The sequence below is a fragment of the Ranitomeya variabilis genome, chromosome 5, assembly GCF_051348905.1.
Source record: "Ranitomeya variabilis isolate aRanVar5 chromosome 5, aRanVar5.hap1, whole genome shotgun sequence".
Lineage (NCBI taxonomy): Eukaryota > Metazoa > Chordata > Amphibia > Anura > Dendrobatidae > Ranitomeya > Ranitomeya variabilis.
The window spans coordinates 589049833-589338190 of NC_135236.1; positions in this window are offsets into that span (position 1 = coordinate 589049833).

A 288358-nucleotide genomic window follows, 5' to 3' on the forward strand; every position below is an offset into this window, starting at 1 on the left:
GCGCAAAGTCATCTGTCAAAAATGTTCAACTAGCTTAAGCAGAGGTCAGAATCTGAAATGTCTCAATACTAGTTGCATGCATAGACACTTAACCACCATGCATTTTCAAGCCTGGACTAACTACCAAACGTCCCTTAAGGTTGTAGCACCCTCGGCCAATGAAGCTAGTCAGCAACGCAACATCCCTTCCGTCACTGTAAGGCCACCATTTTCCGCACCACCGGCAGTATCTGTGCAGGTTTCTTTGCCAGCCAAAAGCACTCAGGGTCAGGGAATTACCAGTTTTGTAGGAGGAAATATTGCATCTAGGTCACCGGCGGAAACAATACCATCTCCAACCGTCTCGCAGTCTGCCATGTCCACCGGCACACCCGCAAGTTCCACGATCTCCATCTCTCCAGTTCAGCTCACACTACATGAGACTCTGGTTAGAAAAAGGAAGTACTTATCCTCGCATCCGCGTACACAGGGTTTTAACGCCCACATAGCTAGACTAATATCGTTAGAGATGATGCCCTACAGGTTAGTTGAAAGCGAAGCTTTCAAAGCCCTGATGGAGTACGCTGAACCACGATACGAGCTAGTCGACACTTTTTTTCCAGAAAAGCCATCCCGGCCCTGCACCAGCATGTTAAACAGCGCATCGTCCATGCACTCAGGCAATCTGTGAGTACAAAGGTGCACCTGACTACAGATGCATGGACCAGTAGGCATGGCCAGGGACGTTATGTGTCCATCACGGCACACTGGGTGAATGTGGTGGATGCAGGGTCCTCAGGGGACATCAATTTCAGGACAGTTGTGCCTAGCCCACGGTCTAGGAAACAGTTGGCTGTAGGCGTTCGCACCACCTCCTCCTCCTCCTCCTCGTCCTCCTGCAGAAGCTACAGCTCTTCCACAGACCACAGTCGGCCAACCACTCCATCGGCAGATGACACTGTTGCACACCAGTTGTCCCATTATGGGCCAGCTACTGCCAAGCGTCAGCAGGCTGTATTGGCTATGAAGTGTTTGGGCGACAACAGACACACCGCGGAAGTTCTGTCCGAGTTCTTGCAACAAGAAACGCAGTCGTGGCTGGGCACAGTAGATCTTGAGGCAGGCAAGGTAGTGAGTGATAACGGAAGGAATTTCATGGCTGCCATCTCCCTTTCCCAACTGAAACACATTCCTTGCCTGGCTCACACCTTAAACCTGGTGGTGCAGTGCTTATTGAAAACTTATCCTGGGTTCTCCGACCTACTCCTCAAAGTGCGTGGACTTTGCTCACATATCCGACGTTCGCCTGTACACTCCAGCCGTATGCAGACCTATCAGCGGTCTTTGAACCTTCCCCAGCATCGCCTAATCATAGACGTTGCAACAAGGTGGAACTCAACACTGCACATGCTTCAGAGACTGTGCCAACAGAGGCGGGCTGTTATGTTTTTGTGGGAGGATACACATACACGGGCAGGCAGTAGGATGGCAGACATGGAGTTGTCTGGTGTGCAGTGGTCCAAGATACAAGACATGTGTCAAGTCCTTCAGTGTTTTGAGGAATGCACACGGCTGGTTAGTGCAGACAACGCCGTAATAAGCATGAGCATCCCCCTAATGCGTCTGCTGATGCAAAGTTTGACGCACATAAAGGAGCAGGCGTCTGCACCAGAGGAAGAGGAAAGCCTTGATGACAGTCAGCCATTGTCTGGTCAGGGCAATGTACAGGACGAGGTAGCGGGCGAAGAGAAGGTGGAGGACGAGGAGGATGATGGGGATGAGTATATTTTTAATGCGGAAGCTTTCCCGGGGGCACTGGAAATTGGTTGCGTGGCAAGGCCGGGTTCTGGTTTTTTGAGGGACACAAGTGACGTAGATTTGCCTGAAACTGCCCCTCAACCAATCACAACCGGAGATTTGACAACTGGAACTTTGGCCCACATGGCGGATTATGCCTTACGTATCCTAAAAAGGGACACACGCATAACGAAAATGATGAACGATGACGATTACTGGTTGGCCTGCCTCCTTGATCCACGCTATAAAGGCAAATTGCAAAATATTATGCCACATGAGAACTTGGAACTAATATTAGCAACCAAACAATCAACTCTTGTTGACCGTTTGCTTCAGGCATTCCCAGCACACAGCGCACGTGATCGTTATCACACGAGCTCCAGGGGGCAGCAGATTAGTAGTGTTAGGGGTGCACACATCAGAAGTGGCGTTGGACAAAGGGGTTTTCTGACCAGGTTGTGGAGTGATTTTGCTATGACCGCAGACAGGACAGGTACTGCTGCATCAATTGAAAGTGACAGGAGACAACATTTGTCCAGTATGGTTACTAACTATTTTTCATCCCTTATCGATGTTCTCCCTCAACCGTCATTCCCATTTGATTACTGGGCCTCAAAATTAGACACCTGGCCAGAATTGGCAGAATATGCATTGCAGGAGCTTGCTTGCCCGGCAGCAAGTGTCCTATCAGAAAGAGTATTCAGTGCTGCAGGTTCAATATTAACCGAAAAAAGGACTCGTCTGGCTACCCAAAATGTTGACGATCTAACATTCATTAAAATGAACCACAACTGGATTTCAAAATCTTTTGCCCCACCTTGCCCGGCCGACACCTAGCTTTCCTATGAAAAGCTCTTGCCTGTGGACTACTGTGAATTACTTTTCTAATGTCTAATTTTCTGCAGCTGATTGTCCGGCATATGACATGTTTACACCTCCCTAAATGGCCAAACTCCCCACATGGGGCCGTGGTATCGCGACTTGGCGCAAGCACCCGTGAGACAGCTGTTTGCCTGAAGAGGTGGGTGTGCTCGCTTTTGGTCGACGGCATTGGTACTGGGTCCCTCATAGTACAATAAAGTGTCTCTGGCGGTGGTGGTGCGCACCCAACGTCAGACACACTGTTGTAACATGAGGGGCCCTGGGCCTGTACCGCCGGCCACAAGAGAGTTCACCCACCCCCAGGTCAAACATTGCTCTACCACTTCCACAGTTATCTCTCACACTTCCACCAATGTTTAGTCTATGCGCTGACATCCTTCCATACCTGCCACTGACAATACCATTGTGTTGACATGTATGATGGTACATAACATAGTCAGGGGCAGTGTCCTCTATTTACCACAGTAAATACTTTGCGCTAAATTAGAAGGTCTGAAACAACGCAGAGGATCCCACCCCTGAACCTAATGATTGCACCCTTTAGTGTCTTTGTTTTAATGCGAGACATTCACATTTATTTGTTGTTTTTTGACTACTAACTGGCAGACACTCATTACAATCGGCCTCCGTTGACCACACCACTGCTGCCCGTGTACCCCTGGAACCTATTTTACAGTGCCTACAGCCAGCCCATTTTATCATGTTAAGCCTTCGAAGCCTGTCTGCGGTCCCTCCTTCCACTAGGCCTCCACTGACCAGACCACTGCTGCCCGTGTACCCCTGGAACCTATTTTAAAGTGCCTACAGCCAGCCCATTTTATTATGTTAGGCCTTCGAAGCCTGTCTGCGGTCCCTCCTTCCACTAGGCCTCCACTGACCAGACCACTGCTGCCCGTGTACCCCTGGAACCAATTATAAAGTGCCTACAGCCAGCCCATTTTATCATGTTAGGCCTTCAAAGCCTGTCTGCGGTCCTTCCTTCCACTAGGCCTCCACTGAACAGACCACTGCTGCCCGTGTACCCCTGGAACCTATTTTAAAGTGCCTACAGCCAGCCCATTTTATTATGTTAGGCCTTCGAAGCCTGTCTGCGGTCCCTCCTTCCACTAGGCCTCCACTGGCCAGACCACTGCTGCCCGTGTACCCCTGGAACCAATTTTAAAGTGCCTACAGCCAGCCCATTTTATCATGTTAGGCCTTCAAAGCCTGTCTGCGGTCCCTCCTTCCACTAGGCCTCCACTGACCAGACCACTGCTGCCCGTGTACCCCTGGAACCAATTATAAATTGCCTACAGCCAGCCCATTTTATCATGTTAGGCCTTCGAAGCCTGTCTGCGGTCCTTCCTTCCACTAGGCCTCCACTGACCAGACCACTGCTGCCCGTGTACCCCTGGAACCTATTTTAAAGTGCCTACAGCCAGCCCATTTTATTATGTTAGGCCTTCGAAGCCTGTCTGCGGTCCCTCCTTCCACTAGGCCTCCACTGACCAGACCACTGTTGCCCGTGTACCCCTGGAACCAATTATAAAGTGCCTACAGCCAGCCCATTTTATCATGTTAGGCCTTCGAAGCCTGTCTGCGGTCCTTCCTTCCACTAGGCCTCCACTGACCAGACCACTGCTGCCCGTGTACCCCTGGAACCTATTTTAAAGTGCCTACAGCCAGCCCATTTTATTATGTTAGGCCTTCGAAGCCTGTCTGCGGTCCCTCCTTCCACTAGGCCTCCACTGGCCAGACCACTGCTGCCCGTGTACCCCTGGAACCAATTTTAAAGTGCCTACAGCCAGCCCATTTTATCATGTTAGGCCTTCAAAGCCTGTCTGCGGTCCCTCCTTCCACTAGGCCTCCACTGACCAGACCACTGCTGCCCGTGTACCCCTGGAACCAATTATAAAGTGCCTACAGCCAGCCCATTTTATCATGTTAGGCCTTCGAAGCCTGTCTGCGGTCCTTCCTTCCACTAGGCCTCCACTGACCAGACCACTGCTGCCCGTGTACCCCTGGAACCTATTTTAAAGTGCCTACAGCCAGCCCATTTTATTATGTTAGGCCTTCGAAGCCTGTCTGCGGTCCCTCCTTCCACTAGGCCTCCACTGACCAGACCACTGCTGCCCGTGTACCCCTGGAACCAATTATAAAGTGCCTACAGCCAGCCCATTTTATCATGTTAGGCCTTCGAAGCCTGTCTGCGGTCCTTCCTTCCACTAGGCCTCCACTGACCAGACCACTGCTGCCCGTGTACCCCTGGAACCTATTTTAAAGTGCCTACAGCCAGCCCATTTTATTATGTTAGGCCTTCGAAGCCTGTCTGCGGTCCTTCCTTCCACTAGGCCTCCACTGGCCAGACCACTGCTGCCCGTGCACCCCTGGAACCAATTTTAAAGTGCCTACAGCCAGCCCATTTTATCATGTTAGGCCTTCAAAGCCTGTCTGCGGTCCCTCCTTCCACTAAGCCTCCACTGACCAGACCACTGCTGCCCGTGTACCCCTGGAACCAATTATAAAGTGCCTACAGCCAGCCCATTTTATCATGTTAGGCCTTCGAAGCCTGTCTGCGGTCCTTCCTTTCACTAGGCCTCCACTGACCAGACCACTGCTGCCCGTGTACCCCTGGAACCTATTTTACAGTGCCTACAGCCAGCCCATTTTATTATGTTAGGCCTTCGAAGCCTGTCTGCGGTCCCTCCTTCCACTAGGCCTCCACTGACCAGACCACTGCTGCCCGTGTACCCCTGGAACCAATTATAAAGTGCCTACAGCCAGCCCATTTTATCATGTTAGGCCTTCGAAGCCTGTCTGCGGTCCTTCCTTCCACTAGGCCTCCACTGACCAGACCACTGCTGCCCGTGTACCCCTGGAACCTATTTTAAAGTGCCTACAGCCAGCCCATTTTATTATGTTAGGCCTTCGAAGCCTGTCTGCGGTCCCTCCTTCCACTAGGCCTCCACTGGCCAGACCACTGCTGCCCGTGTACCCCTGGAACCAATTTTAAAGTGCCTACAGCCAGCCCATTTTATCATGTTAGGCCTTCAAAGCCTGTCTGCGGTCCCTCCTTCCACTAGGCCTCCACTGACCAGACCACTGCTGCCCGTGTACCCCTGGAACCAATTATAAAGTGCCTACAGCCAGCCCATTTTATCATGTTAGGCCTTTGAAGCCTGTCTGCGGTCCTTCCTTCCACTAGGCCTCCACTGACCAGACCACTGCTGCCCGTGTACCCCTGGAACCTATTTTAAAGTGCCTACAGCCAGCCCATTTTATTATGTTAGGCCTTCGAAGCCTGTCTGCGGTCCCTCCTTCCACTAGGCCTCCACTGACCAGACCACTGCTGCCCGTGTACCCCTGGAACCAATTATAAAGTGCCTACAGCCAGCCCATTTTATTATGTTAGGCCTTCGAAGCCTGTCTGCGGTCCCTCCTTCCACTAGGCCTCCACTGACCAGACCACTGCTGCCCGTGTACCCCTGGAACCAATTATAAAGTGCCTACAGCCAGCCCATTTTATTATGTTAGGCCTTCGAAGCCTGTCTGCGGTCCTTCCTTCCACTAGGCCTCCACTGACCAGACCACTGCTGCCCGTGTACCCCTGGAACCTATTTTACAGTGCCTACAGCCAGCCCATTTTATTATGTTAGGCCTTCGAAGCCTGTCTGCGGTCCCTCCTTCCACTAGGCCTCCATTGACCAGACCACTGCTGCCCGTGTACCCTTGGATCCAATTATAAAGTGCCTACAGCCAGCCCATTTTATCATGTTAGGCCTTCAAAGCCTGTCTGCGGTCCCTCCTTCCACTAGGCCTCCACTGACCAGACCACTGCTGCCCGTGTACCCCTGGAACCAATTTTAAAGTGCCTACAGCCAGCCCATTTTATTGTGTTAGGCCTCCGAAGCCTGTCTGCGGTCCCTCCTTCCACTAGGCCTCCACTGACCAGATCACTGCTGCCCGTGTACCCCTGGAACAAATTATCAAGTTTATAAGCGTGTCCCGAGGAACACTCCGGTATAAAACATCAGAAAATATAAAAATAAGTATTTTGCTTATAATAAAGAAAATACTGGAGAGATATCAAATGCATACATTTTAACATTAAAAACAAAAACACATACAATCAAAAACTGGTACAGTACCAAAATTGGCCACCAGCTACAAAAACTTTCTCCTGCAAGTAGTTAACTGAAAGGTTTTTTTCCATTGAAAACACAGATATGGCATCCACCGAGTGTTGTCCTGTCGCGTCTTCTTTATATTATTGCAAAGAAGCTGCAACTGAATAAAGCTGTGCTTCAACCTTCTGGCTTTCGGCCTATAGTATCAGATATTAAACTGCATTTGGCCTTCAACTTTGGTTACGGCCTACTAACGGTGTCTGCCCCTCCCTGGTGTTGTCCTCAACTGAATACAGCTGAGCTTCAACCTTCTGGCTCTCATTAAGTGTTTTTTAAAAAACAAAATGGTGGTTAGGGCCTACTAACGGTGTCTGCCCCTCCCTGGTGTTGCCCTCAACTGAATACAGCTGAGCTTCAACCTTCTGGCTCTCATTAAGTGCTGTGTTTTTAAAAATTGGTGGTTAGGGCCTACTAACGGTGTCTGCACCTCCCTGGTGTTGTCCTCAACTGAATACAGCTGAGCTTCAACCTTCTTGCTCTCATTAAGTGCTGTGTTTTTTAAAAATGGTGGTTAGGGCCTACTAACGGTGTCTGCCCCTGCCTGGTGTTGTCCTCCACTGAATACAGCTGAGCTTCAACCTTCTGGCTCTCATTAAGTGTTTTTTAAAAAACAAAATGGTGGTTAGGGCCTACTAACGGTGTCTGCCCCTCCCTGGTGTTGCCCTCAACTGAATAAAGCTGAGCTTCAACCTTCTGGCTCTCATTAAGTGCTGTGTTTTTAAAAATTGGTGGTTAGGGCCTACTAACGGTGTCTGCCCCTGCCTGGTGTTGTCCTCCACTGAATACAGCTGAGCTTCAACCTTCTGGCTCTCATTAAGTGCTGTGTTTTTAAAAAATGGTGGTTAGGGCCTACTAACGGTGTCTGCCCCTGCCTGGTGTTGTCCTCCACTGAATACAGCTGAGCTTCAACCTTCTGGCTCTCATTAAGTGCTGTGTTTTTAAAAATTGGTGGTTAGGGCCTACTAACGGTGTGTGCCCCTCCCTGGTGTTGCCCTCAACTGAATAAAGCTGTGCTTCAACCTTCTGGCTTTCGGCCTATAGTATCAGATATTAAACTGCATTTGGCCTTCAACTTTGGTTACGGCCTACTAACGGTGTCTGCCCCTCCCTGGTGTTGTCCTCAACTGAATACAGCTGAGCTTCAACCTTCTGGCTCTCATTAAGTGTTTTTTAAAAAACAAAATGGTGGTTAGGGCCTACTAACGGTGTCTGCCCCTCCCTGGTGTTGCCCTCAACTGAATACAGCTGAGCTTCAACCTTCTGGCTCTCATTAAGTGCTGTGTTTTTAAAAATTGGTGGTTAGGGCCTACTAACGGTGTCTGCCCCTCCCTGGTGTTGCCCTCAACTGAATACAGCTGAGCTTCAACCTTCTGGCTCTCATTAAGTGCTGTGTTTTTAAAAAATGGTGGTTAGGGCCTACTAACGGTGTCTGCCCCTGCCTGGTGTTGTCCTCCACTGAATACAGCTGAGCTTCAACCTTCTGGCTCTCATTAAGTGTTTTTTAAAAAACAAAATGGTGGTTAGGGCCTACTAACGGTGTCTGCCCCTCCCTGGTGTTGCCCTCAACTGAATAAAGCTGAGCTTCAACCTTCTGGCTCTCATTAAGTGCTGTGTTTTTAAAAATTGGTGGTTAGGGCCTACTAATAGTGTCTGCCCCTGCCTGGTGTTGTCCTCCACTGAATACAGCTGAGCTTCAACCTTCTGGCTCTCATTAAGTGCTGTGTTTTTAAAAAATGGTGGTTAGGGCCTACTAACGGTGTCTGCCCCTGCCTGGTGTTGTCCTCCACTGAATACAGCTGAGCTTCAACCTTCTGGCTCTCATTAAGTGCTGTGTTTTTAAAAATTGGTGGTTAGGGCCTACTAACGGTGTCTGCCCCTCCCTGGTGTTGCCCTCAACTGAATAAAGCTGTGCTTCAACCTTCTGGCTTTCGGCCTATAGTATCAGATATTAAACTGCATTTGGCCTTCAACTTTGGTTACGGCCTACTAACGGTGTCTGCCCCTCCCTGGTGTTGTCCTCAACTGAATACAGCTGAGCTTCAACCTTCTGGCTCTCATTAAGTGTTTTTTAAAAAACAAAATGGTGGTTAGGGCCTACTAACGGTGTCTGCCCCTCCCTGGTGTTGCCCTCAACTGAATACAGCTGAGCTTCAACCTTCTGGCTCTCATTAAGTGCTGTGTTTTTAAAAATTGGTGGTTAGGGCCTACTAACGGTGTCTGCCCCTCCCTGGTGTTGCCCTCAACTGAATACAGCTGAGCTTCAACCTTCTGGCTCTCATTAAGTGCTGTGTTTTTAAAAATTGGTGGTTAGGGCCTACTAACGGTGTCTGCCCCTGCCTGGTGTTGTCCTCCACTGAATACAGCTGAGCTTCAACCTTCTGGCTCTCATTAAGTGTTTTTTAAAAAACAAAATGGTGGTTAGGGCCTACTAACGGTGTCTGCCCCTCCCTGGTGTTGCCCTCAACTGAATAAAGGTGAGCTTCAACCTTCTGGCTCTCATTAAGTGCTGTGTTTTTAAAAATTGGTGGTTAGGGCCTACTAACGGTGTCTGCCCCTCCCTGGTGTTGCCCTCAACTGAATACAGCTGAGCTTCAACCTTCTTGCTCTCATTAAGTGCTGTGTTTTTAAAAATTGGTGGTTAGGGCCTACTAACGGTGTCTGCCCCTGCCTGGTGTTGTCCTCCACTGAACAAAGCTGAGTTTCCACCTTCTGGCTCTTTTTTTTTTTTTTAAATTGCTGGATGGGGCCTAATAGCTCTGTTTGCTCCTCCCTGGTGTTTGTCCTCAACTAAAAAAAGCTGAGCTTCAACCTTATGGCTTTCGGCCTATAGTATCAGATATTAAACTGCATTTGGCCTATTAGTGTGTTTGGGCCCTTAAAACAGTGTCTGCTGCTCCTGGGTTTGCTACTCCACTCAACAAAGCAATGCCGCCTGTTTAGTCCTGTTACCAATTTTGAACTGCATTTAGCCTACTTTATTCTTTGGCCCTATATCTGTTTCCTCCTCATCCTGCCCACTGCCCAGCCACTGCTACATGAGTCTGCTGGTACATTGACCTAGACCACTACATTCCCCTTGCACTCTACACAGCCAGAATCTGACCCTGCTGAAAGTCAGGTTCCCCTTCCCGCATGTTATACCACCTTACACAGGGACAAAGAGGAAGGTGCAGATGAAAGTACAGGTTCCTTCATCAGGTGGGGGGGGCATACTCGTTGGCGACGTCACTGGCACAGGGCCCCTCAGAGTACGCAAAAGTGTCGCTGCTGGTGGGAGGCGCCCCCGCCGTGCAAACACACCGCTGTACTTTGAGGGGCCCTGTGCCAGTGCCAATGCCAACGAGTGGGCCCCCCTGCTTGCTTAGGATCACAGCACTTGCAAACTTGACATACTTACCTCTCACTGCTCCACCGCCGTGACGTAGTCCATGTTTCCTGTGCCCACTAAAACCTTGAACCAGCCCTACCCCCCACAACTTTTGCCAAATCACCCCCAATTTCCAGTGCCCAACTATTATTATAAAGTTAATTTAGATTGACAAGCTTCAGAAAACAAGAATGGATGTTTTTGGCATTAAAATGGGCACTGTAGGTGTTTTCCTGGCCTCCACTCACTGCCGGCTGTGCTTCCCCATTGACTTGCATTGGGTTTCGTGTTTCGGTCGATCCCCGACTTTTAGCGATAATCGGCCGACTTCACTCGACTCGACTCTGGACTAAGTCGGGTTTCACAAAACCCGACTCGATCTTAAAAAAATGAAAGTCACTCAACCCTAGTACAGAGGAATGGGGACATGTATGAGGAAACAGTACAGGGGAATGGGGGGCATGTACAAGGAAACAGTAAGGGGAAATGAGGGCATGTATGAGGAAACAGTACTGGGGAATAATGGGCTTGTATGAGGAAACAGTATGAGGGAATGAGGGCATGTATGAGGAAACAGTACTGGGGAATGGGGGCATGTATGAGGAAACAGTATGGGGGAATGAGGGGCATATATGAGAAAACAGTATGGGGATGGGTGCAGACAGTATTGGGAGTGAACAGGGGAATGTATGTGGATACAGTATGAGTAGCAATGTGAAAAATGTATGTGAACAGAGTACAGGGAGTGAGGGTGATGGAATGTGTGCAGACACAGTATGGGGAGGCAAGTGAGCAGGCAGTATAGAAAGTGAGGGTGTAAGTATATGAGGAGACAGTATGGTGAACAGGGGATGTGAGAGAAGGCAGCATGAGGAGGGAGGTGAATAGTGTGAGGAGACAGTATGGGGGAGAGAAGTGAGTGGGCACAAAAGAGAAACTGAGTAGTGGGGACGTAGCATGGAGGGACATTGTTAGGGCACAACCAGGAGGGGACAGTATACCAAGGAGGGGGAGTGTGATGAGAGTACAGTATAAATACTAGGCCCTATAGGGGGGACACAGTATGAGAGGACAGTGTTAAGAGGGTGCCGGTATGGAAAGGAGAGGTCAGTGTGAAGAGCATGTACCATAAGAGGGACAGTGTGGGGGTCATATTTTGTGCAGACAATATAGTGAGGGGCAATTTTTTATTCAGGAGCATTATATCTTTAAGGGCATCATGTAGAGATTTTCTGCAAAAGAGTGGAGAATATGGAAGTCTGCCGAGACAAGCTGTGGATGAGAAAACGCATCATGGGGTCTGGACAAGATGAAGAAAAGAAGGAGAACGACTCCAGAGACGATGTCATCTATAAGGTACCTGGATGTAAATGTTATTTGTGATACTAACTAATTCTCATGTTTTTATTTCTGTTAGGAGCATTAAAGGTAATGTCCTGGTTTGTAATGAGTCTTCAGTCATTCTTTGTTACTACAGACTTCTGAGTTCTCACAGTGCACATTGTAAGCTGTCAGGATTTACTCATGCTGGCGAATTACATACATGCGGTCATGCGCTGACTAGACATGTGTGGCCTCACTCAATGAAAATGAACTGAGCGAGGATGGGCACGTCTAGTCAGAATGTGGTCAGAGGTACAGTATACAAATCACATGCTTGTGCTGACGTGACTGTCCACCGGCAAGGGAGAATCCTAAAAGTGTGCAGTGCATTAGTTGTCAGAATTCAGAAGCCTGCAATGCCAGGATTCAGCTCTGCAGGTTCCAGTAGTCATCACATGGACACTTCACTCATATGCGACTTTCATACTTGTGGTCCTGTGACAACGAGCTTCTCTTCCTGCTTCTCTCAGTTTTTCACTGAACATTGAGAGCATTAGGAAAATGAGCTTGTAGGTACATGACTAAGTGTGCAAATCGCATATGTCCTGTGGGGTTGGCGCCAAAATGAATTCTTGCCCCGGGTGCCAGAAAACCTAGATACACCTATGCCAGTATGCTACTGTGAGCGGAGATTACCGCGTCCAGTGGAGGGATGTCTGTGCACAGTGCAGCACAGGCAGTGAGGCAGGGACTCAGGGTGTGCACACAGAGGGAATGGAGACCTGGAGACTGCCCATCCCAGTCTACGCCATAGCCTGGAGCCCTCATTATCATAGGAATATGTCAGTTCATAAATTGTTTTTCTGAAGCTTTATAGTGTAGTTTTAGGTCAGTTAGGGATGGTTTGGGACGAGCTAGCAAGGTGCAGGGACAGGTAGTGATGGCTACTTGCTGACATGTACGGCACTTGTGGTTTTGCACTTGCGGTGAGACAAAAAACACTGCTAGCAGTGTTTTTTTCCCATTGCTGCAAGTACCACATTTGCCGGATCGTGGCAAAACTGCAAGTGCGGCACATGTCCGCAAGTCCCATAGGGAATGAATGAGGCCGAACGCAGTGTTGCCATAAGTGATCTGTTAAGCGGCAGAAGTAAAAAAAAACTGTTGGATCTGCTGCACTATCATGTGCAGAAGTCACTGACGATAGTGTCATAGTCACTAATAGGGGGGCAGCACTAAAAGTGCCTAGGGCAGGATAAACTCTAAATACGGCCCTGATCCTGTTCGTGCATTTGTCTGGAGGCCTGGGCAGGTAAGCATCGCATTTAGAGCCAAAATATTTATCTTAACAGGGTGCATCAAATATGTAAATTTTAAACAGCATGAGTTATCAAAATGTTCTGCCAGAGTAAAGAGTAGTGTTGAGCATTCCGATACCGCAAGTATCGGGTATCGGCCGATACTTGCGGTATCGGAATTCCGATACCGAGATCCGATACTTGCCGCATATCGGATACCGGAATCGGAAGTTCCCAGGATTCAAACTGCACAAATTCAGCCAATGAGGAATGATTCTGAGTGTGGGCACATCCTGTTCAGCATGATGGGCATGTAACTACTGGCAAGGCTGTGATTGGCTGCTGAAATGATGTCATGCTGCAGTTTAAAAGTCGCTGGCGCCATTTTGCGCTCACTCTGCTGTGAATTCAGTTAGTGACAGGACGCTGTGTGCTGACTGAGGGCCAGTTGAGATAGCGATTTGCTTCATTGTTCTTTTCCAAGGCTAATTTAGCAACCGCTGTGTTCACCTACTAATCACCTTGCTTTTGCCTTGCAGCGCTGTTTTCACAGCGATCTGCAAGGTCTGTGTGTGTGTGTGTGTGTGTGTGTGTGCAGCCCACTCTCTAGTCTGTGTGCAGCCATAGGCCATAGCTGGTTGTATTCAGTTCAGGGAGGGTGGTTCACTGCCTCATACTGTTCTATTTTTTTTTTTTTTTTCAAGTAGTGCAGGCTGCTGCACATTTTTTCTAATAATTCCTATTAGTGACTATCCACCCATATCCAGCTAAATTGTGGAAAAACACTAGATAGGATAACGTAGTGGAGTGTTTTTGGGCCTTGCAGTGCTGTTTACGGCTGTCTGCACGGTCTCCGTGTGACTGCAGCTCGCCCTGTAGTCTGTGTGCAGCCATAGCCGGTTGTATCCAGCTCAGGGTGCGTCACTGCGTCATACCGTAAAATCCATTTTCCTTTTTTTTTAAGTAGTGCAGGCTGCTGCACATTTTTTCAAAAAATTCCTATTAGTGTCTTTCCACCCGTATCCAGCTAAATTGTGGAAAAACACTAGATAGGATAACGTAGAGGAGTGTTTTTGGGCCTTGCAGCGCCGTTTACGGCTGTCTGCACGGTCTCTGTGTGACTGCAGCTCGCCCTGTAGTCTGTGTGCAGCCATAGCCGGTTGTATCCAGCTCAGGATGCATCACTGTGTCATACCGTAAAATCAATTTTCCTTTTTTTTAAGTAGTGCAGGCTGCTGCACATTTTTTCAAAAAATTCCTATTAGTGTCTTTCCACCCGTATCCAGCTAAATTGTGGAAAAACACTACATAGGATAACGTAGAGGAGTTTTTTTGGGGCCTTGCAGCGCCGTTTACGGCTGTCTGCATGGTCTCCGTGTGACTGCAGCTCGCAAGTGTAGTCTGTGTGCAGCCATAGCCGGTTGTATCCAGCTCAGGGTGTGTCACTGCGTCATACCGTAAAATCCATTTTCCTTTTTTTTAAGTAGTGCAGGCTGCTGCACCTTTTTTCAAAAAATTCCTATTAGTGTCTTTCCACCCGTATCCACCTAAATTGTGCAAAAACACTACATAGGATAACGCAGAGGAGGTTTTTGGGGCCTTGCAGTGCCGTTTACGGCTGTCTGCACGGTCTCCGTGTGACTGCAGCTCTCCCTGTTGTCAGTTCAGCCCCCACAAAATAAATAAATAATAAAGTTCACGGTTGTGAAATTGGATTCTGGGCTCCCCCGGTGGCCACTTGTGGAATTGAACTTGTGTGCATCATCCCCTCTGTTCACCTGCTCCTATCAGGATGTGGGAGTCGCTATATAACCTTGCTCCTCTGTCAGTTTCATGCCGGTCAACAATGTAATCAGAAGCCTTCTGTGCTTGTTCCTGCTACTAGACAACTCCCAGCTAAGTTGGACTTTTGTCCTTGTGTGTTTTTGCATTTTGTTCCTGTTCACAGCTGCTGTTTCGTTACTGTTTCTGGAAAGCTCTTGTGATCGGAAATTGCCACTCTGGTGTTATGAGTTAATGCTAGAGTCTTAAAGTAATTTCTGGATGCTGTTTTGATAGGGTTTTCTGCTGACCATGAAAGTGCCCTTTCTGTCTTCCTGCTATCTAGTAAGCGGACCTCGATTTTGCTAAAACTATTTTCATACTACGTTTGTCATTTCATCTAAAATCACCGCCAATATATGTGGGGGCCTCTGTCTGCCTTTTGGGAAAATTTCTCTAGAGGTGAGCCAGGACTGTCTTTTCCTCTGCTAGGATTAGGTAGTTCTCCGGCTGGCGCTGGGCATCTAAGGATAAAAAAACGTAGGCATGCTACCCGGCCACTTCTAGTTGTGCGGCAGGTTTAGTTCATGGTCAGTATAGTTTCCATCTTCCAAGAGCTAGTTCTCATATATGCTGGGCTATGTTCTCTCGCCATTGAGAATCATGACAGTTTGACCGGCCCAAAAAAGGGTTAAATTACTGGCTGAGAAAGGAGAGAAAAAAGAAGTCTGCTACAATTTTTTTTTTTTTCCTCTAGTTCTGAGTGTGCTCTTAATTGAATCACTTGCTAGTCTGCCTATACTGCAGCCTTCCTCTCTTTCTCTCCTTCTAATCCTTGAATGGCTCTGTGTTCACCTGTTTCAAATGGATCTTCAGAGTGTAGCTACAGGTTTGAATAATCTCGCCACAAAGGTACAAAATTTGCAAGATTTTGTTGTTCATGCACCTATGTCTGAGCCTAGAATTCCTTTGCCTGAGTTCTTCTCGGGGAATAGATCTCACTTTCAAAATTTTAAAAATAATTGCAAATTGTTTTTGTCCCTGAAGTCTCGCTCTGCCGGAGACCCTGCACAGCAGGTCAGGATTGTAATTTCCTTGCTCCGGGGCGACCCTCAAGACTGGGCTTTTGCATTGGCACCAGGGGATCCTGCGTTGCTCAATGTGGATGCGTTTTTTCTGGCCTTGGGGTTGCTTTATGAGGAACCTCATTTAGAGCTTCAGGCGGAAAAGGCCTTGATGTCCTTGTCTCAGGGGCAAGATGAAGCTGAAATATACTGCCAAAAATTCCGCAAATGGTCTGTGCTTACTCAGTGGAATGAGTGCGCCCTAGCGGCGATTTTCAGAGAAGGTCTCTCTGATGCCATTAAGGATGTTATGGTGGGGTTCCCTGTGCCTGCAAGTCTGAATGAGTCCATGACGATGGCTATTCAGATCGATAGGCGTCTGCGGGAGCGCAAACCTGTGCACCATTTGGCGGTGTCTACTGAGAAAACGCCAGAAAATATGCAATGTGATAGAATTCTGTCCAGAAGCGAGCGGCAGAATTTTAGACGAAAAAATGGGTTGTGCTTCTATTGTGGTGATTCAACTCATGTTATATCAGCATGCTTTAAGCGTACTAAGAAGCCTGACAAGTCTGTTTCAATTAGCACTTTGCAGTCTAAGTTTATTCTGTCTGTGACCCTGATTTGTTCTTTGTCATCTATTACCGCGGACGCCTATGTCGACTCTGGCGCTGCTTTGAGTCTTATGGATTGGTCCTTTGCCAAACGCTGTGGGTATGATTTGGAGCCATTGGAGGCTCCGATACCTCTGAAAGGGATTGACTCCACCCCATTGGCTAGTAATAAACCACAATACTGGACACAAGTGACTATGCGTGTTAATCCGGATCACCAGGAGGTTATTCGCTTTCTGGTGCTGTATAATCTACATGATGTTTTGGTGCTGGGATTGCCATGGCTGCAATCTCATAACCCAGTCCTCGACTGGAGAGCTATGTCTGTGTTAAGTTGGGGATGTAAAGGAACTCATGGGGACGTACCTTTGGTTTCCATTTCATCATCTATTCCCTCTGAGATTCCTGAATTCTTGTCTGACTTTCGTGACGTTTTTGAAGAACCCAAGGTTGGTTCACTACCTCCGCACCGGGAGTGCGATTGTGCCATAGACTTGATCCTGGGTAGTAAATACCCTAAGGGGCGTTTATTTAATCTGTCTGTGCCTGAACACGCTGCTATGCGAGAATATATAAAGGAGTCCTTGGAAAAGGGACATATTCGTCCTTCGTCATCTCCCTTAGGAGCCGGTTTTTTCTTTGTGTCTAAGAAAGACGGCTCTTTGAGGCCGTGTATTGATTATCGACTTTTGAATAAAATCACGGTTAAATATCAATATCCGTTACCACTGCTTACTGATTTGTTTGCTCGTATAAAGGGGGCCAAGTGGTTCTCTAAGATTGATCTCCGTGGGGCGTATAATTTGGTGCGAATCAAGCAGGGGGATGAGTGGAAAACCGCATTTAATACGCCCGAGGGCCATTTTGAGTATTTGGTGATGCCTTTTGGTCTTTCAAATGCCCCTTCAGTCTTCCAGTCCTTTATGCATGACATTTTCCGCGATTATTTGGATAAATTTATGATTGTGTATCTGGATGATATTCTGATTTTTTCGGATGACTGGGACTCTCATGTCCAGCAGGTCAGGAGGGTTTTTCAGGTTTTGCGGTCTAATTCCTTGTGTGTGAAGGGTTCTAAGTGTGTTTTTGGGGTTCAGAAGATTTCCTTCTTGGGATACATTTTTTCCCCCTCTTCCATCGAGATGGATCCTGTCAAGGTTCAGGCTATTGGTGATTGGACGCAACCCTCTTCTCTTAAGAGTCTTCAGAAATTTTTGGGCTTTGCTAACTTTTATCGTCGATTTATTGCTGGTTTTTCTGATGTTGTAAAACCATTGACTGATTTGACTAAGAAGGGTGCTGATGTTGCTGATTGGTCCCCTGATGCTGTGGAGGCCTTTCGGGAGCTCAAGCGCCGCTTTTCTTCCGCCCCAGTGTTGCGTCAGCCTGATGTTGCTCTTCCTTTTCAGGTTGAGGTCGACGCTTCTGAAATCGGAGCTGGGGCGGTGTTGTCGCACAGAAGTTCCGACTGCTCCGTGATGAGACCTTGTGCTTTTTTTTCCCGTAAATTTTCGCCCGCCGAGCGGAATTATGATATTGGGAATCGGGAGCTTTTGGCCATGAAGTGGGCTTTTGAGGAGTGGCGTCACTGGCTTGAGGGGGCCAGACATCAGGTGGTGGTATTGACTGACCACAAAAATTTAATTTACCTTGAGTCTGCCAGGCGCCTGAATCCTAAACAGGCGCGCTGGTCGTTGTTTTTCTCTCGGTTTAATTTTGTGGTGTCTTACCTACCGGGTTCTAAGAATGTTAAGGCGGATGCCCTTTCTAGGAGTTTTGAGCCTGACTCCCCTGGTAATTCTGAGCCCACAGGTATCCTTAAAATGGAGTGATATTGTCTGCCGTTTCTCCAGACCTGCGGCGGGCCTTGCAGGAGTTTCAGGCGGATAGACCTGATCGTTGCCCACCTGGTAGACTGTTTGTTCCTGATGATTGGACCAGTAGAGTCATCTCTGAGGTTCATTCTTCTGCGTTGGCAGGTCATCCTGGAATCTTTGGTACCAGGGATTTGGTGGCAAGGTCCTTCTGGTGGCCTTCCCTGTCACGAGATGTGCGAGGCTTTGTGCAGTCTTGTGACGTTTGTGCTCGGGCCAAGCCTTGTTGCTCTCGGGCTAGTGGATTGTTGTTACCCTTGCCTATCCCGAAGAGGCCTTGGACGCACATCTCGATGGATTTTATTTCGGATCTGCCTGTTTCTCAGAAGATGTCTGTCATCTGGGTGGTGTGTGACCGTTTCTCTAAGATGGTCCATCTGGTTCCCTTGCCTAAGTTGCCTTCTTCTTCCGAGTTGGTTCCTCTGTTTTTTCAAAATGTTGTTCGTTTGCATGGTATTCCGGAGAATATAGTTTCTGACAGAGGGACCCAATTCGTGTCTAGATTTTGGCGGGCATTCTGTGCTAGGATGGGCATAGATTTGTCTTTTTCGTCTGCTTTCCATCCTCAGACTAATGGCCAGACCGAGCGGACTAATCAGACCTTGGAGACATATTTGAGGTGTTTTGTGTCTGCGGATCAGGATGATTGGGTTGCTTTTTTGCCTTTGGCGGAGTTCGCCCTCAATAATCGGGCCAGCTCTGCCACCTTGGTGTCCCCGTTTTTCTGTAATTCGGGGTTTCATCCTCGATTTTCCTCCGGTCAAGTGGAATCTTCGGATTGTCCTGGAGTGGATGCTGTGGTGGAGAGGTTGCATCAGATTTGGGGGCAGGTGGTGGACAATTTGAAGTTGTCCCAGGAGAAGACTCAGCTTTTTGCCAACCGCCGTCGTCGTGTTGGTCCTCGGCTTTGTGTTGGGGACTTGGTGTGGTTGTCTTCTCGTTTTGTCCCTATGAGGGTTTCTTCTCCTAAATTTAAGCCTCGGTTCATCGGCCCGTACAAGATATTGGAGATTCTGAACCCTGTGTCCTTCCGTTTGGACCTCCCTGCATCCTTTTCTATTCATAATGTTTTTCATCGGTCATTGTTGCGCAGGTATGAGGTACCGGCTGTGCCTTCCGTTGAGCCTCCTGCTCCGGTGTTGGTTGAGGGTGAGTTGGAGTACGTTGTGGAAAAGATCTTAGACTCTCGTGTTTCCAGACGGAAACTCCAGTATCTGGTCAAATGGAAGGGATACGGTCAGGAGGATAATTCTTGGGTCACTGCCTCTGATGTTCATGCCTCCGATCTTGTCCGTGCCTTTCATAGGGCTCATCCTGATCGCCCTGGTGGTTCTGGTGAGGGTTCGGTGTCCCCTCCTTGAGGGGGGGGGTACTGTTGTGAAATTGGATTCTGGGCTCCCCCGGTGGCCACTTGTGGAATTGAACTTGTGTGCATCATCCCCTCTGTTCACCTGCTCCTATCAGGATGTGGGAGTCGCTATATAACCTTGCTCCTCTGTCAGTTTCATGCCGGTCAACAATGTAATCAGAAGCCTTCTGTGCTTGTTCCTGCTACTAGACAACTCCCAGCTAAGTTGGACTTTTGTCCTTGTGTGTTTTTGCATTTTGTTCCTGTTCACAGCTGCTGTTTCGTTACTGTTTCTGGAAAGCTCTTGTGATCGGAAATTGCCACTCTGGTGTTATGAGTTAATGCTAGAGTCTTAAAGTAATTTCTGGATGGTGTTTTGATAGGGTTTTCTGCTGACCATGAAAGTGCCCTTTCTGTCTTCCTGCTATCTAGTAAGCGGACCTCGATTTTGCTAAAACTATTTTCATACTACGTTTGTCATTTCATCTAAAATCACCGCCAATATATGTGGGGGCCTCTGTCTGCCTTTTGGGAAAATTTCTCTAGAGGTGAGCCAGGACTGTCTTTTCCTCTGCTAGGATTAGGTAGTTCTCCGGCTGGTGCTGGGCATCTAGGGATAAAAAAACGTAGGCATGCTACCCGGCCACTTCTAGTTGTGCGGCAGGTTTAGTTCATGGTCAGTATAGTTTCCATCTTCCAAGAGCTAGTTCTCATATATGCTGGGCTATGTTCTCTCGCCATTGAGAATCATGACAGTTCACCAAACACACCACTTTATAGTTGTGTAGGCCACATTAGCTCATATTAAAGTCTAGTCCACACTTTAGAAAATTAGTGTTTCTTATACCTGTTAGGAGCTGTTCAGGAATAAGCACACAAAGCCGTTAGTACTTTTCTGCTTATCTTTATCAGTCAAACAAGATGAAGAAGGCAGGGAGTAAGGCACGTGGGCGTGAGCGCGGAGCAGGGAGAGGACGTGGGGATTCTGTGCCTGCTGCGGGCACCGGTGACTCATCATCACCCAGTTTCAGCAGGGAACAGTCCTTCATGCGCAGCTTTGTCGTAGAGTGCAGTACACCGCTGCTGCGTGAAGACCAAATTGAAGCCGTTGTCGGATGGATGGCAGCTAACGCATCGACTTCAATTAGTGCCACATCCTCTCAGACACAGAGCACTGGAGAGCACCCATCTGTCTCTTCACCAGCTGCCAAATTGCCCAGGCAGACAGAGAGCCCAGGACAGGAGCCGTCTCTACTTCTGTTCTCTGAATCTCTTGGCTTGGAAACAGGGGGCCAGCCAAGCAGCATTGGAGAAATGGAAGAAGAGGCAGTGTGCAGTGATGCCCAACAGCTTTTTCTCTCTGAGTCTGAAGAGGCGGGTGGGCCAGTGCCTCCGGTCACCACATCGCAGGACACATCCGCTGATGACACTCAGGTGCCACTTTCTGGTGCGTGCTCTGCTGCTGAGACTACCCAGGAGGAGCAGTTGGTGGCAGAGGGTAGTGTAGATGATAAGGTCCTTGACCCATCTTGGCGTGAGGGACAGGAAGGTGGTGGGAGCAGCTCTGAGGAAGAGATTCCCCGAACAGGCCAAAGAGGGAGAGGGAGGGGGAAGACTGCGGATCCTGTAGCCTCCACTTTGGCACCCGTTAGGAGCATGTCTCTTCCAAAAGCCAAAAAGGGCGCTCCCAAGACTTGCAGTGCCTGGTCCTTTTTTGACACAGTTGCAGATGACATTTGCTATGTCAAATGCAAGGTGTGTCATCACAAAGTCAAAAGAGGGAGAAATGTCAGCAACCTCAATACCTCCAACATGTGGAAACATGTGCGGACCAGGCACGCGGCGGAGTTACAAAAACACACTGAAGAGCTAGGCCAACCAACAGCGGCAGCTACCACCTTTTCAGCTCGTGTTGCCTCTTCCTCCAGCTCACACGCAGCTGGTTCGGCTTCCTCCCAGGATCGCCGTGGAAGAACCTCTGGCACTGTTGTCTAGAGACCCACTGTAATTCCACCCGCAGCACCACGTTCCCAGTTATCTTCACACTCCCAGGCCAGTCTACAGCCATCGGTAGTACAGGCATGGGAGAAAAGGCGGCCTTTCTCGGCAAACCACCCACGAGCACAGGCTCTGACTGCAGGCATTGCCAAACTTCTGTCACGGGAAATGCTGTCATTCAGGCTGGTGGAGACTGACAGCTTCCGTGACTTGATGTCATTGGCAGTCCCACAGTACAATGTGCCCAGCCGCTTTTATTTCACCAGGCAAGCCGTCCCTGCCCTGCACAAGCATGTGGAGGGACACATAAAACACGCGCTACTGAACGCCGTCAGTAGCAAGGTCCACCTCACCACCGATGCATGGACCAGTCAACATGGACAGGGGCGATACCTTTCCCTCACTGCCCATTGGATTAATGTTGTTAAGCCGGGTACAGATCGTGCGAGTGGCGCAGGACGTGTCCTGCCCACTCCAAGGATTGCAGGAATACAGTCTGTACGCATTGACTCCTCCTCTTACACAAGTTCCTCAGAATCATCACTGCAGGAGCCGTCACAGTCCACCTCCACATGGACCTGTGAACGTTTACCTGTTACGCCCGACATGAGCACAGCCGTGGCCAAACGTCAACAGGCCGTCTTGAAATTAATTTCTTTCTTTGGAGAATCGAAGCCACACAGCGCAGGAGCTCTGGAATGCCATCAAGCAGGAGAGCGATGTGTGGTTTGTGGCAGCGAATCTCCAGCCAGGCATGGTAGTGTGTGATAATGGCCGAAATCTGGTGGCAGCTCTGGGCCTCGGCAACCTCACTCACATCCCATGTCTGGCACATGTGCTCAATTTGGTTGTGCAGAGTTTTTTGAGGGACTATCCGGATCTTGATGCACTGCTGCACAAGGTCTGCCTAGAGTGTGCTCACTTGCGGCGTTCCAGCACGGCAAAATCGCGCATTGCGGCTCTGCAGCGCCGATTCCGCCTTCCGGAACATCGCATCATATGTGACCTACCTACCAGGTGGAATTCCACGTTACATATGTTGGAGCGGTTGTGTGAGCAGCAGCAAGCAGTAATGGAGTACCAGCTGCATCAGGCACAAAGAAGTCGCACTCCGCGCCTTTCAGACTTCACAAAAACAGAGTGGGCAACTATGAAGGATGTCTGCCAGGTTTTGCGTCCCTTCAATTATTCCACGCGGATGGCGAGTGCAGATGATGCACTAGTCAGCATGACTGTCCCCCTTATCTGCCTGCTTGAAAAATCACTGCAAGCGCTAAGGGATGATGTTGTGGAAGAGGTGGAGGATGAGGATTCACCATTTCCATCATCTTCTGGACAGTCAGCGCCACGTGGTTCCTCACAAACGCGTAGGCAGGGGATACTTTGTGAGGAGGATGAGGAGGAGTCAATGGAAGAGGAAGACATCCGTCCAGAGGAGGGAGTTACACAATTGTCCAGTAGTCAGTGTGTACAGCGAGGGTGGGGTGATGACGAGCGGGCAGAGATCACGCCTTAAGCAGGGGACAGCCTTTCTTGGCCAGTTGGCAGTCTGCAGCACATGGTGGATTACATGCTGCAGTGCCTGAAAAACGACCGCCGCATCGCCCACATTCTCAACATGTCTGATTATTGGGTGTTCACCCTCCTTGATCCTCGCTACCGGGACAACGTAGAAAGCCTCATCACACCGTTGAACCGGGAGCGAAAAATGCGGAAGTACCAAGACACACTGGTGAATTCCATCATCTTTTCCAGTCCAACTGAGAGAAGTGCTGCTAGTGCATTACAAAGCAGCTCAGTGCGTCCAGGCAGTGGAGGAGGCTCTGCACAAAGAGGGAGCAGAAGCAGTGCCTCTGCCCAAGGCAAGACCAGTATGGCCCAACTGTGGCACAGTTTTGTGTGCCCGCCACAAAAGTCTACACCATCACAGATGGCTCCAGTCAGCAGGAGGCAACGGTTCCGTCAGAGGGTGACAGACTACATGTCTTGCCCTCTTGCTGTACTCCCAGACGGCTCTTCCCCTTTCAAGTTTTGGGTCTCAAAGCTGGATACATGGCCAGAGCTAAGCCAGTATGCATTGGAGGTGCTGGCTTGCCCTGCGGCTAGTGTATTATCGGAACGCGTCTTTAGTGCTGCAGGTGGTGTACTAACTGACCGTCGCATGCGACCATCCTCCGATAACGTTGACCGGCTTACTTTCCTGAAAATGAACCAGGCCTGGATCTCGCAGGAGTTTGCCACTCCTCTTCCTGATTAAATAATTAGATGACTGTCTACAGTATCCAGGTCTCCTGTTGTGTTCATCTTTCCACCACCTAAACTTTAATTCCTGGGCTCCAACACCGCCAGTTGAGGCTCAGAAGTGCCGTCTGCACAGTCAAAACATACTACCCAGTGTTATTGGGTGTCAGTAACGTCAGCTGATCCCCAGCTGTGTAGCCGGCAATGTGTCCTGTGACCGCCACGCTGACACAACAACTGAAATGTAAGGGAACCTGTCCCCCCCCAGGCGTTTGTTACTAAAAGAGCCACCTTGTGCAGCAGTAATGCTGCACAAGGAAAAGGTAGCTATTTTTGTTTAGCTCCTTGCACACGCAGAACTTAACACTTATAAAATGTGTCCACTGATACCGTAAAACCGTCCCGGAGGTGGGACTTTCCTTCGTAATGTGACGCAGCACAGCCATCATTCTCACCCCCTTGGCGCTGTGCGCCGGCTCCTCAGCGTTGTTTGATTCTGTCCCAAAGCCTGCGCTGTTATGTTATCCCTTGGCCAGGCACACTTAGCGCTGCCCCTCTTCTGACATCATTTGGTGTCAGGCTGACTGCGCCTGTGCGTCCTCGCTGGCCGAGATCCCGCCTCGCAGTGTCTTCTGATTTAATCACACTGCGGGCCTGGGATCCATGGGCATGCGCAGTGCATATCTTCACCTCCGCCTCTCACTCATCTCCCTTTGCCTTCTTCAGACTGTGCGCCGTCAGCTGATCCCTAATAGCATGCCACGGCTGTGACACCGCACAGTCTGAAGAAGCCGGAGGGAGGGGAGTGAGAGGCGAGGATATGCACTGCGCATGGCCACGGATCCCAGGCCCGCGGTGGGATTACATTAGACAACACTGCGAGGCGGGCTCTCGGCCAGCGCGGCCGCACAGGGGCAGCCAGACTGGCACCAAATGATGTCAGAAGATGGGCAGCGCTAAGTGTGCCTGGCCAAGGGATAACATAACAGCGCAGGCTCCGGGATGGAATCAAACAACGCTGAGGAGCCGGGGCTTGGCGCCAAGGGGGTAGGAATGATGGCTGTGCTGCGTCATATTACGAAGGAAAGTCCCACCTCCGGGACGGTCTCACGGTATCAGGGGACACATTATATAAGTGTTTAGTTCTGTGTTTGCAAGGAGCATAATGAAAAGAGCCACCTTTTCCTTTTGCATCCTTTGTGCTGCACAAGCTGGCTCTTTCAGCTACAAACGCCTTGGGGGGGGGTTAAAGGTTCCCTTTCGACTTTCTCCAATCAGGCTTCGGCCTACACTGTGTTCCTCTGCTCCTCCTGCTGTCCCTGGGCTCCAACACCACTAGTTGTTGCCTGGAAGTGCTGTCCGCACAGTCAACACTTGCTGCCGTGTTATTGGGGTTCAGTAACATCAGCTGCTCCCCTTCTGTGTGTGCTGCAATACCTCCTATCTGCTCCTCCTGCTGTCCCTGGGCTCCAACACCGCTAGTTGTTGCCTGGAAGTGCTGTCCGCACAGTCAACAGTCGCTCCTCTGTTATTGGGGTTCAGTAACGTCAGCTGCTCCCCTGCTGTGTGTGCTGCAATCCCTCCTATCTCCTCCACTTCCTCCTCCTGCTGTCCCTGGGCTCCAACACCGCTAGTTGTTGCCTGGAAGTGCTGTCCGCACAGTCAACAGTCGCTCCTCTGTTATTGGGGTTCAGTAACGTCAGCTGCTCCCCTGCTGTGTGTGCTGCAATACCTCCTATCTGCTCCTCCTGCTGTCCTTGGGCTCCAACACCGCTAGTTGTTGTCTGGAAGTGCTGTCCGCACAGTCAACAGTCGCTCCTCTGTTATTGGGGTTCAGTAACGTCAGCTGTTCCCCAGCTGTGTGTGTTGCAATCCCTCCTATCTCCTCCACTTCCTCCTCCTGCTGTCCCTGGGCTCCAACACCGCTAGTTGTTGCCTGGAAGTGCTGTCCGCACAGTCAACAGTCGCTCCTCTGTTATTGGGGTTCAGTAACGTCAGCTGCTCCCCTGCTGTGTGTGCTGCAATACCTCCTATCTGCTCCTCCTGCTGTCCTTGGGCTCCAACACCGCTAGTTGTTGTCTGGAAGTGCTGTCCGCACAGTCAACAGTCGCTCCTCTGTTATTGGGGTTCAGTAACGTCAGCTGCTCCCCTGCTGTGTGTGCTGCAATACCTCCTATCTGCTCCTCCTGCTGTCCCTGGGCTCCAACACCGCTAGTTGTTGCCTGGAAGTGCAGTCCGCACAGTCAACAGTCGCTTCTCTGTTATTGGGGTTCAGTAACATCAGCTGTTCCCCAGCTGTGTGTGTGGCAATCCCTCCTATCTCCTCCGCCTCCTCCTCCTGCTGTCCCTGGGCTCCAACACCGCTAGTTGTTGTCTGGAAATGCTGTCCTTACAGTCAACAGTCGCTCCTCTGTTATTGGGGTTCAGTAACGTCAGCTGCTCCCCTGCTGTGTGTGCTGCAATACCTCCTATCTCCTCCACCTCCTCCTCCTGCTGTCCCTGGGCTCCAACACCACTAGTTGTTGCCTGGAATTGCTGTCCGCACAGTCAACAGTCGCTCCTCTGTTATTGGGGTTCAGTAACGTCAGCTGCTCCCCTGCTGTGTGTGCTGCAATACCTCCTATCTCCTCCACCTCCTCCTCCTGCTGTCCCTGGGCTCCAACACCGCTAGTTGTTGCCTTGAAGTGCTGTCCGCACAGTCAACAGTCGCTCCTCTGTTATTGGGGTTCAGTAATGTCAGCTGTTCCCCAGCTGTGTGTGTGGCAATCCCTCCTATCTCCTCCACCTCCTCCTCCTGCTGTCCCTGGGCTCTAACACCGCTAGTTGTTGTCCGGAAGTGCTGTCCGCACAGAGCCAAACACCTCGCCAATGTGTTAGTGGGGTTCAGTAATGCCTGCTGCTCCCCTGCTGTGTATACGGCAACGTGTCATGCGACCGCCACGCAGGCACAACAACTTAAATTTAAGGGAACCTGTCCCCCCCCAGGCGTTTCTTACTGAAAGAGCCACCTTGTGCAGCAGTAATGATGCAAAAGGAAAAAGTGCCTCTTTTCGTGGTGCTCCTTGCACATGCTGAACCTAACACTTATGAAATGTGTCCCCTCACACCGTTAAACCGTCCGGTAGGTGGAACTTTCATTTGTCATGTGACGCAGCACAGCCGTCATTCTTACCCTCTTGGCACCGTTCGCCGCCTCCTCAGCGTTGTTTGAATCTGTCCCGGAGCCTGCGCTGTTATGTTAGCCCTTGGCCATGCACACTTAGCGCTGCCCGTCTTCTGACATCATTTGGTGTCAGGCTGGCTGCGCCTGTGCGGCCGCGCTGGACGAGATCCCTCCTCGTAGTGTCTTCTGATTTAATCCCACTGCGGGCCTGTGATCCATGGACATGCGCAGTGCATATCTTAAGCTCCGCCTCTCACTCATCTCCCTATGCCTTCTTCAGACTGTGCAACGTCAGCTGATCCCTAATAGCATGCCACGGCCGTGACGCCGCACAGTCTGAAGAAGCCGTAGGGAGGGGAGTGAGAGGCGAGGATATGCACTGCTCATGCCCATGGATCACAGGTCCGCAGAGTGATTACATTAGATGACACAGCGAGGCGGGATCTTGGCCAGCGCGGCCGCACAGGCGCAGCCAGCCTGACACCAAATAATGATAAACCAAATCCCAAGTAAGAAATCCAAGGGACAAAAAAGAGATCCCACATACATATAAAACCAATATTTATTAAGTCACAAATGACACCATATAATAAAAACATACAAAAAGCAAAATACCATCCAGGGGACGCTAGGAATACACAAAGAAAATTCCCCACATGTGGTAACCTAATACATACCGGCCCAATAGCCTGAATCAGTGTATTCACAAAGAAATCCTGTGTTAAGTTAACATACAGGACCGCACATAATAGTGTCTATGCTAACTGCATAGTCTGTTGTTACTAGGCACAATATGGCATACAAAATTATAAACCAAGATTTGCAATAATAAATGGTATGCCCCCGGAAGAAGCTGGCGGCGAAACGCGCGTCGGGGTGAGGGGACGCCAGGACTATCCACTGTTCAGGTAACCTGCATACCATTTATTATTGCAAATCTTGGTTTATAATTTTGTATGCCATATTGTGCCTAGTAACAACAGACTATGCAGTTAGCATAGACACTATTATGTGCGGTCCTGTATGTTAACTTAACACAGGATTTCTTTGTGAATACACTGATTCAGGCTATTGGGCCGGTATGTATTAGGTTACCACATGTGGGGAATTTTCTTTGTGTATTCCTAGCGTCCCCTGGATGGTATTTTGCTTTTTGTATGTTTTTATTATATGGTGTCATTTGTGACTTAATAAATATTGGTTTTATATGTATGTGGGATCTCTTTTTTGTCCCTTGGATTTCTTACTTGGGATTTGGTTTATCATTGGTTTGAAGTGCCCCATGAGGCTATAGGACTTTGGTTGATTCTGACACCAAATAATGTCAGAAGACGGGCAGCGCAAAATGTGTGCATGGCCAAGGGCTAACATAACAGTGCAGGCTCCGGGACAGATTCAAACAACGCTGAGGAGGCGGCGCACGGCGCCAAGGGGGTAAGAATGACGGCTGTGCTGCATCACATGACAAATGAAAGTTCCACCTACCGGACGGTTTAACGGTGTGAGGGGACACATTTCATAAGTGTCAAGTTCAGCGTTTGCAAGGACCATAATTAAAAGAGCTAAGTTTACCTTTTTCAGCATTAGTGCTGTACAAGATGGCTCTTTCAGCTACAAACGCCTTGGGGGGGGTTAAAGGTTCCCTTTCAACTTGCTCCAGTGCAGGCTTCGGCCTACACTATGCTCCTCCTGCTGACCCTGGGCTCTAACACCGCCAGTTGGTGCCCGGAAGTGCTAGCTGCACAGAGCAAAACACCCGCCAATGTGTCAGTGGTGTTCAGCAACGCCAGCTGTTCCCCTGCTGTGTAGCCGGCATCATGTCCTGCAACAGCCACGCAGACACAAGAACTGAAATTTAAGGGAACCTGTCCCCCCCAGGCGTTTGTATGTATAACAGCCACCTTGTACAGCAGTAATGCTGCATTTGTACAAGGTGGCTCATTAAGTTACTCTCCTTGCACACGCCGAACGAAACACGTCTAAAATGTGTCCTCTGAGACCATTAAACTGTCCCTGAGGTGTGACTTTCCTTTGTAATGACACGCTGCAACCCCCTTGGTAGCGCTGCCCGTCTTCTGGCATCCTTGGTTGGCTGGCTGCGCCTCTGCTGCCGCCCTGCCCGACACAACGCCCCTCGGTGTCTTATTTATTTTGACTGCGAGGGTGTGATGATGGGCATGAGCAGTGCATATCTTCGCCATTCCCTCATCTCCTTCCGCCTTCTTCAGACTGTGCGGCCTTATGGCCATGGCATGCGATAAGGGATCAGCTGACGCCGCACAGTCTGAAGCAGGTGTAAGGACACGAGTGTGAGAGGCGAACATATTGACTGCGCAAGGCCATGAATCCCAGCCCCGCAGTGTGAATAAATGAGAAGACACTGCAGGGCTGGTATTCATGGGCATCGCGAATGGCCGACATTAAATGAAGTCAGAAGACGGGCAGGGTTAACAGCACAAGGCCAAGGGATAACACGACAGCGCAGACTCCTGTGCAGCAAATACCGACGCTCAGGAGGCCGCGCCCAGCACCAAGGTGGGATTCTTGACAACTGTGCTGCGTCGCATTACGAAGGAAACTCCCGCCTCCAAGACAGTTTTGACTGTATAAGGGGCTAAATGTCATACGGGTTTCATTCAGCATGTGCAAGGAACAAAATTTAAAAGAGCAACCTTTGACTTGTGCAGCATTACTGCTGGCCAAGGTGTGGCTCCTCTAGTTTGTAACCCCTGAGGGGGGGTTAAAGGTTACCTTTAAAATTGATTCAATTAGGCTTCGGCCTACACTCTGCTCCTCCCGCAGAACCTGGGCTCTAACACTGCCAGTTGGGGCCCGGAAGTGCTGACTGCACAGAGCAAAACACCCGCCACTCTGTCAGTGGGGTTCAGCACCGCCAGCTGTTCCCCTGCTGTGTAGCCGGCAACGTGTACTCCAAAAGCCACGCAGACACAAAGCTGCCACCAGTGCAGGCTTCGGCCTACACTCTGCTCCCTCTACTCCTCCTGCTGACCCTGGGCTCTAACAACGCCAGTTGGGGCCCGGAAGTGCTGGCTGCACAGAGCCAAACACCTCACCAATGTGTCAGTGGGCATCAGCACCGCCAGCTGTTCCCCTGCTGTGTAGCTGGCAACATGTCCTGCAAAAGCCACGCAGACACAAAGCTGCCGCCAGTGCAGGCTTCGGCCTACACTCTGCTCCCTCTGCTCCTCCTGCTGACCCTGATACATTCCCCCGGACGAAGCTAGACGCGAAACGCGTGTTGGGGCTCAGGACCGCACAATCAGGTTATGTAGCACAGTCACTTTATATTTACTTATGTCTATGTCTGCCTAAATCTTTGTATATACACGCACAATATATGGGGCTTAAGGACTGCTGATTAGGTGGATGCTCCATCAACCGCAGCAGCACCTGTAACAATCTGGATGCTATATGGTGGCAAAAAGCTTGATGTATTGCACTATGCACTTTACCTTTATATATTTAACCTTCATGCCTCCAAAATAGTGGTGCCTTACTAATAAAAATACTAGGTTAGCTTTATTGAATTGATATTATACATCTTACACAGCTATAGAAAAGCTAATCAGTGTAATAGGCACCCTGTGCACACATAGACGAATCTGTGTTTATCTAATTAGCTGCATCACTGGTTTTGTGCGGTCTCTCTTTTTTTGCATATGGTCTCCATTTTTTATGCTATTTTTCTATGTACTATTTTAAATAATCAGAATTGAGTCTGTTTTGTGTTTTGTCATATTTAATAAAGTTTGAGAATTTAATATCAGATGACAGTTGCTTCCGACCCTTTTCCTTTTTGAAATATGTCAATGTGTCAGTGGGGTTCAGCAACGCCAGCTGTTCCCCTGCTGTGTAGCCGGCATCATGTCCTGCAAACGCCACGCAGACACAAGAACTGAAATTGAAGGGAACCTGTCCCCCCCCAGGCGTTTGTATGCATAACAGCCACCTTGTACAGTAGTAATGCTGCATTTGTACAAGGTAGCTCACTAAGTTATTCTCCTTGCACACGTCGAACTCAACACGTATAAAATGTGTCCCCCGAGACCATTAAAACGTCCCTGAGGTGTTACTTTCCTTTGTAATGACACGCAGCGACCCCCTTGGTAGCGCTGCACGTCTTCTGACATCATTGTTTGGCTGGCTGCGCCTCTGCGGCCGCCCTGCCCGACACAACGCCCCTCGGTGTCTTATTTATTTTGACTGCGAGGGTGTGATTGATGGGCATGAGCAGTGCCTATCTTCGCCTGGCACTTATCTCCTTCCGCATTCTTCACACTGTGCGGCCTCATGGCCGTGGCATGCGATAAGGGATCAGCTGGCGCCGCACAGTCTGAAGCAGGTGTAAGGACCCGAGTGAGAGGCGAACATATGTACTGCGCAAGGCCATGAATCTCAGCCCCGCAGTGTTTTAACAATGTAAAGACACTGGGGGGCTGGGATTCATGGGCATCGCGAACCGCACCGGCCGACATCAAATGATGTCAGAAGACGGACAGTGCATGGCCAAGGGATAACGCAACAGTGCAGACTCCTGTACATCAAAATGCGATGCTCAGGAGGCCGCGCCAAGCACCAAGTTGGTATTTTTGCCAGCTGTGCTGCGTCTCATTACGAAGGGAACTGCCGCCTCCAAGACAGATTGACTGTATAAGGGCCAAAATGTTGTACGTGTTTCATTCAGCTTGTGCAAGGAACAAAATTAAAAGAGCAACCTTTGACTTGTGCAGCACTACTGCTGCATAAGGTGTGGCTCTTCTAGTTTGTAACACCTGAGGGGGGGTTAAAGGTTACCTTTAAAATTGGTTCAATTAGGCTTCGGCCTACACTCTGCTCCCTCTGCTCCTGCTGACCCTGGGCTCTAACAATGCCAGTTGGTGCCCAGAAGTGCTGGCTGCACAGAGAAAAACACCCGCCAATGTGTCAGTGGGGTTCAGCACCGCCAGCTGTTCCCCTGCTGTGTAGCTGGCAACGTGTCCTGCAAACGCCACGCAGACACAAAGCTGCCGCCAGTGCAGGCTTCAGCCTACACTCTGATCCCTCTGCTCCTCCTGCTGACCCTGGGCTCTAACACCACCAGTTGGCGCCCGGAAGTGCTAGCTGCACAGAGAAAAACACCAGCCAATGTGTCAGTGGGGTTCAGCAACGCCAGCTGTTCCCCCGCTGTGTAGCCGGCAACGTGTCCTGCAAAAGCCACGCAGACACAAAGCTTCCGCCAGTGCAGGCTTCGGCCTGCACTCTGCTCCCTCTCCTCCTGCTGACCCTGGGCTTTAACACCATTGGCTCTTGGACCTTCAGGTAGCCATCCGAGTTCCAGTTCCATCAGCTGTTTCTCGGCATTTTCTCAGCCTTCTTGTACCTTCTGCTACATTTCCAAGTTCAAGACCCTAAAGACGATGACCCGGAAGACCACCCCTAAGATGACGACGACACCAGAGACAACAACCACTGAGATGACGACGACCCTGGAGACGATGACCCTGAAGACCACCCCGATGACGACGACCCCGGAGACGACGACGACATGGGAGACCGAGAAGCAGAAGAACAAGAGGCTGCAGAACAAAGAGCAGAAGAACATTAAGCATAACACAAAATATCAGAGCAAAAGATATTATCTAAATTATAAGCAGAAGAAGACTAAGCAGTGTATGGGGGTGAGTCCGTTCCTCCTCATGGTGCCCCTGGATAAAGCCTAATGCTGCAGGCCAAACTGAACGCGGACAAATGTAACTCTTTTGTGACAGGCAGAACGGAATGTGTAATCTTCAAACTTTTATAGATAACAACTACGGGAATGCCTGTCACAAATAAGAATATGATGAAGAACTTGAATATGAAGAAGAATAAGAGTTAAATAAAAAGAATATGAACAATGTAACAAAAAAAAATTATAGGTAGAAGATGAAGAAGAAGATGAATAAGGTGAAGAAGAACTTGATGTCAAAGATGCTGATGATGATGAAGAAGAAAGTGTGGGAGAAGTAAAAAAGAGGGTGAAGGGCGTGGAAGTAGTGAAACATCAATATCTGACAAAATAAAAAAAATCTTAACATAGTCAATATCTTTGTAACTCCGAACGTCTTAAAAAAAATTTAAAATTCCTGCTATTCTATTTGATTGGGCTAAACCTCTATGCCTTTAATGTCTCCGCCACCTCCCCCAATACATCCTACATTATTCTTAGTTGTTTTCCTTCATGTAGAATGAACCTACAAGGAAAGAAAGGGTTTATTTTAATGCCGATATTTTCGTCCCATTGACTTGCATTGGTATCGGGTATCGGAATCGGCGAGATCCGATACTTTGCCGGTATCGGCCGATACTTTCCGATACCGATACTTTCCGATATCGCAAGGTATCGCTCAACACTAACTATGACTCCTTCATCAGGAAACCACAAAAGTATATGTTTTTGTGGTGTCCTGATGAAGGAGTCATAGTGAGTGCACTGAAAGTAAAGAGGCCCGAATAATACTGCCCGTCCCACTTTTCAGTTTTTGATTGTCCACAAAAAATGTAAAATAACCAATAAATTTCGTTCAACTTCACAATTGTTTTCCACTTGTTGTTGATTCTTCACCAAAAATTTACATTTGGTATCTTTATGTTTGAAGCATGATATGTGGGAAAAGGTTGAAAAGTTCCAGGGAGCCGAATACTTTCGCAAGGCACTGTATTCGGCACAATATCAGTGTTCTTCTTAGTGCCCACCACCATGCCTCTTTCAAAGTAAAATAACTCTTCTGTGCCCTGTAGATGGTAAAATTGCCTCCTACAAAATATGAATGCCTATGCGAATGCATGTAAAGCATTATCGGCATTTTGCTCCTAAAAATGAATAATGACCCATGCACACCGTTTACAGTCACAATACCCTGAGTGTCCCTATAGCAATAATGATTCTTACGTGGTCACTTATCATTTAATAATGTCCCCTGAGTCACCCTATGTACAGCTTCCCTATGCATAGTTTGATAGGCCTATAGCTCCCCTATAGATAGCATAATGGGCCCACAGTTCCCCTAACACAATATATGGGGCCCACAACCCCTTATACACAGTATGCAGGATCCATAGCTGTCTTATATGCAGTACGATGGGCCCACAGATGCCCTATACACAGTATGATGCCCCACAGCCCCCCTAAAAAAGTATAATGTCCCCACAGCTTCCACAAAACACAGCATAATGACCCCCACAATAGTCCTCACACTGTATGATGGCCCCCACACTGTATAATGGCCCACTCTGTATGATGGCCCACACAGTAGCACCCACACTGTATAATGGCCCTCTCAATGTATAGTTATTAATAATAATAATAATAATAATAATAATATTTATTTATATAGCACAATTGGTTCCATGGTGCTATACATGAGAAGGGGTTACATACAAATTACAGATATCACTTACAGTAAGCAAACTAACAATTACAGACTGATACAGAGTGGCGAGGACCCTGCCCTTGCAGGCTTACATTCTACAGGATATAATAGCCCCAACTTTGTACAATAGCTTACACAGTAGTCCCCAAATTGCAGCCCCCACAATAGTTCCCACACTTTGAGGGTCCCCACACTGTATGATGGCACCTACTGTAGTCCTCACACCAAATACAAAATCTCAGATACAGATACTATAGTCCAGCGGAGACCACCCACAACTACTTGGGATAATACCCTGTGAAGCTCCCCATTAACATTGAATACAAGAACTAAAGCATATCCATCACAAAAATTGCAAAAATAAGTAAAAGGTATACTTTAATAACAAAATAATATATATCCCAAATATCAAATCAGTCAATGACCAAATAGTAAGACCCATGTAGTAGAAGAACCAGTATTCTCATTATTTGCTCCTACCCATATTAGTGTCAATTGATGCAGACACGAGCCCCTACGCGTGTTTAGCTTTCGGCTTCCTTGGGGGGCCATTGGATATTTACCTCTTTATACCTATGTGGTAATAGGGAATTGTATCCTCCTTCACAGATTAATGCACTGTCACTTTATTATTCATTTTTTGTAATAGGAGGTTATATTGATTTTTTTGTACCTCCCTCCCCATATCTAGTGTCTTTAGTGTGACACTCTTCATTGGTGAACAAAAGCCGTGAGCACTGCTACAAGGGTGCAAGGGTAGGTTCCCACACCTTAATATTGTAAAGATAGATGAACCCGGCACTCAACTTTGATGCAACTTCAGCGTTTATTGCGTAGTACCAAAAAACGTTTTGGTCGAGTGCGACCTTCATCAGTTACGTACTTAGTAACAATAAGGTATTGCTTGGTGAGCCGAACTCAATAAATCAGGTTGCAATCACTGTTAGATAGATGCCCTAGTCTTGTGATGGGCTTGGAGCTGCTATGATCTGGAGCTTGACGCGGTGTCCACCGCTTGTCCGGGCATGCACGCTGACAAGCGGTGGACACCGCGTCAAGCTCCGGATCATAGCAGCTCCAAGCCCATCACAAGACTAAGTCTTCTGGGTAATTTCGCAATGCATCATGCGCAATATACTACGTGGGCTGCGCAATATACAACGAGGGTTGCGCAATATACAACGTGGGCTGCGCAATATACAACGTGGGCTGCGCAATGTACAATGTGGGCTGCACAATGTACAATGTGGGCTGCACAATATGCTACGTAGTCTGAGCAATATACTACGTGGCCTGCGCAATATACTACGTGGCCTGCGCAATATACTACATGGGCTGCGCAATATACTACGTGGGCTGCGCAGTATACTACGTGGGCTGCACAATATACAACGTGGGCTGCGCAATATACAGCATGAGCTGCACAATATACTATGTGGGCTGCGCAATATACAATGTGGGCTGCACAATATACTACATGGGCTGCGCAATATACTACGTGGGCTGCACAATGTACAACGTGGGCTGCGCAATGTACTACGTGGACTGCGCAATGTACTACGTGGGGTGTGCAATGTACTATGTGGGCTGCGCAATGTACTGCATAGGCTGCGCAATGTACTGCGCTGGCTGCGCAATATACTGCGTTGGCTGCGCAATGTACTGCATAGGCTGTGCAATGTACTGCGCTGGCTGCGCAATGTACTGCGTTGGCTGCGCAATGTACTGTGCTGGCTGCGCAATGTACTGCGTTGGCTGCACAATGTACTACGTGGACTGCGCAATGTACTACGTGGGGTGTGCAATGTACTATGTGGGCTGCGCAATGTACTGCATAGGCTGCACAATGTACTGCGCTGGCTGCGCAATATACTGCGTTGGCTGCGCAATGTACTGCATAGGCTGCGCAATGTACTGCGCTGGCTGCGCAATGTACTGCGTTGGCTGTGCAATGTACTGCGCTGGCTGCGCAATGTACTGCGTTGGCTGCGCAATGTACTGCGTGGGCTGTGCAATGTACTGCGTAGCTGTGCAATATACTACGTGGGCTGTGCTATACACTACGCATACATATTCTAGAATACCCGATGTGTTAGAATTGGGCCACCATCTAGTATAGTATATTTATTTACAGTTGGTTCTGAGTACAGGACTTATATGTGTCTTGTTTGCAGTGAAATTCAAGGGAAAAGAAAGCGGTCACTAGGAAGCGCTCTGAGGGTCACAGTTAAAATTGAAGGCAAATGGTCCACCGCAGCTTCAGCCATTAATCTTCTAGGAGGATACAAAATGCAGTAGAAAATAGTAATAATGGTCCTAGGAGCACTGGAAATGAGACCAAAATAAGGATTTTTGTCACGGTCAGCTGCAGCCACCAATGCGGCCCAGCACATAGACGCCCCCAAGCCGACCAGCCTCAGAAGGCATGGGGCTCGCATCCCCCGGGGATGCAATACGGACCCTTTAAACCACAGAGGGGGACCCGGGCCTACTCAAACTAGGGGAGAGCAGAGACCGGGGTTCTGTGGCAGCTGAACATGTGGACAAGGAAAGAGACACGTAGGACTTGATTACACCGCACAAATTCAGGTATAGAGAAAGTAAAGTTTACTAAAGTAGTCACACAGTACATAAACAAAACATGATGATGTCAGGCTCCAGATTCCTCACCTCCAGAAGGGTACCACCCAGTGGACCCCAAGGCACCAACGGATCACCAAGGCACACATAGGTGGGACATCAGGACGCAGGCAAGACATCAGGATACAGACAGGACATCAGGACATCTGGACTCAGGAAAGACCTCAGGACATCAGGACACAGGCAGGGCATCAGGACACAGGAATACTGGATAGACATTTGGGACACTGGTGTGGCAGCTCAGGTCATCAGCTGGGACACTGGCGTGGCAGCCCAGGTCATCAGTTTCCAGATTGCGGTCGTAAGGCTCCGGGCATCGGACCTAGGAAGGAACTCAAGCGTGATGGTGCAAGCACCACCATACTGGACGTGAGCCAGACGGAGTTAACACCGCATGATAGTCAGAGCACAGAGTAGTAGATGCTCAGCAGAAACACCGGTTTTAAGAGACTCAAAGTCACAGGGAGTGAGGCTCCAGATGCAGAGGGATTCCAGGAACATAATCACAGCAGACACAGTTCAGACAGGTTCAGGTACAGGACAGGTACAGGATCAAGGATTCGGGCCTGGATATACCGCCTCCAGGACAGGTGCCAGAACAAGACAAAACAGGAATCAAGGCAAGGACTTTGGTACCAAAACATAGACAGGAGAGGTGCAGAAACACAAACACACATAGCAAAGTTCAGGAGCTTTGTAAGTTGCTCAAGCCCCACACATAGGGCAGGAGAACTTTATATAGGAGCTGCCCCTCAGCAATTGGCTGGGGACAGCATTTGAAGTACACACCCTCACCCTGATAAAAGCAGGGGAGGTGTGATTGGGCACGCCCTAAGCACAAACAGAATCCATTACAGCACCATCAGTGCAGGATCTGAGGCTCAGGGCACCTGACTGAAACTGCATGCACTGACCCATGTGGAAAGTCATGCACCAGGAGCAAATGACCTCACAACCTGCAGACAGCTTTCACAGCAGCAACCAGGGACTGCACATGAGGAAGGTATGCAGCAGGGCAAATACCTAAACACCCATGTACGACTGCGCAGCAGAGCAGGGAACTGAGAAGGCTCCATTAAGGTAACAGCCAACAGTATCCCAGCTCAAATTAGGGGGAAAAGAGTAAAGGGTTAAAGCAAGCATATGCATTGTCATGCTGAAAACCAGAAACAGACAGAACGACATGACAATTTTAGTGTTGAACCACCGGTTAAACCGTCTTCATCAGGTGGAAGTTTATTAAGAGAGAACAGGAAGGGGTATTTAAACAAATAGCAGCCAATGAAATTCACAATCAGCAGGTCACATGATAAGAACAAGTCACATTATAAAATAATAAGGTCACATGATAAAAACACAATAGGAAGAAAATTATGTATATGAAAAAAGGATTAAATAAAGACCCTAGACCTGATAAAAATATAAAACATGATAAAAAAACAGAAACTAAGGCAACATATGATAAAAAAAACTAAATAAAAAACAACTTAAAACAGAGAGATCACCTGTTAACACTTTCAATTGTAAGATTTAACCCCTCAGGCGCCAGATGTTAAGGCTGGCGGAACACACCGAGTAAATATAGATGTTATTATTGGTGCGTTCGCAGCCCGGAGTTCACCGTGCAAGAGGAGAACCTGCTGCTAGCAAATGGCACTATGATAGAAAAGCACTGTGTCCTGTTAAGCTCACAGGAGTACACTGCTAACTGCTGAGCTGATATCAGTCAGTGGTCATGCAGTCAGAGAAGCACACAAACAATTCCTCACCGGAGGTGCCGGTATTCTAGTGGCTTGTTTCAGCTGGGCCCTGACCACAAGCATACACGACCACACTGGTGCAAATCTCATGACAAAGGTTGCTACTAGTGCATGGCAAGCCCCCTCCAAAAGATGTCTCCACTCAGAGAAGGCCAACTTCATTGCTAGCAACTCGCTGTCCCCGATGGAATAATTCCTCTCCGCTGGTGTGAAGGTCTTGAAAAAGAAGAAGCAAGGATGCTTCCGACCTTGAGCATCCTTTTGAAAGAGGACTGCTCCAGCACCAACGGAAGAGGCATCCACCTCCATTATAAACAGCTTATCTACATCGGGGTGATGTAGGATGGGAGCGCTAGCAAAATGGGGCTTAATAGAAATGAAGGCCTTGGAGACCTCCTCAGACCACAATTTGGGATTTGCTCCTTTCTTGGTGAGGGCTACCAAGAGAGCTACCAGAGCACCGCTTTAAGAGAATGGGTTTCTTGTCAGTCCATCACAGTTTGGCAGGATCCATAGCCAATCCCTGGGCGGAGATGATATAGCCCAGGAAAGGTAAAGACTCCTGCTCAAAACACACATTTCTCTAACTTGGATAGAGGGAATTAGCTCATAAGAGGTCGAAGACTTTGCAAACATCTCTCCGGTGGAAGTCTATATCTGGAGAATAGATGAGACTACCATCCAGATAGACTATGACCGAGGTGGAAAGCATATCCCGGAAGATATCGTTTACAAAGTCTTGGAAAATGGCTGGGGCATTACATAGCCCAAAGGGCATCACTAGATATTCATAGTGCCCATTCCTGGTGTTAAAAGCTGTCTTCCATTCGTCCCCCTCACGGATGCGAATCAAGTAGTAAGTGGATCGCCCCCAGTGTAGGGCAATGGGGTACTCGGTACCGGGTCCTGCGGTTCGGGGGATGTCACGGTGGCTGACCCGGTCCGTGGCCCTCAGGGGTGTCCAGTAAAAGAGTTTATATATGGGCAAGGTGCAGTAAAGAATGAGAAGACAGGTTTGCAGTCTTTTACCTTGTTTACTGAAGACTTAAGATGGTATCCTCAGCTCGGAGCGCCAGATGACAGGGCAGGCAGAGTCCAATCGGTCTGAAGGCAATTCCAGAGTCCCCTTGTCCAGGTGGAAATCAGTAGCCTTCCTACTAGCGCCTGTGTGTTGTAGTACCTCCCTGCTGAGCTTCTCGGTAAGGTCCTCACAACTCTTGTAGATGTTCTAGATGTTATTTCTTCCTCTCTGTCCCCCAGATGGTATGGATAGGACAACCCGTATGACTGGGATAGCCTGGGGCTTGTTTGTAGGGACCCTAGAGACGCCCCGACCCCCACAATTTGCCACCGTATCTTCTTAGTTATTAAGGTTGGGCAGCCAACTTTGAATTGACTGCCCTGCCGGTCTCTGGAGCAAAGCTTAGAGACAGTTGCTCCCTCGGTGTTCCTGGCTACCAGCTTCTGTGCCTCAGAAAGGAGCAGCTTGTTCCTGGCTGATCTCCCTCTGATATTCCTCTCCTGCGCTCTGCTTTCCTGCACTCTGCTTTCCTGCACTCTGCTTTCCTGCACACTCTCTGCAGTATGTTCACCCTTTTGTGTCTTTTTCCAGGAGTTGCAGCACTTCAGGCCAGCAGAGCTCCACTTCTTCTGTCTGCCTGACAGGAACTGAACTCCTTCCCCTCCAGATCAGGATGTAAATAGGGGAGCTCACCCTAAACAGGCTTAGAGCTCCTCCTTCTGGTCTGGAGTGTGAACATGTTGCATGCGTGTAATACCTGAATGTTGTTGTCTTTCATTGCTTTCAGACATGACATCACTTCTCCCCTGAAAGGATAATGACATCACTGCGATGACCAGGACACTGGGGCGCCGCATAAGCACCCCGCAGATCTAGCTTAGTAAATACCCTTGCTCCCCGAAGCCTATCAAAAAGCTCAGATATCACGGGCCGGGGATACTTATTCTTAACAGTGATGGTGTTAAGACCCCTGTAGTCTATGCATGGATGTAGTTCCCCGTTCTTCTTCTGCACAAAGAAGAACCCAGCCCCTGCAGGTGACACTGACTTCCTAATGAATCCTCTTTCCAGATTTTCCTGGATGTACTGAAACATTGCCTCCGTCTCCGGGAAAGGTAATGGATAGACTCAAACCCGGGGAGGCTCAGCACCAGGCAAGAGGTCAATAGGACAGCCATAGGGGTGGTGGGGCGGATAGGGCCAATATTGCTTAGGGAGAGAAGATAGATCTGCGGGTACCTCAGTAGTAGCAACCTAAATGCTTTCCCTCTGACATCTACTCCCACAAAATTCATCCCATCCCAAAATTCTGCCTGTCGACCACTCGATATGAGGAGAGTGGTACCATAGCCAAGGTATCCCTAACAGGACCTCATCAATTCCCTCAGGAATGATGAGCAGAGGTAGTATCTCCTGATGAGATGGCGACATGGACAGAGAGAAAGGGATGGTCTGGTGTGTTATCCGAGAGGGCAGTGTCGACCAATTCACCACTCGCTCCCATCCTACATCGGGGTGATGTAGGATGGGAGCGCTAGCAAAATGGGACTTAATAGAAATTAAGGCCTTGGAGACCTCCTCAGACCACAATTTGGGATTTGCTCCTTTCTTGGTGAGGGCTACCAAGAGACCTACCAGAGTTGAGAAATGAGGAATGAACTGGCGATAATAGTTAATGAATCCTATAGAGCACTGCATCGCTTTAAGAGAATTGGGTTCTTGTCAGTCCATCACAGTTTGGCAGGATCCATAGCCAATCCCTGGGCAGAGATGATATAGCCCAGGAAAGGTAAAGACTCCTGCTCAAAACACACATTTCTCCAACTTGGCATAGAGGGAATTAGCTCATAAGAGGTTGAAGACTTTGCAAACATCTCTCCGGTGGAAGTCTATATCTGGAGAATAGATGAGACTACCATCCAGATAGACTATGACCGAGGTGGAAAGCATATCCCGGAAGATATCGTTTACAAAGTCTTGGAAAATGACTGGGGCATTACAGATATTCACTAGATATTCATAGTGCCCATTCCTGGTGTTAAAAGCCGTCTTCCATTCGTCCCCCTCACGGATGCGAATCAGGTTGTAAGTGGATCGCCCCCAGTGTAGGGCAATGGGGTACTCGGTACTTGGTCCTGCGGTTCGGGGGATGCCACGGTGGCTGACCCGGTCCGTGGCTCTGAGGGGTGTCCAGTAAAAGAGTTTATATATGGGCAAGGTGCAGTAAACAATGAGAAGACAGGTTTACAGTCTTTTACCTTGTTTACTGAAGACTTCAGATGGTATTCTCAGCCTGGAGCGCCAGATGACAGGGCAGGCAGAGTCCGGTCAGTCTGAAGGCAATTCCAGAGTCCCCTTGTCCAGGTGGAAATCAGTAGCCTTCCTACTAGCACCTGTGTGTTGTAGTACCTCCCTGCTGAGCTTCTCGGTAAGGTCCTCACAACTCTTTTAGATGTTCTAGATGTTATTTCTTCCTCTCTGTCCCCCAGATGGTATGGATAGGACAACCCGTATGACTGGGATAGCCTGGGGCTTGTTTGTAGGGACCCTAGAGACGCCCCGACCCCCACAATTTGCCACCGTGTCTTCTTAGTTATTAAGGTTGGGCAGTCAACTTGGAATTGACTGTCCTGCCGGTCTCTGGAGCAAAGCTTAGAGACAGTTGCTCCCTCGGTGTTCCTGGCTACCGGCTTCTGTGCCTCAAAAAGGAGCAGCTTGTTCCTGGCTGATCTCCCTCTGATATTCCTCTCCTGTGCTCTGCTTTCCTGCACTGCTTTCCTGCACTCTGCTTTCCTGCACACTCTCTGCAGTATGTTCACCCTTTTGTGTCTTTTTCCAGGAGTTGCAGCACTTCAGGCCAGCAGAGCTCCACTTCTTCTGTCTGCCTGACAGGAACTGAACTCCTTTCCCTCCAGATCAGGATGTAAATAGGGGAGCTCACCCTAAACAGGCTTAGAGCTCCCCCTTCTGGTCTGGAGTGTGAACATGTTGCATGCGTGTAATACCTGAATGTGGTTGTCTTTCATTGCCTTCAGACATGACATCACTTCTCCCCTGAAAAGATAATGACATCACTGTGACGACCAGGACACTGGGGCGCCGCATAAGCACCCCGCAGATCTAGCTTAGTAAATACCCTTGCTCCCCGAAGCCTATCAAAAAGCTCAGATATCACGGGCAGGGGATACTTATTCTTAACAGTGATGGCGTTAAGACCCCTGTAGTCTATGCATGGACGTAGTTCCCCGTTCTTCTTCTGCATTAAGAAGAACCCAGCCCCTGCAGGTGACACTGACTTCCTAATGAATCCTCTTTCCAGATTTTCCTGGATGTACTGAGACATTGCCTCCGTCTCCGGGAAAGATAATGGATAGACTCGACCCCGGGGAGGCTCAGCACCAGGCAAGAGGTCAATAGGACAGTCATAGGGGCGGTGGGGCGGATAGGGCCAATATTGCTTAGGGAGAGAGGATAGATCTGCGGGTACCTCAGTAGTAGCAACCTAAATGCTTTCCCTCTGACATCTACTCCTACAAGATTCATCCCATCCCAAAATTCTGCCTGTCGACCACTCGATATGAGGAGAGTGGTACCATAGCCAAGGTATCCCTAACAGGACCTCATCAATTCCCTCAGGAATGATGAGCAGAGATAGTATCTAATGATGAGATGGCGACATGGACAGAGAGAAAGGGATGGTCTGGTGTGTTATCCGAGAGGGCAGTGTCGACCAATTCACCACTTGTACGGTAAGTGGTTGAGCTAGCATTACCAGGGGAATTGCATGACGTTGGGCGAAGGCAGAAAACATAAAATTGCCCTCCGCCCCAGAATCCACTCAGAGCTCTACTGAGTGGGAGAATGGGCCTATAGTAATTGTCCCCTTAAAGGACAATTTAGAGGCAAACGTCGCTGTGTCTAGTGTACCTCCACCTACTACCACTAGACGCTGACGTTTCCTCGACCGCTGGGATCATCTGGTGGCAAGATGTCCTGACTGCTGGCAAACATGACAGACCATGAGTGCACAGCGGAGCACTCTGTACCCCATGATCGCCACGATCCCACAGTGGTGTAGCCCATTCCAACGCACTGTCCGACAGGAGAGACACTATAAATCCCACCTTTGACCGCTCTGTGGGGAAACATGCGGCCAGAAGCTCGAGATGTATAGAGCACTGGCTCATGAAACCCCTACAAGATTTACTATCTCCAGAAAAATTATCTGGCAGCGGGAGGCGAGAAAGAGTTGGAACAGGGGTGGCAGTGGACAAGGTTGCTGCAGCTACGCTAGCAGCGTGAACAGCAACTGCGGTAACATCCACTGATGAGATTGAGCACTCAAGAGCTGCCAATCTACCCTCCAGCTGCTGGATACATCGCAAAGATTGCTGTTGATCCATCATTTACTAGCCTGACCCTGGCGCTAGTAATATGTTAAGGCTGGCGGAATGCACCGAGGAAATATAGCTGTTATTATTGGTGCGTTCGCAGCCCGGGGTCCACCGTGCAGGAGGAGAACCTGCTGCTAGCAAATGGCACTATATGGCGGTATAAGTGACATATGTTACTTCACAGAGTCACCGTCATAGAAAAGCTCAGTGTCCTGTTAAGCTCACAGGAGTACACTGCTGAGCTGATAGCAGTCAGTGGTCATGCAGTCAGAGAAACACACAAACAATTCCTCACCAGAGGTGCCGGTATTCTAGTGGCTTATTTCAGCTGGGCCCTGACCGCAAGCATACATGACCACAGTGGTGCAAAGCTCATGACAAAGGTTGATACTGGCGCATGGCCGTGCGGCCATGCAAACCTTTTATTGTTGCAGCAACTTCAGGACCTTCCTAGAGGACCAATGGGAGTTGCTTCAGGACCTGAGGGTGTGACTCCTGACCTCCAATGAGAGGTCTTCCTTCGGGCATGCTCAGAAGGGAGAAAGCAGGACTTAGTCCCAGAAGCGAGTCTTCACCGCTGACCAGTACTAGCTATAATGGCAGAGCCTGGAATAACAGCAGTAGCCAGACGCAGAGTATCTGCCTGAGCCAGATGTTGGGACCGACTTCTCTGCTGAGCAGGCTCCACTGCGGCTGAAGAAGAATGGGAGAGTGCAGCGAAGATGGCTCGAGATTCCCCTTGTGCAGAGGCGGGAACTCGACCGCCAACACCAGAGTCCCCAACTTAAAAATCCAAAAACTTTCTCTATTAATCAAGCTCCCATACCGATCAGATACATTGTCTGGTATAAAATCTATAACAGTTAGTTCTCCCTTAATAAACTTCCACCTGATGAAGACCGTTGAAGCGCGTTGTGGTTCAACACTAAAATCCTTGCTTTGGTCTCATTGCCAGTGCTACTAGGACCGTTATTACTCTTTTCTATTGTGTGCAGTGAAGGCTGATAAGTAAAAAAAGCTTATTACTATATGTCAAATGTAAAATGAAGGATTGCACCAAATAAATGTGTTTTTAGAATTATTGACGGTTGAGTATTTCTAGCTGCCTATTAAAATAAGATGCAAATCTTTAACAATAGCCTGCTAATTCTAAACTTTTTACTTTGGGTGTATAAATAACATCCCTGATTAATCATTGTGTTTAGCCATATGTCAGTCATGAAATGAACTCCGCAGGTGTAGCAGTATGATACCACAAACATCCAAACTTATTTCTGCAGCTCTATTTCATTTCTTATTCAGAATAGCAGATGTCACGCCGTTCTGTGTGTGTCTGGTTTTCGGCATGACAATGCATATGTTTGCTTTAACCCTTTACTCTTTTCCCCCTAATTTGAGCTGGGATACTGTTGGCTGTTACCTAGATGGAGCCTTCTCAGTTCCTTGCTCTGCTGCGCAGCCGTACATGGTGGTTGGGTCTATTGCAGAACCATCAGCATGTGCTGTCCCTGGTTGCTGCTGTGAAAGCTGTCCACGGGTTGTGAGGTCATTTGCAGCTGGTGCATGACTTTCCATGTGTGTCAGTGCTTGCAGTCACAGACTGGTGCCCTGAGCCTCAGTTCCTGCACTGATTGTGCTGTAATGGTTTCTGTGTGTGCTACGGGCGTGCGTGGTCACACCTCCCCTGCTTTTATCAGGGTTAGGGTGTGTACTTGAAATGCTGTCCCCAGCCAATTGCTGAGGGGCAGCTCCTGTATAAAGTTCCCCTGCCCTATGACTGGGGCCTGAGCTACTCAAAAAGCTCCTGAACTTTGCTATGTGTGTTAGTGTTTCTGCACCTCTCCTGTCTATGTTTTGGTACCAAAGTCCTTGCCTTGATTCCTGTTTTGTCCTGTTCTGGCGCTTGTCCTGGAGGCGGTATATCCAGGCCCGAATCCTTGATCCTGTACGTGTCCTGTACCTGAATCTGTCTGAACTGTGTCTGCTGTGATTATGTTCCTGGAATCCCTCTGCATCTGGAGCCTCACTCCGAGTGACTTTCAGTCAACCGGTGTTTCTGCTGAGCATCTACTACTCTGTGCTCTGACTACCATGCGGTGTTAACCCCGTCTGGCTCATGTCCAGTACGGCGGTGCTTGCACCATCACGCTTGAGTTCCTTCCTAGGTCCGATGCCCGGAGCCTGACGACCGCAGTCTGGAACCTGATTACTGCTGCCTGGAGCTTGGAGCCTGATGACTGGTGGTGCCTGTAAGTCGTGTCGGATGTCCGGAACCAAACAACTCCTGTCTGATGTCTGCTGGTGACCTTGGGTCCAGATGTCCTGATGTCCTGTCTGTACCCTGATGTCCTGCCTATGTCCTGATGACCTCATGGACCCTGATGTATTGATATACTGTCTGTTCCCTGATGTCCTGATGTCCTCCCTGTGTCTGATATCTCGATGTAACTGATGTAACCTGATTACCTGAGCTGCCACAGAACCCCGGTCTCTGCCCTCCCCTAGTTCGGGTAGGCCCGGGTCCCCCTCTGTGGTTTAAAGGGTCCGTATTGTGTCCCCGGACGACGCGCTCCCCACGCCTTCTGAGGTTGGTTGGCTTGGGAACGTCTATGGGCTGGGCCGCATCATTGGCGGCCGCAGCTGACCGTGACAGCAGATAAATAGATATTTATGTGTCCTGTTACTGCATTCATTGCCAAACTTTGAATATCAAATTTATTGCTATAGTTGGAAGATCTGTTGTCTTGAAAGGTCATCTAGGTGATCAATGCTCATATTGATATTTCAGTAGAAAAATGTTTTAGTATACTGTATTAAATATTCCTAATACATTAGGTAATATTTAAAGTCTAACCTTTTGTTTTATTTATTTTTTATTTTTTTCATAAATTAAGAGTATACATAGTTAAATAGTTACATACAGTAGGTTGAAAAAAGACCTAGGTCCATCAAGTTCAACCTTCCTCCATCAATTGTACATTTCATCACTAATTTAACTATAACCCACAATGTTATGTGTATCAAGGAAATCGTCCAGCCCTTTTTTAACCCCTTCATGACCCAGCCTATTTTGACCTTAATGACCTGGCCGTTTTTTGCAATTCTGACCAGTGTCCCTTTATGAGGTAATAACTCAGGAACGCTTCAACGGATCCTAGCGGTTCTGAGATTTTTTTTCATGACATATTGGGCTTCACATTTTTGGTAAATTTAGGTCGATAATTTTTGCGTTTATTTGTGAAAAAAATGGAAATTTAACTAAAATTTAGAAAATTTCGCAATTTTCAAATTTTGAATTTTGATTCTGTTAAACAAGAGAGTTATGTGACACAAAATAGTTAATAAATAACATTACTCATATATCTACTTTACATCAGCACAATTTTGGAAACTAAATTTTTTTTTGCTAGGAAGTAATAAGGGTTAAAATTTGACCAGCGATTTCTCATTTTTCAACAAAATTTACAAAACCATTTTTTTAGGGACCACCTCACATTTGAAGTCAGTTTGAGGGGTCTATATGGCTGAAAATACCCAAAAGTTACACCATTCTAAAAACTGCACCCCTCAAGGTGCTCAAAACAACATTCTAGAAGTTTATTAACCCTTCAGGTGCTTCATATCAGCAGAAGCAACATGGAAGGAAAAAATGAACATTTAACTTCTTAGTCACAAAAATGATCTTTTAGTAACAATTTTTTTATTTTCCCAAGGGTAAAAGGAGAGTTGTTGTACAATTTGTCCTGAATACGCTGATACCCCATATGTGGGGGGAAACGACTGTTTGGGCGCAAACAGGGCTCGGAAGCGAAAGTGCGCCATTTGACTTTTTCAATGAAAAATTGGCTCCAATCTTTAGCGAACACCATGTCGCATTTGGAGAGCCCCTGTGTGCCTAAACATTGGAGCTCCCCCACAAGTGACCCCATTTTGGAAACTAGACCCCCCAAGGAACTTACCTAGATGCATAGTGAGCACTTTGAACCCCCAAGTGCTTCGCAAATTGATCCGTAAAACTGAAAACTTTTTTTTTCACAAAAAATTTCTTTTAGCCTCAATTTGTTCATTTCCACATGGGCAACAGGATAAAATGGATCCTAAAATTTATTGGGCAATTTCTCCTGAGTACACTGATACCTCACATGTGGGGGTAAACCACTGTTTGGGCACACAGCAGGGCTCAGAAGGGAAGGAGCGCCATTTGACTTTTTGAATGAAAAATTAGCTCCACTCGTTAGCGGACACCATGTCACGTTTGGAGAGCCCCTGTGTGCCTAAACATTGGGGCTCCCCCACATGTGACCCCATTTTGGAAACTAGACCCCCCAAGCAACTTATCTAGATGCATAGTGAGCACTTTGAACCCCCAGGTGCTTCACAAAGGGGCTCAGAAGGGAAGTAGTGACGTTTTGAAATGCAGACTTTGATGGAGAGGTCTGCGGGCGTCACGTTGCATTTGCAGAAAACTTATAACTCAAAAAAAAAAATTGGTTCCAAAATTGTGCTAAGGCAGCAGAGTTAAGGATGGACTGGAGGGGTGCGAGAGTGTTAGAAGGTAGGCCACAGAGGAGTATGTTGCAGTAGTCGAGGCGGGAGATGATTAGGGCATGCACGAGCATTTTGGTAGAGTGTGGGTTGATGAAAGGACGGATTCTGGAAATATTTTTGAGCTGGAGGCGACAGGAGGTGGCGAGAGCTTGGATGTGCGGTTTGAAGGACAGGGCAGAGTCAAGGGTTACTCCGAGGCAGCGGATTTTGGGGACAGGGGAAATTGTGAGTTCATTTATTTTGATAGATATATCAGGTAGGGAAGATATGCGAGATGGAGGAAAGATAATTAGTTCAGATTTGTCCACATTGAGCTTGAGGAAGCAAGAGGAGAAGAAGGAGGATATGGCTGATAGACACTCTGGGATTCTGGAGAGCAGAGAGGTGACATCTGGGCCAGAGAGGTAGATCTGAGTGTCATCGGCATATAGATGGTACTGGAAGCCATAGGACCTTATGAGTTGTCCCAGGCCGAGTGTATAGATTGAGAAGAGTAAGTGTCCTAGGACAGAGCCTTGAGGGACACCAACAGAGAGGGGGCGAGATGAAGAGGTAGTATGGGAGTAGGAAATGCTAAATGTGCGGTTGGCAAGGTATGAGGAGATCCAAGATAGGGCAAGGTCTTTGACCCCAAAGGAAGAGAGGATCTGTAGTAGGAGGCAGTGGTCAACTGTGTCGAAGGCAGAGGACAGGTCTAGGAGGAGGAGTATAGAGAATTGTCTGTTAGCTTTGGCTGTAAGTCGTTAGTAATTTTGGTCAGGGCAGTCTCAGTGGAATGGTGGGGACGGAAGCCAGATTGTAGGTTGTCGAAGAGAGAGTTAGATGCAAAGTGAGAGGAAAGTTCAGCATGGACGTGCCTCTCAAGGAGTTTGGATGCAAATGGGAGCAAAGATATGGGGCGATAGCTGGACATACCGCTTGGGTCAGGGATGGCTTTTTGAGGATAGGTGTGATTGTGGCATGTTTGAAGGCAGAGGGGAAGGTACCAGAAGTTAGTGAAAGGTTGAAGAAATGGGTTAGGGATGGGATTAGTGTGGTGGTGAGGTTGGGGAGGAGGTGGGATGGGATGGGGTCAAGTGCACAAGTGGTGAGGTGTGATTTGGAGAGAAGATGAGCAAGCTCCCCTTCAGAGATTTTGGAGAGTGAAGTTATGGGGTTTGGGCATTGGTCTCTCATACAAAGGGGTTGTGGTGGTTGGACAACAAAGACTTGCCTTGTTTGGTCTATCTTATTTTTGAAGTGGTGGCAAAATCCTCGGCAACGATTTGGGAAGTCGGAGGGGGCAGTGTTGGGCGGAGGAGGGAGTTAAAAGTGTTGAACAACTGTTTGGGGTTGTGGGATAAGAAAGATATGAGGTTTGTGAAGTAGGCCTGTTTAGCAGAGGTGAGAGCTGATTTGAATGCCAGTGTTGCTTGTTTGAGTGCAGTGAAATCATCTTGTGAATGCGTTTTCTTCCAACGCCGTTCTGCAAATCTCGATACTTGCCGAAGCTTTTTAGTGATATTATTGTGCCAGGGTTGTCTATTGGTTCATCGCGGTCTGCTGTGCATGACAGGGGCAACCGTGTCAATAGCTGATGCAAGAGTGGCATTGTAGAAAGCAGTGGCAGTATCTGTGTCATGGAGTGAGGATATAGAGGACAGTGGTAGGATAGATTCAGAGAGTGTGTGGGTGTCTAGGTGTGCGAGGTTCCTGCGTGGGTGCGCATGGTGCTGGACATGGGTGACAGGTGAGGAGGACAGGGATGAGAAAGTGAGTAGATGGTGGTCAGATAGAGGGAGAGGGGAGGTTGTGAAGTTAGATAGGGAGCAGAAACGGGTGAAGACCAGGTCTAATGTGTGTCCGTCTGTGTGGGTGGCTGAGGAGGACCACTGAGTAAGTCCAAAGAATGAAGTAAGGGACAGGAGTTTGGAGTCTGCTGACTGGTGGGTGTCAATGGGGATATTGAAGTCACCCATGATGATGGTGGGAATGTCAGCAGAGAGAAAGTGAAGGAGCCAGGAGGAGAATTGGTCAATAAAGGCAGTGGTCGTGCCCGGAAGTCGGTATATGATGGCCATTTGGAGGTTGTAGGGGGAGTAGTTGCGGACAGAGTGGACTTCAAAAGTGGGGAGGATAAGGGAGGGTAGAGGTGGGATTGGGTTAAAGGTACAGTTGGAAGAAAGGAGAAGGCCCACTCCTCCACCATGTTTGTTGCCAGGGCGAGGAGTGTGGGTGAAGTGGAGGCCACAGTAACATAGTGCAGCAGGGGAGGCTGTGTCAGAGGGTGTCAGCCATGTTTCAGTGATGCCCAGAAAGAAAAGATTACGAGAGGTAAAGAGGTCATGAATTACGTGGAGTTTATTGCAGATGGAGCGGGCATTCCATAGTGATCCAGAGAGAGGGTGCAGGGGGGTGGGCATCATGGATTTGAGGTGGGCAAGATTTCGGGTGTTTATATTGGGTTGGGAGCAATAGGAGGGGGTAGTAATGGGAGGTATGAGCTGTGGGGGTCCAGGATTGGGAGATATGTCTCCAGCACTGAGGAGAAGCAGAGAGAGACAGAGCAGGTGGGAGAAGGAGAGTGGGCGGCTTGTTTTGTGTTTTATTAGGAGAGATCTGAGGTTGAGGAGCAGGTTAGCAGAGGAGGTCAGGTGGGGAGGTAGGAGGGAAGGAGAGATTATTACTTAGGTTAGGGGGTGCTGGAGAGTGAGGAGTAAAGGAGCCAGAACTGTTAGAGCGTATGTCAGCATGATCAGAATAAGTGTGGTTGAAAGGGAATGAAATTTAGTACAGTTATTAACAGTGGTTAGTCATACCTTCTGTTCATTTCTGGCATATTTCTGCTATAATATTTGCAGTTATTCTTTGCATTGGGCCCCTTCTCATCTGCTCACCGGGCCCCTTCCGGCGCTGCGGCGGTTTCCTATTGACGTGCGGGCGCTCGCACGTCAATAGTTAACAACAGCTGCCAGCCAATTGGAGGCTGGCAGCTGAAGTCGGCCGCAGTGCACATGTCGCCGGCATCAGTCGCCGGCGAGTGTGCGCTGCTGGAGGGAGCTCGCCGCCTGGAGCGCTGGTCAGACGAGGAGACTCTGTTTGGTTTTTTTTGGTTTTATTTTGTTTTTTGATAAGCTAACGGTGGACACACTGGGGGCAATGCTGGAGGACACACTGGGGCAATGCTGGAGACACTGGGGCAGATTGCTGGAGACACTGGGGCAATGCTGGAGACACTGGGACAGATTGCTGGAGACATTGGGGCAATGCTGGAGACACTGGGGAAATGCTGGACACACTGGGGCAGATTGCTGGACACACTGGGGCAATGCTGGAGACACTGGGGCAGATTGCTGGAGACACTGGGGCAATGCTGGAGACACTGGGGAAATGCTGGACACACTGGGGCAGATTGCTGGAGACACTGGAGCAATGCTGGAGGACACACTGGGGCAGATTGATGGAGACACTGGGGCAATGCTGGAGACACTGGGGCAGATTGCTGGACACACTGGGGGCAATGCTGGAGGACACACTGGGGCAATGCTGGAGGACACACTGGGGCAATGCTGGAGACACTGGGGCAGATTGCTGGATACACTGGGGCAATGCTGGAGACACTGGGGCAGATTGCTGGACACACTGGGGCAATGCTGGAGGACACACTGGGGCAGATTGCTGGAGACACTGGGGCAGATTGCTGGAGACACTGGAGCAGATTGCTGGAGACACTGGGGCAGATTGCTGAAGACACTGGGGCAGATTGCTGGAGACACTGGGTCAATACTGGAGACACTGGGGCAATGCAGGAGACACTGGGGCAATGCTGGAGGACACACTGGGGCAATGCTGGAGGACACACTGGGGCAGATTGCTGGAGACACTGGGGCAATGCTGGAGACACTGGGGCAATGCTGGAGACACTGGGGCAATGCTGGAGACACTGGGGCAGACTGCTGGACACACTGTGGCAATGCTGGAGGACACACTGGGGCAGACTGCTGGACACACTGAGGCAGATGATTGCTGGAGACACTGGGGCAATGCTGGAGACACTGGAGCAATGCTGGAGACACTGGGGCAGATTGCTGGACACACTGACGGCAATGCTGGACATACTGGGGCAGATTGCTGGACACACTGGGGCAGATTGCTGGACACACTGGGGGCAGGACTGGAGGCATGGGCAGAATGTAGACACGGGGCATGATTGGAGACACGGGGCAGAATGAAAGACATGGGGCAGAATTGGATCATGGGGCAGGATGGATACGATGGAGACAGATGGGGCAGGATGGGGAGATCATATGGTGTAGAATGGATACTCATAAGTGCAGGATGGGAGAACATATGGCTGGAGCCAGGAATGAGACACACGGGGCCAGGGTGGGGAATATTATTACCATAGGGGCTAATTAAGGGATATTATTACTTCAGTGATGTATTTATTTTATTTTTTGAGTATACTGTTTTAAATGGGGGGGGGGGGCCTGTCCTGTTACTGTGCAGAGTGGCACTATATTGCCTTTTTTTCTCCATGTGGTGTAATGTAGAAGTTGTGAAAAATTAAGTAATGTGTTCTGCAAGCAGAGCTCGAGATAACTATGTTATTTCCTGCAGAAACGAGTCCTGGCTGGAAGAAATGTTGGCGGTCTGTGCTGGATGAAAGATGAAGGACTTCACCTAGAGACGCCACTGATGAGTCAGTGTTACCTATACACTGACACTACACTGTATACTATATACAGAGGTCCTGTGTACAATGTCACCAGTGATCACTGTATTACCTACACATTATATACAGAGCTCCTGTGTATAATGTCACCTGTGATCTCTGTATTACCTCTACACAGACACTGCATACTAAGTACAGATCTCCTGTGAATACTGGCACTTATGGTGATAGTATTGTGTTTTTTTTGTTTTTTTTTAATTACTGATCAGTATTGTAGTATTCAGTCACTATGTGGTGGTAATATGTGGTCTTGACATGGTGCGGTGGTATTTGTTCCTTGTATGTGATATTATTCGATCACTGTGGTTGTAATTTGTGGTCTGGTCATGGCGCGGTGGTATTTGTTCCTTGTATGTGATATTATTGGTCAAAATATACCTAAATTGTATTGCAGATTTTAACAAATATTTAATAGGTTACAGTAGAGTAGGGCCCGGCCATTTTTCTGGAATAATCTGGTTCGGGTATAACATGACCCTCGTCACATGACCCCTGTCACATGACCCCCATCACATGACTGGGGGGGGGGGGGCACAGTGCCTGAACAGCCCGGGGCCCTGGCTACCCTTAATCCACCCCTGCACGCACATATTCTCCGCCCACACACAGAGACACACATATTCTCCACCCACACACTCTTCTTCTTTCTGACATCATTTCTCTTTGACAAAATCGCAGCATTTATGGCAGCAAATACGCAGCAAATAAGCAAACCTTTTTAAACCTGTGTTTTTGCTGCAGATTTGACTGACTCAACTGAAGTCAATGAGCCAAAAACTCTGCAAAAACGCAGAAAGAATTAACATGCTGCAGAAATTAAAATGCTGCAAATACAGAAGGAAATTTACGGATCACAACACTTCAGGATTGCCATTGAATTACCTTGCTTTAGTATTCCATTGTGTTTTTGAAGCATTTACATGCGTAAAAAACACCACGAACAGACATCAAAAATGCATCGTGTGCACATAGCCTAAGAGGTGCTCGAACTGCTTTCAATTCATTTTACTGTTGGTCTGAGTGCTGGCTGGGATTTCATGCAATGCACAGATGATAGGATCCCTAAATATGTCTCAATATGGATATGAAAACTTACCCAGTATTAAAATTTACTAAAGTTTATTTTTTGCATCTTATGAGCTTAAAGGCATCTAGAAAAATCAGGAACTTTTTATGGCTTGCGTTTCCCAGTCTAACCTGTTTAACAGTCAAATAAAGCAAATTTTATGCAATCAAATACAAGCCGTCTTTCAAGTTCTTTTAGTTAGGTATTACTAACTCATTTTCCGGTATTACTGTGTACATAATTTATTGCCATGTAATCTATTTTGTTGCTGGAAAATTAACTGTGACAAATAAAGATTTTAGGTAATAATTTCCTACTGTACTGTGAAAATATTCTTTAACAATTCATGCATTGTCAGAAGGGACTTTAGAAAATAACTTTTTCTAGGGAGGTCCAGAAATAATGTGGCGGTGCCTTGGCCTCCACCATTGTTATTACATAGTAATAGTACCTGCATTCCTACATTTATTGCTAAAACTGTGCTATAATTTCTTTCCTGAAGCCAATAGAAAGGTAAAAAAAAATATAAAAGGATGTTATGCTGCTAAACCAACAATTTAGAAACATCTCACAATTTGAAAAATTATTGAAAATATGGAAAGTGGAAGATTATTTGGCAGTCTAAAATAGTTACTTTATCAGTTTCCTGCCGTGCAAGATCTTTGCATCCAGTTACTGAATGTCTGAATGTATAAATGAATGAACAGCCCAACAACTTAAATCTTTGTACCAGTGCACATACAGTTGTGCTGAAAAGTTTACATACCCCTGCAGAATTTTTGCTTTCTTGGCATTTCTTTTCAGAGAATACGAATGATAACACCAAAACTTTTTCTCCGCTTATGGTTAGTGGTTGTGTGAAGCCATTTATTAACAAACTACTGTGTTTTCTCTTTTTAAATCATAATGACAACCCAAAACATCCAAATGACCCTGATCAAAAGATCACTTACCCTGGTGATTTTGATAACATGCACAGAAGTTGACACAAATGGGTTTGAATGGCTACTAAAGGTAACATCCTCACCTGTGACCTGTTTGCTTGTAATGAGTGTGTGTGTAACAAGGTGACACAGGGTGGTAGTCGTAGCCGAGCCCGCTAGGTCACAGTCAGTGAGCACCCCGGCCCCTTGCATATGAAAAGGCAGTTACAGTCCAGGTCCTGCAGCACAGTCAGTTATCTCAAGCACATGGTTGCTCCCAACACTGGCACGGCGTCCTCCAGATACACCACACACTACGCTTCAGTTCCAACATTACTGAACTTTGTAATAGGGATGGGGTAGGTGAGGTAAATGATGTAAATAAGGTAGCAATTCCTGAGCTGTCCCTAGTCAAAGATGCTGCTCCATCGGCAACATAAGCATAAACTCCCAATCGGCTCCTGGGAGCTAACAGTCTCTTGGAAGGCACCTCCTCAGTCCTAGTGCCCATTCTTATTGCCAGACAGTCCTGGGCCAATTCTTTCTCCAGCCGGGGGTCCTTTCTGTCCCAAGCGGGGACACACATATTCCCCAGATGGGGGTCCCTTCTGTCCCAGATGGGGACACACGTCCTGCCTCGGGCAATCCTGCCCAGGCTCAGACTGGGAGACAGGTACTTCCTGTTCCTTTGAGGCTGCTGACCCAGCCTACCAAATTAACCCTTGCTATCCCTAATGTTAACATGTTCATTTCAACACAGTATATACAGACTACCGGGACCATATATTCGGGAAAAGCCCCTGACATGTGAAAATAGCAAAAAAAAAACCTCTAGTGACCCCATTTTGGAATCTAGATCCCTCAAGGAATTCATCTAGGGGTTAAGTGAGTATTTTTAATCCGTAACCACGCAGAATTTTATGACATTGAGTCGTGGAAATATGAGATTTTAGTGGTAAAAATTTAATTTTTGAATTTGATGCAAATTTGTCAGGTACACAAGAGCTAATAGGTGAAATTAGACACCTAAATTTCTTGCAGAATTTCTCTCAAATGTGGTGCTGCCCCATATGTTGTCAGGAATTACTGTTAGGTCACCTGTCATGGTTGAGAAGGAAGGAGCACTATTTGGCGTTTGGAGCACAGATTTTGCTACAATAGTTTGCGGGTGACATTTGCGGAGCCAGAACAGCAGAAAAACCCCAAAAGTGACCCCATTGTGGAAACTGCACCTGTCAGTGAATTCATCTATGGCTGCAATTACCATTTTGTAACATCTAGGCCTTGCTTTATTCTGGATTATTGCAAATATGACAGTCTAGTACCCATACATTTTGCCTCCATACAGTGTAGCTCCATATTGTGCTCAGCTTGTGATTCTGGTGATACGTACCCATAAACTGCCTTCTCTCCATTACAATAATGCCAAACATGTGGCCTCTTACTCTGGTTTAGAAACAGTGGGGCTCAGGAGGAAGGCTGTTGTGAATTTGGATTCTGGGCTCCCCCGGTGGCTACTGGTGGAATTGAACTGGTGTCTTCATCTTCTCTGTTCACCTGTTCCCATCAAGATGTGGGAGTCGCTATATAACCTTGCTGCTCTGTTAGTTGCTTGCCGGTCAACAATGTTATCAGAAGCCTCTCTGTGCTTGTTCCTGCTCCTAGACAACTACTAGATAAGTTGGACTCTTGTCCATGTTTGTTTTTGCATTTTTGTTCCAGTTCACAGCTGTAGTTTCGTTACTGTGTCTGGAAAGCTCTTGTGAACAGGAATTGCCACTCTGGTGTTATGAGTTAATGCCAGAGTTTTAAAGTAATTTCTGGATGGTGTTTTGATAGGGTTTTCAGCTGACCATGAAAGTGTTCTTTCTGTCTTCTGCTATGTAGTAAGTGGACCTCAAATTTGCTAAACCTATTTTCATACTACGTTTTGTTATTTCATCTTAATTCACCGCCAATACATGTGGGGGGCCTCTGTCTCCTTTCGGGGTATTTCTCTAGAGGTGAGCTAGGACTAATATTTTCCTCTGCTAGCATTATTTAGTCCTCCGGCTGGTGCTGGGCATCTAGAATCAACGTAGGCATGCTACCCGGCCACTGCTAGTTGTGTGTTAGGTTTAGTTCATGGTCAGCTCAGTTCCCATCTTCCAAGAGCTAGTTCCTATATATGCTGATGCTATGTTCTCTTGCCATTGAGATCATGACAGTTTGACTGGCCGGCAAAGTGTTAATTGTTTGGGCTGAAGCAGGAGATAGAGAAGTGTTTAAGGGAAATTTTTTTTTTTTTTTTTTCCCTTCAGAGTTCTGCTGCCTAGCCCTTAATTGCTGTCTAGCTGCTTCTTACCTCCTCTTAACCCTTGAATGGCTCTGTGTCCACCTGTTTGTAATGGATCTTCAGAGTGTAACTGCAGGTTTGAATAATCTCGCCACGAAGGTACAAAATTTGCAAGATTTTGTTTGTCATGCACCTGTATCTGAGCCGAGAATTCCTTTGCCGGAATTTTTCTCGGGGAATAGATCTGGGTTTCAGAATTTTCGAAATAATTGCAAATTATTTTTGTCCCTGAAATCTCGCTCTACCGGAGACCCTGCACAGCAGGTCAGGATTGTGATTTCCTTGCTCCGGGGCGACCCTCAAGACTGGGCTTTTTCATTGACACCAGGGGATCCTGCGTTGCTCAATGTGGATGCGTTTTTTCTGGCCTTGGGGTTGCTTTATGACGAACCTCATTTGGAGCTTCAGGCAGAAAAAACTTTGATGTCCCTATCTCAGGGGCAAGATGAAGCGGAAATTTACTGCCAAAGATTCCGTAAATGGTCTGTGCTTACTCAGTGGAATGAGTGCGCCCTGGCGGCGACTTTCAGAGAGGGTCTCTCTGATGCCATTAAGGATGTTATGGTGGGGTTCCCTGTGCCTGCGGGTCTGAATGAGTCCATGACAATGGCTATTCAGATCGATAGGCGTTTGCGGGAGCGCAAACCAGTGCACCATCTGGCGGTGTCCACTGAGAAGTCGCCAGAGAGTATGCAGTGTGATAGAATTCTGTCCCGAAGCGAGCGGCAGAATTTTAGACGGAAAAATGGGTTGTGTTTCTATTGTGGTGATTCTACTCATGTTATATCAGCATGCTCTAAACGCACTAAAAAGCTTGGTAAATCTGTTTCTATTTGCACCTCACCGTCTAAGTTTATTCTATCTGTGACCCTGATTTGCTCTTTGTCATCTATTACCACGGACGCCTATGTCGACTCTGGCGCCGCTTTGAGTCTTATGGATTGGTCCTTTGCCAAACGCTGTGGGTATGATTTAGAGCCTTTGGAGACTCCTATTCCTCTGAAGGGGATTGACTCCACCCCATTGGCTAATAATAAACCACAATACTGGACACAAGTAACTATGCGTATTAATCCGGATCACCAGGAGATTATTCGCTTTCTGGTGCTGTATAATCTACATGATGATTTGGTGCTAGGATTGCCTTGGCTGCAATCTCACAACCCAGTCCTCGACTGGAGAGCTATGTCTGTGTTGAGCTGGGGATGTAAGGGGGCTCATGGGGATGTACCTGTGGTTTCCATTTCATCATCTATTCCCTCTGAAATTCCTGAGTTCCTGTCTGACTATCGTGACGTCTTTGAAGAATCCAAGCTTGGTTCGTTACCTCCGCACCGAGAGTGCGATTGTGCCATAGATTTAATCCCGGGTAGTAAATACCCAAAGGGTCGTTTATTTAATCTGTCTGTGCCTGAACATGCTGCTATGCGAGAATATATAAAGGAGTCCTTGGAAAAGGGACATATTCGTCCATCGTCATCTCCCTTAGGAGCCGGTTTTTTCTTTGTGTCAAAAAAAGACGGCTCTTTGAGACCATGTATTGATTATCGGCTTTTGAATAAAATCACTGTTAAATATCAATACCCATTGCCGTTGCTGACTGATTTGTTTGCTCGCATAAAGGGGGCCAAGTGGTTCTCTAAGATTGACCTTCGTGGGGCGTATAATTTGGTGCGAATCAGGCAGGGGGATGAGTGGAAAACCGCATTTAATACGCCCGAGGGCCACTTTGAGTATTTAGTGATGCCTTTTGGTCTTTCAAATGCTCCGTCAGTTTTCCAGTCCTTTATGCATGATATTTTTCGCGATTATTTGGATAAATTTATGATTGTGTATCTGGATGATATTCTGATTTTTTCGGATGACTGGGACTCTCATGTCCAGCAAGTCAGGAGGGTTTTTCAGGTTTTGCGGTCTAATTCTTTGTGTGTGAAGGGTTCTAAGTGTGTTTTTGGGGTACAGAGGATTTCCTTTTTGGGATATATTTTTTCCCCCTCTTCCATTGAAATGGATCCTGTCAAGGTTCAAGCTATTTGTGATTGGACGCAGCCCTCTTCTCTTAAGAGTCTTCAGAAATTTTTGGGCTTTGCTAACTTTTATCGTCGATTTATTGCTGGTTTTTCGGATATTGCTAAGCCATTGACCGATTTGACTAAGAAGGGTGCTGATGTTGCTGATTGGTCCCCTGATGCTGTGGAGGCCTTTCGGGAGCTTAAGCGCCGTTTTTCCTCTGCCCCTGTGTTGCGTCAGCCTGATGTTGCTCTACCTTTTCAGGTTGAGGTCGACGCTTCTGAGATCGGAGCTGGGGCAGTGTTGTCGCAGAAAAGTTCTGACTGCTCCGTGATGAGGCCTTGTGCCTTCTTTTCCCGTAAATTTTCGCCCGCTGAGCGGAATTATGATGTTGGGAATCGGGAGCTTTTGGCCATGAAGTGGGCTTTTGAGGAGTGGCGCCATTGGCTTGAGGGGGCCAGACATCAGGTGGTGGTATTGACGGACCACAAAAATTTGATTTATCTTGAGACCGCCAGGCGCCTGAATCCTAGACAGGCGCGCTGGTCATTATTTTTCTCTCGGTTTAATTTTGTGGTGTCATACCTACCGGGTTCTAAGAATGTTAAGGCGGATGCCCTTTCTAGGAGTTTTGAGCCTGACTCGCCTGGTAACTCTGAGCCCACAGGTATCCTTAAGGATGGAGTGGTATTGTCAGCCGTTTCTCCAGACCTGCGGCGGGCCTTGCAGGAGTTTCAGGCGGATAGACCTGATCGTTGCCCACCTGATAAACTGTTTGTTCCTGATGATTGGACCAGTAGAGTAATCTCTGAGGTTCATTCTTCTGCGTTGGCAGGTCATCCTGGCATTTTTGGTACCAGGGATTTGGTGGCAAGGTCCTTCTGGTGGCCTTCCCTGTCACGAGATGTGCGAGGCTTTGTGCAGTCTTGTGACGTTTGTGCTCGGGCCAAGCCTTGTTGTTCTCGGGCTAGTGGATTATTGTTGCCCTTGCCTATTCCTAAGAGGCCTTGGATGCACATCTCGATGGATTTTATTTCAGATCTGCCTGTTTCTCAGAAGATGTCTGTCATCTGGGTGGTGTGTGACCGTTTCTCTAAGATGGTCCATTTGGTTCCTCTGCCCAAGTTGCCTTCTTCTTCCGAGTTGGTTCCTCTGTTTTTTCAAAATGTTGTTCGTTTGCATGGTATTCCTGAGAATATCGTTTCTGACAGAGGGACTCAATTCGTGTCTAGATTTTGGCGGGCATTCTGTGCTAGGATGGGCATAGATTTATCTTTTTCGTCCGCTTTCCATCCTCAGACGAATGGCCAGACCGAGCGGATTAATCAGACCCTGGAGACATATCTGAGGTGTTTTGTGTCTGCTGACCAGGATGATTGGGTTGCTTTTTTGCCATTGGCGGAGTTCGCTCTCAATAATCGGGCCAGCTCTGCCACTTTGGTGTCCCCGTTTTTCTGTAATTCGGGGTTTCATCCTCGATTTTCCTCTGGTCAGGTGGAATCTTCGGATTGTCCTGGAGTGGATGCTGTGGTGGAGAGATTGCATCAGATCTGGGGGCAGGTGGTGGACAATTTGAGGTTGTCCCAGGAGAAGACTCAGCTTTTTGCCAACCGCCACCGTCGTGTTGGTCCTCGGCTTTGTGTTGGGGATTTGGTGTGGTTGTCTTCTCGTTTTGTCCCTATGAGGGTCTCTTCTCCTAAGTTTAAGCCTCGGTTCATCGGCCCGTATAAGATATTGGAGATTCTTAACCCTGTTTCCTTCCGTTTGGACCTCCCTGCATCCTTTTCTATTCATAACGTTTTTCATCGGTCATTATTGCGCAGGTATGAGGTACCGGTTGTGCCTTCCGTTGAGCCTCCTGCTCCGGTGTTGGTTGAGGGTGAGTTGGAGTACGTTGTGGAGAAAATCTTAGACTCTCGTGTTTCCAGACGGAGACTCCAGTATCTGGTCAAGTGGAAGGGATACGGCCAGGAGGATAATTCTTGGGTGAATGCATCTGATGTTCATGCCTCTGATCTGGTTCGTGCCTTTCATAGGGCCCATCCTGATCGCCCTGGTGGTTCTGGTGAGGGTTCGGTGCCCCCTCCTTGAGGGGGGGGTACTGTTGTGAATTTGGATTCTGGGCTCCCCCGGTGGCTACTGGTGGAATTGAACTGGTGTCTTCATCTTCTCTGTTCACCTGTTCCCATCAAGATGTGGGAGTCGCTATATAACCTTGCTGCTCTGTTAGTTGCTTGCTGGTCAACAATGTTATCAGAAGCCTCTCTGTGCTTGTTCCTGCTCCTAGACAACTACTAGATAAGTTGGACTCTTGTCCATGTTTGTTTTTGCATTTTTGTTCCAGTTCACAGCTGTAGTTTCGTTACTGTGTCTGGAAAGCTCTTGTGAACAGGAATTGCCACTCTGGTGTTATGAGTTAATGCCAGAGTTTTAAAGTAATTTCTGGATGGTGTTTTGATAGGGTTTTCAGCTGACCATGAAAGTGTTCTTTCTGTCTTCTGCTATGTAGTAAGTGGACCTCAAATTTGCTAAACCTATTTTCATACTACGTTTTGTTATTTCATCTTAATTCACCGCCAATACATGTGGGGGGCCTCTGTCTCCTTTCGGGGTATTTCTCTAGAGGTGAGCTAGGACTAATACTTTCCTCTGCTAGCATTATTTAGTCCTCCGGCTGGTGCTGGGCATCTAGAATCAACGTAGGCATGCTACCCGGCCACTGCTAGTTGTCTGTTAGGTTTAGTTCATGGTCAGCTCAGTTCCCATCTTCCAAGAGCTAGTTCCTATATATGCTGATGCTATGTTCTCTTGCCATTGAGATCATGACAGAAGGCATTTGGATTTGGGAGCGAAGAATTCACTGGATTTTATTTGAGGGGTGGGAGCCTTGTTGCTTTTCCAGTCTTTGTTCTACCAGTAACATGGGAACCCCTATAGTTCCAGCAACAGATGACAGACCTGAGTGTGGGGCTTGTTTTGTGTGGGATAAATTAGGGTTTTTTTTGTAACATTATGGGGTAGCTAATATTATTTGATTGTTTCCACCTAAGGCTGGGATCACATTCTTGTGTTCTATGCTGAGCAACAATGTGGGGGTTTCCATGTAAATCCAACAAAAATGCAATTTAAATGAAACCCCCGAGGGAACCACCCACCATGGGGCAGATGGAGACGCTTCGTACTCCGTTTGGCATCTAATCCGGTGGTCTCCATCTTTTAGGAGTGTGCAGATCTGTAGTCGCCCACACTTGTGTGCTAAAAAGATGCCTAAAATGATGGGACACCGCTGGAACACAGACCATAAGTGAGTGATTCCGTCCAGGGTTTTGTCTGAATCGCGGTTTTGGGGAATTTACACAGAAACCCCGATATATGCGCTCAGCGGAGAGCGCAGGAGAAATGTGAGCCAAGCCTTATTCTAAATTTTGAAAGATAGAAAGAACAAATAGACAGCAGTAGAAGAATAGCTCTTATTTTTATTTTTGCACTGTTCAATGTGCATTATAAGTGATGAGGCGAATTTATTCTTCAGGTTGATGCGATTGCAGCGATATCAGATTTATATAGTTTTTTTAGATTTTGCTGCTATCATTCAATAAAAATGCTTTTTTTAAAAAAGTGCTTTTTGTCTCCATATTCTGAGAGCTAAACTAGTTTACTTATTAGGCATATAGAGCTGTATGAGGGCTTATTTTTTGGGGAGACGAGTTGCAGATTTTTTTCATTCCAGTTTGGGGTACATAATATATATATATTTTGATTGCTTTTTATTCAAATTTTTCAGATACAGAATGAACAAAAAACAGCAATTAATTTTTTGTTCCAATTTTATTTTTTTGGCGCCGTTCACCGTACAGTAATACTGATTTGTTTGTCGAGATGGTACGATTACAGCGATATCAGATTTTTTATTTTATGATTTGCTATTTTTACATGCTAAAAACTATATTTTAGAAAAATGAATTTGTTTTTGCATCGTTCTATTCTGAGAGCTGTAAGATTTTTATTTTCTTGCCAAGCGAGCCATATTAGGGCTTGTTTTTTGCGGGACACGTTGGTGTTTTCATTTATGTCATATTTTTGTACATATGACTTTTTGATCGCTTTTTATTCACTTTTTTGCCACTATGATGAAAAAGTTACATTTTTGGTGTGTTTTTTATTATTTTTTTATGGCGTTCACTAAACGGAATAGATAACATTGCAGTTTTATAGAGCGGGTCGTTACGGATGCGACAATACCAATTATGTGTACTTTTTTTGTTTATTATTGTCTTATCAGAAAGGCTGCATTTTGATTGGCGAAATGGATTTTAGTGATTTGCGTGCACATTTTTGGTGATTTTTTACTCTTTTACATATTTTATTTTACTTTTTTCAATTTTGTACAGCAGTGCATGAGACCAGTCAGTTTCCCACTGACTCAGCTTATTGGTGGATCTCACAGGCCACCATACCCTGGGGTCATCACATGACCTCAGGGTACCATGGTAACCATTGGGACCTAAGTAAACATTGGACCCTCGCGATGAGAATCTAAGTGGGTCTTGCGACCCCCTTTTAGCAACTTAATTAACGCTGACTTGATTGACAGCGGTATTTAAGGGGTTAATCGGCCCCGATCGATCGCTAAACGGGTGAGGTCCAATACTGCATGGTGTCAGCTCTCACATACAGCTGACATCCACGAGAATCTGCTCGGCAGCGCTATCCCTCTATTCCTCAGCGCCATAAGAAAGTGATGCTGAGGAATAAGTGCCCTTAATGACAGCCGTTAAAACGAGTATCAGCGATCGTTAAGGGGTTAATCTCAACATCAATAAATGGTGAATTTTAGACTAATATTGTTTGCATTAAGATCTTATATAAATCTCCCAAATTCATCCTGTGATCCTGTCCAGAGGATAAAGATATTATCAATGTATCTATACCATAAGGATATCTTATTAGACCACAAGACATTGTCTTTTAGGGAGATTAAAATTTCCTACCATCAGCCCAGGAGGAGATTGGCATAAGATGGTGCACATGGGTTGCCCATTGCAGTCCCACTGTGCTGGTGGAAGTACTTACTGTAAAAAAAATAGTTATGTATAAACTAGATGGTGGCCCAATTCTGCCGCATCGGGTATTCTAGAATATGTACTGTATGTAGTTTATTTATGAAGTTTTCAGAATAAAGCAATTTATGCAAAGGATTCGGCCAGCCGGCCGCAACCAATTAACGAAGCGTGGTTCAAATTCCGTGCCAATTTGCGGGCGGACTGCGACTGTCGCTGATTGTTCACGGCCGGGCATGACCAATCAGTGAAGCCAGGGCTGGCTCCAGGTTTTTGAGGGCCCCAGGCGAAAGAGTATCAGTGGGCCCCCCTCTTTAACACATACCATGATTCATGATGCACAGATACAGCAGAGAAATATAGCACAGCCAAGTAGCGCATAACACAGCCCATGTAGTATATAATACAGCCCACGTAGTATATAGCACAGCCACATAGTATATAACACAGCCCACGTAGTATATAACACAGCCACGGAGTATATAGAACAGCCACGTAGTATATTGCCCAGCCACGTAGTATATAGCACAGCCCACTTAGTAACTAGCACAGACACGTAGTATATTGCCTAGCCACATAGTATATTGCCCAGCCACGTAGTATATTGCCCAGCCACGTAGTATATTGCCCAGCCATGTAGTATATAGCACAGACACGTAGTATATAGCACAGACACATAGTATTTTGCCCAGCCACGTAATATATTTCACAGCCACGTAGTATATTGCACAGCCACGTAATATATTGCACAGCCACGTAGTATATTGCACAGCCACATAATATATTGCACAGCCACATAGTATATAGCACAGAGACGTAGTATATAACACTGTCCATGCAGTATATAACCCAGGCCACGTAGTATAGAGCACAGCAATGTAGTATATTGCCCAGCCACGTAATATATACCACAGCCACGTAGTATATAGCACAGCCCACATAGTATATGGCACAGAGATGTAGTATATAACACAGCCCACACAGTATCTAACACAGCTCACGTAGTATATAGCAATGTGGGCACCATATACCTGTTAAAAAAAGAATTAAAATAAAAAATAATTATATACTCACCTTCCATCGGCCCCCGGATCCAGCCCAGGCATTTACCGATGCTCCTCATTACGCTCCGGTCCCAAGAATGCATTGCGGCCTTGTGAGATGATGACGTAGCGGTCTCGCAAGACCACTACGTCATCATCTTGCGAGACCGCAATGCATGGACTGGACCGTTGCGAGGAGCGGGAAAGAAAGGCCCGGGCTGGATCCGGGGGCCAACAGAAGGTGAGTATATAATGATTTTTTTATTTTTTATTATTTTTAACATTAGATCTTTTTAATATTGATGCTGCATAGGCAGCATCAAAAGTAAAAAGTTGGTCACACAGGGTTAATAGCAGCGTTAACGGAGTGCGTTACCCCGCTGCATAACGCGGTCCGTTAGTGCTGCCATTAACCCTGTGTGAGCGCTGACTGGAGGGGGGTATGGAGTGGGTACTAACGACAGGGGAGTAGGGAGCGGCCATTTCGCGGGCGCACTGTGCCCGTCGCTGATTGGTTGTGGCCGTTTGACCGCGACCAGTCAGCGACTTGGGATTTCCGTGACAGACAGACAGACAGATGGAAGTGACCCTTAGACAATTATATAGTAGATATGAATGACATGAGATCAAGGACAAATTTGTTGTATTGATTGAAATAAATAGCTCTAGTTCTCAAAAAAAATGTCATGGCTCTCAGATCCCTGTCATGTGGGATGGTGCTATAGAGAGCTTCCACATCGATTGAGCCCAATAGGGAGTCCTTCTCCACCACCAGGCCATCCATTTTAATGAGTAATTCTGGTGTCCCTGATGTGAGAAGGTAACAAAATGAAAAAGGGACTCAAGATATTATCCATGTAAAATCCAAAATTTGGACTGATCAGATTGACTTGAGACACAATAGGATGCCCTTTTAGTGAGTTAAGGCTCTTGTGTACATTTGGGAGTGCATAAAATGTAGTAGTAGTAGGATGAGTAGGGGCCATAAATTTAAATTTACTGTCATAAAACTATTTATTATTATGGCCATCCTGCAAGATTCTCATTAGAGACTCTAGATATCTTGTCCTAGGATCTCCAGATAGGACTTCAAATGAGCTTGTGTCACCCAATTTGTGAGCACCTTGTAGAAGTAGTAGTAGCTTTGCAATGTTGTCATAATGCAAGTGAAGTGTGCCTTTTATTTTATGGTAAACACTGCTCCAGGAAAACTACTATCAGTCTATCTGCAGTCAGCTAAGCTGTAAAATAAAACTTCCTTCAGGGCTGAAAAGCACTTATTTATTTATAGTTGTCCAATGGCTGCCAGATAACCATGACATGTGTTGTTCTGGATCCATCTGATGTTGTATGTGTAAACACTAGGCAGCCTCCCTTCACATTGTTAATGATTGCTAGCACACTCCTGCCAGTCGGCATCTAAGCACAGACACAACACACTTTTAAGGGAGCATTTGCTTACTATAGGACCACCAAATACATCTCTTTTTATGTTTGTGTATTGTATAAACAATGAACTTCTCTGTAATGTATATTCCCTCCATGGCAAGCATTCTCTACAAGTTTTAGTCATTTGCATTGCTCTGTGTACTCTAGGTTTCCCTTGGGCAAGAGACATAAAAGTTAATATGACAGCTTATTCATGTTACCTGAAGCATAGGGAGCATGAACTATACACTGGCTCTACCATTTAAGCCAGGATTTTTATGTCGGAAGAGACCTGTCACTGAAAGAGAGTGGGGTGGGGAGAAGCAGCCAGGGTCTAGCCTCTCGGACTAGTCACCTGAGCTACATGGTCACTGTCGAAATCTTAAGTCGAACCTGACAGGTCCGCCATGCCTTCCAACCTACCACCACTTGTACATTCCCTTTTAAATACCCTGCCTAAGAAGCCCCTTATCCGGGATGACACTTTAGCAGAGGTCTAAAAAATATATATTTAAAGCCCGTTTTTAATGTTGGCACAGAGAAATAGAGTGTCCTTCTGTACTAATTTCTTTTTATTTTAGCAATCCGCAGACTTTTTACAATGTTTCTTACAGATATGCTGTGTATAACCAGATACCTTTGCTCTAGTCAAATACATGTATGAACATGTTAGTATCGTTTTGATTCTTAGAACTATGATTTTCCACTTGGGCGTTACCCATTCATGTTCTGCTGGAAACTGTTTTAAAATTAAGTCATACAGAGAAATAATTTTGAAAAATGCTGAGTTCAAAAGTACATCTAAATGATACCCCTTCAGAACGTGAAGGAGACTTTTCCTGGCCAGATTTAATAATGACTTCTATGTATGAAAAAATGCAAACACTGTTAGATTGATACTTTTTTAATATAAGACTGTATTGGACAATTCAACAAAAGCACACCTGATAGAAGCAAGATATGGGATTTAATGTACACTGAACATTAAAGGGAACCTGTCAAGTTCCCAAAAGCTATTAACCTGCATATTAACCTGCTGGTTAACCCTGTGGCTAACCAGCAGGTTAATAGCGTTTCAGTGCTGCCCAGTTATGTTACTAAAAGAGCAGCGTGAAGCAAGTAGCTTTCAGTTATAGAGCTGTACCGGTGTGGCTTCCGTCACCGCTCAGTACACAGTAAGCTGTAAGCATGCCCCCTCATTTGGACCACTCAATCTGTAGCACATCTGTGGAGAGATAGCAAGTATAAAATATTGCTTTATTCATATTTTTCTTTTCCAGTGCAGGCAATTGCCACTATTAAGAGCAGCATGGCCTGTTACTTTATGATTGCATACTTACAAGGGGCAGGAGTTTTCCGATCCCTACATTCTTTAATGAAGAAATATTACATCCACTAGAATGGTTAATGTGAGAGTCTTTAGTAGCAGCAGGCATAAGAATATTACTTCTGTTAAAAAGTCAGACCACTGCCCTTGAGATTCAAGACTGCTCCAGGCAAGCTGCGCACCATTTTCTTGTGTTGTATTCAGACCTCTCATAGATGTGAATCTAGACAGCTGCACACGGGCAGCAGGTGCAAGACTCCATCTATCAGACATTTGTGGCACAGAAAAACAAAATACAGGGAAATGCATTTTGGTGAGTTTACAAAGCTCCATTTACCTATAATGGAAATAAAAATTGAAGATTGATTTTAACATCCAAACCATGGTCTATTATGACTTCACTAAGTTCAGATATGTTACTGTAAAGAAGGGGTGTAATTATTGCAGTCACGTGGAGTGCATCCAAGGCCTGAAGTGGAGGTGTGCCCAACAGTGGCCATCTCTATTTTCAGTTAGATGTGTGTCATTAGATGCACATCCAGTTGAAAGCTATTGCATGGCAGAGAGCCACTGACTCCCTGCCCCAAGATACATATAAAGCAGCAGAGGTGGAAGTCGGCATTCCATCACAGTGCATCTGGCACAATCAGGTCACTACATTGCAGGAAATGAGCCAGGAAATGGAAGAAAAACACAGAGCAGTTTTCCATGGGACACCTGAGAGGCATTGTTGTTTTTTTAATTGTTGTGTTAAGAAGACCATTGTAGAGACATGACTAGAACTTTCACATGACTCATTCCTTCCAAAGACCATACTAAGGACCAGGGGGCACTCATTACGGGTTGAAGAAAGGTGATTCTGACAACCAAATAGGAGGAAAGGGTTCCTTACAGTTAGAACAGTCAGAATGTGGAATGCCCGACCACAAAAGGTAGTAATGGCAGACACTGTGACAGATTTTAAAAAAGGGCTGGATGATTTCCGCGATACACATAACATCGTGGGTTATAGTTAAATTAGTGACAAAATGTACAGTTGGTGGAGAGAGGTTGAACTTGATAGACCTATGTAGCTATGTATGGCATCCACAAAAAGGGCAATAAGCATTAATACTGTTTGAGGGCCTCCTCTACTGTGAGGAGGTCATGAAATGGGACAACATTACTGTCATGTATTTTATTTTTGAGAAGAATGTTACTGTAGGGAGAATTAAATACAAGGTTTTGGTGTTGGGTATGGTATCAGGGGTTCACTACAACAATATTGAGCTTTTGTAATGGTCAAATAAATAGTGGAGACCGTGCTCTAAAAAAAAAATCAGTAATAGATATCTGTGTGTTATGTTTGCAAATTGCCACCCCAGAGAGGAAGAGGACTAGAACTCTAGTGCCACCTATTGGAAGTACTAATTCTAAAAGTCAATGTCGACCCTTTAACGAGCCTTGGCAAACCAGAATCTCAATTTACAGACACTGTCTTTTGGGATATTGCCCCTCATCATTGCAAAGAAGAAGATCTGATTTGGCTAGATGAGAGGCTTAAGACTAGGTTCAAAGGGGTAATGTTTCCCCTTTTGGAGAGTGACAAGCCAGTCATAGCATGTCAGAGTGAGGAGACTTATAAGTCATGTATGCTTCTTTGTGAAATTAAATATGCAAATTAACATTTTAGAGATGAATAGGGCTAGATCTCTACTGTTACCTACTAGTGATGAGCGAGTGTGCTTGTTACTCAAGTTTTCTAAGTATGCTCGGGTGTTCTCCGAGTATTTTGGGCATGCTCGTAGATTATGTTTGTGTCACTGCAGCTGCATGATTTTTGGCTGTTAGACAACCTGGAACAAGATGGAAGCTCGGGAACCCCTTATAAACTTCTCATGCAGAGGCTACCATTTAGATGATTGGATCTAGCATGTTTATATCCGACATCCCTAAAATTAATGAAAGAATGTTCAGTAGCCATTTATATTGTGTTTCTAGACAAAGTCACATATCCCTTCTAATCTCTTGTTCGGTGAAAACAAGTTCTCACCTGTCTGTCATTGATATCAGGAGGGTGCACGCTCAACAAGAGGTTCCATTCATTTTTTTCAGACTGCCAAGTGCTGTGCTCTGTTTCTTCCATCAGCCCCATAGAGCATGGTTGGTCTGTTGATCTGTGTGGGTTTCCTGTGGTCCAACACCCAGTGATCAACAAGTAATCACCTATCAATTGATAACTTTTCACTGACCGTGACTGTGACTGAGAATGTGCGTATAAATGTAAATTTATACTAGAGAGTTTATACACATAATTTAGTTTTCACTTCTCCTATATAATAATCAGAGTCCTCCAGTTGCAATCTTGTAAATTGCATTCTACATAATGTCGTCATTAATTCTCAACCACTTCCCATTCTGCCAAGCACGCTTATCACATAATTAGTAAAAATCAACTAATGTTAAAGTGAATGTCTACTTCATAACATTTTTACATCCCAAATTGTACAAATACATAGACAAAAAATGGCACAATCAGAGCATTATGCATCTTGAAAAAATGTTGTATGCCTTGAAGCACCAATAACATGGCACACTATACTGTAAAACAAATTGTATGTTGTGCATTTTATTATGCAGATTCAATGGAACAGATGCTCAAATAAAAATGTTGTTCCAGATAGCACAAAAAAACCTTGGCATTTTTCACAAAACATTGTGTGTGAAACCTTTTTATAGTGTATGTTAAAACCTGGATCTCACCATGTAGAATGCGCATTTGTTTTTGACACTTCGGTGCCTTTTCAGAGGTGTTTGTTTTTAACAGCAGCAAGATTTGGATATGTTATTTTCTGTCGCTTTTTTCCCTATGTTCTATGTACACCAGAAAACCACATATATAAAGTAATACTAAATAAAAAAAGGTCTCTAAAAATGGCAAAAAAGACTTGCTACATGTAAAAAGGAAGCAGCTTAAATGCTAGAAAAAAAAACTGGGTGAAAAAGACCCTAACAATATCTTGGAATTGAAATAGCAACTCAAAGAAATTTTTATATCTGTAACTTTTGAACTTTTATAAGTATTGTACATAGAAACCAGAAAAACCAGCTGATCCTGTATCCTATTCACAAGTCCATTCATTGTAAAGAGATAGCAATCTGTACTATTGAGAAATGCCTGCAGGAACCTTGTGTGACACATTGATCGATTATAAAATGCTCACCAGTCTGAACACAAAATAGCTGAAAATGATCCCTTTCTGCAGTATCTACATAAAATGAAAGAGCCATCCTAAGAAAAACCATGGCGACTTAATGTGCATTAAAGGAATGATTCTCTTTATTAAGCTTACATCCATTCCAATATTAGGGATTTGCCCTCCATCATAAAGGATATAAAATGTGTCTCAATAACTTTATAGAAGCATGCAAATACTTATATAGCACAGTTGAAAATGGGCATAAATGTTAGCTTGAGTCAGGTGAAAGGATAGGGTACAGGAAAATCCCCTTAATTATACACATTTCCTATTTGAGGACACAATCTATTTGCCCATATGTTCTAGAACTCATCTCAAAAGCTTTATTTTTTTAACTTACAATACTGCTATAAGTAAAGATCATAACAGACCTTGGAAAATTCCAATGGATAGGTTAATACATGTACATGACCCACTACGAGGTTTGCCGTGAAGGGGCAGTGGGCTTCATACAGTCTGATCAGAATGTTAAACTGAAAACCTCATATTCAGTATTTAAATTTTTGCCTAGCGGCTTTAGATCAACATATGATTTTGGGATGTGCGGTTCATGCTCTTTTTTTTTTTCTTTTCGTACAAAGCATGTTCTTGTCTCTTTCTTGGACCAGCACTCCTCCCATTTGGCTCAGGTGATTTTAATTAGCAGGAGACTGCAAAGTAAGGGGTCTAGCCCATTTTGGCTCTCACTGAAGAGCTGGAGGAAGGTGAGTTTAAATGCTCCTTTTCATTTTGGTGCTGGTGCTGTGTGGCGGCCATTGTTGCTGTGGCTTTGTGCTGGTGGGGCGGTGCGGTCTGGAGTCATGGGGGCTCAGTCTCGCAGCATGGGTGCTGTGGGGCAACAGGCCGTCCGCCCTGCTGGTGCATGGCCGCTGCGGCGGTGGTCGCCGCACGGCTCCGCTCCGTTAGGGCGTTAGGACCCACTACGAGGTTTGCCGTGAAGGGGCAGTGGGCTTCATACAGTCTGATCAGAATGTTAAACTGAAAACCTCATATTCAGTATTTAAATTTTTGCCTAGCGGCTTTAGATCAACATATGATTTTGGGATGTGCGGTTCATGCTCTTTTTTTTTTTTTTTTTCTTTTTGTACAAAGCATGTTCTTGTCTCTTTCTTGGACCAGCACTCCTCCCATTTGGCTCAGGTGATTTTAATTAGCAGGAGACTGCAAAGTAAGGGGTCTAGCCCATTTTGGCTCTCACTGAAGAGCTGGAGGAAGGTGAGTTTAAATGCTCCTTTTCATTTTGGTGCTGGTGCTGTGTGGCGGCCATTGTTGCTGTGGCTTTGTGCTGGTGGGGCGGTGCGGTCTGGAGTCATGGGGGCTCAGTCTCGCAGCATGGGTGCTGTGGGGCAACAGGCCGTCCGCCCTGCTGGTGCATGGCCGCTGCGGCGGTGGTCGCCGCACGGCTCCGCTCCGTTAGGGCGTTAGGACCCACTACGAGGTTTGCCGTGAAGGGGCAGTGGGCTTCATACAGTCTGATCAGAATGTTAAACTGAAAACCTCATATTCAGTATTTAAATTTTTGCCTAGCGGCTTTAGATCAACATATGATTTTGGGATGTGCGGTTCATGCTCTTTTTTTTTTTTTTTTCTTTTTGTACAAAGCATGTTCTTGTCTCTTTCTTGGACCAGCACTCCTCCCATTTGGCTCAGGTGATTTTAATTAGCAGGAGACTGCAAAGTAAGGGGTCTAGCCCATTTTGGCTCTCACTGAAGAGCTGGAGGAAGGTGAGTTTAAATGCTCCTTTTCATTTTGGTGCTGGTGCTGTGTGGCGGCCATTGTTGCTGTGGCTTTGTGCTGGTGGGGCGGTGCGGTCTGGAGTCATGGGGGCTCAGTCTCGCAGCATGGGTGCTGTGGGGCAAAAGGCCGTCCGCCCTGCTGGTGCATGGCCGCTGCGGCGGTGGTCGCCGCACGGCTCCGCTCCGTTAGGGCGTTAGGACCCACCACGAGGTTTGCCGTGAAGGGGCAGTGGGCTTCATACAGTCTGATCAGAATGTTAAACTGAAAACCTCATATTCAGTATTTAAATTTTTGCCTAGCGGCTTTAGATCAACATATGATTTTGGGATGTGCGGTTCATGCTCTTTTTTTTTTTTTTTTTTTCTTTTTGTACAAAGCATGTTCTTGTCTCTTTCTTGGACCAGCACTCCTCCCATTTGGCTCAGGTGATTTTAATTAGCAGGAGACTGCAAAGTAAGGGGTCTAGCCCATTTTGGCTCTCACTGAAGAGCTGGAGGAAGGTGAGTTTAAATGCTCCTTTTCATTTTGGTGCTGGTGCTGTGTGGCGGCCATTGTTGCTGTGGCTTTGTGCTGGTGGGGCGGTGCGGTCTGGAGTCATGGGGGCTCAGTCTCGCAGCATGGGTGCTGTGGGGCAACAGGCCGTCCGCCCTGCTGGTGCATGGCCGCTGCGGCGGTGGTCGCCGCACGGCTCCGCTCCGTTAGGGCGTTAGGACCCACTACGAGGTTTGCCGTGAAGGGGCAGTGGGCTTCATACAGTCTGATCAGAATGTTAAACTGAAAACCTCATATTCAGTATTTAAATTTTTGCCTAGCGGCTTTAGATCAACATATGATTTTGGGATGTGCGGTTCATGCTCTTTTTTTTTTTTTCTTTTTGTACAAAGCATGTTCTTGTCTCTTTCTTGGACCAGCACTCCTCCCATTTGGCTCAGGTGATTTTAATTAGCAGGAGACTGCAAAGTAAGGGGTCTAGCCCATTTTGGCTCTCACTGAAGAGCTGGAGGAAGGTGAGTTTAAATGCTCCTTTTCATTTTGGTGCTGGTGCTGTGTGGCGGCCATTGTTGCTGTGGCTTTGTGCTGGTGGGGCGGTGCGGTCTGGAGTCATGGGGGCTCAGTCTCGCAGCATGGGTGCTGTGGGGCAACAGGCCGTCCGCCCTGCTGGTGCATGGCCGCTGCGGCGGTGGTCGCCGCACGGCTCCGCTCCGTTAGGGCGTTAGGACCCACTACGAGGTTTGCCGTGAAGGGGCAGTGGGCTTCATACAGTCTGATCAGAATGTTAAACTGAAAACCTCATATTCAGTATTTAAATTTTTGCCTAGCGGCTTTAGATCAACATATGATTTTGGGATGTGCGGTTCATGCTCTTTTTTTTTTTTTTTTCTTTTTGTACAAAGCATGTTCTTGTCTCTTTCTTGGACCAGCACTCCTCCCATTTGGCTCAGGTGATTTTAATTAGCAGGAGACTGCAAAGTAAGGGGTCTAGCCCATTTTGGCTCTCACTGAAGAGCTGGAGGAAGGTGAGTTTAAATGCTCCTTTTCATTTTGGTGCTGGTGCTGTGTGGCGGCCATTGTTGCTGTGGCTTTGTGCTGGTGGGGCGGTGCGGTCTGGAGTCATGGGGGCTCAGTCTCGCAGCATGGGTGCTGTGGGGCAACAGGCCGTCCGCCCTGCTGGTGCATGGCCGCTGCGGCGGTGGTCGCCGCACGGCTCCGCTCCGTTAGGGCGTTAGGACCCACTACGAGGTTTGCCGTGAAGGGGCAGTGGGCTTCATACAGTCTGATCAGAATGTTAAACTGAAAACCTCATATTCAGTATTTAAATTTTTGCCTAGCGGCTTTAGATCAACATATGATTTTGGGATGTGCGGTTCATGCTCTTTTTTTTTTTTTCTTTTTGTACAAAGCATGTTCTTGTCTCTTTCTTGGACCAGCACTCCTCCCATTTGGCTCAGGTGATTTTAATTAGCAGGAGACTGCAAAGTAAGGGGTCTAGCCCATTTTGGCTCTCACTGAAGAGCTGGAGGAAGGTGAGTTTAAATGCTCCTTTTCATTTTGGTGCTGGTGCTGTGTGGCGGCCATTGTTGCTGTGGCTTTGTGCTGGTGGGGCGGTGCGGTCTGGAGTCATGGGGGCTCAGTCTCGCAGCATGGGTGCTGTGGGGCAACAGGCCGTCCGCCCTGCTGGTGCATGGCCGCTGCGGCGGTGGTCGCCGCACGGCTCCGCTCCGTTAGGGCGTTAGGACCCACTACGAGGTTTGCCGTGAAGGGGCAGTGGGCTTCATACAGTCTGATCAGAATGTTAAACTGAAAACCTCATATTCAGTATTTAAATTTTTGCCTAGCGGCTTTAGATCAACATATGATTTTGGGATGTGCGGTTCATGCTCTTTTTTTTTTTTCTTTTTGTACAAAGCATGTTCTTGTCTCTTTCTTGGACCAGCACTCCTCCCATTTGGCTCAGGTGATTTTAATTAGCAGGAGACTGCAAAGTAAGGGGTCTAGCCCATTTTGGCTCTCACTGAAGAGCTGGAGGAAGGTGAGTTTAAATGCTCCTTTTCATTTTGGTGCTGGTGCTGTGTGGCGGCCATTGTTGCTGTGGCTTTGTGCTGGTGGGGCGGTGCGGTCTGGAGTCATGGGGGCTCAGTCTCGCAGCATGGGTGCTGTGGGGCAACAGGCCGTCCGCCCTGCTGGTGCATGGCCGCTGCGGCGGTGGTCGCCGCACGGCTCCGCTCCGTTAGGGCGTTAGGACCCACTACGAGGTTTGCCGTGAAGGGGCAGTGGGCTTCATACAGTCTGATCAGAATGTTAAACTGAAAACCTCATATTCAGTATTTAAATTTTTGCCTAGCGGCTTTAGATCAACATATGATTTTGGGATGTGCGGTTCATGCTCTTTTTTTTTTTCCTTTTTTTTTTTTTTTCTTTTTGTACAAAGCATGTTCTTGTCTCTTTCTTGGACCAGCACTCCTCCCATTTGGCTCAGGTGATTTTAATTAGCAGGAGACTGCAAAGTAAGGGGTCTAGCCCATTTTGGCTCTCACTGAAGAGCTGGAGGAAGGTGAGTTTAAATGCTCCTTTTCATTTTGGTGCTGGTGCTGTGTGGCGGCCATTGTTGCTGTGGCTTTGTGCTGGTGGGGCGGTGCGGTCTGGAGTCATGGGGGCTCAGTCTCGCAGCATGGGTGCTGTGGGGCAACAGGCCGTCCGCCCTGCTGGTGCATGGCCGCTGCGGCGGTGGTCGCCGCACGGCTCCGCTCCGTTAGGGCGTTAGGACCCACTACGAGGTTTGCCGTGAAGGGGCAGTGGGCTTCATACAGTCTGATCAGAATGTTAAACTGAAAACCTCATATTCAGTATTTAAATTTTTGCCTAGCGGCTTTAGATCAACATATGATTTTGGGATGTGCGGTTCATGCTCTTTTTTTTTTTTCTTTTTGTACAAAGCATGTTCTTGTCTCTTTCTTGGACCAGCACTCCTCCCATTTGGCTCAGGTGATTTTAATTAGCAGGAGACTGCAAAGTAAGGGGTCTAGCCCATTTTGGCTCTCACTGAAGAGCTGGAGGAAGGTGAGTTTAAATGCTCCTTTTCATTTTGGTGCTGGTGCTGTGTGGCGGCCATTGTTGCTGTGGCTTTGTGCTGGTGGGGCGGTGCGGTCTGGAGTCATGGGGGCTCAGTCTCGCAGCATGGGTGCTGTGGGGCAACAGGCCGTCCGCCCTGCTGGTGCATGGCCGCTGCGGCGGTGGTCGCCGCACGGCTCCGCTCCGTTAGGGCGTTAGGACCCACTACGAGGTTTGCCGTGAAGGGGCAGTGGGCTTCATACAGTCTGATCAGAATGTTAAACTGAAAACCTCATATTCAGTATTTAAATTTTTGCCTAGCGGCTTTAGATCAACATATGATTTTGGGATGTGCGGTTCATGCTCTTTTTTTTTTTCTTTTTGTATAATACATGTACATGATAAGCATAAATTGACTAAATTAATAATAAATTTAAAAAACAGCAAATAATGTCATTTTGATAATCCAAAGATTTGAAAGAATAGAGGAATTTTTTAAACAAATTGCATACAAGACTTGTTTTCAGAAATATTCAACTTACCTGCAAATGAGAATTGCCATCTTCGAAGGTTTCTGCCATATTGGAATCATCACTATACATTATCTGTGCCGGGTAGCATCACTGGCCTGACTTGCAAGTGTAAAACTTCCAGCTGTGTAGAAAAACTTCCTAGGGGCTCCCAAGAAGAAAAATAGATGTTAAAAAGGAGGGTGGGAACAAATGTCAATGACAAATTAATTGTAACATATCAATTTGGTTGACAGTTGGAGTGTATAAGATACTATGTACAAGGCTATCACAGAAAACCAACAAATAATGGCGGGGAGTTTTCGTCAGCATTGTTACTTGCCCGTATGCTGAGTGCTAGATCATATTTTAATAGCAGGGCACACCTTATTGCATTTGCAGCACCACACTCCAAAGGCTATATCAGAGATATGTTTTCCTTCATATATTATTATTTTATGTATATGAAGTAATGATGGCTGAAAACTGCAGCCTGTGTGACTGTAAGGTGGTCATAAACTCTGCTGCAGTTTCAGATTAATGTGGTGGTCACCTAACTAGGGGGAACAGTACATCCCCTTACCAAGGAAAGAATAAGATCTTCTTACATAACTGTAGGGATCAAAGATTTGTTTTAGACAATATTTGCCCTGTATAAAAGGTCTTTAAGACACAAAAATCTAAATAAAATATATGTGTATTGCGAGTCATACTGTTGAAATGTATCCACAGGACACAAACGTAGCAATAGAAATTTAAACTGTAAGATAGAAACCAAAAGTTGAATATTCTAGAACATAACCAGATTTTAGTGTAAAAGTATCGTTATTGTTAACGAAGTACAACAATTAATCTTTTAAGATTAATGTTGAAGATCTGCACATTTATGGTAAATTTACAGACCTATTCCTCTACATTTTATGATTCCACTAGCTAGGTGTTTTCCCAATAAGCGTGGAAAGCTGTCATTGCTGAACTGTTATTTCAGTAACTTAGTATACTGCAAAGTTGCCTACATGAGATGGAAATGAATTTTAGGCTCTACCTGCTGCTTTGCATCAGACCATTTGTCCACTCATTTTGCCAGCTTCGACTCTGTATTACGTACACCGTTTGCACAAATATTGAGCAATTTGTATATTCAATGAGTAATATTTGTGATTGTATAACTACAGTGCTATCAGTCAATCCAAAAGGTTAAGAAACCTGAAAATGTAGGGATGTAAAAGTGAGGTTTTGTCTTTCTTATCGAATAGATCTGTATGTATAATAAGAGGACAACTGTCAGTGTGCAGAATTATCGTGCCGCTAAATGAAAAATGAACATGTTGCCATCTCAATTGTTTTTTTGTCTCTTTTAAAGAGAGAATAATAACCAAACAATATCTTACAACTTAATATGTGAACAGGTGAATGTCTAACTGCTTACCTAAAAAAACACCTAAAACGTAAATATCTTTATTAAATATACCAATGCTAAAAAACCCCTAAAAAGGGGATCGTTCCTTATTGAAAAAATTGCCTGATAACCTGGGCCCAAAAAAAGTGGTGCTGAGAATAATAGATTGAAGCTCAGCTATCTACATAATTAGTAACCAAAACATTGGAATACTAAAATGACCCCTGCCATAATAAGGGTAAACAGGGGTATGCCCAGAAAAATACCTCAAAACTATTGACAGTACCTTTGATATAGAAGTAATAGTGAAAATATTCTTGGGTGAATATACACACTCACAACCGATGTGCAGAAAAGAGTGACCTAACCCTAGGTGTAATTACTTTCTGAACACCTACCTAGGTGCGGAGGTTGGCACCCTAAGAAAATTCGAGAATGGCGCCCCCGCTCGTGCGATGGCTGACCCTATCTCCTGTTATAACCCTATAAAGCAGATAGTCAAAAACAGAGGGCCAGATGGCCTGTAATTCTGTATAGTATAAAATGCTGTGAATATAGGGTATATTTAACTATAAATATAGTTGGCAGAATACAACAAATTGAGTCACACTAATTTAGATATGAATTTTTGGTTTTCAGAATAGGTTCAGTATAACTTTTAATTCATAGAAATGTCTACTCAGTCTGGGCTCAGCTGTCAGGAAGCGTCCTAATGAGTGACATTTAGCTAACCTGCTTTTAAAACTATGCTGGTAGATCAAATCAGCTCAATGTGACAGATCCAAAGAGGAACTGCTGTCTTTTTTTTTCAGAAATAAATAGCACACATGAAAGTTCCTGACATTGTCATATTTTTTTTTCAGAAATAAATAGCACACATGAAAATAAAAAAACTTTGAAAGACATCTTATTAGAAAAATCCACATCTTTCGTCCCCTGAAATTGTTGATCATACATAATACAACGTTGCTTATTTTCATGTGCACTATTGATTTTAACCTTTATGCATATTTTAATTCCTTTCTTGACCTTTGACTTACAAGTATGTCACAGGTCATGTCCCTGACTTTGACGGGAGCTTAGATCTTTCCAAGAAGATGATAGCTAATTTATTGAGCCATCATGTGCCTTTAACAGCCACGGGTGGAGAGGCATTTTGACAGCGGCACTTAACATGTGCTGGCAGGGGTGTGTGTTTTTCCACCCATCCATAAGCACGCTTGTGACAAGATCACAGGGCGCCAATGGGTTGTCATGACAGCCAAGGGTCTGCTGATGACCCACGTGCCTGTCATTACGGTGTACGATACTGCTTCTGATATAGCAAATTGTGATTTCATCTATACATAACAGTGAGAATGCACTGATATGTATAGCACAAGAGATCAGACCATTGCAGCTTCAAGTCCCAATATGGAAAAAAAAAGAACAGTTCAAATCATCCACATTTTCCCTCATTAAAAATTCAAAAAATAAAAAAAAACACATATTTGATATCGCTGCATTTGTAAAAATCTGATTTATCAAAATCTATCAGAAATGAATTCAATTGATAAACAGTGTAACAACAAGAAAACTCAAAACACAAGTACATTTTTTGGCCCACTGGAACATTGCAGTAAAATACAATCAAAACATTACATCTACCCCAAAATGCTTTCAATAAAAATATCAGCCCAGGGGAGATGTGTTTGATAAGGGGTGAGGGTGGTCTTTTCTGTGTATTAATTCCGGCAGCCAATCAGGGCACAGAAATCATCCATAATTAGAGATGAGCGGTGTTCGAGTCGAACTGTTCGCCAATTTCAAATTCGAGCTGTTTTGGGCGGTGTTCGAGTCGTTCGACGAACCCGAACAATTTGCTTAAAATTCGGCTGTTCGAGTTTCTGTTCGATAACTGTTCATTCACCAAAAGCCTAGCTTGATTTGCACATTAAAACTGTTTATCATTGTTAATAGACTGTTTCAGTGTATAGTGGGCGGGGGGGGGGGGGTTCGGGGGATAGATCTGTGCTGAAATAACGCCAATCTCCATTTTTTTTTTCTTTCCCGCATTTACAGAGGGGCGGTGCAGTCTCTCAGCCTATCAGCAGTGCACACACACATAGCAATGTGCATGTGATGCACACAAGCAAGGGCATGTGTCATTGGCTGTGTATGTCACATGTCCTTGCCCTATAAGAACCAGCCATTTGCCCCGTCGCTACCATTTCCTCACTGCTGCAGCTTAGTGTTAGACAGCACCACTGCTGCTGTGGGCTCTATACAGACTAAGAGTGTTTTTTTGGAGCGAATTGTCAGAGAGATAGGTTTAGGGAGTCGGGAGGAGTCGGAACTAGTTGTAATATCAGCCCTTTTCAGGGTAGGTTACAGCAGTTCATAGCACTGTTTGCCAGGCAGGTCTGAGCCAGTGCAGGTATATGACCAGGGTCTGGTTGGCCCTCTCTACCAACCCATTCATCTAGAGATGGTATGCTGAAGAGAGATTCAGCTCGATGCTGAGTAGACGACAAAGCTCTCTCCAGAATGGAGACACAAACTGGGGACCCCAGTCACCGACAATTTTGTCTGGCATACCGTGTAGGCAGAAAACTTGTTTAATAATCAACGCCGCGAAGGCCTGTGCAGAAGGTAGCCGTGGAAGAGGCACCAAGTGCACCATTTTGGAAAAATGGTCAGAGACTCCCCAAATAATGGTGCAGCTACAGGACTTGGGTAAACCCACAACGAAGTCCATCCCGACCATTTCCCAGTGCCTGTCCACCACCGGCATGGGTAAAGTAACCCAGCAGGCTGTTGTCGAGGAGACTTATTAGCTGTGCAGGAGACACACGCCCGAATATAGGCTCCGACGTCATGGGCCATATGCGGCCACCAGTATGTCTTTGCCAGGAGCTCAGATGTCATCTTAGTCCCAAAATGTCCACCCACCCTGGAGGAGTGGGCCTAAGAGAGAACATCCAGTCGCAAATTAGGTGGAGCAAAAGTCTTGCCTGGAAGTACAAATTCTAGCGAAACCGGGGCCACAGTTCTCAGGCTCTCAGAAGGGTCAATAATGCGAGGCTCCTCCTCTGATGATGATGATGACACTAAGAAGCGGGAGAAAGCGTTGGCAGGAGTGTTCTTCTCCCTGGAGAGAAAATGGAGGGTGAAGTGGAACCGGGAGAAGAACAGGAACCATCTGGCCTGGGGAGAGTTTAGCCACTGAGCGGTTTGTAAATATACCAAATTTTTGTGGTCAGTGAATGCTTGGAAGGGATAGCGAGCCCCCTCCAGGAGGTGTCTCCACTCCGAAAAGGCCAACTTCATGGCTAGCAACTCCCTTTCCCCGATGGAATAATTCCTCTATGCTGGTGAGAAGGTCTTGGAGAAGAAGAAGCAAGGATGCTTCCGACCTTGAGCATCCTTCTGGAAGAGGATTGCTCCAGCACAGACAGAAGAGGTGTCCACCTCCATGATAAATGGTTTATCAACATCGGGCAATGTAAAATGGAAGCACTAGTGAAGTGTGACTTGATAGATAGGAAGGCCTTGGAGACCTCCTCCGACCACAATTTGGGATTAGCTACCTTCTTAGTGAGGGCAACCAGGAGAGCTACCAAGGTTGAGAAGTGGGGAATGAACTGGCGATAATAGTTGATGAACCCCATAAAGCGCTGCACCACTTTGAGAGAATGGGGTTCCTGCCAGTCCATCACAGCCAGTAGCTTGGCAGGATTCATGGCCACCCCCAGGCGGAGATGATATAGCCCAGGAAAGGCATGGACTCCTGCAGAAACACACACTTCTCCACCTTGGCATTGAGGGAGTTTGCCCATAAGAGGTCGAAGACTTTGCAAACATCTCTCTGGTGGGAGTCTATATCTGGAGAGTAGATGAAAATGTCATCCAGATAGACTACGACAGAGGTGTTGATAATATCCCAGAAGATATCGTTCACAAAGTCTTGAAAACGGCAGGAGCATTACAGAGCCCGAAAAGCATCACCAGGTATTCATAATGCCCATCCCTGGTGTTAAATGCCGTCTTCCACTCATCCTCCTCACGGATGCGAATCAGGTTGTAAGCACCCCGCAGATCAAGCTAGTAAATACCCTCGCCCCCCGCAACCTATCGAAGAGCACAGATATAAGTGGTAGAGGGTACTTATTCTTTTTGTTTTTTTTGTAAATCTGTTTATTGATTTTCAAGTTTCTCATATTAAACAAACAGTAGTAACAAGATGATTTTATAACCTTAGTCTCAACCCCAAACCTCCCCAACCCCAAACCTTTTCTCTGCATGCACACAACCTCCAAAAATGTTAGGGAATTGGTGTTTTGCCGGCTATTCGCTGTAATAAATACCATTGGGTGTTCTCAAATTGCATTTTCAACTTTTCTCTAGTCTCCTGAGGAAGAGATGGAATGAAGGTAGACCAATCAGATAGGAACCTGCCTGACAACTTTTCCCTATTGGACAATGCGTCCATCAACTCCATTCTAAAAATGAACTGAATCTTGGTGCGGATGAGGGAGAGCGATGGGATTGTTGGACTTAACCACTGATGCAGTATGCTCTTTCTAGTTGCCGAAGCCCAAATCATGAGTGTTACTTTGATATGTCTAGGCAGTTTGTGATATGTCTCATCCAGAATGTTAAAAATAGCCCATTGTGGTGTAAGTGTGAAACTAATTTCACAAAGTCTTTGTAGTTCATCATGAACCATACCCCATAACTCCTGAATTTTCGAACAGCTCCACAGGTGGTGATACATGTCAGTGCTACGAGATTTGCATTTAGAACATAAATAATTGGTGGAGGGAGACATCCTGGACTGCAGATAAGGCATGATGTAGGCCCTGTGTAATATTAAAAGTGCCATGTCAGTGTAGCTGCTATATGATAGAATTTTTCTTTGCGCCATTGTTGCGTCCAGAATATCTTCCACTTTAAGGCCCGGAAGATCTCCCAACCACCTAGCCACTCCTGAGGTTTTACCTTCCCATGACCATTTTTTGCGTATCACCGAGTAAATACCACTTACAGATGCCGGTTGGGATCTTGCATTTCTAATAAACCCATCCAAGTTAAACCTCCCCTCCCCCACCCCTCTATTCGACTGATATTTTTGTGCTAGACTACGCACCTGAAGGAATAGGAAAGGACTATTACTAAATAGTGGGAAGCGTTGCGATTCTGTTTCAAAGGCTACTACCGAAAAATTAAGATCTAAAAGATCAATTACTTGCCTACAACCTTGGGCGGCCAAATGTTTATAGAAAATTGGTGCAGCGCCTCTCAAGAATCTAGGGTTATTCAGGAAAGGTTGAAATGGGGATAAATCAGTTTTGAATGTACAAATCCTTCTACAGCGTCTCCAAGTTAGAATCGTTTGCCAAAGTGATGGGTATTCATGTATCCCTGTCGCAAGATCCTCCCTCTTCAGATGCAGCAAAGCTGACAACGAGATATGTGGATAAATTTGTTGTTCCAGGCCCACATTAGCAAAATGGGAGATACCCCTTATCCAATCAATGGCATATCGAAAGTTAGCTGCCAAGTTGTATCTTCCCAAGTCGGGGAAATTGATTCCACCCTCTGCCCTTGTCGCTTGTAATTTAACGAGGCTTATGCGCGATCTACCTCCAACAACCCAGATACATTTATGAAAATTTGTATTTAACAAACTCAGATCCGTTCTAGACAGGAGGAGGGGGAGCGTCTGAAAGGCATAGAGCAACTTCGAAAATACTATCATTTTTATTAAATAACATCTACCGGAGAATGAAAGTGTAAAGCGTTTCCACGAGTGGAGGAGACCTATTATTGAAGAAATTAGTGGTTTATAATTGATTTTATAGAGAATGGAAGGGTTAGCAGGCAACCATATCCCCAAATATTTAATAGATTCCTGACTCCAATGAAATGGAAACCAAGGATCATCCAACCTCCCAGACCTGAAAACCGCCAAGGCCTCAGATTTACTGTAATTAACCTTAAAGCCGGAGCAATAGCTAAATTTTTCAAGAATATTCATGATGGACGGGATTGCCTGAGATGGGTTGGCAATGAATAAAAGAACTTCATCAGCAAAGGCTGAAATCTTTATAGATGTAGCTCCCACCCTCACCCCCTCAAATGTCGCCTCATTCTGCAGCATCCTCAGGAATGGATCCAACGCCAGGTTAAACAAGAGGGGAGATAGAGGGCAACCTTGGCGCGTCCCCCGTTGGATTTCAAAGGGCCTAGATAGAATGTTATTTACAGAAATCCTAGATATCGGGTTTGTATAAATTGTCTTGACTGCCTCACAGAACCATGAGCCGAATTTTCTGAATGATAGTAGTTCACATAGGTACCTCCACTCCACCCTATCGAACGCTTTGTCTGCGTCTAAACTAACCACGATAGTTTCCTTGTGTTTATGTGTTCTGCTATAGGATATGGCTCACAGCGCTGACCTGATGTTATATGTGATGGATTTCCCATGTATAAAACCAGTTTGCTGTGGTGAAATTAAATTTGGGATGATTCTTTGTAATCTGTCAGCCAAAATTTTTGTAAGAATTTTAAAGTCCGAATTAAGTAACGATATTGGTCTATAACTTTCAACCTGTACGTGATCTTTGCCTGGTTTTGGAAGAACAATGACAACCGCCTCATTGAACCCAACCGGAAGGTGGCCAAACTTAACTATATTATTATACAATACACACAGATGGGAGGCCAGGCAGGTCCCTAAAATTTTATAGTGCTCATTGCTGAACCCGTCAGGGCCCGTTGCTTTGGATAATTTAAGTTTATTTATGACCTGTAGAACCTCCGATGGTGTTATAGGAGAATTAATAGTCTCTCTCTCATCCTCCTTGAGTGTCGGTGCCAGGTGATCCTTAAAAAATTCCCCCACTGCCTCTCTCCCCCCCCGACTCTGATTTATATAACTCACTAAAGAATGATCTAAATTCATTTACTATCTCCTCATTGCTTGTTAGAATGTGACCGTTGCGTTGTTGTATCTTATGTATTTTCGTTGCCTTTCTGTATGGACGCGTAAGGGATGCTAGCACCCTCCCCGGCTTATTGCCCCATTTAAAATATTTATGTTTCTGATAGTCCAAATTGAGCATGGCCATCTCATGTGCCAGAGCATCCGCCTCCTCCTTAGCCCTCAGGAATTTTTCCCTTGTCAGTGGGGTGCTATTTAGTTTAAAATCTATGTAAGCCTGGGTTAGTAACTTTTGAGTATCTACCTTCCTTTTCATAATATCTCTTTTCTTATGACTGACATATGAGATAATTTGACCTCTTAACACAGCTTTAGAGGCCATCCAAAACAAGTGTGCGTCTTCACAATGAACGCTATTGTCATCCTTTAGAATTCCCATGACATCTGCATATGTTTTTTAAAGTCATCTGAATGATAGAGGTATGAAGGGAAACGCCACCTCCTCTCTTGATGTATAGGGTTTGTTAACATAGCACAAAACGTTACTGGGGCATGATCCGAAATATGAATATCTTGAATATTCGTCTGTGTTATTAGGGGTATTAGAGATGAATGCAATAACCAACAGTCAATCCTAGCGTGGGAGTCGTGAACATGGGAGTAGTGAGAGTAGTCCTTATCCAGGGGATGTTGCAGTCTCCATATATCCACAAGGTCAAAATGGTCTAGCAGTGATTGCCATCACCCTGTTCCAGTCGATGTGCAACCTTAGAACTAGATCTGTCCATAGATACATCTGCCACCTCGTTAAAGTCCCCACCCATGATCACTCTGGATGTATCCCACCCTGCCAAGCTCTCCAACAACTCAGCTTGAAACTGTGTCCCAGATGCATTAGGGGCATAGATGTTGACCAAGCTAAAATGCATTCCCTCAATCACAATTTTGACCAAGAGAAATCTACCTAGCGGATCTTCCAGTGTATCAAGTATCTCATATTTAAGGTCATTGTGGATTAATATGGCTACACCTCGCTGTTTTTTTGAAAATGAAGCCTCAGCGCATAGCGTGTATTTCCTGCTAAGCAAAGAGGGATGATTATTTTTAATCCAATGTGTTTCCTGTAGGAAAATAACATGGAAGTTTTGTTTTTGTAAAAAATTAAGAACCTTTTTCCTCTTAATTGGAGTATTTAACCCATTGCCATTCCATGAGCACCAATGTAAAGAACGGATCGTGGTATCTATAGAGCTAACCTGATCCACCATCAACCCACTCCCCTACGAACGACTCCATGACCTAGGTACTGATACTGTAAGTGAGACCCCCACCCATCCCAGCGAGTGAGTGTGCAGTCTCCCAGGATCAGAGGATTGTGTTTGCGCATGCAGAGACCCTCTCCCCCACCCATACCCCCACACCCAGTAAACTTTATAACTGTAATAAGTGTGTTCAACCACAGAGTGAACAATACATAGAAAATAAACATGCCTTCTAAGGGCAACAGAGTATTCAACATTAACATTAGCACGACATCACTAAAGAATGATATAATGGGACAGCTCTACTCATTCAGGTGTTGTCAGAAACAGCGCGTGCCTGGGAATCTTCCTGAAGAAATTTCAAAGCCTTTTCTGGATCGCTGAAGGACCAATTTTTCCCCGCCATGCCAAAGCGTAGAACTGAAGGGTACTGCAGGCCAAAGCGAATGTTTTTATCCACCAAGAGCCTGCATGCGGGGTAAAAGGCTTTACGTCAGGCAGCCAGAGCAGCTGAGTAGTCCTGAAACAATAGTAGTTTGTGATTCTCATATGATAGAGAACGTTGTTTTCTGTATGCTGACAAAATGCGAACTTTACCTTGAAAGTCCAGGGCTTTGAAGATGACTGGTCTTGGTCTGTCGCCATCCCCTCCCCTCGGGGGTCCCAACCTGTGTGCCCTCTCAATGGCCATTGCCCCAGATGTCGGCAAAATCCCAAGAGATTTTGGTAACCATTCTGATGTGATTTTGACCAGTTCCGAGGGGGGGATAGATTCTGGGAGACCTATAAGTCTCAAGTTATTGCGTCGAGACCTATTTTCAAGGTCATCCACCTTGTCCTTAAGGTCTGAGATATCCTTCTCCTTGTCCTCCAGTTTGTCCTTAAGGATCTTGGCAGAGTCTTCCAAATCTGAAATTCTTTGTTCAGCTTCTGCTATACGCGTTCCCTGAGTATTGACTTGAGAAACGATTGTGTCCAAGGAGGTTTGAAAAGCTGTTAACCGGTTGTCAATCTCAGGCATCAACCGTTCTATGATAGCGTTTGCAATTAGTGTTGAGCGATACCGTCCGATACTTGAAAGTATCGGTATCGGAAAGTATCGGCCGATACCGGCAAAGTATCGGATCTAATCCGATACCGATAACCGATACCCGATACCAATACAAGTCAATGGGACTCAAGTATCGGACGGTATCTCTGATGGTTCCCAGGGTCTGAAGGAGAGGAAACTCTCCTTCAGGCCCTGGGATCCATATTACTGTGTAAAATAAAGAATTAAAATAAAAAATATTGCTATACTCACCTCTCCGATGCAGCCTGGACCTTACCGAGGGAACCGGGAGCCTTCTTTGCTTAAAATGCGCGCATTTACTGCCTTCCGTGACGTCACGGCTTCTGATTGGTCGCGTGCCGCCCATGTGACGGCGACGCGACCAATCACAACAAGCCGTGACGTAATTTCAGGTCCTGAATGCCTAATTCTAGGCATTCAGGATTTGAAAATTACATCACGGCTTGTGATTGGTCACGTCACCGTCACATGGGCGGCACGCGACCAATCAGAAGCCGTGATGTCACGGAAGGCAGTAAACGAGCGCATTTTAAGCAAAGAAGGCTCCCGGTTCCCTCGGTAAGGTGCAGGCTGCGTCGGAGAGGTGAGTATAGCAATATTTTTTATTTTAATTCTTTATTTTACACATTGATATTAATCCCGATACCGATTCCCGATATCACAAAAGTATCGGATCTCGGTATTGGAATTCCGATACCCACAAGTATCGGCCGATACCCGATACTTGCGGTATCGGAATGCTCAACACTATTTGCAATAGATTGTGGGTTCTCTGTGTTATTGTCAGAATTTTGTGACATAGGAGATGTGCCTGCCTGATTACGTGTGGAACTTCTGCCAGACTTGGCATTTTTACCCACAAATTTATCCATGTTGAGATTGATGTCCGAAATTTAAGTAAGGATGTCAGTGATGTCGTTAGATGTGCTGACTACATCTAAAGATCAATTAGAGGGTCTTATAAAGTATTATGGCTCTGCTGCCACTCTTAACTCTGGGTGGATCTTCCCCTCACTCCCCCACTGCCACTGTGCCAGGAAATTTTATGATGCCCTTGTTAATGATGTGGCAATCTGCAGCCAGAATGTATTTATGAGTCAAGCCAGTGCAAGTCTAGGGCTGAGTGATTTTTCAATCCGCCCGGCAGAGCTTTATCGGTGTTTGCGTGTTTCACAGCAAGATGGCGACGGACCGCCACCTACTTCCTCACCTTCCCCCTCTGACTCCACTGCTATCTTTTGGGGCCGGGGATGCCGTGGTTTCTCTCCGGCACCGCTCACCTTCCTCCAGTAGCTGTTACCGCTCTGCTCCTTCTCCCGGTCTCCAGTGTGGTGAAACCTGCGGGATGAAACCTGGCGCGCTTTCGGCAAGATGGCGCCTCCCACGCTGTCTCCCTCTTTCACCTCCTGTCACCTCCCGACTTGGAGTGTTGCGGTCCTCCTCCGATGTTACTCGCCGTCCTCCAGGAGCAGTCCGGTGAGTCTGATTCGGCTTGCAGAGGTGGCGCTTGGTTTTCCCTTCCCCCCACCGGCTCCTTATTCCGCTCCTTGTCTCTGGCCTTATGGTAGGTGCGGTCTTGCCCGCGGTGCTATCTGCACCCTGTGACTTCGGGGGAACCAGAGAGCTGGGTCAGTTATCACCGACCCTTGTCCGGTCCTTATCCTGGACTTTAAGTGGAATAGATTGGTGTACAGTATATAATAATACACCCTTGGTCCAGGAGCTCTCTTAAAATGCGGCCATCATCAGGCTCCGCCTCCTGGAAGTCCGAGGGTACTTATTCTTAACGGTTATGGACTCTTATGGCGCTAAGACCCCTGTAGTCTATGTAGAGACGTAATTCCCATTCTTCTTCTGCACGAAGAAGAACCCAGCCATTGCGGTTGACACTGACTTCCTAATGAATCCTCTTGCCAGATTCCCCTGGATGTATGGAGACATTGCCTCCATCTCCGGGAGAGATAACAGATAGACTCGACCCGGAGGAGGCTCAGCATCAGGCAAGAGGTCAATAGGACAGTCATAGGGGCGGTGAGGCGGGAAAGTGTCCGCAGCCCTCTTGGAGAACACATCCGCATAGGGTCAATAGTGCTTTGGGAGAGAGGAAAGATCTGCGGGTACCTCAGTAGTAGCAACCTGAACACAATCTCTCTGACATCTACCCTCACAAGCTTCACTCCATCCCAAAATTCTCCCTGTGGACCACTCAATATGAGGGGAGTGGTACTGTAGACAAGGTATCCCTAACAGGACCTCATCAATTCCCTCGGGAAAGACTAGCAGGGAGATAATCTCCTGATGGGATGGAGAGATGGATAAAGTAAATGGGATGGTCTGGTGTGTTATCTATGAGGGCAGTGTCGACCCATTCACCACTTGTATGGTCACTGGTTTGGCGAGCATCACCAGGGGTATTGCGTGGTGTTGAGTGAAGGCAGAAGACATGAAGTTGCCCTCTGCCCCCCGAATCCATGCAAAACTCTACCGTAAGAGTGGATGGGACTATGGTAATTGTCTCCTTACAGGACAATTTGGAGGAAAACATCGCCGTGTCTAGTGTACCTCCTCCTACAACCACTAGACGCTGACATTTTCCCGACTGCTGGGGACATTTTCTGGCATAATGTCCCGATTCCTGGCAGACAGGACAAACCTTGAGTACATGGAACTTAGACCCTGCTCGTGTCATCTCCATGGTCTCATGTGGCTCAGACTCCTGGGCCGGAGATTCTGGAGGTTTGGTGAAGATGGGAGCGAGCCGAAACCTCTGCCTACACTGGTCTCTCTCCAACTTTCGCTCTTTAAAATGAAGGTCGATACGGATAGATATTGCTATTAGCTCCTCCAGTGTGGCAGGAATCTCCCTAGTGGCAAAGGCGACCTTCACATGGTCAGCTAGTCCCCTCCAGAATACAGGGATGAGGAATTTATCCAGCAACTCCAGCTCAGATGCCAAAGTCTGGAAGTGGACAGCAAAATGGCTGACCATGGAAGAACCCATGTGTCAATGCTAGCAAATGCAGCGCTCTATCATGGGTGACACGAGGTCCCAAAAAGCCCTATTTCAGAGTGCTCAACAACCGTGGAGCCGTCTGCACCACATGATCGTTGCACTCCCACAGAAGTGTAGCTCACTCCAACGCCCTGTCCAACAGGAGGGATATAATAAATCCTACCTTAGCCCACCTTAGCCCGCTCCAGGGAAAACGTGCAGCCAGGAGCTCAAGATGTATAGCACACTGGCTCATGAATCCCCTACACAGCTTACTGTGACCAGCAAACTTTTCTGGCAATGGAAGATGGGATAATGTCGGAGCAGGTGTGGCCGTGGACAAACTAGCTGCATCCACGCTAGCAGCCTGAACAGCAACTGCGGTAACATCCACAGCTGAGGTTGTGCGCTCGAGAGTCACCAACCTGCCCTCCAACTGCTGGATGTACTGCTGTAGTCACTGTTCGTCCACCATTACTAGCCAGACCCTGGCGCTAGTATAAAGTTAGGACTGGCAGAATGCACCAAATAATAATTAGAGATTAAATAAGGTGCATTCGCTGTCCGGGGCCACCATGCAGCTAAGACACCTGCTGCTTGGTAATGATGGACTATGTGGTATAATGTGAGTACACACAAGGGTTAGCTTCACCCAGTATGAAGGAAGCGAACCCTGATGCATCACAGGGCCGCGGTACTGCACAAAGAGCACAAGCAAAGAGTCACAGAACTCTGACCCAAGACTCTCGGAAAGAGTTCCTCTAGACCACTTGCCCTCGACACCATTACTGGGGTTGTTACTAATCTGAACTTTAGAATTAACTGCACAGGAGTGCGTGCAGCGACGCTCTGGAGGACACCATTAGCCATCCAAACTTGGGCCAGGAAAGCGCACTATATGGGCACGGCGCCGCACTGGCGGTCACTGCTAATTAGATACTGTAACTTATGCTAAATGTGCAGGATAGCACTGTCAGATGCTAGGTAGTTCCACCATTCGCGAACAGTCAACAACACTAGGGATGGGAATGATTCAGAGCTTTCATCCATTGACAGGCATACATACACACACACAAGTTAATAAGTTTATACTAGCGCATGGCCATGTGAACCTTTTATAGCTGTAGCTCTCCAGGACCTTCCTAGTGATCCAATAGGAGCCGCTACAGGGCTTGAGCATGTGACCCCCCGACCTCCAATGAGAGGTTGACCCGTGGACATGCCCAGTTGGGGAAAAGCAGGACATAGTCCCTGGAATGTCTGCTCGCCAATGATCAGTGCTGGCTACAAGGGCAGAGCCTGGAAAGGCAACAGTAACCAAGCGCACAGTATCAGCTTGAGCCAGATGCTGGGATCGACATCTCTGCTGAGCAGGTTCCACTGCAGCTGGAGGAGAATAGGAGACTGCAGCGGACATGGTTCGAGATTCCCCCTGTGCAGTGGCGGGAACTCAACACCTAACAGTTACTCGCCTGAGTTTCAGTGTACTCGGCAAGCACTGAGCCTTTCCGGGATTATTCGGCAGTAATTGGTGTCTCCACCCAGCATTTTGGCTTACTTTAGAGACCCAATCACGCTGCAGGGATTGTCTGCCAGGCCATGAAACGCCACAGCCATCTTTGATGTGGTGGTGCAGTGATTGGCTTGGCCGAACAGCATCATCCTGAGTATAAGAGACCTGGCGTCACCCTGCTTGTCGCATTCAGCTCTGGATTCAGGGATAGTAGGGAGAGCTCCTGCGGAGATAGGGTCAGCATCGTGATTTTGAGGGTATGTGCACACGTAGAATGGTCCACTGTGGATTTTTCCGCAGCAGATTTGATATATCCACAGGGCAAAAACACTGCGTTTCTCCTGCGGATTTATCGCGGATTTACAGCGGATTTATTGCGGGTTTTGTGCGGATTCCACTGCGGTTTTACACCTCCGGTTTTCTATTATGGAGCAGGGTTAAAACCGCTGCGGATTCCGCCCAAAGAATTGACATGCTGCGGAATGTAAACCGCTGCGTTTCCGCACGTTTTTTTCTGCAGCATGGGCACAGCGTTTATGGTTTCCCATAGGATTACATTGTAGTGTAAACTCATGGGAAACTGCTGCGGCCCCGCAGCTGTGGATCCGCAGCAAAATCCACATCGTGTGCACATAGCCTAATAGTTATTGTAGGTCTGCAACTGTTAAATCCACAACTCCTGAGAAGCCAACAGTCCTTTCTAGGGCTAATTCATGGGTCCTGAGACTGCAGCGCTAGGTAGGCAGGGCACGGCATATCCACATCAGTGCAAGGCCTGCAGGCACTGTATGTGCGTACATAGCTCCCACTGCATCCCTCCCAAAGCTCCATAACTGTCTGCTGCTGCTTATTTACTATATACCTAGTTGCAGTTTTATTTATTAATTTTTTTTCTTCAAAAAATTCACCCCCCTAAAAAATATAGTCTGTTATGTCAGACTGAGGCTTGATGTATCTGTTTAAAAATCATAGTTTGTCAGGCACACATAGCATAGTTGTGTGTGCTAGCCTTGCTCCATTATTTTTTTTTTTTTTAAATTCACCCAAAAATGAAAAATAAAAAACGAATACAGTCTGTTATGTTATGGCTGGTGTTTCATTTTTCGAAAAATCATATTTCCACAGGCATACGTAGCATAGTTCTGTGTGCTAGCCTTGGTCAAATTTTTTTTGTTTACATTCACCAAAAAGCAAAAAACACATTAATACAGTCTGTAAGTCAGACTGAGTCCTGGTGTACCTGTTTTTGAATATTCACATTTCCGCAGTAGCATAGTTCTGTGTGGTAGCCTATTGCCACTCTGTTTTTTTGGTTTTAAATTCACCAAAAAAACAAAAAAGGCCTCATATATCTGCGTGCTCCAAGTTTGGGCATTTTAGGCTTGTTTTCCACTGTTTTTGCTGTCTGTGACTCTACTTATATACAGCACCATTTGCATTTAAAAAATAGAGGCCACATATTTGGCAGTGTGGTATTTCTATGACATGCCTCATATATCTGCGTCCTCCAAGTTTGGGCATTTTAGGCCGTTAGTCCATTTTTTTCCAGTCTGTTACTCTACTTATATGCAGCACTATTTTGCATTTAAAAAAATACAGGCCACATATTTGGCTGTGTGGAATTTCCGTGATAGGCCTCATATTTCAGCGTGCTCCAAGTTTGGGCATTTTAGGCCTGTTTTCCACTGTTTTTGCTGTCTGTGACTCTACTTATATACAGCACCATTTGCATTTAAAAAATAGAGGCCACATATTTGGCAGTGTGGTATTTCTATGACATGTGTTATGGACCTGGTGGTTAGGAGCACCCGGAATGACCTGATGAGTAAACTAGTAATCGGAACAAGCTCTGGGAAAGTGGGAACTCTGCTGACCGCAAACCCTACTCCTATCACACACACTAGAAATAGCCGTGGAGCGTACCTAACTCTCCCTAGACACCTCTTCACAGCCAAAGAGCTAACTACCCCTAAACATAGAAATAGAAGCCTAACCTTGCCTCAGCGAAATTCCCCAAAGGTAAAGGCAGCCCCCCACATATATTGACTGTGAGTTAAGAGGAAAGTCACAAACACAGGAATGAAACAGGTTTTAGCAAAGGAGGCCAGACTTCACTAAATAGTCAGAGGAAAGAAAAGGAAACTATGCGGTCAGCACAAAAAACTACAAAAAAAACACGCAGAGTATGCAAAAAGACCCCCACACCGACTCACGGTGTGGAGGTGCAACACTGCACCCCCAGAGCTTCCAGCTAGCAAGGAAATATCATGATAGCAAGCTGGACTAGAATTTAGCAGTACTAATAAATATATTCAGGCAGCAGTAACAACAAATGAACTAGCAGGGACTTAGCTTCTGCTGGAGTAGACAGGTCCTCAGAGAAGTCCAAGAGAGATCTGAACCAATACTGAAACATTGACAGCTGGCATGAAGTAACGATCTGAGTAGAGTTAAATAGGGAAGCAGGCATAACAATAAACGAGGGCAGCTGAGAAAGCAAACCTCAGAGACCAGCAGTTCCGCTCAAAGCCACCAGAGGGAGTCCAAGAGCAGAACTAACCAAAGTACCATTCATGACCACAGGAGGGAGTCCGAGAAATGGAATTCACAACAGTACCCCCCCCTTGAGGAGGGGTCACCGAACCCTCAGCAGGGCCCCCAGGCCGATCAGGACGAGCCAAACGAAAGGCACAAACTAAATCGGCAGCATGGACATCCGAGGCAACAACCCAGGAATTATCCTCCTGACCATAGCCCTTCCACTTAACCAGGTACTGGAGCTTCCGTCTCGAAATACGAGAATCCAAAATTTTTTCCACCACATACTCCAACTCCCCCTCAACCAACACCGGAGCAGGAGGATCAACGGAGGGAACCATAGGCGCCACATACCTCCGCAACAACGACCTATGGAACACATTATGGATGGCAAAGGAAGCTGGAAGGACCAAATGAAATGACACAGGGTTGAGAATTTCAGAAATCTTATAAGGACCAATGAAACGAGGCTTAAACTTAGGAGAAGAAACCTTCATAGGAACATAACGAGAAGATAACCAAACCAAATCCCCAACACGAAGTCGAGGACCAACATAACGACGGCGGTTAGCGAAACGTTGAGCCTTCTCCTGGGACAACGTCAGATTGTCCACTACGTGAGTCCAAATTTGCTGCAATCTGTCCACCACAGAATCCACACCAGGACAATCAGAAGGCTCAACCTGCCCTGAAGAAAAACGAGGATGAAAACCAGAATTGCAAAAAAAAGGCGAAACCAAAGTAGCCGAACTAGCCCGATTATTAAGGGCGAACTCAGCCAATGGCAAAAAGGTCACCCAATCATCCTGATCAGCAGAAACAAAGCATCTCAGATAGGCCTCCAAAGTCTGGTTGGTTCGTTCGGTTTGGCCATTTGTCTGAGGATGGAAAGCCGAAGAAAAAGAGAAATCAATGCCCATCTTAGCACAAAAGGACCGCCAAAACCTAGAGACAAACTGGGACCCTCTGTCCGACACAATGTTCTCCGGAATGCCATGCAAACGAACCACATGCTGAAAGAATAATGGCACCAAATCAGAGGAGGAAGGTAATTTAGGCAAGGGTACCAAATGGACCATCTTAGAAAAGCGATCACAAACCACCCAGATGACGGACATCCTTTGAGAGACAGGAAGATCTGAAATAAAATCCATGGAAACATGCGTCCAAGGCCTTTTCGGGACCGGCAAGGGCAAAAGCAGCCCACGGGCTTGGCCCGAGCACAAGTCCCACAAGACTGCACAAAAGAACGCACATCCCGTGACAAGGAAGGCCACCAAAAAGACCTAGCCACCAAATCCCTGGTACCAAAAATCTCAGGATGACCAGCCAACACCGAGCAATGAACCTCAGAAATAACTCTGCTAGTCCATCTATCAGGGACAAACAGTTTCTCCGCTGGACAATGGTCAGGTCTATCAGCCTGAAACTCCTGCAGCACCCGCCGCAAATCAGGGGAGATGGCAGACAGAATTCCCCCCTCTTTGAGAATACCAGCCGGCTCAGGGACTTCCGGAGAATCAGGCACAAAACTCCTAGAAAGGGCATCAGCCTTCACACTCTTAGAACCCGGAAGGTATGAAACCACAAAATCGAAACGGGAGAAAAACAGTGACCATCGAGCCTGTCTAGGATTGAACCGCTTGGCAGACTCGAGATAAGTCAAATTCTTGTGATCCGTCAAGACCACCACGCGGTGCTTGGCTCCCTCAAGCCAATGTCGCCTGTCATGGTTCCCAATGGCAAGGGAACGTAAAAAACACATAAGTAACGAACGAGCTCTCGGGTGATGGAAACTCGAGTTGACCGTGAGCTAAATCTACCACACAACTAACAGTAGCCAGGGAGCATACCTACGGCTTCCTATATGCCACGCGCCAGCCGGAGGACTAACTACGCCTGGTAGAGGAAGAAACAGACCTGGCTTACCTCTAGGGAAATACCCCAAAAGATGATAGCAGCCCCCCACATGTAATAACGGTGAATTAAGAGGAAAAGACATACACAGTATGCAAGTAGATTTAGCAAAGAGAGGTCCACTTACTAGATAGCAGAAGGATACAAAAGAGGACTTCACGGTCAACTGAAAACCCTTTCAAAAACCATCCTGAAATTACTTTAAGACTCCTGTGTCAACTCATGACACAGGAGTGGCAATTTCAGCCCGCAAGAGCTTCCAGCTACAGAGAATTACAAAAACTGCAAACTGGACAAAAGGTACAAAACAAAAGGACAAAGTCCACTTAGCTGATCAGCAGACTAGTAGCAGGAACATGCAACCGAAGGCTCTGGTTACAATGATGACCGGCAAGGAAATGACTGGAGAGCAAGGCTAAATAGGAAACTCCCAAACACTGATGGAAGCAGGTGAACAGAAGAAACAAAGTGCAAACAAGTCACCAGTACCACCAGCAACCACCAGGGGAGCCCAAAAAGCGGATACACAACAGTACCCTCCCCTTAAGGAGGGGGCACCGAACCCTCACAAGAACCGCCAGGGTGATCTGGATGAGCCCTATGAAAGGCACAAACCAAATCCGAGGCATGAACATCAGAGGCAGTTACCCAAGAATTATCTTCCTGACCATAGCCTTTCCATTTAACCAGATATTGAAGTCTCCGTCTGGAAATACGGGAGTCCAAGATCTTCTCCACGACGTACTCCAATTCAGCCTCCACCAGCACAGGAGCAGGAGGTTCAGTAGAAGGAACCACCGGTACCTCATATCTCCGCAACAACGACCGATGGAACACATTATGGATAGCGAAAGATGCTGGGAGGTCCAAACGAAAGGAAACAGGGTTAAGAATCTCCAAAATCCTATAAGGACCGATGAACCGAGGCTTAAATTTGGGAGAAGAAACCCTCATAGGGACAAAACGGGAAGACAACCACACCAAGTCCCCAACGCGAAGGTGGGGACCAACACGACGACGACGGTTAGCAAACTGCTGAGTCCTCTCCTGGGACAATTCCAAATTATCCACCACTTGTCCCCAAATCCAATGCAACCGATCCACCACCGCATCCACTCCAGGACAATCCGAAGATTCAACCTGACCAGATGAAAAACGCGGATGAAACCCTGAATTGCAAAAGAAAGGAGAAACCAAAGTGGCAGAACTAGCCCGATTATTAAGAGCAAACTCCGCCAACGGCAGAAAGGCAACCCAATCATCCTGATCCGCAGACACAAAACACCTCAAATAAGTCTCCAAAGTTTGATTAGTTCGCTCCGTCTGGGCATTGGTCTGAGGATGGAATGCAGACGAAAAGGACAAATCAATGCCCAACCTGGCACAGACTGCCCGCCAAAATCTAGACACGAACTGGGTACCCCTGTCAGAAACGATGTTTTCCGGAATACCATGCAAGCGAACCACATTTTGAAAAAACAGAGGGACCAACTCAGATGAGGAAGGCAACTTAGGCAATGGCACCAAATGAACCATTTTAGAAAAACGGTCACACACCACCCAGATGACAGACATCTTCTGAGAAACAGGGAGATCCGAGATAAAGTCCATAGAGATGTGCGTCCAAGGCCTCTTCGGAATAGGCAAGGGCAACAACAACCCACTAGCCCTAGAACAACAAGGCTTGGCCCGAGCACACACATCGCAAGACTGCACAAAAACACGCACATCTCGAGACAGGGAAGGCCACCAGAAGGATCTAGCCACCAAATCTCTGGTGCCAAAAATTCCCGGATGACCTGCCAGAGTAGAAGAATGAACTTCCGAGATGACTCTAGTGGTCCACTCGTCAGGAACAAACAGTCTACCAGACGGACAACGATCAGGTCTATCCGCCTGAAATTCTTGCAAAGCACGTCGCAAATCTGGAGAGACAGCAGACAAAACCACTCCATCCTTAAGGACACCAGCAGGTTCAGAATTCCCAGGAGAGTCAGGCTCAAAACTCCTAGAAAGAGCATCTGCTTTCACATTCCTAGAACCCGGTAAGTACGAGACCACAAAATTAAACCGGGAAAAGAACAACGACCAACGTGCCTGTCTAGGATTCAGGCGCCTGGCAGACTCCAAATAAATTAAATTCTTGTGATCAGTCAAAACTACCACCTGATGTCTGGCACCCTCAAGCCAATGACGCCACTCCTCAAATGCCCACTTCATGGCCAAAAGCTCCCGATTGCCAACATCATAGTTTCGCTCTGCGGCCGAAAATTTTCGCGAAAAGAACGCACAAGGTCTCATCACTGAGCAGTCGGAACTTTTCTGCGACAAAACCGCCCCCGCTCCGATCTCGGAAGCATCGACCTCAACCTGAAAGGGAAGAGAAACATCAGGCTGGCGCAACACAGGGGCAGACAAAAAGCGGCGCTTAAGCTCCCGAAAGGCCTCCACGGCAGCAGGGGACCAATTGGCAACATCAGCACCCTTTTTAGTCAAATCCGTCAGAGGTTTAGCAACGCCAGAAAAACCAGCTATAAATCGACGATAAAAATTAGCAAAGCCCAAGAATTTCTGGACACTCTTCAGAGAAGTAGGCTGCGTCCAGTCGTAAATAGCCCGAACCTTGACAGGGTCCATCTCAATAGAAGGGGAAAAAATATACCCCAAAAATGAAATTTTTTGAACCCCAAAAACACACTTTGAACCCTTTACACACAAAGAATTCTCCCGCAAAACCTGAAAAACCCTCCTGACCTGCTGAACATGAGACTCCCAGTCATCAGAAAAAATCAAAATATCATCCAAGTACACAATCATAAATTTATCCAAATATTCCCGGGAAATATCATGCATTAAGGACTGAAAGACAGAAGGTGCATTAGAAAGGCCGAAAGGCATTACCAAATACTCAAAATGGCCCTCAGGCGTATTAAATGCGGTCTTCCACTCATCCCCCTGCTTAATTCGCACCAAATTATACGCCCCACGAAGATCAATCTTAGAGAACCACTTAGCCCCCCTTATGCGAGCAAACAAATCAGTCAGCAAAGGCAAGGGATACTGATATTTGACTGTAATTTTATTCAGGAGACGATAATCAATACAAGGCCTCAGAGAGCCATCCTTTTTAGAGACAAAGAAAAAACCGGCTCCTAAAGGTGATGAAGAAGGACGAATATGTCCCTTTTCCAGGGACTCCTTAATATACTCGCGCATAGCAGCATGTTCAGGTACAGATAGGTTAAACAAACGACCCTTTGGAAATTTACTGCCAGGAATCAGATCTATGGCGCAATCACAATCCCTGTGAGGAGGGAGTGAACCAATCTTAGGCTCTTCAAAAATATCACGATAATCAGACAAAAATGCCGGAATCTCAGATGGAATAGATGACGAAATGGACACCATAGGAGTGTCCCCATGAGCCCCCCGACATCCCCAGCTTAACACAGACATAGCCTTCCAGTCAAGGACTGGGTTATGAGACTGTAACCATGGTAATCCAAGCACCAAAACATCATGTAAATTGTACAACACAAGGAAGCGAATCACCTCCTGATGGTCTGGAGTCATACGCATAGTCACTTGCGTCCAGAACTGTGGTTTATTACAAGCCAAAGGTGTAGAATCAATACCCTTCAGAGGTATAGGGACTTCCAGAGGCTCTAAATCAAACCCACAGCGCCTGGCAAAGGACCAGTCCATAAGACTCAGAGCGGCGCCCGAGTCCACATAGGCATCCACGGTAATAACTGATAATGAACAAATCAAGGTTACAGACAAAATAAATTTGGACTGTAAAGTGCCAATTGAAATGGACTTGTCAACCTTCCTAGTACGCTTAGAGCATGCCGATATAACATGAGCAGAATCACCACAATAGAAGCATAACCCATTTTTACGCCTATAATTCTGCCGCTCGCTTCTGGACATAACTCTGTCACATTGCATTTTCTCTGGCGTCTCTTCAGAAGATACCGCCAAATGGTGCACGGGTTTGCGCTCCCGCAAACGCCGATCAATCTGAATTGCCATTGTCATGGACCCATTCAGACCTGTAGGCGCAGGGAACCCGACCATAACATCTTTAACGGCATCAGAAAGGCCCTCTCTGAAATTTGCCGCTAAGGCGCACTCATTCCACTGAGTAAGCACAGACCACCTACGAAATTTTTGGCAGTATATCTCCGCTTCATCTTGCCCTTGAGATAGGGCTATCAAAGATTTTTCAGCTTGAATCTCCAAATTAGGTTCCTCATAAAGCAACCCTAAAGCCAGGAAAAACGCATCCACATTGAGCAACGCAGGATCCCCTGGTGCCAATGAAAATGCCCAATTTTGAGGGTCACCTCGCAGCAAAGAGATTACAATCTTAACCTGCTGGACAGGATCTCCTGAGGAGTGAGGTCTGAGAGAAAGGAATAATTTACAATTATATTTGAAATTCAAAAACCGAGATCTATCTCCGGAAAACACCTCTGGTGTAGGGATTTTAGGTTCAGAAATAGGAGCATGTATAACAAAATCTTGTAAATTTTGAACCTTCGTAGCAAGATTATTTAAACCTGCAGCCAAACTCTGGACATCCATGTTAAACAGCTAAGGTCAGAGCCATTCAAGGGTTAAGAGGAGGTAAGAAGCAGCTAGACAGCAATTAAGGGCTAGGCAGCAAAACTCTGAGGGAAAGAAAAAAAAAAATTTCCCTTCAACACTTCTTTTTCTCCTGCTTCAGCCCAAACAATTAACACTTTGTAGGCCGGTCATACTGTCATGATTCCCAATGGCAATGGAACGTAAAAAACACATAAGTAACGAACGAGCTCTCGGGTGATGGAAACTCGAGTTGACCGTGAGCTAAATCTACCACACAACTAACAGTAGCCAGGGAGCATACCTACGGCTTCCTATATGCCACGCGCCAGCCGGAGGACTAACTACGCCTGGTAGAGGAAGAAACAGACCTGGCTTACCTCTAGGGAAATACCCCAAAAGATGATAGCAGCCCCCCACATGTAATAACGGTGAATTAAGAGGAAAAGACATACACAGTATGAAAGTAGATTTAGCAAAGAGAGGTCCACTTACTAGATAGCAGAAGGATACAAAAGAGGACTTCACGGTCAACTGAAAACCCTTTCAAAAACCATCCTGAAATTACTTTAAGACTCCTGTGTCAACTCATGACACAGGAGTGGCAATTTCAGCCCGCAAGAGTTTCCAGCTACAGAGAATTACAAAAACTGCAAACTGGACAAAAGGTACAAAACAAAAGGACAAAGTCCACTTAGCTGATCAGCAGACTAGTAGCAGGAACATGCAACCGAAGGCTCTGGTTACAATGATGACCGGCAAGGAAATGACTGGAGAGCAAGGCTAAATAGGAAACTCCCAAACACTGATGGAAGCAGGTGAACAGAAGAAGCAAAGTGCAAACAAGTCACCAGTACCACCAGCAACCACCAGGGGAGCCCAAAAAGCGGATACACAACAGTCGCCACTCCTCGAATGCCCACTTCATAGCCAGCAGCTCCCGATTGCCAACATCATAATTACGCTCAGCAGGCGAAAATTTTCTAGAAAAGAAGGCACATGGCTTCATCACAGAGCCATCAGAACTTCTTTGAGACAAAACAGCCCCTGCTCCAATCTCAGAAGCATCAACCTCAACCTGAAAAGGGAGCGAAACATCTGGCTGACGCAACACAGGGGCCGATGAAAAACGACGTTTCAGCTCCTGAAAAGCCTCCACGGCCACAGAGGACCAATTCACCACATCAGCACCTTTCTTTGTCAAATCAGTCAAAGGTTTAACCACACTAGAAAAATTAGCGATGAAGCGACGGTAAAAATTAGCAAAGCCCAGGAATTTCTGAAGACTCTTCACAGATGTAGGTTGAGTCCAATCATAAATGGCCTGAACTTTAACAGGATCCATCTCGATAGTAGAAGGGGAAAAAATGAAGCCCAAAAAGGAAACCTTCTGAACTCCGAAGAGACATTTAGACCCCTTCACAAACAAGGAATTAGCACGAAGGACCTGGAATATCATTCTGACCTGCTTCACATGAGACTCCCAATCATCTGAAAAGACCAAAATATTATCCAAATATACAATCATGAATCTATCCAGATACTTTCGGAAGATGTCATGCATAAAGGACTGAAACACAGATGGAGCATTAGAAAGCCCGAATGGCATCACCAGGTACTCAAAATGGCCCTCGGGCGTATTAAATGCTGTTTTCCATTCATCGCCCTGTTTAATACGCACAAGGTTATATGCCCCTCGAAGATCTATCTTGGTGAACCAACTAGCCCCCTTAATCCGAGCAAACAAATCAGACAGCAGAGGCAAAGGGTACTGAAATTTGACCGTGATTTTATTGAGAAGGCGGTAGTCTATACAGGGTCTCAGAGAACCATCCTTCTTGGACACAAAAAAGAACCCTGCTCCCAACGGTGATGAAGACGGGCGAATATGCCCTTTCTCCAAGGACTCCTTTATATAACTCCACATAGCGGTGTGTTCTGGCACGGATAAATTGAAAAGTCGGCCCTTAGGAAACTTACTACCAGGGATCAAATTTATAGCACAATCACAATTCCTCTGAGGGGATAGGATGCTGGATTTGGGCTCATCAAATACATCCCGGTAATCCGACAGAAACTCAGGGACATCAGAAGGAATGGATGAAGAAATTGACATAATCGGAACATCGCCATGTACCCCTTGACAACCCCAACTAGACACAGACATTGATTTCCAATCCAATACTGGATTATGAACCTGTAGCCATGGCAAACCCAACATGACCACATCATGCAAATTATGCAACACCAAAAAGCGAATATCTTCCTGATGTGCAGGAGCCATGCACATGGTCAACTGAGTCCAGTACTGAGGTTTATTCCTGGCCAAAGGCGTAGCATCAATTCCCCTTAATGGAATAGGATACTGCAAAGGCTCCAGGAAAAAACCACAACGCCTGGCAAACTCCAAATCCATCAAATTCAGGGCAGCGCCCGAATCCACAAATGCCATAACTGAGTAGGACGACAGAGAGCAAATCAAAGTAACAGACAAAAGAAATTTAGGCTGTACAGTAGCAATGGTGACAGACCTAGCGAACCGCTTAGTGCGCTTAGGACAATCAGAGATAGCATGGGTAGGGTCACCACAGTAAAAACACAGCCGATTCTGACGTCTGTGTTCTTGCCGTTCAGTTCTGGTCAAAGTTCTATCACATTGCATAAGCTCAGGCCTCTGCTCACAGGACACCGCCAAATGGTGCACAACTTTGCGCTCGCGCAAACGCCGATCAATTTGAATGGCCAAGGACATTGATTCATTCAGACCAGCAGGCGTGGGGAAGCCCACCATAACATCCTTAAGGGCCTCAGAGAGACCCTTTCTAAAAATTGCTGCCAGGGCACACTCATTCCATTGAGTAAGCACAGACCACTTTCTAAACTTCTGACAATATACCTCCGCTTCATCCTGACCCTGACACAAAGCCAGCAAGGTTTTCTCTGCCTGATCCACTGAATTCGGTTCGTCATAAAGCAATCCAAGCGCCAGAAAAAACGCATCTACATTAAGCAATGCAGGATCTCCTGGCGCAAGGGAGAATGCCCAGTCTTGAGGGTCGCCACGTAACAAAGAAATAATAATTTTTACTTGCTGAATGGGGTCACCAGAGGAGCGGGGTTTCAAAGCAAGAAACAGTCTACAATTATTTTTGAAATTCAGAAACTTAGATCTATCCCCAGAAAACAAATCAGGAATTGGACAATTCTAGGCTCTAACATCGGATTCTGAACTACATAATCTTGAATGCTTTGGACCCTTGCAGCGAGTTGATCCACACAAGAGGACAGACCTTGAATATCCATATCTACACCTGAGTCCTGAACCACCCAGAGATTAAGGGGAAAAGAGAGACAAAACACACTGCAAAGAAAAAAAAATGGGTTCAGAACTTCTCTTATCCCTCTTTTGAGATGCATTAACACTTTGTGGGCCAGCTGTACTGTTATGGACCTGGTGGTTAGGAGCACCCGGAATGACCTGATGAGTAAACTAGTAATCAGAACAAGCTCTGGGAAAGTGGGAACTCTGCTGACCGCAAACCCTACTCCTATCACACACACTAGAAATAGCTGTGGAGCGTACCTAACTCTCCCTAGATGCCTCTTTACAGCCAAAGAGCTAACTACCCCTAAAGATAGAAATAGAAGCCTAACCTTGCCTCAGATAAATTCCCCAAAGGTAAAGGCAGCCCCCCACATATATTGACTGTGAGTTAAGAGGAAAGTCACAAACACAGGAATGAAACAGGTTTTAGCAAAGGAGGCCAGACTTCACTAAATAGTCAGAGGAAAGAAAAGGAAACTATGCGGTCAGCACAAAAAACTACAAAAAAAACACGCAGAGTATGCAAAAAGACCCCCACACCGACTCACGGTGTGGAGGTGCAACACTGCACCCCCAGAGCTTCCAGCTAGCAAGGAAATATCATGATAGCAAGCTGGACTAGAATTTAGCAGTACTAATAAATATATTCAGGTAGCAGTAACAACAAATGAACTATGTATCCCAAACAATAGCCTATATCACAGGCACTTCCAAAGTAAAGCAAATATCCAAAAAAATAGAACCAAAACGGAAGCTTTGTGCCAATTAAAAAACATGAATTTTATTAATAATACATAAAAAATTCTGGTAAAGTCCAAATGACAATCAGTGGAGAAACATAAGACAAAATATACTGTCTGCTGAGGAAATACATATATAAATACACCTATGCAACATAAAGTGTTCCCTAATAAATAGAGCCCATTAGAGAGAAATAAAGTATATAGATAGTTCAAACAAATAATAGCCTAAGTGCTAGAATGAACAGTATTCCATATATGTGGGCTAAATGGAAGTGCATGGGTCAACGCTGCATGTCACATATAAGCTGGGGCTACAAGATATATATAATAGAGTAAAGAGGTATATAAACCTAAAAAAGAGTAAATAAGCCCTGAAGAAGTTAACAATAGTGTCACTGTATATAACTCAACATACTGACCACATAATAATGCTCAGATATAAGGCATAATGAAAGGTATATAGGATAATGCCACTATGTATATCAATATACTGACCACATACTAGATAATGCACAAACATTAGGTATAGAGAGAGGTGAAAATATGTTTACCTATACCAGCAGAGCAGTAGATGGACCCCGACGCGCGTTTCGCGGTTAAGCTTCGTCCAGGGGAGTAGTCTACCAAAAATTTAAGAGTCTGTTATGTCAGACTGAGGCCTGTTGTTTCAGTGATGGAAAAATCGTAGCTTGACAGGCATAAGTTTCATAATTCTGTCTGCTAGCCTTGTTTTGTTTTTTGTTTTTTAATTGTACAAAAAAAAGTCAATACAGTCTGTTATGTCAGGCTGAGTTCTGTTGTATCTGGTTTAGAAAAATTGTATTTCAGCAGGAATACATAGCATAATTCTGTGTGCTAGCCTTGTGCCACTCTTTTTTTGGGGGGTTTTCAATTCACCAAAAAGCCCAAAAAAATGTAATACAGTCTGTTATGTCAGGCTGAGGCCTGGTGTTTGTATTTGAAAAATCATAGCTTTGCAGGCATACTGATCATATATCATTTAGCTCCAAATAAATAAATTTGTGTTGAACTTTGAAATAGTGCAGTAGTCTATTTAAAATGGGTAAGGCAAGGGGCAAGGGACGGGGAAGTAGATGCGATGGTGATGGTGCATGCAGAGGACGAGACCGGGGCCAAGGTGAATGTGGGCCACAACAAAGACCCACATCCTCTTGCTCAACCTTCCTGTCCCAGTTTCTAGGGGACATCAGCACATCACTATTGAAGCCAGAGCAGTGTGAAATGGATTTTGGTTGGAGAGCGGATAATGCTTCCAGTCACTTAGCCACCTCCACCACCACCCCCATGTCTTCCACACAGTCAAGTCTGAGAAGCCGTGAGTGTGGCCCGGATATTCCTAACCCTGATCATCCTCACTCCCATCAGGCTGAGAGCCCAGAGACAACTGATTCCACACTTGGATACTCTGAAGAGCTGTTCAATTTTCCATTTCAAGATTCAGGACTCTCGGCCAGTCAACTGGAAATGGGGACAGATGAGATCGCATGTAGAGTTGCCCAAAGTTTTGACCAGCCCCAGTCACACGAAGGCGATGGTGGGAAAGTGTCAAAAGAGGTGTACAATGATGAGACACCATTGCCAGGGAAGACGTGGAAGATGAGGTGGTGGATGACTATGTGACTGATCCAACTTTGCAGGAGGACATGCATAGCGAGGACAGCAATACACATGGGGAAGGAGGCATATCCCCTCAACAGGCAGGAAGAAGCAGTGTGGTGGCCACAGACAGAAGGTGTGCATCCGTTCCCCGTAACACCAAAATTAGTGAAGTTGACATTCCACCTGTTAGATCTTCCCAAGTCTGGTTATTTTTTAAAGACTCTGCTGGTAACCCCAAACAGGAAATTTGCAGCACCTGCCATGCCCGCATCAGCAGGGGTAGAAAAACAACCAGCCTGACCTCCACCAGCATGATCAGGCACATGCAAGCACAGCACCCGACTTTGTGGGCTGAACCCCAGGCTCCAGGACCACTGCCTGCTGGTCACACCACTGCCTCTTCCACTGTTTTGTGTAGAAGCCAATCCCCAGTACAACGTGCATGTGAAGATGCCTCTAGGCCTGCACCTGTTGTGGCCCACAGTCAAGCAGCACTATCAGCAAGCCCATCCACGTCCTTGTCCCAGCACAGCGTTCAGTTGTCTATAACCCAGTCTTTGGAACGCAAGCGGAAATACCCAGCCAACGCCCCACAGGCCACAGTCCTCAATTCTAATATTTCTCTTCTGCTTGCGCTAGAAATGCTGCCTTTTAGGCTTGTTTAGACAGAAGCTTTCTGCAACCTGATGGTGGCGGCCGTCCCAAGGTACTCGGTCCCCAGTCGCCACTATTTCTCCTGGCGTGCCGTACCGGCATTACACCAGCATGTGTCCCATAACATTACCTGTGCCCTCAATAATGCTGTTACCGGGAAAGTCCACCTAACCACAGACACATGGACAAGTGCTTGTGGGCAGGGATGGTACATCTCAATGACGGCACACTGGGTTAACAAAGTGGAAGCCGGCACCCAGTCGGACCTTGGGATGGAACACATACTCCCCACTCCGAGGATTGCTGACCCTACGGCAATCAGGGTTGCTCCCACAGTCTACAGCTCCTGCACCTCCTCCTCTACATCCTCCATCTCTGAAATGAACACATCAGTCAGAAGCTGGAAGCACTGCAGCACTGCCGCACCCAAGCGGCAACAGGCTGTGTTGAAGCTAATCTGAATAGGTGACAAACCGCACAATGTTGAAGAGTTGTGGACAGCGCTGAAAGAGCAGTCAGATGTTTGGATGACACCGCTGAACCTACAGCCAGGCATGGTCGTGTGTGACAATGACCCTAACCTGGTGGCGGCTTTGAGGCAAGGTGAGCTCACACACGTACCTTGCTTGGCCCATGAGCTTAACTTTGTGGTTCAAGATTTTCTGAAAAGCTACCGGAGCTGCCGGGTCTGCTAGTGAAAGTACGCCATCTGTCTGCCCATTTTAGAAAGTCAGCTACAGCTTCAGCCGCCCTTGCCGTGCTTCAGCAGTGTTTTCAGCTTCATGCTCACCGACTGTTGTGTGAAGTCGCCACACGTTGGAACTCTACGATGCATATGTTGGAAAGGATTTGTGAGCATAAGAGGGCCGTTGGTGACTACCAAAATCAACAAAGCTGTCAAATTTCAGGTCAGGCACCACATATAATGCATGTAGAAAAGCCACGGAGACACCATCACGTGTTTCTCAATGCAAGCAATGAATAGCCAGGTCTTTCACCAGGAAGGAACAACCATGGGAAGGGCAGCATCCAATAAAGGAAAACCACCTATGCCAAAACATGGTATCCATCCACAGACAGCTGTTTCGGGGTATTTGCCCCTCATCAGTGTGGAGTAGGAAACTGGCTATTAGGAGCAGTGCCTAGTGAAAAGACTATAAACATATGGATGAATGACCTCTGGGAGATCAAAACATCCAACACCACGGAGACACCATCACGTGTTTCTCAACGCAGTGATCCAGAACACTGCCCCCATCCCTTATGGGAAATGTGCAAATGCATGTAGAAAAGCCGCGGAGACACCATCACGTGTTTCTCAACGCAAACAATGAATAGCCAGGTCTTTCACCGGGAAGGAACAACCACGGGAAGGACAGCATCCAATAAAGGAAAACCACCTATGCCAAAACATGGTCTCCATCCACAGACAGCTGTTTCAGGGTATTTGCTCCTCATCAGTGTGGAGTAGGAAACTGGCTGTTTGGAGCAGTGCCTAGTGAAAAAACTATAAACATATGGATGAATGACCTTGGGGAGATCAAAACATCCAACACCGCGGAGGCACCATCACGTGTTTCTCAACGCAGTGATCCAGAACACTGCCCCCATCCCTTATGGGAAATATGCAAATGTATGTAGAAAAGCCACGGAGACACCATCACGTGTTTCTCAACGCAAGCAATGAATAGCCAGGTCTTTCACCGGGAAGGAACAACCACGGGAAGGGCAGCATCCAATAAAGGAAAACCACCTATGCCAAAACATGGTATCCATCCACAGACAGCTGTTTCGGGGTATTTGCCCCTCATCAGTGTGGAGTAGGAAACTGGTTATTAGGAGCAGTGCCTAGTGAAAAGACTATAAATACATGGATGAATGACCTCTGGGAGATCAAAACATCCAACACCGCGGAGACACCATCACGTGTTTCTCAACGCAGTGATCCAGTACACTGCCCCCATCCCTTATGGGAAATATGCAAATGCATGTAGAAAAGCCGCGGAGACACCATCACGTGTTTCTCAACGCAAACAATGAATAGCCAGGTCTTTCACCGGGAAGAAACAACTCCGGGAAGGCAGCATCCAATAAAGGAAAACCACCTATGCAAAACATGGTATCCATCCACAGACAGCTGTTTCGGGGTATTTGCCCCTCAGCAGTGTGGAGTAGGAAACTGGCTATTAGGAGCAGTGCCTAGTGAAAAGACTATAAACATATGGATGAATGACCTCGGGGAGATCAAAACATCCAACACCGCGGAGACACCATCACGTGTTTCTCAATGCAGTGATCCAGAACACTGCCCCCATCCCTTATGGGAAAAATGCAAATGCATGTAGAAAAGCTGAGGAGACACCATCATGTGTTTCTCAACGCAAGCAATGAATAGCCAGGTCTTTCACCGGGAAGGAACAACCACGGGAAGGGCAGCATCCAATAAAGGAAAACCACCTATGCCAAAACATGGTATCCATCCACAGACAGCTGTTTCGGGGTATTTGCCCCTCATCAGTGTGGAGTAGGAAACTGGCTATTAGGAGCAGTGCCTAGTGAAAAGACTATAAACATATGGATGAATGACCTCGGGGAGTTCTGGATCACTGCGTTGAGAAACACATGATGGTGTCTCCGCGGTGTTGGATGTTTTGACCTCCCCGAGGTCATTCATCCATATGTTTATAGACTCCACACATAAGACCTCAGGAATGGACATGGATGTCAGACGTATGTAATATCCTCCAAAACTTTGAGGACTGCACCAAGATGGTGAACGGCGATGACACCATAATTAAAATCACCATCCCGCTTCTCAGCATTCTGAAAAACTCTCTGCTTACAATCAAAGAGGATGCATTGCAGGCGGAGCACGAGGACATGGAGCAAGGAAACATACAGGGGGATTACACTCAGCCCAGCCTCATGTCTTCTGAACGTGGATTGGTAGGCAATGAGGAGGAGGAGGAGGAAGAACAGGAGCTACTTTCATGCGCTATAGACGGTACTGCAAACACATCTGTATTAGCTTCTGTTCAGCAGGGATGGCCTGAGGACAGGGATAAGGAGGATGAGGATGAGGAGGAAAGCATTGTCAGTAGTGTTGAGCATTCCGATACCGCAAGTATCGGGTATCGGCCGATACTTGCGGGTATCGGAATTCCGATACCGAGATCCGATACTTTTGTGGTATCGGGTATCGGTATCGAAACAACATTAATGTGTAAAATGAAGAATTAAAATAAAAAATATTGCTATACTCACCTCTCCGACGCAGCCTGGACCTCACCGAGGGAACCGGCAGCGTTCTTTGCTTAAAATGCGCGCATTTACTTCCTTCCGTGACGTCACAGCTTGTGATTGGTCACGTGCCGCCCATGTGGCCGCGACGCGACCAATCACAGCAAGCCGTGACGTAATTTTCAGGTCCTCAATGCCTAATTCTAGGCATTCAGGATTTTAAAATTACGTTCCGGCTTGTGATTGGTTGCGTGCCGCCCATGTGACCACGACTAGACCAATCACAGCAAGCCGTGACGTAATTTCAGGTCCTATATGCCTAATTCTGCATTCTAAGCAAAGAACGCTGCCGGTTCCCTCGGTGAGGTCCAGGTTGCGTCGGAGAGGTGAGTATAGCAATATTTTTTATTTTAATTCTTTCTTTTACACATTAATATGGATCCCAGGGCCTGAAGGAGAGTTTCCTCTCCTTCAGACCCTGGGAACCATCAGGGATACCGTCCGATACTTGAGTCCCATTGACTTGTATTGGTATCGGGTATCGGTATCGGATTAGATCCGATACTTTGCCGGTATCAGCCGATACTTTCCGATACCGATACTTTCAAGTATCGGACGGTATCGCTCAACACTAATTGTCAGTCATCCTGTTGGTTAGGACTGGCCTGTTAGCAGTCTGGCACGCATGGCTGACTTTATGTTGCGCTGCATTTCAAGTGACCCTCGGATTATCAAAATTTTGGGTGACAATCATTACTGGTTGGTGACACTTCTAGGCCCACGCTACAAGGAGAACTTTCAATCTCTTCTGCCTGAGGCAGAGAGGTGTACTAAAATGTTGCAGTACTACAGGGCCCTTGTAGCGGAATTACTTAGAAAATTCCCATGTGAGAACGCTTGCAGCAGACGTCAGAGTTTGTTTTACAACCAAGGACTCCAAGCGAGAGAGACAGACGTACAATCCAGCTCAGGCAGGGGAACAATGGCAAAGTTCTGGGACAGTTTTCTCAGACCCTCCCATCGTGGCGGCACAGAGGCAAGGGGTGCTGTCACAAGAAGTGCAATGTTTGGGAAGATGGTGAGGGAGTACCTTACAGATCGTACAAATATCCTCCGTGATTCCTCTGTGCCTTTTAATTATTGGGTATTCAAGCTGGACACGTGGCATGAACTGGCTCTCTACGCCTTGGAGGTCCTAGCCTGCTGTGCTGCTAGCGTTCTGTCAGAGAGAGTTTTTAGTGCTGCTGGTGTAATTATAACAGATAAGCGCATCCGCCTGTCAACTGAAAATGCTGACAGGCTGATTCTTATAAAAATGAGAAAAGTCTGGATAGGAAAGACTTCTGTACACCGCCAAATGAAAACAGTGAAACATAACATCAAATACACTCTCTCTTTTGGGGAGGTGTATTCTCATGCAACTCTTCACAACCACACATGGGTATATGCAGCGCCCCAGAGTCCTGGTCGTTGCAGTACTGTGGCTCCGCCACTATGGGGAGCCATGGTGCGTCCGATGGCACTGAAGGAGTTCATCTGATCAGGTATCACAGACACCAATACATTTCACAGCAGGGCCTCCGGGGGGAGCTAAGGGTTCTATTCATTAGGCCACTCCCCACCATAGTGGGTAAACTGGGGGTCAGGCAGGAAGTTAGTTCAGAGAAAGCTGACTGGATTGAACGAAGCAACACCTTGTGGCAGAGAGTGTTGTGGAGGAAGAGACAGTAGGGTCTCTGCCAGGGGTGGGATCCTGGCAGAGGCTTGGCATTGGAAAGAACGTAATGGGTCCGCGCCAGCTCCGGGAAGCGGCGGGATTCAAGAAAGGACTAGAAGCGAGATAGATTGTGCTGAGAGAGAAACGAGATCAAGCAATAGGAGAATTCCAGTAGGGGTCGTGCTGTAAGACCGAAGCAACACCCTACTGAGGCGCACTACCGGTGGCCGGAACGCCGAGGGAGTATTATAACATTCAGCTTCAAGCAATACTCTAAACAGCGGCAGGACAGTCAGTTTAAGGTGGGCTGTCTAACACATATCACCTATGAAGTCTTGGGAGGCAATTGCGGGAGAGGGGCGTCTCTAGGGTCCCGGAAGAACTCCAGGCCTACCCGACAAACGGGTGCCGTTCTAACCGTAACATCAGGGAGGGACGGACGATTAGAAGAACATCATTTAATCGAGTTGTGAGGGAACTTAAGAAACAGACACAACAGTTGTGGGGTACTTTCCGTAAGCACAGCAGGGGAGGACTACAACACATAGCGCTAAGAAGGAAGGCACCGATTTCCACCTGTGAAGAGGACTCTGGAGGTGCCATTGGACCGGCCGGACTTGCGCAGCCTGGTGAGCCGTACTCTGGACTGAGGACTCAGAGATCTCCAGTAAAGAGGTAAAGAGACTGCAACCTGGTGTCCTCGTTATTTACCGCGACCTGCACCCCACAACTGCACCGTTACAACACCACTTATTGCACCGGATGTCCCCCACTGACAGACAGGGCCACGGACCGGGTCTAGCCACCGTGACAACCCCAGAACTGAGACCTAGAGGCCCGGCTCCGGGTACCCCTCGGCCCTGCGGCGGTGTGGGGGCGCTCCGCAACTTGGCGTCACGAACAGGATCTACTTAAGCCTGAAGAATCGGGTCATGTGTGCCGTAGAGACTGTGATTTGTTGTGCTTGAACTGTACTTTATTGCAAAGACTGTGTGCTACCGTTGACCAAGAGAAGTTCCCGCCAAAAGCCGCCGCCATTGCTACTTCGGAGAAGAAGGAGGGCGTGCTATGGGAGGAGACTACCAGAATGGCGCGAGAAATGGATACCGCCCCCTGCGCTTCTGGCTGCAAGGAGATGACCTGCCCCAAAGCAGAGGACAACCCCCTGATTTGCAACGGCGGGAAGCGGGTGATGGAGAAGCCCGACCTCGGAGAAATGGCGGAGTCAGATGCATGCATTGCCACCGATCAACAGATCATGATGAAGAACAGCGAGTGCCGGAACGGGGAAGGAGCAGTCCCGGCTTACCCTCGTTCACTAGAGGTGGACCCGTGTCTTCTACAGCCGGCGGATCCGAAGCCTTTGGAACAGATAGCGGAGCCGAGTCACCCAATTCTGGCCTCGGAGTCAGCGGAGGAGGAACCACAGCGAGTGGAGCAGCGTTCGGGGTCCGCATTGGAAGAGCCGCGGTCCGGGCTGCAGCCAATTCCAGTGTCCTTGTCAACGGACCGGAGCGACATCGGTGGAATCACATCAGGCGCAGGTATGGACGACATCCCTACTCCCCTGGCCGATTCTGCTCTCCCGACCGATCCGGCTCCCCTGATCGATCCCACTCCCGTGACCGCTCCCCACCCCGGCAATGATCGTTCCTTCTTGGTGGAGCGGGTTATCCTCACCTCCAACGCGATGGGGAAGCTAGTGCCTCCGCTACCAACCAAGATGGGAGAACCCATAGGTGTGGGCCTAGACGGGGTGATCCTCCGGTGGGACACCCCCTGGACAGGGCCGGATGGGACCCGGGAGGATGGCCTCACCCTTGCGGTACTTACCTGGGAGCAGTATAAGCAATGTCTGATCCAACACTGGAAAGATCGGGACGAGACCGAACCACCTGACACGCAACGTAAGAAGTCTGCTCCCGGCAGGAAAGACGTGGTAAAGCGGGGAACTGTACTGGCCTACCACCCGAAGAGGGGATGGGGCTCCATACAGGAACCGGGACTACCAACTGATGTCTTTGTCACTAGCTATAATGTGAAGACCCCCTGCTGCAGTCGAAATGGTGACCCGTTACAAAGAGGGGATCAGGTGACTTACACCCGCCATCGGAGTGCACAAGGATGGTGTGCCCGGAACGTTCGACGGTGTGAGCCTGAGAGGGCGCCCCCTGTTGTCCCGATCATGACTGATCCCGATTTGCCGGACCTCGTTCCCATCACCACGGTACGTCTTGTAGCGGCTACCGAACTCGCAAGCAGGATTAGCCTTCAAATCCAGGCACCGGCTGATCTGATGGCATCTGAGAGACCAACTACCAGTACGGGTGCCACGTTGGCTGGGGGACAAAGACCGCCCCCAGACTTAGAAGAATAAACCTCGATACCATGAATTTGTAAAATAGTTACTGTTTTATTGCCTTTTATGATTGTTGCTAAACCCGTCCAGGGTTAACTCTTTATGGATCCCTCTGCTGACCAGGGATCCCTGTTGTTTTCTTTACCTTTTCCAAGTCTGCACAAAAGTTGAAAGAACTGCTGTAATCATGGACTGTGCGTGATACAAACTCTTTTGTAAATAGTTTGCACCTTATTAAAGGCGCTTCCTACTGGTTTTATTTAAAGACTCTTTGCGAAGATACCGTTTTGGAACATTTGCTGAACAAAGACTGGTAGGCTGAGAAGACGAGCTACCTCAGAAAGACTTGATCCTCTTTTAAAGGGGATGTCCAACAGCGTACTTACGAGAGATACTGTTTTAAGAACAGTAATGCCATGGTAATGTTGGAATGAGAAAAGTTGTATGTGTTTTAACTGGTTAAATGTGAAGAAATACTGATGATGATGCTCTAGAAGAAATGTAACTGTTGTGCATATAGGGAAGTTATGTGTGTTCAATTTGTTTAAAATGTGAAACCTAGATAATGTTCTTTAAAAGGAAAGATGCAGAAAGCCCGTAGGGGTAGATTTAGAGTTCTGCTTAAGTGAAAGTAAGAAAGTAATAATGAAGGTGAGGATAGAAGGTAAACCCTGAGTCCCCATAGAAAGTTAATAATGTGTTACTAAGGACAGAAAGTGAACCCGTAGGGGTTAGTGAGTGAGTCCTAATAGGAGCCAAGTAGAGCCGGCTCCATGTTCTCTAATTGAAAGGAATGTTATGTCTATACCATGTATAGTAGAGAAAGGCAGTAGGCCCTGGCTGAACGGGGCGGTCCTGTAAAAGAAAGGAGAGGCAGTAGGTCTGGTGCCATAGGGACAGGCGGTCCTGCAGGTTCAAAGTAGGAGAATGAAAAGTTAACTTGCCCTGTAATGTGATTATGGGAAGGCCTTTAGCGAGCTAGGAGTGTATGTTCCTTGAAGGCAATGTTAAATTATTGTTCATTAAATTGCACTTAGTAGAATACCCGGTTGGGTAATGAGAGTTAATTGTAGCCTGTTGCTATGATATTTAATTATGTTTGTAACGTTAAAGTGTCCTCACCTCCCATAAAGGGAAGCCTGTTCAAGTATACTTATTGTTTTGCACTCAACAAAATTGTATGTCTTTTTGCTAACTTGTATTGTTGTTTTCTTCCCAGTCCCGGAGTACTGTGTTTAACCAGGGGGGAGTGCAGCGCCCCAGAGTCCTGGTCGTTGCAGTACTGTGGCTCCGCCACTATGGGGAGCCATGGTGCGTCCGATGGCACTGAAGGAGTTCATCTGATCAGGTATCACAGACACCAATACATTTCACAGCAGGGCCTCCGGGGGGAGCTAAGGGTTCTATTCATTAGGCCACTCCCCACCATAGTGGGTAAACTGGGGGTCAGGCAGGAAGTTAGTTCAGAGAAAGCTGACTGGATTGAACGAAGCAACACCTTGTGGCAGAGGGTGTTGTGGAGGAAGAGACAGTAGGGTCTCTGCCAGGGGTGGGATCCTGGCAGAGGCTTGGCATTGGAAAGAACGTAACGGGTCCGCGCCAGCTCCGGGAAGCGGCGGGATTCAAGAAAGGACTAGAAGCGAGATAGATTGTGCTGAGTGAGAAACGAGATCAAGCAATAGGAGAATTCCAGTAGGGGTCGTGCTGTAAGACCGAAGCAACACCCTACTGAGGCGCACTACCGGTGGCCGGAACGCCGAGGGAGTATTATAACATTCAGCTTCAAGCAATACTCTAAACAGCGGCAGGACAGTCAGTTTAAGGCGGGCTGTCTAACACATATCACCTATGAAGTCTTGGGAGGCAATTGCGGGAGAGGGGCGTCTCTAGGGTCCCGGAAGAACTCCAGGCCTACCCGACAAACGGGTGCCGTTCTAACCGTAACATCAGGGAGGGACGGACGATTAGAAGAACATCATTTAATCGAGTTGTGAGGGAACTTAAGAAACAGACACAACAGTTGTGGGGTACTTTCCGTAAGCACAGCAGGGGAGGACTACAACACATAGCGCTAAGAAGGAAGGCACCGATTTCCACCTGTGAAGAGGACTCTGGAGGTGCCATTGGACCGGCCGGACTTGCGCAACCTGGTGAGCCGTACTCTGGACTGAGGACTCAGAGATCTCCAGTAAAGAGGTAAAGAGACTGCAACCTGGTGTCCTCGTTATTTACCGCGACCTGCACCCCACAACTGCACCGTTACAACACCACTTATTGCACCGGACGTCCCCCACTAACAGACAGGGCCACGGACCGGGTCTAGCCACCGTGACAACCCCAGAACTGAGACCTAGAGGCCCGGCTCCGGGTACCCCTCGGCCCTGCGGCGGTGTGGGGGCGCTCCGCATATACGCTTCCAGATTTGGTCTGTTTGTTCTTATCCTCCTTATCCTCATCCTCCTCATCCAGAACCACTATATCAACAGGGAGAACATGGTCTGTACAATGTATTTTGGCCAAGGGTGCTGTGATGGCACTCTTTTACTTTTTTTTAAAAAGGACAACACATTGGGGAATTGGGCATGTACTGTGGTGCGTCGTAATTCTTGGCAGCCCATCCACTAACAGCATTGGCTACAACAGCATAGGAAACTCACTGTTTCATGATGGCCCTTTAAAAGATTAATGCCGCCTGATGCACCAGTAAAAATAGGCTCTGTGATTTTAAGAGTCCCCCCTTCGTAAATGAAACAAATCAAACAAATGCTTATGTGTCACACACCACATGGCCAGCTAGGGGTGTTAAATGGTACAATGACATTGCCCAGTCTGGGGTTAAATATTTGGCTTTACGGGCAAGACATTAACCTGCAAAGTATGTACCTTGACAAATTTCCAAGCAAAACCCGTTTTGGTTTCGTTTTAATGTGTCTTTTGTGGCACCGGGAAAAATGGCATGAATCTCGGAAAAATGTTATTAAAGCTGTGATCTAGGAGTCAGGAATGCTTCCAGGGACTATCCCCATAAGGTTTCTGTGTCATTTGAGCAGTGTTTCCTTCATTTTCAGATGTTTTTAGACCTTAAAAGGACCCCCGGGGGATCGCAGTAAAAATACTCGGGTCTCCCATAGACATACATTGGTCTCGTTGTTCTGGCCGAGTACCCGAGTATTCCAATTTGCTCGACCCGAGCAACGAGCACCAGAGCATTTTAGTGCTTGCCCATCACTAATTAGCAGTTAATATCTAATCCCTGTGTTTTATATTATGGCCTGTTCACACTGTCTTTCGGTGGGTTCTGCCTGAATCCCCTAAAGAGCCATAGATTGTAATGACAGGAATGGAGTTCAAATCAATTCAGTTAACGTAGTTATTAAGGTTGAAGGAAGACTTCAACCCATAGCCTAACCTAACATGTTGATCAAGAGGAAGGCTAAAAAACCCATGTGGCAAACAGTATGCTCCATATTGGGGAAAAAAAATTCCTTCCCGACTACACATGAGACAATCAGACTGGTTCCCTGGATCAACGCCTTATCAAGGAATCTAGTGTATATAACCTGTAACATTATACTTTTCAAGAAAGGCATCCAGTCCCCTCTTAAATCTAGTAATGAATCACTCATTAGTCATTACAACATCATACAACAGAGAGTTCCATAGTTTCGCTGCTCTTACAGTAAAGAATCCGCATCTATGATCATGCTTAAACCTTCTTTCCTCCAGACAGAGGATGCCCCCTTGTGCCTGTCTCAGGTCTACGAGTAAAAAGCTCATTAGAAAGGTCTCTGTGTTTGTCCCCTCATTTATTTATACATTAAAATAAGATCACCCCTTAGCCTTCGTTTTTCCAAACTAAATAACCCCAAGTGTAATAATCTATCTTGGTACTGCAGACCCCCCAGTTCTCTGATAACCTTGGTCGCTCTTCTCTGCACCTGCACTAGTTCAGCTGTGTCTTTCTTATACACCAGAGACCAGAACGGTACACAGTATTCTAAGTGTGGTCCCACTAGTGACTTGTATAGAGGTAAAATTAGTAACATAGTAACATAGTTATTAAGGTTGAAGGAAGACTTTAAGTCCATCTAGTTCAACCCATAGCCTAACCTAACATGCCCTAACATGTTGATCCAGAGGAAGGCAAAAAAAACCCATGTGGCAAAGAGTAAGTGTGACGCTGTAAGAATCAGGCTGCACTCAGATGTCATCCGAGTGCAGTCCCATTTGAGAGAGTGGATTCAAACAGGGACAACGGAGAGTGGACCCACTGGACCGTGACGACGAACCCCTCTCTGACGAGCTGACCAGGTGGACCACCCCCTATACAGGGAGCGTTAGGGGCAGGCCCGTGAGGGACTATCGCCACGGAAGCTGGAGGGTCGACTGAGATAAGAAGGGTACACTACAGGAACACAGGGACCGAAGGAAACAGCGGAGGAAACAGAGGGAATGGCAAGGAACTACTGAGACGAGGGAGAAGATGGGAATACTACAGAGACACGGAGGCTGACGAGACAATATGGAGACACAGAGGCTGACGGGAGCAAGGAAATGGTAAAGGAGCCAGGCAGGTACCGCAGAGAAACAGGAACTGAAGGAACAAAGCAGGAACACAGGAAAATCAGGCAGGTACTGCAGAGGAAGGAGGAGTCCCAAGGTCAGAAAGCTAGGAACGCACAGAGACCACAGGTGACCAGAAGCACTTGTAAACACAAATGATCATCAGGCACAGAGGAGCAGCAGGAAGCAGCTTATATACCAGCGTCAGAGCTACTTCCGGGTTACAGTCCTCCAGGATGACGGAGAGGACAGGAAGGAGTGCCAACAGAGGAATCAGATGTGCGCACGCGCAGAGCTGAATGCGCCGCGCGCGCGCACCCGGCGAGCTGCAGAAGCCGGGGGCGAGCGCTGCATGACAGTACCCCCGTCTTTACGCCCCTCCTTTTTAAGACTTGAAAGAAACCGGGACAAAATGCGAGGGGCCTGAATGTTCTCACGAGGCTCCCAGGACCTCTCCTCAGGACCAAAACCTTTCCAGTCAACCAAAAACAAAGTTCTCCCTCTAAGATTTTTCATGGCTAAAATGTCCCTAACTTCAAAGACATCATCCTCGGAAACAGGCGAAGGAGAACAAAGGTTAGAAGAATGAAACTGATTAAAAACTACGGGTTTAAGGAGAGGCACATGAAAAGAATTAGAAATACGCAGAGAGGCAGGCAACTTAAGTTTGTAAGAAACGTCATTAATACGAGACAAAACTTCGAATGGAACGATATAGCAAGGACCCAGCTTATGTGAAGGAATTTTGAGACGGATAAATTTAGAAGAAACCCAAACCTTGTCCCCAGGATGGAATATAGGAGAATCGAGGCGTCTTTTGTCCGCATGTCTCTTCATCCTGACTTGAGCCAACTCAAGGGCAGACTTGGTCTCCTGCCAGACCCTGGAGAACTCTCTAGACAGAAGATCAGCCGCTGGTACAGTAGAGACAGGAGGAACCGGAAGAGGAAGACCAGGATGTTGACCGTAGACGATAAAAAATGGAGATTTGTTAGCAGCTTCGCTGGAATGGTTATTGTAAGAAAACTCAGCCCATGGCAGCAAGTCAGACCAATCATTCTGATGGGAATTGGAAAAATGACGGAGATAAGTTACCAAGGTCTGATTAGTACGTTCCACCTGGCCATTGGACTGCGGATGGTAGGCCGAAGAAAAGTCAAGCGAAATGTTCATAGATTTGCAGAGGGATTTCCAGAAGCGGGCGGTGAATTGAACACCTCGGTCAGAAACAATATGTAAAGGAAGACCATGAAGACGAAAAATATGGTGAACAAAAATCTTTGCCAATTCGGGAGCAGAAGGCAAACCAGGTAGTGCAATGAAATGAGCCATCTTGGAGAAACGATCCATGACCATGAAGATGACGGTACAACCAGATGAAGAAGGCAGGTCAGTGATGAAGTCCATTGATAAATGTTGCCACGGAGTGGAGGGTACCGGTAAAGGATGCAAAAGCCCGGAAGGTAGTTGCCTGTGAATTTTATTCTTGGCACAGGAGGGACAAGAGGCGACAAAACTTTGGATGTCCTTGGACAACGTAGGCCACCAGTAATAGCGAGAGATCAGACGGAGGTTTTTTTTGAGACCAACATGTCCAGCTAATTTGGAGGCATGACCCCAAAGTAAGACGCGTTCTCTGTTCTCTTCAGCAACTAAGGTCTTACCCGGAGGCAACGAGGAAAGAGAGAGAGGAGCAACTGTGATGACTCTAGCAGGATCGATGATGTGCGCAGGTTCTTCCTCCATATCCACCGCCTGGAATGACCTAGACAGAGCGTCGGCTCTGGAGTTTTTATCTCCTGGCAGGAAACGAAGTTCGAAGTCAAACCTGGCGAAAAACAAGGCCCACCTGGCCTGCCGAGGATTTAGTCTTTGCGCAGAGCGGATATATGCCAGATTCTTGTGATCTGTGTAAATTACAAAACGATGTAAAGCCCCCTCCAAGAGGTACCGCCACTCCTCCAATGCCAACCTGATTGCCAAAAGTTCTTTATCACCGATAGAATAATTCTTTTCAGAGGAGGAGAAGATCTTAGAGAAAAAACCACAGGGCACAAGACGACCAGAAGAGGATTTCTGCGAGAGCACAGCTCCAGCTCCAATTGCAGAAGCATCTACTTCAAGGATGAAGGGTTTATTGGCCACAGGACGATGAAGAATAGGAGCGGAGGCGAAGGCCTGCTTGATGGACCGGAAAGCCTCTTCGGCCTCAGACGACCATAGATGAGGATTGGCACCCTTCCGAATCATGGAGGAGATTGGAGCAGAAAGAGAGGAAAAGTGAGGGATAAACTGCCGATAGTAGTTAGCAAATCCAAGAAATCGATGAATTGCTTTCACTCCAAGAGGACGTGGCCAGTTGAGCACGGCAGAAACTTTTCCTGGATCCATACACAAACCAGCGTCGGAAATGATGAAACCCAAGAAGGGAAGAGATGACTGTTCGAAGACACATTTTTCCAGTTTTGCGTACAGCCGATTCTCTCTCAAACGCTGAAGTACTTGCCGTACATCTCTTCTGTGAGTAGACAGATCTGGAGAGAACACAAGGATATCGTCCAAGTACACTACAACACAGGTGTAAAGTAGATCCCGAAAAACATCATTTACAAACTCCTGGAAGACTGCGGGTGCGTTGCATAAACCGAATGGCATAACCAAATATTCATAATGACCATCTCTGGTATTAAACGCAGTCTTCCACTCGTCACCGGAACGGATACGGACCAAATTATAAGCTCCTCTGAGATCCAATTTGGTAAAGATTCGTGCTCCACGTAGACGATCAAAGAGTTCTGGTATGAGAGGAAGTGGGTACTTGTTCTTGATCGTGATAGTGTTGAGACCCCGATAGTCTATACATGGGCGAAGAGAACCGTCCTTCTTCTTGACGAAGAAGAACCCAGCTCCTGCAGGTGAGGAGGACTTTCAAATGAAGCCTCTGGCCAGATTCTCTTGGATATATTCGGACATGGCTTGAGTTTCGGTAGGAGACAATGGGTAAATACGTCCTCGAGGTGGAGTAGAACCAGGAACAAGGTCTATCGGGCAGTCATAAGAGCGGTGCGGCGGCAAGATCTCCGCCTCCTTCTTGTTAAAGACATCCGAGAAGGCGCAATAGGCTGGAGGAATTCCCGTGGATTCCGAAGCAGACCGAAAGGAGGACGCAGGCTTGACAGGAAGCAGGCACCTGTTCAGACAAGACTGTGCCCACCGTAGAACATCTCCAGTGCGCCAGTCCAGAGTGGGTTCGTGATCTCTCAGCCAACGAAGACCCAAAAGGAAAGAATGAGACAATGAAGGTAAAACATAAAAGGCCAGTTTCTCACGATGAAGTGCTCCAATCTGAAGTTCAACTTCCTCCGTAACTAAGTTGATGGTCTCCCGCAAAGGCTGACCATCGACGGAAGCTATTTGTCTAGGAGTCTCCAAGGGTCTAACAGGTATCCCAAGCCTGTTAACAACGTCGAGCTGAACAAAGTTCCCAGCCGCTCCTGAATCAACATAAGCCTCCAGATAAAAGTGACGGGAACCTAAATGTAGAATAACAGACAAAACCAGAGGTGGAGAGGAGTCATAACCACCTAGGAAGGCCTCTCTTACCTGTCCTAGGCGGAGGCATTTCCCGACCTCTGAGGACAGGCGCGTAAGAGATGAGAGGCACTACCGCAGTAAAAACAGAGACCTTGTGCGAGTCTCTCCTTGCGGCGCTGCTCGGAAGACTCAAAGCGATCGACCTGCATGGGTTCAGGAGAAGATGAAGAAACCACCGGGGCTGTTTGAGAAAAAGAAGTCCCTCGAGCAATAGTGGTCTGGCGAAGAGGTCTCTTTTCTCTGGCAAGCTCGCGAGTGCGCTCCTGAAAGCGCAGATCAATGCGTATGGCCAAGGAGATAAGATCATCCAAAGAGGTGGGAGTGTCCCGTCCTGCCAGCTCATCCTTAATCCGTGAAGACAAACCACGCCAAAACGCTCCAACCAAAGCCTCATTATTCCACCCAAGGTCTGAAGACAGAGTCCGGAAACGGATGGCGTACTGAGCTACAGAGAGAGTGGCCTGGCTAAGGTTAAAGAGGGACTCTGTGGTAGAGACCAGACGTCCAGGTTCATCAAAAACCTTGCGGAAGGTATCCAGGAACGGATTGAGTTGGGAGGCCAAAGGATCATTACGCTCCCAGAGGGGATTAACCCACGCCAAAGCCTCACCCTCCAAATGGGATACTATAAAAACAACCTTAGCTCGATCGGTGGGATAAAGTAGCGGAGACAATTCAAAATGCAACTGGCATTGAATAAGAAAGCCGCGGCATGCTTTAGGATCCCCACCATACCGAGGAGGTCTAGCAAGTCGGGGCGAGGGTTGTGGCGCAGAGACAGGAGTGGAGACAGAGGCCACATTCTGGAGGGCGAGAAGCCGATCATTAATAGAGGCCAAAAAATTCGAAATATGGGACTGAGTGTCCCATTGTAGACCTAGCTCCAGCTGAAGGGCAACCAACTGCGGAGCAATACCAGGATCAGAAGGCTGTAAAGCCGCTAGGCGAGACTCCATATTTTTTAAAAACGACATGATCCTAGTCTGGTTTTCACACAAAAAGAGTAAGTCTTTTTGAGTAGCGGAAGCTCCAGCGGGGTCCATGGCCTGATGATACTGTGACGCTGTAAGAATCAGGCTGCACTCAGATGTCATCCGAGTGCAGTCCCATTTGAGAGAGTGGATTCAAACAGGGACAACGGAGAGTGGACCCACTGGACCGTGACGACGAACCCCTCTCGGACGAGCTGACCAGGTGGACCACCCCCTATACAGGGAGCGTTAGGGGCAGGCCCGTGAGGGACTATCGCCACGGAAGCTGGAGGGTCGACTGAGATAAGAAGGGTACACTACAGGAACACAGGGACCGAAGGAAACAGCGGAGGAAACAGAGGGAATGGCAAGGAACTACTGAGACGAGGGAGAAGATGGGAATACTACAGAGACACGGAGGCTGACGAGACAATATGGAGACACAGAGGCTGACGGGAGCAAGGAAATGGTAAAGGAGCCAGGCAGGTACCGCAGAGAAACAGGAACTGAAGGAACAAAGCAGGAACACAGGAAAATCAGGCAGGTACTGCAGAGGAAGGAGGAGTCCCAAGGTCAGAAAGCTAGGAACGCACAGAGACCACAGGTGACCAGAAGCACTTGTAAACACAAATGATCATCAGGCACAGAGGAGCAGCAGGAAGCAGCTTATATACCAGCGTGAGAGCTACTTCCGGGTTACAGTCCTCCAGGATGACGGAGAGGACAGGAAGGAGTGCCAACAGAGGAATCAGATGTGCGCACGCGCAGAGCTGAATGCGCCGCGCGCGCGCACCCGGCAAGCTGCAGAAGCCGGGGGCGAGCGCTGCATGACAGTAAGCTCCACACTGGGGAAAGAAATTCCTTCCTGACTCCACATACGGCAATCAGACTAGTTCCCTGGATCAACACCCTAACAAGGAATCTAGTATATATACCCTGCAACATTATACTTTTCAAGAAAGGCATCCAGTCCCCTCTTAAATTTAAGTAATGAATCACTCATTACATCATATTTCAGAGAGTTCCATAGTCTCACTGTTCTTACAGTAAAGAATCTGTGTCTGTTATTATGCTTAAACCTTTTTTCCTCCAGACATAGAGGATGCCCCCTTGTCCCTGTCTCAGGTCTATGATTAAAAAGATCATCAGAAAGGTCTTTGTACTGACCCCTCATATATTTATACATTAACATAAGATCACCCCTTAGCCTTCGTTTTTCCAAACTAAATAGCCCCAAGTGTAATAACCTGACTTGGTTTTGCAGACCCCCCAGTCCTCTAATAACCTTGGTCGCTCTTCTCTGCACCCGCACCAGTTCAGCTAAATCTTTCTTATACACCAGAGACCAGAACTCTACACAGTATTCTAAGTGTGGTCGAACTAGTGACTTGTATAGAGGTAAAATTATGTTCTCATGAGCATCTATGCCTCTTTTAATGCATCTCATTATTTTATTTGCCTTTGTAGCAGCTGCCTGACACTGGCCACTAAATGTGAGCTTGTCATCCACCCATACTCCCAGGTCTTTTTCATTGATGGTTTTGCCCAGAGTTTTAGAATTAAGCACATAGTTATACATCTTATTACATTTACCAAAGTGCATGACCTTACATTTGTCCCCATTAAAGCTCATTTGCCATTTATCAGCCCAAGCTTCTAGTTTACATAAATCATCCTGTAATATAAAATTGTCCTCCCCTGTATTGATTACCCTGCAGAGTTTAGTGTCATCTGCAAATATTGAAATTTCACTCTGTATGCCCCCTACAAGATCATTAATAAATATGTTAAAAAGAAGAGGGCCCAATACTGACCTCTGTGGTACCCCACTGCTAACCACGACCCAGTCCGAATGTGCTCCATTAATAACCACCCTTTGTTTCCTATCCCTGAGCCAGCTCTTAAACCACTTACACATATTTTCCCCTATCCCCATTATTCTCATATTATGTATCAACCTTTTGTGTGGCACCGTATCAAAAGCTTTTGAAAAGTCCATATACACTACGTCCACTGGGTTCCCTTGGTCCTGTCCGGAACTTACCTCTTCATAGAAGCTGATCAGATTAGTCTGACATGAACGGTCCCTAGTAAACCCGTGCTGATACTGGGTCATGAGGTTATTCCTCTTCAGATACTCCAGTATAGCATCCCTTAGAATGCCCTCCATGATTTTACCCACAGTAGAGGATAAGCTTACTGGCCTATAATTACCGAGTTCAGTTTTTGTCCCCTTTTTGAATATTGCCACCACATTTGCTATACGCCAGTCCTGTGGTACAGACCCTGTTACTATGGACTCTTTAAAGATTAAAAATAATGGTCTATCAGTGACTGTACTTAATTCCTGCAGTACTCGGGGGTGTATCCCATCCGGGCCCGGAGATTTGTCAATTTTAGTGATTTTTAGACGCCGACGTACTTCCTGCTGGGTAAAGCAGGTGACATTTAATGGGGAATTTTTGTTATCACTGATCATATTGTCTGCCATGGGATTTTCTTGTGTAAATACTGATGAAAAAAAGTCATTTAGCATATTGCCTTTTTCCTCATCTTCATCCACCATTTCACTTAGACTATTTTTAAGGGGGCCAACACTATCATTTTTTAGTTTCTTACTATTTACGTAGTTAAAGAATATTTTGGGATTATTTTTACTCTCTCTGGCAATGAGTCTCTCTGTCTCAATCTTAGCTGCCTTGATTTGCTTTTTACAGAATTTATTTACTTTTCTGTATTTATTTAATGCCTCGTCACTACCTACTTCCTTTAATTCTCTAAATGCTTTCTTTTTGTCACTTACTGCGCCCCTTACAGCTCTATTTAGCCATATTGGTTTCCTTCTATTTCTAGTATGTTTATTCCCATACGGTATATACTGTGCACAGATCCTATCCAGGATGCTAATAAACGCCCCCCATTTTCTTTGTGTATCTTTATGTCTCAGGATATCGTCCCAGCACTAAGATCATCTCTCATCCGTTGGAAATTTGCCCTCCTGAAGTTTAGTGTCCTTGTAACCCCTCTACTACACATCTTATTAAAGTATTCATGAAAACTTATTATTTTGTGATCACTATTCCCCAAGTGACCCCCAACCCTTATATTTGCTATGCGGTCTCGCCTGTTAGTTAATATTAGGTCTAGCAGTGCCCCCCTTCTTGTTGGGTCCTGAACCAGTTGTGAAAGGTAATTGTCTCTCATAGTTGTCAAAAACCAATTACCTTTGCTGGAACTGCAGGTTTCTATTCCCCAATCTATTTCAGGGTAGTTGAAGTCCCCCATAGTAATGACTTCTCTTTGAGTCGCAGCTTCATCTATTTGCTTTATGAGGATATTCTCTGTTGCTTTCATTATTTTTGGAGACTTATAACAAACCCCTATCAGTAATTTATTATTTTTTCCCCCTCCCTTTATCTCCACCCACAGGGACTCTACATTTTCATTAGATTCACCTATATTATCACACATGAAGGGTTTTAAGGATGATTTTACATACAGACACACCCCTCCCCCTCGCTTATCCGTTCGTTCATTTCTGAACAGACTATAGACCTGCAAGTTAACAGCCCAGTCATGGCTCTCATCCAGCCATGTCTCAGATATCCCCACCATGTCATAATTACGCTCCAACAGCATTAATTCTAATTCGTCCATTTTGTTGGCAAGGCTTCTGGCATTTTATGTATCTTTCTGCACTGCTATTCTTTCTTAAATTATTAATTGATCTAACCCCACCCCCATGCCACCGCCACCCCCAACTTCCTTATTTATGCCCAGGTCTCTATCTGCACTATCTTCCCCTCCTATAAAATGAATATCCTCCCCCCATTCCCTTGTTTAAACACTCCTCCAACCTTCTTGCCATTTTCTCCCCCAGCACAGCTGCAGCTTCCCCATTGAGGTGCAGCCCGTCCCTAGCGTAGAACCTGTAGCCAACTGAGAAGTCGGCACAGTTATGCAGAAACCCAAACCCCTCCTTCCTACACCAATTCTTGAGCCACTTATTAGCCTCCCTAATCTCCCGTTGCCTCTCTGGCGTGCATGTGGTACAGGCAGTATTTCTGAAAATACAACGTTGGAGGTCCTTGCTTTCAGCTTGCAGTACAATTCCCTGAAATCGTTTTTAAGGACTTTCCACCTACCTCTAACGTTGTCATTTGTGCCAATGTGCACCATAACCACTGGATCTCACCAGCCCCTCCCAGTAATCTGTCCACCCGATCAGCGATCTGTTGGACTCAAGCGCCAGGTAGGCAGCACACCGTTCGACGAACCCTGTCTTTGTGACAGATTGCCCTATCTTTTCCCCTAATAATTGAGTCCCCCACTACCAGCACCTGTCTGGCCTGCCCTGCTCTCCTATTTCTCTCCTTACTGGAGCAGTCACTCCTCTGGCTTTCAGAGGACATGCTTGGCTGCAGCAGTGCTACCCCTGTACTGGATCCCCCTCATCTGCCAACTTAGCAAACTTATTGGGGTGTGCCAGATCAGAACTAGACTCCCTGGCACTCTTCCCTCTACCCGGCCTTCTAACTGTCACCAAGCTTGCTGCTTCACTGTCCTGCAGCTCCATCCTCCCATCCCCCCCTCATCTATCCCATTGAGCATCTGCTCAGTGAGCAGAAGACTCCTTTCCATATTGTCAATGGATCTCATTGTTGCCAGCTGCACATTTAGATTCAGAATCTGGGTTTCCAAATGCACAATGTGCTCACATCTCGCACAGCAGTATGCACCCTCGACCGGCTGCTCAAGGATTGCATACATGTGGCAAGATGTGCACTGGATGGCATTGACAATAGTGGAGCACATTTCCTAATGGGGATTGCACCAGACAGAAACGTTAAATAAAAAATAAATGCAAAGTATCAATAAAACACATACAACAATTCAGTAATTCTTCCCTTGGAAACTCCCTGAATCCAAAGTCACTGAATCACAAGTCACACTTACCGCCGTTCACACTTACGCTTAGGTGACACTCAGATCGTTTACACTCGCTAAGATGAAGATTTAAAGAATATATATATTTTTTTCTCTTTCCCCTCAGCAGCAATCCACCTTGCTGTTCAATGCACTTCCAAAAAGGAAAAATTATATTCTCCTCATGAGCATCTATGCCTCTTTTAATGCATCCCATTATTTTATTTGCCTTTTGTAGCAGCTGCCTGACACTGGCCACTAAATGTGAGTTTGTCGTCCAACCATACACTCAGGTTTTTTTCATTGACGGTTTTGCCCAGTGTTTTCCAATTAAGCGCATAATTATACATCTTATTTGCCCTATCCAAGTGTCCATGACCTTACATTTATCCCCATTAAAGCTCATTTGCCATTTATCAGCTCAAGCTTCTAGTTTGTATTCTTTCCAGAACGCAACATGTCTATTTATATTGCGGAGATGTGAGTCTCCACAAGATAAATGTCCTCGTACAATGTATTGTACGCGTGATTCCACACGGTTCAGTGGTCACATGTGGAGTCACCTGTGTTCAATAGCCGTCAGCGGACATGTGCTACATCCAAAGCGCTGCCAATTCCTGATCGTGTGCACATACCCGAAGAAAATAAATCAGTCAGTTTCAGAAAAAAAAAAAAAATCATTTGACCTCTGCTTGTGTCAGTGCAGTCTGTGGCCCAATAGGGGATTTATGTGAATCATACTTTAGGGGGTTTCAGTCAGAGCCCCCGGACGCACTGCAGAAGCACAGTGTGAACGCGGCTTAATATACTATTGAATGGAATAGTGCGGCTTACTATGCTATTCCGCGCTGTCCCAGTACAGCGGCCAGTCACGGACACAGGCAAGAAGATACTTTTTTTTTATAAATCTGTTGCACGTCGTCTTTCAACATTTCTGCAGCATTTTTTCCCTATTCAAATGAATGGGTAGCAAAAATGAAAGTGAAAAGGCTGCAAAAAAGCAGAATATTTCCTGCCAACACTGTAGATCAATCCACAGCAAAAATGGTGCGTGTGAACAGTGTCTAAATGGGTTTTCTGAGACTATATAAATAATTAGCATGAAGTGATAAATCCCCTGCGGCTGCGGCTAACACACAATTCCCCATGTGGGGTACATTTTAAAAAAATATTTATGGAGATCATAGACAGCCTTGCCCAAAAATTGAATGGCTGTATCAGCATGCAACACGTTCACCATGGTGTTCTAGTAGCGCTGAATTATATGTGGAGAAGGCATTATTAAAAACTAGGCCCAATGTTAAGGAGCGTGTCTCTTAGATTTGTAATGCCCATACACTAAGTGCAAGGGCTGACAAACATTTCACCATGAGGGATACATTTAAAAAAAATATTTTATGGGCATCATAGACACCCTTGCCAAAAATTGAACTGGCTGTAACAGCACAGAACACGTTAACCCTGGTGATCCAGTAGCGGACAATGATGACATGTTGAGGAAGGCCTCATTAAAAACTAGGCCCAATGTTAAGGAGCGGGTCTCCTGTAATGCCCATACACGAAATGCATGGGCTGACAAACATTTCCCCATAGGGGGTACATTATTAAAAAATTATTTATGGGGATCATAGACGCCCTTACCCAAAAATGGAATGGCTGTAGCAGCACAGAACATGTTCACCATGGTGTTCTAGTGGCGGAGAATGATGACACGTGGAGGAAGGCATTATTATAAACTAGGCTCAATGTTAAGGAGCGTGTCTCCTAGACTTGTATTGCCCATACACTAAGTGCATGGGCTGACAAACATTTTCCCATGGGGGGTACATTTTTAAAAAATGATTTATGGGGATCATAGATACCTTTGCCCAAAAATTTAATGGCTGCAGCAACATACAACACATTCACCATGCTGTTCTAGTGGTGGAGAATGATGAGATGTGGAGGAAGGCCTCATTAAAAACTAGGCCCAATGTTAAGGAGCGGGTCTCCTGTAATGCCCATACATGAAATGCATGGGCTGACAAACATTTCCCCATGGGAGGAACATTTTTTAAAAGTTATTTATGGTCATCATAGACACCCTTGCCAAAAATTGGACTGGCTGTAGCAGCACAGAACACGTTAACCCTTGTCATCTAGTGGCGGAGATTAATGAGACATTGATGAAGGCCTCATTAAAAACTAGGCACTATGTAAAGGAGTGGGTCTCCTAGACTTGTAATGCCCATACATGAAGTGCATGGGCTGACAAACATTTCCTCATGGGGGTACATTTGAAAAAAAATATTTATGGGCATCATAGATGCCCTTGCCAAAAATTGGACTGGCTGTAGCAGCACAGAACACGTTAAACCTGGTGTTCTAGTGGCAGAGAACGATGAGACATTGATGAAAGCCTTATTAACTCCTTAATCCCATATGACATACTATCCCGTCGAGGTGACCTGGGACTTAAGTCCCAGTGACGGGATAGTACGTCATAGTCGATCGGCCGCACTCACGGGGAAAGCGCCGCCGGATGCCAGCTGATTATTACTGCTGACATCCGGCACTATGTGCCAGGATCGGTCACGGACTGCTCCCGGCACATTAACCCCGGCTGTCATGTCGGACGCTGTTCTTACTAGGGCGTTCGACAGACAGCGGTAATTCCGCTTTTGTCCACTATGCGCTCAGTGGCGTCGGCTAGTTTTTATCTAGCTGGTCCGGGGTTAATTTAGCTGGTGCTCGGATTGGAAGCTGGGTCACGCCCACTGCCTTTAAATAGTTCTTCTGAACATTGGGCGTCGCCGATTATAGCTTCTGTCTTGTGCTTGGTTATCTCGGTCTGGAGTGCTGGTCTAGGAGAAAGAGTATCGTATCTGGTGATGAAGTTCCCTTTGTCGTATTTTCTCCTTCCTTTATTTGTATTTGTTTTGCCCTGTGCAATTATAGTGTATTCCTGTGTGACTGCGGCGTGGTGCATATTTTCTGTTATCCTTGTCTGTGCTAACTGTGGGTATTGGTGTGTGGTCTCGTCACTGGGTGGTGGGTGTAGGTTTCAGCCTAGGGTTGAAACAGGAGACAGGGTGAGGGTGGAGGCCCAGACATGCACACCATCAGTGTAAACTCTGGGAGAGGGTCAGTCAGGGTTTCCCAGAATTGAGGGAGATCGCAGGGGCCTGGGTTATTAGCTCTTGCCTTCATAGGCTTCCCGTGACATTATAATCAGCCAACATTATTTGAATTCCATGGATCCCATGACTTCCATAACCCACCAGTTGGAGGTGCTGTCCCTATAGGTCACTGAGTTGAGGGGGGCAGTGCAGCAACAGGGACTAGCAGTATCTAGTGTGCAAGCTGGAGCGGCAGGTAAAGTGGCTGAGCGTAAGTTTCCTTTGCCTGAAAGGATTGCTGGGGAACGCAGTAAATTTGTTGCTTTTCGTGAAGCTTACAAACTATATTTTTGTATGCACCCGATCTCCTCAGGTAATGAGGCTCAGCGTGTGGGCCTGGTGTTGTCATTACTAAACAGGAATCCTCAAGCATGGGTGTTTTCTTTGCCTTCTGATTCTGCTGCATTTAACTCAGTGGAGAGTTTTTTTCTGCTCTTGGACACATTTACGATGACCCTGACAGAATGGCTCTAGCAGAATCTAAGATACGCACTATTCGCCAAGGGGAGCGTGTTGCAGAGGATTACTGTTCTGAATTTCGCCGCTGGGCGGTCGACACACAGTGGAATGATCCCGCGCTGCAGAGTCAGTTTATTCATGGGGTTTCTGGAAGGGTTAAAAAAGCCCTCCTGATGTACGAGACTCCTGCTTCTTTAGATTCCGCTATGAGTCTTGTTGTCCGCATTGATCGATGTTTGCGTCAGGGGGAGCATGAGACGCTGCCTATGGGAGAGGGTTTAGGTTCACGTGAGGTTGCTGCAGGTGAGCCCACGGAGCCTATGCAAATCGCAGGGGTGTCACATGTTAAGCTTCGAGCCCCTGTGCTCAAGAAGCAGGGAGCCTGTTTTTACTGTGGTAAAACTGGTCATTTTGTTAACATTTGTCCTCTGCTGTCTAAGAAAAACGCAACGGTGGAAAACTTCTAAGCTCAGAGGGTGTGGAGGAGGCCAATCTGAGCTTATGCATATCCTCCATGGTGGTTTCTCAATGCATGCTCCCTGCCAAAGTTATTGTCGCTGGCAGAGAGCTGCCAATCACTGTTTTTATGGATAGTGGTTCTGCCACAAATCTCATTGATGAGGAGTTTGCGCGCACAGACGGTTTTAGGATTGAAAAACTGCCTCATCCTATCCGCGTGGTCACCATCAATACTGCTCTTCTCCCACAGGGGGAGATTACTGAGTTTGTGGCTGAGGTGAATCTCCACATTGGGGTTCTACATTTCGAGCAGGTTACATGTAAGGTGCTCAGGAATCTTCCTGCACAGGTGGTTTGGGGTTTTCCATGGTTGTCTATGCACAACCCGGTTATTGACTGGAAAACTCAGGACATAATTCAGTGGAGCGAATTCTGCCATTAGAATTGCCTGGCCACATGTGTGTCTGCTTTGACTTCAAGCGTTCTTGAGTCACTTCTGGATTTTGCGGATGTGTTCTCTGAGAAGGGTTGTTCATAGTTGCCACCACATCGCCCTATGACTGTACTATCAGGTAAACCAGGGGCCAAATTGCCTAAAGCAAGGATGTTTAACATCTCCGGTCCGGAGAGACAAGCGTTAAAGGATTACATTGCTGAAAGTTTGAGCAAAGGGCACATCAGGCCTTCATGCTCGCCTGTGGCAGCGGGGTTCTTCTTCGTAAAGAAGAAAGATGGCGGACTACGCCCGTGTCTGGATTTCATGGAGTTAAACCAGATTACGGTTCGTGATCCATACCCTATGCCACTAATACCAGATTTATTCAACCAGGTGGCAGGTGCTAAGTGGTTTACCAAGCTTGACCTCAGGGGGGCGTACAACCTCATAAGAGTCCGTCAAGGTGATGAGTGGAAGACGGCTTTTAATACCCCTGAGGGTCATTTTGAAAATTTGGTGATGCCATTTGGGTTGACAAACGCACCTGCAGTGTTCCAACATTTCATAAATGATGTGTTCTCGCATGTTTTGGGGAAATTCGTTATTGTGTACCTAGAAGACATTCTCATATATTCTTGCGACCGTGATACTCATTTAGATCATGTCAGGCAGGTGTTACAGCTTCTCAGAGAGAATAAGCTCTATGCAAAACTTGAGAAATGTGTTTTTTCTTGTTCAGGAATTGCCTTTCTTGGGTTATATTGTGTCTGCTTCTGGGTTTAAAATGGACGCCGCTAAGGTGCAAGCGGTGTTGCGTTGGGAACGGCCTGACAACCTAAACGCACTTCAGCGGTTCCTTGGGTTTTCTAACTACTATAGGAAGTTTATCAAAGATTTTTCTATCATTGCTAAACCACTAACTGACATGACTAAAAAGAGTACCAATTTCTCTGTTTTGCCTGAGGCTGCTGTGCGCGCACAGATTTTATTTAGCTGGTCCGGGGTTAATTTAGCTGGTGCTCGGATTGGAAGCTGGGTCACGCCCACTGCCTTTAAATAGTTCTTCTGAACATTGGGCGTCGCCGATTATAGCTTCTGTCTTGTGCTTGGTTATCTCGGTCTGGAGTGGTGGTCTAGGAGAAGGAGAATCATATCTGGTGGTGTATTTCCCTGTGTCATATTTTCTCCTTCCTTTATTTGTATTTGTTTTGCCCTGTGCACTTATAGTGTATTCCTGTGTGACTGCGGCGTGGTGCATATTTTCCGTTATCCTTGTCTGTGCTAACTGTGGGTATTGGTGTGTGGTCTCTTCACTGGGTGGTGGGTGGTGGTTTCAGCCTAGTTTTGAAACAGGAGACAGGGTGAGGGTGGAGGCCCAGACATGCACACCATCAGTGTAAACTCTGGGAGAGGGTCAGTCAGGGTTTCCCAGAGTTGAGGGAAATCACAGGGGCCTGGGTTATTAGCTCTTGCCTACCTAGGCTTCCCGAGACACCGGCACACTGCGATCAAACATGATTGCAGTGCTCCGGCGGCATAGGGAAGCATCGCGCAGGGACGGGGCTCCCTGCGTGCTTCCCTGAAACCCTCGGAGCAACGCGATGTGATTGCATTGCTCCGGGGGTCTCCTACCTCCTCCTCCCTGGAGGCTCGGATTCAAAATGGTCATGGGGAGCCTTCCGGGTCCGGCAGGGAGGTACACAGCAAAGTGTCAGATCAGTGATCTGTCACTATAATGTGATGTCCCCCCCAAGGGGAATGTTATAAAGTGAAAAAAATAATATTCACAAGTGTAAAAAAACATATTTATTGAAGAAATAAATACATTTCTTTATCTAAATAAAAAAAAAAACAATAAAAGAACAGATATTTAGTATTGCCGCGTCCGTAACGACCCGACCTATAAAACTGTCCCACTAGTTAACCCCTTCAGTGAACACCGTAAAAAAAAAAAATAGGCAAAAAACAACGCTTTATTATCATACCTCCAAACAAAAAGTGGAATAACACGCAATCAAAAAGACGGATATAAATAACCATGGTACCGCTGAAAACGTCATCTGGTCCTGCAAAACATGAGCTACGATACAGCGTCATCAACAAAAAAATTAAAAAGTTATAGTCCTCAGAATAAAGCGATGCAAAATAATTATATTTTATCAGGGTGGATTGATTTAAATCACGCCGATTTAAATCATGATTTAAATCACGATTTAAATCAAAAGATTTTTTTCTATTTAAATCGGATCGATTTAAATCATGATTTTAATCATGATTTAAATCACTGATTTAAATCAAAAGGTTTTTTTTAATATAAATCACGATTAAAATGAGAAGTGAGAGCAGTGCGCATGTGCGCCCATAGTTACACGGACGAAACTAGGGGCAACGATCTAACGCCAGGGTGAGGGGGGGACCCCAAAGTAAGTAAAAATCTTTTTTGTTTTACTATATGGCAATAGGTAGGTGTTTAAAAGCAGCATGTCTTAATTGTATAAACTATTAATAGCCTCCACATTTTGTTCATACTGCCCCTTTAATTCCACACTTCTAGCTTGGTTTCACTTTTGGTTTAGTTTCTTTTTCCATTCAGTTGACATGCCCAAACTTGTTGGATAGTCAGCATCCTACAGAAACCTCTGGAAGAGCATGGCATTGTGAATGTTACACATATACAGCCTTTATTCTACTGAGTTAAACAACTCAGCTTTATCTCATGATGGAAGAACCTTTGGATGGTAAAATATTTTCCTCAAAAAGCAGTTTATTGAAAAAAATCCGATTTAAATAAAAAAAATCCGATTTAAATAAAAAAAATCCGATTTTTTTAAAAAAACATTGATTTTTATCCACCCTGTATTTTATATAAAATAATTTTTATTGTATAAAAGCGCCAAAAATAAAAAAAGATATAAATGAGGTATCGCTGTAATTGATCTGACCTGAAGAATAAAACTGCTTTATCAATTTTAGGTGGAAAGGTATAAATGCCCTCCAAAAAGAAATTCATGAATAGCTGGTTTTCGTTCATTCTACCTCACAAAAATCGGAATAAAAAGAGATAAAAAAAGTCACGAGCCCGAAAATGGTACCAATAAAAATGTCAACTCGCCTCGCAAAAAACAAGACCTCACATGACTCTGTGGACCAAAATATGGAAAAATTATAGCTCTCAAAATGTGGAGACGCAAAAACTATTTTTTGCAATAAAAAGCATCTGTCATGTCGGACGCTGTTCATACTAGGGCGTTCGACAGACAGCGGTAATTCCGCTTTTGTCCACTATGCGCTCAGTGGCGTCGGCTAGTTTTTATCTAGCTGGTCTGGGGTTAATTTAGCTGGTGCTCGGATTGGAAGCTGGGTCACGCCCACTGCCTTTAAATAGTTCTTCTGAACATTGGGCGTCGCCGATTATAGCTTCTGTCTTGTGCTTGGTTATCTCGGTCTGGAGTGCTGGTCTAGGAGAAAGAGTATCGTATCTGGTGGTGAAGTTCCCTTTGTCGTATTTTCTCCTTCCTTTATTTGTATTTGTTTTGCCTTGTGCACTTAGTGTATTCCTGTGTGACTGCGGTGTGGTGCATATTTTCTGTTATCCTTGTCTGTGCTAACTGTGGGTATTGGTGTGTGGTCTCGTCACTGGGTGGTGGGTGTAGGTTTCAGCCTAGGGTTGAAACAGGAGACAGGGTGAGGGTGGAGGCCCAGACATGCACACCATCAGTGTAAACTCTGGGAGAGGGTCAGTCAGGGTTTCCCAGAATTGAGGGAGATCGCAGGGGCCTGGGTTATTAGCTCTTGCCTTCCTAGGCTTCCCGTGACAGCATCTTTTAGTGTGTGACAGCTGCCAATCATAAAAATCTGCACTAAAAATGCCATAAAATTAAATCAAACCCCCCTTCATCACCCCCTTAGTTAGGGAAAAATAATAACATTTAAAAAAATGTATTTATTTCCATTATCCCATTAGGGTTAGGGTTAGGGTTAGGGTTGGGGCTAAAGTTAGGGTGGGGGCTAAAGTTAGGGTTAGGGTTGGGTCTAATGTTAGGGTTAGGGCTACAGTTTGGGTTTGGATTACATTTATGGTTGGGATTAGGGTTGGGATTAGGGTTAGGGGTGTGGTTAGGGTTATGGTTGGTATTAGGGTTAGGGGTGTGTTTGAGTTAGGGTTTCAGTTAGAATTGGGGGATTTCCACTGTTTAGGCACCTCAGGGGCTTTCCAAAAGTGACATGGCGTCCGATTTCAATTCCAGCCAAATCTGCGTTGAAAAGGAAAAACAGTGCTCCTTCCTGTCCGAGCTCTCCCGTGCGTTCAAACAGGGGTTTACCAAAACATATGGGGTATCAGCGTACTCAGGACAAACTGGACAACAACTTTTGGGGTCCAATTTCTCCTATTACCTATGGGAAAATACAAACCCGGGGGCTAAAAAATAGTTTTTGTGGAAAAAAAAAGGATTTTTTTATTTTCACGGCTCTGTGTTATAAACTGTAGTGAAAGACTTGGGGGATCAAAGTTCTCACAGCACATCTAGATAAGTTCCTTTGGGGGTCTAGTTTCCAATATGGGGTCACTTGTGGGGGGTTTCTACTGTTTAGGTACATCAGCGGCTCTGCAAATGCAATGTGACGCCTGCCGACCAATCCATCTAAGTCTGCATTCCAAACGGAGCTCCTTCCCTTCCGAGCTCTGCCATGCGCCTAAACGGTGGTTACCCCCACATATGGGGTATCAACGTACTCAGGAAAAATTGGACAACAACTTTTGGGGTCTAATTTATCTTGTTATCCTTGGGAAAATACAAAACTGGGGGCTAAAATAATTTTTGTGGAAGAATAATAATTTTTATTTTCACGGCTCTGCGTTATAAACTATAGTGGAACACTTGGAGGTTCAAAGTTTTCACAACACATCTATATATATTCCTAGGGGGTCTTCTTTCCAAAATGGTGTCACTTGGGGGGGTTTTAATGTTTAGGCACATCAGGGGCTCTCCAAACGCGACATGGTGTCCTATCTCAATTCCAGTCAATTTTGCATTGAAGTCAAAAGGCGCTCCTTCCCTTCCGAGCTCTGCCATGCGCCCAAACAGTGGTTTATCCCACATATTCAGTATCAGTGTACTCAGGACAAATTTTACAACAACTTTTGGGGCCCAATTTCTTCTGTTACCCTTGGGAAAAATAAAAAATTGGGGCGAAAAGTTCATTTTTCTGAAAAAATATGATTTTTTTATTTTTACAGCTCTACATTATAAACTTCTGTGAAGCACTTGGTGGGTCAAAGTGCTCACTGCACATCTAGATAAGTTCCTTAGGTGGTCTACTTTCCAAAATGGTGTCACATGTGGGGGTTTCAATGTTTATGCACATCAGGGGCTCTCCAAACGCGACATGGCGTCCCATTTCAATTCCAGCCAATTTTGCATTGAAAAGTCAAACGGCAATCCTTCCCTTCCGAGCTCTGCCATGCACCCAAACAGTGGTTTACCCCCACATATGGAGTATCAGGACCAATTTTACAACAACTTTTGCGGTTCAAATTCTCCGGTTACCCTTGGTAAAATAAAACAAATTGGAGCTGAAATATTTTTTTTGTGAAAAAAAGTTAAATGTTCATTTTTTTTTAAACATTCCAAAAATTCCTGTGAAACATCTGAAGGGTTAATAAACTTCTTGAATGTGGTTTTGAGCACCTTCAGATGTGCAGTTTTTAGAATGGTGTCACACTTGGGTATTTTCTATCATATAGACCCCTCAAAGTGACTTCAAATGTGATGTGGTCCTTAAACAAATGGGTGTTGTAAAAATGAGAAATTGCTGGTCAAATTTTAACCCTTTTAACTCCCTAACACAAAAAAAATTTGGTTCCAAAATTGTGCTGATGTAAAGTAGACTTACTTATTAAGTTTTTGTTGTGACATCTCTGTGATTTAAGGGCATAAAAATTCAAATTTGGAAAATTGCGAAATTTTCAACATTTTTGCCAAATTTCTGTTTTTTTTTACAAATAAAAGCAGGTAATATCACAGAAATTTTACCACTGTCATGAAGTACAATATGTCACGAGAAAACACTGTCAGAAACATCAGGATCTGTTGAAGCATTCTAGAGTAATAACCTCATAAATGGACAGTGGTCAGAATTGTAAAAATTGGCCCGGTCATTAACATGCAAACCAGCTTTGGGGGTTAAGGGGTTAAAAACTAGGCCCAATGTAAAGGAACGGGTCTCCTAGACTTGTAATGCCCATACACGAAGTGCATGGGCTGACAAACATTTCCCCATGGGGGGTACATTTTATAAAAATTATTTATGGACATCGTAGAGACCCTTGCATGAAAATGAGTGACTTTTGCATCACGGAATACGATCACCCTGGTGTTCGTATGTTTGTGGATGAAGAGGATAAGGAGGAGGATAACACCAAACAGACCAAATCAGGAAGCGTATGCCCATGTGTGGTTGTGAAGAGGTGCATGAGAATATTACCGCCACAAAAAAGACAAAGGATTTGAGGTTATGTTTCGCTGTTTTCACTTGGTGGTGTACAGAAGTCTTGCCCAATCCAGCCCTTGTTCATTTTTATAAGAGTCAGCCTGTCAGCATTTTCAGTTGACAGGCTGATGAGCTTATCTGTTATAATTCCACCAGCAGCACTAAAAACCCGCTCTGACAGAACTCTTGCAACAGGGCAGGCCAGGACCTCCAAGGCGTAGAGAGCCAGTTCATTCCACGTGTCCAGCTTGGATACCCAATAATTAAAAAGCACAGAGGAATCTGTCCCAGAACTTTGCCATTGTTCCCCTGCCTGAGCTGGATTGTGCTTCTGTCTCTCTCTCGCTTGGACCCCTTGGTTGTACAATAAACTCTGACGTCTGCTGCCAGCGTTCTCAGATGGGAATTTTTTAAGTAATTATGCTACAAGGGCCCTCAGATACTGCAACATTTTAATACACCTTTCTGCCTCTGGAAGAAGAGATTGAAAGTTCTCCTAGTAGCGTGGGTCTACAAGTGTCACCATCCAGTAATGAGTGTCCTCGAACATTTTAATAATGCGAGCGTCACGGGAAAGGCAGCACAACATAGTCAGCCAAGTGTGCCAGATTGCTAACAGGCAAGACTTCTGTGTCTTCACCAACAAGACGACTGGCCATGATGTCCTTCTCCCCCTCCTCACTGTCCTCAAGCCATCCAAGCTCAACAGACGTATGACAGCTGTGCTTGTAGTACTGTCTATAGCACATAAAGTAGCTCCTGTTCCTCCTCCTCCTCATTGTCTACTAATCCACATAGGGACGACATGAGGCTGGGCTGAGTGTAATTACCCTGTATGGTTCCTTACTTCATGTCCTCATGCTCTGCCTGTAATGCATCCTCTTTAATTGTGAGCAGAGAGGTTTTCAGAATGCAGAGAAGCAGGATGGTGATGCTAATTATGGCGTCATCGTTGCTCACAATCTTGGTGCATTCCTCAAAGTTTTGGAGGATGGTACATATGTCTAACATCCATGTCCACTCCTGAGGTCTTATGTGTGGAGTCTTAGCTGAATATCGACCGCCTTGTTGATGCTGGTAGTCAACAACTGCCCTCTTCTGCTCACAAATACTTTTCAACAAATGCAGTGTAGAGTTCCAACACGTGGGGACCTCACACACCAGTCGGTGAGCCGGAAGCTGAAAACAATGCTAAAGCATGGCATGGGCGGCTAAAGCTGTAGCTGATTTTCCAAAATGGGCAGACAGATGGCATACTATGACTAGCAGCTCTGGGTAGCATTTGGGAAAACGTTGAATGACAAGGTTAAGCACATGGGCAAGGCAAGGTACGTGTGTGAGCTCACCTTGCATCAGAGCTGCCACCGGGTTCCGGCAATTGTCAAACAAGACCATGCCTGGCTGTAGGTTCAGCAGTGTCATCCAAATATCTAACTGCTCTATCAGCGCTGTCCACAACTCTTCAGCATTGTGCGGTTTGTCACCTAAGCAGATTAGCTTCAGTACAGCCTGTTGCCGATGAGTGAGGCAGTGAGGCAGTGCTGCAGTGCTTCTAGTTTCTGACTGATGTGTACATTTCAGAGATGGAGGCTGAAGAGGAGGAGGGCAAGAGTTTTAGACTGTGGCGGCAACCCTTATTGACGTAGGGCCTGTAATCCTCGGTGTGAGGATGATGTGTTCCATCCCATGGTCTGACTGGGTCCCGCCTTCCACTATGTTAACCCAGTGTGCCATCATTGAAATGTACCATCCTTGCCCACAAGCACTTGTCCACATGTACATGGTTAGGTGGACTTTCCCAGTAACAGCATTGTTGAGGGCATGGGTAATGTTGTGGGACACGTGCTGGTGTAATGCTGGTACGGCACACCGGGGGAAATATATGCGACTGGGGACCGAGTACCTAGGGACGGTCATCACCATTAGGTTGCAGAAAGCTTCCATCTCAATGAGCCTAAAAGGCAACATTTCGAGCACAAGCAGAAGAGAAATGTTAGAATTTAGGACTGTAGCCTGTTGGGCGTTGGCAGGGTATTTCCGCTTGCGTTCCAAAGACTGGGGTATAGACAACTGAGGGCTGCACTGGGACAAGGACGTGGACGGGCTTGATGATGGTGCTGGTTGACTGTGGACAAAAACAGATGCAGGGCTCGAGGTATCTTCACAGGCACGGTGAACTGGGGATTGGCTTGTACGCAAAACAGTGGAAGAAGCAGTGGTGTCACCTGCAGACAGTGTTCCTGGAGCCTGGGGTTCAGCCCACAAAGTCGGGTGCTTTCCTGCCATGTGCCTGATGAGGCTGGTGGTGGTCAGGCTGGTTGTTTTGCTACCCATGATGATGGGCATGGCTGGTGCTGCAAGTGGCATTTTTGGGGTTATCAGCAGAGTCTTTAAAAAATAACCAGACTCGGTGTTACGGCTAGCGGAACGCACCGAATAAATAGAGATGCTTTTATTGATATTGGTTCGTTCGCAGCCCGGGGTCCACCGTGCAGGAGTACCTGCTGCTAGCAACGGCGGCACGATATGGCGGTATGGACTAACTCAGTTATTTCACCGAGTAGTCATGAAAGAAAAGCACTGTGCCCTGTTAGGCTTCACAGAGGCACAGGCTAACTGCCCACACAGAGAGCAGTCAGTGGTCACGCATGCACACAAAACTCCTGGCTGGAGGTGCCAGCATTCTAGGGGCTTATTTCAGCTGGGTCCCTGAACACATTCAAACACAAACTCCTCACCGGAGGTGCCAGTATTCTAGGGGCTTATTTCAGCCGGGTCCCTGAACACATACTCTCGTGACCACACTGGCGCAAAGCACTTAACAAAGATCAATACTAGCGCATGGCCGTGCGGTCATGCGAACCTTAAATAGCTGCAGCACGTACAGGACCTTCCTAGAAGGACCAATGAGAAGCTACACCAGAGCGTGAGCACCTACAGGACCTTCCTGAAGGAGCCAATGACCTTAGCTGCAGTATCAGATCATGTGACCCTCTATCTCCACTGAGAGATCTTACTCTGGGCATGCTCAGAACAAGCAAAGCAGGACTTAGACACAGAAGCGTCTGCTCGACGCTGCCCAGCACCGACTTCAATGGCAGAAGCAGGAAAGGCAGCAGTAACTCTTAGCACAGAGTCAGACTGAGCGAGACGCTGGGACCGACGTCTCCGCTGAGCAGGCTCCACTGCGGCAGGAGAAGAATGGGAGACCGCAGTGGAGATGGACCGAGATTCCCCCTGTGCAGAGGAGGGAACTCGACCCCTAACATTACCCCCCCCTCCTAGGGCCCCCCCTCCTTGGGCCTCGCTACGTTCAAAGGCAGCAATGAGCTGCGGAGCCCAAATGCGCTCAGCAGGCTCCCAGGACCTATCCTCAGGACCGTAACCCTTCCAGTCCACCAAATAAAATTTTTGCCACGAACCACCTTGTACCCCAAAATAGTATTCACCTCGTAATCGTTCGTAGACGAACCCGATGTCCCGGCAGATGACTCAGAAAACCGGGACATGTATACAGGCTTAAGGAGGGACACATGAAAGGTGTCGGTGATACCTAGGCGTTGAGGAAGAGCTAGACGGTAGACCACAGGATTAACCTGTTCGAGGACCTTGAAGGGACCCAAGTAGCGAGGAGCAAATTTAGTGGACTCAACACGCAGCCTGATGTTACGGGCGGAGAGCCACACTAAATCGCCGGGAGCAAAGGTCGGAGCGGAGCACCGATGTGCATCGGCGGAATACCTCATTCTCTCCTTGGAGCCCGAATGGCATCCTGAGTGCGGTCCCAAATGTCCCATGCCTCCACAGCCCAGTCTGCCACCCTGGAGTGGGCGGAAGACACGGGCATGGGCACAGGTACCCGCAGATGCTGACCATAATTAAGGAGGAATGGCGTCTGTCCAGTGGAGTCGGCTACAGCGTTGTTCAGTGCAAACTCTGCCCACGATAGCAAGGATGCCCAGTCATCCTGCCTGGCTGAGACAAAATGTCGCAGATATGTGACCAAGGTCTGGTTGGCCCTCTCTACCAACCCATTCATCTCGGGATGATAAGCAGAAGAGAGATTTAACTCAATACTGAGAAGATGACAAAGCTCTCTCCAGAACCGAGACGCAAACTGGGGACCCCGGTCACTGACAATTTTGTCTGGCATACCGTGTAGGCGGAAGATGTGTTTAATAAACAACGCTGCCAAGGCCCGTGCAGAAGGTAGCCGTGGAAGCGGCACCAAGTGCACCATTTTAGAAAAATGATCGGTGATAACCCAAATGACGGTACAGCCACGAGACTTAGGCAAACTCACCACAAAGTCCATCCCGACCATCTCCCAGGGCCTATCTGCCACCGGCAGAGGATATAATAACCCAGCTGGCCGTTGTTGAGGAGACTTATTTTTGGAGCAGGAGACACACACCCGAACATAGTCTGCAACATCACGAGCCATATGTGGCCACCAGTATGTCCTCGCCAGTAACCCAGATGTCCTTTTGGAACCAAAATGTCCACCCACCCTGGACGAGTGTGCCCAAGAGAGAACCTCCGGTCGCAAACCGGATGGTACAAACGTCTTGCCCGGAGGCACAGACTCTAGCGAAACCGGGGCCACAGTTCTCAGGCTCTCGGTGGGGACAATAAGCCGAGGCTCCTCTTCCTCCTCCACAGATGACACAACGGAGCGAGAGAGAGCGTCGGCATGAATGTTTTTCTCCCCAGAAAGGAAATGGAGGGTGAAGTGAAACCGGGAGAAGAACAAGGACCATCTGGCCTGGCGAGAATTTAACCGCTGGGCTGTCTGCTGGTACACCAAATTTTTGTGATCTGTGTAGACTTGGAAGGGAAAACGAGCTCCCTCCAAGAGATGTTTCCACTCCGAGAACGCCAACTTCATGGCTAGCAACTCCCTGTCCCCGATGGAATAATTCCTCTCTGCTGGTGAGAAGGTCTTAGAAAAGAAGAAGCAAGGATGCTTCCGACCTTGAGCATCCTTTTGGAAGAGGACTGCTCCAGCACCAACAGATGAGGCATCCACCTCCATGATAAATGGCCTATCTACATCGGGGCGATGTAGGATGGGAGCACTAGCGAAGTGAGACTTTATGGAGTTAAAGGCCTTGGAGACCTCCACAGACCACAATTTGGGATTTGCTCCCTTCTTGGTGAGGGCAACCAAGGGAGCTACCAAAGTTGAGAAGTGCAGAATAAACTGACGATAATAATTTATGAACCCCATAAAGCGCTGCACCACTTTAAGAGAATGGGGTTCCTGCCAGTCCATCACAGCCTGTAGTTTGGCAGGATCCATGGCCAATCCCTGGGCGGAGATGATATAGCCCAGAAAAGGTAAGGACTCCTGCTCAAACACACACTTCTCCAACTTGGCATAGAGGAAGTTTGCCTGTAGGAGGTCGAAGACTTTGCAAACATCTCTCCGGTGGGAGTCAATATCTGGAGAGTAGATATGAATATCATCCAGATAGACTACGACCGAGGTGGTGAGCATAACCCGGAAGATGTCGTTCACAAAGTCTTGGAAAATGGCTGGGGCATTACAGAGCCCGAAGGGCATCACCAGATATTCATAGTGCCCATCCCTGGTGTTAAAAGCCGTCTTCCATTCGTCCCCCTCACGGATGCGAATCAGGTTGTAAGCACCCCGCAGATCTAGTTTATTAAACACACTTGCTCCCCAAAGCCTATCGAAGAGCTCAGATATCAAGGGCAAAGGGAACTTATTCTTAACGGTGATGGCGTTAAGACCCCTGTAGTCTATGCATGGACGCAGTTCCCCATTCTTCTTCTGCACGAAGAAGAACCAAGCCCCAGCAGGTGACACTGACTTCCTTATGAACCCTCTTGCCAGATTCTCTTGAATGTACTGAGACATTGCCTCCGTCTCCGGGAGAGATAATGAATAAACTCGACCCCGAGGAGGCTCAGCACCAGGCAACAGATCAATTGGACAGTCATAGGGGTGATGGGGCTGAAGGGTCTCCGCCGCCTTTTTGGAGAACACATCTGCATAAGACCAATACTGCTTGGGGAGAAATGATAGATCTGCGGGTACCTCTGTAGTAGCAACCTGAATGCACTCCCTCTGACACCTACCCCCACAAGATTCACCCCATCCCAAAATTCTGCATGAGGACCTCTCGATATGAGGAGAGTGGTACCGTAACCAAGGTATCCCCAACAGGATCTCATCAATTCCCTCAGGAATGACAAGCAGAGATATAATCTCCTGATGGGATGGTGACATGGACAGAGTAAAAGGGATGGTCTGGTGTGTTATCTGTGAGGGCAGTGTCGACCCATTCACCACTCGTACCGTCACTGGTTGAGCAAGCATAAGCAGGGGTATTGCGTGACATTGGGCGAAGGCAGAAGACATAAAATTGCCCTCCGCCCCAGAATCCACGTAGAGCTCTACCGAGTGGGAGGATGAGCCAATAATAATTGTCCCCTTAAAGGACAATTTGGAGGCAAACGTCGCTGTGTCTAGTGTAACTCCACCTACTACCACTAGACACTGACGTTTCCTTGACCGCTGAGAACATCTGGTGGCAAGATGTCCTGACTGCTGGCAAACATGACAAACCTGGAGTGCACGAGCAGTCCGGGACTTAGAACCCGCTCGTGACACTTCCATGGCCTCATGTGACTCAGGTACTATGACCGAAGATTCGAGAGGTTTGGCGAAGGTGGGAGCCAGCTGAAACCTCTGCCTACACTGGGCTCGCTCTAACCTCCGCTCATTAAAATGGAGGTCAATTCGAGTAGAGACCGATATTAACTCCTCCAGTGTGGCAGGAATCTCCCTAGTGGCCAGAGTGTCTTTAACGTGATCAGCCAGGCCCCTCCAAAATACGGGGATAAGGGCTTTATCCGACCACTCCAGCTCAGAAGCCAGAGTCCGAAATCAGATGGCAAAATGGCTGACCATGGACTCACCCTGAGTTAATGCCAGCAGTTGGAGCGCCGTGTCATGGGTGACTTGAGGTCATAAAAAGACCTGTTTCAGAGTGCTCAGGAACCGCGGAGCACTCTGCACCACATGATCGCCACACTCCCACAGCAGCGTAGCCCACTCCAACGCCCTGTCCGACAACAGAGACAGAATAAATCCCACCTTAGCCCGCTCAGTAGGGAAACGTGCAGCCAGGAGCTCGAGATGAATAGAGCACTGACTCACGAAACCCCTACAAGATTTGCTGTCTCCAGAAAATTTTTCTGGCAGCGGGAGGCGAGATAATGTCAGAACAGGGGTGGCAGTGGACAAGGTAGCTGCAGCCACGCTAGCAGCCTGTACAGCAACTGCGGTAACATCCACAGCTGGGGTTGAGCTCTCGAGAACCGCCAACCTACCCTCCAGCTGCTGGATATACCGCAAAGTTTGCTGAATGTCCGCCATTTACTAGCCAGACCCTGGTGCTAGTATTATGTTACGGCTAGCGGAACGCACCGAATAAATAGAGATGTTTTTATTGATATTGGTGCATTCGCAGCCCTGGGTCCACTGTGCAGGAGTACCTGCTGCTAGCAACGGCAGCACGATATGGCGGTATGGACTAACTCAGTTACTTCACCGAGTAGTCGTGAAAGAAAAGCACTGTGCCCTGTTAGGCTTCACAGAGGTACAGGCTAACTGCCCACACAGAGAGCAGTCAGTGGTCACGCATGCACACAAAACTCCTCGCCGGAGGTGCCAGCATTCTAGGGGCTTATTTCAGCTGGGTCCCTGAACACATTCAAACACAAACTCCTCGCTGGAGGTGCCAGCATTCTAGGGGCTTATTTCAGCCGGGTCCCTGAACACATACTCTCGTGACCACACTGGCGCAAAGCACTTAACAAAGAACAATACTAGCGCATGGCCGTGTGGTCATGCGAACCTTAAATAGCTGCAGCACGTACAGGACCTTCCTAGAAGGACCAATGAGAAGCTACACCAGAGCGTGCGCACCTACAGGACCTTCCTGAAGGAGCCAATGACCTTAGCTGCAGTATCAGATCATGTGACCCTCAATCTCCACTGAGAGATCTTACTCTGGGCATGCTCAGAACGAGCAAAGCAGGACTTAGACCCAGAAGCATCTGCTCGCCGCTGCCCAGCACCGAATTCAATGGCAGAAGCAGGAAAGGCAGCAGTAACTCTTAGCACAGAGTCAGACTGAGCGAGATGCTGGGACTGACGTCTCCGCTGAGCAGGCTCCACTGCGGCAGGAGAAGAATGGGAGACCGCAGTGGAGATGGACCGAGATTCCCCCTGTGCAGGGGAGGGAACTCGACCCCTAACACTCAGGAAGATCTAACAGTTGGAATGGCAACTTCTGTCATTGTGGTGTCTCGGGGATCGGATGCAGGTCTTCTGTCTGTGGCCACCACACTGCTTCTTCCTGCCTGTTGGGGTGATATGCCTCCTTCCCCATGTGTGCTGATGTCCTCCTACTAGGTTGGGTCAGTACTATGTCTTCCACATCAGCACCCTGGTCCTCCTCCTGACTTTTTGCCAATTTGTGTCTCATCATCATCCACCTCTTGTTACACTTTCCCACCATTGCCTTCATGTGTCCTTGGCTGTTCAAATCTATGTATATCGGGGCATGCGATCTCATCTGGCCCCACTTCAAGTTGACCGGTCGAGAGTCCAGAATCTTTAAAGGGAAACTGAACAGCACTTCAAAGTATCCAAGGGTAAGATCAGTGTCTCAGGGCACTCGGCATGGTGGGAGGAAGTAGGGTCAGGGTAAGTAATATCTGGTCCACACTCACAGCTACTCAGACTTGACCATGTGGAATACGTGGTAGTGGTGGCTAAGTGACTGGAAGCATTATCTGGTATCCAAACAACAGCTGTTTCTCAATGCTCTGGCTTCAATAGTGGTGTGCTGCAGACTCCAAGAAACTGGGACAGATTGGTCGAGTGCGAAGATGTGGGTCATTGTTGTGGCCCACTTTCAGCTTGTTCACGGCCTCATCCTCTGCACCATCACCATCACATCCACTTCCCCGTTCCTTGCCCCTTGCCTGACCCATTTTAAATGGACTACCTAAATATTTGAAAAGCTCAATACACATGGATTAATTTGAAGAAGACTTATATGTGATCAGTATGCTTGAAAAACAAGTATTTGGAGACCATATAGATACACCGAGCATCTGACGCAGATAACAGACAGTTAAAATATGTTGTCTTTTTTAAAAAAAATATTTTTTAAACACAAAATAATGAGTAGAGCAAGGCTAGCAGACAAAAAAATACAAAGTATGCCTGAAAAGCGAAGATTTGGACACCACAGATACACCAGGCGTCTGATAGAGAAAACAAACAGTATGAATGTATTTTTTTTAAATTATTGAAAACACAAAATACTGAGAAGACCAAGGCTAGCAGACAAAACAATGCAACATATGGCTGCAAAGTGAAGATTTTGACACCACAGATACACCAGGCGTCTGATGGAGAAAACAGTCCGTATAAATGTATTTTTTTTTCATTATTGAAAACACAAAATACTGAGTAGGCCAAGGCTAGCAGACAAAACAATGCAACGTAGGCCTGCAAAGCAAAGATTTTGACACCACAGATACACCAGGTGTCTGACGGAGATAACAAACTGTATACATTTTTTTATTTTTGAAAACACTAAATACTGAGTAGACTAAGGCTAGCAGACAAAACAGTCCAACGTATGCCTGTAAAGGGAAGATTTTGACACCAAAGATACACCAGGCATCTGAAGGAGATAACAGACTGTTTAAATGTGTGGCCTTTTTTTTAAAGAAATTTTTTTTAAAACACTAAATAATGATTAGCCAAAGGCTTGCAAACAAAACAATGCAACTTTTGCCTGCAAAGTGAAGATTTTGACATCACAAATACACCAGGTGTCTGACGGAGATAACAGACTGTTTAAATGTGTGGCCTTTTTTTGAAGAATTTTTTTTTAAAACACTAAATAATGATTAGCCAAAGGCTTGCAGACAAAACAAATGCAACTTATGCCTGCAAAGCAAAGATTTTTACACCAGAGATACACCAGGCGTCTGATGGAAATAACAGACTGTATAATTTTTTTTTTAATTTTTGAAAACACTAAATACTGAATACACCACGGCTAGCAGACAAAACAATGCAACATATGCCTGCAAAGCAAGGATTTTGACACCACAGATACACCAGTCGTCAGCCAGAGATAACAGACTGATCAAAATGTGGCCTTGATTTTTTTGGGCCCACCAAAATTGTGTCAATAAGATGGCTATGACACAAAAAAAAATTGGTGTGCTAAAATTGTAAGATATTTAGCGCAATGATATGTAATGCGTGTGGCGTACAAATCACTGTGGTAAATATCAGGACTATAGCTAAATATTTTTGGGCCAGCTACAGATATTTGGGGCAGCAAAATGGTGTATGTAATGTTGTAAGACACTATAAAAAATTATATAGTACCAAAACAAAGGAAAGATTTTTCTGCACACTCACATCTGATGCCTGGGACAAAAACACATTTTTTAAATTGTTAGATTTTCACGCTCTTGTATTGCAATGACCTGGCTGTAGTCTGCAGCATGAGCAAGCAAATAACTGTAGAAAAAAAAAGAGGGGCTATGGATTGCTTTCTAAAAATTGAGCAGGTATAAGCTGCAAAAAAAAAAAATTGACACGGATAGCTGCAGCTAGGTATATATAAATTAAGCAGCAGCAGACACTGATGGAGCTTTTAATGGTATGCAGTGAGATCTATGTACTCACATACAGTGCCTGCAGGCCTTGCGCTGCTATGGATATGTGCACATAGACTCCCCTGCCTACCTAGTGCTGCAATCTCGGGACCCCCAAATTAGCCCTAAAAAGGACTGTTGGTTTATCAGGATTTGTGGACTGAACACTAGCAGACCCACAATAACTATTAAAGGAATGTATCTGACTCTATCTCATCAGCAGCTCTCCCTACACTCACTGAGTCCGGAACAGAATGCGACGAGCAGGGCGGAGCCAGGTCTCTTATAGAACTGATGACGCTGTGCCACCAGCCAATCATGGCATTACAGTACATGGCAGACAATCCATGGTCACTGGCGCTCTAAAGAGCACCAAAATTGCAGGGCGGAGACCCGAGCTCCTGCTGAATAATCCCGGAAATGCTCGGTGCTCGCCTAGTATATCGAGCATAGTGATACTCGGGCTAGTAGTGGAGAGCATGTTCGCTCATCACTAATCGAGACAGCTAAATTGATCTACATACTGTGTGATCCCTGGACAGGTGCTTCCCATTTCTTCTTCATTAGTCATTATGTCTGGGCCATGGTGAATCTTCATTGCTTATTCATTTTACAAACAAGTACTAAACCTGTTGCAACTTGACAAAAAGGAATAATTAATAATTTTTTTGGGGGGCTAAAATCTAAAAGAATGTAAGTTATTGGATCTTCAGTGAACAAACACCTAAATTGTTACTAAGGCATCTTTCACATTTCCGTCAGTAGTCGCCCATCACAAAGCGTCGGCGCGACGTACCGATGGAAGTTTGTCCTTTCACATTTCCGTCTGTAGTCCTGGGGAGGAAAGAGAGTGAGTGCGAGATTTCCTGCTGGCCATGCGCAGTCGGAAACACTGGATACAACGTACAGAAAAATGTTCCCTTGATGAGCCGTCACATTCCACAGGATCCAATGCACGACGGACGAAACGTGTGTCCATCCGTCGCGATAAGTCGCTAGTACAAGTCTATGGGAAAATGCAGGATCCTGTAATTTTTTTTGCAGGATCCTGCATTTTCAAAAATCGACGTATTGCGATGGCAGAGGAAAGACGAAAATGTGAAAGTAGCCTAACACTGAAAAAAGTATTTTTTTTCAACCTGTATTAAGGAACACATTGGTAACTGCCTGGATACAAGCCTTATGGTTATATCACTTGCAGGTGACATTTTTGCATTAGAGTGACTAAATAGAATGAAATTGTGCATCGGAGTACACTGATAGCAGTGTTCACAAGTACTGTGGCACCTTTACAGAGGATCTTTGTTTGACATTATTTTCCTAGAATTAGTCAATAGTCTATTTGTGCCAGGGAATCCCCTTGAAATACATTGACATTGAGCTTAAGGAAACACCTGAGTCCCAAAGATAATATTAGCATAAAATGAATAATATATTTTCTGTGTAGCACAAATTAAATTTTGTTTTTAAATGAATCTGGCCCCTCAATTTCATAACAAAGAATGTCTGTTATGCAGGTTTTTAAAAAATGTTTAGTCTAAATCAAATTTGAAGATGAAAGGTCTGGTCTATAATAATAATAATAATTGACAAATGAAAGGAAAATGGATCTATGATGATATTTTGCTTTTCTAGTACTCATAACTGCCTGTAACTCGTATTCATAAATTATATGTAGATATTTACATAAAACGTTTAATACATTTTCATTTAGAAAATAATACTTGAAAGAATTCTGCTAGACACGGGAATCCATGATCATTCTGAAGATTTACTATCTGCCACCTTTCTGTTTTTCCACAGAGCGGCGTGACCTGTGCTGGCAAGACTCTCTGCTCCTGTTCTACAATCCCGAGAAAATGCTTCCCATTGCTTTAGCATCCCAAACTATCTGATTCTGGTAAAACACAGCTGCATGCACTGGCTGGTACCATTTGTAGCCGAAATGACATGCCATCCAAAGAAGGAAAGTGAAGGAAAAGGGGAGGTCCTGGATTCTCCTCAAATAACTAGTTGATGCTTCAAAACTTAATGATTTCGCTACCAGACTTGAAACAATATGCATTCGCCAGTGCCATCGACAAGCTGGATGTGCAGGGAAATGAAGGGAGCAGCTGCTAAATGGAGACAGAAGATACTGAGGACCTGGCTGGTATGGAGGAAACCAAGATATCAGTGCAGGGAGTCAGTAGGCAGTTAAGACGGCTGCTGGATCACTGCTGGGTTCTGGAAGTGAGGGAGATGATATGCTCTTAGATTAGGCTTGTTTTGTTGAACTCATAAGTAAAGATTTTTAAAGTTGTCTCTCATTGCAGTGGCGTTCGCTGGAGAGAAGGAATGAAAAATCATTGTTTTTTTATTTTTCTTGCGGTTGAAATAAAGTTCCCGGTAACCAACCCCCTGTTACCCCTTCCCACCCCCTGTGCGCCCATCCGCTGGAAATAAATACTCACCCAGCTCCCTCGATGCTTCCTCTCAGCGTCGCAGCTTGTCCTGTATCACGTCACGTGGTGCCGCTCATTACAGTGATGAATATGCGGCTCCACCTCTATGGGAGGAGCATCAGCCAAGCAATAAGCAATTTCTAACACAATAAGAATTCAGAAAGAGGGGCATTATCCTGGAAGAGAGTATGCAGGTGCTTTTCACAAATTTAGAATATCATCAAAAAGTTATTTTATTTTAGATCTTCAAAACAAAAAGTGAAACTCATATATAGAGTCACTATAAACAGAGTGATTTATTTCAAGTGTATATTTTTGTTAATATGGATAATTATGGCTTACAGCTAGTGATGAGCGAGCACTAAAATTCTCGGGTGCTCGTTGCTCGGGTCGAGCAGATTAGAATACTCGGGTACTCGGCCAGAACAACGAGCCCAATGTAAGTCTACGGGAGACCAGAGTATTTTTACTGTGATCCCCCGGGGGTCCTTTTAAGGTCTAAAAACGTCTGAAAATGATGGAAACACTGCTCAAATGACACAGGAACCTCATGGGGATCACCCCTGGAAGCATTCCTAACTCCTAGTTCACAGCATTAAACTATTTTTTCCGAGATTCATGCCATTTATCCCGGTGCAACAAAAAACACACTAAAACGAAACCAAACAGATTTTGCTAGGAAATATGCCAAGGTACATCCTTTGCATGTTAATGACTTGACTGTAAGGCCAAATTATTAACCCCAAACCAAAAATTTCCTCCCCCACTTGGGCTTAGTTCAGACGCAGCATTTTTGAAGCGTTTTTCAACTTTAACATTGCTTTCAACCACTACAAATGCATTCACAGGGAAATTTCACTGTAACATTTAACAACCCTAGCTGGCCATTTGATGTGTGACACATAAGAAGGCACGTCTTGTTTCATTTATGAAGGAGGGACTCTTAAAGTCACAGAGCCTATTTTTACTGGTGCATCAGGCGACATTAATCTTCTTAAAGGGCCATTATTAAACAGTGGGACTCCTAAATTATTGTAGGCTACACTGTTAGTGGATGGGCTGCCAAGAATTAAAATGCACCACAATACCCCTTTCATAAGCTGTCCAGGAGGGCATCCTGAAAATTTTTGGGCATTGAATGCAAGGCCTGCCCTGCTACCAATTCATATGCACCCCAATAAGCCCTTGAACCCACATACTGGATGGGCCCATGAAAATCCACTTCACAATATTAATTTTGTACTCCCATACTTCTTTGTTTTACACATTGGCTGCAAGGCCAGCCCTGCTGCATAGTCAGTCATATGCACTCCATTACACCTTGTAACCACATACTGGATGGGACCATGAAAATCCACTTCACAATATTCATTTTGTACTCCCGTACTCCTTTGTTTTACACATTGGCAGCAAGGTCAGCCCTGCTGCATAGTCATATGCACCCCATTATGCCTTGGAACCCACATACTGGATGGGCGCATGAAAATCCACTTGTATTTTTTAATGGTATGATGGTTCACTCTTTGCAGAATTATTTCCAGGAGAATTCGGCAATTTTATTTGCCATGTTTTTAACACTAATGTTCAGATACGGCTTTAAATAAGGCTAATACTTGCAATACAATGCAATTTTATTGCAAACTACAAAATTCAAGGAATAGTATGATTGAATAATGTGAGTGCGTACACTTTTGTATATGTTAACATACAAAGGTTAATAAGTACATATAAGGAATAAATACATATAGTGATTACGTATATATAAAGATTAACTACATACAGCACACTTACATCATCCACAAGAGGCTTTTAAACATCATTCGTCTATAATATCAGAGAAGCAACACCAAGACAGAGAACACCTGGGAGGTTACCTACAGGGCATGGGCGTCTGTTATGATGACCTGGTGGTTAGGAGCACTAGGAATGACCTGATGAGCAAACTAGTAATACAGAACAAGCTCTGGGAAGTGGGAGCTCTGCTGACCGCAACCCCTAATCCTATCATAACAACTAGAAATAGCCGTGGAGCGTACCTGACTTTGCCTAGACGCCTCTTCACAGCCTAAGAGCTAACTACCCCTAAAGATAGAAAATAAGGCCTAACTTGCCTCAGAGAAATTCCCCCAAAGAGAAAGGCAGCCCCCCACACATATTGACTGTGAGTTAAGATGGAAGTCACAAACACAGGAATGAAATAGGTTTCAGCAAAGGAGGCCAGACTTAACTAAACAGACTTGAGGATAGAAAAGGTATCTTTGCGGTCAGCATAAAAAACTACCAAAAAACCACGCAGAGTGTGCAAAAGAGACCCCACACCGACTCACGGTGTGGAGGTGCCACTCTGCATCCCAGAGCTTCCAGCTAGCAAGGCAGAATCATGATAGCAAGCTGGACAAGAAAACAGTGGTAAACAAATAAGCTAGCAGGGACTTAGCTTTTGCTGGAGTAGACAGGTCATCTGAAAGATCCAAGAGAGAACTGAACCAGTACTAGGACATTGACAGCTGGCATCAAGTAACGATCTAAGTGGAGTTAAATAGAGCAGCCAGCCTAGGACTAAACGAGGTCAGCTGAGGAAGGAACCTCAGAACCAGCAGCTCCACTCACAGCCACCAGAGGGAGTCCATGGACAGAACTCGCCGAAGTACCATTCATAACCACCGGAGGGAGTTCGAGAACAGAATTCACAACAGTACCCCCCCTTGAGGAGGGGTCACCGAACCCTCACCAGAGCCCCCAGGCCGATCAGGACGAGCCAAATGAAAGGCACGAACAAGATCGGCAGCATGAACATCAGAGGCAACCACCCAGGAATTATCCTCCTGACCATAACCTTTCCACTTGACCAGGTACTGAAGTTTCCGTCTCGAGATACGAGAATCTAAAATCTTCTCCACCACATACTCCAACTCCCCCTCAACCAACACCGGGGCAGGAGGGTCGACGGAGGGAACCATAGGAGCCACATATCTCCGCAATAACGACCTATGGAACACATTATGGATGGCGAAAGAAGCTGGAAGGTCCAAACGAAATGACACAGGATTAAGAATTTCAGAAATCTTATAAGGACCAATGAAACGAGGCTTAAACTTAGGAGACGAAACCTTCATAGGAACATAACGAGACCATAACCAAACCAAATCCCCAACACGAAGTCGGGGACCAACACAGCGATGGCGGTTAGCGAAACGTTGAGCCTTCTCCTGGGACAATGTCAAATTGTCCACCACGTGAGTCCAAATCTGCTGCAACCTGTCCACCACAGAATCCACACCAGGACAGTCCGAAGGCTCAACCTGTCCTGAAGAAAAACGAGGGTGGAAACCAGAATTACAGAAAAAAGGCGAAACCAAAGTGGCCAAGCTGGCCCGATTATTAAGGGCGAACTCAGCCAAAGGCAAGAAGGACACCCAATCATCCTGATCAGCAGAAACAAAGCATCTCAGATATGTCTCCAAAGTCTGATTGGTTCGTTTGGTTTGGCCATTTGTCTGAGGATGGAAAGCTGAAGAAAAAGACAAATCAATGCCCATCTTAGCACAAAAGGACCGCCAAAACCTCGAAACAAACTGGGAACCTCTGTCCGACACGATGTTCTCTGGAATGCCATGTAAAGGAACCACGTGCTGGAAAAACAATGGAACCAAATCAGAGGAGGAAGGCAATTTAGGCAAAGGTACCAAATGGACCATCTTAGAGAAGCGATCACAAACCACCCAGATAACCGACATCCTTTGAGAGACAGGGAGATCTGAAATAAAATCCATGGAAATATGCGTCCAGGGCCTTTTCGGGACCGACAAGGGCAAAAGCAACCCACTGGCACGAGAACAGCAGGGCTTAGCCCGAGCACAAGTCCCACAGGACTGCACAAAAGAACGCACATCCCGTGACAAGGAAGGCCACCAAAAGGATCTAGCCACCAAATCCCTGGTACCAAAGATTCCAGGATGACCAGCCAACACCGAACAATGAACCTCAGAGATAACTCTACTAGTCCATCTATCAGGGACAAACAGTTTCTCCGCTGGGCAACAGTCAGGTCTATCAGCCTGAAACTCCTGCAGCACCCGCCGCAAATCAGGGGAGATGGCAGACAAAATTACCCCCTCTTTGAGAATACCAGCCGGCTCAGGAACTCCCGGAGAATCAGGCACAAAACTCCTTGAAAGGGCATCAGCCTTCACATTCTTAGAACCCGGAAGGTACGAAACCACAAAATCGAAGTGGGAGAAAAACAGCGTCCATCGAGCCTGTCTAGGATTCAATCGCTTGGCAGACTCGAGATAAGTCAGATTCTTGTGATCCGTCAAGACCACCACGCGATGCTTGGCTCCTTCAAGCCAATGTCGCCACTCCTCGAACGCCCACTTCATAGCCAACAACTCTCGATTGCCCACATCATAATTGCGCTCAGCAGGCGAAAACTTTCTAGAAAAGAAAGCACATGGCTTCATCACTGAGCCATCAGAACTTCTTTGAGATAGAACAGCCCCTGCTCCAATCTCAGAAGCATCCACCTCGACCTGAAACGGGAGCAAAACATCTGGCTGACAACACAGGGGCAGAAGAAAAACGATGCTTCAACTCCTGAAAAGCCTCAATGGCCGAAGAGGACCAATTGACCACATCCGCACATTTCTTGGTTAAATCAGTCAATGGTTTAACAACACTAGAAAAATTAGCGATGAAGCGACGGTAAAAATTAGCAAAGCCCAGGAATTTCTGAAGGCTCTTCACAGAAGTAGGCTGAGTCCAATCATAAATGGCCTGAACTTTAACAGGATCCATCTCGATAGTAGAAGGGGAAAAAATGAAGCCCAAAAATGAAACCTTCTGAACTCCAAAGAGACATTTAGACCCCTTCACAAACAAGGAATTAGCACGAAGTACCTGGAACACCATTCTGACCTGCTTCACATGAGACTCCCAATTGTTCGAAAAGACCAAAATATCATCCAAATATACAATCATGAATCGATCCAGGTACTTTCGGAAGATGTCATGCATAAAGGACTGAAACACAGATGGAGCATTAGAAAGCCCGAATGGCATCACCAGGTACTCAAAATGGCCCTCGGGCGTATTAAATGCTGTTTTCCATTCATCGCCCTGTTTAATACGCACAGGATTATACGCCCCTCGAAGATCTATCTTAGTGAACCAGCTAGCCCCCTTAATCTGAGCAAACAAATCAGACAGTAGCGGCAAAGGGTACTGAAATTTGACGGTAATTTTATTGAGAAGGCGGTAATCTAAACAAGGTCTCAGAGAACCATCCTTCTTGGCCACAAAAAAGAACCCTGCTCCCAACGGTGACGACGACGGGTGAATATGCCCTTTCTCCAAGGACTCCTTTACATAACTCCGCATAGCGGTGTGTTCTGGCACAGATAAATTGAACAGTCGGCCCTTCGGAAACTTACTACCAGGAATCAAATTAATAGCACAATCACAATCCCTATGAGGAGGTAGGGTACTGGATTTGGGCTCATCAAATACATCCCGGTAATCTGACAAGAACTCAGGGACTTCAGAAGGATGGGAAGACGAAATTGACAACAATGGGACATCCCCATGTACCCCTTGACAACCCCAACTAGATACAGACATTGATTTCCAATCCAATACTGGATTATGGACCTGTAGCCATGGCAAACCCAAAACGACCACATCATGCAGATTATGCAACACCAAAAAGTGAACATCCTCCTGATGTGCAGGAGCCATGCACATGGTCAATTGAGTCCAGTACTGAGGCTTATTCTTGGCCAAAGGTGTAGCATCAATTCCTCTCAATGGAATAGGATACTGTAAAGGCTCCAAGAAAAAACCACAGCGCCTGGGCAAACTCCAAGTCCATCAAATTCAGGGCAGCGCCTGAATCCACAAATGCCATAACAGAATAGGATGACAAAGAGCAAATCAGAGTAACGGACAAAAGAAATTTTGGCTGTACCGTACCAATGGTGGCAGACCTAGTGAACCGCTTAGTGCGTTTAGGACAATCAGAGATAGCATGAGTGGAGTCACCACAGTAAAAACACAGCCCATTCTGACGTCTGTATTCTTGCCGTTCAGCTCTGGTGAAGGTCCTATCACATTGCATAGGCTCAGGCCTCTGCTCAGAAGATACCGCCAAATGGTGCACAGTTTTGCGCTCACGTAAGCGTCGATCGATCTAAATGGCCAAGGACATAGACTCATTCAGACCAGCAGGCGTGGGAAATCCCACCATAACATCCTTAAGGGCTTCAGAAAGACCCTTTCTGAAAATTGCCGCCAGGGCACACTCATTCCACTGAGTAAACACAGACCACTTTCTAAACTTCTGACAATATACCTCCGCTTCATCCTGACCCTGACACAAAGCCAGCAAGATTTTCTCTGCCTGATCCACTGAATCTGGTTCATCATAAAGCAACCCAAGCGCCAGAAAAAACGCATCTACATTACGCAATGCAGGATCTCCTGGCACAAGGGAAAATGCCCAGTCTTGAGGGTCACCACGTAGCAAAGAAATAATGATTTTTACTTGCTGAATGGGGTCACCAGAGGAGCGGGGTTTCAAAGCAAGAAACAGTCTACAATTATTTTTGAAATTCAGGAACTTAGATCTATCCCCAGAAAACAAATCAGGAATTGGAATTCTGGGTTCTAACATCGGGTTCTGAACTACATAATCTTGAATGCCTTGTACCCTTGCAGTGAGTTGATCCACACAAGAGGACAGACCTTGAATGTCCATATCTACACCTGTGTCCTGAACCACCCAGAGATTTAGGGGAAAAGAAAAACAAAACACGCTGCAGAGGAAAAAAAAAAATGGTCTCAGAACTTCCTTTATCCCTCTATTGAGATGCATTAACACTTTACGGGCCAGCTGTACTGTTATGATGACCTGGTGGTTAGGAGCACTAGGAATGACCTGATGAGCAAACTAGTAATACAGGACAAGCTCTGGGAAGTGGGAGCTCTGCTGACCGCAACCCCTAATCCTATCACAACAACTAGAAATAGCCGTGGAGCGTACCTGACTCTGCCTAGACGCCTCTTCACAGCCTAAGAGCTAACTACCCCTAAAGATAGAAAATAAGGCCTAACTTGCCTCAGAGAAATTCCCCCAAAGAGAAAGGCAGCCCCCCACACATATTGACTGTGAGTTAAGATGGAAGTCACAAACACAGGAATGAAATAGGTTTCAGCAAAGGAGGCCAGACTTAACTAAACAGACTTGAGGATAGAAAAGGTATCTTTGCGGTCAGCATAAAAAACTACCAAAAAACCACGCAGAGTGTGCAAAAGAGACCCCACACCGACTCACGGCGTGGAGGTGCCACTCTGCATCCCAGAGCTTCCAGCTAGCAAGGCAGAATCATGATAGCAAGCTGGACAAGAAAACAGTGGTAAACAAATAAGCTAGCAGGGACTTAGCTTTTGCTGGAGTAGACAGGTCATCTGAAAGATCCAAGAGAGAACTGAACCAGTACTAGGACATTGACAGCTGGCATCAAGTAACGATCTAAGTGGAGTTAAATAGAGCAGCCAGCCTAGGACTAAACGAGGTCAGCTGAGGAAGGAACCTCTGAACCAGCAGCTCCACTCACAGCCACTAGAGGGAGTCCATGGACAGAACTCGCCGAAGTACTATTATTATTATTATTATTATTATTATTATTATTATTAAGTACCATTCATAACCACCGGAGGGAGTTCGAGAACAGAATTCACAACAGGCGTCCCCAATTATGCAGGTATCAGCACACTGTACATGTACAGGTACCCCAGTTTTGTCATCCGTCTTAGTCATGTTTCTCTAGTCTTATATAGTGATTTACACTATGTAGTAACTCTAGTTTCACCCAGCCCTTCAAGCAGTCAGCTTTCAAGGTTGTATGAAACAGAGATATCATGGAGTCCTCAGAAGTGGGGCCATAAACCCCTAGAATATAAAAGCCACAAAGATTTAGATCAAACCACCACAGCTAGAGTTTCAGTAAACCTTAATGTTTTACAATGACAAACAGCAAACATATAGAGGTTTATAACTGTTTGTGAAGCGAATAAGCAAACATTTCTCAAGATTGTGTCACTATGAACATATTCTGCCACATCTGTAAATATTTTACAAGAAATGCAGCTATGTTATTGTCTGAATGCATTCGGTATAAGGTATTTTAATCTGGATTCCAAACTGCCATTTGCATATTTGTCTTTTGTACATTTGAGGCAGCCAAAGTTAAGGCTCTCAAGGAGAGGAACTAATATAGTGGACAAAGAAATACAGTATTTGTAATGAACTACTGAGCCAAACTAACAGCATTGCTTTATCAAATTTATATGAAGTGTATTGTGTCCAATGTGAGCAATCAGGCAACACAAAAAGGAACTTCTCAAGTGAGCTCTTTAAGGTACACAAATGTTATGAAGTCTTTGCCAACGAGGATGTGGCTTCACGAATGGGGGGTACCTTTTTTAAAAATATACTATTGCCATCACAGCTCCCCTTGCTCAAAATTATGTGGCCTATAACAGTACAGAACACGTTCCCCCAGGTCATGTCGTCGGAGATAAGGAAGAGACATTACAGGAGACAGAGTTTGAAGTAGGCCCAATGTAGGGGTGTGGGTCTCGGAGGCTTGTAATGGAGGGCATGAGCTGACAAACAATTCCCCAATGGGGGTCCTTTTTTTAATAAATAAACTAGTGCCATCACAACACTCTTGCCCAAAATTCAGTGGCCTATAACAGTACAGAGCACATTATCCCTGGTGATCTAGTGGCAGTTAAAGGAGAGATTGCAGGAGACAGAGTTAAGAAGTAGGCCCAATTTAGGGGTGTGGGTCTCTAAGACTTGTAATGGAGAGCATGAGCTGACAAACAATTCCCCATTGTGGGGTCCTTTTTTTACTAAATAAAATAGTGCCATCACAGCCCCCTTGCCCAAAATTCACTGTCCTATAACAATACAGAGCACATTCACCCTGGTCATCTAGTGGTTCTGGATGATGAGGATGAGGATGAGGATAAGGATGAGGATAAGAACAAACAGACCAAATCTTGAAGCGTATACCCATGTGTGGTTGTCAAGAGGTGCATGAAAATACACCTCCCCAAAAGAGAGAATGTATTTGAGGTTATGTTTCGCTGTTTTCACTTGGTAGTGAACTGAAGTCGTTACAAATACAGCCCTTGTGCATTTTTATAAGAGTCAGCTTGTCAGCATTTTCAGTTGACAGGCAGATGCGCTTATCTGTTATAATTCCACCAGAGGCACTAAAAACCCGTTCTGACAGATCGGTAGCAGCAGGGCAGGCTAGGATCTCCTAGGCGTAGAGAGACAGTTTATGCCACGTGTCCAGCTTGGATACCCAATAATTAAAAGGCACAGAGGAATCACGGAGGATGTTTGTAGCACGAGGTCAAGCACCATGAGGTCCTAGGCGTAGAGAGCCAGTTTATGCCACGTGTCCAGCTTGGATGCCCAATAATTAAAAGGCACAGAGGAATCATGGAGGAAGTTTGTACCACGAGGTCAGCTAAAGCTGTAGCTGATTTTCTAAAATGGGCAGACAGATGGCATACTATGACTAGCAGCTCTGGGTAGCATTTGGGAAAACGTTGAATGACAAGGTTAAGCACATGGGCCAAGCAAGGAACGTGTGTGAGCTCACTTTGCCTCAGAGCCGCCACCAGGTTACCGCCATTGTCACACATGATTATGCCTGGCTGTAGGTTCAGTGGTGTCATCCAAATTTCTGACTGCTCTTTCCGCGCTGTCCACAACTCTTCTCCATTGTGCGGTTTGTCACCTATGCAGATTAGCTTCAGCACAGCCTGTTGCCGCTTGGCTGAGGCAGTAGTGCAGTGCTTCCATCTTCTGACTGATGTGTTCATTTCAGAGATGGAGGATGAAGAGGAAGAAGAGGAGGAGAAGGTGCAGGAGCTGTAGACTGTGGGGGCAACCCTGATTGATGTAGGGCCAGCAATCTTCGGCGTGGGGAGGATGGGTTCCATCCCAAGGTCTGACTTGGTCCCGGCTTCCACTATGTTAACCCAGTGTGCCGTCATTGAGATGTACCATCCCTGCCCACAAGCACTTTCCCACGTGTCCGTGGTTAGGTGGACTTTCCCTGTAACAGCATTGTTGAGGGCATGGGCAATGTTGTGGGACACATGTTGGTGTAATGTCGGTACGGCCCACCGGGAGAAATAGTGGCGACTGGGAACCGAGTACCTTGGGACGGTCGCCGCCATCAGGTTGCGGAAAGCTTCCATCTCAACAACCCTAAAAGGCAACATTTCGAGCGCAAGCAGAAGAGAAATGTTAGAATTTAGGACTGCGGCCTGTGGGGCGTTGGCAGGGTATTTCCGCTTGCGTTCCAAAGGCTGGGGTATAGACAACTGAAGGCTGTGCTGGGACAAGGACGTGGACGGGTGTAATGCTACCAAGGAGGTGGAGCTAGAGTGGACCCTCCGGACCATGGAAAAGATCTACCCCTGAGCGAGCTGACATAGTGAGACTGACCCCTATACACGGACCATCAGGAGCAGGCCCAGAGTTCACCAGACCACAGTAGCTAATACCGAGAGGGACGGCTCAGAAGGAGGGAAGGGAATGAGACAAAAACAAAGAAAGTACTGGAGACGGTAATACTGGGACCAAGACGACTGGAGCAACTGCAATGGAAAATACAAGCACAAAGGTACAGGAAAACAGGGAAGCTGGAACGTAGGTGGATCTGCAGGGAGAGAGAGAGAGAGGGTTAAGGGAAACAAACGATATGAAATGCAAACAGAAGCAGAGAAGAGCTTGAACACAGGATAACGCAGGACGACGTGAATAGCACGGGGATGCCAGACACTAGAGAACAGAGGGGCCAGAGACATAAACAAAAAGCAAATGACGATCAGGCGCCACCATGCAGGGGAGACAGCCTGATATACCAGATACCTCACCCGGATTGGCTGGAGGCGATCACTGGATCCAGGTATTCAACAGCAGAAGGATTGTAGCGCACACCCTCTAGAGATGCCAGGATGCCTGCACAGGAGACGGATCCCTGTAGCAGAGCCAGAAACAGGAAGCTGAGAAGGAGCACCGAGGAGAGGAGCGCACTGGGAACCGGAAGCAGGAAGAGCAGGTGCCGCTGCAGAAGCACAGAGGACAGCGCGCCGGGACCCTGGAGCTGAGCATCAGGAACGAGCAGGGAGGACAGCTGCAGAAGATGCAGGAGGAGCGTGCCGGGACCCTGGAGCTGAGCGATGGAGGTGAGTAGAAGCGGCGCCGCTAACAGCGGGCTTGATGATGGTGCTGCTTGACTGAGAGCAACAACAGGTACAGGAGTAGAGGCATCTTCATATGCACAATGTACTGGGTATTGGCTCACACGCAAAACAGTGGAAGAAACAGTGGTGTCACCTGCAGACAGTGTTCCTGGAGCCTGGGGTTCGGCCCACAAAGTCGAGTGCTTGGCTGCCATGTGTCTGATCATGCTGGTAGTGGTCAGGCTGGTTGTTTTGCTACCCCTGCTGATGCGGGCATGGCAGGTGCTGCAAATGGCTTGTTTGGGGATATCAGCAGAGTCTTTAAAAAATAACCAGACTCGGGAAGATCTAACAGTTGGAATGGCAACTTCACTCATGCTGTTGGTACGGGGAATGGATGCATGACTTCTGTCTGTGGCCACCACACTGCTCCTTCCTACCTTTTGGGGGGGGTTATGCCTCCTTCCCCGCTTGTGCTGCTGTCGTTGCTATGCATGGCCTCATTGGGTTGGGTCAGTCACTTTGTCATCCACCACCTCATCTTCCACATCCCCACCATGCTCCTCCTCCTGACTTTCTGGCAATTGTGTCTCATCATCGTCCACCTCTTGTGACATTTTCCCACCACGATCTCATCGGTCCCCCCCGAGTGTCCGGAATCTTTAAATGGAAAACTGAACAGCTCTTCAGAGTGTCCAAGTGTGGGATCAGTTGTCTCAGGGCACTCGGCATGGTCGGAGGAAGGAGGATTAGGGTGACGAATATCCAGGCCATACTCACGGCCACTCAGACTTGACCATGTGGAGAACATGGTGGTGGTAGTGGTGGCTAAGTGACTGGAAGCATTATCTGCTATCCAACCAACAATAGTTTCACACTGCTCTGGCTTCAATAGTGGTGTGCTGCGGTCCCCTAGAAACTGGGACAGGAAGGTCGAGCGAGAAGATGTGGGTCTTGTTTTGGCCCACTTTCACCTTGGCCACGGCCTCGTCCTCTGCATGCACCATCAGCATCACGTCCACTTCCCCATCCCTTGTCCCTTGCTTTGCCCATTTTAAATGGACTACTGCACTATTTCAAAAGCTCAACACAAATGTATTTATTTGGAGCTAAGTGAAATCTGATCAGTATGCCTGCAAAGCTACGATTTTTCAAACACAAACAGCATGCCTCAGCCTGACATAACAGACTGCATTCAATTTTTTTGAGCTTTTTGCTGAATTTAAACCCCCCCCCAAAAAAGAGTGGCCAAGGCTAGCACACAGAACTAAGCTACTTATGCCTGCTGAAATATGATTTTAATAAACCAGATCTCAGCCTGACATAACAGACTGTATTAACTTTTTTTAGGGTTTTGTAAAATAAAAAAATAAAAAAAGAACAAGGCTAGCAGACAGAACTATGAAACTTATGCCTGTCAAGCTACAATTTTTCAACCACAGATACAACAGGCCTCAGTCTGACATGACAGACGGTCTTAAAATTTTTTGGGAGGAGTTTGTAGAGTTTTTTAAAATTCAAAATAGTGCTGTATGTAAGTAGAGTAACAGACACCCAAACAGTGGAAAACCGGCCTAAAATGCCCAAACTTGGAGCACGCAGATATATGAGGCCTGTCACAGAAATAAATCACTGCCAAATATGTGGCTTGTCTTTTTTTAAAGGCTAAATAGTTCTATATATGTGTAGAGTAACGGACAGCCAAAGAAAGGAGAAAACCGGCCTACAATGCCCAAACTTGGAGCACGCAGATATATGAGGCATGTCACAAAAATACCTCACTGCCAAATATGTGGCCTGTATTTTTTTAAAAGCAAAATAGCGTTGTATAAAAGTAGAGCCACAGACAGCAAAAACAGTGGAAAACCGGCCTACAATGCACAAAGGTCCTTGAAAAAGGAGACCGAAACGCGCGTCGGGGCGCACGTGGCACTACAGGTATTGGCAGGACCTCCACCACACCTTTCATAGGTATTTACCGGGCAAATTGCAATATGTTATGGGGTTCTCCAGGTAACTGGGTACCGAGTGTGTGGGGCTTAATGCAATATGTCCAGTGTTTATCCGGGGTGATAACATTATTATAGTGATATGTATGTACTCTGCTTATTGGTTGTATCTACCCCCGGATATACTCTGGTGATAAATTTGGACATATATTTTCTACTCTATTGCCATATAAATCCTGTACTGTGCACCTGTATGGGTGATAGTGTGTAGTGGATATGTTTCAGTCACTCTTGTTGCACCATGGTTATATGCTTGTTATTTTTTATCTATGAATAAAATTTATAACTTTTAACGTAATATGGCCTTTTGATCATCGCTTTTTTGAACTTCTATGTGGTAGTTGGTGATAGGCGTTTATGTCCTATTATTGTAACATGGTATAGTGTCATATATATTTATTGGTTAAACTTAGGTTGTTATGGTTACCATGTTTTTGTGTCATATTTATCTTTACAAATATGTGGCCTGTATTTTTTTAAATGCTAAATACTGCTGTATATAAGTAAAGTAACAGACAGCAAAAAAAAGGGGGAAACCGGCCTACAATGCCTAAACTTGGAGCACGTGGATATATGAGGCCTGTCACAGAAATACCACACTGCCAAATATGTGGGCTGTATTTTTTTAATGCAAAATAGTGCTGTATATAAGTAGAATAGGAGACAGCAAAAACAGTTGCAAATCGGCCTAAAATGCCCAAACTTGGATCACGCAGATATATGACGCCTGTCACAGAAATAACACACCGCCAAATATGTGTTCTGTATTTTTTTAATGCTAAATAGTGCTGTATATAAGTAGAGTAACACAGAAAAAAAGGGGAATACTGGCCTACAATGCCCAAACTTGTAGCACACAGATATATGAGGCCTGTCACAAAAATACCACACTGCCAAATATGTGGCCTGTATTTTTTTAAATGCAAAATAATGCTATCTATAACTAGAGTAAAAGACAGCAAAGACAGTGGAAAGCCAGCCTAGAATGCACAAACTTGGAGCACGCAGATATATGAGGCCTCTCACAGAAATAACACACTGCCAAATATGTGGCCTGTACTTTTTTGGGGGTCTGCAAAATAGTGCTGTATATAACTAGAGTAAGAGACAGCAAAAACAGTGGAAAACTGGCCTAAATTTTCCAAACTTGGGGCACGCAGATATATGAGGCCTGTCACTGAAAAACACACTGCAAATATGTGGCCTGTATTTTTTTAAATGCAAAAAAGTGCTGTATATTAGGAGAGTCACAGAGAGCAAAAACAGTGGAAACCCGGCCTAAAATGGCCAAACTTGGAGCACACAGACTTACGAGGCCTTTTTTGTTTTTTGGTGAATTTAAAACCAAACAAAAAACAGAGTGGCACAAGGCTACCACACAGAACTATGCTACTGCGGAAATTTGATTTTTTAAAAACAGATACACCAGAACTCAGTCTGACTTAACACTGTATTAATGTATTTTTTTCTTTTTGGTGAATGTAAGCAAAAAAAATTGACCAAAGCTAGCAAACAGAACTATGCTACATATGCCTGCTGAAACACGGTTTTACTAAACCAGATACAACAGAACTCAGCCTGACATAACAGACTGTATTAACTTTTTTTAGAGTTTTGTATAACGTAAAAAAAAATAAAGAAAGAAAGAACAAGCCTAGCAGACAGAACTATGAAACTTATGCCTGTTAAGCTACGATTTTTCCAACACAGACACAACTGGCCTCTGTCTGACATAACAGACTGTCTTAATTTTTTTGGGGGGGTTGTAGAATTTTTTAAAATGCAAAATAGTGCTGTATATAAGTAGAATCACAGACAAGAAAAAAAATGGACTAATGGCCTAAAATGCCCAAACTTGGAGCACGCAGATACAGTATATGAGGCCTGTCACGGAAATATCACACTGCCAAATATGTGGCCTGTATGTTTTGGGGGGTCTGCAAAATAGTGCTGTATATAAGTAGAGTCACAGACAGCAAAAACAGTGGAAAACTGGCCTAAAATGTCCAAACTTGGAACACGACGATATATGAGGCCTTTTTTGTTTTTTGGCACAAGGCTACCACACAGAACTATCCTACTGCGGAAATACAATTTAAAAAAAAAAAAACACCAGGACTCAGCCTGACATAACAGAATGTATGAATGTATTAATTTTTTTTTTTGCTTTTGGGTGAATTTATACAAAAGAAAAAAAAAATTGTAGAACATGGCTAGCACACACAACTATTCTACATATGCCTGACAAACTATGATTTTTCTACAGATGCCCCAAGACTCAGTCTGACATAGCCGACTGCATATTTATTTTTTTTTGGGGGGGGTGAATTTTTGGAAAAACTATTGAAAAATGAAAACTGCAACTAGGTATATAGTAAATAAGCAGCAGCCATAGATAGTTTTGGAGCTTTGCGAGGGATGCAGTGGGAGCTATGTACACAAATACAGTGCCTGCAGGCCTTGCACTGATGTGGATATGCTGTGCCCTGCCTACTTAGCGCTGCAATCTCGGGATCCACAAATTAGCCCTAAAAAGGACTGTTGGTTTCTCTGGAGTTGTGGAATTAACAGTTGCAGTCCTTCACTATCCATTAAAAGCATGATTCTGACACCATCTCTGCAGCAACTCTCCCTACTCTTGCTGAATCTGGAGATGAATGCGGCGAGCAGGGTGCTGCCAGGTCTCTTATACTCAGGATGATGCTGTGCAGCCAAGCCAATCACTGCACAACCACAACAAAGATCGTTGCATCGTTTCATGGCCTGGCAGACAATCCCTGAAGCGTGATTGGATCTCTAAAGTCCGCCAAAAATGCTGGGTGGAGACACCAGTTACCGCCGAATAATCCTGGAAATGCTTGGTGCTTGCCGAGTACACCGAGCATAGTGATACACGGGTGAGTAACGAGTAGTGGCGAGCACATTCGCTCATCACTACTTACAGCCAATGAAGTCCAAAAGTCATTATTTCAGTAAATTATAATTATTAACAAAAAACACCTGCAAAGGCTTCCTAAGCATTTAAAAAGGTTCTGTCATGTCGGACGCTGTTCAGACCAGGTCGTTCGACAGACAGCGGTAATTCCGCTTTTGACCACTATGTGCTCATTGGCGTCGGCTAGATTTTATCTAGCTGTTCCGGGGTTAATTTACCTGATCCTCGGATTGGAAGCTGGGCCATGCCCATTGCCTTTAAATAGTTCTGATCATTGGGCGTCGCCAATTATAGCTTCTGTCTTGTGCGTTGTTATCTTGGTCTGGAGTGGAGAGCTGGTTGTTGGAGATTCGTTGCTGGTGGTGTATTTTCCTTCGTCTTATTTACGCCTTCCTATATTTGTATATGTATTTATTTTGCCCTGCACAATTATAGTGTATTCCTGAGTGACTGCGGTGTGGTGTATATTTTCCTTTACCCTTGTCTGTGCTAACTGTGGGTATTGGTGTATTACCTCTTCACTGGGTGGTGGGCCGAGGTTTCAGCCTAGGGTTGAAACAGGAGACAGGGTGAGGTTCGAGGCCTGGACATGCACACCATCAGTGTAAACTCCAGGTAGAGGGTCAGTTGGGTTTTTCCCTAGTCTGAGGAAAATTGCAGGGGCCCGGATTATTAGCTCTCGCTCACCTAGTCTCCCCGTGACATTATAATCGGCCCAACAAAAAAAAAAAAAAAAAGGGGTTTCTTTTTTTTTGTGTTTTGTCATGGATCCCATGACTTCCATAACCCGCCAGTTGGAGGCGCTGTCCCTACAGGTCACTGAGTTGAGGGGGGCAGTACAGCAACAGGGACTAGCAGTATCTAATGTGCAAGCTGGAGCGACAGGAAGAGTTGCTCAGCCTAAATTTCCTTTGCCTGAAAAATTTGCTGGGGAATTTCTTTCTTTTCGTGAAGCTTGCAAATTATATTTAAGTATGCGCCCGATCTCCTCGGGTAATGAGGCTCAGCATGTGGGCCTGGTATTGTCATTGTTAAGTGGGGATCCCCAAGCATGGGCGTTTTCTTTGCCATCTGATTCTGCTGCATTTGACTCTGTGGAGAGTTTTTTTTTTTCTCTTGGAAAAATCTACGATGAACCTGACAGAATGGCTCTAGCAGAATCTAAGATACGCACTATTCGCCAGGGGGAGCGAGTTGCAGAGGATTACTGTTCTGAATTTCGTCGCTGGGCGATCGATATACAATGGAATGATCCAGCATTGCGGAGTCAGTTTATTCATGGGGTTTCTGGAAGGGTTAAAAAAGCCCTTCTGATGTACGAGACTCCTGCTTCTCTAGATTCCGCTATGAGTCTGGTTGTCCGCATTGATCGCCGTTTGCGTCAGGGGAAGCATGAGACACCGCCTATGGGAGATGGTTTAGGTTCACGTGAGGTTGCTGCAGGTGAGCCCACGGAGCCTATGCAAATCGCAGGGGTGTCACATGTGAAGCGTCGAGCCCCTGAGCTCAGGAAGCAGGGAGCCTGTTTTTACTGTGGTAAAACTGGTCATTTTATTAACATCTGTCCTCTGCTGTCTAAGAAAAACGCAACGGCGGAAAACTTCTAAGCTCAGAGGGTGTGGAGGAGACCAATCTGAGCTTATGTATATCCTCCATGGTGGTTTCTCAATGCATGCTCCCTGCTACGGTTTTTATCGCTGGCAGTGAGCTGCCAATTACTGTTTTTGTGGATAGTGGTTCAGCCACAAATCTCATTGATGAGGAGTTTGCGCGCACAGCAGGTTTTAGGATTGAAAAACTGTCTCATTCCTATCCGCGTGGTCACCATCAATGCTGCTCCTCTCTCTCAGGGGGAGATTACTGAATTTGTGGCTGAGGTGAAACTCCACATTGGGGTTCTACATTCCGAGTGGGTTACATGTAAGGTACTCAGGAATCTTCCTGCTCAGGTGGTTTTGGGTTTTCCTTGGTTGTCTATGCACAACCCGGTAATTGACTGGAAAACTCAGGACATAATTCAGTGGAGCGAGTTCTGCCAGGAGATTTGCCTGGCCACATGTGTGGCTGCGGTGACTTCAAGCATTCCGGAGTCACTTCTGGATTTTGTGGATGTGTTCTCTGAGAAGGGTTGTTCAGAGTTGCCGCCACATCGTCCCTATGACTGTTCTATCAGGTTTAAACCAGGGGCCAAATTGCCTAAAGCAAGGATGTTTAACATCTCCGGTCCGGAGAGACAAGCGTTAAAAGATTATATTGCTGAAAGCTTGAGCAAAGGGCACATCAGGCCGTCATCCTCGCCGGTGGCAGCAGGATTCTTCTTCGTGAAGAAGAAAGATGGCGGATTACGCCCGTGTTTGGATTTCAGGGAGTTGAACCAGATTACGGTTCGTGATCCATACCCTATGCCACTGATACCAGATTTGTTCAACCAGGCGGCAGGTGCTAAGTGGTTTACCAAGCTTGACCTCAGGGGGGCATACAACCTCATAAGAGTCCGTCAAGGTGATGAGTGGAAGACGGCTTTTAATACCCCTGAGGGTCATTTTGAAAATTTGGTGATGCCATTTGGGTTGGCTAACGCACCTGCAGTGTTCCAACATTTCATCAATGATATGTTCTCGCATGTTTTGGGGAAATTCGTTATCGTGTACCTAGATGACATTCTCATATATTCTTGCGACCGTGATGCTCATTTAGATCATGTCAGGCAGGTGTTACAGCTTCTCAGAGAGAATAAGCTGTATGCTAAACTTGAGAAATGTGTATTTTTTGTTCAAGAGTTGACTTTCTTGGGTTATATTGTGTCTGCTTCTGGTTTTAAAATGGACACCGCTAAGGTGCAAGCGGTGCTGCATTGGGAACGTCCTGATAACCTGAAAGCACTTCAGCGGTTCCTTGGGTTTTCTAACTACTATAGGAAATTTATCAAGGATTTTTCCATCATTGCTAAACCGCTAACTGACATGACTAAAAAGGGTACCAATTTCTCCATTTGGCCTGAGGCTGCTGTGCGCGCATTTGAATTTCTTAAGAAGAGTTTTGTTTCAGCCCCCATTCTTGTGCAGCCAGACGTATCAAAACCCTTTGTTGTGGAAGTCGATGCGTCTGAGGTTGGTGTGGGGCGGTACTGTCTCAAGACTCATCTTTGAGTGGTTTGCGTCCGTGCGCCTATTTCTCCAAGAAACTGTCGTCCGCCGAACGTAACTACGATATCAGCAACAGGGAGTTGTTGGCTATTAAGATGGCCTTTGAGGAATGGCGACACTTCTTGGAGGGGTCGGTACATCAGTTTACTGTTATTACCGATCATAAGAATCTGCTGTATTTGGAGTCAGCCAAGCGTCTGTCCCCCAGGCAGGCTCGCTGGGCATTGTTTTTCACGCGGTTCAATTTTGTTGTCACTTACAGACCGGGGTCTAAAAACACTAAGGCGGATACTCTGTCCAGGTGTTTTCCGGGGGGAGAACCTCGGGAGGATCCAGTACCCATCCTCCAAAAGGGTGTTGTGGTTTCGGCTCTCACTACCGAGGTTGAGGCTGAGATTGCCGAGGCTCAGGAGGAGGTACCATCTGAGCTTCCCATCAACAAATCTTTTGTACCGCTTCATCTCCACTTAAAGGTTTTGGTGGAGCATCATGATGCTGTCCTGGCTGGCCACCCAGGGGTTAGAGGTACCTTGGAGTTGGTGACACGTCGGTTTTGGTGGCCCAAGATCCGACAGGACGTGGTCTCATACGTGTCAGCTTGTACCATGTGCGCTAGGGCTAAGACGCCCCGCTCCCGTCCTGTTGGCACACTACTTCCTCTTGAGGTACCTAGTAAGCCATGGATGGAAATCTCCATGGATTTTATCACTGATTTGCCCTCATCAGCTGGGAACACGGTCATCTTGGTGATTGTTGATCGGTTTTCAAAAATGTTGCACTTTGTGTCTTTGCCTTCGTTGCCTAACGCTAAGACTCTGGCTCAGGTATTTGTGCAGGAGGTGGTCAGACTTCATGGGGTTCCGTCTGACATCGTGTCTGATAGGGGGTCTCAGTTTGTGGCAAAATTTTGGAAAGCAGCTCACGGCTGGGGATCAAGTTGTCTCATTCTTTGGCGTTTCATCCTCAGTCAAATGGTCAGACTGAGCGTATGAACCAAAATTTGGAACAGTACCTACACTGCTTTGTCTCTGATAACCAGGAGGAGTGGTCTACCTTTCTTCCTTTGGCTGAGTTTGCCATCAATAATCACCGCTAGGAGTCGTCTGGGGAGTCTCCGTTTTTTTGAGTTTATGGGCTACATCCTCAATTTTGTACTTTGAGTCAGAGGGGCGCTTCCGGTGATCCGGAGGAGGACCAGTTAGGAGCACAATTGTCGTCAGTCTAGAGGAGAGTTAAACAGCGCCTGTTGAGTGTGGGTGCTAGGTACAAATGTGTGGCTGACAGTAGGCATGTGCCAGGTCCGGACCTGAGTGTGGATGACTGGAAGTGGTTATCCACAAAAAACATAAGACTCAAAATACCGTCCCTTAAATTGGGTCCACGGTTTATTGGTCCATTTAGGGTCACCGCCGTCATTAACCCAGTAGCGTACCGATTGGAGCTCCCTACGGTGTATAAGATACACAACGTGTTCCACAGATCTCTTCTAAAGAAAGTGGTGGGTCCTGTGGACGCGGCGCCTATGCCACCTCCATTCTTGGTGGATGGTAATTTGGAATTTGAAGTCTCCAAGGTGGTTGACTCTCGTGTAGTGCGCCACACTTTACAGTACTTGGTACACTGGCGTGGTTATGGGCCTGAGGAAAGGTCCTGGGTACCAGCCTCGGACATTCATGTGGATCGGCTGGTCAGGTTTTTTCATCGTCGCCATCCAGACAAGCCGGGTCCTATAAGCCGTGAGGGCCCTGGGGTCCCTCGTAGAAGGCGGGGTACTGTCATTTCGGACGCTGTTCAGACCAGGTCGTTCGACAGACAGCGGTAATTCCGCTTTTGACCACTATGTGCTCATTGGCGTCGGCTAGATTTTATCTAGCTGTTCCGGGGTTAATTTACCTGATCCTCGGATTGGAAGCTGGGCCATGCCCATTGCCTTTAAATAGTTCTCCTGATCATTGGGCGTCGCCAATTATAGCTTCTGTCTTGTGCGTTGTTATCTCGGTCTGGAGTGGAGAGCTGGTTGTTGGAGATTCGTTGCTGGTGGTATATTTTCCTTCGTCTTATTTACTCCTTCCTATATTTGTATTTATTTTGCCCTGCACATTTATAGTGTATTCCTGAGTGAATGCGGTGTGGTGTATATTTTCCTTTACCCTTGTCTGTGCTAACTGTGGGTATTGGTGTATTACCCCTTCACTGTGTGGTGGGCGAAGGTTTCAGCCTAGGGTTGAAACAGGAGACAGGGTGAGGTTCGAGGCATGGACATGCACACCATCAGTGTAAACTCCAGGTAGAGGGTCAGTCAGGATTTCCATAGTCTGAGGGAAATTGCAGGGGCCCGGGTTATTAGCTCTCGCTCACCTAGTCTCCCCATGACAGGTTCTTTAGTCTGTTTTAGTTGCCCTCCACAATCATGGGGAAAACTGCTGACTAGACAGATGTACAGAAGGCAGTCATTGACACACTCTACAAGGAGGGTAAGCCACAAAAGGTCATTGCTATTGAAGCTGGCTGTTCACAGAGGCTGTATCCAAGCATATTAATGGAAAGTGGAGTGGAAGGAAAAAGTGTGGTAGAAAAAGGTGTACAAGCAACCTTGATAATCACAGCCTTGAAAAGATTGTTAAAAAAAGGCCATTCAAAATTTGGGGGGAAATTCACAAGAAGTGGGCTTCTGCTGGAGTCATTGCTTCAAGAGTGTTATGACCTGGTGGTTAAGGAGCAACATGGGACAAGCTCTGAGGAGGTGGTATCTGTACTGACCGCAGTTCCTGATCCTAACACCAACACTAGAAGTAGCCGTGGGATGTTCCTGCCAATCCGTAGACACCTTGTCACAGCCTGAGAACTAACTACCCCTAAAGATGGAAACAGAAAGCTATCTTGCCTCAGAGAATATCCCCAAAGGAAAGATAGCCCCCCCACAAATATTGACTGTGAGTGGAGAGGGAAATGACATACACAGAATGAAAACAGGATTTAGCAAAGGAGGCCAAAACTACCTAGATAGACAGAACAGAAAAGGATACTGTGCGGTCAGTATTAAAAGCTAAAAAATCCACGCAGAGTTTACAAAAATAATCTCCACACCGACTCACGGTGTGGAGGGGCAAATCTGCCTCCCCAGAGCTTCCAGCTAAGCTGAATATATCATACTGACAAGCTGGACAAGAAAAAAACATAACATGAGCTGAACGATTAAGTCCACAGCAAGTGGACAACCAAAAGAACAAGCAATGACTTATCTTTGCTGAAATGGACAGGCTATCAGAGAAATCCAAGGAGAGATCTGAATCCAACCAAGAAACATTGACAGCTGGCACTGGCCGAAGACTAGAGCCAGGCTAAATAGCAGAGCCAGGAGAGACGATGAGTGGAAGCAGCTGCTAATGCTAAACCCAAGGAGCAGCAGTTCCACTCAAAACCACCAGAGGGAGCCCAAGGGCAGAATTCACAAAAGTGCCATTTACAACCACCGGAGGGAGCCCAAGAACGGAATTCACAACAGTACCCCCCCTTGAGGAGGGGTCACCGAACCCTCACCAGAGCCCCCAGGCCGACAACCCAAGAATTATCCTCCTGGCCGTAACCCTTCCACTTGACCAGATACTGAAGCTTCCGCCTCGAAAAACGAGAATCCAATATCTTCTCCACCACATATTCCAACTCCCCCTCAACCAACACCGGAGCAGGAGGATCAACAGAGGGAACCACGGGCACCACATATCTCCGCAACAAAGATCTATGGAAAATATTATGGATGGAAAAAGAAGCTGGAAGGGCCAAACGAAAAGATACCGGATTGATAATTTCAGAAATCTTATAAGGACCAATAAACCGAGGCTTGAACTTAGGGGAAGAAACCTTCATAGGAACAAGACGAGAAGATAACCAGACTAAATCCCCAACACGAAGCTGGGGTCCAACACACCGACAACGGTTAGCAAAACGTGGAGCCTTTTCCTGAGACAACGTCAAATTGTCCACCACATGAGTCCAAATCTGCTGTAACCTGTCCACCACAGAATCCACACCAGGACAGTCAAAAGGCTCAACCTGCCCTGAAGAAAAACGAGGATGAAAACCAAAATTACAAAAAAAAGGCGAAACCAAGGTAGCCGAACTAGCCCGATTATTAAGGGCAAACTCGGCCAATGGCAAGAAGGTCACCCAATCATCCTGATCAGCAGACACAAAGCATCTCAAATAGGTTTCCAAGGTCTGATTGGTTCGCTCAGTTTGGCCATTTGTCTGAGGATGAAATGCTGATGAAAAAGACAAATCAATGCCCATTCTAGCACAAAAGGGCCACCAAAACCTAGAAACAAACTGGGAACCTCTGTCAGACACAATATTCTCCGGAATGCCATGCAAACGAACCACATGCTGAAAAAATAATGGAACCAAACCAGAGGAGGAAGGCAACTTAGGCAAAGGTACCAAATGGACCATCTTAGAAAATCGGTCACAAACCTCCCAGATAACAGACATCTTCTGGGAAACAGGAAGATCCAAAATAAAATCCATGGAAATATGCGTCCAGGGCCTCTCAGGGACCGGCAAAGGCAAAAGCAACCCACTAGCACGGGAACAGCAAGGCTTGGCCCGGGCACAAGTCCCACAGGACTGCACAAAAGAATGCACATCCCGCGACAAGGAAGGCCACCAAAAGGACCTAGCAACCAAATCTCTGGTACCAAAAATCCCAGGATGACCAGCCAACACCGAACAATGAACCTCAGAAATTACCTTACTAGTCCATCAATCAGGAACAAACAGTTTCCCCACTGGACAGCGGTCAGGTTTATCAGCCTGAAACTCCCGAAGCACCCGCGGTAAATCAGGGGAGATGGCAGAAAAAATCACCCCCTCCTTGAGAATACCAACTGGCTCAAGGACTCCCAGAGAATCAGGCAAAAAACTCCTAGAGAGGGCATCAGCCTTCACATTCTTAGATCCCGGAAGATACGAGACCACAAAATCAAAACGGGAGAAAAACAGGGACCATCGAGCTTGTCTAGGATTCAACCGCTTGGCAGACTCGAGGTAAATCAGATTCTTATGATCGGTCAAGACCACAACGCGATGCTTGGCTCCCTCAAGCCAATGTCGCCACTCCTCGAATGCCCACTTCATAGCCAACAACTCCCGATTGCTGACATCATAATTACGCTCAGCAGACGAAAACTTTCTGGAGAAGAAGGCACATGGTTTCATCAAAGAACCATCAGAACTTCTCTGAGACAAAACGGCCCCTGCCCCAATCTCAGAAGCGTCAACCTCAACCTGAAAAGGAAGAGAAACATCCGGCTGACGCAATACAGGGGCAGAAGTAAAATGATGTTTAAGCTCCTGAAAGGCCTCAACAGCCGCAGAGGACCAATTCATCACATCAGCGCCTTTCTTCGTCAAATCGGTCAGGGGCTTAACCACACTGGAAAAGTTAGCAATGAAACGGCGATAAAAATTAGCAAAGCCCAAAAATTTCTGAAGGCTCTTCACAGATGTGGGTTGAATCCAATCATGAATGGCCTGGACCTTAACAGGATCCATTTCTATAGCCGAGGGAGAAAAAATGAAACCCAAAAAAGAAACCTTCTGAACTCCATAAAGGGACTTAGAGCCCTTCACAAACAAAGCATTAGCACGAAGGATCTGAAATACCATCCTGACCTGTTTCACATGAGACTCCCAATCATCGGAAAAAAACAAAATATCATCCAAATATACAATCATGATTTTATCAAGATAATTCCGGAAGATATCATGCATAAAGGACTGAAACACAGATGGAGCATTAGAGAGCCCGAATGGCATCACAAGGTATTCAAAATGGCCTTCGGGCGTATTAAATGCTGTTTTCCATTCGTCACCCTGTTTAATACGAACAAGATTATACGCCCCTCGAAGGTCAATCTTAGTAAACCAACTAGCCCCCTTAATCCGAGCAAACAAATCAGAAAGCAAAGGTAAAGGGTATTGGAATTTGACCGTGATCTTATTGAGAAGGCGATAATCTATACAGGGTCTCAATGAGCCATCCTTCTTGGCAACAAAGAAGAATCCAGCTCCCAACGGTGATGAAGACGGGCGAATATGCCCCTTCTCCAAAGACTCCTTTACATAACTCCGCATGGCTGCATGCTCTGGCACAGACAGATTGAAAAGTCGGCCCTTAGGGAACTTACAGCCAGGAATCAAGTTAATAGCACAATCGCAGTCCCTATGAGGAGGAAGGGAGCTGGATGGGCTCATCAAATACATCCTGGAAATCCGACAAAAACTCAGGAACTTCAGAAGAGGGGGAAGAGGAAATTGACATTAAAGGAACATCACTATGTATCCCTTGACAACCCCAACTAGTCACAGACATAGATTTCCAATCCAGCACCGGATTATGCACCTGTAACCATGGAAAACCCAGCACAACAACATCATGCAAATTATGCAACACCAGAAATCGCAGTCCCTATGAGGAGGAAGGGAGCTGGACAGGCTCATCAAATACATCCTGGAAATCCGACAAAAACTCAGGAACTTCAGAAGAGGGGGAAGAGGAAATTGACATTAAAGGAACATCACTATGTATCCCTTGACAACCCCAACTAGTCACAGACATAGATTTCCAATCCAGCACCGGATTATGCACCTGTAACCTTGAAAAACCCAGCACAACAACATCATGAAAATTATGCAACACCAGAAAACGACAATCTTCCTGATGTGCTGGAGCCATGTACATGGTCAACTGTGTCAAGTACTGAGGTTTATTCTTGGCCAATGGTGTAGCATCAATCCCCCTTAAGGGAATAGGGCTCTGCAAAGGCTGCAAGGAAAAACCACAGCGTCTGGCGAACTCTAAGTCCATTAAGTTCAGGGCAGCGCCTGAATCCACAAATGCCATAACAGAAAAGGACGATAATGAGCAAATCAGGGTAACAGACAAGAGAAATTTAGGCTGTAGAGTACTAATGGTAACAGACCTAGCAGCCCTCTTAGTACACTTAGGGCACTCAGAAATGGCATGAGCAGAATCACCACAGTAAAAACAAAGCCTATTCTGACGTCTGAATTCCTGCCATTCTGCTCTAGTCAAAATCCTATCACATTGCATAGGCTCAGGACTCTGCTCAGAGGACACTGCCATATGGTGCACCACATTGCGCTCGTGCAGGCGCCGATCAATCTGAATGGCTAGAGACATTGATTCGTTCAAACCAGCAGGCGTGGAGAACCCCACCATAACATCCTTAAGGGCTTCAGAAAGACCCTTTCTGAAGGTTGCTGCCAGGGCATACTCATTCCATTTAGTGAGTACAGACCACTTTCTAAATTTCTGGCAGTATACTTCTGCCACTTCCTGACCCTGACACAGAGCCAGCAAGGTTTTTTCTGCCTGATCCACAGAATTAGGTTCGTCCTACAGCAATCCGAGCGCTTGAAAAAATGCGTCTACATTGAACAATGCAGGATCCCCTGACTCAAGGGAGAATGCCCAGTCCTGAGGGTCTCCACGCAGCAGAGAAATGACAATCTTCACCTGCTGAATGGGGTCACCAGTGGAACGGGGTCTCAAGGCAAAAAACAATCTGCAGTTATTTTTAAAGTTCAAAAATTTGGATCTATCCCCAAAAAACAAATCAGGAGTAGGAATTCTAGGCTCTAAAACAGGAGTCTGAATGATATAATCCGAAATACCCTGTACTCTAGCAGCAAGTTGATCCACACGAGACGTCAATCCCTGAATATCGATGCTAGCACCTAACCACTGAGCCACCCAGAGGTAAGGGGAAAAAAAAAGACAAAAGAGGCTGCAAAGAAAAAAAAAAATGGCTCAGAACTTTTTTTTCCCCACTTTTGAGATGCATTCAACACATTGCTGGCCAGCTGTACTGTTATGACCTGGTGGTTAAGGAGCAACATGGGACAAGCTCTGAGGAGGTGGTATCTGTACTGACCGCAGTTCCTGATCCTAACACCAACACTAGAAGTAGCCGTAGGATGTTCCTGCCACTCCCTAGACACCTCGTCACAGCCTGAGAACTAACTACCCCTAAAGATGGAAACAGAAAGCTATCTTGCCTTAGAGAATATCCCCAAAGGAAAGATAGCCCCCCACAAATATTGACTGTGAGTGGAGAAGGAAATGACATACACAGAATGAAAACAGGATTTAGCAAAGGAGGCCAAAACTACCTAGGTAGAGAAAACAGAAAAGGATACTGTGTGGTCAGTATTAAAAGCTAAAAAATCCACGCAGTTTACAAAAATAATCTCCACACCGACTCACGGTGTGGAGGGGCAAATCTGCCTCCCCAGAGCTTCCAGCTAAGCTGAATATATCATACTGACAAGCTGGACAAGAAAAAAACATAACATGAGCTGAACGATTAAGTCCACAGCAAGTGGACAACCAAAAGAACAAGCAATGACTTATCTTTGCTGAAATGGACAGGCTATCAGAGAAATCCAAGGAGAGATCTGAATCCAACCAAGAAACATTGACAGCTGGCACTGGCCGAAGACTAGAGCCAGGCTAAATAGCAGAGCCAGGAGAGACGATGAGTGGAAGCAGCTGCTAATGCTAAACCCAAGGAGTAGCAGTTCCACTGAAAACCACCGGAGGGAGCCCAAGGGCAGAATTCACAAAAGTGCCATTTACAACCACCGGAGGGAGCCCAAGAACGGAATTCACAACACAAGAGCCACCACACGCACACGTATCCAGGACATGGGCTATAAGTGTCGTATTCCTTGTGTCAAGCCACTCATGACAATAGACAACGCTAGAAGCATCTTACCTGGGCCAAGGAGAAAAAGAATGGACTGTTGCTCAGTGGTCCAAGTTGTTATTTTCAGATGAAAGTAAATTTTGCATTTCATTTGGAAATCGAGGTCCCAGAGTCTGGAGGAAGAGTGGAGACGCACAATCCAAGCTGCGTGACGTCTAGTGTTAAGTTTCCACAATCAATGATGGTTTGGCAAGCCATTTCATCTGCTGGTGTAGGTCCACTATATTTTATCAAGACCAAAGTCAGCACAGCCGTCTACCCTGAAATTTTAGAGCACTTCATGCTTCTCTCTGCCAACAAGCTTTTTGGAGTTGCAAAATTCATTCTCCAGCAGGACTTGCCACCTGTCCACACTGCGAAAAGTACCAATACTTGCTTTAAAAATAACAATATCACTGTGCTTGATTGGCCAGCAATGCCACATGATTGGCCACTTGCCTGACCTTTACCCCATAGAGAATTGATGGGGTATTGTCAAGAGGAAGATGACAGACACCAGACCCAACAATGCAGACTAGCTGAAGGCTGCTCTCAAAGCAACCTGGGCTTCCATAACACCCCAGCAGTGCCACAGGCTGATTGCCTGCATTCCATGCTGCATTGATGCAGTAATTGATGCAAAATGAGCCCCGATCAAGTATTTAGTGCATTTACTGAACATATATTTCAGTAGGCCAACATTTTGGATTTTAAAATCAGTTTTCAAGCTTGTGTTATAAAGCATTCTAATTTACTGAGATAATGATTTTTAGGTTTTCATTGGCTGTAAACCATAATCATCAACATTAACTGAAATAAACACTTGAAATAGATCACTCTGTTTGTAATGACTCTATACAATGTATGAGTTTCACTTTTTGTATTGAAGAACTGAAATAAATTAACTTCTTGATGATATTCTATTTTTGTGAGAAGCACACCTGTAGCTTAGTTTATAGCTGGGCGATGATCAAACAGGAGCATAGTTGGGAACAATGGTGGAGCAGAGTTACTTGTAGTCCTGAGACTGATGTGGGCTTGATAAGGTCACTCTTTAACAGTGGTAGATTGCGATGTATGAATTTTGTTTGACAGCGTGAAGAAAGTAGCAAGGTTGGATTTTTCAAAAAAGGTTTCTTATGATTGTGAGATCATAATTAAAGGAGTATGTCCGGTCCAAATCAATAAGTCTGCAGTCACTCTGACCTGGAAGTGAAAGGAAAGACCTGCCCACAGCCCACCCCGAAGCACAAACAGTGTGTCTCTGACTCTATAGTGAGGAAGATGTTTGTGTTTCATGGTGGTCTGTGGACAAGTCTCTTCTTGGGTCCTCTGGCTTAGAGCAGGAAGATAAGACTCTGCCTACAGTCCCACCATGGAGCATGAGCGTATCATTAACTAAAAACTTTAAACACTGATTACACAAGAACTGCAAGTTGGATTTCTTCACCCAGGTATCATTTTAATTAGTTTATTACTGCCAACCTGACAATGCCTCTAGTTTACTTAGCAAAATTCTATTGACAGGTTTTCTATAAAAAAAAAAAAAAAAAGATTTAATTTATTATAGTACCCAGGGCCTGTTCTAAACAAAGTGTGGCCCTGGGATAAAGTTTAAAATGGGTCCTCAAATGTTCACATATTGCACCATCACACAAAAACATTTTGGTTGCATTTACATGCACTCAGTTCAGGCCGCAAAACGAGCGTGATCGACAATATTCAAGTCGTTCGACGCTTGTTCTCAGGTCTTTTTACATCGGCTGAGGAACAATGATGGAGACAGATCAATCAATAGAAGATCAATCTGTTCACATACAGTATCATGTTATCAGCAGCATATCTGCAGTGTTCAATGAGCGATGTGTTGCTGAGAACAATGGTTTTTGTTCTGGCATAAACAATCCAATCAATTGATGAATAGGCAGCATTTTGCTTGTTTAGTATAATACACCCCATAGTCCTCCACATAATATAATGCACCCTATAGTCCTCCATATTGTATAATGCACACCCCATAGTCCCCCATGTAGTATAATGCACCCCAGTGTCCTTCATATAGTATAATGTGCCCACAGTCCTCCATATAGTATAATGTGCCCCATAGTCCTCATCTAGAATAATGTGCCCCAGAGTCCTCTATATAGTATTATATAGTCCTCCATATAGTATAATGCAGCCCTCATATAGAGTGTAATGCAGCTACCAGAGTATAATACAGCCACCCCATAGAGTATAATGCAGCCACCCCATAGAGTGTAATGCAATTTCCTCATAGAACATATTGGAGCCACATCATAGAATATAATGCAGCCTCCCATAGAGTATAATGCAGTCCCTTCATAGAGTATAATACAGCCCCTCATAGAGTATAATGCAGCCACCACATAGAATATAATGCAGTCCCCCATAGAGTATAATGCAGCTTCATATAGTACAATGGGGCCCCCATAGATACTAATATACTTAATACAGCCTGCTCATAGAGTATAATACAGCCCCCCATAGAGTATAGTGCAGTCTCATATAGTATAAATGCAGCCCCTATAGAATATAATGCAGCCTCATACAGTATAATGCAGCCCCCCATAGAGTATAATGCAGCCATCCCATATAATATAATGCAGCCCCCATAGAATAAAATGCAGCCCCCTTCATAGAGTATAATGCAGCCATTGCATACATTATAATGCAGCCCCATAGTCCATTATTATGGCCACCACGTAAACATTGGTATAAAAAATACAATACTCACCTCTCCTCCTCATTCCCACGCTGCTCTGGTCTCTGCAGAGTTTCTCAGCAGCTCCACTGCTGGCACAGCTTGATGCTCAATGAAGTGACATTATCATGCACCCACTGCTTCAGAGGCAGAGGGGAATGATGGGGGAGCGAGCATCATCTGACGCTCTCCTCCGTGATTGCTTTCAACTGTATTGGCTTCTATGATGCTAATACAGGTGAATGTGGGGAGGAGGCACTGGCATCGGGCCCCCTGACTCACGGGCCCCATAGCGGTAGCGTGGTGTGCTGCTTTTAGCGGCATGCCACAGGCTGGGGGCCCCTGGGTGAGTGGTGCTCTAGGCAGATGCCCAGCCTGCCTGCCCTGATAGTACCCAACTCTTGCACAACTTGTATGTTAAATTCCGAACTTGGGGTTGGTAAAAAGTCTTTGACTCGAATCATTGTGGTCGCAAGAAAGTGTATTCATGAAGGTAGTGTATATTTTGAGATCTGAAAAATTGAATACAAATGCTTTCTGGAAAATCTGCTAATTGTTGAACCCAGTTCCATCTGTTTTGGATAAACTTTAATCTCCTGTCATTTGATTTTCCTCTTTAAATACAACAGAAATGAAAGAATACAACAAATAGTTTTTTTTATGATCCTCCACTGTTACACCAAGAGTATTTCTATGGAGGCTTGCACTTTCAGTTTGCTTTGATTCATTTTTACTTTCTTTAGCATTACTTTTGTTTCAGTCTTTGTTGCCTTTATTTGTCTTTTAAACAATTTATTCTTCTCTTCATTCTTTTTCTATGCCAGATCACTTCATTATTCTATTTATTCTGGTTTTTTTGTACTTTTTATATTAATTATTTATATAGAGAGTTGAGCGACTTTTACTTTTTTCGGATCGAGTCGGGTTTCGCGAAACCTGACTTTGTCAAAAGTCGGGTCGGGTGAAATCGGCCGATTATTGCGAAAAGTCGGGGGCCGACTGAAACACGAAACCCAATGCAAGTCAATGGGGAATCAAAGTCGGCAGTGAGTGGAGGACAGGAAAACACCTACAGTGCCCATTTTAATGCCAAAAACATCAATTCTTATTACTGAAGCTTGTCAATCTTAATTTACTTTATAATAATAGTTAGGCACTGAAAAATGGGGGTCATTTGGCTAAAGTTGTGGGGGGAAGGGCTGGCTCAAGATTTTCGTGGGCCCAGGAAACGCGGAATACATCACGGCGGTGGAGGTAAGTATTTCAACCTTGCAAGTGCTGTGATCCTGAGCAAGCAGGGGGGACCCACTCGTTGGCACTGGCACAGGGCCACTCATAGTACGGCGATGTGTTTGACAGCGGGTGGTGCCTCCCACTGGCAGAGACACTTTTGCGTACTATGAGGGGCCCTGTGCCAGTGACGTCGCCAACGAGTATGCCCCCACCTGATGAAGAAACCTGCACTTTCATCTGCACCTTCCTCTTTGTCCCCGTGTAAGGTGGTATAGTATGCGGGAAGGGGAACCTGACTTTCAGCAGGGTCAGATTCTGGCTGTGTAGAGTGTAAGGGGAATGTAGTGGTCTGGGTCAATGTACCAGCAGACTCATCTAGCAGTGGCTGGGCAATGGGCAGGATGAGGAGGAAACACAGATATAGGCCCAAATAATAAAGTAGGCTAAATGCAGTTCAAATGTGGTAACAGGACTAAACAGGCGGCATTGCTTTGTTCAGTGGAGGAACACTGTAATGAGTGGCAGACACAGTTAGTAGGCCCAAATAATAAAGTAGGCTAAATGCAGTTCAAACGTGGTAACAGGACTAAACAGGCGGAATTGCTTTGTTCAGTGGAGGAAAACTGTAATGAGTGGCAGACACAGTTAGTAGGCCCAAATAATAAAGTGGGCTAAATGTCTGCAAAAAAATTGTTCATAAATAAACAGGTGGCATTGCTAGGTACAGGGGTGGGCTCCTGTTATGATCCTTAGTGGCTGAGGATCACGAATAGACCAGCAAGTGAATAAACTAAGGACAAGCTCTAGGGAGATGGTAACTGGACTGATCGCAAATCTGAACCTAACCAACACAACTAGAGGTAGCCGGTGAACGTGCCTAAATAATTCCTAGACGTCTCGAGCCAGCCTGAGGAACTAACTACCCCTAAAGAGAAAGAAAGACCTCACTTGCCTCCAGAAAAATAATCCCCAAAGATATAGAAGCCCCCAACAAATATTAACGGTGAAGTAAGAAGAAGGCACATACATATGGATGAAATCAGATTCAGCAAAAGAGGCCCACTAGCACTAGAAAGCAGAAAATAGAGCAGGGGTCTATGCGATCAATAAAAAACCCTTACAAAATATCAATCCTGAGATTTCAAGAACCCACGCACCAACTAATGGTGTGTGGGGAGAAACTCAGTCCACTAGAGCATCCAGCAAGCGAGGGAATCACATTTTAGCAAGCTGGACAAGAAAACATGATAAACACTGCTGATCAAAAAATGAGCAAACAAAACTTAGCTTGTCCTGGATGGACTGGGAGCAAGGTAGTCAGAAGGAATCTGAGTAGCACTGATTACATCGGCAGCCGGCAACAAGTGAAAGTAAAACAGAGCTATATAGGAACCTCCCAGAGGATAACGAACCAGCTGATAGCCAGAGACCAGCAGGATAACAAACAAAGCTACCAGGGGGAGCCCAAAGCAAAAGTCACACCATACCACCAGTGACCACAAGAGGGAGCCTGAAAACAGAGTTCACAACAGTACCCCCCCCTTAAGGAGGGGTCACCGAACCCTCATGAAAACCCCCAGGGCGATCAGGATGAGCCACATGGAAGGCACAAACCAAATCGGCCGCATGAACATCAGAGGCGACAAACCAAGAATTATCCTCCTGACCATAGCCCTTCCACTTGACCAAATACTGGAGCCTCCGTCTAGAAACACGAGAATCCAAGATCTTCTCCACCACGTATTCCAATTCTCCCTCAACCAGCACCGGGGCAGGAGGCTCAACCGGAGGAACCACAGGTACCACATACCTCAGCAACAACGAGCGATGGAACACATTATGAATAGCAAATGATGCCGGGAGGTCCAGATGGAATGACACAGGGCCAAGGACTTCCAGAATCTTAGAAGGACCGATAAACCGAGGCTTGAACTTAGGAGAGGAGACCTTCATAGGAACGAAGTGAGAAGACAACCACACCAAGTCCCCAACGCGAAGTCGGGGACCCACACAGCGACGGCGGTTGGCAAAGAGCTGAGCCTTCTCTTGTGACAACTTCAAATTGTCCACCACATGATTCCAAATCTGATGCAACCTATCCACCACAACATCCACTCCAGGACAGTCAGAAGGCTCCACTTGACCCGAGGAAAAACGAGGATGAAACCCCAAATTACAAACAAAAGGAGAAACCAAAGTAGCAGAACTAGCCCGATTATTAAGGGCAAACTCGGCCAACGGCAAAAAAGTAACCCAGTCGTCCTGGTCAGCAGAAACAAAACATCTTAAATAAGTCTCCAAGGTCTGATTAGTTCGCTCGGTTTGGCCATTCGTCTGAGGATGGAAGGCCGACGAAAAAGACAATTCAATGCCCAACTTATCACAAAAGGTCCGCCAAAATCTAGACACAAACTGGGATCCTCTGTCAGAAACAATGTTCTCAGGAATCCCGTGCAAACGAACCACATTTTGAAAAAACAGTGGAACCAACTCGGATGAGGAAGGCAACTTAGGCAAGGGCACCAAATGAACCATCTTAGAAAAACGATCACACACCACCCAGATGACAGACATTCTCTGAGAGACAGGGAGATCTGAAATAAAATCCATGGAAATGTGCGTCCAAGGCCTCTTCGGGACAGGCAAAGGTAACAGCAAACCACTGGCACGAGAACAGCAAGGCTTCGCCCGAGCACAAATTCCACAAGACTGCACAAAGGAACGCACATCCCGCGACAAGGAAGGCCACCAAAAAGACCTGGCCACCAAGTCTCTGGTACCAAATATTCCAGGATGGCCCGCCAACACCGAAGAATGAACCTCGGAGATGACTCTGTTGGTCCATCTATCCGGGACAAACAGTCTCTCTGGTGGACAGCGGTCAGGTCTATCCGCCTGAAATTCTTGCAGCACACGTCGCAAATCTGGGGAGATGGCAGACAAAATCACCCTTTCTCTAAGGATACCAGCTGGCTCTGAATCTCCAGGAGAGTCAGGCACAAAACTCCTAGAAAGAGCATCAGCCTTCACATTCTTCGAACCCGGCAGGTACGAGACCATGAAATCAAAACGGGAGAAAAACAACGACCAACGAGCCTGTCTGGGATTCAGCCGCTTGGCCGACTCGAGATAAATCAAATTCTTGTGATCAGTCAAGACCACCACACGATGTTTAGCTCCCTCGAGCCAATGTCGCCACTCCTCAAATGCCCACTTCATAGCCAACAGCTCCCAATTACCGACATCATAATTCCGCTCGGCAGGCGAAAACTTTCTTGAAAAGAAAGCACATGGCTTCATCACAGAGCCATCGAGGCTTCTCTGCGACAAAACAGCCCCCGCTCCAATCTCGGAAGCATCAACCTCCACCTGGAAGGGAAGTGAGACATCTGGCTGACATAAAACTGGAGCCGAAGAAAACCGACGCTTCAGCTCCCGAAAGGCCTCCACAGCTGCAGAAGACCAATTAGTCACATCAGAACCCTTCTTGGTCAAATCGGTCAAAGGCTTAACAACGCCAGAAAAATTAGCTATGAAGCGACGGTAAAAATTAGCAAAACCCAAGAACTTCTGAAGACTCTTAACAGACGTAGGCTGCGTCCAGTCATGAATAGCCTGAACCTTGACTGGGTCCAACTCAATAGTAGAAGGAGAAAAAATGAAACCCAAAAAGAAATCTTCTGGACTCCAAAAAGACATTTTGAGCCCTTCACAAATAAAGCATTGTCACGCAGGACCTGAAAGACCATCCTGACCTGCTTAACATGAGACTCCCAATCATCCGAAAAAACCAGAATATCATCCAGATACACAATCAAAAACTTATCCAGATATTCACGGAAGATGTCATGCATAAAGGACTGAAAGACTGAAGGAGCATTAGAAAGTCCAAAAGGCATCACCAAGTACTCAAAATGGCCTTCAGGCATATTAAATGCAGTTTTCCATTCATCACCCTGTTTTATACGCACAAGGTTATACGCACCACGAAGATCTATCTTGGTGAACCAACTAGACCCCCTAATGCGAGCAAACAAATCAGTTAACAATGGCAAAGGATACTGAAATTTGACCGTGATTTTATTCAAAAGGCGATAATCAATACAGGGTCTCAGGGAACCATCCTTTTTAGCCACAAAAAAGAATCCTGCACCAAGAGGGGATGAGGACGGGCGAATATGTCCCTTCTCTAAAGACTCCTTTATATAACTCCGCATGGCAGCATGCTCCGGCACAGATAAATTGAAAAGTCGTCCCTTAGGAAACTTACTACCAGGAATCAAATTTATAGCACAATCACAGTCCCTATGAGGAGGTAGAGAATTGAGTTTGGGCTCCTCAAATACACCCTGGTAGTCTGACAAAAACGTAGGGACTTCAAAAGGAGTGGACGAAGCAATTGACACCACAGGAGCGTCACCATGAATTCCCTGACAACCCCAACTTGACACCGACATAGCTTTCCAATCCAGGACTGGATTATGAGTCTGCAACCATGGTAGACCCAACACAACGACATCATGCAAATTATGCAGTACAAGAAAGCGAATCACCTCCTGATGAACAGGAGTCATGCACATGGTCACTTGTGTCCAGTACTGAGGTCTATTCGTAGCCAATGGTGTAGAATCAATTCCCCTTAGTGGAATAGGGAATTTTAAAGGCTCCAAATCAAAACCAGCCTGAGGAACTAGCTACCCCTAAAGAGAAAGAAAGACCTCGCTTGCCTCCAGAGAAATAATCCCCAAAGATATAGAAGCCCCCAACAAATATTAACGGTGAAGTAAGAAGAAGGCACATACATATGGATAAAATCAGATTCAGCAAAAGAGGCCCACTAGTACTAGAAAGCAGAAAATAGAGCAGGGGTCTATGCGATCAATAAAAAACCCTTACAAAATATCCATCCTGAGATTTCAAGAACCCACACACCAACTAATGGTGTGTGGGGAGAAACTCAGTCCACTAGAGCATCCAGCAAGCGAGGGAATCACATTTTAGCAAGCTGGACAAGAAAACATGATAAACACTGCTGATCAAAAAATGAGCAAACAAAACTTAGCTTGTCCTGGATGGACTGGGAGCAAGGTAGTCAGAAGGAATCTGAGTAGCACTGATTACATCGGCAGCCGGCAACAAGTGAAAGTAAAACAGAGCTATATAGGAACCTCCCAGAGGATAACGAACCAGCTGATAGCCAGAGACCAGCAGGATAACAAACAAAGCCACCAGGGGGAGCCCAAAGCAAAAGTCACACCATACCACCAGTGACCACAAGAGGGAGCCTGAAAACAGAGTTCACAACAGGCTCCTCTGCTGAGTAGCAGACAGTGGTAGTAGGCGCAAAGTATTAACTGGTCTAAATGGAGGCCAGGGCCCCTGTATATTTTACCTATCATCTATCATTTCAACAAATTTGTATTGGCAGTGCCATTGAAGGATTTAACAGCACAGACTACACAGTTGTGGAGCAGGGAGAGGTAAGTATTGCAAGTGGTAGAGCACCGTTCGAGCTGGGGGGAACACTCTCTCGTGGGCGGTGGTACTGGCACAGGGCCCCTCATATTACGACGGTGTGTCTGACATTGGTTGTGCACCACCACCGTCAGAGACACTTCATTGTACTATGAGGGGCCCTGTGCCAGTGCCGTCGCCCAAGAGTGGGCCCAGCCACCTGTCCAGGCAAACGGCACTTGCGCCAGGTGGTGACCACGGCCCTGTGGGGGGAGTCAACCCATTTAGGGAGGTATAAAAATGGCCTATGGTGGACATTCAGCAGCTGCAAATGGAGGAATTGGAGAAGTCAGTAAGAGGAGGCCAAAAGCAAGACACTTTTCAGGCAAGCTACATGTCAGCAGGGGAAGGTGGGGCAAAATAATTTGAAATCCATGATTGGTTCATTTTAATGAAGGTTAGATCATCAACATTTTGGGTAGCCAGACGTGTCCTTTTTTCGGTCAGTATTGAACCAGCAGCACTGAAGACTTTTTCTGATAGCACACTAGCAGCAGGGCAAGCGAGCTCCTGTAATGCATATTCTGCCAATTCAGGCCAGGTGTCTATTTTAGATGCCAAGTGATCAAAGGGGAATGACCTGTGAGGGAGAACATCAATAAGGGAGGAAAAGTAGTTCATAACCATACTGGACAAATGCTGTCTCCTGTCACTTTGAATCAATGCAGCAGTACCTGTCGTGTCAGCGATCATTGCAAAATCACTCCACAACCTGGTCATAAAACCCCTCTGTCCAACGCCACTTCGGATTTGTGCACCTCTAACACCTCTGCCATTTTGCCCCCTACGGCTCGTGTGAGAACCATCACCGCCGCTGTGTGCTGGGAATGCCTGAACAAAACGGTCTACAAGAGTTGCTTGTTTGGTAGTCAATATTTGCTCAAGGTTCTCATGTGGCATGATATTTTGTCATTTTCCTTTTATATCGTGGATGCAGGAGGCAGGCCAACCAGTGATCGTCATTGTAATCGTCCTTTTTTAGGATAAGCAAGGCATACTCAGCCATGTGGGCAAATGTTCCAGGTGTCAATTCACTGCTTGTGCTGGGTTGAAGAGCACTTTCTTGCAAATCAACATCACTTGTGTCCCGCAAAACCCTGTACCTGACCTTGCAACGCCACCAGTTTCTATTGCCCCCTGAGAAGCATCCTCCTCCCATAAATATTCATCCCCATCATCCTCCTCCTCTTCGTCCGCCACCTCGTCCAGGAGAGTTCCCTGAGCAGACTGTCATCAAGGCTTCCCTCCTCCTCGGCTGCAGACGACTGCTCCTTAATGTGCGTCAAACTTTGCATCAGCAGACCCATTAGTGGGATGCTCATGCTCATGATGGCGTCGTCTGCACTTACCAGCCGTGTGCATTCCTCAAAACACTGAAGGACTTGACAGAGGTCTTGTAGCTTCGACCACTGCACAACAGACAACGCCATGTCTGCTCTCCAAGTGCCTGCCCGTGTATGTGTATCCTCCCAAAAATTAATTACAGCACGCCTCTGTTCCTACAGCCTCTGAACCATGTGCAGTGTGGAGTTCCACCTTGTTGCAACGTCAATTATTAGGCAGTGCTGGGGAAGATTCAGCGACCGCTGATGGTTCAGCATACAGCTGGAGTGTACAGGCGACCGGCGGATGTACGAGCAAAGTCTTCGCACCTTCAGGGGCAGGGCTGGTAACTCCGGATAATTTTTGAGGAAGCACTGCACCACCAGGTTCAAGGTGTGAGCCAGGCAAGGTATGTGTTTCAGTTCTGAAAGGGCTATGGCAGCCATAAAATTCCTTCCGTTATCACTGACTACCTTGCCTGCCTCAAGATGTACACTGCCCAGCCATGACTGAGTTTGTTGCTGCAAGTACTCGACCAGTACTTCCGCAGTGTGTCTGTTGTCGCCCAAACACTTCATTTGTAACACAGCCTGCTGACGCTTACCACTAGCTGTTCGATAATGGGACACCTCGTGTGCAACACTGGCAGCTGTGGATGGAGTGGTCATGTGACTGCGCTCTGTGGACGAGCTTTCGCTTCTGGAGGAGGAGGAGGAGGAGGGGTGGCGAATGCCTACAGCCAACTGTTTCCTAGACCATGGGCTAGGCAGAACTGTCCCACTATGGCTGTCCCCTGTGGACCCTGCATCCACCACATTAACCCAGTGTGCCGTGATGGACACGTAACGTCCCTGGCCATGCCTATTGGTCCATGCATCTGTTGTGAGGTGCACCTTTCCACTGACTGATTGCCTCAGTGAATGGACAATGCGGTCTTTGACATGCTGGTGGAGGGCTGAGATGGCTTTTCTTGCAAAGAAGTGCTGACTGGGTAGGTCATAGCTTAGTAATGCGTAGGCAATCAGGTCTTTGAAAGCTTTGCTTTCAACCAACCGGTAGGGCATCATCTCTAACAAGATTAGTATAGCAATGTTGGCGTTTAAACCCTGTGTACGCAGATGAGAGGATGAGTACTTTCTTTTCCTAACAAGAGTCTCTTGTAGGGTGAGCTGGACTGGAGAGCTGCATATGGTGGAACTAGTGGTGGTGGTGGTGGGCATGGCGGATTGAGAGAGGGTTGGTGATGGTATTCTTGATGTTGGCCTATATACAGTGTTTCCTACCAATAACCTTGTATTTCCCTGACTGCTTTGGCCTTGCGACGATACCTCCAAATTTGCTGCTGGTGGTGTCCTAACCGGTGGGCTTACAGTGAGGGAAGCAATGTAGCGTTTCTGACTACCTTCATTCTGAGCAGGTGCACCAACGGTACAGGACGTTTGGCTTGCAAGTGCATGCTGGTTAAATGTCTAAGCATGCACGTTGTATTTAAATTTTGAAGATTCTTCCCTCTGCTAAAGGTCTTTGAGCATTTCTTACAGATAACTTTTGACTGATCATTCGGATCTTGGTTAAAAAATTGCCACACTACACTCTTCCTACTATGGAATACCTTTTCAGGCATTGCACGCTGTGCTACTTTCACCAGATGGCCACGCTGTCCTAAAACTGTTTTTGTTTTTGACAAATGTTTTTGGCCTGACACAGGCCAGCCAGATGACAGCTGTTGCGATGTAGATGGCTGCTGCAGATCATCCTCCTCCGCTTTTGAGCTACTGGCAGCGGCACTCTCTTCCCCCAATGGCTGCCAATCTGGGTCAACAACTGGGTCATCTATCACCTCCTCTTCAATGTCCTGTGCACCTTCCTCTGTGTCACCGTGTAAGGTGCTATAGCATTCGGGACAGGGCACCATAGTCTCATCAGGGTCAGATTCTGGTTCAGTACACTGCGAGGGCAATGTAGTGATCTGAGTCAATGGAACAGCATAATAATCTAGCTGTGGCTCAGTGCACTCCATGTCCGATTCATCTTATAATGGGCAGTTAACAATTTCCCTTTCTAACCCAGGCACGGTATGTGTAAAGAGCTCCATGGAGTAACCTGTAGTGTCGCCTGACGCATCCTTCACTTTTGGTTTGGGTGAAGGACACAAGGAAACGTCTTGTTCCTGACCGGGAGCATCCACTGACGACTCGCTGCTTTTATATTTGAAACTTTCTGAAGAGGAGGCGAAAGAGCTAGAGGCTGAGTCAGCAAGGAAAGCCAAAACTTTTTCCTACTGCTGCGGCTTTAAAAGCTGTGTTCCTACTTCCAGATAAGGGAGCCTTTGAGGCCTTGTGTAGCCAGACGATGATGCTGGCTCAACACCTCCAGCCTTAGGTGCTATTGTGCTTTTGCCACTACCACCAGATGCACCATCATCACCACCACCATCAGTACCAGCTGGCAACCACCGCCCATAGGCTCTTCCACCAGACTACCTCATTTTTTGGAAAATCTAACCAAAATAACAATCGTTATATGGTACTGTAAAACAAGGTAGAAGGTATATATAAACTTGTTGAGAATTTAAATATCCCTTTTTTTGGGGAGACTGAACCAAAACTCCGGCCCTGTGCATAAAAAAACACAATGTAAGTGGCAGAAAGTGGCTGGCTGATATATGACAAACTAACAGGACTGAAGTATATCCACTTTGTGAGAATTTGAATCTCATTTTTTGGGGGGGAGACTGAACCAAAACTCAGGCCCAGTGTATATAACAACACAATCTAAGTGGCAGAAAGTGGCTGGCTGACATACGACAAACTAACAGGACTAAAGTATATCCACTTTGTGAGAATTTGAATCTCACTTTTTTTTTTGGAGACTAAACCAAAACTCAGGCCCAGTGTATAAAACAACACAATGTAAATGGCAGAAAGTGGCTGGAAGATATATGAAAAAATACAAGGACTGTAGTACAATTTCAATCTCCCTACTATGATCTCAGGACAAGTATGGCAGCAATAAAAAGGACTGCTGCACACAAAAGTGTGGACAAATAAACAAGATAACTGTGCAGAAAGGAGCAACAGGATTTTTGCTTTTAAAAAAGCAGTTGGTTGGCACAGCAGCATGCAAACAGCAATGCACCTATCAGGGAGCCTTATAAGGCCTCTTTCACACTAGCGTCGTGCACTGCACATCGCTATGCGTCGTTTGGTAGAAAAAACGCATCCTGCAAAAGTGCTTGCAGGATGCGTTTTTTCACCATTGATTAGCATTAGCGTCGCATTGCAACGCTTTGCCACACGTCGCAACCGTCGTGCGACGGTTGCGCTGTGTTGTGGTGGACCGTCGGCTGCAAAAAACGTTACATGTAACGTTTTTTGCTGCCAACGGACCGCCATTTCCGACCGCGCATGCGTGGCCGGAACTCCACCCCCACCTCTCCGCACCACCCCGCACCTCACAATGGGGCGGCGGATGCGCTGGAAAAATGCATCCGCTGCCCCCGTTGTGCAGCGCATTCACAGCTAGCGTCGGTACGTCGGCCCGACGCACTGCGACGGGCCGAGTACGACGCTAGTGTGGCAGAGGCCTAAGGCAGCCTAATAAGCTACAGAGCTGATGCACAAAAATATAGCCTCCACTGTCCCTGCAAAAAAAAGGTGACGTTGAACAGTGGAAATCGCTACAGCACAAGCAGTTTGGGGGTTAATCTTCCCTCCCTAACTATATCGCTTCTTCTGATGAAGCTGCAGCAACCTCTCCCTCTGCTAAGATCGGCAGAAGTAAGATGGAGGTCGGCGTGCACGCCCCTTTACGGCCCCTGTGATGCCACAGAAAGCAAGCCAATCACTGTCATGCCCTTCTCTAAGATGGTGGGGACCGAGACCTATGTCATCACGCTGCCCACACTCTGCGTCCTCCTTCATTAACTGAAAAATGGTGCTGAAAGCGTCATATGAAACGTGACTTTTGCGTGCAGATCAGCGACCTCATGGCCGATCCTACACTAGGATCGGGTCGGGTTTCAGAAAACCCGACTTTGCCGAAACTCAGCGATTTTTGAATTTGTCTGATCTGTTTTGCTCAACCCTATTTATATATACAGTGCCTTGCGAAAGTATTCCGCCCCCTGGAACTTTTCAGCCTTTTCCCACATATCATGCTTCAAACATAAAGATACCAAATGTAAATTTTTGGTGAAGAATTAACAACAAGTGGAACAGAATTGTGAAGTTGAACAAAATTTATCGGTTATTTTAAATTTTTGTGGAAATTTAAAAATTGAAAAGTGAGGCGTGCAATATTATTCGACCCCTTTACTTTCAGCGCAGCAAACTCACTCCAGAAGTTCATTGTGGATCTCTGAATGACCAAATGTTGTCCTAAATGCCTAATGATGATAAATATAATCCACCTGTTTGTAGTCAAGTCTCTGCATAAATGCATCTGCTCTGTGATAGTCTCAGGGTTCTGTTTAAAGCACAGAGAGCATCATGAAGACCAAGGAACACAACAGGCAGGTCTATGATACTGTTGTGGAGAAGTTTAAAGCTGGATTTGGATACAAAATTATATTCAAAACTTTAAACATCCCAAGGAGCATTGTGCAAGCGATCATATTGAAATGGAAGGAGTATCCTACCACTGCAATCCTACCAAGTCCTGGCCATCCCTCTAAACTTTCATCTCAACCAAGGAGAAGACTGATCAGAGATGCAGCCAAGAGGCTCATGATCACTCTGCATGAACTGCAGAGAATAACAAAGTTTCCAGATTCATTGTTGTGACTACCATTCGTCACACAGCAATCATATCTACCTCCTTAAATCTGTCATATCCAATTAAAGAGAACCAAAGGAAGCTTTTTTTCTTATAAAATTAATAAACCTTTATTATAACAATACCGACATTTTTAAAACTTCTTAAAAAATACCAGCACATAACACAGTAATGTAAGAGCACAAAACACAAAAGTGCAATAAAGACACCAGAAAAAATATGAGACACCCTGCATAGATTACAATAGAAAAAGAAGGAGCAGCAACCATTCCAGGTGAAAAAATGTCCAAAGTCTTTATTCCGCCATAGTAAAATTACAATGTTTCGGCCATGATGGCCTTTATCAAGTATCCATCAAAAGCAAATGTATACAATCACAAATTGTGATACTGATCAATGCCATAGAGCAGGTGTTCTCTATATAGGAATACATTTCCTTTTGATGGACGAGTATGTGAGCAACATGTCTGCACCATATGTACAATGGTATTATGCTTATACGGGATATGATTAATCTATGCAGGGTGTCTCATTATATTTTTTCTGGTGTCTTTATTGCACTTTTGTGTTTTGTGCACTTACATTACTGTGTTATGTGCTGGTATTTTTTAAGAAGTTTTAAAAATGGCGGTATTGTTATAATAAAGGTTTATTAATTTTATAAGAAAAAAAGCTTCCTTTGGTTCTCTTTAATTGGATATGAACTGCAGAGATCTGCAGCTGAGGTGAGACAGTCTGTCCACAGGACAACAATAAGTCGTACACTGCACAAATCTGGCCTTTATGGATTAGTGGAAAGAAGAAAGCCATTTCTCAAAGATATCATTAAAAAGTGTTATTTAAAGTTTGCAGTAAGCCACCTGGGAGACACATCAAACATGTGGAAGAAGGTCCTCTGGTCTGAAGAAACCAAAATCTAACTTTTTGGCAACAATGCCAAACGATATGTTTGGCGTAAAGGCAACACCTTTTCACCCTGAAAACACCATCCACACTGTCAAACATGGTGGTGGCAGCATCATGGTTTGGACCTGCTTTTCTTCAGCAGGGACAGGGAAGATGGTTAAAATTGATGGGAAGATGGATGGAGCCAAATACAGGACCATTCTTTAAGAAAACCTGTTGGAGTCTGCAAAAGACCTGAAACTGGGATGGAGATTTGTCTTCCAACAAGACAATGATCCCAAACATATAGCAAAATCTACAATGGAATGGTTCACAAATAAACATATCCAGGTGTTAGAATGGCCACGTCAAAGTCCAGACCTCAATCCAATCGAGAATCTGTGGAAAGAGCTGTAAACTGCTGTTCACAAACGATCTCCATCAAACCTCACTGAGCTCGAGCTGTTTGCCAAGGAAGAATGGGCAAGAATTTCATTCTCTCGACGTATAAAACTGATATAGACATACCCCAAGTGACTTGCAGCTGCAATCGAAGGAAAAGGTGGCGCAACAAAGTATTAAGTTAAAGGAGCTGAATAATAGTGCACGCCCCACTTTTCAGTTTTTGAATTTCAACAAAAATTTAAAATAACCAACAAATTTCGTTCAACTTCACAATTGTGTTCCACTTGTTGTTGATTATTCACCAAAAATTTACATTTGGTATCTTTATGCTTGAAGCATGATATTTGGGAAAAGGTTGAAAAGTTCCAGGAGAGCGGAATACTTTCGCAAGGCACTGTACAGTGGGTATGGAAAATATTCAGACAACTTTACATTTTTCACTCTTGGTTTCATTGCAGCCATTTGGTAAATTCAAAAAAGTTATTTTTTTCTCATTAATGTACACTCTGCACCCCATCTTGACTGAAAAAAACAAATGTAGTCATTTTTGCAAATTTATTAAAAATGAAAAACTGAAATATCACATGGTCATAATTATTCAGACCCTTTGCTCAGTATTGAGTAGAAGCACCCTTTTGAGATAGTACAGCCATGAGTATTCTTGGGAATGATGCAAGAAGTTTTTCACACCTGGATTTGGGGATCCTCTGCCATTCTTCCTTGCAGATCCTCTCCATTTCCGTTAGGTTGGATAGTGAACATTGGTGGACAGCCATTTTCAGGTCTCTCTAGAGATGCTCAATTGGGTTTAGGTCAGGGCTCTGGCTGGGCCAGTCAAGAATGGTGACAGTTGTTCTGAAGCCTCTCCTTTGTTATTTTAGCTGTGTGCTTAGGGTCATTGTCTTGTTGGAAGGCGAACCTTTGGCCAAGTCTGAGGTCCAGAGTACTCTGGAAGAGGTTTTCATCCAGGATATCTCTGTACTTGGCCGCATTCATGTTTCCTTCAATGACAACCAGTCGTCCTGTCCCTGTAGCTGAAAAAAAAAACCCATAGCATGATGCTGCCAACACCATGTTTTACTGTTCGGATTGTATTGTGAAGGTCATGAGCAGTGCCTGGTTTTCTCCACACTTACTGCTTAGAATTATCACCAAAAATGTCTATCTACAAACTTATCAGACCAGAGAATCTTATTTATCATAGTCTGGGAGTCCTTCATGTGTTTTGTAGCATACTCTATATAGGCTTTCATATGTCTTGCAAGGAGGAGAGGGTTTCGTTGGGCCACTCTGTCATAAAGGCCCAACTTTCTCCCATCTCCCTACAGCATCTCTGGAGTTCAGCCACAGTGATCTTGGGGTTCTTCTTTACCACTCTCACCAAGGCTGTTCTCCCACTACTGCTCAGTTTGACTGGACGGCCAGGTCTAGGAAGACTTCTGGTGGTCCCAAACTTCCTCCATTTCATGATTCTGGTGGCCACTGTGCTCTTAGGAACCTTGAGTACTGCAGAAATTCTGTTGTAACCTTGGCCAGATCAGTGCCGTGCCACAATTCTGTCTCTGAGCTCTTTAGCAAGTTCCTTTGACCTCATGATTCTCATTTGGGCTGGCATGCACTGTGATATCTTATATAGATATAGGTGTGTGCCTTTCCAAATCAAGACCTATCAGTTTAATTAAACACAGCTGGCCTCCAATGAAGGAGTAAAACCATCACAAGGACATGGACAGCATTTGACTTAAATAAGAGTGTCTGAGCAAAGGGTCTGAATACTTATGACCATGTAATATTTCAGTTTTTATTTTTATTAAATTTGCAAAGATTTCTACATTTCTGTTTTTTCAGTCAAGATGGGGTGCAGATTGTACATTAATGAGAAAAAAAATAACTTTTTTGAATTTACCAAATGGCTGCAATGAAACAAAGTGAAAAATTTAGAGTTGTCTGAATACTTTCCGCAGCCACTGTATGTACACTATATATATTTATATTTTTTCACTAAGATGGATATATATATATATATATATATATATATATATATATATATATATATACTAGCTGTTTCCAGCCAGCTAACGCTTGGCATGCTCATTCTAATCTAATTAACGCTGCTAGTGATTAAACTAAAGTATATAATGACAACATTCAGTAGCGCTTACACAGCTGGTAAATTAACTTAAAATGAAGTTAATAACAATAATAATAATTAAAAATCAGAATAATACTAATACATTTTATTCACAGTGTAAAAGCAAACTGGATTCGTGTGGTAATGTGGGGGGACGGAGCCTCGTGTGGTAATGTGTGGGGACGCAGCCTCGTGTGGTAATGTGGGGGGACGGAGCCTCGTGTGGTAATGTGTGGGGACGAAGCCTCGTGTGGTAATGTGTGGGGACAGAGCCTCGTGTGGTAATGTGTGGTAATGTGGGGGGGCGGGATTATGTGTGGTAATATGGTGGGGGGTGGGATTATGTGTGGTAATGTGGTGGGGGGCGGGATTGTGTGTGGTAATGTGGTGGGGGGGTGGGATTGTGTGTGGTAATGTGGTGGGGGCGGGATTATGTGTGGTTATGTGGTGGGGGCGGGATTATGTATGGAAATGTGGTGGGGGGTGGGATTATGTGTGGTAATGTGGTGGGGGGGTGGGATTGTGTGTGGTAATGTGGTGGGGGGCGGGATTGTGTGTGGTAATGTGGTGGGGGGGTGGGATTGTTTGTGGTAATGTGGTGGGGGCAGGATTATATGTGGTTATGTGGTGGGGGCGGGATTATGTATGGAAATGTAGTGGGGGGCGGGATTATGTGTGGTTATATGGTGGGGATGAGATTATATGTGGTTATGTGGTGGGGGCGGGATTATGTGTGGAAATGTGGTGGGGGGCGGGATTATGTGTGGTAATGTGGTGGGGGGGCGGGATTGTGTGTGGTAATGTGGTGGGGGGCGGGATTGTGTGTGGTAATGTGGTGGGGGGTGGGATTATGTGTGGTTATGTGGTGGGGGGGCGGGATTATGTGTGGTAATGTGGGGGGCGGGATTATGTGTGGTAATGTGGGGGCAGGATTATGTGTGGTAATGTGGTGGGGGTGGGATTATGTGTGGTAATGTGGTGGGGGGCAGGATTGTGTGTGGTGATGTGGTGGGGGCGGGATTGTGTGTGGTAATGTGGTGGGGGCGGGATTGGGTTTGGCGATGTGTTTCGGGTGGAGCTACTGTGCAGGGTGCGGGATTAGCGAGTAATCACGATGCCTCTTATATATATAAATATATATATATATATATATATATATATATATATATATATATATATATACACTGCTCAAAAAATAAAGGGAACACTTAAGCAACAGAAAATAACTCCAAGTAAATCAAACTTCTGTGAAATCAAACTGTCCACTTAGGAAGCAACACTGTTTGACAATCAATTTCACATGCTGTTGTGCAAATGGAATAGACAACAGATGGAAATTATTGGCAATTATCAAGACACACTCAATAAAGGAGTGGTTGTGCAGGTGGGACCACAAACCACATCTCAGTACCAATGCTTTCTGGGTGATGTTTTGGTCAATTTTGAATGTTGGTTGTGTATTTACTCTCATGGTAGCATGAGACGGACTCTACAGCCCACACAAGTGGCACAGGTAGTGCAGCTGATCCAGGATGGCACATTGATGCAAACTGTGGCAAGAAGGTTTGCTGTGTCTGTCAGCATAAAGGCCAGAGGCTGGAGCAACCCAGCAGCAGGACCGCTACCTCAGCCTTTGTGCAAGGAGGAACAGGAGGAGCACTGCCAGAGCCCTGCAAAATGACCTTCAGTAGGCCACAAATGTGCATGTGTCTGCACAAACAGGTAGAAACCGACTCCATAAGGATGGTCTGATTGCCCGACGTCCACAGACAGGGATTATGCTCACAGCGCAACAATGTGCAGCACGCTTGGCATTTGCCACAGAACACCAGGATTGGCAGATTCACCACTAGCGCCTTGTGCTCTTCACAGATAAAAACAGGTTCACACTGAGCACATGTGACAGACGTGACAGAGTGTGGAGATGCCGTGGAGAGCAATATCCTGCCTACAACATCCTTCAGCATGACCGGTTTGACACTGGGTCAGTAATGGTGTGGGGTGGCATTTACTTGGAGGGTTGCACAGCCCTCCATGTGCTCACCAGGGGTAGCCTGTGTGACGATTCAAAGAGGGAAAACGGAAAGTGGACCCTCTAGACCGCGAAGACGAACCCCTCATAGACGAGCTGACCAGATAGACCGCCCCCTATACAGGGAGAGTTAGGGGCAGGCCCGCGAGGGACTATCGCCACGGAAGCTGGAGGACCAGGATGGGAGAAGACAAAGAAGAGGCGGAGATAGTAGGACCGCAGGATAGGTGAGTACAGCAGAGACACAGATGGCGGGTATAACGGGAGTACTGCAGCAACACAGACCATGACGAAGCAAAGCAGAGACACAGGGACTGACGGAGGTACGGCAGCGGTACGGGGACTGACAGGTGAACTGCAGCAGTGCAGGGAATGGCGGAGGTATTGAGGAAACGCAGAGGCTAGCAGGATACAGGAAAGACAGGATTAACCCTAAGTCAGAGGGAAAACGAACTTCACAGAGACTAAGGGTGGCAGGAACACCTGAAGGAACAAATGATAACCAGGCGCAGAGAGACGGCAGGAAGCAGTTTAAATACCTAAAGGCAGGGTAGCACTTCTGGGTAACAGACCTCCAGAACCATAGAGAGGACAATAAGGAGCGCCGACTTCCGGGTACTAGTCCTCCAGGACCATAGAGGAGACGAAGAGGAGCACCGACAGAAGATCAGAAGTGCGCACGCGCAGCACTGAACCTGGTATGCGCGCGCGCACGAGAAGCTGAGGCTGGGAGCGAGCGCGGAGGGAGAGACGCTGCAGAAGGAGAGGCGCGCTGGGACGCCAAAGACAGGTAAGTATGACAGGACAGGGAAGGCGGCAACAGCGGTATGATAGCCTGACTGCCATTAGGTACCTAGATGAGATCTTCATACCCCTTGTGAGACCATTTGATGGTGCGGTAGGCACTGGGTTCCTCCTAATGCAGGACAATGCCAGACCTCATGTAGTTGGAGTGTGTCAGCAGTTCCTGCAAGATGAAGGCATTGAAGTTATGGACTGACCCACCCGTTCCCTAGACCTGAATCCAATTGCACACATCTGGGACATCGTGTCTCGCACCATCCACCAATGTCACGTTGCACCACAGACTGACCAGGAGATGGCAGATGCTTTAGTCCAGGTCTGGGAGGAGATCCTTCAGGAGACCATCTGCCGCCTCATCAGGAGCATGTCCAGGCACTGTAGGGAGGTCATACAGGCACGTGGAGACCACACACACTACTGAGCATCATTTCCTTGTCTTGAGGCATTTCCACTGAAGTTGGATTAGCCTGTAACTTCATTTTCCACTCTGATTTTGAGCCTCATTATAACTCCAGACCCCCGTGAGATATTAGTTGTGATTTACGTTGATCATTTTTAGGTTTTATTGTTCTCAACACATTCCACTATGTAATGAATAATGATTTACAACCGGAATATTTCATTCAGTGATATCTAGGCAGTGGGATTTTAGTGCTCCCCTTATTGTTTTGAGCAGTGTATATATATATATATATATTTATATATATATATATATATATATATATATATATATATATACACACACACACACACACACACACACACACACACACACACTGTATATAGTGGGAATCTTGTTTTGTTGGTCATTACAACATGTTGTTCTATAATCTCACTGCTCACAACAATAAAGAATCGCTATTTGGAATGATTGAACCTTCTTTCCTCAAGCAGAAAATTACAAAGATTTATGTACTGTCCATTGATATACTTGTAAATTGTAGTAAATTTGCCCCTAAACCTTTATTTTTCCAAACTGCACTTTTGCATAACTTTTTAAAGTGAAGAATGGCATCTCAACTAGTAATAAAAAAGAATCTATTTCTGGTATCTGCCATAGGTTTGCTCTTCTGAAAACAAGTAAACAATTACCACAGCTTTTATCAAGTCTTCTAGAAATCTTCCCTTTTTTTGCAAGTGTGAAGAGGAACAAGCTGTTTTCAACATGACGAATCATTGGCTTGTTTTCAACAAGTCTTTAACAAATCTGTAAATCTTCTAGAGCTTATGTTTTACATCAGCAATACAATCTACTATTATAATACAGTGTGCTTCCAAGAGATACACCAGTGAGAAAAATAAGTATTTTATACACTGTTGGTTTTTGCAAGTAATGCTTGAGCCCCTGCCCCACATGTGCATAACAGTGCAGCAAACACTGCTTCTGATTGGCGGTAAAATCATCACCGTCGGTCAAACAGCCGCGGTTCCCAGTGTGAACCAGATATGATTGGAGGTATAAAGTTTACCTTTGGTCACTGGTATCAGCTGATGGAACTACTGTTCTCATCAGCTGATGCCTGCTGCTGCCGCTAATAACAGTGAGAGCAGTAGTGGCTGATGTGAGTATTCATCAGTAGGCAAGTTCACTGCAGTGAAATTCTCCCAGTGAACTCGTCTCTGCACTGTGAGACTTTCTCACTGCGCAATTGCTGATCTCACAGATATCACTGCAGTGTATTTGCCTGGCTGGGAATGCAGGCTCAATGACTGGCAGTAACCTCAGTGACATCACCGCCGGTCACTGGTTCAGTGTGTTAGGGCTGGCGAAATGCACCGAATAATTATAAAGATAGTAATAAGGTGCGTTCGCAGCCCGGAGTACACCATGCAGAGATGGAACCTACTGTAGGTAATGGCGGCACTATATGGCGGTACTACGCCAGAATAAACATGGGTTCCGTCACCCGGTATGAACTGACGCAAACTCTGTTGCTTCACAGAGATGCAGAGAAACAAAGGAAATGCTGTGCCCTGTTAGCAGTCACAAGATGCAGTAGATGGATGCTAGTAGGGTCCATGAAATTCACCCCCACTACGCTGGTGATTGATCTCGCTCTAACCCTCGATGACTTTTGATCCCGCGCGTGAGGACGCCCTGAGTCAGATGCTGAGATCAAGCGGGAATTCCCTCCCTACACTTACCAGTAGTGTTAATGTAGCTGAGAAGCCATTATTAGGTGCTGACTGCTTGCTCCACTCACCCTAATACCCAGACAACAATCAAAAGAATGGGGATCATTTAGGAGCATTCACCAGTATCAATCTCTCAGCACACACATACATAGTCAAGTCTACATTAGCGCATGGCTGAGCGGCCATGCAAACCTTTTATAGTCGCAGCCTTCCAGGACCTTCCTGGTGGTCCAATCAGAGTTTCTACAGGGCCTGGGCATGTGACCTCCGATCTCCAATGAGAGGTCGCCCCACGGGCATGCTCAGTAGATGAAAAGCAGGACTTCGTAACCAGTAGTCCCTGGAACGTCTGCTCGCTGCTAGTTACAAAGGCTGAACCTGGGACGGTATCTGTAACCAGATGCACAGTATTAGCTTGAGGCAGACGCTGGGACCGACGTCTCTGCTGAGCAGACTCCACTGCGGCTGGGGAAGAATGGGAGACCGCAGGGGACATGGTGCTAGATTTCCTCTGTGCAGCGGCGGGAACCTGACACCTAAATCAGTTGTTCTCAGACTGGATGGTTGCATCTTGACACTGTCCAGGTTGAAAACTATTTATCCCCATTCATGGATTACGGCATGGGACATAACTATGGACAGGTGAGGGATATTGTTGTTTTCTTTATTTTTGTTTTATAACAGGAGACGAGGGATTCAATGGAATGGGTGATGGCTAGGGTTGAGCATTCCGATACCGCAAGTATCGGATATCGGCCGATACTTGCGGGTATCGGAATTCCGATACCGAGATCCGATACTTTTGTGGTATCGGGTATCGGTATCGAAACAACATTAATGTGTAAAAGAAAGAATTAAAATAAAAAATATTGCTATACTCACCTCTCCGACGCAGCCTGGACCTTACCGAGGAAACCGGCAGCGTTCTTTGCTTAAAATGCGTGCGTTTACTGCCTTCCGTGATGTCACGGCTTGTGATTGGTCGCGTGCCGCCCATGTGGCCGCGACGCGACCAATCACAGCAAGCCGTGACGTAATTTTCAGGTCCTGAATGCCTAATTCTAGGCATTCAGGATTTGAAAATTACGTTACGGCTTGTGATTGGTCACGTCGCGGTCACATGGGCGACGCGACCAATCACAAGCCATGACGTCACGGGAGGCAGGAAACGCGCGCATTTTAAAATTACGTCACGGCTTGTGATTGGTTGCGTGCCGCCCATGTGACCGTGATGCGACCAATCACAGCAAGCCGTGACGTAATTTTCAGGTCCTGAATGCAGAATTAGGCATTCAGGACCTGAAATTATGTCACGGCTTGCTGTGATTGGTCGCGTCGCGGTCACATGGGCGGCACGCAACCAATCACAAGCAGTGACGTAATTTTAAAATGCGCGCGTTTCCTGCCTCCCATGACATCACGGCTTGTGATTGGTCGCGTCGCCCATGTGACCGCGACGTGACCAATCACAAGCCGTAACGTAATTTTCAAATCCTGAATGCCTAGAATTAGGCATTCAGGACCTGAAAATTACGTCACGGCTTGCTGTGATTGGTCGCGTCGCGGCCACATGGGCGGCACGCGACCAATCACAAGCCGTGACGTCACGGAAGGCAGTAAATGCGCGCATTTTAAGCAAAGAACGCTGCCGGTTCCCTCGGTAAGGTCCAGGCTGCGTCGGAGAGGTAAGTATAGCAATATTTTTTATTTTAATTCTTTCTTTTACACATTAATATGGATCCCAGGGCCTGAAGGAGAGTTTCCTCTCCTTCAGACCCTGGGAACCATCAGGGATACCGTCCGATACTTGAGTCCCATTGACTTGTATTGGTATCGGGTATCGGTATCGGATTAGATCCGATACTTTGCCGGTATCAGCCGATACTTTCCGATACCGATACTTTCAAGTATCGGACGGTATCGCTCAACACTAGTGATGGCGTGAGAATGATTTAATTTAGAATCATTAAAAGAGTCTGTGTCATTCTTTCAACCAAAAGACTATATTCTGGCTATGTATTTATTTGCTATATAACTATAGGATTAGTAATGGATAAGCATCTTATAGACGCTTCTCCACTACTAATCTGTGGGTTTGATGTCACCTGACAATATAAAGTTGGCATCAACCCCTCAAATATTACCCCACTTGCCACCACTAGAGGGCAAGTGGGAAGAGCTGGGCATTGCACCAAAATTGGCACATCTAATAGCTGCACCTTTTCTGGGCATCTGTGGACTGCTATTTTTAGTCTGAGGGACCAATATCCATGACCCCTTACTAGTGTGATGCTAGTCAAGTCTCACGGTCAATCCATGAGTCAGAATGGTCAAGAAGTGTGACACCCGCTAGGACCGTTGTGTACTCGGAACCAGATTGGGGGAATCTTAAATGGGTGGTCACTGCAGCAGTGACATGGTCTGTGGCCCTGGGCACGCAATTAAAGGAATGAGGGGATGTTTGTAGGGAATTGTTCGTGACGCCACCTGTTGTACTTGGATAGGGTAGCCGACGCTGCTTAAAAGGACTGCTGGGACCGATGGTGTCACAGCTAAGATGGTTTTGCTTCCCACAGGTGGAGCAAGGCCCCATGCCTATGAGTACAGTCTATCAGGGATCGTGGATGTTGGGGTGCAGGACTGAGGGTGCGTGAAAGGACTAGAGGACACAAGGGCTGCAGTTTTCTTTACCTTTAATTCCTGGTTGAAGGTGCCATCCAGAGCACAGGTACCAGGTGGTATTGGAGATCCGGGCAGCCTAGAAGTAATTCAGAATCCACCTAGCCAGGTGGGGCTGGAGGCCTCCCTACTGCACTGTTCTCTGGGTTCTTGATGTTTTATGCTCTACTCAAGTCCCTCTCGCAGTCTGTTTTTTAAATGGAACACTACCCTCATGGCAGGCAGCTTGGCAGTTTCCAGGTGTCACTCCCTCATGGTGATTCCGGACTCTTGTATGCTGCTGTACCTCAGGGTGTCAGTTGGGGCCAGGAGACCTGCAATCTCCTGCCCTCTGGTTTTAGTTGCTGGGCCTGCAGTTCCCACACAACCACGGACTCCGGTGTCTGGTCTTTGATGCTCAGTCCTGGGGTGAGCTCAGTCGCTGCTCCAGTTCCCCAGGTTCTCCTCACTTGCCTCTTTCTCCTTCACTGTCTCAGACTCTGACCAAAACTCACTAACCCCGCCTCCAGGCCAGAGCTTATAGGGAAGCTCCCCTGAAATCAGGTGTTAGAGCTCCCCCTTCTGGTCTGGAGTAGGAAAGGTGTTGCATGCTGATGTACCTGGAAAAGGGATCCCTCCTTGCTTCCAGGTATGACATCACCCCCTGTGAATGAAGCAATGCTACTGTGGCAACCGGACTCATGGGGTGCCACAGAAGGAAGGGACAAAAGTGTGGTCAGGTATCATTCTGAGGTCAGAGAATCGGGAAGGTAATGGATCAGAGCTGAAGGGGTTAAACAGACAGATGGTCAGAACAAAGTCCAAGATCAGGCAACAACAGATCAAGCATACAGAACTCAAGGCAAATGGGCACAAACCTCACAAGCTGAGTGTACGCTTGGCGGGGGTCTGGGAGACACAGTTAAGTAGCATGGCGATCACCTGGAATAATGAACACTTGGAGACAGCCAATGCTTCCCAGTCTCAGATTGGATCATTGAGCTGTTAATCAGCACACTGACAACTCAGCACACCCCCCTGTATCAAGTCAATTAAAGTACTGACAGCTTCAGCCACCAGTATACCAGATTGGATAGCCAAGCTGTCAGAAACTGCACCCTAGACACACTGAGGGGTGAAACCTTGACAGACAACCTGAGAATGCCAGCCCCCCGCTGTCTGTTTTAACATGGCTGGTTGTCAAAAGTGGGGGACAACACATCATTTTTATTATTATTTATTTAAATAATTAAAAAAACAATGTGGGGACTCCTCTATTCTTCATAACCAGCCTTGCTAATGCTGAAAGCTGAGGACTGCAGCCCCCAGCTGTGAGTTTTGCCTGGCTGGTTATCAAAGAAATAGGGGAACCCACATCATTTTATATATTTTTTTAATTTATATAAAGTCTCAGTGCTAAGCTCAGAGAGTTCGCCACAAAAAATTCCTCACAGTAAACTGCAGTGAATAGTGTTGAGCATTCCGATACTGCAAGTATCGGGTATCGGCCGATACTTAGCGGTATCGGAATTCTGATACCGAGATCCGATACTTGCCGCGTATCGGATACCGGAATCGGAAGTTCCCAGGATTCAAACTGCACAAATTTGCACAAAATCAGCCAATGAGAATGATTCCAAGTGTGGGCACATCCTGTTCAGCATGGAGGGCATGAAACTACTGGCAAGGCTGTGATTGGCTGCTGAAATGATGTCATGATGCAGTTTAAAAGTCGCTGGCGCCATTTTTCGCTCACTCTGCTGTGAATTCAGTTAGTGACAGGACGCTGTTTGCTGACTGAGGGCCAGTTTAGAGATAGCGATTTGCTTCTTTGTGCTTTTCCAAGGCTAATTTAGCAACCGCTGTGTTCACCTACTAATCACCTTGCTTTTGCCTTGCAGCGCTGTTTTCACAGCGATCTGCAAGGTCTGTGTGTGTGTGTGTGTGAGTGCAGCCCACTCTCTAGTCTGTGTGCAGCCATAGGCCATCCATAGCTGGTTGTATTCAGTTCAGGGAGGGTGGTTCATTGCCTCATACTGTTCTTTTTTTTTTTTTTTTCAAGTAGTGTAGTCTGCTGCTCATTTTTTGTAATAATTCCTATTAGTGACTTTCCACCCGTATCCAGCTAACTTGTGGAAAAACACTACATAGGATAAAGTAGAAGAGGTTTTTTGGGCCTTGCAGCGCCGTTTACGGCTGTCTGCACGGTCTCCGTGTGACTGCAGCTCGCCCTGTAGTCTGTGAGCAGCCATAGCCTGGTTGTATCCAGCTCAGGGTTGTTCACTGCGTCATACCGTCAAATCAATTTTCCTTTTGTTTTAAGTAGTGCAGGCTGCTGCACATTTTTTCAAAAAATTCCTATTAGTGTCTTTCCACCCGTATCCAGCTAACTTGTGGAAAAACACTACATAGGATAAAGTAGAGGAGGTTTTTTGGGCCTTGCAGCGCCGTTTACGGCTGTCTGCACGGTCTCCGTGTGACTGCAGCTCGCCCTGCAGTCTGTGAGCAGCCATAGCCTGGTTGTATCCAGCTCAGGGTTGTTCACTGCGTCATACCGTCAAATCAATTTTCCTTTTGTTTTAAGTAGTGCAGGCTGCTGCACATTTTTTCAAAAAATTCCTATTAGTGTCTTTCCACCCGTATCCAGCTAACTTGTGGAAAAACACTACATAGGATAAAGTAGAGGAGGTTTTTTGGGCCTTGCAGCGCCGTTTACGGCTGTCTGCACGGTCTCCGTGTGACTGCAGCTCTCTCTGTTGTCAGTTCAGCCCCCAAAAAATAAATAAATAATAAAGTTCACCAAACACACCACTTTACATTTGTGTAGGCCACATTAGCTCATGTTAAAGTCTAGTCCACACTTTAGAAAATTAGTGTTTCTTATACCTGTTAGGACTCGGAGCTGTTCAGGAATAAGCACACAAAGCCGTTAGTACTTTTCTGCTTATCTTTATCAGTCAACCAAGATGAAGAAGGCAGGGAGTAAGGCACGTGGGCGTGGGCGCGGAGCAGGGAGAGGACGTGGGGAATCTGTGCCTGCTGCGGGCACCGGTGACTCCTCAGCACCCAGTTTCACCAGGAAACAGTCCTTCATGCGCAGCTTTGTCGCAGAGCGCCGTACACCGCTGCTGCGTGAAGACCAAATTGAAGCCGTTGTCGGATGGATGGCAGCTAACGCATCGACTTCAATTAGTGCCACATCCTCTCAGACACAGAGCACTGGAGAGCAGCCATCTGTCTCTTCACCACCTGCCAAATTGGCCAGGCAGACAGAGAGCCCAGGACAGGAGCCGTCTCTACTTCTGTTCTCTGAATCTCTTGGCTTGGAAACAGGGGGCCAGCCAAGCAGCATTGGAGAAATGGAAGAAGAGGCAGGGTGCAGTGATGCCCAACAGCTTTTTATCTCTGAGTCTGAAGAGGCGGGTGGGCCAGTGCCTCCGGTCACCACATCGCAGGCCGCATCCGCTGATGATGGCACTCAGGTGCCACTTTCTGGTGCATGCTCTGCTGCTGAGACTACCCAGGAGGAGCAGTTGGTGGCAGAGGGTAGTGTAGATGATGAGGTCCTTGACCCATCATGGCGTGAGGGACAGGAAGGTGGTGGGAGCAGCTCCGAGGAAGAGATTCCTAGAACAGGCCAAAGAGGTAGAGGGAGGGGGAAGACTGCGCAGCCTGTAGCTTCCACTTTGGCACCCGTTAGGAGCATGTCTGTTCCAAAAGCCAAAAAGGGCGCTCCCAAGACTTGCAGTGTCTGGCCCTTTTTTGACACAGTTGCAGATGACATTTGCTATGTCAAATGCAAGGTGTGTCATCACAAAGTCAAAAGAGGTCGTAAAGTCAGCAACCTCAATACATCCAACATGTGGAAACATGTGCGCAACAGGCACGCGGCGGAGTTAGAAAAACACACTGAAGAGCTTGGCCAACCAACAGCGGCAGCTACCACCTCTTCAGCTCGTGTTGCCTCTTCCTCCAGCTCACACGCAGCTGGTTCGGCTTCCTCCCAGGATCGCTGTGGAAGAACCTCTGGCCCTGTTGTCCAGAGACCCACTGTAATTCCACTCGGAGCACCACTTTCCCAGTCATCCACACACTCCCAGCCCAGTCTACAGCCATCGGTAGTACAGGCATGGGAGAAAAGGCGGCCTTTCTCGTCAAACCACCCACGAGCACAGGCTCTGACTGCAGGCATTGCCAAACTTCTGTCACTGGAAATGCTGTCATTCAGGCTGGTGGAGACTGACAGCTTCTGTGACTTGATGTCATTGGCAGTCCCACAGTACAATGTGCCCAGCCGCTTTTATTTCAGCAGGCAAGCCGTCTCTGCCCTGCAAAGCATGTGGAGGGACACATAAAACACGCGCTACTGAACGCCGTCAGTAGCAAGGTCCACCTCACCACCGATGCGTGGACCAGTCAACATGGACAGGGGCGATACCTTTCCCTCACTGCCCATTGGGTTAATGTCGTTGAGCCAGGTACAGATCGTGTGAGTGGCGCAGGACGTGTCCTGCCCACTCCAAGGATTGCAGGAATCCATTCTGTACGCATTGACTCCTCCTCTTACACCAGTTCCTCAGAATCATCGCTGCAGGAGCCGTCTCAGTCCACCTCCACATGGACCCGTGATGAACGTTTACCTGTTACGACCGACATGAGCACAGCCGTGGCCAAACGTCAACAGGCCGTCTTGAAATTAATTTCTTTGGGGAATCGAAGCCACACAGCGCAGGAGCTCTGGAATGCCATCAAGCAGGAGAGCGATGTGTGGATTGTGCCAGTGAATCTCCAGCCAGGCATGGTAGTGTGTGATAATGGCCGAAATCTGGTGGCAGCTCTGGGCCTCGGCAACCTCACTCACATCCCATGTCTGGCACATGTGCTCAATTTGGTCGTGCAGAGTTTTTTGAGGGACTATCCGGATCTTGATGCACTGCTGCACAAGGTCCGCCTAGAGTGTGCTCACTTGCGGCATTCCAGCACGGCAAAATCTCGCATTGCGGCTCTGCAGCGCCGACACCGCCTGCCGGAACATCGCATCATATGTGACCTACCTACCAGGTGGAATTCCACGTTACATATGTTGGAGCGGTTGTGTGAGCAGCAGCAAGCTCTAATGGAGTACCAGCTGCATCAGGCGCAAAGAAGTCGCACTCCGCGCTGTTCAGACTTCACAACCACAGAGTGGGCCACTATGAAGGACGTCTGCCAGGTTTTGCGTCCCTTCGATTATTCCACGCGGATGGCAAGTGCAGATGATGCACTAGTCAGCATGACTGTCCCCCTTATCTGCCTGCTTGAAAAATCACTGCAAGCGCTAAGGGATGATGTTGTGGAAGAGGTGGAGGATGAGGATTCACCATTTCCATCATCTTCTGGACAGTCAGCGCCACGTGGTTCCTCACAAACGCATAGGCATTGGACACTTTGTGAGGAGGATGAGGAGGAGTCAATGGAGGAGGAAGACATCCGTCCAGAGGAGGGAGTTACACAATTGTCCAGTACTCAGTGTGTACAGCGAGGGTGGGGTGATGACGAGCGGGCAGAGATCACGCCTCCAGCAGGGGACAGCGTTTCTTGGCCAGTTGGCAGTCTGCAGCACATGGTGGATTACATGCTGCAGTGCCTGAGAAACGACCGCCGCATCGCCCACATTCTCAACATGTCTGATTATTGGGTGTTCACCCTCCTCGATCCTCGCTACCGGGACAACGTAGAAAGCCTCATCACACCGTTGAACCGGGAGCGAAAAATGCGGGAGTACCAAGACACACTGGTGAATTCCATCATCTTCTCCATTCCAAGTGAGAGAAGTGCTGCTAGTGCTTTACAAAGCAGCTCAGTGTGTCCAGGCAGTGGAGGAGGCTCTGCACAAAGAGGGAGCAGAAGCAGTGCCTCTGCCCAAGGCAAGACCAGTATGGCCAAACTGTGGCACAGTTTTTTGTGCCCGCCACAAAAGTCTACACCATCACAGACGGCTCCAGGCAGCAGGAGGCAACGGTTCCGTCAGATGGTGACAGACTACATGTCTTGCCCTCTTGCTGTACTCCCAGACGGCTCTTCCCCTTTCAAGTTTTGGGTCTCAAAGCTGGATACATGGCCAGAGCTGAGCCAGTATGCATTGGAGGTGCTGGCTTGCCCTGCTGCTAGTGTATTATCGGAACGCATCTTTAGTGCTGCAGGTGGTGTACTAACTGACCGTCGCATGCGACTATCCTCCGATAACGTTGACCGGCTTACTTTCCTGAAAATGAACAAGGCCTGGATCTCGCAGGAATTTGCCACTCCTCTTCCTGATTAAATAATTAGGTGACTGTCTACAGTATCCAGGTCTCCTGTTGTGTTCATCTTTCTACCACCTGAACTTTAATTCCTGGGCTCCAACACCGCCAGTTGAGGCTCAGAAGTGCCGTCTGCACAGTCAAAACATACGACCCAGTGTTATTGGGTTTCAGTAACGTCAGCTGATCCCCAGCTGTGTAGCCGGCAATGTGTCCTGCGACCACCACGCTGACACAACAACTGAAATGTAAGGGATCCTGTCCCCCCCCCAAGGCGTTTGTTACTGAAAGAGCCACCTTGTGCAGCAGTAATGCTGCACAAGGAAAAGGTAGCTATTTTTGTTTAGCTCCTTGCACACGCAGAACTTAACACTTATAAAATGTGTTCACTGATACCATAAAACCGTCCCGGAGGTGGGACTTTCCTTCATAAAAATGACGCAGCACACCTGTCATTCCTACCCCCTTGGCGCCGTGCCCCGGCTCCTCAGCGTTGTTTGATTCCGTCCCGGAGCCTGCACTGTTATGTTATCCCTTGGCCAGGCACACTTAGCACTGCCCCTCTTCTGACATCATTTGGTGTCAGGCTGACTGCGCCTGTGCGGCCGCGCTGGCCGAGAGCCCGCCTCGCAGTGTCTTCTGATTTAATCCCACTGGGGGCCTGAGATCCATGGACATGCGCAGTGCATATCTGAAACTCCGCCTCTCACTCATCTCCCTACGCCTTCTTCAGACTGTGCGCCGTCAGCTGATCCCTAATAGCATGACACGGCCGTGACGCCGCACAGTCTGAAGAAGCCGTAGGGAGGGGAGTGAGAGGCGAGGATATGCACTGCGCATGGCCATGGATCCCAGGCCCGCGGTGGGATTACATTAGACGACACTGCGAGGCGGGCTCTCGGCCAGCGCGGCCACACAGGCGCAGCCAGCCTGACACCAAATGATGTCAGAAGATGGGCAGCGCTAAGTGTGCCTGGCCAAGGGATAACATAACAGCGCAGGCTCCGGGACGGAATCAAACAACGCTGAGGAGCCTGGGCACGGCGCCAAGGGGGTAGGAATGACAGCTGTGCTGCGTCATATTACGAAGGAAAGTCCCACCTCTGGGATGGTCTCACGGTATCAGGGGACACATTTTATAAGTGTTTAGTTCTGTGTTTGCAAGGAGCATAATGAAAAGAGCCACTTTTCCTTTTGCATCCTTTGTGCTGCACAAGCTGGCTCTTTCAGCTACAAACGCCTTGGGGGGGTTAAAGGTTCCTTTTCGACTTTTTCCAATCAGGCTTCGGCCTACACTGTGTTCCTCTGCTCCTCCTGCTGTCCCTGGGCTCCAACACCGCTAGTTGTTGCCTGGTAGTGCTGTACGCACAGTCAACAGTCGCTCCTCTGTTATTGGGGTTCAGTAACGTCAGCTGTTCCCCAGCTGTGTGTGTGGCAATACCTCCTATCTCCTACACCTCCTCCTCCTGCTGTCCCTGGGCTCCAACACCGCTAGTTGTTGCCTGGTAGTGCTGTACGCACAGTCAACAGTCGCTCCTCTGTTATTGGGGTTCAGTAACGTCAGCTGTTCCCCAGCTGTGTGTGTGGCAATCCCTCCTATCTCCTACACCTCCTCCTCCTGCTGTCCCTGGGCTCCAACACCGCTAGTTGTTGCCTGGTAGTGCTGTACGCACAGTCAGCAGTCGCTCCTCTGTTATTGGGGTTCAGTAACGTCAGCTGTTCCCCAGCTGTGTGTGTGGCAATCCCTCCTATCTCCTACACCTCCTCCTCCTGCTGTCCCTGGGCTCCAACACCGCTAGTTGTTGCCTGGTAGTGCTGTACGCACAGTCAACAGTCGCTCCTCTGTTATTGGGGTTCAGTAACGTCAGCTGTTCCCCAGCTGTGTGTGTGGCAATACCTCCTATCTCCTACACCTCCTCCTCCTGCTGTCCCTGGGCTCCAACACCGCTAGTTGTTGCCTGGTAGTGCTGTACGCACAGTCAACAGTCGCTCCTCTGTTATTGGGGTTCAGTAACGTCAGCTGTTCCCCAGCTGTGTGTGTGGCAATCCCTCCTATCTCCTACACCTCCTCCTCCTGCTGTCCCTGGGCTCCAACACCGCTAGTTGTTGCCTGGTAGTGCTGTACGCACAGTCAGCAGTCGCTCCTCTGTTATTGGGGTTCAGTAACGTCAGCTGTTCCCCAGCTGTGTGTGTGGCAATCCCTCCTATCTCCTACACCTCCTCCTCCTGCTGTCCCTGGGCTCCAACACCGCTAGTTGTTGCCTGGTAGTGCTGTACGCACAGTCAACAGTCGCTCCTCTGTTATTGGGGTTCAGTAACGTCAGCTGTTCCCCAGCTGTGTGTGTGGCAATCCCTCCTATCTCCTCCACCTCCTCCTCCTGCTGTCCCTGGGCTCCAATACCGCTAGTTGTTGCCTGGTAGTGCTGTACGCACAGTCAACAGTTGCTCCTCTGTTATTGGGGTTCAGTAACGTCAGCTGTTCCCCAGCTGTGTGTGTGGCAATCCCTCCTATCTCCTCCACCTCCTCCTCCTGCTGTCCCTGGGCTCCAACACCGCTAGTTGTTGCCTGGTAGTGCTGTACTCACAGTCAACAGTCGCTCCTCTGTTATTGGGGTTCAGTAACGTCAGCTGTTCCCCAGCTGTGTGTGTGGCAATCCCTCCTATCTCCTACACCTCCTCCTCCTGCTGTCCCTGGGCTCCAACACCGCTCGTTGTTGCCTGGTAGTGCTGTACGCACAGTCAACAGTCGCTCCTCTGTTATTGGGGTTCAGTAACGTCAGCTGTTCCCCAGCTGTGTGTGTGGCAATCCCTCCTATCTCCTCCACCTCCTCCTCCTGCTGTCCCTGGGATACAACACCGCTAGTTGTTGTCCAGAAGTGCTGTCCGCACAGAGCCAATCACCTCGCCAATGTGTTAGTGGGGTTCAGTAATGCCTGCTGCTCCCCTGTTGTGTATACGGCAACGTGTCATGCGACCGCCACGCAGGCACAACAACATAAATTTAAGGGAACCTGCCCCCCCCCCCAAGGCTTTTGTTACTGAAAGAGCCACATTGTGCAGCAGTAATAATGATGCAAAAGGAAAAAGTGGCTCTTTTTGTGGTGCTCCTTGCACACGCTGAACTTGACACTTATGAAATGTGTCCCCTCACACCGTTAAACCGTCCGGTCGGAGGGACTTTCCTTTGTCATGTGACGCAGCACAGCTGTCATTCTTACCCCCTTGGCGCCGTGCGCCACCTCCTCAGCGTTGTTTGAATCTGTCCCGGAGCCTGCGCTTTTATGTTAGCCCTTGTCCATGCACACATTTTGCGCTGCCCATCTTCTGACATCATTTGGTGTCAGGCTGGCTGCGCCTGTGTGGCCACGCTGGACGAGATCCCGCCTCGTAGTGTCTTCTGATTTAATCCCACTGCGGGCCTGTGATCCATGGACATGCGCAGTGCATATCTTAACCTCCGCCTCTCTCTCATCTCCCTCAGCCTTTTTCAGACTGTGCGCCGTCAGCTGATCCCTAATAGCATGCCACGGCCATGACGCCACACAGTCTGAAGAAGCTGGAAGGAGGGGAGTGAGAGGCAAGGATATGCACTGCACATGCCCATGGATCACAGGTCCGCAGAGTGATTACATTAGATGACACAGCGAGGCGGGATCTTGGCCAGCGCAGCCGCACAGGCGCAGCAAGCCTGACACCAAATGATGTCAGAAGATGGGCAGCGCAAAATGTGTGCATGGACAAGGGCTAACATAACAGCGCAGGCTCCGGGACAGATTCAAACAACGCTGAGGAGGCGGCGCACGGCGCCAAGGGGGTAAGAATGACAGCTGTGCTGCGTCACATGACAAAGGAAAGTCCCTCCGACCGGACGGTTTAACGGTGTGAGGGGACACATTTCATAAGTGTCAAGTTCAGCGTTTGCAAGGACCATAATTAAAAGAGCTAAGTTTACCTTTTCCAGCATTAGTGCTGTACAATATGGCTCTTTCAGCTATAAACCCCTGGGGGGGGGGGGGTTTAAGGGTTCCCTTTCAACTTGCTCCAGTGCAGGCTTCGGCCTACACTATGCTCCTCCTGCTGACCCTGGGCTCTAACACCGCCAGTTGGCGCCCAGATGTGCTAGCTGCACAGAGAAAAACACCAGCCAATGTGTCAGTGGGGTTCAGCAACGCCAGCTGTACCCCTGCTGTGTAGCCGGCAATGTGTCCTGCAACAGCCACGTAGACACAACAGACCTAAAGCTGCCGCCAGTGCAGGCTTCGGCCTACACTCCGCTCCCTCTACTCCTCCTGCTGACCCTGGGCTCTAACACCGCCAGTTTGGTGCCCAGAAGTGCTGGCTGCACAGAGCCAAACACCTCGCCAATGTGTCAGTGGGGTTCAGCACCGCCAGCTGTTCCCCTGCTGTGTAGCCGGCATCGTGTCCTGCAACAGCCACGCAGACACAAGAACTGAAATTGAAGGGAACTTGTCCCCCCTCCCCCAGGCATTTGTATGTTTCACAGCCACCTTGTACAGCAGTAATGCTGCATGTGTGCAAGATGGCTCAGAAACTTATTCCCCTTGCACACGTGGAACTGAACACGTCTAAAATGTGTCCTCTGTGACCATTAAACCGTCCCTGAGGTGTGACTTTCCTTTGTAATGACACGCTGCAACCCCCTTGGTAGCGCTGCCCGTCTTCTGGCATCATTGTTTGGCTGGCTGCGCCTCTGCGGCCGCCCTGGCCCACAAAACGCCCCTCGGTGTCTTATTTATTTTGACTGCGAGGGTGTGATTGATGGGCATGAGCAGTGCATATGTTCGCCTGTCCCTCATCTCCTTCGGCCTTCTTCAGACTGTGCGGCTTCATGGCCATGGCATGCGACAAGGGATCAGCTGACGCCGCACAGTCTGAAGCAGGTGTAAGGACCCGAGTGTGAGAGGCGAACATATGTACTGCGCCAGGCCATGAATCCCAGCCCTGCAGTGTTTTAACAATGTAAAGACACTGCGGGGCTGGGATTCATGGTCATCGCGAACCGCACCGGCCAACATTAAATGATGTCAGAAGATGGGCAGTGCTAGCAGCGCAAGGCCAAGGGATAACACGACAGCGCAGACTCCTGTGCAGCAAATAACGACGCTCAGGATGCCGCACCCAGCACCAAGGTGGGATTTTTGACAGCTGTGCTGCGTCTCATTACAAAGGGAACTCACGCCTCCAAAACAGTTTGACTGCTTAAGGGCCTAAATGTTATACGTGTTTCTTTCTGCGTATGCAAGGAGCAAAATTAAAAGAGCAACCTTTGACTTGTGCAGCATTACTGCTGCCCAAGCTGTGGCTCTTGTAGTTTGTAACCCCTGAGGGGGGGTTAAAGGTTACCTTTAAAATCGGTTCAATTAGGCTTCGGCCTACACTCTGCTCCACCTGCAGAGCCCGGGCTCCAACACCGCCAGTTGGGGCCCGGTACTGCTAGCTGCACAGAGAAAAACACCAGCCAATGTGTCAGTGGGGTTCAGCACTGCCAGCTGTTCCCCTGCTGTGTAGCCGGCAACGTGTCCTGCAACAGCCACGCAGACACAAAGTTGCCGCCAGTGCAGGCTTCGGCCTACACTCTGCTCCCTCTCCTCCTGCTGACCCTGGGCTCTAACACCGCCAGTTGGGGCCCGGTACTGCTAGCTGCACAGAGAAAAACACCAGCCAATGTGTCACTGGGGTTCAGCACCGCCAGCTGTTCCCCTGCTGTGTAGCCGGCAACGTGTCCTGCAACAGCCACGCAGACACAAGAACTGAAATTGAAGGGAACCTGTCCCCCCTCCCCCAGGTGTTTGTATGTTTTACAGCCACCTTGTACAGCAGTAATGCTGCATGTGTGCAAGGTGGCTCATAAACTTATTCTCCTTGCACACGTGGAACAGAACACGTCTACATTGTGTCCCCTGAGACCATTAAAACGTCCCTGAGGTGTGACTTTACTTTGTAATGATACGCAACAACCCCCTTGGTAGCACAGCCCTTCTTCTGACATCATTGTTTGGCTGGCTGCACCTCTGCGGCCGCCCTGCCTGACACAACGCCCCTCGGTGTCTTATTTATTTTGACTGCGAGGGTGTGATTGACGGGCATGAGCAGTGCATATCTTCGCCAGGCTGTCACTCAGCTCCTTCCACCTTCTTCAGACTGTGCGGCTTCATGGCCGTGGCATGCGATAAGGGATCAGCTGACGCCGCACAGTCTGTAGCAGGTGTAAGGACACGAGTGAGAGGCGAACATATGTACTGCGCCAGGCCATGAATCCCAGCCCCGCAGTGTGAAACACTGTAAAGACACTGCGGGGCTGGGATTCATGGGCATTGCGAACCGCACCAGCCGACATGAAATGATGTCAGAAGACGGGCAGCGCATGGCCAAGGGATAACGCAACAACGCAGACTCCTGTACAGCAAAATGCGATGCTCAGGAGGCCGCGCCAAGCACCAAGTTGGTATTTTTGCCAGCTGTGCTGCGTCTCATTACAAAGGGAACTCCCGCCTCCAAGACAGATTGACTGTATAAGGGCCAAAATGTTGTATGTGTTTCATTCAGCTTGTGCAAGGAACAAAATTAAAAGAGCAACCTTTGACTTGTGCAGCACTACTGCTGCATAAGGCGTGGCTCTTCTAGTTTGTAACACCTGAGGGGGGGTTAAAGGTTACCTTTAAAATTGGTTCAATTAGGCTTCGGCCTACACTCTGCTCCCTCTCCTCCTGCTGACCCTGGGCTCTAACACCGCCACTTGGGGCCCGGTACTGCTAGCTGCACAGAGAAAAACACCAGCCAATGTGTCAGTGGGGTTCAGCACCGCCAGCTGTTCCCCTGCTGTGTAGCCGGCAGCGTGTCCTGCAACAGCCACGCAGACACAAAGCTGCCGCCAGTGCAGGCTTCGGCCTACACTCTGCTCCCTCTCCTCCTGCTGACCCTGGGCTCTAACACCGCCAGTTGGGGCCCGGTACTGCTAGCTGCACAGAGAAAAACACCAGCCAATGTGTCACTGGGGTTCAGCACCGCCAGCTGTTCCCCTGCTGTGTAGCCGGCAACGTGTCCTGCAACAGCCAGGCAGACACAAGAACTGAAATTGAAGGGAACCTGTCCCCCCTCCCCCAGGTGTTTGTATGTTTTACAGCCACCTTGTACAGCAGTAATGCTGCATGTGTGCAAGGTGGCTCATAAACTTATTCTCCTTGCACACGTGGAACAGAACACGTCTACAATGTGTCCCCTGAGACCATTAAAACGTCCCTGAGGTGTGACTTTACTTTGTAATGACACGCAACAACCCCCTTGGTAGCACAGCTCTTCTTCTGACATCATTGTTTGGCTGGCTGCGCCTCTGCGGCCGCCCTGCCCGACACAACGCCCCTCGGTGTCTTATTTATTTTGACTGCGAGGGTGTGATTGACGGGCATGAGCAGTGCATATCTTCGCCAGGCTGTCACTCAGCTCCTTCCACCTTCTTCAGACTGTGCGGCTTCATGGCCGTGGCATGCGATAAGGGATCAGCTGACGCCGCACAGTCTGTAGCAGGTGTAAGGACACGAGCGAGAGGCGAACATATGTACTGCGCCAGGCCATGAATCCCAGCCCCGCAGTGTGAAACACTGTAAAGACACTGCGGGGCTGGGATTCATGGGCATCGCGAACCGCACCAGCCGACATGAAATGATGTCAGAAGACGGGCAGCGCATGGCCAAGGGATAACGCAACAACGCAGACTCCTGTACAGCAAAATGCGATGCTCAGGAGGCCGCGCCAAGCACCAAGTTGGTATTTTTGCCAGCTGTGCTGCGTCTCATTACAAAGGGAACTCCCGCCTCCAAGACAGATTGACTGTATAAGGGCCAAAATGTTGTACGTGTTTCATTCAGCTTGTGCAAGGAACAAAATTAAAAGAGCAAACCTTTGACTTGTGCAGCACTACTGCTGCATAAGGCGTGGCTCTTCTAGTTTGTAACACCTGAGGGGGGGTTAAAGGTTACCTTTAAAATTGGTTCAATTAGGCTTTGGCCTACACTCTGCTCCCTCTCCTCCTGCTGACCCTGGGCTCTAACACCGCCAGATGGGGCCCAGTACTGCTAGCTGCACAGAGAAAAACACCAGCCAATGTGTCAGTGGGGTTCAGCACCGCCAGCTGTTCCCCTGCTGTGTAGCCGGCAACGTGTCCTGCAACAGCCACGCAGACACAAAGCTGCCGCCAGTGCAGGCTTCGGCCTACACTCTGCTCCCTCTCCTCCTGCTGACCCTGGGCTCTAACACCGCCAGTTGGGGCCCGGTACTGCTAGCTGCACAGAGAAAAACACCAGCCAATGTGTCACTGGGGTTCAGCACCGCCAGCTGTTCCCCTGCTGTGTAGCCGGCAACGTGTCCTGCAACAGCCAGGCAGACACAAGAACTGAAATTGAAGTGAACCTGTCCCCCCTCCCCCAGGTGTTTGTATGTTTTACAGCCACCTTGTACAGCAGTAATGCTGCATGTGTGCAAGGTGGCTCATAAACTTATTCTCCTTGCACACGTGGAACAGAACACGTCTACAATGTGTCCCCTGAGACCATTAAAACGTCCCTGAGGTGTGACTTTACTTTGTAATGACACGCAACAACCCCCTTGGTAGCACAGCTCTTCTTCTGACATCATTGTTTGGCTGGCTGCGCCTCTGCGGCCGCCCTGCCCGACACAACGCCCCTCGGTGTCTTATTTATTTTGACTGCGAGGGTGTGATTGACGGGCATGAGCAGTGCATATCTTCGCCAGGCTGTCACTCAGCTCCTTCCACCTTCTTCAGACTGTGCGGCTTCATGGCCGTGGCATGCGATAAGGGATCAGCTGACGCCGCACAGTCTGTAGCAGGTGTAAGGACACGAGCGAGAGGCGAACATATGTACTGCGCCAGGCCATGAATCCCAGCCCCGCAGTGTGAAACACTGTAAAGACACTGCGGGGCTGGGATTCATGGGCATCGCGAACCGCACCAGCCGACATGAAATGATGTCAGAAGACGGGCAGCGCATGGCCAAGGGATAACGCAACAACGCAGACTCCTGTACAGCAAAATGCGATGCTCAGGAGGCCGCGCCAAGCACCAAGTTGGTATTTTTGCCAGCTGTGCTGCGTCTCATTACAAAGGGAACTCCCGCCTCCAAGACAGATTGACTGTATAAGGGCCAAAATGTTGTACGTGTTTCATTCAGCTTGTGCAAGGAACAAAATTAAAAGAGCAAACCTTTGACTTGTGCAGCACTACTGCTGCATAAGGCGTGGCTCTTCTAGTTTGTAACACCTGAGGGGGGGTTAAAGGTTACCTTTAAAATTGGTTCAATTAGGCTTTGGCCTACACTCTGCTCCCTCTCCTCCTGCTGACCCTGGGCTCTAACACCGCCAGATGGGGCCCAGTACTGCTAGCTGCACAGAGAAAAACACCAGCCAATGTGTCAGTGGGGTTCAGCACCGCCAGCTGTTCCCCTGCTGTGTAGCCGGCAACGTGTCCTGCAACAGCCACGCAGACACAAAGCTGCCGCCAGTGCAGGCTTCGGCCTACACTCTGCTCCCTCTCCTCCTGCTGACCCTGGGCTCTAACACCGCCAGTTGGGGCCCGGTACTGCTAGCTGCACAGAGAAAAACACCTGCCAATTTGTCAGTGGGGTTCAGCACCGCCAGCTGTTCCCCTGCTGTGTAGCCGGCAACGTGTCCTGCAACAGCCACGCAGACACAACAGACCTACAAATGCCTCCAGTGCAGGCTTCGGCCTACACTCTGCTCCCCCTGCTGACCCTTTGCTCCAACACTGCTAGTTGGGGGTCTAGGAAGACAAGCTTGAATAGGTCCCCATCCTGGTTCCAGCACCGTTAGCTGGTTCTGGGCAGAGCCTTTGGCTTAGGTGCCTCCCTCTGGGTATCCGAGTTCCACCAACGTCAGGTGGTCCTTGGTAGTGCTTTCAGGCATGGGTACCTCCTGCTTAGTAACCGGGTTCCAGTAACGTCAGCTGGTCCTCGGTAGTTCCATTGGCTCTTGGACCTTCGGCTACCCATCCGGGTTCCAGTACCGTCAGCTGGTTCTCGGCAGTGTCTTTTGCTCTTGTACCTTCTGCTCCCCATCCTGGTTCCAGTACCGTCAGCTGGTTCTGGGCAGAGCCTTTGGCTTAGGTGCCTCCCTCTGGGTATCCGAGTTCCACCAACGTCAGGTGGTCCTTGGTAGTGCTTTCAGGCACGGGTACCTCCTGCTTAGTAACCGGGTTCCAGTAACGTCAGCTGGTCCTCGGTAGTTCCATTGGCTCTTGGACCTTCGGCTACCCATCCGAGTTCCAGTACCGTCAGCTGGTTCTCGGCAGTGTCTTTTGCTCTTGTACCTTCTGCTCCCCATCCTGGTTCCAGTACCGTCAGCTGGTTCCGGGCAGAGCCTTTGGCTTAGGTGCCTCCCTCTGGGTATCCGAGTTCCACCAACGTCAGGTGGTCCTTGGTAGTGCTTTCAGGCACGGGTACCTCCTGCTTAGTAACCGGGTTCCAGTAACGTCAGCTGGTCCTCGGTAGTTCCATTGGCTCTTGGACCTTCGGATAGCCATCCGAGTTCCAGTTCCATCAGCTGTTTCTCGGCATTTTCTCAGCCTTCTTGTACCTTCTGCTACATTTCCAAGTTCAAGACCCTAAAGACGACGACCCGGAAGACCACCCCTAAGATGACGACGACACCAGAGACGACAACCACTGAGATGACGACGACCCTGGAGACGATGACCCTGAAGACCACCCCGATGACGACGACCCCGGAGACGACAACCCTGGAGACGACGACGACCTGGAAGACCGAGAAGCAGAAGAACAAGAGGCTGCAGAACAAAGAGCAGAAGAACATTAAGCATAAGACTAAATATCAGAGCAAAAGATATTATCTAAATTATAAGCAGAAGAAGACTAAGCAGTGTATGGGGGTGAGTCCATTCCTCCTCGTGGTGCCCCTGGATAAAGCCTGATGCTGCAGGCCAAACTGAACGCGGACAAATGTAACTGTTTTGTGACAGGCAGAACGGAAGGTATAATCTTCAAACTTTTATAGATAACAACTTTGGGAATGCCTGTCACAAATAAGAATATGATGAAGAAGTTGAATATGAAGAAGATAATAGTAAAATAAAAAGAATATGAACAATGTAACAAAAAAAATAATAGGTAGAAGATGAAGAAGAAGATGAATAAGGTGAAGAAGTTGATATCAAAGAAGCTGATGATGAGGATAATGAAGAAGAAAGTGTGGGAGAAGTAAAAAAGAAGGTGAAGGGCGTGGAAGTAGTGAAACATCAATATCTGACAAAATAAAAAAAAAATTAACATAGTCAAAATCTTTCTAACGCCGAACGTCATAAAAAACAAAACAAAATCCTGCTATTCTATTAGATTGGGCTAAACCTCTGTGCCTTTAATGTCTCCGCCACGTCCCCCAATACAGCCTACATTATTCTTAGTTGTTTTCCTTCATGTAGAATGAACCTACAAGTTAAGAAAGGGTTTATTTTAATTCCGATATTTTCGTCCCATTGACTTGCATTGGGATCGGGTATCGGTATCGGATTAGATCCGATACTTTGACGGTATCGGCCGATGCTTTCCGATACCGATACTTTCCGATATCGGAAGGTATCGCTCAACACTAGCAGTGAACACTTTGAGCTCAGCGATGCACCATAAGACTTTCTCACTGTGCTAGCATAGATCTCACCAAGGTCACCTCAGTTCAGCCCAGCTGGAAACACAGCCTCAGTGACCTACAGCAACCTCAATGACCTCTCCGTTAGTCACTGATGCTGCGCTCGCAGCAGCTTATTCCCCAGTGGCTCTCAGTCTGGACAGTCGCATCTTGGCACTGTCCAGGTTGAAAACTATTTATCCCCCAGACATGGATTACGGCGTGGGACAAAACGATGGACATGTGATGAATATTATTGTTTTTTATTTTTATTTTTGTTTTATTACAGGAGATGAAGGATTCAATAGAATGGGTGTTAGGTGAGTGTTATTTTTAAATAAAAATGGAGAAGTGAGTTATGTTTTAATTCAAATAAAAGACTTTATTTTGGCTGTGTCTTTATTTACAATACAGTGAACAAAAAACGTGAGCACTGCTACGGGGGTGCACGGGTAGGTTCCCACACCTTAATACCATAAATATAATTAACCCGGCACTCAACTTCAATGCAACTTGAGATTTATTGCGTAGTACAAAAACGTTTCGGTCTCATGCGACCTTCATCAGTTACTACAATATTACAGAAATAAAAAGAAGAAAACAAATAAATACATATACAAGATGTGCTGCAAAATCAACATTTCAAAATAAAGAAACAGAATCATATACAAAGGTGGGGTAGGTCATGGTTTGGTAGCTGTTAACCTACAATATGAGTGCCACATAATATACCCATACCACACTGAGAGTGAAAAACATGGTACAAATAACGAGGAAAAGATCAAAGCGCCTGGCATACCGTACTTGAAGATGGTTTGTGTATCTCTGGGTGAGTTGGACTCAGTATGTCCAGTGGAGGTCACTATGAAAAGAGATTACCCGCCAGTTTTTATGCGTGTCCGTGGATGAATTATGATACCCGTGTGCCCCAGTACAATGGGTTTTACCTGGAGAATAGCTGCCCTAGTCCTATCCAGGCTGGGAGCTGTAAAGAAATTGGTAGTACTGGTAAGGGCCGGTGGTAGGCTCCAGACGTTATGTCCCCGCTGTACGGGGACCCAAGTTACATGTAAAAGGCCAGGGGAGATTACCTTGATAGATCCGGAACCGGACGCGGAGTCCACCGCTTGTCGGCGTGAGTGCCCGGGTGAATAGATGTCAGTGAAGCGCTCCTTATGTGAGCGCCGAGGAAACCGGAAATGACGCAGCGGAAGTGCGTGTCCCGGCTGCCGTGATTGACGGGGAAGAACAATCCAATCCGGAGACGCTAGTGGTGGAGGGCGGGACTAACAAAGACATGCATGGCGGAGTTGGATCCAACAAGCGATACATATAAGGTGCCTAGCAGCGCTGAAGAATATGTGGCAGTGGTGATCTTTCTAATACATCCGTTGTGCTGAGAGACAAGAGGGTGGTTCTGAGATCTCAATACAGATGACTCTAGAGAAACAGACATACATGTTAGCAACTGACAGTTCAAAGACGTAAAATACAAATCAACAGGTGTATAAAGCACTACATGATTAAATAATGGTTGAACAGACATAATGGCAGAACCGCTCTTCACTTATTGCAGAACTGAAAAGGAACATTACATATCCTCAAACGGAAATGCCTATATGTACGGGACAGTATACCTTTGTGACATATAATACTTTATGTAAAGGATAGCAGGTCATAGTCCCTGTTAAGGCCCTTTGGATGTAAAGTGTCCAGGGTATGGATCCAGTATGCCTCCCTCCGTTTAAGGGAGGACATTCTGTCTCCCCCTTGTCTGGGGGCTGGAACTTGTTTGATGACCTGGAACTGCAACTGGGAAATGCTATGTCCTTTGGACAGAAAGTGTTGGGGAATTGGTAAGTGTGTTACCGCATCTAATTGTGGATTTATGTTTTTATTTACAATACAGATGCCTCTATATTATTAAACCAGGCCTTGGTGTCACCTGACAATACAAAGGTAACATAAACCCCTCAAATATGAACCTCACTTGCCAACACCACAAGGCAAGTGGGGAGAGTCGGGCAAAGCGCCAGAAATGACACATCTAAAAGATGCACCTTTTCTGGGCGACTGCAGGCTGCTATTTTTAGGCTGGGGAAATATACATGGCCCCTTACCAGCATGAGAATACCAGCACCCAGCTGTCGGCTTTAGCTTGGCTGATTGTCAAAAATGGGGGTACCTCATGTGTTTTTTTAATTTGTTTATTTAAATAAATGTAAAAATTGGAGTAGAGACACCTCTATTCTTGATAACCAGTTTTCTAATGTGGACAGCTGAGGGTTGAAGCCCCCAGCTGTGAGTTTTGCCTGGCTGGTTATCAAAAATACAAGGGAACCCAGGCTGATGTTTTAGGTTATTTATTTACAAAGCAGGCACCGGCTGATGAATACTCACATCAGCTGCTCCAGTTCTCACTGTTATTAGTGGCAGCAGGCGTTGGCTGATTGGGAGCAGTAGTTCCATCATCTGACAACAGTGACCGGAGGTAAACCTTATACCTCTGATCATAGCTGAGGGCTAACGCTGTCTTTTCACAGCATGGAAACTGCAGCTGTCTTACCGGCGATGATGATTTTGCTACCGATTATAAGCGGTGTTTGCTGTGCTGTCATGCACATGACAGCTTGGCAAACAATGGATGTTTGCACCCCCATTCAAGTGAATGTCATTGGGGTTGGGGATTTGATACTGTTCTGGTACCCAAACTCGAACTTTTTGGAACTGTTCGGCTAAACTCTCTTGAGCCGAACAACCAAGTGTCTGCCCATCTCTAGTCCAGACTTCTCAACCCGACCGAATTACAGCAGTGGAACTTAAAGCCAATTCAAATGTATGGCAATCTGGAGGCCCCACTTCAAAATTTTTAGAGGGTCATCATGCGACTATGCTATAAATTTTTCCAGCTTGTGTATGATGCCCCCTTTCATAATTTTTACAGGATGTGTATGAGGCCTACCTCTACAATTCTCATATACAGTGGGGAAAAAATATTTAGTCAACCACAAATTGTGCAAGTTCTCCCACTTAAAAAGATGAGAGTGGCCTGTAATTGACATCACAGGTAGACCACAACTATGAGAGTCAAAAGGAGAAAACAAATCCAGAAAATCACATTGGCTGATTTGGCAAGATTTATTTTGCAAATTATCATGGAAAATAAGTATTTGGTCACCTAAACATTCAATATTTCTGGCTCTCACAGACCTGTAACTTCTTCTTTAAGAGGCTTCTCTGTCCTCCACTCATTACCTGTAGTAATGTCACCTGTTTGAACTTGATATCAGTATAAAAGACATCTGTCCACAACCTCAAACAGTCACACTCCAAACTCCAATGTGATGAAGACCAAAGAGCTGTCGATGGACACCAGAAATAAAATTGCAGCCCTGCACCAGGCTGGGAAGACTAAATTTGCAATAAGAAAGCAGCTTGGTGTGATGAAATCAACTGTAGGAGCAATAATAAGAAAATGGAAGACATACAAGACCACTGATAATCTCCCTCGATCTGGGGCTCCACGCAAGATCTCACCCCGTGAGATCAAAATGATCACAAGAACGGTGAGCAAAAATCCCAGAACTACAAATTTACTTTTGTAAATTTTGCTTGAAAAATTAAAAATCACTTGTCAATTTCTAACCCTACTAACTGCCAAACAAAAAAAAATATGTTTTAAAATGTGTGTTGATGTAAAGTAGAAATGTGGGGAATATTATTTATTAACTATTTTGTGTGACATAACTTTCTGATTTAAGGGCATAAAAATTCAAAGTTTGAAACTTTCTGATTTTTTCACAAATAAAATTTGTTCAATATGACTTCTGTTTATCCTTATCATTAAGTAAAACGTGTCACAGAAAACGGTCTCAAAATCAGTGAGATCCATTGAAGAGATCCAAAGTTATTACCACATATAGTGACAATGGTCAGAATTGTAATATTTGGCTTGGTCATGAAGTTGAAAACTGGCTTGGGGGAGAAAGGGTTAAGTTAACAGCCACTGACAGTCCGTATAACAGGTTACTTCCTTTTTAAGCAATTTATTTTTCTCTCTGCAATTTATAATGCCTCATCACTTCCCCCTTGCTTCAGTTCTCTAAATGCATTCTTTTAGTTATTTATTGTGCCCAATTACAGTTCTATTTAGCCAGAGCAGTTTTCTCCTATTTTTGACTTGTTTGTTCCCAGGAGGGAACAATAGTGCACAGGACTTATACAGCATGTTTTTAAAAGTTTTCCATTGCTTTGTGTACTTTTATTTTTTAGGACATTGAGTATGGCATTAAGACCATCTCTAAGCAATAGAAAATTAGCTATATACTGCTACTGCTGCTCGGTGTTCAGAATGATGAGGCCTAGCAGCCCAACAGAAGAGGAGGTCGAGGTGGAACATGTCCAAGTGAATATGTGACAGGATGCTTTTATTAATGTCCCATTTAATTTAGGTAATTTTTTTGTCTCATTTACACTCTTAACCTTGATATGGTTTAGTGTTTGCACAGCTCGCCTACTATATATTTTATTGAAGGATAATTTCAGACTGTAAAGGGAGTTAGCCGGCAATATTATGCATTGATGACAGAATGGAGACGTATATCCTAGTATAGTAAGTAAGATGGTGGTTTATTTCAATGCGTTTCAAAGTATATGTCGCGTCTCCTGCATCTTCTTATACTTACCTGTCCCCGCGCACCGCTGCTGCAGCTCCTGCTGGGTCTTCTTCCGGCTTCCGGCGTGCGCGTTCGTCTCTGCGCGCTCCCGCTCCGTCCGCGCGCCGCCTGGTCTCCTCTCTCCTTCCTTCCTCACCAGATCCTGGTTCTAGGCTCCGGCGCGTGCGCACTCCTCCTGACATCTGCGCTGTCGGCGCACGCGTACTCCCTCTGGCGGGTCCTCACTCTCTCCGCTCCTCCTCCCCCTGATCCTGGAGGGCTCTTGACCCGGAAGTGCTGCGCAACTCTGCTATATCAGGTAGCCTCTCCTCCTACTCGTTGCTGATTGTCATTTGTCCTCATTTGACCCAGGTCACGCTATACCTTGCTTTGTCTCGTGCATTCGCCATATCTTGCTCTGCCCTGTGCGTCCGTGTTACCCTGCTCTGTCTTGTGCATCCGCCATATCTTGCTCTGCCCTGTGCGTCCGTGTTACCCTGCTCTGTCCTGTGTGTCCGCCATACCTTGCTCTGTTTAGTGCATCTATCCCTGCCTGTTCTGTGTTACCACTATACAGCTTGCCCTGTGTCTCCGTTTTGGCCAGTTCAGCATCTTCTCTGCTCCTACTTTCTGTCCCCGAGTATCAGCTTCCGCGGCAATAGTCTCCCCCGGGTCTGCCCCTAATGCTCCCTGTATTGGGGGTGGTCCACCTGGTTAGCTCATCCTGGGGAGGTTCATTGTTGCGGTACTGAGGGTTCACTTTAGGAGGTTTTTAAGACCTGACCCCGAGACACCGTGACAGTACAATCAGGCCATGGACCCCGCTGGTACTCCATCCCCCACCCAGAAAGAACTTCTGTTTTTACGGGAGACTCAGTCAAGAATTATATCCTTCCTGAAGACCATGGAGTCCCGTTTGTCGGCCTTTCAGACCTCTGATCCTGGTAGCGCTGCTCAGCTGGCCGGTCTCCAACAGGAGCTTGCTCAGCAGCGTGATACCCAGTCCCACATTCTGAATTATATGGCATCGGTGGATGATCGCCTGCTTGCCCTCCTCACCCTTTGCCCCATTTGGCGAAGCCGCCACGGTACAGCGGAGACCACAAGTTGTGCAGAGGGTTTATTAATCAGTGCCAACTACATTTTGAGTTGCTTCCACAGCAGTACCCCACTGATCGAGCGAAAGTGGCTTTTATTGTGTCTCATTTAGAGGGAGAGGCCTTAGCCTGGGTGAATACTCTCTGGGAGCGTGATGATCCTATTGTCTCTCAGCTTTCCTCCTTTCTCAATACATTCCGCAAGGTATTCGATGAGCCTGGTCATCTGGCCTCTGCTACGGAATCACTCTTTAATCTTCACCAGGGTTTGCTCTCTGTGGGCCAATACGCCAGTCAGTTCTGCACCCTGTCTTCCAAGTTAAGTTGGAACAATGAGGCTTTGGTAGGAGCTTTTTGGTGTGGTCTCTCGTCCCGGATCAAGGACGAACTGGCTGGCTGGGATACTCCGACTTCCTTAGAGGACCTGATATACCTGGCAACCCGTATTGACTTACGCTTTCAGGAGCGCTCTCGTGAAGCCACTAGGGAGAGAAGATCTCCTCGTGTTCCTCCGGCTACCGCTAGTTCCTCTCATTTTAGTCCTATCTCCTCCCCGGCTGTTCCTGCTCCAGAACCCATGCAGGTGGACCGTCTCAAGCCTGCTGAGCAGCGTCGTGAAGAGAGACTCGCTCAAGGGCTCTGTTTTTACTGTGGCAGTGCTTCCCATTTCCTACACTCTTGTCCCCTGAGGCCAGGAAACGCCTCCGCCTAGGACAGGTAAGAGAGGACTTCCTAGGTGATTCTGATTCCTCTCCACCTATGACTCTTTCTGTTCTTTTGCTTTTAGGTTCTAAGCATTTCTCTGAAGTAGCTTATATTGATTCAGGTTCAGCCGGAAATTTCATTCAGCTCGAGGCCGTGAGAAGACTTTGGATTCCTGTCAGGTCCCTGGAGACTCCTCAGCAGATTGCTTCGGTCGACGGTCAACCCCTGCGGGAGTCTGTTACTCAGGTTACCAAAGAACTAGAATTACAGATCGGAGTTCATCATCGAGAGAGAATGGTCTTCTACGTACTACCCTCCTTGTCTCATGCTATTCTTCTCGGTCTCTCTTGGCTGCGGAAGCACGAGCCTACTCTCGACTGGCGGTCTGGGGACATTCTGCGTTGGGGATATCTCTGCCAAAATCAGTGCTTGCTTCCCATCCAATTTAAAACCTCTCCTCAATCAACATCTGTGTCTCCAGATTTACCATCTGCCTATGTGGCCTTTGCTGACGTCTTCAACAAGAGAGAGGCGGAGATCCTTCCTCCGCATCGTCCATATGAATGCCCGATCGACGTTGTTTCAGGTTCCACTCCTCCAAGAGGCCGGATCTACCCTCTGTCCACTGCTGAGACCCAGGCTATGACCGAGTATGTTCAAGAGAACTTAACCAAGGGCTTTTTCCAAAATCTTCTTCTCCCGCTGGTGCTGGGTTCTTTTTCGTCAAAAAGAAAGATGGTACACTTTGTCCTTGCATTGACTACCGAGGTCTCAATAATATCACAATTAAAAACAAGTACCCGCTACCTCTCATTCCAGAACTATTTGACCGTCTCTGTGGTGCGCGTATCTTCACTAAATTGGATCTCCGTGGGGCCTACAATCTCATCCGTATTCGACCCGGAGATGAGTGGAAAACCGCATTCAACACCCGGGATGGTCATTACGAGTACCTGGTTATGCCCTTTGGTCTGTGCAACGCCCCTGCTGTTTTCCAGGAGTTCGTGAACGATGTGTTCCGGGCTCTACTTTATTCTAGCGTGGTGGTGTACTTGGATGATATTCTTATATTCTCTCCAGATCTTCTTACCCACAGAAGAGACATCCGTCAAGTCCTCTTATGTCTTAGAGCTAATTGTCTGTATGCCAAGCTAGAGAAGTGCGCCTTTGAACAGTCGTCCCTACCATTCTTAGGATACATCATATCTGACTCTGGTCTTCATATGGATCCGGAAAAAGTGTCCGCCGTGCTGAACTGGCCGCGTCCTCAAGGCGTCAAGGCGATCCAACGATTCCTTGGATTTGCCAATTACTACGGGCAGTTCATTCCACACTTTTCTACCCTGTCCGGCTCCATCTCCGCTTTGATCCGCAAGGGAGCTAACCCTCACTCCTGGTCCCCAGAGGCCGAAAACACCTTCCAGTCTTTGAAACAAGCCTTTGCTACTGCTTCTGTACTCGATCGTCCAGAGGTAAGCAAACTCTTCATTCTGGAGGTGGATGCTTCCGCAATCGGAGCTGGAGCAGTTCTTTCTCAGAAGTCTTCCTCCGGTCGGCTTGTCACTTGCAGCTTCTTCTCTAAGACCTTCTCTGTGGCTGAGAGGAACTATACCATTGGTGACAGAGAGTTGCTGGCTATCAAATTGGCGTTGGAGGAATGGCGGTATTTGTTGGAGGGAGCTGTCCATCCTTTTCAAATCTACACTGACCACAAGAATCTGGCATACATCCGCTCTGCACAGAGACTGAATCCTCGGCAAGCCAGGTGGTCGCTGTTCTTTGCCTGATTTGATTTTGAGTTACACTTTCATCACTTCAAAGCCGACGCCCTATCCAGATCCTTTCTGACAGCCGTTGTTGATTAGAAACCTTCACATATCATGGATGCAAGCAAGGTCATCTCGGTTGCTCCCGTTACCTTGACTTCGTTGCCTTCGGGTAAGACTTTTGTTCAAGAGCACAACAGGAAGCAAGTTTTACATTAAGGTCATGCTTCCAAGCTGGCAGGTCATGTCGGTTTTAAGAAAACCCTTTCTTTGGTGTCACGGTACTACTGGTGGCCATCTCTTTCTCAAGACACCTGAGGCTTTGTCACTTCCTGCCCGTCCTGTGCAAAGAACAAAGTTCCTAGACATTTACCCTCAGGTCTTTTGCATCCGCTTCCAGTTCCCTCGTCTCCTTGGCGACACCTTGCAATGGACTTTATTACTGATCTGTCTCAATCCTCTGGTCATACAGTTATCTTTGTAGTCGTGGATCGATTTTCCAAGATGGCTCATTTCGTTCCTCTTCCAGGTTTACCTTCTGCTCCCGAATTGGCTAAGATCTTCATCACTCATGTTTTTCGAATTCACGGCTTTCCTCAGCACATAGTTTCGGACAGAGGAGTTCAATTCACCTCACGCTTCTGGCGTGCATTATGCAAACTAATGGACGTGACTTTGGACTTCTCCTCTGCCTACCACCCTCAAACTAATGGTCAGGCAGAATGCACAAATCAAATCCTGGTTACCTACCTTCATCATTTCTCAAATGTTCATCAAAACGACTGGTCTAGTCTACTTCCTTGGGCCGAGTTTGCATACAACAACCACACTAATGAATCTTCTTCCAAGTCTCCTTTCTTTGTCGTCTATGGGCAACATCCTAGTGTACCTCTGCCAGTACTTCCTGCCTCGGGTGTGCCGGCGGCCGATCTTCTGTCTGAGGAGTTTTCTAGGGTCTGGCAGGAGACCAAAACTGCACTCGAACGAGCTGGACACAGAATTAAAAGACACGCCGACAAGAGGCGTCTGGATTCTCTGTCTTTTCAACCTGGTGATAAAGTGTGGTTATCTTCCAAGTTTATTTGGCTTCAGATCCCTTCGTATAAGTTAGGTCCACGGTATATCGGTCCATTTGAGGTGTTAGCGCGCATTAATGATGTTGTTTACAAGTTAAGGTTACCCGCCTCACTTCTCATTCCAAATTCTTTTCACGTTTCTTTGCTCAAGCCAGTCGTACTCAACCAATTTCACCCTACCACTGGTCAGTCGCCTGTACCCATTTCCGCTCAAGATGTCTTTGAAGTTAAGAACATACTGGCTATGAAGAAATCTCAAGGTAGGACCCTCTTTTTAATTGATTGGAAGGGCTTTGGTCCTGAGGAGAGATCTTGGGAGCCTCGAGAGAACATCCAGGCTCCTCGAATTCTTGCTAAGTTTCAGTCTAAGCTTAGGAGGGAGGGGCGTAAGGAGGGGGGTACTGTTGCATCTCCTGCATCTTCTTATACTTACCTGTCCTGGCGTGCTGCTGCTGCAGTTCCTGCTGGGTCTTCTTCCGGCTTCCGGCATGCGCGTTCGTCTCTGCGCGCTCACAGTCCGTCCGCGCGCCGCCTGGTCTCCTCTCTCCTTCCTTCCTCACCGGATCCTGGTTCTAGGCTCCGGCATGTGCGCACTCCTCCTGACATCTGCGCTGTCGGCGCACGCGTACTCCCTCTGGCGGGTCCTCGCTCTCTCCGCTCCTCCTCCCCCTGATCCTAGAGGGCTCTTGACCCGGAAGTGCTGCACAACTCTGCTATATCAGTTAGCCTCTCCTCCTACTTGTTGCCTGATTGTCATTTGTCCTCATTTGACCCAGGTCACGCTATACCTTGCTTTGTCTCGTGCGTTCGCCATATCTTGCTCTGCCCTGTGCGTCCGTGTTACCCTGCTCTGTCCTGTGTGTCCGCCATACCTTGCTCTGTTTAGTGCATCTATCCCTGCCTGTTCTGTGTTACCACTATACCACTTGCCCTGTGTCTCCATTTTAGCCAGTTCAGCATCTTCTCCGCTCCTACTTTCTGTCCCCGAGTCTCAGCTTCCGCGGAAATAGTCTCCCCCGGGTCTGCCCCTAACGCTCCCTGTATTGGGGGTGGTCCACCTGGTTAGCTCATCCTGGGGAGGTTCGTTGTTGCGGTACTGAGGGTTCACTTTAGGAGGTTTTTAAGACCTGACCCGAGACACCGTGACTGTATATAGCTTCTTCATGTGTTTTTTCCTGAAGAAGTTATATACTTCGAAACGGGTTGAAATAAACCACCTTACTTACTATACTGGGATATAAGTCTCCATTCTATTAGCAGCAGGGAATATTGTCCACTAACTTCCTTTACAGTCTGACGGTCGCTTGCTGACCCGTGGATCCACTGCGGCTGATTTTCTACATTATAGGCGTCTTTAAAGGGAACCTGTCACACCGTTTTTTCCGTATGAGATAAAAATACTGTTAAATAGGGCCTGAGCTGTGCGTTACAATAGTGTATTTTGTGTACCCTGATTCCCCACCTATGCTGCCAAAATACGTTACCAAAGTTGCCGTTTTCGCCTGTCAATCAGGCTGGTCTGGTCAAATGGGCGTGGTGACATCGCTGATTCTTACCCCAGATCTTGCTTATTTTTCCATTGGTGGCGTAGTAGTTTCCGCATGCCCAACTGCCGAATCCACTGCACAGGTGAGGAAAAAGAGCGCGATCTGCGCTATTCCCCTGGTGATCGGTGGGGAGAACACATGGAGCGCTCTGCTGCCTGGGGCTTCAGGAAAATGGCCGCGGGATGCCGCGCGTGCGCAGATGGAGATCGCGGTGCCCACTTTCCTGAAGCCGAGATGCGAACTCGGCTTCAGAAAAATGGCCGCCGCGATCTCCATCTGCGCACGCGCGGCATCCCGCGTCCATTTTCCTGAAGCCCCGGGCAGCAGAGCGCTCCATCTGCACATGCGCGGCCTCAGGAAGATGGCCGCCACCACCGATCACCAGGGGAATAGCGCAGATCGCACTCTTTTTCCTCATCTGTGCAGTGGATTCGGCAGTTGGGCATGCGCAAACCACTATGCCACCAATGGAAAAATAAGCAAGATCTGGGGGAAGAAACAGCGATGTCACCACGCCTATTTGACCAGACCAAGCAAAAAAGGCAGCACACTGCAGCGCTAAGACATGCAAACATGAAACACGGAAATTGAACTGCATTACTGCAGTAGAAATATGAAAAATGAGAGCGTTTAGCCCATAAAAAAGGCCAATTTTATGTGTACCTGGTAGCCACTTTACAGCATCTCTCTTATACCAGGTCCTACGCTTTCCTTCCTCGCTGAGAATAAACATCTCCATGTGAATGGGTACCTATGAAAACCTCTTCTTAGACAACATTCTCTTTCTCTGTGGAGGGGTACTGGACCTGCTGCAATTAAAACACCTGTGACTAGGAGGCGGAGTGCTCGGTCAGAAGGCTAAATAATACATTTGAAAAAACTGACCATCACATCCAAACATAGATTAAGTGTGAACAGTTGCTGAACCTTAGAGTCACCAACTCCTATACAGTCAAGCAAAAAGGCAGCACACTGCAGCGCTAACACATGCAAACATGAAACACGGAAATTGAACTGTATTACTGCACAAGAAGTATGAAAAATGAGAGCGTTTAGCGCATAAAAAAGGCCAATTTTATGTGTACCTGGTAGCCACTTTACGGCATCTCTCTTATACCAGGTCCTACGCTTTCCTTCCTCGCTGAGAATAAACGTCTCCATGTGAATGGGTACCTATGAAAACCTCTTCTAAGACAACATTCTCTCTCTGTGGAGGGGTACTGGACCTGCTGCAATTAAAACACCTGTGACTAGGAGGCGGAGTGCTCGGTCAGAAGGCTAAATAATACATTTGAAAAAACTGACCGTCACATCCAAACATAGATTAAGTGTGAACAGGTGCTGAACTTTAGAGTCACCAACTCCTATACAGTCAAGCAAAAAAGGCAGCACACTGCAGCGCTAACACATGCAAACATGAAACACGGAAATTGAACTGCATTACTGCACTAAAAATATGAAAAAAACCCTCTTCTTAGACAACATTCTCTCTCTCTGTGGAGGGGTACTGGACCTGCTGCAATTAAAACACCTGTGACTAGGAGGCGGAGTGCTCGGTCAGAAGGCTAAAGAATACATTTGAAAAAACTGACCATCACATCCAAACATAGATTAAGTGTGAACAGGTGCTGAACCTTAGAGTCACCAACTCCTATACAGTCAAGCAAAAAAGGCAGCACACTGCAGCGCTAACACATGCAAACATGAAACACGGAAATTGAACTGCATTACTGCACTAGAAATATGAAAAATGAGAGCGTTTAGCGCATAAAAAGGCCACTTTTATGTGTACCTGGTAGCAACTTTACGGCATCTCTCTTATACCAGGTCCTACGCTTTCCTTTCTCGCTGAGAATAAACGTCTCCATGTGAATGGGTACCTATGAAAACCTCTTCTTAGACAACATTCTCTCTCTCTGTGGAGGGGTACTGGACCTGCTGCAATTAAAACACCTGTGACTAGGAGGCGGAGTGCTCGGTCAGAAGGCTAAATAATACATTTGAAAAAACTGACCGTCACATCCAAACATAGATTAAGTGTGAACAGGTGCTGAACCTTAGAGTCACCAAATCCTATACAGTCAAGCAAAAAAGGCAGCACACTGCAGCGCTAACACATGCAAACATGAACACGGAAATTGATCTGCATTACTGCATTAAAAATATGAAAAATGAGAGCGTTTAGCGCATAAAAAAGGCCAATTTTATGTGCACCTGTAGCCACTTTACGGCATCTCTCTTATACCAGGTCCTACACTTTCCTTCCTCGCTGAGAAGAAACGTCTCCATGTAAATGGGTACCTATGAAAACCTCTTCTTAGACAACATTCTCTCTCTCAGTGGAGGGGTACTGGACCTGCTGCAATTAAAACACCTGTGACTAGGAGGCGGAGTGCTCATTCAGAAGGCTAAATAATACATTTGAAAAAACTGACCGTCGCATCCAAACATAGATTAAGTGTGAACAGGTGCTGAACCTTAGAGTCACCAACTCCTATACAGTCAAGCAAAAAAGGCAGCACACTGCAGCGCTAACACATGCAAACATGAAACACGGAAATTGAACTGTATTACTGCACAAGAAATATGAAAAATGAGAGCGTTTAGCGCATAAAAAAGGCCAATTTTATGTGTACCTGGTAGCCACTTTACGGCATCTCTCTTATACCAGGTCCTATGCTTTCCTTCCTCGCTGAGAATAAACGTCTCCATGTGAATGGGTACCTTTGAAAACCTCTTCTAAGACAACATTCTCTCTCTCTGTGGAGGGGTACTGGACCTGCTGCAATTAAAACACCTGTGACTAGGAGGCGGAGTGCTCGGTCAGAAGGCTAAATAATACATTTGAAAAAACTGACCGTCACATCCAAACATAGATTAAGTGTGAACAGGTGCTGAACTTTAGAGTCACCAACTCCTATACAGTCAAGCAAAAAAGGCAGCACACTGCAGCGCTAACACATGCAAACATGAAACACGGAAATTGAACTGCATTACTGCACTAAAAATATGAAAAAACCCCTCTTCTTAGACAACATTCTCTCTCTCTGTGGAGGGGTACTGGACCTGCTGCAATTAAAACACCTGTGACTAGGAGGCGGAGTGCTCGGTCAGAAGGCTAAAGAATACATTTGAAAAAACTGACCATCACATCCAAACATAGATTAAGTGTGAACAGGTGCTGAACCTTAGAGTCACCAACTCCTATACAGTCAAGCAAAAAAGGCAGCACACTGCAGCGCTAACACATGCAAACATGAAACACGGAAATTGAACTGCATTACTGCACTAGAAATATGAAAAATGAAAGCGTTTAGCGCATAAAAAGGCCAATTTTATGTGTACCTGGTAGCAACTTTACGGCATCTCTCTTATACCAGGTCCTACGCTTTCCTTCCTCGCTGAGAATAAACGTCTCCATGTGAATGGGTACCTATGAAAACCTCTTCTTAGACAACATTCTCTCTCTCTGTGGAGGGGTACTGGACCTGCTGCAATTAAAACACCTGTGACTAGGAGGCGGAGTGCTCGGTCAGAAGGCTAAATAATACATTTGAAAAAACTGACCGTCACATCCAAACATAGATTAATTGTGAACAGGTGCTGAACCTTAGAGTCACCAAATCCTATACAGTCAAGCAAAAAAGGCAGCACACTGCAGCGCTAACACATGCAAACATGAAACACGGAAATTGAACTGCATTACTGCACTAGAAATATGAAAAATGAGAGCGTTTAGCGCATAAAAAAAGGCCAATTTTATGTGTACCTGGTAGCCACTTTACGGCATCTCTCTTATACCAGGTCCTACGTTTTCCTTCCTCGCTGAGAATAAACGTCTCCATGTGAATGGGTACCTATGAAAACCTCTTCTTAGACAACATTCTCTCTCTCTGTGGAGGGGTACTGGACCTGCTGCAATTAATACACCTGTGACTAGTAGGCGGAGTGCTCGGTCAGAAGGCTAAATAATACATTTGAAAAAACTGACCGTCACATCCAAACATAGATTAAGTGTGAACAGGTGCTGAACTTTAGAGTCACCAACTCCTATACAGTCAAGCAAAAAAGGCAGCACTCTGCAGCGCTAACACATGCAAACATGAAACACAGAAATTGAACTGCATTACTGCACTAGAAATATGAAAAATGAAAGCGTTTAGCGCATAAAAAAGGCCAATTTTATGTGCACCTCTAGCCACTTTACGGCATCTCTCTGATATCAGGTCCTACACTTTCCTTCCTCGCTGAGAATAAACGTCTCCATGTGAATGGGTACCTATGAAAACCTCTTCTTAGACAACATTCTCTCTCTCTGTGGAGGGGTACTGGACCTGCTGCAATTAAAACACCTGTGACTAGGAGGCGGAGTGCTCGGTCAGAAGGCTAAATAATACATTTGAAAAAACTGACCGTCACATCCAAACATAGATTAAGTGTGAACAGGTGCTGAACCTTAGAGTCACCAAATCCTATACAGTCAAGCAAAAAAGGCAGCACACTGCAGCGCTAACACATGCAAACATGAAACACGGAAATTGAACTGCATTACTGCATTAAAAATATGAAAAATGAGAGCGTTTAGCGCATAAAAAAGGCCAATTTTATGTGTACCTGGTAGCCACTTTACGGCGTCTCTCTTATACCAGGTCCTACGCTTTCCTTCCTCGCTGAGAATAAACGTCTCCATGTGAATGGGTACCTATGAAAATCTCTTCTTAGACAACATTCTCTCTCTCAGTGGAGGGGTACTGGACCTGCTGCAATTAAAACACCTGTGACTAGGAGGCGGAGTGCTGGGTCAGAAGGCTAAATAATACATTTGAAAAAACTGACCGTCACGTCCAAACATAGATTAAATGTGAACAGGTGCTGAACCTTAGAGTCACCAACTCCTATACAGTCAAGCAAAAAAGGCAGCACACTGCAGCGCTAACACATGCAAACATGAAACACGGAAATTGAACTGCATTACTGCACTAAAAATATGAAAAAACCCCACTTCTTAGACAACATTCTCTCTCTCTGTGGAGGGGTACTGGACCTGCTGCAATTAAAACACCTGTGACTAGGAGGCGGAGTGCTCGGTCAGAAGGCTAAATAATACATTTGAAAAAACTGACTATCACATCCAAACATAGATTAAGTGTGAACAGTTGCTGAACCTTAGAGTCACCAACTCCTATACAGTCAAGCAAAAAGGCAGCACACTGCAGCGCTAACACATGCAAACATGAAACACGGAAATTGAACTGTATTACTGCACAAGAAATATGAAAAATGAGAGCGTTTAGCGCATAAAAAAGGCCAATGTTATGTGTACCTGGTAGCCACTTTACGGCATCTCTCTTATACCAGGTCCTACGCTTTCCTTCCTCGCTGAGAATAAACGTCTCCATGTGAATGGGTACCTTTGAAAACCTCTTCTAAGACAACATTCTCTCTCTCTGTGGAGGGGTACTGGACCTGCTGCAATTAAAACACCTGTGACTAGGAGGCGGAGTGCTCGGTCAGAAGGCTAAATAATACATTTGAAAAAACTGACCGTCACATCCAAACATAGATTAAGTGTGAACAGGTGCTGAACTTTAGAGTCACCAACTCCTATACAGTCAAGCAAAAAAGGCAGCACACTGCAGCGCTAACACATGCAAACATGAAACACAGAAATTGAACTGCATTACTGCACTAAAAATATGAAAAAACCCCTCTTCTTAGACAACATTCTCTCTCTCTGTGGAGGGGTACTGGACCTGCTGCAATTAAAACACCTGTGACTAGGAGGCGGAGTGCTCGGTCAGAAGGCCAAAGAATACATTTGAAAAAACTGACCATCACATCCAAACATAGATTAAGTGTGAACAGGTGCTGAACCTTAGAGTCACCAACTCCTATACAGTCAAGCAAAAAAGGCAGCACACTGCAGCGCTAACACATGCAAACATGAAACACGGAAATTGAACTGCATTACTGCACTAGAAATATGAAAAATGAGAGCGTTTAGCGCATAAAAAGGCCAATTTTATGTGTACCTGGTAGCAACTTTACGGCATCTCTCTTATACCAGGTCCTACGCTTTCCTTCCTTGCCGAGAATAAACGTCTCCATGTGAATGGGTACCTATGAAAATCTCTTATTAGACAACATTCTCTCTCTCAGTGGAGTGGTACTGGACCTGCTGCAATTAAAACACCTGTGACTAGGAGGCGGAGTGCTCGGTCAGAAGGCTAAATAATACATTTGAAAAAACTGACCGTCACATCCAAACATAGATTAAGTGTGAACAGGTGCTGAACCTTAGAGCCACCAACTCCTATACAGTCAAGCAAAAAAGGCAGCACACTGCAGCGCTAACACATGCAAACATGAAACACAGAAATTGAACTGCATTACTGCACTAGAAATATGAAAAATGAAAGCGTTTAGCGCATAAAAAAGGCCAATTTTATGTGCACCTGTAGCCACTTTACGGCATCTCTCTTATACCAGGTCCTACACTTTCCTTCCTCGCTGAGAAGAAACGTCTTCATGTGAATGGGTACCTATGAAAACCTCTTCTTAGACAACATTCTCTCTCTCAGTGGAGGGGTACTGGACCTGATGCAATTAAAACACCTGTGACTAGGAGGCGGAGTGCTCGGTCAGAAGGCTAAATAATACATTTGAAAAAACTGACCGTCACATCCAAACATAGATTAAGTGTGAACAGGTGCTGAACCTTAGAGTCACCAAATCCTATACAGTCAAGCAAAAAAGGCAGCACACTGCAGCGCTAACACATGCAAACATGAAACACGGAAATTGAACTGCATTACTGCATTAAAAATATGAAAAATGAGAGCGTTTAGCGCATAAAAAAGGCCAATTTTATGTGTACCTGGTAGCCACTTTACGGCGTCTCTCTTATACCAGGTCCTACGCTTTCCTTCCTCGCTGAGAATAAACGTCTCCATGTGAATGGGTACCTATGAAAATCTCTTCTTAGACAACATTCTCTCTCTCAGTGGAGGGGTACTGGACCTGCTGCAATTAAAACACCTGTGACTAGGAGGCGGAGTGCTGGGTCAGAAGGCTAAATAATACATTTGAAAAAACTGACCATCACGTCCAAACATAGATTAAGTGTGAACAGGTGCTGAACCTTAGAGTCACCAACTCCTATACAGTCAAGCAAAAAAGGCAGCACACTGCAGCGCTAACACATGCAAACATGAAACACGGAAATTGAATTGCATTACTGCACTAAAAATATGAAAAAAAACCTCTTCTTAGACAACATTCTCTCTCTCTGTGGAGGGGTACTGGACCTGCTGCAATGAAAACACCTGTGACTAGGAGGCGGAGTGCTCGGTCAGAAGGCTAAATAATACATTTGAAAAAACTGACCGTCACATCCAAACATAGATTAAGTGTGAACAGGTGCTGAACCTTAGAGTCACCAAATCCTATACAGTCAAGCAAAAAAGCAGCACACTGCAGCGCTAACACATGCAAACATGAACACGGAAATTGATCTGCATTACTGCATTAAAAATATGAAAAATAAAAGCGTTTAGCGCATAAAAAAAGGACAATTTTATGTGTACCTGGTAGCCACTTTACGGCATCTCTCTTATACCAGGTCCTACGCTTTCCTTCCTCGCCGAGAATAAACGTCTCCATGTGAATGGGTACCTATGAAAATCTCTTATTAGACAACATTCTCTCTCTCAGTGGAGTGGTACTGGACCTGCTGCAATTAAAACACCTGTGACTAGGAGGCGGAGTGCTCGGTCAGAAGGCTAAATAATACATTTGAAAAAACTGACCGTCACATCTAAACATAGATTAAGTGTGAACAGGTGCTGAACCTTAGAGTCACCAACTCCTATACAGTCAAGCAAAAAAGGCAGCACACTGCAGCGCTAACACATGCAAACATGAAACACGGAAATTGAACTGCATTGCTGCACTAGAAATATAAAAAATGAGAGCGTTTAGCGCATAAAAAAGGCCAATTTTATGTGTACCTGGTAGCCACTTTACGGCATCTCTCTTATACCAGGTCCTACGTTTTCCTTCCTCGCTGAGAATAAACGTCTCCATGTGAATGGGTACCTATGAAAACCTCTTCTTAGACAACATTCTCTCTCTCTGTGGAGGGGTACTGGACCTGCTGCAATTAATACACCTGTGACTAGTAGGCGGAGTGCTCGGTCAGAAGGCTAAATAATACATTTGAAAAAACTGACCGTCACATCCAAACATAGATTAAGTGTGAACAGGTGCTGAACCTTAGAGTCACCAACTCCTATACAGTCAAGCAAAAAAGGCAGCACACTGCAGCGCTAACACATGCAAACATGAAACACGGAAATTGAACTGCATTACTGCACTAGAAATATGAAAAATGAGAGCGTTTAGCACATAAAAAGGCCAATTTTATGTGTAACTGGTAGCAACTTTACGGCATCTCTCTTATACCAGGTCCTACGCTTTCCTTCTTCGCTGAGAATAAATGTCTCCATGTGAATGGGTACCTATGAAAACCTCTTCTTAGACAACATTCTCTCTCTCTGTGGAGGGGTACTGGACCTGCTGCAATTAAAACACCTGTGACTAGGAGGCAGAGAGCTCGGTCAGAAGGCTAAATAATACATTTGAAAAAACTGACCGTCACATCCAAACATAGATTAAGTGTGAACAGGTGCTGAACTTTAGAGTCACCAACTCCTATACAGTCAAGCAAAAAAGGCAGCACTCTGCAGCGCTAACACATGCAAACATGAAACACAGAAATTGAACTGCATTACTGCACTAGAAATATGAAAAATGAAAGCGCTTAGCGCATAAAAAAGGCCAATTTTATGTGCACCTCTAGCCACTTTACGGCATCTCTCTGATACCAGGTCCTACGCTTTCCTTCCTCGCTGAGAATAAACGTCTCCATGTGAATGGGTACCTATGAAAATCTCTTCTTAGACAACATTCTCTCTCTCAGTGGAGGGGTACTGGACCTGCTGCAATTAAAACACCTGTGACTAGGAGGCGGAGTGCTGGGTCAGAAGGCTAAATAATACATTTGAAAAAACTGACCGTCACGTCCAAACATAGATTAAGTGTGAACAGGTGCTGAACCTTAGAGTCACCAACTCCTATACAGTCAAGCAAAAAAGGCAGCACACTGCAGCGCTAACACATGCAAACATGAAACACGGAAATTGAACTGCATTACTGCACTAGAAATATGAAAAATGAGAGCGTTTAGCAAATAAAAAAGGCCAATTTTATGTGTACCTGGTAGCCACTTTACGGCATCTCTATTATACAAGGTACTACGCTTTCCTTCCTCGCTGAGAATAAACGTCTCCATGTGAATGGGTACCTATGAAAACCTCTTCTTAGACAACATTCTCTCTCTCAGTGGAGGGGTACTGGACCTGCTGCAATTAAAACACCTGTGACTAGGAGGCGGAGTGCTTGGTCAGAAGGCTAAATAATACATTTGAAAAAACTGACCGTCACATCCAAACATAGATTAAGTGTGAACAGGTGCTGAACCTTATAGTCACCAAATCCTATACAGTCAAGCAAAAAAGGCAGCACACTGCAGCGCTAACACATGCAAACATGAAACTCGGAAATTGAACTGCATTACTGCACTAGAAATATGAAAAATGAGAGCGTTTAGCGCATAAAAAAGGCCAATTTTATGTGTACCTGGTAGCCACTTTATGGCATCTCTCTTATACCAGATCCTACGCTTTCCTTCCTCGCTGAGAATAAACATCTCCATGTGAATGGGTACCTATGAAAACCTCTTCTTAGACAACATTCTCTCTCTCTGTAGAGGGGTACTGGACCTGCTGCAATTAAAACACCTGTGACTAGGAGGTGGAGTGCTCGGTCAGAAGGCTAAATAATACATTTGAAAATGTGTACCTGGTAGCCACTTTACGGCGTCTCTCTTATACCAGGTCCTACGCTTTCATTCCTCGCTGAAAATAAACGTCTCCATTAGAAAGGGGAACCTATGAAAACCTCTTCTTAGACAACATTCTCTCTCTCTGTGGAGGGGTACTGGACCTGCTGCAATTAAAACACCTGTGACTAGGAGGCGGAGTGCTCGGTCAGAAGGCTAAATATTACATTTGAAAAAACTGACCGTCACATCCAAACATAGATTAAGTGTGAACAGGTGCTGAACCTTAGAGTCACCAACTCCTATACAGTCAAGCAAAAAAGGCAGCACATTGCAGCGCTAACACATGCAAACATGAAACTCGGAAATTGAACTGCATTACTGCACTAGAAATATGAAAAGTGAGAGCGTTTAGCGCATAAAAAGGCCAATTTTATGTGTACCTGGTAGCCACTTTACGGCATCTCTCTTATACCAGGTCCTACGCTTTCCTTCCTCGCTGAGAATAAACGTCTCCATGTGAATGGGTACCTATGAAAACCTCTTCTTAGACAACATTCTCTCTCTCTGTAAACGTTTATTCTCAGCGAGGAAGAAAAGCATAGAACCTGGAATAAGAGAGATGCCGTAAAGTGGCTACCAGGTACACATAAAATTGGCCTTTTTCATGTGCTAAACGCTCTCATTTTTCATATTTCTAGTGCAGTAATGCAGTTCAATTTCCGTGTTTCATGTCTGCATGTGTTAGCGCTGCAGTGTGCTGCCTTTTTGCTTGACTGTATAGGAGTTGGTGACTCTAAGGTTCAGCTCCTGTTCACACTTAATCTATGTTTGGATGTGACGGTCAGTTTTTTTAAATGTATTATTTAGCCTTCGGACCGAGCACTCCGCCTCCTAGTCACAGGTGTTTTAATTGCAGCAGGTCCAGTACCCCTCCACAGAGAGAGAGAATGTTGTCTAAGAATAGGTTTTCATAGGTGCCCATTCACATGGAGACATTTATTCTCAGCGAGGAAGGAAAGCGTAGGACCTGGAGATGCCGTAAAGTGGCTACCAGGTACACATAAAATTGGCCTTTTTTTATGCGCTAAACACTCTCATTTTTCATATTTATAGTGCAGTAATGCAGTTCAATTTCCATGTTTCTTGTTTGCATGTGTTAGCGCTGCAGTGTGCTGCCTTTTTTGCTTGACTGTATAGGAGTTGGTGACTCTAAGGTTCAGCACCTGTTCACACTTAATCTATGTTTGGATGTGACGGTCAGTTTTTTCATATGTATTTGACTAGACCAGCCTGATTGACAGGCGAAAACGGCGACTTTGGTAACGTATTTTGGCAGCATAGATGCGGAATCAGGGTACACAAAATACACTATTGTAACGCACAGCTCAGGCCCTATTTAACGGTATTTTTATCTCATACGGAAAAAACGGGGTGACAGGTTCCCTTTAACAGATTGAACAGGTGAGTTTAATCTGAGTGCTAAACAAATTGTATTTCTCGGATAAGACCCTATTTGCACTGATTTCTCCTAGAGTTTCTTGGTTATTGAAGGATAATAGTAACCTAACCACATTTTTGGATGTGTGTTTCAATAAATTGTCATGATACTTCTTAAAACTTGAGCAGAAATTAAGGCTACACATGGACAGATATAAAGAAACGGTCCATAATATTTATTTGCTCAAGTTTTAAATTACGGTAGAAATGCTGAGATCAATATCTAAAACCAAATGCTATTCATTTTCTATTTTGCATGCACTAAGAGATATCTTATTCAAAGCCTATGCAAATATGTCAGTAGGAGTTAAAGCAGCCTTAATTCACCTACTTACGCAAGATATTGAAGACAAATTTGATTTGTGTTGAAAAAATAATTACATTTTAAAATATATCACATATTTTCTAGGAATACAATGTTTGAAAGTTTCTGAACCCATCAGAATTGCCCATATTCCTTTATCAATTTAAGTTTAAATTGCATCAGATAAAGTAGATAAAGGCATCCACATCAAACAAATAAGTAAAAAAAATAAACTATAATTTTTTAATATGAAAAAAAACAAAACAATACTACATGTATAAAGGTGGCAAATGTATGTGACCTTTGCTTTCAGTATTTCGTGTGACCCACTTGTGCAGTAATAACTGCATCAAAATACGTCCGGTAATTTTAACTACTCGCTACGAAAACAGCTTAAACTTTGCTAGGCTATGTTCACATGCAGCATGTTTTTCCTGTGTTTTATGCAAATAAAAAGCTGCTTTTCATAGTACCAGCAAAATATATAATATTTCAAAAATCTCATGGACATGCTGTGAGGTTTCGAGTTCCCACCGTTGCACAGGGGGAATCTCAAACCATGTCTGCTGCGCTCTCCCATTCTCCTCCCGCTGCAGTGGAGCCTGCTCAGCAGAAACATCAATCCCAGCATTTGGCTCAAGCAGATTCTATCCAGGCTCAGCTTTTGTAACCAGCATTGATCAGCGTCAAGCAGACGTTCCACGGACTAAGTCCTGCTTTTCTTCTACTGAGCATGCCCACGGGATGACCTCTTATTGGAGGTCGGGGGTCACATGCTCAGGTCCTGTAGCGTCTCTGATTGAATCACTAGGAAGGTCCCAGAAGGCTACAGCTATAAAAGGTTTGCATGGCTGCTCGGCCATGCGCTAGTATAAAACTGAAATTGTATGTGTGTGTATGTATGACTGAATCTGGTGAAAGCTCCTTAATCATTCCCATGTCTAGCATTGTTGAAAGTACTTGGGTGCTACCTAGCATCAGACTGTGCCATCCAGCACTGGGTACAAGCTACAGCATCTATTAGAAGTGACCAACAGTGCGGCGCCGTGCGCAATCAGTGCGCTTTCCTGACCCTAGTTAGGGTGGTTAGTGGCGTGTAAATGTTTTAGTTAGTCCTGTCCTGACAACCGGTCAGTGTAGGGTGGGAATTCCCACTTGGCCTCAGAATCTGACTCAGGGGGTCCTCAGGCGCGGGCTCAAAAGCCACCGAGGGTCAGAGCGAGTCCAATCACCAGTTTAGTGGGGGTGATTTATAGGGATCCCACTAGCTTCTTTCAGCTGCACCCTGTGACTGCTAACAGGGCGCAGCTTATATTTGGCAACTCTGTGAAGCAACAGAATTAGCTTCCATTCACACTGGATGACGTCTAAATCCACGTGTAACCAAGCGTCCATCCGCCATTACTCAGCAGCAGGTTACATCTCTGCACTGTGGACCCCTGGCTGAGAACGCACCTCTTATCTCCCTTTATATTATTTGGTGCGTTCCGCTAGCCCTAACACATGCTTTTTTTTCTTGACTAAATTTAGGAAAGGCAGCTTTTTTTAAATCTGCAACATGTCAATTCTTTCAGTGTTTTTGCAGCATTTTTGTAACATTTTTTCTCCCATGGAAAGCAAAAAAAAGTGAGAAAATTTTGGCAAAAATGCAACAATATCGCATATTGCTCTAAGATTACATAGCGAAAATCTGCTGACAGATTTTGTTTAAAGACCTTTAGGCTTTTGTTAGACTTCCTGCTGTCTTGGCAACTAATCTTCCCCCTGAGGATGCAGGGCACCCAGGATGATTGGGGACAGAGACAGTCCTTTAACCCCTTTCTGACATTAGACGTACTATCTCGTCGAGGTTGTATGGGCCTGTATGACCACCAACGGTATAGTACGTCTAACGCGATCAGCCACGCTCATGTGGGGAGCGGGGCCGATCGTGGCCGGGTGTCAGCTGACATCTGGCACTATGTGCCAGGAGTGGTCATGGACCGCTCCCGGCACATTGACCCCCGGCACACTGTGATCAAAGGTGATCGCAGCGTTCCGGCGGCATAGGGAAGCATCGCGCAGGGAGGGGGCTCCCTGCGTGCTTCCCTGAGACCCTTGGAGCAACGCGATGTGATCGCATTGCTCCGAGGGTCTCCTACCTCCTCCTCCCTTCAGGCCTGGATCCAAAATGGCCACAGAGGGCCTTCCGGGTCCTGCAGGGAGGTGGCTTTCAAGCGCCTGCTTAGAGCAGGTGCCGGGAAGCCTCCCTGCAGTGCCTGTGTGATCGCTGATCTGAAACAGTGCATTGCAAAGTGTCAGATCAGCGATCTGTCACTTTACTGTGATGTCCCCCCTGGGGCAATGTAAAAAAGTAAAAAAAATAATATTTACATGTGTAAAAAATATATATATATATATATTGTTCCAATAAATACATTTCTTTATCTACATAAAAAAATAATAAGAGTACACATATTTAGTATCGCCGCTTCCGTAACGACCCGAACCGCTTTATTATCATACCACAAAACAAAAAGTGGAATAACACGAGATAAAAAAACGGATACAAATAACCATGGTACCGCTGAAAACGTCATCTTGTCATACAGCGTCATCAACAAAAAAATAAAAAATGTATAGTCCTCCAAATTTATAATTTTTTATATAAAATAGCTTTTATCGTATAAAAGCGCCAAAACATAAAAAATGGCATAAATGAGGTACCACTGTAATCGTTATGACCCGAAGAATAAAACTGCTTCATCAATTTTACCAAACTTGGAATGGTATAAGCACCCCCGAAAAGAAATTTGTGAATTGCTTTTTTTTGTTCATAAAAAGCGTCTTTTAGTGTGTGACGGCTGCCAATCATAAAAATCCACTAAAAAACCCGCTATAAAAGTAAATCAAACCCCCTGTTAGGGGTCAAGTTCCCGCCTCTGCACAGCAGGAATTTCGGGCCATCTCTGCTGCGGTCTCCCATTCTTTTCCTGCTGCAGTGGAGGCTGCTCAGCAGAGATGTCAGTCCCAGAATCTTACTCAATCTGACTCTGTGAGGAGGATTACTGCTGCTTTTCCAGCTTCTGCCATTGAAGTCAGTGCGGGGCAGTGGCGAGCAGATGCTTTTGGGACTAAGTCCTGCTTTTCTCCTTCTGAGCATGCCCAGGGTAAGATCTCTCATTGGAGATCGAGGGTCACATGCTTGGATACTGCAGCAAAGTCCATTGGTCCTCCAGGAAGGTCCTGGAGGTGCTCAGGCTTTGTGGCAGCTTCTCATTGGTCCTTCTAGGAAGGTCTTGTTCTGGTGGCTGCAGCTATAAAAGGCTTGCATGGCCGCACGGCCATGCGCTAGTATCTTTCTAAGTTATGTGCTTTGCGCCAGTGTGGTCATGTAAGATTGTGTTCAGGGACCCGGCTGAAATAAGCCCCTAGAATGCTCGCACCTCTGGTGAGGAGTTTGTGTGTTTGTGTGTATTCAGGGACCTTGCTGAAATAAGCCCCTAGAATGCTGGCACCTCCGGCAAGGAGTTTTGTGTGCATGCATGACCACTGACTGCTCTCTGTTGGGCAGTTAGCCTGTGTTCCTGTGAAGTCTAAGGCTACTTTCACACTAGCGTCGGGAACAACCCGTCGCTGCGCGTCGGGCCGACGTTCCCGACGCTAGTGTGGTCTCCGCCGCACAACGGGGGCAGCGGATGCATATTTCCCACGCATCCGCTGCCCCATTGTGATGTGCGGGGAAGTGCGGGGAGGTGGGGGCGGAGTTCCGACTGCGCATGCGCGGTCGGAAAAAGCGGACCGTCGGGAGCAAAAAACGTTACATGTAACGTTTTTTTCTCCCGACGGACCGCTACCATACGCCCAAACGCCGCCAAACGCATTCACCGTTTGGAAATGCGTCGCAAATGCGTCGCAAATGCGTCGCTAATGTTACTCTATGACGAAACAACGTATCCAGCAAAAACTTTTGCTGGATGCGGCGTTTCGCAAAAACGACGCATTTGCGACGTATTGCAGTTAACGCTAGTGTGAAACTAGCCTTACAGGGCGCAGAGCTTTGCTTTCACAGCTGCTCTGTGAGTTAACAGAGCTAGCCAATACCGCCATATAGTGCTGCCATTTGCTAGCAGCAGGTTCTCCTGCACGGTGGACCCCGGGCTGCGAACGCATCAATAACAATAAAAAACTATATTTTCTCGGTGCGTTCTGCTAGCCCTAACACCCCCCTTTATCACCCCCTTAGTTAGGGAATAATAATACAATTTTAAAAATGTATTTATTTCCATTATCCCATTAGGGTTAGGGTTAGGGCTAAGGTTAGGGTTATGGTTGAGGCTAAAGTTAGGGTTAGGGTTGGGGTTAAAGTTAGGGTTAGGGCTGGGGCTAAAGTTAGGGTTAGGGTTGGGGCTAAAGTTAAGGTTAGGGTTGGGGCTAAAGTTAGGGTTTGGATTACATTTACGTTTGGGATTAGGGTTGAGATTATGGGTGTGGTTAGGGTTATGGTTGGGATTAGGGTTAGGGGTGTGTTTGGGTTAGGGTTTAGGTTAGAATTGGGGGGTTTCCACTGTTTAGGCACATCAGGGGCTCTCCAAACGCGACATGGCGTCCGATCACAATTCCAGCCAATACTGCGATGAAAAAGTAAAACAGTGCTCCTTCCCTTCCGAGCTCTCCCATGCGCCCAAACAGGGGTTTACCCCAACATATAGGATATCAGTGTACTCAGGACAAATTGGAAAACAATTTTTGGGGTCCAATTTCTCCAGTTACCCTTGGGAAAATACAAAACCGGGGGCTAAAAAATAATTTTTGTGGAAAAAAAAGGATTTTTTATTTTCATGGCTTTGTGTTATAAGCTGTAGTGAAACACTTGGGGGTTCAAAGTTCTCACAACACATCTAGATAAGTTCCTTTGGGGGTCTAGTTTCCAATAGGTGGTCACATGTGGGGGGTTTCTACTGTTTAGGTACATCAGGGGCTCTGCAAATTCAACGTGACGCCTGCAGACCAATCCATCAAAGTCTGCATTCCAAATGGTGCTCCTTCCCTTCCGAGCTCTGCCATGCACCCAACTTGTAGTTCCCCCCCATATTGGGAATCAGCGTACTCAGGACAAATTGAACAACAACTTTTGAGGTCCAATTTCTCTTGTTACCCTTGGGAACATACAAAACTGGGGACTAAAAAGTTATTTTTGTGGAATAAAAATATTTTTTATTTTCACGGCTCTGCGCTATAAACTGTAGTAAAACACTTGGGAGAGCAAATTTCTCACAACACATCAAGATAAGTCCCATGGGGGGGGGTAGTTTCCAATATAGGATCACTTGTGGGGGGTTTCTACTGTTTAGGTACATCAGATGTTCTGCAAATGCAATGTGACTAGTGTTGAGCGATACCTTCCAATATGCAAAGGTATCGGTATCGGATTGGATCGGCCGATATCCAAAAAATATCGGATATCGCCGATACCGATACCCGATACCAATGCATATCAAAGGGACACAAAATATCCGAATGGTTCCCAGGGTCTGAAGGAGAGGAAACTCTCCTTCAGGCCTGGGATCCATATTCATGTATAAAATAAAGAATAAAAATAAAAAATATTGATATATTCACCCCTCCGATGGCCCCGGCTCTCACCGGTCCAAGCGTCTGCCTCCGTTCCTAAGAATGCAGGGAGTGAAGGACCTTCGATGACGTCGCGGCTTGTGATTGGTCGCGTGACTGCTCATGTGACCGCTCACGCGACCAATCACAAGCCGTGACGTCATCGAAGGTCCTTCACTCCCTGCATTCTTAGGAACGGAGGCACCGCTAAGAGCCAGGGGCCGTCCGAGGTTGAGTATATCAATATTTTTTATTTCTATTATTTATTTTTTACATGAATATGGATCCCAGGGCCTGAAGGAGAGTCTCCTCTCCTCCAGACCCTGGGAACCATACGCACCGCACACTTCCGATTCCGATTTCTGATATCGCAAAAATATCGGAACTCAGTATCAGAATTCCGATACAGCAAATATCGGCCGATACCCGATATTTGCAGTATCGGAATGCTCAACACTAAACATGACACCTGCAGACCAATCCATCTAAGTCTGCATTCCAAACGGCGCTCCTTACCTTCCGAGCTCTGCCATGCGCCCAAACGGTGGTTCCCCCCACATATAGGGTATCAGCATACTCAGGACAAATTGGACAACAACTTTTGATGTACAGTTTCTCCTGTTACCCTTGGGAAAATACAAAACTGGGGGCTAAAAAATAATTTTTGTGGAAGAAAAAATAATTTTTATTTTAACGGCTCTGCATTATAAACTTCTGTGAAGCACTCGGTGGGTAAAAGTGCTCACCACACATCTAGATAAGTTCCTTAGGGGGTCTAATTTCCAAAATGGTGTCACTTGGGGGGGTTTCAATGTTTAGGCATATCAGGGCTCTCCAAACGCAACATGGCGTCCCATCTCAATTCCAGTCAATTTTGCATTGAAAAGCCAAACAGCGCTCCTTCCCTTCCGAGTTCTGCCATGCGCCCAAACAGTGGTTCACCCCCACATATTGGATATCAGTGTACTCAGGAGAAATTGTACAACAACTTTTGGGGTCCAATTTCTCCTGTTACCCTTGGTAAAATAAAACAAATTGGAGCGGAATTTAATTTTTTGTGAAAAAAGTTAAATGTTCATTTTTTTTTTAAACATTCCAAAAATTCCTGTGAAACACCTGAAGGGTTAATAAACTTCTTGAATGTGGTTTTGAGCACCTTGAGATGTGCTGTTTTTAGAATGTTGTCACACTTGGGTATTTTCTATCATATAGACCCCTCAAAGTGACTTCAAATGTGATGTGGTCCCTAAAAAAATGGTGTTGTAAAAATGAGAAATTGCTGGTGAACATTTAACCCTTATAACTCCCTAACAAAAAAATATTGGTTCCAAAATTGTGCTGATGTAAAGTAGACATGTGGGAAATGTTACTTATTAAGTATTTTGTGTGACATATCTCTGTAGGCATAAAAATTCAAAGTTGGAAATTGTTAAATTTTCAAAACTTTTTGCCAAATTTTGTTTTTTTTCCACAAATAAACGCAGGTAATATCAAAGAAATGTTACCACTATCATGAAGTACACTATGTCACGAGAAAACAGTGTCAGAATCATCAGGATCCATTGAAGCATTCCAGAGTTATTTCCTCATAAAGGAACAGTGGTCAGAATTGTAAAAATTGGCCTGGTCATTAACGTGCAAACCACCCTTGGGGGTAAAAGGGTTAACGTAGTTCATAGTTAGTTGATTAAGGAACATAAAATCCTGTTTCTGGTCTTGTGATATAAGAATTAATATTTAGATCATTTGACATATGTTAAGGTTTTAATTCAAGAAGTCCTGAATAGGCTCACTTTGGCTTAGTGAGATGGCTTTTAGCTATTTTTTAATCAAAATTATGTTAACTAAATACCCTATATTATTTTCATACACTATTGCTATTTATTTATTAACTGCAGGGCATTTGCTTATTTTGTTTTTATTTTAGGTTTTGTATCTTTAGTGGCCTGTGTGAACATGTGCCTGCACATTGCATGTATACCAACTTTTACTCCAGTTCATCTATATAGAAGTGACTTGTCTACATTTATATTCTTATTCACATTTGCATAATTTAAAATATGGAAAGGTTTTAATACTAGAGGTAATGGCCATCCAGAATAGGTGTGGTGGGATGGCTCTTTCTTTTTTTTATTAAAATTACACTGACGAGAAAAAGGGTAACAATGTTTTAAACTTTTGACTTTCCGGATCCATAACTCATCATCCACTACTGCTTCAAAAGTGAGACTACCATTATTTTAGAGAAACTCATCTTGGCTAGCCCATACAGTGGGAAAAAAAGTAATTAGTCAGCCACCAATTGTGCAAGTTCTCCCACTTAGAAAGATGAGAGAGGTAAACCACAACTATGAGAGTCAAAATGAGAAAACAGATCATTGTGTGATTTGGCAAGATTTATTTTGCAAATTAAGGTGGAAAATAAGTATTTGGTCACGGAAAAAAACATGCAAGACTTCTGGCTCTCACTGACCTGTAACTTCTTCTTTAAGAGGCTCCTCTGTCCTCCACTCATTACCTGTAGTAATGACAACTGTTTGTACTTGTTATCAGTATAAAAGACACCTGTCCACAACCTCAAACAGTCACACTCCAAACTCCACTATGGTGAAGACCAAAGAGCTGTCGAAGGACACCAGAAACAAAATTGTAGCTCTGCACCAGGCTGGGAAGACTGAATTTGCAATAGGCAAACAGCTTGGTGTGATGAAATCAACTGTGGGAGCAACAATAAGAAAATGGAAGACATACAAGACCACTGATAATTTCCCTTGATCCGGGGTTCCATTCAAGATCTCACCCCGTGGGTCAAAATGATCACAAGAAACAGTGAGCATAAATCCCAGAACCACAAGGGGGGAACCTAGTGAATGACCTGCATAGATCTAGGACCACCGTAACAAAGGCTACCATCAGTAACACACTACGCCGCCAGAGACTCAGATCCTGCAGTGCCAGAGGAATCCCCCTGCTTAAGCCAGTACATGTCCGGGCCCATCTGAAGTTTGCTAGAGAGCATTTGGATTATCCAGTATTGGGAGAATGTCAAATTGTTAGAATCTGTTTAGTTTGTGACTATCCGCCATTTTTTTGTTGAGTTCTGGCTGCTGGTCTTTTTCCTCTGGTGCTGGGTTTGTCTTGGGTCAGGTGTTTGTATCACTCTTTATTAACCAGCACCTGCCTCCCAGTCCTTGCTGGACAACAGTGTTAATCTGCTTGAGCTCTACCTTGGTGCTTTGCTTTGACTTCTGTGTGTGTTATTTGTGCAGTGCTGGTACCTCTGGTTCTGCTAGCCTTAGTTTCTGTTTTCTATTGGTTTCTGCAGCCTTCTCTGTGTTTTCTATTAGGAGGTGACCCGATTTTGTACCCAGTCCTTATTTCTTTTAGGGAACCCCTTTCCCTTATCTTTAGGTCTTCGCTTGAGATTAACCTAGGATCGTTGGTGGGTCTATTCGCAAGGAATGGGTCGCCCACTCCATCGTTGGGTTTCAGCCTAGTCATAGTGCAGGGTCAGTTTTCCCCCTTCTACCTTAGTCCTGTGTTGCAGATCCGTAACACATATGGTCTGATTAAACCAAACTATAACTGTTTGTTGGAAAAAACTCGTCATGTTTGGAGGAGACAGAATGCTGAGTTGCATCCAAAGAACGCCATATCTACTGTGAAGCATGAGGGTGGCAACATCATGCTTTGGGGTTATTTCTCTGCAAAAGGACCACTGATCCGTGTACCTGAAAGTATGAATGGGGCCATGTATCGTGAGATTTTAAGTGCAAACCTCCTTCCATCAGCAAGGGCATTAAAGATGAAAAGTGGATGGGTCTTTCAGCATGATCATGATCCCAAGCACACCACCAGGGCAGTGAAGGAGTGGCTTCGTAAGAACCATATGAAGGTCCTGGAGTGGCCTAGCCAGTCTCCAGATCTCAACCCCATAGAAAACCTTTGTAGGGAGTTGAAAGTCCGTGTTGCCCAGCGATAGGCCCAAAACATCACTGCTCTAGAGGAGATCTGCATGGAATAATAGGACAACATACCACCAACAGTGTGTGCCAACCTTGTGAAGACTTACAGAAAACGTTTGACCTCTGTCATTGCCAACAAACGATATATAACAAAATATTGACATGAACTTTTGTTAATGACAAATACTTATTTTGCAACATAATTTACAAAATAAATCTTGCCAAATCAGACAAGGTGATTTTCTGGAATTGTTTTCTCATTTTAACTCTCATAGTTGTGGTCTACCTATGATGTCAATGACAGGCCTCTCTCATCTTTTTTTAAGTGGGGGAACTTGCAGAATTGGTGGCTGACTAAATACTTTTTTCCCCACAGTGCATAAACTTGCCTTGCAACTATTTAGCATATGATTCGTTTTGCAGATTCTTGTCATGTCACTGCATTGTTACGGTTTTGCTCCTGGTGGTGGAAAAATCTTTTTCTTCCAGTTTATTTCAAAATACAACTTCTTCTACATTGCTTAACAGCTCAGTGTGTTATTAGGTTGATTCCCAAGTGTAAGTTTGCTATTTTCAATTTCAGGAGTAGCCATGAAGAAGATTTCAAAAAAGAACAACACCCTTAAAAATATCTTTAATTGACTATATTAAAAATGAGATATATAAATAATAACCAAAACCAAAACCCAAGATCAGAGTGGGGTATTAGTACAGCAATAACTGCGCCAGGAAGTCCTAATAGGGGAAGGCAGTCCTGACTTTATCCCTAATTTCTTCCTAATGTACTGTACCTTCCTGGCAGTGGAGGTTGGCACCCTAAGTTTGACATGGCACCCCCACTCCGTGTCGACTGTCCCTTCTGGCCCTAGTAGGATCCTAACAACTACCCACTCCCAAATCCCAACACCATACACACAACCACAAACACTTGGTCAGACTAAAAAAGACTAATTACAGTAAATGTTGAACAAGATATAGTATAGCACTAGTAAACCTATTGCACTTATGTCCGCTTAAAGTCCCAACCTGTTCCCTAGGCTCACCCTTTAATTATCAGGATGTGTATATATTGTAAGGGACAAAAATAGGAAGCTAAAAGGGCTCAAAGATTCATTTTTTTTAGAGAAAAAAAATAAATAAAGTGCTCTTGTGCTAATAGTCTATTTGCATTCTGGTACCATAATTGGTTGCATAGCTAGGTCACCACAACCAAGTCAGATATTTATAGCAAGCGAAGTGGAAACTTCATATATATATATAGTTATATATGGTTTCACTAGTCTCTCATGGCCACAGCACAACATATTGTCATATTGCACATATTACTGCTATAGAGAACCACAAGCATGCTACTAGAACTGTAATCAGTTACTTATCTGGATAATAGGATATGATTTGTCCAGTGTCTCTGTCCCTACGCGTTTCGCCCCCTTCGAATATAGGGGCTCATCAGGGGACCACGTTTAGGAGCAAGCCATAGTGGCATCATAGTAGGATGTGAGATCACATAGGGACGGAGACACTGGACAAATCATGTCATATTATGCAGATAAGTAACCGATTACAGTTCTAGTAGCATGCTTGGTGTGGGGGCGCCATGTCGAACATAGGGTGCCAACCTCCACTGCCAGGAAGATACAGTCCATTAGGAAGAAATTAGGGATAAAGTCAGGACTGCCTTCCCCTATTAGTACAGCAATAACTGCGCCAGGAAGTCCTAATACCCCGCTCTGATCTTGGGTTTTGGTGTTGGTTATTATTTATATATCTCATTTTTAATATAGTCAATTAAAGATATTTTTAAGGGTGTTGTTCTTTTTTGGTTTATAGACTGAGTATACCCCTACATTATTCGTTTTTGGTTTTATGAAGATTTCCCAAGAAAAGAGAAGCAACAGCATCCAGCAAGTGAGCGCCATGACAGTTAGAAGAATACAAAATGAAGTCTGTCCATCCATTCAAAAGCCAAGATGTGGAAGTCCAGGCAAAATATCGGAATAAACAAGTCAGCTCATCACAATGTATATCAAGTCTGGCACGTCAAACATGGCAGTGTAGGGGGCTCGTATGTTTCGTAATAGTGCGATCACAGACATCAATACAAGCACCGTGTGACGCACATTACACAAGTCTGCATTGGTGGCCTGAAATGATGAAGAAGCCTCAAATTTAATGTCATCATGACAAGTGTTGGCTAGTGTTGAGCGTTACCTTCCGATATCGGAAAGTATCGGTATCGGAAAGTATCACCCGATAGCGGCAAAATATCGGATCTCGCCGATACCGATACCTGATACCAATGCAAGTCAATGGGACGAAAATATCGGAATTAAAATAAACCCTTTCTTTCCTTGTAGGTTCATTCTACATGAAGGAAAACAATTAAGAATAATGTAGGATGTATTGGGGGAGGTGGCGGAGACATTAAAGGCATAGAGGTTTAGCCTAAACAAATAGAATAGCAGGAATTTTAATTTTTTTTTAAGACGTTCGGAGTTACAAAGATATTGACTATGTTAAGATTTTTTTTATTATGTCAGATATTGATGTTTCACTACTTCCACGCCCTTCACCCTCTTTTTTACTTCTCCCACACTTTCTTCTTCATCATCATCAGCATCTTTGACATCAAGTTCTTCTTCACCTTATTCATCTTCTTCTTCATCTTCTACCTATAATTTTTTTTTGTTACATTGTTCATATTCTTTTTATTTAACTATTATTCTTCTTCATATTCAAGTTCTTCATCATATTCTTATTTGTGACAGGCATTCCCGTAGTTGTTATCTATAAAAGTTTGAAGTTTACACCTTCCGTTCTGCCTGTCACAAAAGAGTTACATTTGTCCGCGTTCAGTTTGGCCTGCAGCATCAGGCTTTATCCAGGGGCACCATGAGGAGGAACGGACTCACCCCCATACACTGCTTAGTCTTCTTCTGCTTATAATTTAGATAATATCTTTTGCTCTGATATTTAGTGTTATGCTTAATGTTCTTCTGCTCTTTGTTCTGCAGCCTCTTGTTCTTCTGCTTCTCGGTCTCCCATGTCGTCGTCGTCTCCAGGGTCATCGTCATCTCAGTGGTTGTCTTCTCTGGTGTCGTCGTCATCTTAGGGGTCATCGTCTTTAGGGTCTTGAACTTGGAAATGTAGCAGAAGGTACAAGAAGGCTGAGAAAATGCCAATGGAACTACCGAGAACCAGCTGACGTTACTGGAACCCGGTTACTAAGCAGGAGGTACCCGTGCCTGAAAGCACTACCAAGGACCACCTGATGTTGGTGGAACTCGGATACCCAGAGGGAGGCACCTAAGCCAAAGGCTCTGCCCGGAACCAACTGACGATACTGGAACCAGGATGGGGACCTATTCAAGCTTGTCTTTTTAGAGCCCCAACTAGTGGGGTTGGAGCAAAGGGTCAGCAGGGGGAGCAGAGTGTAGGCCGAAGCCTGCACTGGAGGCATTTGGAGGTCTGTTGTGTCTGTGTGGCATTTGCAGGACACAGTGAAGGCTACACAGCAGGGGAACAGCTGGCGTTGCTGAACCCCACTGACACATTGGCGGGTGTTTTTCTCTGTGCAGCTAGCACTTCCGGGCGCCAACTGACGGTGTTAGAGCCCAGGGTCAGCAGGAGGAGAGGGAGCAGAGTGTAGGCCGAAGCCTGCACTGGCGGCAGCTTTGTGTCTGCGTGGCGTTTGCAGGACACGATGCCGGCTACACAGCATTGGAACAGCTGGCGTTGCTGAACCCCACTGACACATTGGCAGGTGTTTTTCTCTGTGCAGCTAGCACTTCCGGGCGCCAACTGGCGGTGTTAGAGCCCAGGGACAGCAGGAGGAGAGGGAGCAGAGTGTAGGCCGAAGCCTAATTGAACCAATTTTAAAGGTAACCGTTAACCCCCCTCAGGTGTTACAAACTAGAAGAGCCACACCTTGTGCAGCTGCAATGCTGCACAAGTCAAAGGTTGCTCTTTAAGTTTTGAATCTTGCAGACGCTGAATGAAACACGTATAACATTTAGCCCCTTATACAGACAAACTGTCTTGGAGGGGTGACTTTCCTTCTTAATGAGACGCAGCACAGCTGTCAAAAATCCCACCTTGGTGCTGGGCGCAGTCTCCTGAGCGTCGTTATTAGCTGTACAGGAGTCTGCGCTGTTGTGTTATCCCTTGGCCATGCACTGTTAGTGCTGCCCATCTTATGACATCATTTCATGTCGGCTGGTGCGGTTCGCGATGCCCATGAATCCCAGCCCCGCAGTGTCTTTTCACTAATTCACACTGCGGAGCTGGGATTCATGGCCTTGCGCAGTCAATATGTTCGCCTCTCACTTGTGTCCTTACACCTGCTACAGACTGTGCGGCATCAGCTGATCCCTTATCGCATGCCACGGCCATGAAGCCGTACAGTCTGAAGAAGGCGAAAGGATATGAGTGACAGGCGAAGATATGCACTGCTCATGCCCGTCAATCACACCCTCGCAGTCAAAATAAATAAGACAACGAGGGGCGTTGTGTCGGGCAGGGCGGCCGCAGAGGCGCAGCCAGCCAAACAATGATGTCAGAAGACGGGCAGCGCTACCAAGGGGGTTGCAGTGTGTCATTACAAAGGAAAGTCACACCTCAGGGACGGTTTAATGGTCTCAGGAGAAACATTTTAGACGTGTTGCGTTCGGCGTGTGCAAGGAGAGTAACTTAATGAGCCAACTTGTACAAATGCAGCATTACTGCAGTACAAGGTGGCTGTTATACATGCCAACGCCTGGGGGGGACAGGTTCCCTTCAATTTCAGTTCTTGTGTCTGCGTGGCGTTTGCAGGACACGATGCCGGCTACACAGCAGGGGAACATCTGGCGTTGCTGAACCCCACTGACACATTGGCTGGTGTTATTCTCTGTGCAGCTAGCACTTCTGGGCGCCAACTGGCGGTGTTAGAGCCCAGGGACAGCAGGAGGAGAGTGAGCAGAGTGTAGGCCAAAGCCTGCACTGGCGGCAGCTTTGTGTCTGCGTGGCGTTTGCAGGACACGTTGCCGGCTACAAAGCAGGGGAACAGCTGGCGTTGCTGAACCCCACTGACACATTGGCGGGTGTTTTTATCTGTGCAGCTAGCACTTCCGGGCACCAACTGGCGGTGTTAGAGCCCAGGGTCAGCAGGAGGAGAGGGAGCAGAGTGTAGGCCGAAGCCTGCACTGGCGGCAGCTTTGTGTCTGCATGGCGTTTGCAGGACACGATGCTCGCTACACAGCAGGATAACAGCTGGGGTTGCTGAACCCCACTGACACCTTGGCGGGTGTTCTTCTCTGTGCAGCTAGCACTTCCGGGTGCCAACTGGCGGTGTTAGAGCCCAGGGACAGCAGGAGGAGAGGGAGCAGAGTGTAGGCCGAAGCCTAATTGAACCAATTTTAAAGGTAACCTTTAACCCCCCCTCAGGTGTTACAAACTAGAGGAGCCACACCTTGTGCAGCTGTAATGCTGCACAAGTCAAAGGTTGCTCTTTAAGTTTTGAATCTTGCAGACACTGAATGAAACACGTATAACATTTAGCCCCTTATACAGTCAAACTGTCTTGGAGGCGTGATTTTCTTTCTTAATGAGACGCAGCACAGCTGTCAAAAATCCCACCTTGGTGCTGGGCGCAGTCTCCTGAGCATCATTATTAGCTGTACAGGAGTCTGCGCTGTTGTGTTATCCCTTGGCCATGCACTGTTAGTGCTGCCCGTCTTATGACATCATTTCATGTCAGCTGGTGCGGTTCGCGATGCCCATGAATCCCAGCCCCGCAGTGTCTTTTCATTAATTCACACTGCGGGGTTGGGATTCATGGCCTTGCGCAGTCAATATGTTCGCCTCTCACTCGTGTCCTTACACCTGCTACAGACTGTGCGGCGTCAGCTGATCCCTTATCGCATGCCACGGCCATGAAGCCGTATAGTCTGAAGAAGGCGGAAGGAGATGAGTGACAGGCGAAGATATGCACTGCTCATGCCCGTCAATCACACCCTCGCAGTCAAAATAAATAATACAACGAGGGGCGTTGTGTCAGGCAGGGCGGCCGCAGAGGCGCAGCCAGCCAAACAATGATGTCAGAAGACGGGCAGCGCTACCAAGGGGGCTGCTGCGTGTCATTACAAAGGAAAGTCACACCTCAGGGACAGTTTAATGGAGGCAGTTTTAGGTCTGTTGTGTCTGCATGGCGTTTGCAGGACACGATGCCGGCTACACAGCAAGGGAACAGCTGGCGTTGCTGAACCCCACTGACACATTGGCTGGTGTTTGCCTGCACTGTTATGTTATCCCTTGGCCAGGCACACTTAGCGCTGCCCATCTTCTGACATCATTTGGTGTCAGGCTGGCTGCGCCTGTGCGGCCGCGCTGGCCTAGATCCCGCCTCGCAGTGTCATCTAATGTAATCCCACCGCGGGCCAGGGATCCGTGGCCATGCGCAGTGCATATCCTCGCCTCTCACTCCCCTCCCTCTGGCTTCTTCAGACTGTGCGGTGTCACGGCCATGGCATGCTATTAGGGATCAGCTGATGGCGCACAGTCTGAAGAAGGCGGAGATGAGTGACAGCCTGAGGTGAAGATATGCAATGCACATGCCCATGGATCCCAGGCCCGCAGTGTGATTAAATCAGAAGACACTGCGAGGCGGGATCTCGGCCAGCGCTGCTGCACAGGCGCAGCCAGCCTGACACCAAATGATGTCAGAAGATTGGCAGCGCAAAGTGTGCCTGGCCAAGGGATAACATAACAGTGCAGGCTCCGGGACAGAATCAAACAACGCTGAATAGGCGGCGCACGGCGCCAAGGGGGTAGGAATGACGGCTGTGCTGCGTCACATTACAAAGGAAAGTCCCACCTCCGGGACGGTTTAACGGTGTGAGGGGACACATTTCATAAGTGTGTAGTTCAGCCTTTGAAAGGAGCATAATTAAAAGAGCCACCTTTTCCTTCTGCAGCATTACTGCTGCACAAGGTGGCTCTTTCAGTAACAAACGCCTGGGGGGGTGGGGGTGGGCAGGTTACCTTAAGTTTTAGTTGTGCCAGCGTGGCGGTCGCATGACACGTTGCCGGATACACAGCAGGGGAGCAGCTGACGTTACTGCACCCCACTAACACATTGGCGAGGTGTTTGGCTCTGTGCAAACAGCACTTCCGGGCAGCAACCAGCAGTGTTGGAGCCCAGGGACAGCAGGAGGATCAGATAGGAGGTATTGCAGCACACACAGCAGGGGAGCAGCTGACGTTACTGAACCCCAATAACAAGGCAGCAAGTGTTAACTGTGCAACCAGCACTTCCAGGCACCAACTAGCGGTGTTGGAGCCCAGGGACAGCAGGAGGATCAGATAGGAGGTATTGCAGCACACACAGCAGGGGAGCAGCTGACGTTACTGAACCCCAATAACAGAGGAGCGACTGTTGACTGTGTGGACAGCACTTCCAGGCACCAACGAGCGGTGTTGGAGCCCAGGGACAGCAGGAGGATCAGATAGGAGGTATTGCAGCACACACAGCAGGGGAGCAGCTGACGTTACTGAACTCCAATAACAAGGCAGCAAGTGTTAACTGTGCAACCAGCACTTCCAGGCACCAACTAGCGGTGTTGGAGCCCAGGGACAGCAGGAGGATCAGATAGGAGGTATTGCAGCACACACAGCAGGGGAGCAGCTGACGTTACTGAACCCCAATAACACGGCAGCAAGTGTTAACTGTGCATCCAGCACTTCCAGGCACCAACTAGCGGTGTTGGAGCCCAGGGACAGCAGGAGGATCAGATAAGAGGTATTGCAGCACACACAGCAGGGGAGCAGCTGACGTTACTGAACCCCAATAACAGAGGAGCGACTGGTGACTGTGCATCCAGCACTTCCAGGCACAAACTAGCGGTGTTAGAGCCCAGGGACAGCAGGAGGATCAGATAGGAGGTATTGCAGCACACACAGCAGGGGAACAGCTGACGTTACTGAACCCCAATAACAGAGGAGCGACTGTTGACTGTGCGGACAGCACTTCCAGGCAGAGCCCAGGGACAGCAGGAGGAGCAGAGGAACACCGTTTAGGCCGAAGCCTGATTGGAGCAAGTCAAAAGGGAACCTTTAACCCCCCCAAACGGCGTTTGTAGCTGAAAGAGCCAGCTTTTGCATCACAAAGGATGCCAAAGGAAAAGGTGGCTCTTTTCATTATGCTCCTTGCAAACACAGAACTAAACACTTATAAAATGTGTCCCCTCACACCGTTAAACCGTCCCGGAGGTGGGACTTTTCTTTGTAATGTGATGCAGCACAGCCATCATTCCTACCCCCTTGGCGCCGTGCGCCGCCTCCTCAGCGTTGTTTGATTCTGTCATGGAGCCTGCGCTGTTATGTTATCCCTTGGCCAGGCACACTTAGCGCTGCCCATCTTCTGACATCATTTGGTGTCAGGCTGGCTGCGCCTGTGCGGCCGCGCTGGCCTAGATCCCGCCTCGCAGTGTCATCTAATGTAATCCCACCGCCGGCCTGGGATCCGTGGCCATGCGCAGTGCATATCCTCGCCTCTCACTCCCCTCCCTCCGGCTTCTTCAGACTGTGCGGTGTCACAGCCATGGCATGCTATTAGGGATCAGCTGATGGCGCACAGTCTGAAGAAGGCGAAGGGAGATGAGTGAGAGGCGGAGCTTAAGATATGCACTGCGCATGTCCATGGATCCCAGGCCCGCAGTGTGATTAAATCAGAAGACACTGCGAGGCGGGATCTCGGCCAGCGCGGCCGCACAGGCGCAGCCAGCCTGACACCAAATGATGTCAGAAGATGGGCACCGCAAAGTGTGCCTGGCCAAGGGATAACATAACAGCGCTGGGTCCGGGACAGAATGAAACAACACGGAGGAGGCGGCGCACGGCGCTAAGGGGGTAGGAATGACGGGTGTGCTGCGTCACATTACAAAGGAAAGTCCCACCTCCGGGATGGTTTTACGGTATCAGTGGACACACTTTAAAAGTGTTAAGTTCTGCGTGTGCAAGGAGCTAAACAAAAATAGTTACCTTTTCCTTGTGCAGCATTACTGCTGCACAAGGTGGCTATTTCAGTAACAAACGCCTGGGGGGGGGACAGGTTCCCTTACACTTCAGTTGTTGTGTCAGCGTGGCGGTCGCAGGACACATTGCCAGCTACACAGCTGGGGATCAGCTGACGTTACTGACACCCAATAAAACTGGGTCGTATGTTTTGACTGTGCAGACGGCACTTCTGAGCCTCAACTGGCGGTGTTGGAGCCCAGGAATTACAGTTCAGGTGGTAGAAAGATGAACACAACAGGAGACCTGGATACTGTAGGCAGTCACCCAATTATTTAATCAGGAAGAGGAGTGGCAAATTCCTGCGAGATCCAGGCCTGGTTCATTTTCAGGAAAATAAGCTGGTCAACGTTATCGGAGGATAGTCGCATGCGACGGTCTGTTAGTACACCACCTGCAGCACTAAAGACGCGTTCCGATAATACACTAGCCGCAGGGCAAGCCAGCACCTCCAATGCATACTGGCTTAGCTCTGGCCATGTATCCAGCTTAGAGACCCAAAACTTGAAAGGGGAAGAGCCGTCTGGGAGTACAGCAAGAGGGCAAGACATGTAGTCTATCACCATCTGACGGAACCGTTGCCTCCTGCTTACTGGAGCCGTCTGTGATGGTGTAGACATTTGTGGCGGGCACAAAAAACTGTGCCACAGTTGGGCCATACTGGTCTTGCCTTGGGCAGAGGCACTGCTTCTGCTCCCTCTTTGTGCAGAGCCTCCTCCACTGCCTGGACACACTGAGCTGCTTTGTAAAGCACTAGCAGCACTTCTCTCACTTGGAATGGAGAAGATGATGGAATTCACCAGTGTGTCTTGGTACTCCCGCATTTTACGCTCCCGGTTCAACGGTGTGATGAAGCTTTGCACGTTGTCCCGGTAGCGAGGATCGAGGAGGGTGAACACCCAATAATCAGACATGTTGAGAATGTGGGCGATGCGGCGGTCATTTCTCAGGCACTGCAACATATAATCAACCATGTGCTGCAGACTGCCAATTGGCCAAGAAACGCTGTCCCCTGCTTGAGGCGTGATCTCTGCCCGCTCGTCATCACCCCACCCTCGCTGTACACACTGACTACTGGACAATTGTGTAACTCCCTCCTCTGAAATGATGTCTTCCTCCTCCATTGACTCCTCCTCATCCTCCTCACAAAGTGTCCCCTGCCTACACGTTTGTGAGGAACCACGTGGCGCTGACTGTCCAGAAGATGATGGAAATGGTGAATCCTCATCCTCCACCTCTTCCACAACATCATCCCTTAGCGCTTGCAGTGATTTATCAAGCAGGCAGATAAGGGGGACAGTCATGCTGACTAGTGCATCATCTGCACTCGACATCCGCGTGGAATTATCGAAGGGACGCAAAACCTGGCAGACGTCCTTCATAGTGGCCCACTCTGTGGTTGTGAAGTCTGAACGGTGCGGAGTGCGACTTCTTTGCGCCTGTTGCAGCTGGTACTCCATCACTGCTTGCTGCTGCTCACACAACCGCTCCAACATATGTAACGTGGAATTCCACCTGGTAGGTAGGTCACATATAATGCGATGTTCCGGAAGGCGGAATGGCGCTGCAGAGCTGCAATGCGCGATTTTGCCGTGCTGGAACGCCGCAAGTGAGCACACTCTAGGCAGACCTTGTGCAGCAGTGCATCAAGATCCGGATAGTCCCTCAAAAAACTCTGCACGACCAAGTTGAGCACATGTGAGATTCGCTGCCACAAACCACACATCGCTCTCCTGCTTGACGGCATTCCAGAGCTCCTGCACTGTGTGGCTTCGATTCCCGAAAGAAATTAATTTCAAGACGGCCTGTTGACGTTTGGCCACGGCTGTGCTCATGTCGGTCGTAACAGGTAAACGTTCACGGGTCCATGTGGAGGTGGACTGTGATGGCTCCTGCAGCGATGATTCTGAGGAACTTGTGTAAGAGGAGGAGTCAATGCGTACAGACTGGATTCCTGCAATCCTTGGAGTGGGCAGGACACGTGCTGCACCACTTGCACGATCTGTTCCCGGCTCAACAACATTAACCCAATGGGCAGTGAGGGAAAGGTATCACCCCTGTCCATGGCGACTGGTCCACGCATCGGTGGTGAGGTGGACCTTGCTACTGACGGCGTTCAGTAGCGCGTGTTTTATGTGTCCCTCCACATGCTTGTGCAGGGCAGGGACGCCTTGCCTGCTGAAATAAAAGCGGCTGGGCACATTTTACTGTGGGACTGCCAATGACATCAAGTCACGGAAGCTGTCAGTCTCCACCAGCCTGAATGACAGCATTTCCAGTGACAGAAGTTTGGCAATGCATGCAGTCAGAGCCTGTGCTCGTGGGTGGTTTGCCGAGAAAGGCCGCCTTTTCTCCCATGCCTGTACTACTGATGGCTGTAGACTGGGCTGGGAGTGTGAGGATGACTGGGAACGTGGTGCTGCGGGTGGAATTACAGTGGGTCTCTGGACAACAGTGCCAGAGGTTCTCCCATGGAGATCCTGGGAGGAAGCCGTACCAGCTGTGTGTGAGCTGGAGGAAGAGGCAACACGAGCTGAAGAGGTGGTAGCTGCCACTGTTGGTTGGCCTAAGTCTTCAGTGTGTTTTTGTAACTCCGCCGCGTGCCTGGTCCGCATATGTTTCCACATGTTGGAGGTATTGAGGTTGCTGACATTTTTCCCTCTTTTGATTTTATGATGACACACCTTGCATTTGACATAGCAAATGTCATCTGCAACTGTGTCAAAAAAGGACCAGGCACTGCAAGTCTTGGGAGCGCCCTTTTTGGCTTTTGGAAGAGACATGCTCCTAACGGGTGCCAAAGTGGAGGCTACAGGATCTGCAGTCTTCCCCCTCCCTCTCCTTCTTTGGCCCGTTCGGGGAATCTCTTCCTCAGAGCTGCTCCCACCACCTTCCTGTCCCTCACGCCATGATGGGTCAAGGACCTCATCATCTACACTACCCTCTGCCACCAACTGCTCCTCCTGGGTAGTCTGAGCAGCACAGCACGCACCAGAAAGTGGCACCTGAGTGTCATCAGCGGATGCGTTCTGCGGTGTGGTGACCGGAGGCACTGGCCCACCCGCCTCTTCAGACTCAGAGAGAAAAAGCTGTTGGGCATCACTGCACACTGCCTCTTCTTCCATTTCTCCAATGCTGCTTGGCTGGCCCCCTGTTTCCAAGCCAAGAGATTCAGAGAACAGAAGTAGAGATGGCTCCTGTCCTGGGCTCTCTGTCTGCCTGGGCAATTTGGCAGGTGGCGAAGAGACAGATGGGTGCTCTCCAGTGCTCTGTGTCTGAGAGGATGTGGCACTAATTGAAGTCGATGCGTTAGCTGCCATCCATCCGACAACTGCTTCAATTAGGTCTTCACGCAGCAGCGGTGTACGGCGCTCTCCGACAAAGCTGCGCATGAAGGACTGTTCCCTGCTGAAACTGGGTGATGATGAGTCACCGGTGCCCGCAGCAGGCACAGAATCCCCACGTCCTCTCCCTGCTCTGCGCCCACGCCCACGTGCCTTACTCCCTTCCTTCTTCATCTTGGTTGACTGATAAAGATAAGCAGAAAAGTACTAACGGCTTAGTGTGCTTATTCCTGAACAGCTCCTAACAGGTATAAGAAACACTAATTTTCTAAAGTGTGGACTAGACTTTAATATGAGCTAATGTGGCCTACCCAACTGTAAAGTGGTGTGTTTGGTGAACTTTATTATTTATTTATTTTTTGGGGGCTGAACTGACAACAGGGCGAGCTGCACTCACACGGAAACCGTGCAGACAGCCGTAAACGGCGCTGCAAGGCCCCAAATACCTCCTCTACGTTATCCTATGTAGTGTTTTTCCACAATTTAGCTGGATACGGGTGGAAAGCCACTAATAGGAATTATTTGAAAAAATGTGCAGCGGGCTGCACTATTTGCAAAAAAGGACAATGGAATGGATAGAACTGTATGAGTCAGTGAACCACCCTGAGCTGGATACAACCAGCTGTGGCTGCACACAGACTACAGGGCGAGCTGCACTCACACGGAGACCATGCAGACAGCCGTAAACGGCGCTGCAAGGCCCCAAAAACCTCCTCTACGTTATCCTATGTAGTGTTTTTCCATAATTTAGCTGGATACGGGTGGAAAGCCACTAATAGGAATTATTTGAAAAAATGTGCAGCGGGCTGCACTATTTGCAAAAAGGACAATGGAATGGATAGAACTGTATGAGTCAGTGAACCTCCCTGAGCTGGATACAACCAGCTGTGGCTGCACACAGACTACAGGGCGAGCTGCACTCACACGGAGACCGTGCAGACAGCCGTAAACGGCGCTGCAAGGCCCCAAAAACCTCCTCTACGTTATCCTATGTAGTGTTTTTCCACAATTTAGCTGGATACGGGTGGAAAGCCACTAATAGGAATTATTTGAAAAAATGTGCAGCGGGCTGCACTATTTGCAAAAAAGGACAATGGAATGGATAGAACTGTATGAGTCAGTGAACCACCCTGAGCTGGATACAACCAGCTGTGGCTGCACACAGACTACAGGGCGAGCTGCACTCACACGGAGACCATGCAGACAGCCGTAAACGGCGCTGCAAGGCCCCAAAAACCTCCTCTACGTTATCCTATGTAGTGTTTTTCCATAATTTAGCTGGATACGGGTGGAAAGCCACTAATAGGAATTATTTGAAAAAATGTGCAGCGGGCTGCACTATTTGCAAAAAAAGACAATGGAATAAATAGAACTGTATGAGTCAGTGAACCACCCTGAGCTGGATACCACCAGCTATGGCTGCACACAGACTACAGAGTGGGCTGCACTCACTCACACACACACACACAGAGACCTTGCAGATCGCTGTGAAAAGGTGAACACACAGCGGTTGCTAAATTAGCCTGGGAAAAGCACAAAGAAGCAAATCGCTATCTCAACTGGCCCTCAGTCAGAACACAGCATCCTACGCCTTACTGAATTCACAGCAGAGTGAGCCCAAAATGGCGCCAGCGACTTTTAAACTGCAGCATGACATCATTTCAGCAGCCAATCACAGCCTTGCCAGTAGTTTCATGCCCACAATGCTGCACATGATGTGCCCACACTTGTAATCAGTCCTCATTGGCTGAATTTGTGCTGTTTGAATTGAGAACTTCCGATTCCGGTATCCGATATGCGGCAAGTATCGGATCTCGGTATTGGAATTCCGACACTGCAAATATCGGCCGATACCCGATACTTGTGGTATCACACTAGTGTTGGCTCAAGTTTGCAAAAAAGTTTGAAAAGTGAACAGTAGAAATTTGGAAATTGGTGATTTTTAGCAATGAGACAAAGCCAATAGACTAAGCTTTGATAGGTGCAAATGGGTCTCGAAGAATAAGAGAAAAAGGGGCTAACTGATCTAGTAATTGGAGGAACTCTCAAGTTTGGTAAAGGAAGCCTGATGATATGGGGTTGTTTCACAGTGAAAGGCATTGGATGCTTGACTAGGATCGATGGTGGTCTCAATGCTGAGTATCCTACAAGACGAGTTACTGCGCACACTTGAGTATTATGGGTATGAAAAGGATGACAAATTATTAAAACAGAACAATGACCCAAGCCATACGTCGAGATTGTTAAAAAAATTGTTCAGTGACAATACATTGATGTAGAGGTGCTGGATTTGCTACATATAAAGCATGCGGAGGGCACCATCAAATTTCAAAATAAATAGAGGTGCTGGATTCGCCCCACAGTTCCCAGACCTCAATCCAATCAAACACTTGTGGGTGGAGTTGAAGAAAAAAACTGTATACATACCCAAGTGAGTCGACCAGTATGCACCAACTTTGGGAACAAGTAGAAGAGACCTGTAATCAGATTTCAGTAGAGACATACATGAATCTGAGAAAGCCCAGAAGGATTCAGGCAATGTTGAAAGCCAAAGGTAGATTTACAAAATACTAACAAAAAAATAAAAATTTAGATTTTTAGGAGCAAAGCAGTAACAATAATATGACATGACAAGAATCATGTGCTAAATAGTTGCAAGTCAAATTTATGTATGAGATAGCCAGCCAAGATGATTGTATATGAAATGATGGTAGTCTCACATTCGAAGCAGTATTATATGGTAAGATATGGAGCCGGAGAATATAAAAAATGCAAAACATTGTTACCCTTTTGCTCATCCTTGTATGTTAACCGAGTACCCTATGTAATTTTCATGCACTATTACTATATATTTATTTATTTGTTTCCAGCAGGGTATTTGCTCCTTTTATTTTTTATCTTCGCCTTTGTAAGAATTTATATTGCCAATATGGATATTGAAAAAGGAAACTAGTTCAAGGGATGTGTACAAAGATTCCTGTCCCAATATGTTGAATGAAGAGGTAATGTTAACTAGCCCACAATCTTGACACTATTCATTTGAGCTTCTCATTAAACCCATTTCATCCGATTCAGTTACTTATAAGTACACAATAGAGTAATTCATTCAATAGTTGCAAGTTGCAACCGTTGAAATCAAAATACTAAACCATCCACTATTTGTAGCCAAGGTAAGATTAGCAGAAGAAAGATATTGTTTTTTTACAGATTGACTCACCCTTATTAATTCCTAAAAGAGACATTATTCCTTTCTACTTGAACTACGCTCACTGCAGACACACTCATCTTTCATTTTAATTTTTTCTAATAACAGACATTCAGTGGGAAAAATAAGTATTTGATACACTAAGAATAGAGAGCTCTGTAATTTTTTATTGTAGGTACACTTCAACTGTGAGAGACAATATCTAGAAATAAAAACAAGTAAATCACCCCCCATGAGCACATACTGTCCCAGTAAAACGATATGGGACTGATCATTTCACAGCCTAACATTGGTGCTGGACCCTGATAATAAGTTCTTTAGCACCTGGGTAATGTCGCCTCAAAGGTAATATTACCCAGGTGCTAAAGAACTTATTATCAGACACTGGATGTCAGTCCTTTGCCTCGCATTATTTAAGGAGCTTATGGTTGTAGTAGAAGAAGTATAGTGACACTGGGTCAGAGTTTACAGTGGCGTTATAGGTTTAGTCACTGAATCCTTAATGAAATTGATATATTTAAGGATGTGTAATGGATAAGTTGGTGATATTGGTTTGATCATAATATTTCTAATGGCACTTTGATATGCCCAATGAGGACAATGTGCAATAAGTTATGCACTTTATTTTACTGAAAATCCAATACATAGGAATGGTCTCAGTAATTAGTAATGACATATCATCATTTCCTCTGAGTTAGGGCATAGTGCAATAAATATAAAGCACATCTCATAGTAAGGAATACCCAGTGGAAAACTTCCCCACTACTGGAGGTATTGTGTGGGAGCTAAAGATTGGAGGGAGTGTTTCACAATGGGGTATTTATCTGCTCATAATTTTGACGATACAGTGACCTATTTTTTTATTTGATTAGTGTCCTCCACAAATCCCCTACTGATTAATATCAGGGAAGTAGAGAATGACAAGGCACTCAACAAAAAATAAAAAAATAACTTGTGGATGGTGCTCAAGTTGGGAATCCAACCCGTAATCTAAGCAAAAATAAACTTGGCACTCAAAATGATGAAAGATGAGGAAATTTCATTTATTTTGCATCCAGACAAAAAACAGAAGAAATAACTGAACTTTTTCGGTCTCACATTGGCCCTTCATGAGAGTATCTTGCTGGTTCAGAAGGATAAGACAGTGTGCTTCAAATAAGCTTGTTGGATGATAAGAGGAAAATGCCTGAATGCTGTTTAAGGGGAATCAGCCTCCTCCTGTCTAGCTCCCAGGGAGTTAGGTGGACAGACTGCACGCAAGCACAGTGGATAATTTATATATTCATAGTATTATTAAAAGCTAAATTTTATTATTTTTCCACTACAGTCAGTGATTTTTGTATCATTTGGTGGGCTATTAATTTGGTCCTAGGGTGCCTTATCAGTGATATTTTATTGTAGGCAATTTCAAAAGCGAACAGGAGTCAGCATGAGCATTCTAACCAGTTGGTGCCATACATGGCAAGCTGTATTACTGTGAGTGTTCTGAAACTTTTCTAGGACATAATATTAATCATACATTTGGGCTAACATAAATAGCAGAACAAAGAGATCCAGAGGATAAAAAGAAAACAATCTTTATTAAATGACAAATTGAAAAACATTACAAATACAATTATTTCCAAAACAGAGTGCCCAGAACACATGACACTGTGCTGTCCAGTAGGGCTAGTATAATGTACTGTATAGGATGTTGCAGTGAAATATGTTTAGGTATGATTGTGTGACTAGCAGTAATTTAACATCTGTCCTGAGACTGCAGGTGTCACAGGGGCCACAGCATATGTTATCCTGAGAAAGCAGTCTACTGTCTCCAATCTCACCAGGGGGCCTCGCTAAGAACCAAGAAGGGGAAGTGTTTCACACCTTCTGTCTCTTTTGAAGATAGATGTCAATTACAGCCTGACACTATCTATCTGTGAGAAACTTACAAAGAGAATTTCAGAGGAAATAATATATTCATTAGTGGAGTAGCCATGGTCCAATGAAAAACAAGCAATTATAATATCAACCTGAGAGGCTGGTCTAGAAATTTGACCTCCAGGGTGACTCTATAAATTAGACCTACACACAAAGGGGGGTGTTCACAGATTGAGGGGCAGCCAAGCTGATGTGTTCCAGTCCATATTCGTCCTCCCCTCAGGGAGCAGAAAGCAGACTACAAAGTTAGATATTTCTGTAAGTTTTCTCCCGCTTATTTTTATAACTGTTTTGCATATTTGTATGTATTTTAATTACCATATTTTTATACCCTTTTTATTGTAAGCACTGTACTTTTATATTAAAGCATAAAACTTAATAAGTTGATCCTTGCATGTTCTAAGGAATCCATAACCTTAAAGAGTGTGAGACTTATGATTGGCAGACAGTATTAGTAATATTTCCGGGACTCATCACCCGTGTGTTCGGTGAGTGGTGGCAGCGTGTATGAAGCGGGTGTGTGGCCTGGGTCGGAGTGTGATTTATTCTCCCATTACAGCATATGACAAAGGTTGAAAGCTGGACTGAGAGAGGGGAGAAAGATTAACCCTTGCAGGCGCAACCCCAAGTCATGTGCTGAGAGGTGGGTGCGTGACACATTGGTGGCAGAGCAGTGGGATTGAATTACAGTGCCTTGCGAAAGTGTTCGGCTCCCTGGAAGTTTTCAACCTTTTCCCACATTTCATGCTTCAAACATAAAGACACCAAATGTAAATTTTTGGTGAAGAATCAACAACAAGTGGAACACAATTGTGAAGTTGAACAAAATGTATTGGTTATTTTAAATTTTTGTGAAAATTCAAAAATTTAAAAGTGGGGCGTGCAATATTATTCGGCCCCTTTAACTTAATACTTTGTTGCGCCACCTTTTCCTGCCATTACAGCTGCAAGCCGCTTGGGGTATGTCTCTATCAGTTTTGCACATCGAGAGACTGAAACTCTTGCCCATTCTTCCTTGGCAAACAGCTCAAGCTCAGTGAGGTTTGATGGAGATCGTTTGTGAACAGCAGGTTTCAGCTCTTTCCACAGATTCTCGATTGGATTGAGGTCTGGACTTTGACTTGGCCATTCTAACACCTGGATACGTTTGTTTGTGAACCATTCCATTGTAGGTTTTGCTTTATGTTTGGGCTCATTGTCTTGTTGGAAGACAAATCTCTGTCCCAGTCTCAGGTCTTTTGCAGACTCCAACAGGTTTTCTTCAAGAATGGTCCTGTATTTGGCTCCATCCATCTTCCCATCAATGTTACCCATCTTCCCTGTCCCTGCTAAAGAAGAGCAGGCCCAAACCATGATGTTGCCACCACCATGTTTGACAATGGGGATGGTGTGTTCAGGGTGATGAGCTGTGTTGCCTTTACGCCAAACATATCATTTGGCATTGTTGCCAAAAAGTTCGATTTTGGTTTCATCTGAGCAGAACACCTTCTTCCACATGTTTGGTGTGTCTCCTAGGCGGTTTGTTGCAAACTTGAAACCGCACTTTTTATGGATATCTTTGAGAAATGGGTTTCTTCTTGCCACTCTTCCATAGAGGCCAGATTTGTGCAGTGTACAATTGATTGTCGTCCTATGGATAAGCTGTCCCACCTCAGCTGTAGATCTCTGCAGTTAATCAAGAGTGATCATGGGCCTCTTGGCTGCATCTCTGATCAGTCTTTTCCTTGTTTGAGATGAAAGTTTAGAGGGACGGCCGGGTCTTGGTAGATTTGCAGTGGTATGATACTCCTTCCATTTCAGTATGATCGCTTGCACCATGCTCCTCAGGATGTTTAAAGTTTTGGAAATCATTTTGTATCCAAATCCGACTTTAAACTTCTCCACAACAGTATTACGGACCTGCCTGTTGTGTTTCTTGGTCTTCATGATGCTCTCTGTGCTTCAAACAGAACCCTGAGACTATCACAGAGCAGGTGCATTTATACGGAGACTTGATTACACACAGATGGATTATATTTATCAACATTAGGAATTTAAGACATCATTGGATCATTCAAAGATCCACAATGAACTTCTGGAGTGAGTTTGCTGCACTGAAAGTAAAGGGGCCGAATAATATTGCACGCCCCAATTTTCAGTTTTTGAATTTCCACAAAAAGTTAAAATAACCAATAAATTTCATTCAACTTCGCTATTGTGTTCCACTTGTTGTTGATTCTTCACCAAAAATTTACATTTGGTATCTATATGAATGAAGCATGATATGTCGGAAAAGGTTGAAAAGCTCCAGGGAGCCAAATACTTTCGCAACACACTGTATTTCTATTAGGGCATCAGTGCATGGTTTAAGCAATTATTCCCTGTATTAAAGAATTGGTATCCTTGCGAGGAGCAGAGGTGCATCTAGGGTTTCTGATACCCGGGGCAAGAGTTCAGTTTGGCGCCCCCCCACAGGAAATATGCGATTTGCACACTTAGTCATGTACCCACAAGCTCTTCTCCCTAATGCTCTCAATGTTCAGTGAAAAACAGAGAAGCAGAAGAGAAGCTCGTTGTCACAGGACCATAAGTATGAAAGTAGCATATGAGTGAAGTGTCCATGTGATGACTGCTGGAACCTGCAGATTTGAATCCTGACATCGCAGGCCTCTGAATTATCACAGCTAATGCACTGTACACTTTTAGGATTCTCCCTTGCCGGTGGACAGTCATGTCAGCACAAGCATGCGATTTGTATACTTCTGACCACATTCCAACCAGATGTGCCCGGCCTCACTCAGTTCATGTTCATTGAGTGAGGCCACACATGTCTAGTCAGCACGTGACCGCACATATGTAAAATCGCCAGCATGAGAGAATCCTGACAGCGTGCAGTGCGCTCTGTGAGAACTCAGAAGTCTGCAGTCACGAAGAATGACTGCAGACTCATCACAAACCTGGACATTCCCTTTAATGCTCCTAACATAAAAAAAGAGAATTAGTTAGTATCACAAATAACATTTACATCCAGGTACCTTATAGATGACGTTGTCTCTGGAGCCGTTCTCCACATCCGTCTCTGCAGACTTCCATCTTCTCTGCTCTTTTGCAGAAAATCTCCACATGATGGCCTTAAAGATACAAGTGTCATTATAATGCCTCTGAATAAAAAAACTGCCCCTCACTATTATTGTCTGCACAAAATGTGACCCCCACACTGTCTCTCTTATGTTACATGCTCTTCACACTGACGTCTCCTTTCCATGCCAGCCCCCTCTTCACACTGTCCCCTCACACTGTGTCCTCCCTATAGGGCCCAGTATTTATACTGTACTCTCTCATCACACTCTCCCTTCCTGGTATACTGTCCCCTCCTGTCTGTGCCCTTACACTGTCCCTCCATGCTACACCCCCACTACTCAGTTTCTATTCTGTTCCCACTCACTTTTCTCCCCCATACTGTCTCATCACACTATTCCCCTCCCTCCTCATACTGTTTCCTCTCACATCCCTCCTGTTCACCATACTGTCTCCTCATATATTTACCCCCTCACTTTCCTCATACATGCCCTCATTCCCCGTACTGTTTCCTCATACATGCTAACCCATTCCCCTGTACTGTTTCCTCATACGTGCCCCCATCTTCCCCTTTGCTCTTCATTTTGTGTCCACAAATCCACCCCACACATTAAATCCCCATCTCCTCTCCAAATCTCCCCACACAAATTAAATCCCCCATCCCCACTCCAATTCTCCCACACACAATAAATCCCCCCTTTCCCCACACAGCTCCTCATCATCCACTTATTCCCCACACAGCGTCTCATCATTCCCCACACAGCGTCTCATCATCCCCTATTCCCCACACAGCTCATCATCCCCCCATTCCCCACACAGCTCCTCATCATCCCCCCATTCCCCACACAATGTCTCATCATCCGCCTATTCCCTTCACAGCTCCTCATCATCCCCCCATTCCCCACACAGCATCTCATCATTCACCACACAGTGTCTCATCATTCCCCTCATTCCCCACACAGCGTCTCATCATCCCCCATTCCCCACACAGCTCCTCATCATCCCCCCATTTCTCACACAGCATCTCATCATCCACCCATTCCCCACACATCTCCTCATCATCCTCCCATTCCTCACACAGCTCCTCATCACCCCCCCACTCAGCTCCTCATCATTCCCCCATTCCCAACACAGCTCCTCATCACCCCTCAATTCCCCATAAATCTCCTCATCATCCTCCCATTCCTCACACAGCCCCTCATCATCCCCCATTCCCCACACAGCTCCTCATCATCCCCCCATTCCCACACACAGTAGCTCACCATCCCCCTATTCCCCACACAGCTCCTCTTCATCCCCCCATTCCCCACACAGATCCTCATCATCCCCCCATTCCCCGCACAGCTCCTCATCATCCCCCCATTCCCCACACAGTTCTTCATCATCCCCCCATTCCCCACACAGCTCCTCATCACCCCCCATTCCCCACACAGCTCTTCATCATCCCCCATTCCCCACACAGTGTCTCATCATCTCCCCATTCCCACACAGCATCTCATCATCATCTTCCCTATGCAGCCCCACTTAAGTAACATCACCCTCTTTCCAAATTGCATCCTGAGAGCCTCACACTGAGTCCTGCATCCTCATTCCCTTGTACAAGGGTCCATGGCGCAGCTCCTCTCCTCACCCGGCTCCATGCTGCAGTGCAGCCCCTCGGTCCTCTCCTCGCATGGCTCCTCATTTCCCACTTCTATTTTCCACCAGCAGCCTCAGCAAAACGCAACTTCCTGCTATCGACTCTCCATTGCCATGTAGGAGGCCCCGCCCCTTCCAGTGACATCATGATTCCAAGGAATCACTCCTCCCCCTCAAGAAATGAACTCCATTCTAGACGCTACCCTGCAGTCAGATCTTCAATTGTACTTGTGTGTTACCACTATACTCACCTCCGTATGCAGTTCATCATCCGATGGGACTACAAGTCCCATCAGGCTATCCCTGCTACAGTGGCAGTGATTGACACATTAGCCAATGATGGAACAGTAGTATTCCCATCATCCGGCTAATGTGTTTAATGTAAAAAAAACGCGAACATACAACAGAACATGCAACATACAACATATGACAGTACATACAACATATGACAGTACATACAACATATGACAGAACACAACATATAACAGTGCATACAACATATAACATACATACATATTGACATACAATACATACATACAGTACATTATACATTACATACAATACATACAGACATACAGTATATTAAACATAGAGTACATACTCACCATTAGAGTTGAGCAAATTTTACTTTTTTAGGATTGAGTCGGGTTCCGTGAAACCTGACTTTGTCAAAAGTCGGGTAGGGTGAAATCGGCCGATTATTGCAAAAAGTCGGGGGCCGACTGAAATACGAAACCCAATGCAAGTCAATGGGGAATCAAAGTCGGCAGAGAGTGGAGGACAGGAAAACACCTACAGTGCCTATTTTAATGCCAAAAACATCAATTCTTACTACTGAAGCTTGTCAATCTTAATTTACTTTCAGATTCTGGCTGTGTAGAGTGCAAGGGGAATGTAGTGGTGTGGGTAAATGTACCAGCAGACTCATCTAGCAGTGATGGGCAATGGGCAGGATGAGGAGGAAACACAGATATAGGCCCAAATAATAAAGTGGGCTAAATGCAGTTCAAAATTGGTAACAGGAGTAAACTGGCGGCATAGCTTTGTTCAGCGGAGGACAATTGTAAGGACTGGAAGACACTGTTAGTAGGCCCAAAAAAGTACGTAGGCTAAATGCAGTTAAAAATTGGTAACAGGAGTACGCTGGCAGCATAGCTTTGTTCAGCGGAGGACAATTGTAAGGAGTGGCAGACACAGTTAGTAGGACCAAAAAAGTAAGTAGGCTAAATGCAGTTCAAAATTGGTAACAGGAGTAAACTGGCGGCATAGCTTTGTTCAGCGGAGGACAACTGTAAGGAGTGGCAGACACAGTTAGTAGGGCCAAGTAATAAAGTGGGCCAAATGCAGTTTAATATTTGATATAGGCTGAAAATTGAAGCTCAGCTTTGTTCAGTGGAGGAGAGAAGCAAGGAGCGGCAGACACCGTTAGTAGGCCCAACTAAACAAGTAGGCCAAATGCAGTTTAATATTTGATATAGGCTGAAAATTGAAGCTCAGCTTTGTTCAGTGGAGGAGAAAAGCAAGGAGCGGCAGACACCGTTAGTAGGCCTAAACAAACAAGTAGGCCAAATTAAGTTTAATATCCGAAACAGGATGAAAATTGAGGCTCAGCTTTGTTCAGTGGAAGAGAAAAGCAAGGAGCAGCAGACACCGTTAGTAGGCCCAACCAAACAAGTAGGCCAAATGCAGTTTAATATGTGATATATACTGAAAATTGAAGCTCAGCTTTCTTCAGCGGAGGAGAAAAGCAAGTAGCGGCAGACACCGTTAGTAAGCCCAACCAAACAAGTAGGACAAATGCAGTTTAATATTTGATACAGGCTGAAAATTGAAGCTCAGCTTTGTTCAGTGGAGGAGAAAAGCTAGGAGCGGCAGACACCGTTAGTAGGCCCAATCAAACAAGTAGGCAAAATGCAGTTTAATATTCAAAACAGGAGTAAACAGGTGGCATAGCTTTGATCAATGGAGGACAGCTGTATTGAGTGGTGCAGACAGACACAGGTAGTAGGCAGGTAGTAGGCCTAAAATAAAAAATTTTAATTTAATTTTAAATTAGGTTCAATGCAGTTTAAAATTGGTTACAGGGGTACACAGGCGGCACTGCATTATTCAGCGGAGGACAATTGTAAGGAGTGGCGCAGACAGACACAGGTAGTAGGCCTAAAATGAAAAAGTAGGCTCAGTGCAGTTTAAAATTGTTACAGGGGTACACAGGCGGCATAGCATTGTTCAGCGGAGGACAATTGTAAGGAGTGATGCAGACAGACACATGTAGTAGGCCTAAAATAAAAAAGTTGGCTCAATGCAGTTTAAAATTGGTTACAGGGGTACACAGGCGGCACAGCGTTGTTCAGCGGAGGACAATTGTAAGGAGTGGTGCAGACAGACACAAGTAGTAGGCCTAAAAAAAAGTAGGCTCAATGCAGTTTAAAATTGGTTACAGGGGTACAAAGGCGGCACAGTGTTGTTCAGCGGAGGACAATTGTAAGGAGTGGCACAGACAGACACGGGTAGTAGGCCTAAAATAAAAAAGTAGGCTCAATGCAGTTCAAAACGGGTTACAGGAGTGAACTGGCAGCATAGCTTTGTTCAGTGGAGGACAACTGTAAGGAGTGGCAGACACAGTTAGTAGGCCAAAATAATAAAGTGAGGTAAATGTCTGCCAAAAAAATTTTCAAAAATAAACAGGTGGCATAGCTACGTACGGGGTGGGCTCCTCTGCTGAGTAGCAGACAGTGGTAGTTGGCGCAAAGTATTAAAAGGTCTAAATGGAGGCCAGGGCCCCTGTATATTTTAACTATCATCTATCATTTCAACAAATTTGTATTGGCAGTGCCATTGAAGGATTTATCAGCACAGACTACACTGTGGTAAAGCAGGGAGAGGTAAGTATTGCAAGTGGTAGAGCACTCTTCAACCAGGGGGGTACACTCTCTCATGGGCGGCGGTACTGGCACAGGGCCCCTCATAATATGATGGTGTGTCTGACGTTGGTTGTGCACCACCACCGTCAGAGACACTTCATTGTACTATGAGGGACCCTGTGCCAGTGCCATCGCCCAAGAGAGGGCACACCCACCTGTCCAGGCAAACGGCACTCGTACGGGTGCTTGCGCTAGGAGGTGACCACGGCCCTGTGGGGGGAGTCAGCCCATTTAGGGAGGTAAAAAAATGGCCTATGGTGGACATTCAGCAGCTGCAAATGGAGAAATTGGAGCAGTCAGTAAGAGGAGGCCAAAAGCACGACATTTTTCAGGCAAGCTACGTGTCAGCAGGGGAAAGTGGGGCAAAATAATTAGAAATCCATGATTGGTTCATTTTAATGAACGTTAGATTATCAACATTTTGGGTAGCCAGACGAGTCCTTTTTTCAGTCAGTATTGAACCAGCAGCACTGAAGACTCTTTCTGATAGCACACTAGCAGCTGGGCAAGCAAGCTCCTGTAATGCATATTCTGCCAATTCAGGCCAGGTGCCTATTTTAGATGCCCAGTAATCAAAGGGGAATGACGTGTGAGGGAGAACATCGATAAGGGAGGAAAAATAGTTCGTAACCATACTGGACAAATGTTGTCTCCTGTCACTTTGAATTGATGCAGCAGTACTTGTCGTGTCTGTGGTCATTGCTAGTGTTGAGCATTCTGATACCACAAGTATCGGGTATCGGCCGATACTTGCGGTATCGGAATTCCGATACCGAGTTCCGATATTTTTGTGATATCGGAAATCGGAATCGGAAGTTCCCAGTGTATGGTTCCCAGGGTCTAGAGGAGAGGAGACTCTCCTTCAGGCCCTGGGATCCATATTCATGTAAAAAATAAAGAATTAAAATAAAAAATATGGATATACTCACCCCTCCAGAGGCCCCTGGACCTTACCGATGTAACCGGCAGCCTCCGTTCCTAAGAATGAGGAGTTTAGGACCTGCGATGATGTCGCGGCTTGTGATTGGTCGCATGACCGCTCATGTGACCGCTCACGCGACCAATCACAAGCCGCGACGTCATCACAGGCCCTGCACTCACTCATTCTTAGGAGGCTGCCGGTTTCATCGGTAAAGTCCAGGGGCCGCCGGACAGGTGAGTATATCCATATTTTTTATTTTAATTCTTTATTTTTTACATGAATATGGATCCCAGGGCCTGAAGGAGAGGAAACTCTCCTTCAGACCCTGGGAACCATCCAGGATAGCTTCCGATACTTGTGTCCCATTGACTTGTATTGGTATCGGGTATCGGTATCGGCGATATCCGATATTTTTCGGGTATCGGCCGATACTATCCGATACCGATACTTTCAAGTATCAGAAGGTATCGCTCAACACTAGTCATTGCACAACCACAACCTGGTCATAAAACCCTTCTGTCCAATGCCACTTCTGATTTGTGCACCTCTAACACCTCTGCCATGTTGCCCCCTGCAGCTCGTGTTAGAACCATCACCGCCACTGTGTGCTGGGAATGCCTGAACCAAACGGTCTACAAGAGTTGCTTGTTTGGTAGCCAATATTTGCTCAAGGTTCTCATGTGGCATGATATTTTGTAATTTCCCTTTATAGCGTGGATCCAGGAGGCAGGCCAACCAGTAATCGTCATCCGTCATCATTTTTATAATGCGGAAGTCCATTTTTAGGATACGCAAGGCATGCTCAGCCATGTGGGCCAATGTTCCAGGTGTCAATTCACTGCTTGTGCTAGGTTGAGGAGCACTTTCTTGCAAATCAACATCACTTGTGTCCCGCAAAAACCCTGTACCTGACCTTGCAACGCCACCAGTTTCTATTGCCCCCTGAGAAGCATCCTCCTCCCATAAAAATTCATCCCCATCAACCTTCTCCTCTTCGTCCGCCACCTCGTCCAGGAGAGTTCCCTGAGCAGACAATGGCTGACTGTCATCAAGGCTTCCCTCATCCTCGGCTGCAGACGCCTGCTTCTTAATGTGCGTCAAACTTTGCATCAGCAGACGCATTAGTGGGATGCTCATGCTTATGATGGTGTTGTCTGTGCTTACCAGCCATGTGCATTCCTCTAAACACTGATGGACTTGACAGAGGTCTTGTAGCTTCGACCACTGCACACCTGACAACTCCATGTCTGCCATCCAACTGCCTGCCCGTGTATGTGTATCCTCCCACAAATACATTACAGCACGCCTCTGTTCGTACAGCGTCTGAAGCATGTGCAGTGTGGAGTTCCACCTTGTTGCAACGTCGATTATTAGGTGGTGCTGGGGAAGCTTCAGCGATCTCTGATGGTTCAGCATACGGCTGGAGTGTACGGGCGACCGGCGGATGTGCGAGCAAAGTCTTCGCACCTTCAGGAGCAGGGCTGGTAACCCCAGATAACTTTTCAGGAAGCACTGCACCACCAGGTTCAAGGTGTGAGCCAGGCAAGGTATGTGTTTCAGTTCTGAAAGGGTTTTGGCAGCCATAAAATTCCTTCCGTTATCACTGACTACCTTGCCTGCCTCAAGATGTACACTGCCCAGCCATGACTGAGTTTCTTGCTGCAAGTACTCGGCCAGTACTTCCGCGGTGTGTCTGTTGTCGCCCAAACACTTCATTTCCAACACAGCCTGCTGATGCTTACCACTAGCTGTTCCATAATGTGACACCTCGTGTGCAACACTGGCAGCTGCGGATGGAGTGGTAGGGCGACTGCGCTCTGTGGACAAGCTTTCGCTTCTGGAGGAGGAGGAGGAGGATGAAGAGGAGGGGTGTCGAACGCCTACTGCCAACTGTTTCCTAGTCCGTGGGCTAGGCAGAACTGTCCCACTATGGCTGTCCCCTGTGGACCCTGCATCCACCACATTAACCCAGAGCGCCGTGATGGACAGGTAACGTCCCTGGCCATGCCTACTGGTCCATGCATCTGTTGTGAGGTGCACCTTTCTACTGACTGATTGCCTGAGTCCATGGACAATGCGGTCTTTGATATGCTGGTGGAGGGCTGGGATGGCTTTTCTCGCAAAGAAGTGTCGACTGGGTAGGTCACAGCGTGGTACTGCGTAGGCTATCAGGGTTTTGAAAGCTTCGCTTTCAACCAACCGGTAGAGCATCATCTCTAACAAGATTAGTCTAGCAATGTGGGCGTTCAAACCCTGTGTACGCGGATGAGAGGATGAGTACTTCCTTTTCCTAACGAGAGTGTCTTGTAGGGTGAGCTGGACTGGAGAGCTGCATATTGTGGAACTAGCGGTGGTGGCGGTGGTGGACATGGCAGATTGAGAGAGGGTTGGTGATGGTATTCTCAATGTTGGCCTACATACAGTGTTTCCTACCAATAATCTTGTGATTCCCTGACTGCTTTGGCCTTGCGACGATACCCCCACATTTGCTGCTGGTGGTGTCCTAACTGGTGGGCTTACAGTAAGGGAAGCAATGTAGAATTGCTGACTACCTTCATTCTGAGCGGGTGCACCAACGGTACGGGACGTTTGGTAGCTAGACCAGGCTTGCAAGTGCATGCTGGTTAAATTTCTACGCATGCACGTTGTATTTAAATTTTGGACATTCTTCCCTCTGCTAAAGGTCTTTGAGCATTTCTTACAGATAACTTTGCACTGATCATTCGGATCTTGGTTAAAAAACTCCCACACTGCACTCTTCCTACTATCGAATACCTTTTCAGGCATTGCACGCTGTGCTACTTTAACCGGATGGCCATGCTGTCCTAAAAGTGTTTTTCGTTTTGTCAAACATTTTTGGCCACATACGGGCCTGCCAGATGAAATCTGTTGCGATGTAGATACCTGCTGTGGATCATCCTCCTCCGCTTCAGAGCTACTGCCAGTGGCACCCGGTTCCCCCAATGGCTGCCAATCTGAGTCAACAACTGGGTCATCTATCACCTCCTCTTCAATGTCATGTGCACCTTCCTCTGTGTCACCGTGTAAGGTGCTATAGCGTTCGGGACGGGGCACCATAGTCACATCAGGGTCATATTCTGGCTCAGTACACTGCGAGCGCAATGTAGTGATCTGAGTCAATGGAACAGCATAATAATCTAGCTGTGTACTGTGCATCTGTGCACTTCATGTCCGATTCATCTTGTCATGGGCTATTAACTATTTCCCTTTCTAATCCTGGCACGGTATGTGTAAAGAGCTCCATGGAGTAAACTGTAGTGTCGCCTGCCGCATCCTTCACTTTTGCTTTTGGTGAAAGACACAAGGAAGTGACATGTTCCTGACTGGGAGCATCCACTGACGACTCGCTGCTTTTATATTTCGAACTTTCTGAAGAGGAGGCGAAAGAGATAGAGGCTGAATCAGCAATGAAAGCCAAAACTTGTTCCTGCTGCTCTGGCTTTAAAAGCGGTTTTCCTACTCCCAGATAAGGGAGCCTTCGAGGCCTTGTGTAGCCTGACGATGACGCTGGCTCAACAACTCGAGCCTTAGGTGCTATTTTGCTTTTCCCACTACCACCAGATGCTCCACCACCACCACCACCACCATCTTTACCAGCTGGCAATGACCGCCCACGGCCTCTTCCACCAGACTTCCTAATTTTTGGGAAAATGTAACCAAACTAACAACCATTATATGGTACTGTAAAACAAGGTAGAAAGTGTATATAAACTTGTTGAGAATTTAAATCTCCCTTTTTTGTGTGGCAGAACGTGGCT